At 47.7% G+C, this 233,612-nt stretch overlaps 1 protein-coding gene and 1 non-coding gene across 6 annotated transcripts; both read left to right on the forward strand.

Moving 5' to 3' along the window:
* The first annotated feature begins 36,242 nt into the window (after positions 1 to 36,242).
* On the forward strand, positions 36,243 to 208,307 carry CHD8 (chromodomain helicase DNA binding protein 8). 5 transcript variants are annotated; one of them, XM_075319601.1, is made up of 38 exons: positions 36,243 to 36,373; positions 48,486 to 49,281; positions 84,272 to 84,631; positions 85,807 to 85,912; positions 96,193 to 96,469; positions 96,597 to 96,711; positions 96,862 to 97,047; positions 97,218 to 97,286; positions 97,375 to 97,430; positions 98,026 to 98,227; positions 124,532 to 124,669; positions 124,747 to 124,868; positions 124,969 to 125,212; positions 125,629 to 125,805; positions 127,145 to 127,288; positions 128,685 to 128,940; positions 129,037 to 129,247; positions 136,141 to 136,336; positions 136,466 to 136,633; positions 136,721 to 136,903; positions 145,950 to 146,060; positions 147,282 to 147,475; positions 147,641 to 147,840; positions 149,522 to 149,678; positions 149,825 to 149,914; positions 152,010 to 152,113; positions 178,663 to 178,789; positions 179,048 to 179,120; positions 179,215 to 179,263; positions 179,733 to 179,934; positions 180,053 to 180,261; positions 180,376 to 180,891; positions 181,059 to 181,189; positions 181,878 to 182,078; positions 194,281 to 194,388; positions 204,441 to 204,587; positions 205,401 to 205,514; positions 207,186 to 208,307. In XM_075319601.1, exons 2-38 carry the CDS (start codon positions 48,610 to 48,612, stop codon positions 207,588 to 207,590), a joined length of 7,020 nt encoding a protein of 2,339 aa, XP_075175716.1. In that variant the 5' UTR covers positions 36,243 to 36,373; positions 48,486 to 48,609; the 3' UTR covers positions 207,591 to 208,307. The 5 variants fall into 5 exon arrangements, with proteins under 5 accessions (XP_075175716.1, XP_075175701.1, XP_075175732.1 ...); XM_075319586.1 differs by having other exon boundaries at positions 36,243 to 36,334; XM_075319617.1 differs by having other exon boundaries at positions 36,243 to 36,334; positions 181,062 to 181,189.
* LOC142258804 (small nucleolar RNA U6-53/MBII-28) lies at positions 178,841 to 178,950 on the forward strand. The gene has a single exon (XR_012727874.1). It is a non-coding gene; the product is annotated as a small nucleolar RNA U6-53/MBII-28 (small nucleolar RNA).
* Positions 208,308 to 233,612: the final 25,305 nt, after the last annotated feature.

Here is a 233,612-nt window from a genome sequence, read left to right on the forward strand (position 1 = left end):
TGGTAGTGCTCACTCATCACTAATTGCTTGAGATAGGGGACCGAATTTAGTTGATTTTTCTAAATTAGTCAATGTTCGCATCCAGGGCTGTGGAGTTGGTAAGCCAAACCTCCGACTCAGATTCCCCGACTCCTCAATTTCCCTGATTCTGTCCACGATTCTGACTCCCTTATACATGACTCATGTTTGTGATAAATTTACTGTAGTAACATGGTAACATCAGGCTTTTGGCTATTAAGATAGAACATAAAATATATTTATTGGAATAAAAGTTTAGAACACAAACTTTAATAAATTGGAAACCTACAATACTCTAAACATACGGAATAACATTTGTGCAGTCTGAATTTGTTCTGAGAAATAGTATCGCCTCCATCAGATCCTTCTCCATAGATGACCTCAAATCTGACATTATTTGAAAGGGAAGGTGTCGTGTTTTTTTTTTTTTTTTTTTTTTGTATTCATAATAGTGATTATGAAATAAAGTATTTTTAATTCAAAATTTAAATTCACGGTTTTAGTTTATTTAATTCTAGTTTTTCTGAAGCACTGGGGGGCTGCCATCTTGGATTTTCTGTGTGTAACGACGGTTGCTCACCTTAAATATGGCAGCTCCCTGTGCATAACAGTTGTCGGGCTGCGACTCTATTCTCTAACTGACATTGCTTCTGCTGCCAGCTGGACATGCCCCCTGGGCTGTCAAGATCAAAGCAGAAGGAGGAGATCACCGCCATCTTTGTGTAGCTCACAGCATATGCTGTGTGCTGCACTTTCCCCCTGTCACCCATTCGGGATGTGGGAGTACCGGTGTGCGGCAGAGAATTGCGGGCAGGTGTGCATGATGCCGAGCATTGCTGGTACAGGGTGTGCAGAGCACGGTGTAGGGAGCACTATGCAGCTGTCCTTGGTGACACTTTAGACCTATTAGGATCACTTTGCGGTCACCAACAATATGGCTCTGCATTGTGATCCTAAACTTCATCTTTCCTTATCCTGTTGGAAACGCCCAGATTGGGAGGGGAGGTGACATCACACACTGGAGCAAATTCCACCCACTTCTACTGCAGTTGTAATGTGAGCTAGGTCTACAGTAGGATTTCTGTAGGATTTCAGCAGCTACTCCCCCTAGTGTTTAAGAGTGGAAAAGATCAAACTTTTTATTTAATTTTTTTTATTTGTTCAATTAAAAACAAAAACATAATATTTAAACAAAACATTAATACTTTTATTTTTTTCAGTTATTGAATTTTTTTTATTTTATAGACGACACCTTCCCTTTTAAGGCTGGAGAACAACCTTTCTACACTAACTTGGGTTGGTGGCAACATGTCTAACAATTTCAGCGTATAAAGGAATTGCCTCATACAGTCAGTTTTGATGAATGGTTGAACTTTTCAACTTCTCTGAGAGCAAGTGAAAAATGTTGCTTCAATCTGTTTGCTATGGGAGTAGAATCTTTTTCCCTACGGAAGGGGTGGGGAACCTCTGGCCCGTGGGCTGCATGCAGCCCGCAATGACCTTTTGTGCAGCCCCCGCAGATTCCTGGGTGGGGGGGGGGTCCGACCGCCACCGCGATCGTACCGGGCCTTTAAATCCCCACATGTGCTGCTTATGGGTACCAATGGCCTCTCTCGCCGGCAGTGTGCTCTGGACTTACTTTGTGGGCAGGTTTAGCGCTCTGCGCTTCCGTCCCACAGCAGCTTCACCATCACAGCTTTCAGCATTGTGTGGCAGGTCTCAGCTGCCGTGTGCTGCCCGCTCTCCGGTGCTGTGTGCCACTCTTTCCACCCCATCTCCAAGCTATGAGCAGCTCTTAGTGCTGTGTGCAGCCTCCCCAGTGTTGTGCATTACCCCTACTGTTATGTTCTCCCCCCCCCCCAATGCTGTGTACCCCCTATTGATGTCTGTGCTCTGCAAGTGTTGTCCCAGTCTCCTCCTAGTGATGTCTGTGCCCCCTAGTGATGCCTGTGGCTGCCCAGTGCTGTCTGTGCACATCCTATGTCTGTGCCCCCCCTAGAGATGTCTTTGTCCACATAGTGATGTCTGTGCCCCCTGTTGCTCTCTGTGACGCCCTAGTGATGTCTGTGCCCCACGGCAATGCTTATGCCTCCCAGTGATCTAGTGATGTATATGCCCCAGCCCCTCATGCGATGTATATGCCCCAACCCCTCCTGTGATCTATACATCACATTGGAGATGCTAGGGGCATATACATCACATTGAAGATGCTGGGCTGTACATATCACAGGAGGGGCTGGGAGCATAAACCTCACAGGGGGAGCTGGGAGTATGTACCTGTCCTCAACCCCTCGTGTGATGTATGTCTCCTATGATTGATTGCTCTCAGTGAGAGAAACAAAATTAAAATTTTGTAGTTGTGATACCTTTTAATGGCTAACTAAAATAAAATATGATGTTATAAAGCAAGCTTTCGAGACATCTCAGGTCTCTTCCTCAGGCATGGTATGACAAAATATCTGAAGAAACACACATATATACACAAAACAGGGCAGAGCGATGCATAGTAAAAGGACATTTAAATAAACAAACACTGAGCTTGGAAAGTGAATCCTTAATTAGCTTTGATTAGTGGTGTGAGTTTTATTGTCCCAATATCCATGTGGGATCAGAGGTCTGGTGAGTCTCGAGCTGACCTCTCAGATTTTATAATGAGTCATAAATCCTTCTGAGAGATTGAGTCCTGTGTCCACAGAGTTAAACATTGTGATACATTTGTATTCCCAGACCCTGCGATGGCTCTGTGATCTGAAGTTGCCTTTTAATATGACAACTTTCATGTGGTTTATGTTGTGTCCTGGAGCACAGAAATGTTTGGCCACAGGTAAATAGATTTTTTTGTCCATAATTGTGTGGCGGTGAGATCTCATCCTTGCTCTTAGTCTCTGTCCTGTTTCTCCAACAACTTATGGATATACAGTACTACACCAGACTGGATGATGACCCAACCCCAAAATATACGAGGGAGTTGAAAAAAGTCATCAGATGTCTGGGTACAGATTTCACAAACCTTCTGGATCTAATACCTGAGAATCCAAGGATGGGAGTTTTCTATATGCTACCCAAGATTCATAAGCCAGGTAACCCAGGGAGGCCGATCATCTCGGGTGGGAACGCTCACTGAAAAAATCTCTGGGTGGGTAGAAAATGTCCTTAAGCCACTGGTAAGGAAGACCACCAGCTATATACAGGACACCACTGACCTTTCAAAAAAGCTATCTACAATAGGTCCTCTACCCGAGAGTACCATCTTAGCCACCATGGTTTCTTGAAGCTAATGGGATCCCTTCTGAGTCTGTATTAAGACTCGTCAGATTTATCCTCACACACAACTTTTTCTCTTTTGGCGAGGAGCTATATCTACAACGCACAGGAACTGCTATGGGAAGCAAAATGGCACCACAGTATGCCAACCTTTTCATGTCTAAACTGGAAAATGACTTTTTAGCATCCTGCAACCTCAAACCATTGGCCTATTTCTGTTTCATCGATGACATCTTAATAATCTGGACCGAATCTGAGCAAGAGCTTCTAAAATTTCATGAAAAATTCAATGCATTTCATCCAACCATAAACTTGACATTGGACCACTCAAAAACAGAAATCAACTTCTTGGATACCACCATCAAAATGGCTCAATCCAGACATCAGTGTATCGGAAGCCTATTGACCGTCCCACATACCTCAGATGGGACAGTTTCCATCCCAAACACATTAAAAAGTCCATAGTCTACAGCCAGGCCCTCAGATATAATCGTATCTGTTCCAGCCCTGCAGACAGGGATGAACACTTAACCCATCTTAAAAAGACATTTCTAAACCAAGGCTACCACCCCACCTCCATTGATGATCAAATCATTAGAGCCACAAGGACCCCTAGAAGTGAACTGCTTCAATACAAACAAAAAGAGGAAAATAGTCGAGTACCTCTGGTGGTGACCTACAACCCACAGCTTGAGGTGCTGAGAAGTACGGCCAAGAAACTTCACCACATTCTACACAAGGATGACCGGTTAAAAACAATATTCAAAGATCCTCCATTGCTGTGCTACAGGCAACCTCCTAATTTAAGGAGCATCATCATCCAAAGTTCTATGCCCTCAGACACACCAAGAGGAACTTATCCTTGCAATGTAAAGAGCTGCAAAACCTGCGCTCACGTAGAGACCAAAGACCGGATACAGATCCCTAAAACACAAAAGGACTATAAGATTCCTGGAACATTCACATGCTCTTCTTCCAATGTGGTGTACTTAATCCTGTGCACTATATGTCCTATTGGGGGCCTCTATGTTGGAGAAACAGGACAGAGACTAAGAGCAAGGATGAGATCTCACTGCCACACAATTATGGACAAAAAAATCCATTTACCTGTGGCCAAACATTTCTGTGCTCCAGGACACAACATAAACCACATGAAAGTTGTCATATTAAAAGGCAACTTCAGATCACAGAGCCATCGCAGGGTCTGGGAATACAAATGTATCACAATGTTTAACTCTGTGGACACAGGACTCAATCTCTCAGAAGGATTTATGACTCATTATAAAATCTGAGAGGTCAGCTCGAGACTCACCAGACCTCTGATCCCACATGGATATTGGGACAATAAAACTCACACCACTAATCAAAGCTAATTAAGGATTCACTTTCCAAGCTCAGTGTTTGTTTATTTAAATGTCCTTTTACTATGCATCGCTCTGCCCTGTTTTGTGTATATATGTGTGTTTCTTCAGATATTTTGTCATACCATGCCTGAGGAAGAGACCTGAGATGTCTCGAAAGCTTGCTTTATAACATCATATTTTATTTTAGTTAGCCATTAAAAGGTATCACAACTACAAAATTTTAATTTTGTTTCTCTCACTGAGAGCAATCAATCATTTTTCAACTGGCTAACACGGTACCAAAACCGTATGTCTCCTATGTGATGTATATACAGCAGTCCCAGCGTCTGTGATGTATGTGTCTCTTGTGATTTATATACAGCAGTCCCTGCATCTTATGTGATGTATATGGTCTACCAATCTTATCAAAAAGAGTTGACTGAGCTCTAGGCAGAGACAAACCTGGAAAAGCAGTTGTGAGAAGCAACAAGCTCAATATCACCTAACATCACAGCCGCACCAAAAGAAGCAGCTCCAGCCACTTCCGTAGGGGTGAGTTAATTAATTGACCAAATATAGCTAGTTCATTTTCACATTGATAATTTGGTGCGGCCCCTGAAGGTTGGCAGAAATTTCCAAATGGCCCCCGGCAGAAAAAAGGTTTCCCACCCCTAGCCTACGGCAACGCTTTGTCTGCTCCATGTTGTCCAAATACTTTTCAAAATTAAACTCTTCATCTGATGAGGCTGAAGATATGGCAGCAGTAGCACTGGATGACTCGAGTCCTCTTGGCCTTCCTGTAGCTGCTCCTTCTAACCGCAACCTGTGAGAGCTTCTTTTCCTTTAGTAAGCTGGTGATTATCCAGTAATATACGATGACTTGGGTCCACATACACAGCTGCCAGAAGAATTTTATTTTCTAATAGCAGTGTCTCTCACTGTTTCATTGAAGCAGCAATGGCATCTGCGATTAAACTTCCTCTTTTGGGACAGGCAAAACAGCAAGTTATTCCACTCTTATGAAAATGCTGGAAGTTAAATCCTCAGCTTGTAATTATTTTAGTCACTGTAAAAGGGTGATGAAGCAATTCCTTCAATTCAGCCACCTGTGTCCATTGACCATTTAGTGTTACCTGAGGGTTGGCCATATCTACAAGAAAGGGTTTCAGCTCAAGCTCATCTACTTTGATCAGGAAAAGAGCAGATAATTTATAGGACATTTAATAACTTTCCCAGATTTTTATGAAAAACTATTCACATACAGCATTGAACTACTGTACCCAATTTATTCTATGAAGTTGAAACCAGAAGTTTACATACACTATCTAAAAGTGAGAAAAACATGCATATGTGTTCTATCTGACATGAAATCAGAATAAACCTGTACCGTTTTAGGTCAATTAGGATCACCAAAATTATTTATTTTTGCAAAATGCCACAATATTGAGAGAGATGTTTTGCAGGATAGATATTGATATTATCTTGGGATATCTATACCTTATATGCCTCCTGATGAACCTGGATAGCAGGGGAAACACGTTGAGGCTGCCATGGGACCTTAACCAGTTCAGGGAAGTACTCATATATGCAGTCTTGTGGGATTTTTGCTTTATATAATTATCTACAATATATGAACAACATTGTGGCCAGGATTTGTGGACCAGACATTATAGCTGCAACGTACACATGGTCCCTTTTGAATATTGGTTATTAGTTGCCCCCTTTCTTCTTTTAGGTGACATACTTCAGGAAGCCAATTGTAATCGTTTATGGTCCACAAGTATGACCTCCCTATTCTGTGGTTTCCATTGTGGAGATGGTTATTAAATGCACATGCATATTATTGCAAGGATACACTAGGGAACATTACGGAGAGCAAATGGCGAGTTGGGGTGCCACTTGCATCATTTTAAAATGCCAACCTCCACGACCAAGCAGGGCTATTTTCTGTAGGGTTAATATCATAGGTGCTTTTGTTATAGCCTGTCTGTTTTATCTTCTTGTTTCAATTTTCCCTGCATTTGAGTTTTCTTTAAAGAAAGTTTATATGAAGATTCCTTGATAATTTTAAGGTATATCCAATAAATATTGAGTTTTAATAGGAATTTGTTTGCTTTATTAACACTATTCTTTAGGGATTACTTTTACTTATTTGCAATGGTTAATTATTTACAAGTTAAAAGGGTTCAAACTTCATCAGCAATTTTATTTTTTCATCAACAAAATTTACAAAACTATTTTTTATAGGGACCACATCACATTTGCAATTTCTCCTGAGTATGTCGATACATCTATTGTAGTGGAAATCTAATGTTTGGATGCATGGCAGGGCTCGGAAGGGAAGGAGCGGCATTTGAATTTTAGAGAGCAAAATTGTCTGGAATAGATAGCGGACGCCATGTTGCGTTTAGAGAGCCCCTGATGTGCTTAAGTAGTGGAGCTCCTCCACAAGTAACCCCATTTTAGAAACTCGACCCCCTCAAAGAATTTATCTACCGTATTTTTTCAAAAATAAGACTGTCTTACTTTTTTTTTGTCCCCAAAAAAGCAGTAGGGCTTATTTTTGGAGTAGATCTTCTTGGAGAAACTGAGTTGGGGGTAAGTTTACCCCCCCAAAAAAGCAGACCGCCCTTCCAAGGAGACTCACACTTATCAGACCCCTGGACGTCTGCGTGTCTCCCAGGTCCTCCCTGTGATCTCCGGCGGGCCCTCTCAGCAGGTATGCTGCACGCCGACAAACTCACATACATCAGATCGTGCACATACATTCATATATATGTCTATGTTCTTTGTGTTTCCCTTAAGAGATGGATGGGAAATCTGAAGGATTGGGAGTGTGCCATATGTAAGATCTTACTCCTTCCCGGAGTACACAAAGACTTATGTAGGTCCTGTATTCAAGAGATCATCAGTAAAGAAGCCCCAGATTTCACTTCAAGATTAAGATCAATGATAAGAGCAGCAGAAATGCAGGAGTCCATTGGACACTTGGGCAAAAATAAAAAAGGGTAAAAGAAGCCGTAGATCCCAAAGTCTGGAAGATAGCTGTAGTTCAAGATCTAGCGCCTCCTTCCCCTCTTCTTCCTCCTACTCCTCATGTTCAGATGAAGGGGTAAGCCATGCTTCCCAGTTACCCAGACCAGCCGCCTGGTCAAAGCAGTTAGATCCACCATGGGGCTGGTGGAGACAACAGTACCTGAATCAGTGGAGGACGCAATGTTTGGAGGTCTGGAGCAAAAAAAAAAGGCATTCATTCCCGGTGAATGACAAGATTAAAAAACTTCATTAAGGAGCTGTGGAAATGACCGGACAAAAAGATGAGGCAGACTTCTCTGAAGAGGAAATATCCCTTTGAAGAAGAGAACTCTAGATTCTTGGCCCATAAAAGCCCCAAGATATATGTGGCCATATCTAAATCAGCTAAGAAGTTAACCCTTCCCTTTAAGGATCTAGGGAGCCTGAAGGACTCATTGAATAGGAAGGCGGATAATTACAGTCATATGAAAAAGTTTGGGCACCCCTTTTAATGTTAACCTTTTTTCTTTATAACAATTTGGGTTTTTGCAACAGCTATTTCTGTTCCATATAACTAATAACTAATGGACTGAGTAATATTTCTGGATTGAAATGAGGTTTATTGTACTAACAGAAAAAGTGCAATCCGCATTTAAACAAAATTTGACCGGTGCAAAAGCATGGACACCCTTATCAATTTCTTGATTTGAACACTCCTAACTACTTTTTACTGACTTGCTAAAGCACGAAATTGGTTTTGTAACCTCATTGAGCTTTGAACTTCATAGGCAGGTGTATCCAATCATGAGAAAAGGTATTTAAGGTGGCCACTTACAAGTTGTTCTCCTATTTGAATCTCCTATGAAGTGTGGCATCATGGGCTCCTCAAAACAACTCTCAAATGATCTAAAAACAAAGATTATTCAACATAGTTGTTCAGGGGAAGGATACAAAAAGTTGTCTCAGAGATTTAAACTGTCAGTTTCAACTTTGAGGAACATAGTAAGGAAATGGAAGAACACAGGTACAGTTCTTGTTAAGCCCAGAAGTGGCAGGCCAAGAAAAATATCAGAAAGGCAGAGCAGAAGAATGGTGGAGAACAGTCAAGGACAACCCACAGACCACCTCCAAAGACCTGCAGCATCATCTTGCTGCAGATGGTGTCAATGTGCATCTGTCAACAATACAGCGCACGTTGCACAAAGAGAAGCTGTATAGGAGAGTGTTGCAAAAGAAGCCATTTCTGCAAGCACGCCACAAACAGTCGCCTGAGGTATGCAAAAGCACATTTGGACAAGCCAGTTACATTTTGGAAGAGGTCCTGTGGACTGATGAAACAAAGATTGAGTTGTTTGGTCATACAAAAAGGCGTTATGCATGGAGGCAAAAAAAACACGGCATTCCAAGAAAAGCACTTGCTATCCACAGTAAAATTTGGTGGAGGTTCCATTATGCTTTGGGGCTGTGTGGCCAATGCCGGCACCGGGAATCTTGTTAAACTTGAGGGTGGCATGGATTCAACTCAGTATCAGCAGATTCTTGACAATAATGTGCAAGAATCAGTGACGAAGTTGAAGTTACGCAGGGGATGGATATTTCAGCAAGACAATGATCCAAAACACCACTCCAAATCTACTCTGGCATTCATGCAGAGGAACAATTACAATGTTTTGGAATGGCCATCCCAGTCCCCAGACCTGAATATCATTAAAAATCTGTGGGATGATTTGAAGCGTGCTGTCCATGCTCGGCGATCATCAAACTTAACTGAACTGGAATTGTTTTGTAAACAGGAATGGTCAGATATACCTTCATCTAGGATCCATGAACTCATTAAAAGCTACAGGAAGCGACTAGAGGCTGTTATTTTTGCAAAAGGAGGATCTACAAAATATTAAAGAAGTTGTCCAGTTACCAAAACTGATTTTTTTTTTTCTAATAAATCTTGCTAATATGTGCCTCTCCACACATCTATCATGTTTTTTCAGCAATATTACCTTTTATTGTGCACTAGCAGCACATCGTCATTGCTGGCTCCAGCTCTGACGGGGTTAATCTCTCTTCTGACTTCCTGGGTTCAGTTCCTACAACTCCCATAATTCTTTGTGGCTCTAGGAATGTGCCTAAATTAACACACCCACTGTGTCTAATCTCCACCCAAAGTCTCCTCCCTGCCTCTTCCCCGTGGATGCACTGAGAGCAATCACACAGAGACAGCAGCAGCTCTGCACAGCCAGGGGAAGAAAGCGGCTATCTTCTGATTGTTCTCATATAGTTCATAGTCTGTGTGTGTGTGTGTGGTGTGTTGTGTGTATATACAGTGTGTGTGTGTGTCTGTCTGTGTACAGAAATTATGATTATTAGCCGGCGCAACATGTGAAAAAATAATTGGGGAAAAAAAAATGAAGAGGTCATGAGATTGCTTTTTCCCTCTTGCCTAGTCAGTGTGTCATCCGTATCATCCGTGTGGCATGCATTTTGCAGGCTATTTTCACATCAGCGTTTTTTTGCTTGTAGGCAAACAACCGCAAACCGCATCTGACTGGATCCTTTGGATTAAATGTGCAGCGCATGGAACCGTTATTTTACCGGATATTTCTGCAGCGGGACACAGAATTTATCGGCCGGCACTGGAGTCAGCTGACTCCTGATCTCACAGCCCGTACACGCTGCAATAGCTGCAGGTGGGCTAATTCACATGACCGTTCCGTTTGTCCTGGTCAGTTCCTGGGTTTTTTTGCGGGCCCACGGACAGGACCATCTTTTCAATGTCTTTTGTGTAGGATCGGATGGCACACGGTAGCACTTCCATGTGCATCCGATCCTACAAAAAAAAAACACATCGGATGCCGTATGTCCGCTCCGTTATTATGGAACATGTCCTATTCTGTTCCGTAATAACGAACCGTGACTCAATACAAGTCAATGGGTCCGCAAAATTCCCGGAAGCAACACGGAAGCACTAACGTGTGACTTCCGTTGGGTGCCCATGCAGTCTGTGTCCCGCTCCAGCCCCAGCCCCGTGGCTGCCCGCACTGCAGTGTCAGCAGCCGCGGGGATGACAAGCGCTACCGTCAGGAGGTTAGTAAGTTCATTACCTGCGGTGATGAAGTCCTGCACTCCTGACGTCAGCGGTCGTCACTGCCTTCTATGCCCGCCGCTTGTTACATCACCTCTCGCTGTCGACCCGAGACTGTGACTAGTGGTGACGTCATGGGCCACTCGCGATACTTGGTTTGTGAAGGCAGCTGTCATTGAACTCAGTGACAGCGCTGCTGTCAGGAGTTCAGCGATCATCGCAGGTAATGTACCTCGCTAACCCCCTGACAGCAGCACTCGTCGTGACCTGGGCTGACCTATTGATGTTAGCTCAGGTCACTGCACGGCTCTCCCAGCCAATAGGGAACATTCTGTTCTTCATTGACTGGGACATTGACTATGGTATGGATCGTCGTGAGACCCCCTTGGATTACACCAGACCTGGATTTGTTTTTCTTTTTAATAAATTGGTGAAAGAGGGAATGTGTTGGGAAGTGTTTTTTTAAATAAAAATGTGTTTGTTGTCTATTTTTTTTTATTACTGACTGGGTTGGTGATGTCGGGTATCTGATACACGCCTGACATCACTAACCCCAGGGCTTGATGCCAGGTGACATTACACATCTGGTATCAACCCCATATATTACCCCGTTTGCCACCGCACCAGGGCAACGGGATGAGCTGGGGCGAAGCACCAGGATTGGCGCATCCATTTCTGGGGCGGCTGCAGCCTGCTATTTTTAAACTGGGGAGTGTCCAATAACGGTGGACCTCCCTAGTCTGAGAATTCCAGACCATAGCTGTCCACTTTACCTTGGCTGGTGATCCAATTTGGGGGGGGGGTGTTTTTTGTTTTAAATTATTTATTTAATTTAAAATAATAGCGTGGGGTGCCCTCTGTTTTGGATTACCAGCCAAGGTGAAGTTGCCATCTGTGGTTTGCAGTCTGCAGCCGTATGCTTTACCCTAGCTGGCTACAATATACAATACAATACAATATACAAGATAGGGGGACCGCATGCCATTTTTTTTTTATTTATTTTTTGGCTAAATACAAGGCTAAGCACCTTAGTGCCACATGAAAGTCACAAAAGTGTGCCAGCTTAGAATATGCAGGGAGGTGGGACATTATATATGTCTTTCTCATCTATCTATCCCTCTATTCATTCATTCATCCCTCTATCTCTCTCTATATCTATCCATCTCTATATCTACTCATCTATTTATCTTTCTTGCTGCTTCCGTTTTTTGCTGTACGGAAAAAAAATGGAAGGCACATGGATGTCACACGGATGCAACACGGATGCATCTGTGAAAAAAAAAGACCGTTTTTTGCAGCCCGTAAAAACGGAACAATCATGTGAATGTAGCCTTAACAGCAGTCACTGCCTGCTGCCGATCACATGTGACCGTGTGCGGGCTGTGTGTACAGGAGTTCAGCTGAGTTCAGATCAGCTGACTCAAGTGTCGGCCGATTAGGTTGGGGCCACACGGGGATTACTGCGATCCCCTCGCATTACACTCGGCTCACACTCAGTACAGCAGAGCTGAGTGTCATGCGTGTGTCCCTGCTACTGAGGTCCGACTGTGCGAGCAGACCTCAGCTGCGGGGGGCGGTCCGGCACTCAGGAGGGGCGGGCCAGCACTGAGGAGGGGTGGGAGGGATTTCTCTCCCTCTCTCGTCCGTAGTCGGCTATTGCGATTCTCGCTCTGCACTTGCGGTACACCGGTGTACCGCAAGTGCAGTGCGATTTTTCTCTCACCCCATACACTTCAATAGGTAAAAGAGAAAGAGTCTTGCATTACAATTGCAGCATGCTGCGATTGTTTTCTCGGTCCAATTAGGGCTGAGAAAATAATTGCTCATGTGTGCTGACACACAGGCTAATATTGGTCCGAATGGAATGCAATGTTTTATCGCACTCCACTCGCACTTTTTTTCTCGCCGTGTGGCTTAGACCTTACTTGTTCTGTGTCCCCCTGCATTCATCGCAGCGTGTGCGGGCTGGAGTTCAACTAAGTTCAGATCAGCTGACTCCAGTGCTGGACTGAACTCAGGTGACCTCACAGCCCGTACACGCTGCGATGGATGCAGGGGGACACAGAACAAGTAATCGGCCGACACTGGAGTCATCTGATTACTTGTTCTGCTGGCGCTGTGGTCAGGAGTAGGCATGAGTGAGCAGTAAAATGCTCTGGTGCTCGATGGGCGAAGCCCATGCCGATTTTTTTTTTTTTTTAAAAATTCATTACAAATAAAAAAATAAAAACCAATCACATAACCCTAACCCTAGGGTTAGGGGTAAAAAAAAGAAAAGTGTGGGCTCCCGCTGCATTTTCTATTGCTGAGGGTAACCCAAGCAGCTACCCCCCCACTGCTTGCTGTTACCTTCACTGGCAATGGAAAATCCAGGGAAGCCTTTTTTTTATATATATATATATATATATATATATATATATATATATATATATATATATATATATATATATTTATATATATATAATATATAGATTTTTGCCTAAAAACTGTTTTAAAAAAATTGCGTGGGCTTCGCCATATTTTTTGTACGCTAGCCAGGTACAGCAGGCAGGTACGGGCTGCCCCCAACCCCCAGCTGCCTATATGTACCTGACTGGGAAACAAAAATATAGGCAAGCCCGTATTTTTTAATTATTTCACTTATTTTATGAAATAATTAAAAAAAAAATGACGTGGCCTTCGCCTTATTTTTGTGTCCAGCCAGGTACAACTAGGCAGCTGGGGATTGGAATCCGTAGCACAGGTTAGCTCGAGGTTTCTGGGCGCCTCTGCTGCGAATTGCAATCCACAGCCGCCCCAGAAAATGGCGCTCTCATAGAAGCGCCATCTTCTGGTGCTGTATCCAACTCTTCCAGTGGCCCTGGTGGTAGGTGGCACGCTGGGTAATAAGGGTTTAATACCAGGCATGTTTTACCAGCTGGTATAAAGCCCGAGATTCTTAATGTTAGGCCAAGTTTGACCCGGCCATTAAGAATCTCCAATAAAGGGTTAAAAAAAAAAAAGACATCACACAGAGAAAAATACTTTATTAGAAATAAATACACAGACACAGTAGGGACTCCATGTTTATTACTCCCTCTCACCCCTCCATGATCGAGAGATTTCTGTACTGACCATGCCAGGAGAGAGCGAGGGAAAAGAGAGAGAGTGAGGGAAATGAGAGAGAGAAAAGAGAGAGAGCGAGGGAAAAGAGGGGGGAGGGGGGAACAGGGGAGGGGGAGAAGAGAGAGAGTGAGCGGGAAAGGAGAGCGAGCGGGAAAAGAGCGAGAGGGAAAAGAGAGAGAGCGTGAGGGAAAAGAGAGAGCGAGAGGGAAAAGAGAGTGAGAGGGAAAAGAGAGCGAGAGGGAAAAGAGAGCGAGAGGAAAAAGAGCGAGAGGGAAAAGAGAGAGCAAGAGGGAAAAGAGAGAGCAAGAGGGAAAAGAGGGAGCGAGAGGGAGGGAAAAGAGAGAGCAAGAAGGAGGGAAAAGAGAGAGAGAGGGAGGGAAAAGAGAGAGCGACAGGGAGGGAAAAGAGCGAGAGGGAGAGAAAAGAGAGAGCGAGAGGGAGGGAAAAGAGAGAGGGAGGGAAAAAAGAGAGAGGGATAAGAGGGGGCGAGGAGAGAGAGGGATAAGAGGGGGTGAGGAGAGAGGGATAAGAGGGGGGCAAGGAGAGAGGGATAAGAGGGGGGCGAGGAGAGAGGGAGAAAAGAGTGGGGGGGAGAGAAGAGAGTGGGGGGGGAGAGGTGCTCTGTCGCCAACTTGCTCCACTCTGTGACTTGTGGTGCAGGTGACAGAGTGGAGACAGTTGGTTCCATGTAGCAGGACAGGTGACAGAGCAGAACGGTGACATACTCTGCTCTGACACATGTGGTGCTGCATGGGACCACCTTGTCAGTGTCTTGCTGCGTCCTGTAGTGCTGGTGGGAGGAGCGCACATGATCACGCTGCCCGACACCGCCTGCTCTCCTGACATCGCAGCAGAGCGGGCGGGTGGTGAGTGTGATCAGATACTTACGTGACAGGGGGGATTTCAGCTGAAGAACCCCCCCCTGTACTCCACTGGGGCCCCGTGCCTCACCATCTGCCGGACGCCACCGCTCCACACTGTGCCGTCCTCCGGATCCTCCCCTCGATGCTGGGCTGTGACGTGCAGCAGTCACCGCCCACAGCCCAGTCAATCAGTGTGAGTGGCGCCAGCATCCTCTGACGTACCCGTCTAGTTTGAGAGCCCGGAATTGACGGGACGTAAGAGGATACTAGCGGCCGCAGCACCAGGGGGTCATGTGACAGGCACTGAGCGTGCAGGATAGCACCGCTCAGTGACAGAACTGGAAAAAGAAGCCAATGGAGAAAAGACCTATAATAGTAAGTAGAACTCATAGAGAAAATAAAAAAAATGGGTGAACCACCCCTTTAATGTCACTTTTATGTTGAGGTGCCCATACTTTTGCACCGGTCAGATTTTGTTTAAATGCGGATTGCACAATTTCTGTTAGTACAATAAACCTCATTTCAATCCAGAAATATTACTCAGTCCATCAGTTATTAGATATATGAAACTGAAATAGCTGTTGCAAAAACCCAAATTGTTATAAAGAAAAAAGGTTAACATTAATAGGGGTGCCCAAACTTTTTAATATGACTGTAAATGTTCATATTTATTGGAATTTTTTTTGTTCTTTATTTTCCGATTTTTTTTTAGATCCTTACCCTTTTTTTATACTTTTTTTTCTCATTTGCTTACTTAGCCGTTTTATGGGACATTACTTTTTGTCAGTTTGATCACTGATATAATCGACTGCAGTAGATTATACGTTAGTGCAGCACTCACAGCACTGACAGTTCACCTCTTACACCATGTTTCGGTGTACCGGGTACGTCCTTGGTTGGGAATACACTAACTATCAGGACGTACCCAGTACGCCATATGTCAAAAAGAAGTTAATGAAGAAATCAGATTCTGAAAAAAAGTACATGCATACTTGGTATTGTTGTATATATAACAAAGCCAAAATGTTATTTATAACTCATGGTGAGTCATAAAAATAAGAACTGTGGTGCAATTGATATTAGCCTTCATAAAAAGAAGTAATAAAAGCTAAGCAATGACTTGGTGTAATCAAAAAATGTAATGCTGCCTAGAAAGAAGTCATCATGAAGCTACATTGAAGAAAAAATAACACAAAGACAGGGCTCTCAAAATGTAACTACAAAACAATGTTTTGTTTTCATGTTAAAAAATTGATGAAAAAAATGAGAAGACAATGGGCCCAGGAGGCTGCTATGATGCCTATAGCAACATTAAAGGAGCTGCAGAAATTTCTCCTGTATTTTTAATATGTCTGGTCTGTGGGGTAGGATAGTAAGCCTTTTCTTACAAAGAAAAACTCCCATGACCGGTTATTTTTTTTTGTCAAGACCTACATCAAGTCTGCCAAAAGCATGTGGGGAAACGTGTTATGGTCTGCTAAGATTGGATTGAACTTTATGGCCATTATTCCAAACGCTTTGTTTGGTGCTAAGCCAAAACTGTGTGTCACCAAATGAACACCAGGAGATCCCTATTAATAGGACAGATTGGAGAGTTGCTGCAAGAAAAAGTGGGCAAAGATTACAAATTCTAGATGTGCCATTCTGATAGACTCCTACCTAAAAAGACTGAAAGTGAACCTGTCAGGTCCAATATGCAGCAGTTCGGGGTCCATATTCCTAATCCCTGCCTAACCGTCCCTGTATACACTAGCATAAGTAAAGAGATCTTTAGAAAAAGTATTTCTAAAGATCTTATATCGTATGCTAATGAGCTCAGGGACTAGTCGCAAGGGCGTTTTTTCCCCCAACTAGTCCTAGGGGTGTGCTAACATGCTATTCAATGCCCATTGCCCAGCATCATCAGTGGTGATGCGTGTACCTGTCTAAGCTGTCACCGTCGCAGATGCAGGGCTTAGGGTCAGTGCGCATGATCAGACGTTCCTGCACTTCTGGTCATGTGCACTCTGAAGCTGTGTGTACACGTCCCCGCTTCAGAGGTCTAGTGTGCATGACTGGAAATGCCGGGACTTTTGATCATGTGCACTCACCCTAAACTCGGAGACTGAAGCTGTGACAGCGGAAACAGGTATGCGTGTCACTGCTGAAGACGCAAGCAAATGGGCATTGAAGAGCATTTTAGCACGTCCCTGTGGGTGTGCTAACAGCGCGGACTAGTCAGGGAAGTAACGGCACTGCGACTTATCCCTGCGCTCATTAGCATATCATACAGGATCTTTAGAAATACTTTTTCTAAAGCTTTCCTTGCGCATGCTACTAGATAAAGGGACGGTTAGGCAGGGATTAAAAATATGCACCCAGAACTGCTCGTGATTTTGGGTGTATGAGGGACCTAACAGGTTCACATGAATGCCGTCATAAATGCAAAACATACTTAAACAAGGTGTTAGTTTAAGGCTCTGTGCACACTAGAAAAAGGATTTTTCTTAAGAAATTTCTTAAGAGATTTCTTGAGAGTGAAGGATTAGTGCACCTGCGTTAAAAAAACGCACCACTAACGCACTGAAAAACACATGCGTTTTTACCGCGTTTTGGTGCATTTTTGGTGCGTTTTTTGCAGGTTGGTCCCTGCGTTTTTTAATGCTTTAACAACAATAAATAATATAGATAATAGATAGATAATTGATAGATAGATAGATAGATAGATAGATAATGAATATAGACAGATGGATAGATGAATTAAAAAAGAAAAAAAAAAAATCACGTGGGGTGTCCCATATCTTTTGTAGCCAGCTAGGGTAAAGCAGACGGCTGCAGCCTTCAGACCACAGCTTGCAGCTTTACCTTGTCTGGTAATCCAAAACAGAGGGCAACCCACGCTGTTATTTTACATTAAATAATTTAAAACAAAAAACGTGGGGTCCCTCCCAAATTGGATCACCAGCCAAGGTAAAGCGGACAGCTGTGATCTGGTATTCTCAGACTAGGGAGGTTCACCGTTATTGGACACTCCCCAGCCTAAAAATAGGCCACAGCCGCCCCAGAAGTGGCACATCCATTAGATGTGCCAATCATGGCGCTTTGCCGCAACTCATCCCGTTGCCCTGGTGCGGTGGCAAACGGGGTAATAAATAGGGTTGATACTAGATGTGTAATGTCACCTGGCATCAAGCCCTGGGGTTAGTGATGTCACGCGTCTATCAGATATCTGACATCACCAACCCAGTCAGTAAGAAATAAAAAATAGACAACAAAAAAGTTTTATTTGAAAAAACACTCCCCCAAAACATTCCCTCTTTCACCATTTTATTGAAAAGAACAATCAAATCCGGGTTCGGCGTAATCCAATAAGGGGGTCCAACGACGATCCATACCATAGTCACTGTCTTAGTCAATGAAAAACAGAATGTTCCCCATTAGCTGGGAGCAGGGCTGTATTTGGCCTTCGTGCTACCCTAGGCACTTTAAGTGGCTGCGCCCCTTACTGACAACGTAAAACTATGATTTTGTGCACACGACATCTGTGTAAGGCCGATCTACTCTTTAACACACTTGAAAAACTGCTAAACCCTGTAAGAATGAAGATCAGCACTTGCTGCGCATACCTTCAGTTTTATTTAGCTTCTTTTAACAGCTTCAGGTTTTCAAAGACACTAAGTGGTTAAAACAGGTAACAACCATTTTTCGGGCTGCTGCCACCAAGAGGTTTCTGACTAGCACTTAATACAATTTCAATTTAATAAAGATGTCAATGTTTCCTAACCAGTCCTCCGCCTGAAAAACTCAAAAGATTCAAAGATGTGTAAAAGCCATGGTGTGCACATACCCTAACCATTCACATGCCCAGTGCTTGTACACAGATTACAGAACCCGGAGATAGACAGGCTCGACCGATAGTCTGATTGTCAGAGAAATGATGACCCAGCAGGTCTAATTTTGGATTGTGGATCCTTTTTTTTCCTCTAACAGACGAGCCACTGCCAGAGATGTGTAGTAGCGTCTGTCTCATAGAGAACACGAGCACTCAACAAAGTAAGCGCTGAGGGATACTGCTGCCAGTTGAGTGATGGGACACCTGTTTATAGTGTATGGGAGAGTCAGGGAGATAGATGCCAGCTGAGTGATGGGACACCTGTTTATAGTGTATGGGGGAGTCAGGAAAGATAACTACCAGCCGAATGATGGGACAGCTGTCTATAGCGTATGGGGGCTTTAGTCAAATACTTGTTTGGCAGACGTATGGCCTCATTAAGACAGATATTTATTTAGCCTGGCACAATGACCCTAAAATGATCTACTATCAAATCTATTAAATTAAATATTGCTACATCTACACGAATACATCACTGGAACCAACCTCAAATCACGATAACATTACTAGAACCACCAGCTGTACATGACAACATCTCCAGAACCAAACCTCAAATCACTACTACATCACCAGAACCACCATCTGCACACTGCTACATCACCAAAACCATCATCTGCACACTGCTACAGCACCAGAACCTCCATTGGTACAAGAATGAATCACCAGAACCAAGCTTAAATTACTACTACATCACCAGAACCATCATTGGCACATGCTTGCATCACCAGAACCAAGCTCAAATCACTACTACATCACCAGAACTAAAGCCAGCCCAACATAAAATCGTCTGGCATGAAACTGCAGCACCTAGTATGTCTGTAACAATGGCAAGGAGATACCAGGAGTTGTTACCAGCCATCATCAGACTGCAGACCATACAGGAACCACAGTACTTATGGTGCAGGCAGTAGAACTATTAAACATTTAAAAAAATACCTTAATTTTTGGGAGATATCTTATATGTTTCAGGTCCATTAATTCTGAGCACATTGGTGTGGGTCTGGAGACCCCCGTAAATTGCTCAAAAGACCCCTTAGAAGGGCACAGCTCAGGAGACGGGACTATAACTTTCTACAGCATCCGCACTGTGCTGTGTGCCCTCTTCTAAAAGAGCTTTCCAGGTGTGGTTGGAGGTCTCCGGACCAGATTCCCCACCAACCTACTCAGAATTATTGGGCATAAAACAAACCACACTAATGGTGCACCAAAGCTCAGACCACACCAACCGTGCACTGACACAAAGACGACATCAATGGTGCATTGAAGCAAAGACCACACCAACAGTGCACCAAAGCAAAGACATCCCCAATGAAGCACCGACACAAAGACCACACCAATGGTGCACTGACACAAAGACCACACCAATGGTGCATTGAAGCAAAGACCACACCAACGGTGCACCTAAGCAAACACCACACCAACTGTGCACTGAAGCAAAGACCACACCAACTGTGCACTGAAGCAAAGACCACACCAACTGTGCACCGAAGCAAAGACCACACTAATGGTGCACCAAAGCAAAGACCACACCAACCGTGCACCAAAGCAAACACCACACTGTGCACTGAAGCAAAGACCACACCAACTGTACACCGAAGCAAAGACCACACTAATGGTGCACCAAAGCAAAGACCACACCAACCGTGCACCAAAGCAAACACCACACTGTGCACTGAAGCAAAGACCACACCAACTGTGCACCGAAGCAAAGACCACATTAATGGTGCACCAAAGCAAAGACCACACCAATAGTGCACCAAAGTGCCCTCATTTGCATATTAAATAAATGTAGATTTTTCTGCTAATATTAAAGGGAACCTGTCAGCTGGCATTGTGGTCCTGAGTAGGCCAGATCAAAGTATTGTACTGCGCAGGACCTCAATGCCGGCTAGTGTGGATGACGTAGGACGCGTCACGCACCCAGGCTTCAGAAGAAGGAGGACAAAGATGGCCGAAAGAGGAGACACCGCACCCGGAGAACGGAGACACCCATCCGACCAGTCTGCACAGCACCACCCTTTAGGTGAATATTATAAAGTGATTTTTACGTTCTACACAGCAGCCTGGGCTCTTTTATACAGCATATTAGAATGCTGTATATAAGAGCCCACTGGTGGTGGCTGCAGCTTATAGGCCCCAAATCTGCTGAGAGGTTCCCTTTAAAGAAGCACTCCGGACATTTTTTTTCCCTAAACCTGTGTAAATGTTAGTGTAGTGTAGGGTCTCTGATAATTCACTCACCGATCGCTGTTCTCATGTCCCCGACTCCATGATGACTTCACATCCACAGCTCGTCTGTGCAGACTTCTCTCTTCTCCAGTCTTTTGCAGCACATCTCACCATGGTGCCCTGAAAAATAACAGTGTCAGTATAATGTTCCTGAATAACAATAACCACAAACGCTGTGCCATAAATAAGCCCTATGCTATGAAAAAAATAACTGCTCCTCACTGCGCTCCCCGCAAAAGAATATTACTCCACACAATCCCTCTTAACGTACATGGCCTCCACACTATCCTCTCCTATAAAATATACCCACCACACCGTCCCCACTTATATACTAAGACCGCCACACTGCCCCCTAATAAACTAAAACGCCACACTGCCCTCCCTTATAAACTATACACCCCACACCTTCCTCAATTATGAAATATGATCTGCACACTGTCCTCACATCATGCTGCCCCCTCCTCACAATGACCCTCTCCATATGGAGCTCACACTGCCCCTCTCCATACTGAGCCTCCCATGCTGCCCCTTCTTAATGGGCTCCAAATGCTGCCTGCCCCTTTTCCATAATGAGACCACCATGCTACCTCACTCATCATACAGAGACCATCATGCTGCCCCCACTCATCATACAGAGACCACCATGCTGCCCCCACTCATCATACAGAGACCACCATGCTGCCCCACTCATCATACAGAGACCACCATGCTGCCCCACTCATCATACAGAGACCACCATGCTGCCCCACTCATCATACAGAGACCACCATGCTGCCCCACTCATCATACAGAGACCACCATGCTACCTCACTGATACAGAGACCACCAAGCTGCCTCATGCCTAAAGCTGAGCCCCCCCCACACACATTGACGTTTCACACCGAGTCCCCTACATTGCTTCACTCCATACTGAGCCCACCCATGCTGCCCCTGTTCATACTGAACCCCCTTGCTACCCCTTTTCATAATGAGCTCCCAATGCTTCCCCTCTCCATACTTAGTGAGTTGATACACGGCACTTCGGGGGGGGGGGGGGCACAAGAAGGGTCCAAAAGCATCTCAAGTAGATGTAGAAACTTGTAGGACCAGCACAAGCACAGCATTGCCACATAGACAGTGGAGGACACAACGTCATACCCAGCCACGCCGCTCGCCACGCTACTATACTGTCTGAGGACCCTCTGCACACACTGATGAAGGTCTTTTGAACAAAACATCTGTGGTTGTGATGGTCCTACAAGTTCTTCACAATAAAAAACACTATTCACATTGATCTTGAGTGCCAAGTTTACCCCTCTCCATACTGAGCCCCCCAACATACTGAGTCCTTACACTTTTCTCGATCGATTTTGTCCCTTGCACTATCTTTCACTCTGTAATCCCCCTCTACAGCAATAAGCTCCCTAAACCCCCCATCTACAGCAATAGGCCTCCTAATCCCCAGACTAAAGCCTCTGCCTGCCCCTCCCCCACAAACATTACGTTATGGCCTCTGCCTGCCCCTCCCCCACATACAGCACATTATAGCTTCTGCCTGCCCCTCCCCCACACACATCACTATAGCTTCTGCCTGCCCGTCCCCCACACACAGCACATTATAACCTCTGCCTGCCCCTCCCCCACACACAGCACATTATAGTCTCTGCCTGCTCCTCCCCCACACACATCACTATAGCCTATGCCTGCCCCTCCCCCACACACATCACTATAGCTTCTGCCTGCCCCTCCCCCACACACAGCACATTATAGTCTCTGCCTGCCCCTCCCCCCACACACAGCACATTATAGCCTCTGCCTGCCCCTACCCCCCACACACCACTATAGCTTCTACCTGCCCCTCCCCCACACACATCACTACAGCCTCTGCCTGCCCCTCCCCCACACACATCATGTTATGGCTTCTGCCTGCCCCTCCCACACACACAGCACATTATAGCCTCTGCCTGCCCCTTCCCCACACACATCACTAAAGCTTCTGCCTGCCCCTCCCCCACATACACCACTTTAGCCTCTGCCTGCCCCTCCCCCACACACATCACTATAGCCTCTGCCTGTCCCTCCCCCACAATCCTCATTAGGAAGACCCGCACCTTCCCTATGAATCTTCAGCTCTGTGAGCGATTACCTCCTTCTGCGCCTGCTGCCCTCCTCCTCTTCCTCCGGTGTCTTTCTTCTCTCCGGTGAGTGATCTCTCCTCCTCCGCGGCATCTGAAAATGCTTCAGATGCGGACGCCACAGCACGGAGCTGTTTGGCGTGTGCCTCTGACTCCGGAAGTGCAGGCACCAGCACTTCTGGGGTCAATCAGCTCCCTGTACCCAGAGTTTATCTGTATTGTGTCTTAAAGGCGCAGATACAGATAAATGAAGGTACGCCTCTCCCGCCCACTCCCCCCCTCCGAAAACACAGCGGATTTAATCGAATGTCTAATGGAGGGGGAAAGGATGTATAAAAAAAAAATATTTTTTTTTTTTTGCTGCCAGAAGGTGCCGCCCCAGGCACCGGACCACGGGTGCCTAGTGGTAAATACAGCCCTGGCTGGGAGAGTAGTGCAGTGACCTGCGCTAACATCAATAGATCAGCCCAGGTCACTGCAGGGGATGACGAGCGCTGCTGTCAAGAGGTTAGATGAGATCATTACCTGCTGTGACGATCTCCTGCACTCCTGACATCAGAGCTGTCACTGACTTCCATTGCCCGCCGCGTTCTCAGCGATACGCGGGAGCCCGTGACGTCACCGCTAGTGACAGTCTCGGGCCGCCCACGAGACGTGACGTAAGAACGCGGCGGGCAATGGAAGGCAGTGACAACGCTGACGTCAGGAGAGCAGGAGATCGTCACAGCAGGTAATGATCTCATCTAACCTCCTGACAGTAGCGCTTGTCATCCCGGTGGCTGCCCGCACTGCAGTGTGAGAAGCTGCTGATACTGCAATGCGAGCAGCCGCGGGGCTGGCAGAGAGTGGGATACAGACTGCACGGGCACCCGACGGAGGTCACACGGAAGTGCTTCCGTGTGGCTTCCAGGGATTGAGTGTGATCTGTGTGTGTTTACTCTCTGCTCGGCTTCCTTTTCCCGTCATAATGACATCACTTCCCTGCAAAACGCAGGGCAGTGATGAATATTATGTCCCGAAAAACGTGAAATAACGCGGGAATAACGCAGGAAAACGCAATGAAACGCACAGAATTTGCTGCCTGCGTTATTCCCTGCATGATTTCATGATTACATTACAGTCAATGGAGTGAATAACGCAGGTAGCTGCAGAAAAGAAGTGACATGCTCATTCTTTTTCTCAAGAAAATCTACTGAAAGAATTTTCTTAAAAAAAAACCGCAGTGTGCGCACAGCTATTTTTTTTGCCATAGGTTTTGCTGGGAAATGTCTGCAGAAAGGTTTCAAGAATTTCTCAAGAAATTTCTGCAGCAAAACGCACCAAAAACGCGGGTAAAAAACGCAGTGTGTGAACATAGCCTAAAGGTGTGCAGATTTATTCAACTTCGTTAGTTTAGTTACTTTTATTTCTTTCATCCCAAAATATTTGTGCTATGTGAAAATCATAGAACACAAATTCTCTATGCATGTCTGAAGGCCTTACATGAGGTCAATGCGCGATCAGGGAGAACAATACTCATGTAGAGTGAGAGTACAATATCCCATCTGTTATACTCATTAGCTCTAAGGAATAAAGACAGAGTTTGAACCCTACGAACAATGAAATTAGTATAGTATGCATATGTAGTACATACTATAGTATAGTACATACTAGTATACATATATAGTACCAGTATGTGCCAAATGATGTTTCTGCTTTCCTGCTGTGGGCATAACAGTTGCTTGTTTCACTGTGCATTGAAAAAAAACCTTTTTATTTCTCACTGGTCACCTGTAAGAAGTGAATCACTGTTTACCATAAACTTATGCAACTTTCTAAAATACTTCAGTTGCTTCCATTGTCAATAATTCTGCATTGCATAGCTAAAGTTTAGACTACAACATTCTAATTAACAAGAATTCAACCACAGGTAAGGGTACCGACTCACTAAACGACGTACCAGCGATTCCAACCACGATATGACCTGGTCAGGATCGCTGGTGCTGCGCTACATGGTCGCTGGTGAGCTGTCAATCAGGCAGATCTCACCAGTGACCAGCAGCGACTCGTGGAAACAATGCTGCGCTTGGTAACCAAGGTAAATATCGGGTAACTAAGCAAAATGCTTTGCTTGGTCACCCGATATTTACCCTGGTTACCAGCGCACACCGCTTAGCGCTGGTTCCCTGCACTCGTAGCCAGGGTACACATCGGGTTACTAAGCAAAGCGCTTCGCTTAGTTACCCAATGTGTACTCTGGCTACGTGTGCAGGGAGCGAGCACTGGCAGCCTGAGAGCGACGTACGCTAGTAACCAAGGTAAATATCGGGTAACCAAGCAAAATATCGGGTTACCAGCGTCCGCAGCTTCCAGACACCGGCTCCCTGCTCCCTGCACATTCAGATCGTTGCTCTCTCGCTGTCAAACAAAGCGATGTATGCTTCACAGCGGGAGAGCAACGAGCAAAAAATGAACCAGCACTGTGTGTAACAATCAGCGATTTCATAGGAGGGGCCAGGTCGCTGCTTACTGTCACACACAGCGAGATCGCGAGATCACTGGTACGTCACAAAACCTGTGACTCAGCAGCGATCTCGCTCTTGTTATGTGAGAAGTACCCCTTAGTCTATTCCTTACACTGGTGTCCACAAGACAATTGATAATAAAAAGGTGTAACTGAACAAAAGAATTCCCATCCCATTTCATGCTATTAGCAATGGCTCTGTAATGCTAGTCACTAACTTACTGAGTCGCATGGGTGGAAAGGTAGTCAGGAAAGCCAGGGACAGGAAACAGGAGGCCACGTATAATCAAAAGGGGTAATCAGGGGCGTAGTCAGGTCACAATTCGAGGGTCAAAATACCAGGAGAGCACGTAGCAGATAAAGGGAGCAAGCAGAGACGTGGTTAAATAATGGTTCGGGTCACAGGCAGGAAAACACGACAGGAATAGGGACCGGGCAGAGAGAAATCCAATAAGAGTCTGGGGTCAGAATACCAAAATCAGAATACAGCGGACGCACAAACTACAGCAACACAGCAGAGCAAGACAATACAACTGGGGGAACCGTTTCAGTAAAGAACCCTGAGCAATTACATGGACGGTGGAACAGCTGAGTAACCAGCACCTCTCAGAACCAACCTGGACTCCTGTGTAGTAACCAAGCTGCCAGTTCAGTATACTCCGCAGAGCATCTCCAAGTCTGTGAGATGCTCTGCACAGAGAATCGTGACAGTACCCCCTCTTCAAGGGGGGCCACTGGACCCCCAGGTTTCTCAGGAAACCTCCGATGGAAGGCCCTGACCAGACGACTGGCTCTAGCCGAGTGGACTGGAACCCAAGATCTCTCTTTGTGTCCGTATCCCATCCAATTAATCAAGTATTGAAGTGAATTACGGACCCTACAAGAGTCAATGATCGTCTGCACTTCATACTCCAACTCGCTGTCAATAGGAAGAGGAGAAGGTGAGGAGAGGGAGACAGGGCCAGGGGAACAAATCTATTTCAATAGGGACTTATGAAACACATTTGGGATTTGCCAAGACTGAGGCAGTTTTAGTCTAAAGACAACAGGATTGATCATCTCCAAGATCTCATGTGGTCCAATAAACTTAGGACCCAACTTATCGGAGGGTACCTTTTGAGTTTGATATTTTTAGAAGACAACCAAACCTTATATCCCGCCTTAAAGATGGGACCCGAAGAACGTCTCCTATCAGCCTTAAGTTTCTGGCAACCTTGGGCCACCTCAATATTCTTTTGCACCTCCCTCCAGAGATCTCCAATTTTTTTTGTATGGCTACATCATCTCCAGGGCATCCAGAGCCCATTTTGGAAAATTCACCAAAATGGGGATGAAAACCATAATTGCAAAAGACAGGTGAGGTTTCAGTAGAATGATTGACCTGACCGTTGAAGGCAAATTCTGCAAGTGGTAAGAACGAGCACCAGTCCTCCTGCCAGGCTGCCACAAAACACTTCAAAGTTTGTTCTAAAGACTGATTTGTCCTCTCTGTCTGCCTCTTGGTTTCATGGTGATAAGCAGTAAAAAAAGACAAAATCAATGCCCAACCTTTCGCAGAATGCCCTTCAAAATTAAGAAACGAATTGTAGCCACCTATTGGACACGATATTCAGGGGGATACCATGTAATCTCACAATGTGACTGATGAATAACCTGGAAAGTGTTTTGGCATTGGGTAACCCTGATAAAAGAGCAAAGTGCGCTTGTTTGCTAAACAGGTCAACTACCACACCAACCACTGTTTTTCACCAGACATAGGTAAGTCGGTAATGAATTCCATGGACACGTGAGTCCATGGTCTTTCAGGAACTGTTAAAGGAGACGATTCCCCAGCCTGTTACGACTAACTGTAGTGCGCACGCAAATTTCACAAGCAGATACAAAGTCTTTAATATCATTGTACATAGATGACCACCAGAAGAGTCTGGAAATAGCCCTCTGAGTGGCTTGGACCCCAGAGTGACCATTTAGTATAGAATCATGAAATTCCTGCAACAAGTGCAATTGTGGGTATACAGGAACAAATAACCTGGTATCACGGATTTTTGCTTCCAACTCAGAGGACACCATGGCCACCACAACACCCTGAGGAAGAATGGAGGATGGAGGATCTGGAGGGGATACAGAATCCAGGCTGTGTGGTAGAGCGTCAGCCTTCACGTTCTTAGACCCTGGCCTGAACATGATGGAAAATTTGAATTTGGAGAAAAATTAATGACCACCTGGCCGGCCCGTCTAGGGAGGGGTCAACCGTTTGGCAGATTCAATATAAGCTAAGTTATTATGGTCAGTGATAACTGTGATTTGATGAACAGCACCTTCATAAAAATGTCTCCATTCTTCAAAAGCAAGTTTAACAGCAAGTAACTCACGATTACCAACATCATAATTTTTCTCTGCATGCAAGAATTTAAAAAAAACAAAAAACAAAAAAAAAACCCACATGATTGCAAGTTGGTTACTGTTTTAGGGCCTTGAGACAACACAGCCCCTACTCCAACATCAGACGCATCTATCTCCACAATGAACGGTCGCAAGAGATCTGGCTAAATAAGGACCGGCGCTGATGTAAAACATTTTTTCAACTTATGAAAGGCCCCAACTGCTTCAGACGACCAAACCCTTAGATCCGCCCCCTTATGTGTGAGATCAGTCAGAGGTTTAACAATCTGGGAAAATCCCTTAATAAATTTTCTATAGTAATTGGAGAACCCCAAAATACGTTGTAGAGCCTTGAGGTCGCTACGTTGAACCCAATCAATAATAGCTTGCACCTTCCCAGGGTCCATTTGAAGCCAACAGCTGACACAATGAACCATAGAAACAACATTTCCCGCATGGCAAATATACATTTTTCGATCTTGGCAAACAAGGAATTTTCTCTAAGCTTTTGTAACACAGATCGGATATGTCCATAATGAGAATCTAAATCAGGTGAGAAAATCAGAATCATTCAAAAACACCTCAAGAAATCTTCCAATGTAATCCGAAAAAATATTGTTCATGAAATTTTGAAAAGCAGCAGGCGCATTAGTTAATTCAAAAGGCATAACACGATTTTAAAAATACTGTCTTCCACTCATCACCCTCCCGGATGCATATTAAATTATAAACCCCTCTAAGATTGAGCTTGGAAACCCATTTGGCCCCAGTTAGCTGATTAGATAGGTCGGGAATAAGTGGAAGCAGATAGCTATTTTTACCCAAAATTTTATTTAATTCACGGAAATCGAGGCAGGGATGGGAGTCCACCATTTTTCGTTTTGAGAAAGAAAAAACGAGCCGCAACAGGAGAGGAGGAAGGACGAATATACCCTTTCCATAAACTCTCACTAATGTACTGTACGTCTTCATGGCAGTCCATTCAAGACCAGACAAATTATTATATATATTAGGCAATTTGGCATTAGGGACACGATTGATGATACAATCATAAGGGCGATGAGGTGGTAAAATCTCTGCCTCTTTTTTTGAAAAAACAACTCTGAAATCCTTCAGGTACTCCAGCAGACTCTCCAGACTAAAGCGGGCTTTACACGCTGCGACATCGCTAATGCGGAGTCGTTGGGGTCACGGAATTCGTGACGCACATCCGGCCGCATTAGCGATGCCGTTGCGTGTGACACCGATAAGCGATTTTGCATCGTTGCAAAAACGTGCAAAATCGCTAATCGGCGACATGGGGGTCCATTCTCAAATCTCGTTACTGCAGCAGTAACGAGGTTGTTCCTCGTTCCTGCGGCAGCACACATCGCTGCGTGTGACGCCGCAGGAACGAGGAAGCTCCCCTTACCTGCCTCCCGGCCGCTATGAGGAAGGAAGGAGGTGGGCGGGATGTTACGTCCCGTTCAGCTCCGCCCCTCCGCTGCTATTGGGCGGCGGTTCAGTGACGTCGCTGTGACGCCGCACGGACCGCCCCCTTAGAAAGGAGGCGGTTCGCCCGTCACAGCGACATCGCCGGACAGGTATGTATGTGTGACGGCTGTTGTGCGACACGGGCAGCGATTTGCCCGTGTCGCGCAACAGATGGGGGCGGGTACCCACACTAGCGATATCGGGACCGATATCGCAGTGTGTAAAGTAGCCTTAACTGAGAAAACTTGCACAGAATTGAGACATTTTTTATGACAAAAAGAACCCCATTTGATAATATCCCTTTGGCACCAGTCAATGACAGGATTACGTAAATGTAACCAAGGGATTCCCAGCTCCAACCCTGCCGATAAATTATCCATAACATAACAGGAGATGGACTCAGTATGAAGAGATCTCACCTTGAGCTTGAATTCCACCGTTACATACTGGACCAAGTTCTGGAGTAGCGGCGTTTTGTCAAGAGCAACAATCTGAATGGGTCCCTGCAAACTATCTGCCCCTAAACCTAACTTCATCACCAGTCCAGAATGAATAAAGTTCATAAAAGACCCACAGTCAATGAAAGTGGATGCCGATAAGAATCGATTTTCAAAGAACAGTTCCACATTCACAAATACTTGAGGAGTTAAGCGGTACCTGGAAGTCTGGGTGACCTCCTCGATAATCACCCAGACTTAAAGGGAACCTGTCAAGTCCCTTATGCGTTCTAACTAGAGTTGAGCGGGAAGGCAATAATCCGGGGCCAGCGGGTCGTTAACAGACTTAAAAATAAGTCCGATCCGCTCCGGAATCCGGTGCCCATATAAGTCAATGGGGACCGGAATCCGGAGGGTTAAAACGTTTGTGGAGGGGCTAGGGGGCTGGGAACGAGCGCGGCATACTCACCGAGGCGCTGTCATGGCGACACACTCCTTCCGGGGCACGCTGTTTCCTTCCGGAGCCGACAATTCAATATTCATGGTTTTCCCCGCCCACCAGCGTGTGTTGGTTGCAGATAGACACATCCCCATCCTGAGTGGCAGCGTGTCGGCTAACTACAACCAATCACAGGCGCCAGGACGGCCGGTGGGCGGGGAAAGCAGTGCACTGTCGGTCACGGTAGTAAACACACTCGGCAGCACAGTTATAGCGCTCGGCTGCAGCCCCAGCCATCGCGCAGTATCTGTGCTGTTTATCCAGTGCCCGGAGTCACACGTGCGAGGCTGCCGGGTGCTGCCAGAGCCCCTCGCACCTGTGATTCCGGTGAAAGTAACAAAAAAAAAAACGACATGCGGTCCCCCTAATCTTCACATCCAGCCAAGATAACGCCGGCCGGGGGCTGGTATATCCTCAGCCCGCAGCCGTCCGGTATGTCGCATCTGTTAGATGCGACATACCGGTGCGATACCGGCTCTTCCCGCTGGCGTGATGCGGTGCCAGTCGGGGTAATAGCAGGGGTTAGCAGGGGCACATAGCTGCTGCTAAACCCTAGGTTTGTGTGATGGCACAGGCGTCTATCAGATACCTGCATCACACAAACCTGTAAGTGACAGTAAACACAGACACACAGAAAAATCCTTTATTTGAAATAAAATACAAAACACTCCTCCTTCACCACTTTATTAACCCCCAAACACCCTGCAGTTCCGACGTAATCCACAGGAGAAGTCCCACGCCGCTTCAGCTCTGCTACATGTAAGAGCGAGCAGCCATAGAGCACGACCGCCCGCTCTGAGTGCAGCGTAGTACTGACCGCGATAAGCGATGACTGCACGGCAGACACTGTCACAGGCTGGGGCGGGTCAGCCAGGAACCAATCACAGCTGAGAGGACGGCCGGTGGGCGGGGAAAACACGGAAAGCTGTGTGACAGCACAGGAAGTGAAAGCGCGACCCGAAAGGAAGTGTGCAGCCATGACAGAGTCTGGTAAGTATGAAACGCTATTTATTTATTGTTTTTTTTTTTCATTTTTTATTAAATGCCGGTTCCGGATCGTGCAGCCGGAATCCCGGGCCCGGATCGGGCCTGGGAATAGTGCTGAAACCGCGCGGATCCAGACATTTACAGCCCGGGCCCGCTCAGCCCTAGTTCTAACCTACAAGCAGGGTGATGTGTGGCCTAGAAACCCCTTCCTACCCATCCCTATGTTGTAATATTGTGTAATATGAATGTATAAAAAAAACGATTTATTACTTACATCATCCCTATATAAATGATCAGAGGGTCTAGTCCCCTGGGCATCGCATCGCCCCGTGGGCATTTGCATGCTTTCGCTGTGGGCGTGAGACCATGGATTTACATGAGCGACGTCACCGTCAGCTCCTTGAGATCCTGCGCATGCGCGCTTGCCATTCCCGCTGCCTTGTTATCCGGGTGCCTGCTTGTCGGCTTCAGACGCGCACTGCACATGCTCAGAAGACTCCTGCGGTTCCGACCATGCAGAGTACTTAAGGGCTGCATTGTTTCACAGGACTTCAGATGACCACTGTCTGAACTTCGAACTATACAGCTCTGCAGTGCGACCTCCCTGTGTCAGCTTCATGATCTTAGCCTCTGCCACCTGGACTCTGTCAGGTTCGTCATATGTCAGTCCCAGAGCGTCAAAAAATTCGTCAACGTAAGACCATTCTGGGGCTAACGGGGATAGAGAAAATGCCCACGTCTGAGGACACCCCTTAAAAGGGACATAACAACTCCCATCCACTGGGACTCATTCCCTGACGATCAGGGTCATAATGCTAAAAATAATTTGCAGCTCTCCCTTAAGACTCTGAAATGGTCTTTCTCCCCTGAAAACTTATCAAGGAGAGTAACCACGGGTTCAGGGAAGCTCAATTGCATGTCAGTCGGTAGTGAGGCATTCTGGAAAGTATCCACCATAGTAGGAAATTGCCCCTACAACTGAGTCTGAGAAGACGCTAGTCTCTGGTGCCCCCTGCCTAAATCCTGGGTTAACTGAGTCAGGTTCGCCACTAGCTCACAGATAGTACGCACAAGATCCATGGGAGGAGAAAAAAAGTCTGGCCAGTTGTAATATAACACTAGTCACTACCTTACGGGGTTGCATGGGTGGAATGGTAGTCAGGAAAGCCAGGGACAGGTAACAGGAGGTCACGTATAATCAAAAAGTGGGTAAACAGGGGCGTAGTCAGGTCACAATTCGAGGGTCAAAATACCAGGAGAGCACGTAGTAGATAAAGGGAGCAAGCAGAGATCTGGTCAAGCAACGGTCCAGTTTCAAAAGCAGGAAAACTTGACTGGAATAGGGACTGGGCAGAAAAAAGTCCAATAAGGGAGTTTTCACACATCCGTTTTTTGCTGTCAGGCACAATCCGGTGTAAAAACTGATCCAACGGATCAGGCAAAAAAACGGAACAATTGCATCAGTTTTTTCCATCAGTTCCTTCAGTTTTTGGACGGATCCGTTGCGCTATTGAGCATGCTTAGTAGCAAAAAAACGGAATCTGTCGCTATAATGCCTTGTATGCCGCATTATGACGGATCTGGCGCCCATAGGCTTTTATTGTACATGACGCCGGACGGTGCCGTCCGTTTTTGCCGCTGCCAAAAAACATTCCATGCTGTGTCCTTTCCGGCAGCTGGACACTTCGGATCCGTCGCACGACGGATGCAACGCAAGGGCATCAGGCACAATCTGGCGCTAATACAATTCAATGAGGAAAAACACAACCGGCGCCGGATCCGTTTTATCTGGTATTTGCCAGATTGTGCCTGACGGCAAAAACCGGATGTGTGACAGCACCCTAACAGTCCGGAGTCAGACTACCAAGATCAAAACACAAGCATGACACACTTGCATTCACTGAGCATAGGTAGCTGTATGAGAGGTCCAATTCCTGCTGCAGAAATCATTCCCCAAACCATGAGGCTATGTGCGCACGTTGCGTAAAAACATGCAGTTACGCTGCGCTTTGTAGCGCAGCGTAACTGCATGCGTCCTGCGGCCCCTGCACAGTCTATGGAGATTGTGCAGGGGCCGTGCGCACGTGGCGTCTAAGAGCGCAGCGCTTCAGCTACTGCCGAAGCGCTGCGCAAAAAGAAGTGACATGTCACTTCTTTCCTGCGCTTTGCCGGCAGCTCCTGCTCTGTCTATGGCAGGAGCTGCAGGCAGGGCGCATGGAATCGGCGCTCACTACGGACATTTCTGCAGCGATCTAAAGCGCACATGTGCTCTTCAGATCGCTGCAGAAATTTCTGCATGGCTTGTACGCAACGTGCGCACATAGCCTGACACTTCCTCCACCACCTTTCATTGACTTCAACACACTTTGGGTTCCGTCTTCCCCAGTTTGTCGACGAACATAATGTTTACTATTAGACCCAAATAAATTAAGCTTGCTTTCATTGCTAAAATGAACTGTGGACCACGTCTCCTCTGTCCACACAACATGCTCCTCACCAAAGGTGAGTCTAGCGTTTTGATTCTATGTGCTGAGAGGTTTGGTCACTGCAGAGTGGGCTTTCAGTCCAAATGCTCTTAAACATCGTGACACTGTATGATGAGACTGATCCTTACAGTTCAGTGCTGAACTGGCGAGCAAGTCCAGCTGCAGGGTTGAAACTATTACCCATGGAGATTCTCCACAGTATCCTGTCCTCTCTTGCGAGGGCGACCAGCCTTCTGGAACACTTGAAAGAGTTTGTGATTTTGTAAAGATACAATATTCCCGAAATCACAGACTTGAATAACCAACTTCTCTTGCTATGGCTGATAGGGTCACCCATTTGGCCTTCATCTGGACAATCTGCTGCCAGAGGTTTTCAGTCACTTTGGAACGACTCACCATTTTTGCAAAGTCAGTGCAAACTGGAAAGTTAAGGTCCAGTCACACTAAGCAACTTACCAGCGATCCCAACAACGATAGGGATCGCTGGTAAGTTGCTAGGAGGTTGCTGGTGAGATGTCACACTGCGACGCTCCAGCGATCCCACCAGCAACCTGACCTGGCAGGGATCGCTGGAGCGTCGCTACACGAGTTGCTGGTGAGCTCACCAGCAACCAGTGACCAGCCCCCAGCGCCGCGTGGAAGATGCTGCGCTTGGTAACTAAGGTAAATATCGGGTAACCAACCCGATATTTACCTTGGTTACCAGCGCACGGAGCTACACGTGCAGAGAACAGGGAGCAGCGCACAATTCTTAGCGCTGGCTCCCTGCTCTCCTAGCTACAGCACACATCGGGTTAATTAACCCGATGTGTCCTGCAGCTACATGTGCACAGAGCAGGAGCCGGCACTGACAGTGAGAGCGGCGGAGGCTGGTAACAAAGGTAAATATCGGGTAACCAAGGACAGGGCTTCTTGGTTACCCGATGTTTACATTGGTTACCAGCGTCCGCAGAAGCCGGCTCCTGCTGCCTGCACATTTAGTTGTTGCTGTCTCGCTGTCACACACAGCGATCTGTGCTTCACAGCGGGAGAGCAACAACTAAAAAATGGCCCAGGACATTCAGCAACAACCAACGACCTCACAGCAGGGGCCAGGTTGTTGCTGGATGTCACACACAGCGACATCACTAGCAACATCGCTGCTACGTCACAAAAGTTGTTAGTTAGCAGCGATGTTGCTAGCGATGTTGCTTAGTGTGACGGGGCCTTTAGGCTGTCAGATAATTATGGAAATTAGCAGCAGATGTCAGATTAACTTGCAGGTATCTGAATGTGTTCTCTAATTTTGATCAGTGTTCTTTGTCATGTATCTCAATTTATATTTTTATGTACTTTACAATAAATTCATTTTATGAAAAAAGCTTAAAATACCATTAGTTTACTTGTGCTAGGATATAATCACATAGGACTACACAATGACCTTAACATTTAGGAAATTGTGTGTTCTCTAATTTTGATCTCCAGTGTATATTAATAGAGATTCTACCGTCACTCTGTGCCCTTGGTAGATGTGCACTTTCCCACCAAAATAATTAACTAAAACACACATCTAAGGGCACAGTTGTATTTCTGAAGAACAGGATGAAAGTGATTCAGTGACCGAGTGTCTCCTGATCTGGACTCAACCGAAAACCTTTGGGGAATTCTAAAGAGACAAGTTGTCATCACTCTCCATCCAGAATCCAGACTCTATATTGATATAATATTAATATTAATAGAGGTCGTTCTGGAGGAATGGAAAAAGACAGATGTCCAGGCCTAGACTTGGTGCGGTCCTTAAGAATCAGAGGTCACACAACATACTAGATGTAGTAGTCATAGATGTGGGGTGTTCTCATGTTTGCATCAACTAATTTGAGTAAAAATTGAGATTTTATGAGTCATAGTATGGGTTAAAAATTGTTCTATGAAACTCAGTCTTGTGTTCTATAAGATTATGATTAAAATCGAACTTTTCAAAGGGGGTGTACTCATTTACGCTGAGCCCTGCAGATCTGTGTGTAATATGTGAATACATGTGTATGTATACAATACATAGTGTATGTGCATATATATATATATATATATATATGTGTGTGTGTACATATTAAGAGTGTATACACAATACACTGTGTGTGCACATTTTATGTGTATATATATATATATATATATATATATATATGTATGTTTGTGTGGCGTGTATATATTACACTGTGTACATATTTTATGTACATATATATATATATATACTTTTTTTTTTATAAATACGAGTAACACAATTGAGCATTTGCATTTCTTTTCCCTGACTGATGGTGCAGAGCTGTTTGCGCCCCTCAGATTCATTCATCCCGTCTTGGCGCTCCGCATTTTCTCGGACAGGCATTCCCGGGGCAGCCCAGTGAAGGACCCTTTGCCCTCTTCCGTAGGTACTTCCTGATCAGCGCAACCTACACCCATAGCATGACGTCAGCACTCTCGCCTGATTGCTATGTTTTTGGACCAATAGCTAAAGATATAAGGCGGGATTTATGGCTTAGAGCCTTCTACCATTGTTCTAACATACGGTGACGTAACGCGTAGCTGTACGAGGCTGAGTTGCATCGCACGGCGCGTCCATGCTCGGCGCAGCCGGGACCAGCTCATAAAGGGTCAACAGCGGCCGAGACCCGGACAGCGTGACGTCACAGGTGAGACGGGGGAGTTGACGTCACAAAGTGGGGTCACAGGTGAGACGTGGGGGAGGGGTATATCCCGAGTACGTCTCATATACAGATACAGCCCACTCCGTGCTGGTAGTGTTAGCGCACAGCTGAATGGAGGCCGGCTGCGCTCCGCACCTCACGTGTATGTACGGCTGGGCCGGAGGCAGATAGAACGGCTGGCAGCAAGCACCGCTGGTGCCATGGGAACACCGTGTTTGTTTACTGCTCGTGTTCTATTGTGTTATAGAGTAGCAAACACCAGTGCGGCAAGGTGGAGCCCCCACATCTCCTCTGTCCTCCTGTAGATTGGAGCAGTGTGGAGCCCCCACGTCTCCTCTGTCCTCCTGTATATTGGAGAATGTGGAGCCCCCGTGTCTCCGCTGTCCTCCTGTATATTGGAGCAGTGTGGAGCCCCCACATCTCCTCTGTCCTCCTGTATATTGGAGCAGTGTGGAGACCCCGCGTCTCCTCTGTCCTCCTGTATATTGGAGCAGTGTGGAGACCCCGCGTCTCCTCTGTCCTCCTGTATATTGGAGCAGTGTGGAGCCCCCGCGTCTCCGCTGTCCTCCTGTATATTGGAGCAGTGTGGAGCCCCCGCGTCTCCTCTGTCCTCCTGTATATTGGAGCAGTGTGGAGCCCCCGCGTCTCCTCTGTCCTCCTGTATATTGGAGCAGTGTGGAGACCCCGCGTCTCCTCTGTCCTCCTGTATATTGGAGCAGTGTGGAGACCCCGCGTCTCCTCTGTCCTCCTGTATATTGGAGCAGTGTGGAGCCCCCGCGTCTCCTCTGTCCTCCTGTATATTGGAGCAGTGTGGAGACCCCGCGTCTCCTCTGTCCTCCTGTATATTGGAGCAGTGTGGAGCCCCCGCGTCTCCTCTGTCCTCCTGTATATTGGAGCAGTGTGGAGACCCCGCGTCTCCTCTGTCCTCCTGTATATTGGAGCAGTGTGGAGACCCCGCGTCTCCTCTGTCCTCCTGTATATTGGAGCAGTGTGGAGACCCCGCGTCTCCTCTGTCCTCCTGTAGATTGGAGCAGTGTGGAGCCCCCACGTCTCCTCTGTCCTCCTGTAGATTGGAGCAGTGTGGAGCCCCCACGTCTCCTCTGTCCTCCTGTAGATTGGAGCAGTGTGGAGCCCCCACGTCTCCTCTGTCCTCCTGTAGATTGGAGCAGTGTGGAGCCCCCACGTCTCCTCTGTCCTCCTGTAGATTGGAGCAGTGTGGAGTCTCCGCTGTCCTCCTGTAGATTGGAGCAGTGTGGAGCCCCCGCGTCTCCGCTGTCCTCCTGTAGATTGGAGCAGTGTGGAGCCCCCGCGTCTCCGCTGTCCTCCTGTAGATTGGAGCAGTGTGGAGACCCCGCGTCTCCGCTGTCCTCCTGTAGATTGGAGCAGTGTGGAGACCCCGCGTCTCCGCTGTCCTCCTGTAGATTGGAGCAGTGTGGAGACCCCGCGTCTCCGCTGTCCTCCTGTAGATTGGAGCAGTGTGGAGACCCCGCGTCTCCGCTGTCCTCCTGTAGATTGGAGCAGTGTGGAGACCCCGCGTCTCCGCTGTCCTCCTGTAGATTGGAGCAGTGTGGAGACCCCGCGTCTCCGCTGTCCTCCTGTAGATTGGAGCAGTGTGGAGACCCCGCGTCTCCGCTGTCCTCCTGTAGATTGGAGCAGTGTGGAGACCCCGCGTCTCCGCTGTCCTCCTGTAGATTGGAGCAGTGTGGAGACCCCGCGTCTCCGCTGTCCTCCTGTAGATTGGAGCAGTGTGGAGACCCCGCGTCTCCGCTGTCCTCCTGTAGATTGGAGCAGTGTGGAGACCCCGCGTCTCCGCTGTCCTCCTGTAGATTGGAGCAGTGTGGAGACCCCGCGTCTCCGCTGTCCTCCTGTAGATTGGAGCAGTGTGGAGACCCCGTGTCTCCGCTGTCCTCCTGTAGATTGGAGCAGTGCGGAGACCCCGTGTCTCCGCTGTCCTCCTGTAGATTGGAGCAGTGCGGAGACCCCGTGTCTCCGCTGTCCTCCTGTAGATTGGAGCAGTGTGGAGCCCCCGTGTCTCCGCTGTCCTCCTGTAGATTGGAGCAGTGTGGAGACCCCACGTCTCCTCTGTCCTCCTGTATATTGGAGCAGTGTGGAGACCCCACGTCTCCTCTGTCCTCCTGTATATTAGAGCAGTGTGGAGACCCCGTGTCTCCGCTGTCCTCCTGTAGATTGGAGCAGTGTGGAGCCCCCGTGTCTCCGCTGTCTTCCTGTACAATGGGCCATTGGTGCAGCAACCCAATAAATACAAAACATGGACTTGATGCAAGTACGAGCACCAACACCAAGTGCTTCATTGTGTTCGCCTATGGAAACCTATTGAAGTGGATAATGGATAGAAATGCGTGCTGCACAAGACCCCACTGCTGCAGCTGCAGTAGTATGTCATGGCCTCCAGACAGGAGCGCTGGAATCCGCTTCCTACCTGATTTGTACATTCTGTGTGATGTTTGACCATGACCTACCTATGAGATCCTGCTGCTAGCATTGTCTTGATCGGCCGCTCTAGTTGGCAAACCCAAAGACTATAGCTTGGCCTCTAGTTGCCATAGCAACCATCGTCACCCTGTGATCAGCTGCATGGGTTCCAGTGGAGTGAAGGAGGGAGCCCCCTTCCCCCTCCTCAATCATTTGGAAGCTATTGATACTATCGACTACTCAAATCTATGGGTTGTGCTGGCACCGACCCTGGCTGTTACTGCAGAAGCGTGGCTGCCAGTGAAGCCGAGCTCCTGGTGATGAACACGCCGGGCACAGCGTAGGGTATTTTGTGGGAACTCCTTCCTGATGATTATATAGATCATATTTTCTGGTTTAGAGCATATGAATTTCTACATTTCTCCTTAAAGGGTATTCCCATCTCCAAGATCCTATCCCAATATGTAGATTTTGTAGTAGTAATATATTAGCAAATGCCTCCAAGTAGAAATGTAGTATAGTTCTCCTGATCTAGCCATGCCTCTTACCTGAGTTGCAGGGCATTGCAGCTTGGGTGTTCATGGTTATGACCTCCCATATAGTGACAGTTGCTTGTGGTTGTAACCATGGATACCTAAGCTGCAATGTTCTGCACATGAGATAAGAGACATGGCTATATCACTAGAACTATACTACACGTCTAATTGGAGGTGTTTGCTAATATTTCTACTACATAATAATTTCTGAATATGTACTTTCACTTTTTGAAAGGGGGGAGGGATTAAGAAAATTAAAAAAAACGTTACTCAAATACTGGACTGGCACTGTTCCTCTGTAGTCCTCAGTGTCTGTGGCCGGTCACCTGGTTTCTTCCTATAGAGGGAAGGGGAGGTAAAGTGACTGCTGCAGTTCTCATACTCAATCCAGGCAAATGGAATGTGAAGGCTGCAACTGATGAGTGGAGTCCTATTGGCTGTAGCGGTCACTTGATCCCTCCCGCTAGAAGAAGTCAGGAGTAGAGATGAGCAGACCATGGAAATTCGAGTCTCGCAGGCTTAAGGCCGCTTTACATGCTGCGATATCGTTACCGATATCGCTAGCGTGCGCACCCGCCCCCATCAGTTGTGTGACACGGGGATATCGCTGCCTGTGGCGCACAACATCGCTCAGACCCGTCACACTACTTACCTGCCTAGCGACCTCGCTGTGACCGGCGAACCGCCTCCTTTCTAAGGGGGCGGTGCGTTCGGCGTCACAGCGACGTCACTAAGCGGCCGCCCAATAGAAGCGGAAGGGTGGAGATGAGCGGGACGTAACATGCTGCCCACCTTCTTCCTTCCGCATTGCGGGCAGCCGCAGGTAAGGTGAGGTTCCTCGTTCCTGCAGTGTTACACACAGCGATGTGTGCTGCCGCAAGAACAACGAACATCGTACACGCAGCAGCAACGATAATTGAGATTAGGGGGGGCATGTCACCGATTAGCGATTGTGAACGTTTTTGTGATGATTCAAAATCGCTCATAGGTGTCACACACGACATCGCTAAAGCGGCCGGATGTGCGTCACAAATTCCGTGACCCCAACGAGATCGCTTGAGCGATGTCGCAGCGTGTAAAGCGGCCTTTAGATGAACTTTAGATAAAGTTCTGGACCCGGACATGACCTGAACCCCAATGGAAATCACTGATTGGGCAGCTTGGCTCTCCGCCCACATGGAGCCAGCCATCAAAAGAGCAGATCTGGGGGAGGAAGTGGGAGATGATTTATATATATATCTATCTCTATATCTCATACAGCTCTGGCAAAAATTAAGAGAACGCTGCAAAATTGTCGATTTTTCTCTTTATAGGTATATTTTTGAGTAAAATGAAAATTGTTCTTTTATTCTATAAACTACTGACAATATGCCTCTGAATTTCCAAGCAATACATTTTGTATTTATTTTCTGAAAATGGTCAAATTAACAAAACAATGCATTGCTTTCAGACCTCAAATAATGCAAAGAAAACAAGTTCATAATCCTTTAGAAACAACAATACTAATGTTTTACCTCAGGAAGAGTTCAGAAATCAATATTTTGTGGAATAACCATGATTGTTAATCACAGCTTTCATGCGTCTTGGCATGCTTTCCACCAGTCGTTCACACTGCTTTTGGGTGACCCTTGCCACTCCTGGTGCAAAAATTCTTCTTTGTATTTTGGCTTATGACTATCCATCTTGCTCTTGATTACATTCCAGAGGTTATCAATGGGGTTCAGGTCTGGAGATTGGGCAGGCCATGACAGGGTTTTGATGTGGTGGTCTTTCATCCACACATTGATTGACCCAGCTGTGTGGCATGGCGCATTGTCCTGCTGGAAAACAGTCCTCAGAGTTGGGGAACATTGCCTGAGCAGAAAAGGAAGCAACTGTTTTTCCAGGATAACCTTGTATGCGGCTTGATTCATACGTCCTTCTCAAAGTTTAATCTGCCCAATTCCTGCCCAATTTCTAGAGTAAGGTAATCTTCTCTGGTGAGTCTAATTATCAGCTTTGCCCAACACCGGGTCGTCTAATAATTAGACGGAGACCTGGAGAGGCGTACAAGCCACAGTGTCTTGCACCCACTGTGAAATTTGGTGGAGGTTCAGTGATGATCTGGGGATGCTTTAGCAAGGCTGGAATTTGGCAGATTAAACTTTGCGAAGGACGTATGACTCTAACTGCATACAAGCTTATCCTGGAAAAACATTTACTTCCTTCTGCTCAGGCAATGTTCCACAACTCCGAGGACTGTTTTTTTCCAGCTGGACAATGCACCATGCCACACAGCTAGGTCAATCAATGTGTGGATGAAGGACCACCACATCAAAACCCTGTCATGGCCAGCCCACTCTCCAGACCTGAACCCCATTGAAAACCTCTGTAATGTAATCAAGATGAAGATGGATAGTCACAAGCCATGGAACAATGAAGAACTGCTTACATTTTTGCACCAGAAGTGGCATAAGGTCACCCAAAAGCAGTGTGAAAGACTGGTGGAAAGCATGCCAAGACACATGGAAGTGGTGATTAAAAATCATGGTTTTTTCCACAAAATATTGATTTCTGAACTGTTCCTGAGGGAAAACATAAGTATTGTTGTTTCTAAATGATTCTGAACTTATTTTATTTGCATTATTTGAGGTGTGAAAGCAATGCATTTTGTTATATTGACCATTTCTCATTTTCAGAAAAGAAATACAAAATGTATTGCTTGGAAATTCAGAGACTTTGTCAGTTCAGTAGATTATAGAATAAAAGAACAATTTACAGTTTTCGGCAAAATATACCTATAAAGAGAAAAATCTGAAAAACTGACAATTTTGCAGTGGTCTCTTAACTTTTGCCAGAGCTATATAAATATAAATAATGCATATGTAAAGCACACAGAAACCAGTTTTTGTCTTTTTTTTTCTTTTTTCCCTCTTCTGTAAAATTTGCATTAATTCCAAAAACTGAACTTTAATTTTTGGGTTCGCTCATCTGTTGTCACAAGACCAATGGTGTAAAACATATAGAGGAGTAGAGGAGCCTTGCTGGTTAGGTAGCTTAGGTTTTTTTTTTTTTGTTTTTTTTTTCCTCCTCCCCGGGTCCATTTTAAATTTGTTTTTTTTTTTTATTTATTTATTTATTTTTTTCTTACGGTGGTGACCAGAAAAAGTGGGCGCAGCGTGCCAAATTTATCCCACCTGCGATAGGCCAAGGGCTGCACAGGGTTTTTTTTGTTTTTTTTTGTCACTGTCTGACCATATACTTCGGTCACGTTCACACATCGTGCATTTATATTGCGGACTCCATCACAAATCCACTGTCGTATACACTTGAATGCAAATACTTGGCATTATGAAAACCTCATTCATGTTACGGACCTGTTTTGTGGTGGATTTAGTCCGGTTATACAGACCTTCAATCTGCAGCATGTGCATTATCTTGTGGTCAAATTGCGGCATAATCTGTGACGTGTGACCTTGGCCTTAGAGTGGGGACAGATGCTTTCATCTGATATTGGAGTATATGAGCGGGGACCCTTAGTGCTTGTTGGCCCACTTATCAGAATGCAGGCTGCTGGACTCTATATAGGGAATGACATTGTAAGGCTAGTTTCACACTTGCGTTGAACGGCATCCGTTGCATTGCGTTGTGTGACGGATGCGACAGATGCATATAATGGCACAACGGATCGCACAAAACGGAAAGCTTTTTTTTTTTTTTTTCTTTACAGTTTTATCGCCAGCAGACTATTGTGAATGATCAGCTGATCACCCGGTGGCCGGGCGCTCAGCTGAGCGCTCTCTCATGCCGGGCGCTCAGCTGAGCGCTGTCTCATGCCGGGCGCTCAGCTGAGCGCTCTCTCATGCCGGGCGCTCAGCTGAGCGCTCTCTCATGCCGGGCGCTCAGCTGAGCGCTCTCTCATGCCGGGCGCTCAGCTGAGCGCTCTCTCATGCCGGGCGCTCAGCTGAGCGCTCTCTCATGCCGGGCGCTCAGCTGAGCGCTCTCTCATGCCGGGCGCTCAGCTGAGCGCTCTCTCATGCCGGGCGCTCAGCTGAGCGCTCTCTCATGCCGGGCGCTCAGCTGAACGTTCGGCCACCGAGAGACAAAACAAAGTTTGTGATTATTTTTTTTTTTTTTTTTTAAAATCACTAACTTTATTTTGTCTTGCGGTCGCCGGCAAGTGACAGCGCTCAGCTGATCACCCGGCGGCCGGCTGCAGGGAGCGCTCAGCTGATCACCCGGCGGCCGGCTGCAGGGAGCGCTCAGCTGATCACCCGGCGGCCGGCTGCAGGGAGCGCTCAGCTGATCGGTCGGCTGCAGGGAGCGCTCAGCTGATCGTTCACAATAGTCTGCTGCCGGTAAAACTGTAAAAAATAAAAACGGATTCCGTTTTTTTGCAGCATCCGTTGCATTCGTTGTGCCACTATATGCCACACATCCGTTGCATCCGTCACACAACGCAATGCTACGGATGCCGTTCAACGCAAGTGTGAAAGTAGCCTAAGCAGAAGATAACGGTATTCATCATGCTGATTATGGCATCGTACATGGCCCATGCAGTGTGCTGTTGGCAGGCTCCATCACATGAGTAGCCCTGGTACACTGAGATGTACAGTGTGTTGAAAAGTATTCATACCCCCATGAACTTTTCCATGTTACACACAAACTTAAATGTAATTTATTGGGAATGTATGTGATACACCAATACAAAGTAATGAGTATTTGTGAAGTGTAAAGGAAATGATACAAGGTTGTCTAAATACTATAAAAATACACTTAATCGCTTTCAGATTTGTATTTGTATTCACCCCTCATTCAATACTTTGTGGGACCACTTTTTGCTGCAATTAGCACTGCATGCCAATTTGCATGTCCTGCTACCGATTCTCAGTGGGATTTAAAGGTACTTTACACGCTGCGATATCGATATCGCAAGCGAGCGTACCCGCCCCCGTCGGTTATGCGACACGGGCAAATCACTGCCCATGGTGCACAACATGGCTTACACCATCACACGCACTTACCTTCCCTGCGATGTCGCCCTGGACGGTGATCCGCCTCCTTTCTAAGGGGGGGGCGGTTTGTGCGGCGTCACAGCGACGTCACACGGCAGCCGTCCAATAGCAGAGGAGGGGCGGAGATGAGCATGACGTAACATGCCGCCCACCTCCTTCCTTCCGCATTGCCGGAGGACGCAGGTAAGGAGATGTTCGTCGCTCCCGCGGTGTCACACATAGCGATGTGTGCTGCCGCAGGAACGACGAACAACATCGTACCTACAGCAGCAACGATATTCAGGAAATGAACAACGTGTCAACAAACAACGATTTTCATGTTTTTGTGATCATTGATCGTTGCTCCTTGGTGTCACACGCTGCGATGTCACTACCGGAGCCGGATGTATGTCACTAACGACGTGACCCGACGAAATATCGTTAGCGATGTCACAGCGTGTAAAGCACCCTTTAGGCTGGCCGTTCACACCCATGAATATACTGTGGTGTAAACCATCACAGCTCTGCGGGTGAACCTACACCCCAGTCTTCCGCAGCCTCATGGTCTGTGCCCACTATCGGGAGACTCTGCGATCCGGGCTCAGTGTGTTTTTTTTCTTGCGGAGTGGACCTAGTGTCCTGTGCGGGAGAACGCGCTGTATGTGCCCACTATCAGGATGGACAGCGGCTTTTCACCGTTCTTCTGCTCAGAGCACTCACATACTGCCGCTCCATAACCAGCACCACAGGTCCACTTGTGCAGCACTAACAAGCGCAGTGGGCAGGAGCTTGCTATAAATCCCATCCACCATGCCTCTACTGTACAACGCAGCGTCCTAGTAATGCTGATCATTGGGCCCTATCAGGGCTCCTGCAGGACTGTCCTGTATTTACCTCCATCTTCCCAGCAGCTCTGAGCAGCTCCCCTGCTGAGGTGTGTATATGTGCTATATGTAAGCATGTCGGGCTATGTGCTGTGGCCAGCGGGCAGAGATCACCACTGTGCCAGGCTGCCCACTCCGTCACTGGCCATCGATATTGCTCAGGGTCCCCGGTCCCTCGGGCAGAGCCGGCGGTGCTGTTTACATCCGGTGCTCACTGTCCCTATGCCCCAGTGTGCACGGACGGCACTTGTGCCTCGCACGGGCCCGGCTCCCCGGTGCAGGCCGGTAGCCGCACTGTACGGGCCGCCAGGGCGCCGCTCTCATTCATCCTCTGGCGCTCAGCTCAATGAAATCGAGCCTGGATGCGCTTTTTCCTTGGATACGGCTAGGCCTGAATGTGATGGGAGGAGCGTACGCCTCAACCTAACGAACACATTGCTGTTGATTTTGAATGACTGGGCACTCGACCAATGGCAGCGCCCTGCTGCTGTGCGGGGCGGAGCCTGGCGCTGGTTAGGTTGCGCTGTGTGTATCTGTATGGGGAGGAGAGAGCTGTGTGTGCAGCAGTAGCATGTGTAACCGGGAGGCTACATGTGCAGGACTGTGCGGAGTGACCACGGGGCAAGTAAGTGCGGGCAGACCGGGGCAGGTGGAGGGACGTGCTGTGCCAGGCTGTCATGTTTTGGGCACCAGTGCTCCATGGTACACAGCCCTCCTGGGGTACTGCTCGTGGGCAGTGTGGGGTGCCAGGCTGTCAGTGTGCCCTCCTGTGCGGGGCACCAGTGCTCCATGGTACACAGCCCTCCTGGGGTACTGCTCGTGGGCAGTGTGGGGTGCCAGGCTGTCAGTGTGCCCTCCTGTGCGGGGCACCAGTGCTCCATGGTACACAGCCCTCCTGGGGTACTGCTCGTGGGCAGTGTGGGCTGTCAGTGTGCCCTCCTATGCGGGGCACCAGTGCTCCATGGTACACAGCCCTCCTGGGGTACTGCTCGTGGGCAGTGTGGGGTGCCAGGCTGTCAGTGTGCCCTCCTGTGTGGGGCACCAGTGCTCCATGGTACACAGCCCTCCTGGGGTACTGCTCGTGGGCAGTGTGGGCTGCCAGGCTGTCAGTGTGCCCTCCTGTGCGGGGCACCAGTGCTCCATGGTACACAGCCCTCCTGGGGTACTGCTCGTGGGCAGTGTGGGGTGCCAGGCTGTCAGTGTGCCCTCCTGTGTGGGGCACCAGTGCTCCATGGTACACAGCCCTCCTGGGGTACTGCTCGTGGGCAGTGTGGGCTGCCAGGCTGTCAGTGTGCCCTCCTGTGCGGGGCACCAGTGCTCCATGGTACACAGCCCTCCTGGGGTACTGCTCGTGGGCAGTGTGGGGTGCCAGGCTGTCAGTGTGCCCTCCTGTGTGGGGCACCAGTGCTCCATGGTACACAGCCCTCCTGGGGTACTGCTCGTGGGCAGTGTGGGCTGCCAGGCTGTCAGTGTGCCCTCCTGTGCGGGGCACCAGTGCTCCATGGTACACAGCCCTCCTGGGGTACTGCTCGTGGGCAGTGTGGGGTGCCAGGCTGTCAGTGTGCCCTCCTGTGCGGGGCACCAGTGCTCCATGGTACACAGCCCTCCTGGGGTACTGCTCGTGGGCAGTGTGGGGTGCCAGGCTGTCAGTGTGCCCTCCTGTGTGGGGCACCAGTGCTCCATGGTACACAGCCCTCCTGGGGTACTGCTCGTGGGCAGTGTGGGGTGCCAGGCTGTCAGTGTGCCCCTTGGTGTCCTGATATGCGGGGTCTGACTGGTGCTTTGGTCCTCCATCACTGATGTCTGCCCATTTCATGATTCCAACTTCATTCACTTTCTGATCTACATCGGCTTTCCATCTCTGTTTTCAGTCGTTGGAGCCTTTCTGTTTGCATTCAGGCTGGTCAGCAACCAGTTGTTGTGGAACTACAAATCTCAGCTTGTCCTGTCAGCGAGGCGGCAGGTGTGGCATGGTGGGAGTTGTAGTTCCACAAGTGCTGCCGATCGAAAGGTTGCTAGATACTTTTTAGTGCTGACAGTTAAGACTTTGGTATAATGAGACGTGCACAGAAGGTTTTCATGCAGATATGGAGCAAATAGTAGTTTCTATGTAGAGTGTGTGTGTGTGTGTGTGTGTGTGTGTTTCCAAACACACCAAGTGGTTATAAGAGGTGACCCGGCTGTTCTTCAGGCGTTTTTTGCTTCTAAGATGCGCCATAACTACAATACAAGTCAATTAGAAGGGCTAGAAAGAATCCTCAGCCCGTGTCCGAAAAGGTGTCGGCATGGGTTGTCAGGCCGTGTCCGTAAAAGCCGCAGCATAGGCCGTCGGGCCCTGTTATAATGGCTTGCCATCACATTTATGCTGGTAGTGCGCACAAGGTGCTTTCCAAATGCATCCGCCTCTGTGCAGCTGGAGAAATCCCTGGCTGTGGGAATGGAGTCCGGACCGCTGGCAGAGATCCTGAGAGGCAGAAGCCTCATCTGTGTGATGATCTTCACTTTGCCGGTAGCACTGGCTGAGGTCGGCCATCTCTACCCATCAGGCGCTGCCATACAGCAGTTCAGGGAAATATCTGCTGTACAATCGCAGCCGCTGACAATGTTGCAGAATATAATCGCACGGAGCTACAAAAGCAGAAAGTTGCTGTTGGCCCCTTCATCAGTCTTGTGCTTTGTGTACGGTTAGTGAATGCCAGTGATAGATGCCATACAATGGCTTCCTCACACATAGGACTCCAGCATAAGAAACCAGACTGTGCAATATATTTAATTTTTACACCATTTGCAGTTGTTTGTGCTGCCTGTTGTCCTATTTCATGTAGAAAACCCCCACAAAATGCCCAATTTGTCCCCTAACTGGTGAGTTGGGGATCTTCCCATCCCTTGTGGTATACCATCACGACCCACACACTGATTAGAGCCTAAGACTGGAAGTGAATTGTAGTACGCGTTCCCTGTCGGGGTTTGTTCACATGACATTTGGATACTACGGTACTGTTAGTGTGTTAAGTAATGCTCCATATAGTGAGCCTATGGCCTTATATATCTTTGTACTATACTGGAAACAGGTGTTCCTGTTGTTGGCCATCAGTATAAACTAGTATTAATTTTTACCCTGCAGATAAGTGCCGCTTAGAGGTGGTCTTTTTTTTTTTTTTTTTTTTTTTTTTAAATCATACAGAGGATAAGGGTAAACCTGGCTTATCTATATTGGGGAACATGATTTAGTTGGGATTCTGTTGAAGCAGAAGACAATTAGTGGGAAAATGACATGATGCTAATTTGTTTTCTTCTATTCTCTCCATAGACTACCATCCTGGCTTCTTTCACTTAACATGGTCCTGTGACTGAAGTGCATTTTTGCCTGCTCTGAATTCCTGGGGAAGGCTCCTTGCCTTCCCCACAAAACTTGCCTTGAGAAGAAGTCCAAGATGGCAGACCCTATTATGGACCTTTTTGATGACCCAAATCTATTTGGTCTGGATTCTTTAACCAGTGATTCGTTTAGCCGTGATGGACCTGACACCATGGATGAAGCCCTTGGCTTGGGCAATGTTCTCGAGCCTCTAGAACAGCTCACTACTGTCAGAGTAGGAGAGCAAGCAATTCCAGATGGAGGAGAGCAGCGGCTGGAGCCACAGATCCTGCAGGATGTTCCTGTCTCTATTGCCCCAGTAGAGTCCATGCTTCCATCCCAGCCACTTACTATAACACAAACTATAAACCAAGGCAATCCCTTCATGGGCACCACCAGTGGACCAGCAGCTCCTAAAATCATGATTCTGAAAGCCCCACCAGGAATGACCATGAGCGGTTCTCCCGTGACTCAGATCCAGGCACTGGCTCCTGGCCAGGCAGCTAATGGAGGCAAGGTGACATTTGCTAAAGTGCTTACAGGGACCCCTCTGAGACCCGGAGTGTCCATTGTATCTGGGAATACCGTGTTGGCCAAAGTTCCAAATTCAGCTGTCGGAGGACAAACTGGCGTGAGACCTGTACGACAGTTATTACTTCAACCATTGCGGACGTCAGCATCCACAGCTGGTACGGACACGAACACAGGCATGAAACCTCCTGTCACATTGACTACTGTGCCTCAGCAGGTAAAATAAATCAGATTGTCGCCCAATATTGTACACATTTTGTATATGTGAAGCCTCCACTGTATGGCCGAACATGGTGTGAGCCTTCGCTTGCTTTACATAAGTAATACTCCAGGTAATGCAGGCCTACGTGCCATGAAATCTCTTCCCATGTCACAGCAGTAACAGATGAATGGCGTGAAAAGTGCGATCAGTCATGTATTACTGCTGGGGAAATGAGTATCGGTACCCCTGCAATCTTGCCTTCTGACCGGTAGAGGCATATTGTCCGGGTCTAGCTTCGGCTTCATTGCTGTCTTTAAATTGTCCACTCTCTTCAAGAGCTCTGCTTGCTGTTATTGAACGGGAACGTTGTTGTTTACTTCCATGGGCTGAAAGCCAGTACATATATAGAGCGAGGTTGACATTCACATTCTCATGTCTGTTATTCTTTATTAGGGTGTAAAATATAGCTCCTCTGTTGCTCATGAAGTGTCTGGGAGTGAGATCCGAGTGTCAATCCATATGACATGCGAGTGCGTTTTTTCCCCCTCGCCTAGTATCCATGTGTCGTCCATGTGACATATGTTTTTAACATGGAGTTTTACATACTGTCAAAAGATATAGATATATGAATGGATGGGTAGATATGCAACACATATATAATGCCCCCCCTCCGCATATTGTAAGCTTGCACCCTTTAATGCCTTTCATGTGGCACTGAAGGGTGTTTTAGCCTTGGATTTAGCCACAAATTCAATAATAAAAAAAGTGTGGTCCCCCTTATTTTTGATAGCCAGCTAAGGTGAAGCAGACAGCTGCCGACTGTAGCTGGCAGCTTCACCTTTGCTAGTAATCCAAAACAGAGGTCACCCTACGCTGTTGCTTTAAATTAGTTATTTTAAATTGAATAAATGAAAACAAAATTCATGGGGTCCCCCGTGAAATTGGAAATCCAGCCAAGGTAAAGCATACAGCTGTGGTCTGGTATTCTCAGGCTGGGGAGGCCCATGGTTATTGGACCCACAGTTATTGGACTAAAAATGGTAGGCCGTAGCTACCCTAGAAGGGGCACCAATCCTAACTCCTTCACCTCGGCTTATCCCGTTGGCCTGGTTTGTTGGAAAACCGGATAATATATGGGGTTGATGCCAGCTGGCATCAAGCCCTGGTATTATGGTTGGGCATATAGCAGACGCCTCCATTACTAATATTATCCAAAATAAGAGTTGCACTAAAAGTGAGGGGAGAAAACTGAAGGCTGTAAATGATGAACATTGAAATGTGAATATGCATTACAGTCCAGAAAAAAAAATAAAAATAAATATATATATATATATATATTTATTTATTTATTTATTTATTTATTTATTTATTTTAATGAGTTACTTTGCAAAAAAAAAAATGGTTAAATTTACTTGTGCCCAGTTAGCACACCAAGGTGTAACCCTCCACTGGGTCCTAATCTAAATTTTTGCCTCTCCTCATGTCAAAACCGACCTCTTATATATGGGCTAGAATAGAACCTGTAGAGGAAAAAATTAAGACACCTGAAATAACTGGAAGCAGTGCGCACACTAAGGACATGACTCCATAACACAAAAGCAGAAGAATTGCCGTCACTTCCTAAACTTAAGGTTGCTTTACACGCTGCGACATTGCTAGCAATGTGACACGCCAGATCACAGATGAGATTTGCCGAGATCGCACATAGGTCATGTTTGAGGCGCCGGTCACGCGTGACCTTAAGTTTAGGAAGTCCTGGCAGTTCTTCTATTTTTACCCCCATCACTAATCCAATAGTTGAAAAAATAAATTTTATTTGGACAAACACCCCCTGACTACACCCCTCGTTCACCAATTTATTACAAATTTTACCAATAAATGTCCTACGTAATCCATAGCAACCCCCCCCCCAAAAAAAACAAACCTGAAAGACATAAAGAGAAAATGATTAAGGAGATAAAGACAAAAGACTCATTCATTCATTCATTCATTCATTCATTCATTCATTCATTCATTCATTCATTCACCAATTTATCCCTAATTCACTTTCGGTAATCTAACTGCTTTACGTTCACACAAGGTGTAAAATAGAATATACCGTACTGTATTTTTCGGAAAATGAGGATTGCGTCTTAAAATCAGAATGTAGCTTACCGGGAGGTTGTGCAGAGGGGTCAAAGGAGGCAGGGAGATGCTCCGAGCAGTGCACTCTGCTGCCGGTGCTGCTGGTCTGTGCGACGCTGTTCTGTGCATTGGGCAGCGCCACTCTGTTCTGTCTGGAGCCGCTCCGTTCTGCTCTGTGCACGACTGCTTCGTTCTGCTCGGCTGCTCTGTTCTGCTCGGCACTCGACTGCTCCATCACCAGCCCCGCACACGGAGCAGAGCGGCGTCGCCGGCCCCGCACAGAGCAGCACCCGCAGTGAGTATCTGGACCCCCCCTCTATACTACTTGCAGTACTCCAGTACCGCCCCTGCCTCCTGTGCCCCCTCTCCCTGGTAAGACACCACCAGATTATAAAACGGACCCCATATTTTTTTTTTTTTTTTTTTTCCCCTCCAAATTTGGGGTGTGTCTTATAAAACGAAAAATACGGTAGTTAGTTTTCCATTCAGGGAAAAGTGGTCACATTTACAAGGCAAAATTCAGTCTCCAAAGCAATGTATCCGGAAAAATAGGATGCTGTTCAAAGACTGTATGGGAGCTGTTTTTTTTTTTTTTTTTCTTGTTGCTTTAAGGCCCCTTTACACACTGCAACATCGCTGTAATGTCACAGGTTTTGTGACGTTATAGCGACCTCCCCAGCGACATTGCAGTGTGTGAAACACATCAGCGACCTGGCCCCTGCTGTGAAGTCGCTGATCACTACAAGTCGTTCAGGATCATTCTTTGGTCCTTTTGTTTCCCGCTGCGCAGCATGTATTGGTGTGTTTGACACCGATACAACGACATCGATAGCGACCCAGCCCATAGGCGTGCTAGCGTTCCCTTTCCAGCGAGGTCGTTCTGCAGGTCCATATCGCTGCTGCGTCGGCCAGATCTGCCTGTTTGGCAGCTCACCAGCGACTCACCAGAGACTCTCCAGCGATCCCGGCCAGGTCGGGTGGGATTGCTAGAAAGTCTGTGTGTAAAGGGGCCTTTAGATTTGGTCTGGGGGGGAAGAAAAGCTCATCAGAACAGCTTAGGCCAGTTTCACACATCCTTCTTTTTGCCGGTTTCGCGGATCCGGCACGCTCCCGTACAGTGAATACAGTACAATGACAGCGCAACAAGCGCCGGTCACGTGCTGTCATGTGACCGGCGCATGTGACCCGGAAGTTACAGCGCTGTCATTGTACTGTATTCACTGTACGGGAGCGCGCCGGATCCGCGAAACCGGCAAAAAGAAGGATGTGTGAAACTGGCCTTAATTGAATAACATTGGTCCAAGTGCTGTCAGTGGGATGTCAGTTTTTTTCACAGACAACACTGACCCAAAATACGCTCATGTGAACTTTGCCTAAGACAAACACCTTTTCGCTGGTTTTGGTGAAAAATAAAGTCCATCAACATATGGGAAAAGTATGAAAAAAAAATAACAGAAAAATGTTTTGAAACTAAAAATGCATTTGTCTTTCAAGACAAAAGTTAACAAAAAAAAAATTACACATTGCTATCTCTGCATCCGGAAAGACCCAATGTGTGGAATTGTCCCATTATTTAAACTACTAGAAGGTGGCCCGATTCTACGCATCGGGTATTCTAGAATTTACGTATTGTGTAGTTCATGTATGATTTTTGTTTATATATATATATATATATATATATTATTATGTTATGTATATGTTGTTGTGTGTAGTTACCAAGTGTTTGTGTAGGGCGCTGTACATGTTCTGGGTGTGGCGGGGGGTGAGAGCGGTGTTGTATGTGTGTTGCGTTGTTTGTGGAGCGCTGTGTGTCTGTCGCGTTGTGTGTGTGTGTGTGGTGTGTTTTGAGGGGGGGGTATGTTTTGTGCAATGTGTGTGTTGAAGAAAAAACAAAAAGCCAGCACTAAATGTGCACTTCAGCACTAAACATTCCAAACTGTACTTATTATAAAAAATTTTGAGATTTTTGGCAAAAAATTGCAATTTCTTTTTCGCTCCTAATTGGGAGACCCAGACAGTGGGTGTATAGCTACTGCCTCTGGAGGCCGCACAAAGAACTACACTTAAAAGTGTAAGGCCCCTCCCCTTCTGGCTATACACCCTCCCGTAGGAGTACGGATTCCTCAGTTTTAGCTTTGTGCGCAGGAGGTCAGACACGCACGCATAGCTCCATTGTTTTTAGTCAGCAGCAGCTGCTGACTATGTCGGATGGAAGAAAAGAGGGCCCATACAGGGCTCCCAGCATGCTCCCTTCTCACCCCACTGTATGTCGGAGGTGTTTGTAAGGTTGAGGTACCCATTGCGGGTACGGCGGCAGGAGCCCACATGCTGATTCCTTCCCCATCCCTTTTTACAGGGCTCTGGGTGAAGTGGGATTTACTGGTCTCCAGGCACTGAGACCGTGCTCCATCTACAGCCCCTGGAGAAGATGCTGGATGGAGCGGAGTACATCAGGGACATGGCCCTGCTTCCTCAAGGTACTCTGTGTCCCCGTGCATTTGGCGCTCACACCGCAGCATGCTGGGTGTTGTAGTGCGCCGGGGACATCAGCGCTGCGGCGCTTGTGCCATGGCCTCATTCAGCTTCGCTGAAGCAGGCACACTTCTGGGAATCGGTCGCGCCGGCCGCTGGGACTGCGGCGCGGCTGGCACTTGTGGTGCGCCGGGGACTTCAGCGCGGGCCGCGCTTTTACGGCGGCCGCGCTGATAACTCGAGTCCCCGGCTTTTGCGGCCTGCTTCCGTTCGTTCCCGCCCCCAGACCTGCCAGTCAGGAGAGGGGCGGGACGCTGGTCAGTGCATCAGCGCCGAGGGCTGGAGTCGTTTTTACATACTCCAGCCCTCACAATCGGCACAGAGGGGACACTGTTTCCCGCACTTTTGTTTAGGAACTCCCACGGACCGCCCCTCTCCACAGACGCCGGCAGCCATTCCTGCTGACACGCTGAGCTGCAGAGGGGAGCCGGGGAGACCCAGACAAGGAATTCTGGCACAGTCGGGACCTCTGCTGGACGTGACCCAGGGTGTACCACCTGTGAATGCTGTCCAGGTGACAGGAACTGAGTTTGCAGCTTTTGCTGACAGAATGTCTCTCACTATGTCACAAATTCTTGACACATTGCGAGCTAGGCCTGTACTTCAGGCCACGGACACTGTGCAATCATTGCCCCCTGGTCCACCTCAGCTGAATTACCTCCAAGCTCCGGGACGGGCACATACACCTCAGGGTGAAGACTCTGACTCGGACGATGGCCCCGGGCAGCCTAAGCGGGCTCGCTATGACGGGCCTTCACATTCATCTCAATGGTCAGGATCCCAGCGAGATGAATCTATGGGTGATGAGGCGGACGTAACTGATCAGGATTCTGATCCTGGGACCGCTCTCAATCTAGATACACCAGATGGTGACGCCATAGTTAATGATCTTATATTTAACATCAATAAGATGTTAAATATTTCCCCACCAGCTCCTCTTGTAGAGGAGTCAGCTTCGCAGCACGAGAGAATCCATTTCAGATACCCTAAGCGTACATTAAGCACTTTTCTGGACCACGCTGACTTTAGAGACGCAATCCAGAAACCCCACGCTTATCCTGAAAGGCGTTTTTCTAAACGGCTTAAAGATACACGCTATCCTTTTCCCCCTGAGGTGGTCAAGGGTTGGACCCAGTGTCCAAAAGTGGATCCTCCAATTTCCAGGCTTGCAGCTAGATCCTTGGTTGCAGTTGAAGATGGAGCGGCACTTAAAGATGCCACTGACAGGCAGATGGAGCTCTGGCTGAAATCCATCTATGAAGCGATTGGAGCGTCGTTGGCGCCATCTTTTGCGGCCGTATGGGCACTCCAAGCTATCTCAGCCGGGCTTGCGCAAGTCGACTCAGTCACACGTGCATTTGCCCCGCAGGTAGCACCATTGACCTCGCAAATGGCGGCATTCGCGTCGTACGCGATTAATGCTGTTCTTGACGCTACAAGCCGCACGGCAGTGGCGTCAGCCAACTCCGTTGTTTTGCGTAGGGCCCTGTGGTTAAGACATTGGAAAGCAGATTCTCATTCCAAGAAGTGCTTAACCAATTTGCCTTTTTCTCGTGACCGATTGTTTGGAGAGCGTTTGGATGAAATCATCAAACACTCCAAGGGTAAGGACTCATCCTTACCGCAACACAGACAAAACAAACCCCAACAGAGGAAGGGTCAGTCTGGTTATCGGTCCTTTCGAGGACCGGGCAGGTCCCAATTCGCCTCGTCAAAAAAGACTCAAAAAGACCAGAGACGCTCAGATTCTTGGAGGTCTCAGTCACGCCCAAAAAGGACAGCCGGAGGAACCGTTGCCAAGACGGCGTCCTCCTGACTTGCAGTCTCCGATTCCCACACCCGCGGTCGGTGGGAGGCTTTCCCACTTTGGCGACATTTGGCTGTCACGCGTCAAAGACCGTTGGGTGAGGGATATTCTGTCTCACGGGTACAGGATAGAGTTCAGTTCTCGTCCGCCAACTCGTTTCTTCAGAACTTCTCCACCACCAGACCGAGCCGATGCTCTGTTGCAGGCGGTGGCCGCTCTAAAGGCGGAAGGAGTGGTGACCTCCGTCCCTCTTCAGGAACAAGGTCACGGTTTTTACTCCAATCTGTTTGTGGTCCCAAAAAAGGACGGATCGTATCGACCCGTCCTGGATCTAAAGTTGCTCAACAGACACGTAAAAGTCAGGAGGTTCCGGATGGAATCCCTACGCTCCGTCATAGCCTCAATGTCTCAAGGAGATTTTCTAGCATCAATAGATATCAAAGATGCGTATCTCCACGTGCCGATTGCACCAGAGCATCAGCGTTTCCTACGCTTCGTCATACACGACGAACACCTGCAGTTCGTAGCGTTACCTTTCGGTCTGGCAACAGCCCCCCGGGTCTTCACCAAAGTCATGGCAGCAGTAGTAGCTGTTCTGCACTCGCAGGGTCACTCGGTCATCCCGTATCTAGACGACCTGCTTATAAAGGCACCCTCTCAAGAGGCATGCCAGCACAGTCTGAAGGTGGCACTAGACACTCTCCAGAGTTTCGGGTGGATTATCAACTTTCCAAAGTCTCATCTAACCCCGACCCAATCTCTGACTTATCTTGGCATGGAGTTTCATACTCTCTCAGCGATAGTGAAGCTTCCACTGGACAAGCAGTGCTCGCTACGGACTGGAGTGCAATCTCTCCTTCAGAGCCAGTCGCACTCACTGAGGCGCCTCATGCATTTCCTAGGAAAGATGGTAGCAGCAATGGAGGCAGTCCCGTTCGCGCAGTTTCATCTGCGCCCTCTACAATGGGACATTCTACGCCAATGGGATGGGAAATCGACGTCCCTCGACAGGACTGTCTCCCTCTCTCAGACTGCCAAGGACTCTCTGCGTTGGTGGCTTCTCCCCACCTCATTGTCACAGGGAAAGTCGTTCCTTCCCCCGTCCTGGGCAGTGGTCACGACGGATGCGAGCCTATCAGGGTGGGGAGCGGTGTTTCTCCACCACAGGGCTCAGGGGACGTGGACTCAGGAAGAGTCCACCCTGCAGATCAATGTTCTGGAAATCAGAGCAATCTATCTTGCCCTGCGAGCCTTCCAACAATGGCTGGAAGGCAAGCAGATTCGGATCCAGTCGGACAATTCCACGGCGGTGGCGTACATCAACCACCAAGGGGGAACACGCAGTCGCCAAGCTTTTCAAGAAGTCCAGCGGATTTTGACGTGGGTGGAAAGCAGAGCGTCCACCATATCCGCAGTTCACATCCCAGGCGTGGAAAACTGGGAAGCAGACTTTCTCAGTCGCCAGGGCATGGACGCAGGAGAATGGTCCCTTCACCCGGACGTGTTTCAGCAGATCTGTTGCCGCTGGGGGACGCCGGACGTCGATCTGATGGCGTCACGGCACAACAACAAGGTCCCAGTTTTCATGGCACGGTCTCACGATCACCGAGCACTGGCGGCAGACGCCTTGGTTCAGGATTGGTCGCAATTCCAACTCCCCTATGTGTTCCCACCTCTAGCATTGTTACCCAGAGTTCTCCGGAAAATCAGGTCCGACTGCCATCGAGCCATACTCGTCGCTCCAGATTGGCCAAGAAGGTCGTGGTACCCGGATCTGTGGCATCTCACGGTAGGCCAACCGTGGACACTACCAGACCGTCCAGATTTGCTGTCTCAAGGGCCGTTTTTCCATCTGAATTCTGCGGCCCTGAACCTGACTGTGTGGCCATTGAGTCCTGGATCCTAGCGGCCTCAGGTTTATCTCATGAAGTTGTTGCCACAATGAGACAGGCTAGAAAACCATCCTCAGCTAAGATCTATCACAGGACGTGGAAGATATTCTTAGCGTGGTGCTTGGCTCAAGGGTTTTCTCCCTGGCCATTTGCATTGCCAATTTTTCTTTCCTTCCTGCAGTCTGGGTTGGAAAAAGGTTTGTCGCTTAGCTCTCTTAAGGGTCAAGTCTCCGCGCTATCCGTATTCTTTCAGAAGCGCTTGGCACGGCTTTCTAAAGTACGCACGTTTCTCCAAGGAGTTTCTCATATCGTTCCTCCTTACAGACGGCCATTGGAACCCTGGGATCTGAACAAGGTTCTCATTGCTCTCCAGAAGCCGCCTTTCGAGCCTTTGAAAGAGGTTTCCCTTTCTCGGCTTTCACAAAAGGTAGTTTTTCTTGTGGCGGTCACGTCTCTTCGAAGAGTGTCCGAGCTAGCGGCGTTATCTTGCAAATCTCCCTTCCTGGTGTTTCACCAAGACAAGGTAGTACTGCGTCCAATTCCAGAGTTTTCTCCCAAGGTGGTTTCTTCCTTTCATCTCAATCAGGATATCACTTTGCCATCTTTGTGTCCGCATCCAGTTCACCAATTTGAAAAGGGTTTACATCTGTTGGACCTGGTGAGAGCACTCAGGATTTACATTTCTCGCACGGCGTCTCTACGCCGTTCTGATGCGCTCTTTGTCCTAGTCGCTGGTCAGCATAAGGGATCGCAAGCTTCCAAATCCACCCTGGCGCGGTGGATCAAGGAACCAATTCTTCACACATACCGTTCTGCTGGGCTTCCGATTCCTTCTGGACTGAAGGCCCATTCTACCAGAGCCGTGGGTGCGTCCTGGGCATTGCGGCATCAGGCTACGGCTCAGCAAGTGTGCCAGGCGGCTACCTGGTCGAGTCTGCACACGTTTACCAAACACTATCAAGTGCATACCTACGCTTCGGCAGATGCCAGCCTAGGTAGACAGGTCCTTCAGGCGGCGGTGGCCCACCTGTAGGAAGAGGCTGTCTGACAGCCCGTTCATGTGGTATCTTTTTACCCACCCAGGGACTGCTTTTGGACGTCCCACTGTCTGGGTCTCCCAATTAGGAGCGAAAAAGAAGAAGGGAATTTTGTTTACTTACCGTAAATTCCTTTTCTTCTAGCTCCAATTGGGAGACCCAGCACCCGCCCTATTTGTTCTTAGGGTTTCGTTTTTCGGGTGCACATGTTGTTCATGTTGTTTCTTAAGTTCTCCGATCTTGTTATCGGATTGAATTTGTTTTTGAAACTGTTATTGGCTTTCCTCCTTCTTGCTTTGGTACTAAAACTGAGGAATCCGTACTCCTACGGGAGGGTGTATAGCCAGAAGGGGAGGGGCCTTACACTTTTAAGTGTAGTTCTTTGTGCGGCCTCCAGAGGCAGTAGCTATACACCCGCTGTCTGGGTCTCCCAATTGGAGCTAGAAGAAAAGGAATTTACGGTAAGTAAACAAAATTCCCTTCTTCTTGAGCTGCCTCGCCACGTCACGGCAAATCTCATTTGAGGCAGTCCTACACTAAAATATTTTTATAAAATGTGCCATACGGCCTCACATATGAATAGTAGAACTGCTCTTAGCAGCACTCACCTGGTCTATTTCAATCCCGTACCCATGACTGAGTCATGGCTGTGGGCGGGACAGGTGTGTGTGTGTTGTGCGGTATGTGCGTATATTTATGTATGCCGCGGTGTTTGTGTGTTGGGTGTTGTGTGTGTGTGTGTGTGTGTGCAGCGTTGTGTGTGTGTGGGTGTCTGTGTATGGCGGTGTTTGTGGTTCTGTGTGTGTGTGTGTGTGTGTGTGTGTGTGTGTGTGTGTGTGTGTGTGTGTGTGTGTGTGTTGGGGGGAGGTGTGCACCTCCCATCGTGCTCCATCCCCCTATGCTGCGCACTCCCCATCGTGCTCCATCCCCCTATGCTGCGCACTCCCCATCGTGCTACATCCCCCATGCTGCGCACTCCCCATCGTGCTCCATCCCCCATGCTGCGCACTCCCCATCGTGCTACATCCCCCATGCTGCGCACTCCCCATCGTGCTACATCCCCCATGCTATAATAGTTCTCCTATTATACTCAGAGAGGAGTATAATAGGAGGACTGTAATAGGAGGAGTAGTCCTGGGGGGAGAGGAGTATAATGCCGGCTCCCTGCACATGTGTACCGGGAGCCGGTGTACACTGGTAACTATGATACACATCGGGTAACTAAGGGACCTTAGTTACCCGATGTGTATAATGGTTACCAGCGTTCACGGGCTCCGTCAAGATCCCAGCATCGCAAGGTTATGTCTGGCGCTGCTGGGATCGTGACGGAGTCGGTGTAGAAGCAAGCGATATCCCAGGATGTTGTGTGTGTGTGATCTGATGTGTGATCTGATGTGTGATCTGATGTGTGTGTGTGTGTGTGTACTCACCTGGGAGTCGGAGCTCCGTGTCAGTTGGGCCAGAGCGAGCGTGCATTGCGTGAGGGGGGCGGGGCCTGCAGAGAGCCGGGGCGAGAGGCCAATCCGTGTGGGGGGCCGGGGCCATGGCGAGCCCAGCGGCCAATCATCTTTGTGTCACCGTAAGGACACAATTTTGGAGCATGACAGACAGAATAAGGCAATTATATATATAGATATAGCTTTTTTTTTTTATAAATGATCAAAGGTCGAACTTTACGATGCACCGGACTATAGACATGACAAGGATTGACAACAGATGTACACTTGCGTCATGGTCAGGAAGGGGTTCATGCAAAATAACTTAAATGTATGTCCTTCATGGTGAACATGCGGGTGCAATAGCTGGGAGTTTGGCGTAACTTACAGCTGACCTCCAGCTGTCATGACCTGCAGGGCAGCCATCTATGGCAAGCCTATTAGACCATGCCAAGTGTATGGTCTGAGAGGCTTGTCAGAGCAACACCGACAGCTATAATGTATTACAATGGTTATACATTGCAATATTATACCAGCGATCAGAGTAATAAAAATTTAATGTCTCTCATTCATATAGGGACTAGGTAAAGAAAAAAAAAACTATAAAAAAAATATTTACAAAATAAAGAAAAAAAAAATACCAATAAAAATGTACGCTACCGTAATACCTTGATTTACGAGATAGATATATTATATAATATTTTTTTTTTTTTCTGTGATTGAGCTCTTAATTAATTATACCCTCCCTCCGATTCACTCCGTCATCTGCTTGCTGCGGGGACCGGAGTGAGGTTGATGCAGACAGCTGATCAGCGTGTGAGTGCCGCACTCCCACACACTTTCCGCTGCCGGGATAATGTACTTGCTGCGTTACATGTCCAGTATGCTGGGTGTGGGGGGAATCAGCGAGTATTCAGTTTCTTAATGAGTGAGCACGAGAGATCATACAGCAGCTATTTGAGGCACCCGTCAGTCAAGGCATTGCTGTACATTTTTGTAAAAATAAAAAAAAGTACACATCTGGTATTGCTACTTCTGGAACAACCCAATGTAAAAAAATATAAATTAAATAAAAAATGGAAAAACTGTCTTTTCATCATACAACTAACAAAGTGGAATAAAATGCGATCAAAAAGTTAAGTAAATAAAAATAGTACTGCTGGAAACATCAACTTGTCCCAAAAAAAAACAAAACAAACAAGCCAGCCCACCATAAAGCTCCAGGTCTGTCAGTGAAACTCTGCAATGCAAAAAATATTTTCCTTTTTTTTTTTTTTTTTCTCCCTAAAATTGTTTCTATATTGCAAAAGCAGCAACACATTAAAATATATATATATATATATATATATATATATATATATATATATATATATATATATATATATATATATATATATATATAATATATATATAATATATATATATCTCAAGCCTTCACATGACAAGGTAAAAAATTTGGTGATGCAAAACACCGTTTTATTCTTTAAGAAAAAAACAAAAAAAGCATTTTTGTTTTTAGTAGCCAGATGTAAAGAAATTAAATAAAGCTGGTATTGTTGAAATCATTGACCTATCACGTATAATAGGTAAACAGCATTTAAAATAGTAATAAAGCCAATTCCTGACTTGCTGATTTTGTTTATTCTGCCTCCCAAATATTGGGTGAGGCGTCGCTCACCTTTGACCTGTGCTCTGTTCTGAGAGCGAACACCTGGGACTATGTGTAAATCTCTGAAAAACGTGATTCGGAGAAAACCAACATAAAATTTACCGTAATGAGGCAAATGGAATCGCTTTGAACTCCCGTCAAGCCTGTGGTCCGGGGGGCTTTTTAGGCATTCACAATAGTGCGGTCAACAGTTTTGTGCACATTTTGAAAAGATGGACACCGCTGAGCACAGGCCAAAGTGAGTCAAGAGTAACTCTGCGTCCTCATTATAGTGAATGGATCTTTTGGGGTTTTCGTTTGAATCGCGTATTTCGGAGATGCATATGTCAATAATAATGTAAGTGCTCAGCATAGAGCACAAGATAAATGTGAACTGAGCCAATATTTTCTGTACCCCAAAATGCCACCAAATAGCCTTCAACTCAACCCACAAAAATACAAGTTCCCACTTAGGTCTGTCATCTGTTCATGGAAATACAGGGACCTCCTCGTTACTGGTAGCAAAAAACGCTATGTCTCCACCCCCGCTTCTTCTGAGCACATCAGTGTGCCTAAACCATTGTTAGTGTCCACATGTTTGGCAGTATTGTAATGAGCCGAGCCTGCCTAATTTACGGGGTACAGGATTCTAAAATCACAAGCTTGAACACAATGCAGGGCTGTGGAGTCAGTAACCTCCGACTCCTCAATTTCCCTGATTCCGACTCCATGACTTCGACTCCCTTATACATGACTCATGTTTGATATATTTACTGTCTTAAAATGGTAACATCAGGCTTTTTATCATTATTATGATGCAATATTCAAGCTGTTTAGATGGAACATATATTTATTGGAATACAAGTTTAGAGCACAAAAAACTGTAATAAATTGTAAATATGTAATACACTATGCAGTAAGTGGGGGGGGGGTCAACAAAAATGTACAGAATAACATTTGTGCAGTCTATGAATTTGTTGTAAGAAATAGAATTGCTTCCATCAGATCCTCCTTCATAGATGACCTCAAATCTGACCTAATAATGTTAAGGCTAGAGAACAACCTCTCTACACTAAGGTTGGAGGCAAAGCCGTAACCACATGGGCAACATCTCTAACAACTTCCGGGTATAAAGGAATGACCTCATGCACAGTCAGTTTTGAATGGTTGCATTTTTCTACTTCTTTTAGAGCAAGTGAAAAATGTTGCTGAAATCTGGTCAATCTGTTTGCTATAGGAGTGGGATCTTTTTCTCTGCGGCAACAGTTTGCCTGCTCCATGTCCAAATATTTATAAAAAATTAAATGGAACGAATCACCAGGATTTTTGTATATAACCTACAGCCAGTGCTATCCAGGCTGATTCTCTACATAACATTAGTGGTCACATCGGATGTTTAGGTTTTGAAATTCAAGAAAGTAAAGTTTTATAAAATCAGCAGCTTCTTGAGTGACAGCAGATAATAGCTGGGGGGGTATTCATAGTTAACCTCTCCCCCTGTTAGAATTAGCATAACTATGAATACCCCCCCAGCTACTATCAGATCGTCAGCTGCTGTCACTCAAGAAGCTGCTGATTGTATAAAACTTTAGGTTTTGAAATCCAAGAAAGTAAACATCCGATGTGACCACTAATATGTAGAGAATTAGCTTGATAGTGTCCCCCCCCCCCCCCCCCCCCATCTATTATCTGATCCTTAGCTGCTGTCACTCAAGCAGCTGCCTTTTTTTTTGGATAGTGGCAGCACTGGCTTTAGGTTATATACGAAAATCCTGGTGTTTGGTTTCCTTTAAACTCCTCATCTGATGAGGCTCAAGATATGGCAGCAGTAGCACTGGCAGGATCCAAATCCTCTTGCTCTTGGCAGTCCTGTGGTCCACTCATCCTAACTGCTAACGCTGTCAGAGCTCTTTTTCCTTTTAGTAAACTGTTGCTCATCCAGCGATATACGATGACTTGAGTCCACATACACAGCTGCCACAAGAATTTTATTTTCTAATAGCAGTGCCTTTCTGTTTCATTGAAGCAGCAATGTCATCTGCGCTTAAACCTCTTTGAGACAGGCAAAACAGGAAGTTATTCTGCTCCTTTATGACAATGCCGGGAGTTAAATCCCCAGCTTGTAATTTTTTTTAGTCACTGTAAATGGGTTATGAAGCAATTCCTTCACTTCAGCCACTTGTGTCCATTGACCTTCACGTAGTGTTACCTGAGGGTTAGCAGCTCAAGCAATCGCTCAATCATTAAATAAGTGCTGTCCCACCGAGTGACTTGACTGACAAATTCCCCTTTTCCAGCACATCTCTTCAAGATGGAATCAATTTTAGGGGTTTTGGCAGCAATAACCAATTTCCTCACTTTGCCAATCAGAGTTCCAGCATATCCCGCTCTCTGGCTCCATCTCACACATACTGAATCTGATGTTCTTTGCTAGCTGCTGTTCACCTTCATTATTCCCATTCATCGTTGTACTTATGTTTTAAACATTGCCAGTTACAATGGAAAGAATCTGTTCTTTTTTGAGTTCACAATCTTGCAGAACTTTTTCCACTAAGGCCTGGAGAAAGTGGCCGGTGTGATGAGCTTTAGACCGAGGCCACACGAGGATTTGTGCGACTCCTCGCATGACCCTCGGCACACGCTCGCAGCACAGCGGGAGCAAAGTGTCATACGACTGTGGTCCGATTGTGTGATCAGACCACAGTTGCGGAGGGGAGGGATTTATCTCCCTATCTCCTCCGTTGTTGGCTGATGTGAGCTCTGAGTCTATAGACTTGCATGGGTGCGAGTGGAACTGGATCGCATTCCACTCGCATAGTTTTTCTCGCCGTGTGTGCTAAGCCTTAGTATCGTTGAGGCTATGTGCGCACTAGAAAGTGCCTTTTTCTTTAGGAAAATTCGGACCCTCTTAAAGAATCCCGCACCGGTGGTAAAAAAAAAACCACACCAAAACTGTAGCGAAATCCGCATGCATATGGTATCTTGTGCTGCTGTGATCTCTCCTGGAGGGAAGTGCTGGGCACCGGTATCTTGTGCTGCTGTGATCTCACCTGGAGGGAAGTGATGGGCACCGGTATCTTGTGCTGCTGTGATCTCACCTGGAGGGAAGTGCTGGGCACTGGTATCTTGGTGCTGCTGTGATCTCTCCTGGAGGGAAGTGCTAGGCACTGGTATCTTGGTGCTGCTGTGATCTCACCTGGAGGGAAGTGCTGGGCACCGGTATCTTGTGCTGCTGTGATCTCTCCTGGAGGGAAGTGCTGGGCACTGGTATCTTGGTGCTGCTGTGATCTCACCTGGAGGGAAGTGCTGGGCACTGGTATCTTGGTGCTGCTGTGATCTCTCCTGGAGGGAAGTGCTGGGCACTGGTATCTTGGTGCTGCTGTGATCTCTCCTGGAGGGAAGTGCTGGGCACTGGTATCTGTGCTGCTGTGATCTCTCCTGGAGGGAAGTGCTGGGCACCGGTATCTTGGTGCTGCTGTGATCTCTCCTGGAGGGAAGTGCTGGGCACCGGTATCTTGTGCTGCTGTGATCTCTCCTGGAGGGAAGTGCTGGGCACTGGTATCTTGTGCTGCTGTGATCTCTCCTGGAGGGAAGTGCTGGGCACTGGTATCTTGGTGCTGCTGTGATCTCTCCTGGAGGGAAGTGCTGGGCACCGGTATCTTGTGCTGCTGTGATCTCTCCTGGAGGGAAGTGCTGGGCACCGGTATCTTGTGCTGCTGTGATCTCTCCTGGAGGGAAGTGCTGGGCACCGGTATCTTGGTGCTGCTGTGATCTCTCCTGGAGGGAAGTGCTGGGCACCGGTATCTTGTGCTGCTGTGATCTCTCCTGGAGGGAAGTGCTGGGCACTGGTATCTTGGTGCTGCTGTGATCTCTCCTGGAGGGAAGTGCTGGGCACTGGTATCTTGTGCTGCTGTGATCTCTCCTGGAGGGAAGTGCTGGGCACTGGTATCTTGTGCTGCTGTGATCTCTCCTGGAGGGAAGTGCTGGGCACTGGTATCTGTGCTGCTGTGATCTCTCCTGGAGGGAAGTGCTGGGCACTGGTATCTGTGCTGCTGTGATCTCTCCTGGAGGGAAGTGCTGGGCACTGGTATCTGTGCTGCTGTGATCTCTCCTGGAGGGAAGTGCTGGGCACTGGTATCTTGTGCTGCTGTTCTTTTTTTTTTTTTTTCATTCACAGCTTTGAAAACTTCTGGGTGGAAGCGTTGTATATTATAATTCCTGCAAAAATAGAAAATCATGTAAGTATATAAAGTTGTATAGAATTAAAACAAACTTGCATAAATCAGTAGTACAGATGATGACCAAAGGTTTGGAAAATGTTATTAGATCGCTGTGAACTTTCAGGCTTCTCTCGGGGTACAGCTCACTAAATGCTAGACATTTATGATGCTTCAGCCTATGAAGAGGAGGGAGGGAGCATTGAAAACAAACTGCGGGACTGATACAGCTAAGGCTACTTTCACACATCCGGATTTTTGCTCTGCGGCACAATACGGCGTTCTGCAGAAAAACCGCAAACGGCTTTTGTAACGCCGGTTGCGTTTTTTTTTTTTTTGCATAGACTTGCATTAGTGCCGTATTGTGCCGCAGGGGCTTGCGTTCGGTCCGGTTTTTGCCGCATGCGGCAGATTTAGCCGATGCCGCGGCCGGATAGAACGTTCCCTGCAACGTTTTTTGCTCCGGCAAAAAAAACCGCATCGCGCCGCATCCGGCCGCTGCGGCGCATTTTCAATGCAGGCCTATCGATGCGGCGCGATGCGGAAAAAAACGCATCCGGCCGCCGCATGCGGTTTTTTTTCCACTGCGCATGCTCAGTAGCGTGCCGCAACCGGAAAAAAATGGACCGGCCGCATGTAAAAACTTATGCAAAGGATGCGGTGTTTTCGCCGCATCCGTTACATAGGTTTCACAGTCGGATTGAGCCACACGGCTCAAACCGGATGTGTGAAAGTAGCCGAAGAGCAAGAAGTTTTAGCTTCTATAACTAGTACTTTTTCGTGTGTGTGTGTGTGTGTGTGTGTGTGTGTGTGTGTGTGTGTGTGTGTGTGTGTGTGTGTGTGTGGTCCTCATCAATCTTGTTGTAGTATTTCTGAATTTGTGATGTTCGAGAACAGTTTTTCCCCTTATATTATACTGGACTATTGATTTATGCACAGTTCATTGAAAGTTTAGACTTGCTTTGAGAAGTACTTACCTTTTAAAGGGAACCTGTCACCAGATTTGGGGCCTATAAGCTGCGGCCACCAGCAGTGGGCTCTTGTATACAATATTCTAACATGCTATATATAAGAGCGCAGGCCACTGTGTAGAACATAAAAAAACACGTTATAATACTCCCCACCTATAGGGTCGCTTCGGTACAGACCAGTCAGATGGGTAGCGCTGTTCTCCAGGACCGGCGCTTCCTCTTACGGCCATCTTGATCCTCCTTCTGAAGCCGGTGTGTATGACACGTCCTATGTGATGCACACATGCAGGCATTGAAGTCCCGCGCAGGCGCACTTTGATCTGCCCTGCTCAGGGAAGATCATAGTATTGTAGTGCTCCTGCTCAGGACCTCAATACCGGCCTGTGTGCATGACGTAGGACGTGTCATGCACATCGACTTCAGAAGGAGGACCAAGATGGCCGAAAGAGGAGGCGTCGGTCCTGGAGAATGGCAGCGGAGCGACCTCCTAGGTGAGCATTATAAAGTGTTTATGTTGTCACAGCGGCCTGGGCTCTTATATAGAGCGTTCTAACCTGCTGTATATAAGAGCCCACTGCTGGTGGCCGCAGCTTATAGGCCCCAAATCTGGTGACCGTTTCCCTTTTAAGCCTACTTTCCTGCTCACTCTAGACTAGTCTCCAGCAGTTCTGAGCCTTTTCTTTGTTTTTCTCTTCTCTGATGAGGAGCTTCACTACATATATCATCCAGCTGAAGTACAGCACAGATTCATGACAACAAACAGCCCAGATTCTTTGATCAGGAACTGAACCGATATTTATAAGACATTTCATAACTTTCCCAAATCCTTATGAAAAAATATTCCTCACATGCTGCATTGAACCACTGTACCCAATATATATAGTTAAGGAGTGTCAGTCTGTCCATTTTATACAGACTCCACAGCCTTGGCACAATGTATGGGCACTGTAATGTACTGGTCACAAAAAGGACTTATTTGCAATTTTTAATTCTGCAACGTTCACTGCATTTGACTCCATGGGGCCCTACACCCTTAGATGAATTCCCAGAGGGGTGTAATTTTCAGAATGTGATCACTTGAGGGGATTTCTTCTGTTCTGCCACTTGAGGGCTTTGCAAATGGAGTCTACAAACTATTCTACGAAAATCTGTGCTTCAAAAATTAAATGGCGCTCCTTCCCTCCCAAGCCCTGTGGTGTGGCCAAACAATACTGTACAGTCACCTGTCGGGGGTATTGCCATGTGCAGAAGAAATTGAGTAACACATAGGGCCTTCTTCACCTATTCCCCTTGCGAAAATTGGGGGTTAATCAAATTAACGAACTACATCTGAAAACGTTATTTTAACCGGCACCCATCCAGAGAAGTGAGCCTGTGCTTTCTGTTCAGTGTTTCATGAACGACACATCCGAACACCTCAATGGTCATCTATCATTACTTTTACCCGTTCTAATTTCCTAATTAAAATAAAAAAATTGTATATAAAATGTGTTGATGTAAAGTAGACGTGGTAAATGTTATATATGAACTATTTTGTGTCCCGTAACTTTCATTAAAAAGCATCTGGATTACAAGTTTGAAAATTGCCAAATTTTTTTATATTTTCACAAACGCAAAATGCGTCGGGTTTGAGTATGAAACGCATTTTTAAGGTCATGCCACAGCATCGCAATCTGATTAAGGTCAGGACTTTGTATAGGCCACTTCAATGTCTTCATTTTGTTTTCCTTAAGCCGTTCAGAGGTGGTGTGTTTTGGATCATTGTCCTGCTGCATAACCCAAGTGCGCTTCAGCTTGATGTAACAAACAAATGGCCTGAGTAGACAGCAGAATTCATGGTTCTATTTACTACAGAAAGTATTTCAGGTCCTGAAGCAGCAAAACAGCCTTAGAACATCTCACAAAGACCACCATATTTTACTGTTGGTATGATGATGCTTTTCTAAAATGCTGTGTTTGGCTATGTGCCCACGGGAGCTGTCATCTGCGGATTTTGCCGCGGAAAACCTGCGGATTTTTCGGGATTTTCCAGATAAATCCGCAGGTTTTAGCATGTACAGTCACTCCCCATGTTATCCTATGGGATATGGGGAGTGCTGTGTCCACGCTGCAGAAAGTGCGGCTGCCGAACATGCTGTGGATGTAGGCATCCGCATGTATAATTGCATGTCAATCATTCATGCGGAATTACCTGCGGATGTCCCGGCCCTCCGCTATTGAGATAAGAGGCCGGGACGTCCGCAGGTAAGCCGCTTTGAATGTCCGCATGTTTCTTGCAGCTATTCCGCTGTAATCTAACTGCTAAAAATAACTGCGGGAAACAAGCGCTCGTACCTGCGGATACATCCGCAGGTACGAGCGCCCGTGGGCACACAGCCTTACTTCTACGCTAGATTTAATGGGACATACAACTTCCAAAAAGTTCAACTTGTATCTCTTCAGTTCACAGATTATTCTCCCAAAAGTTTTTGGGATAATCAAGATGTTTTCTGCTAAAACTGAGATGAGCACTCTTGGGGTAATTTTGGTCGGCCGGCCGCTCCTGGGAAGGTTCACCACTGTTCCATGTTTTTGTAATTTGTGGAAAATGGCTCACTGTGGTTTGCCGGAGTCCCAGAGTTCTAGAAATGGCTTTGTAACCTTTTCCAGACTAATAGATCTCAATTACTTTTGTTTTTTCATTTGTTCCTGAATTTCTTTGGATCGCGGCATGATGTCTAGCTTCTGAAAATGTTTTGGTCTACTTCACTTTGTCAGGCAGGTCCTATTGAAGTCATTTCTTTATTGAGAACAAGGTGTGGCAGTAATCATGCCTAGATGTGGCAAGGTAAATTGAACTCCGCTTCCGAAAGATGTGATCAACCACAAGTAATTCATGGTTTAAGAGGTGGTTGGGGGCTGTCACCGGTGACAGTCCTCTGTTGTCTGGCTATAGAAGGTCTCATTGGTTTCTTGGTCAAACTGCTCCCTGACCAATTATTCTTGCTTGGTGTATTTGGTATCCTGTAGATCTCCCTTTCCCTATAGGACCCTACAGATTTCCTCCAACTTTTTCAGCTGTTTTTCATCAGCATTCCCTTCTTGTCTTTATATACCCTCATTTCCCCTTACTCTGTGCTGGTGATTGGTCTAATACCCTTAAGGCCCCGTCACACTAAGCAACATCGCTAGCAACATCGCTGGTAACGAACAACTTTTGTGACGTTGCTAGCGATGTTGCTGTGTGTGACATCCAGCAACAACCTGGCCCCTGCTGTGAGGTCGTTGGTTGTTGCTGAATGTCCTGGGCCATTTTTTAGTTGTTGCTGTCCTGCTGTGAAGCACAGATCGCTGTGTGTGACAGCGAGACAGCAACAACTAATGTGCAGTGAGCAGGGAGCCAGCTTCTGCTGAGGCTGGTAACCAATGTAAACATCGGGTAACCAAGAAGCCCTGTCCTTGGTTACCCGATATTTACCTTTGATACCAGCCTCCTCCGCTCTCACTGTCAGTGCCGGCTCCTGCTCTGTGCACATGTAGCTGCAGCACACATCGGGTTAATTAACCCGATGTGTGCTGTAACTAGGAGAGCAAGGAGCCAGCACTAAGCAGTGTGCGCTGCTCCCTGCTCTGTGCACATTTAGCTGCAGCACACATCGGGTTAATTAACCTGATGTGTGCTGTAACTAGGAGACTGGGGGCTGGTCACTGGTTGCTGGTGAGCTCACCAGCAACTCGTGTAGCCACGCTCCAGCGATCCCTGCCAGGTCAGGTTGCTGGTGGGATCGCTGGAGCGTCGCAGTGTGACAGCTCACCAGCAACCTCCTAGCAACTTACCAGCGATCCCTATCGTTGTTGGGATCGCTGGTAAGTTGCTTAGTGTGACTGGACCTTTAAAGTCTTCAGTGTAAGCAGTCTGTTTGTATTCTTCTGGAGAAACCTTGTTGTTTGCTGTTTCTCTTCATGAGTCATCTGGAGATAAGATACTCGTTTACTTTTCCCATTTGTTATCCCTGTGTCTTCTTTAGGGTACCGTCACACTTTAGCGACGCAGCAGCGATCCGACCAGCGATCTGACCTGGTCAGGATCGCTGCTGCGTCGCTACATGGTCGCTGGTGAGCTGTCAAACAGGCAGATCTCACCAGCGACCAGTGACTAGCCCTCAACCAGCAGCGACGTGCAAGCGACGCTGCGCTTGCACGGAGCCGGCGTCTGGAAGCTGCGGACACTGGTAACTAAGGTAAACATCAGGTATGGTTACCCGATGTTTACCTTAGTTACCAGCGCACACCGCTTAGCGTGTGCAGGGAGCAGGAGGCGGCACTGGCAGCGTGAGAGCTGCGGAGGCTGGTAACAAAGGTAAATATCGGGTAACCACCTTGGTTACCCGATGTTTACCTTGGTTACAGCTTACCGCAGGCTGTCAGACGCCGGCTCCTGCTCCCTGCACATTCAGGATTGTTGCTCTCCCGCTGTCACACACAGCGATGTGTGCTTATCAGCGGGAGAGCAACAATAAAAAAACGAACCAGGGCTGTGTGTAACGAGCAGCGATCTCACAGCAGGGGCCAGATCGCTGCTCAGTGTCACACACAGCGAGATCGCTAATGAGGTCACAAAAACTGTGACTCAGCAGCGATCTCGCTGTGTGTGAAGTACCCCTTAGAGCTTAGTGGGATTGACTAGAAGCGCTCATTCCAGGTATCTGAGGGGCATTTTAAAAGTCTGGTCATGCCATTTGGTCTCACTAATACCCCTGTTTTCCAGCATTTTGTAAATATTTTTCAACATTTGTGGGAAGGTTTGTGGTGGTTTATTTGGACTATATCTTGATTTACTCACCTGATATGGAGACTCATCAGATACATGTAAAACGGGTACTACAGATTTTAAGAGATAACAAACTATGCCAAACTGGAGAAGTGTGTTTTTGCTGTCCAAGAGGTACACTTTTTAGGGTACCTAGCGTAGTCTTTGGGGTTTTGGATGGATCCCGAGAGGGTCCATGTGGTACTTGACTGGGATCATCCACAAATCCTGAAAGCATTGCAGCGCTTTATAGGGTTTACCAACTTTTCCCAGAAAATTGTTCAGAATTAGTCGGTAATTTGTGAAACCGCTCACGGACCGGATTACAAAAAAGCTTCGTATTTCTCTAAACGGTCGGACAACGCGCAGCAGGCTTTTTTTCTTTTTTTTTTTTCTTTTTCTTTTAGAGGTTTTGGTCCTCCCCCTTTCCACAGCACCTATACTCATCCAGCCTGATTTTTCACATCCTTTTTATCGTAGAGGTTGATTCATCGCAGGTGGAGGTTGGGGCTGTGTTGTGACAGGGTCCGTCTCCTGGTAAATTTCGTCCATGTGTTTTCTTTACCAAGAAATTTTGTATTTGGCCAAGAGAAACTATGATGTTGGCTTTCAAGGAATGGCGTCATTGGTTGGAGGGGGTTTTTACCATAAAAAAAACAGTCATACTTAGGCCTAAGCCACACGGCGAGAAAAACAGTGCGAGTGGAGTGCGATAAAACATCGCATTCCCCTCGGACCAATTCTAGCCTGTGTGTCAGCGCACATGAGCGATTATTTTCTCAGCCCTAATCGGACCGAGAAAACAATCGCAGCATGCTGCGATTGTAAGCTGAGACTTTCTCTCGCACCCATTCAAGTGAATGGGGCGAGAGAAAAATCGCACTGCACTCGCGGTACACCGGTGTACCGCTAGTGCAGTGCGAGAATGGCAATAGCTGACTACGCAGGAGAGGGAGAGAAATCCCTCCCTCCCCTCCTGAGTGCCGGCACGCCCCCCCCCCGCAGCTGAGGTCTGCTCGCACGAACGGACCTCAGTTGCAAGGACACACGCATTACACTCGGCTCTGCTGTACTGCCAGCATGAGCCGAGTGTCATGCAAGTGGATCGCAGTAGTCCCCGTGTGGCCCCAGCCTTAGAGTCCGACTTAGAGCCCACAAACATCTCGGAACCTCGGCAGGCTAGATGGTGTTTGTGTTTTACTAGGTATTTTTGTCACTTACCAACCAGAGGTTAAAAATGTCAAGGCAGATGCTTTATTCTGGAGCTTCCCTGGTAGTAGTGATAATGTGAACTCTGTTCCGATTTTGCAGCAGTGGGTGCTCGTCTCAGTCTTGTGCCCAGACCTGGAGGGAGAGACGTTGGAGGCTTAGGGGAATGCCCCGGCCTCTTGCCCTCCAGAGAGGTTGTTTGTACCACCTACTTTGCACAGTAAATTTAATTGGAGAACATCAGAATACTGTACTTGTGAGTCATCCGGGTAGTAAAGCAACCTTGAACCTCTTTTCTTGTCGCCTTTTGGTGGCCGAGGTTGCATCAGGATGTGGTTGACTGTGCCTGCTTGCAGGATCTGTACATATTCCAAGGTTACGCATACTCTATCTGGTTCTCTCCTGCCTTTGGCTATTCCTAGTAGACCTTGGACGCATTTATCCATGGATTTCATTACTGACCTACCTTTTTGTCTGCAAGCAAAACTGTGGTCTTCGTGGTTGTGGATAGGTTCGGTAAGATGGTACATTTCATTGCATTACCGGCACTTCAGAATGCCAAGATAGAGCTCAACTGTTCATCAATGAGATTGTGAAGCTTCACGGGGTTCCTTCCAATATGGTCTCAGATCAGGGAGCACAGTTTGTTTTCAAGTTTTGGAAAACGTTTAGTGCTCGACTGGGGGATGCAGTTGTCTTTTTCTTCTGCCTTCCACCCTCAGTCGAATGGTCAGACCTAGCGCACAAATCAAAATTTGGAAACTTACCCTCAGGTGCTTTTGTCTCTGAGAACCAGGAGGATTGGGCTTCTTTACCATTAGCCGAATTTGCTATCAACAATCGTCAGGAGTCTACTGGCAAGTCACCTTTCTTTGGTGCATATGGTTTTCATCTGCAATTTGGTATCTTTTAGTGGTAGAGGGGCTTCAAGGGTTCTTGAGGAGGAAAATTTTGCCTCATCGCGCTCTTCTGTATAGCAAGAGTTTCCGAGTAATTTGAAGCTAAGGAGACAGGTCCTGACCTGGCAAGCAGTTTTTGTCAGCAATACGTTTGTATCTAAGTTTGAATGTCTGTGTAGTTATCTACCAGGAATATCAACTTGAAGGTTCCTTCCTGGAAGTTGGGACCTTGGTTTATTGGTTCCTGTGAGGTAATCCCCATCATTAACCCAGTTGAATTTCGTCTGGATTTATCTCAGGCTCTTGGGATCCACAGTGTGGTCCACGCGTCTCTGCTCAAGAATTATGTGGTACCTTGGAGCCTCTCCCTTGCAGCTGGCCCCAATCATAGTTGATGGCAATTTTGAGTTTCAAATAGATTGTTGATTCTTGGTTTTCTACGTCTTTCCCTTTAATACTTTGTGCACTGGACGGGTTACGGACCAGAGGAGAGGATTTAGGGCCCAGCATCGGCTGTGAACACCACGAGGTTGTTTTTTTTTTTCATTTCATGCTGTGCATCTGGATCAGTCTAGTGCTCAGTGAACGGAGACTACTCTGTCACGGGTGACAGTCATGTGGTATCCGGCTATAGAAGGTCACAGCGTTTGGCTGCACAAACGGCTCCCTGACCTATTATTCCTTCTTGCTGTATTTTGGTATCCTATGTATCTCATCTGCTTGGTTTTATCCCTTTCCCTTTGAGCCTGCAGAGTTCCTCAACTTTTCAGCTGTTTTTCATCAGAATTTAGGTGTTTTTTGGTGTATTTATATACTCTTATTTCACTTTACTCTGTGCTGGCGATAGGACTTAATACCCATAACAAATCTTCAGTGCAAGCTGTCTGCTTGTATCCTTCTGGAGAAATGTTTGTTGTTCAGTTCCTCTCCCTGAGTCATCTGGAGATAAGTTACTTGTATACTTTCCACCAGGGCTGTGGAGTGGGTAAGCTAAACCTGCGACTCAGACTCCTCAATTTCCCTTGCACCGACTCCGACTCCCACATATATTGCTTATATTTAACTGAAAAATGTATTTAAGTATAGTGTGAACATCAGACATTTTAATCATTTTTATGATACAATAATATATTTAGATCATAAAATACATTTATTGGAATACAACTTTAGAACACAAACTAATAAATTGTAAATATGTAATATACTATGTAATATAGATTACATATATATAATACTATATAATAAACTATGTAAGTGGCAAAAACACGTTTTCAACCAAAACATAGTAAATAACATTTGTGCAGTCTATGAATTTGTTCTAAGAAATAGAATTGCTTCCATCAGATCCTCCTTCGCAGATGACCTAAAATCTGACCTAATAATTTTAAGGCTAGAGAACAACCTCTCTACACTAACTTGGGTTGGAGGCAAAGCCGTAACCACATGGGAAACATCTCTAACAATTTCCGGGTATAAAGGAATTTCCTCATGCACAGTCCGTTTTGATGAACGGTTGAATTTTTCTATTTCTTTGAAAGCAAGTGAAACATTTTGCTGAAATCTGGTCAGTCTGCTTGCTATAGGAGACGGAGTGAAATCTTTTTTCCTTGCGGCAACACTTTGCCTGCTCCATGTCATCCAAATACTTGTCAAAGTTAAACTCCTCATCTGATGAGGATGAAGATATGGCAGCAGTATCACTTTCAGGCCCCAAGTCATCTTGCACCTGGCAGTCCTGTAGCCTCACATCCTAACTGCTACCTCAGTCAGAACTTCTTTTCCTTTAGTAAGCTGTTGATCATCAAGCAGTATTTGATGACTTGGGTCCACATAAACAGCTGCCAGAAGAATTATATTTTCCAATAGCTGTGTCTCTCAATTTCATTGAAGCAGAAATGCCATCTGGGTTTAAACCTCCTCTTTGGGACAGGCAAAATAGCAAGTTCTTCCACCTCCCTTATGAAAATGCCCAGAGTTAAACCCCCAGGTTGTAATTTTTTTTTTTTTTTTTTTTTTGTCACGGTAAATGGGTGATTAAGCAATTCCTTCAATTCAACCACTTGTGTCCATTGATCTTCATTTAGGGTTACCTGAGGGTTTGCCATATCTATAAGAAACTGTTTTAGTTTAAGCAATCGCTCAATAATTAAATAAGTGCTGCCGCACCGAGTGGCTTGATCGACAGTTGCCCCTTTCCCAGCACGTCTCTTCAAGATGGAATCAATTTTAGGGGTTCTGGCGCAATAACCAATTTCCTCACTTTTCCAATCAGATTTCCAGCATGTCCCTCTTGCAGACTATCTCTTATTGCCAGCTGCAGCTTGTGCACAACACAGCGCATGTGATGAATATGAAAGTGTTTTGAAGCTGCTTCAACAAGATCATCTAATCCAGGGGCCTCAAACTCGGCTGGGTGTATGGGCTGCACAGAGGAAAAAAAAATAATTTGGGGTGCCGCATTCTTTGCAGGACAAAGTGACATTTTTATTGGTACCATATATAATAATATATATATATATATATATATATATATATATATATATATATATATATATATATATATATATATATATATATATATATATATATATATATATATATATATATATATATATATAATTTTATTTTTTATATTTTTTTTTTTACACACCTTGGGATCATTGATTTTCAACATTTTCACTTGTTCATTATAGCAAACGTGCACATTCCTTGTTTAAATATAAACTTTTTTTTTTTTTACATTTTATCCCTTTCTTGTAACTAATAGTCTTACAATTAGCACTATATAGAAATTTTGACCAACATCTTTTAGTAATGTTCCCCATATTGTTGTAACGTGCCCATCCTTGTCCCCTTGTAGTATTGTGCCCCATCCTAGTCCCCATCCCACAGTAAAGTGCTCATCCTTGTCCCTATGTTATAGTAATGTGTTCATCCTTGTCCCCATCCTATAGTAATGTCCCCCATCTTATAGTAATGTTCCCCATCCTTGTCCCCTTGTAGCAATGTCCCATTTCTATAGTAATGTGCCCATCCTTTAGTAATGTGCCAACCTTGTCCCCACCCTATAGTAATGTCCCCAGCATTATCCCTATTCTATAGTAATGTTTCCCATCCTTGTCCCCTTGTGGTAATGTCCCTATCCTACAGTAATGTGCGCACCTTGTCCCCATCCTATAGTACTGTGCCCAGCCTTGTCCCCATCCTATAGTACTGTGCCCATCCTAGTCCCTATCCTATAGTACTGTTCCCAGCCTTGTCCCCATCCTATAGTCATGTGCCCATCCTAGTCCCTATCCTATAGTAATGTGCCCATACTATAGTAATAATGTCCCCATCCATTAGTATTGTGCCCATCCTTGTAATGTCCCAATCCTATAGTAATGTCCCCAGCCTTATCCCCATCTCATAGTAATGTGCGCACTTTGTCCCCATCCTGTAGTAACGGGTCAGCAGCTCCACTCACCTTCCACAGATGCCGGAGTGAAGCTGAGGGGAGTAGTCTGCGGCCCCAGATCCACAGTGATTGGAGAGACTGGCCTTGTGACCGATCTCTCCAATCAGAGCTGGGGGCGGGTGAAACACAGGTCACCCAGCTCCAGTCAATGATCAGGGCTACAGCTGCACTGATCTTGGCTGGATTTCAATGTGTCAGCGATTTTTTTTTTTTTTTTTTTTTTTTTTTTTTTTTTTTTTTTTTTTTTTTTTCCCCCCCCCCCCCCTCTCAATGGCTGAAACATTAGTTGCTGTGATTGGCTGACGAACGCTGCTCAGCCAATCACAGCCTCCGTAGGTCCCGGGAGGAGACACACTCCCTCCCCCTTTCCCCCCTCCTGAGGTCCCCTCCTCTCCGAATCTAAGGTATTTGCAGCCATCGCAGCCACCGGGGCTGCGATTTCACCATGACGTACTGGGTATGTCATGGGTCCTTAAGTACCAGGGAGCCATAACGTACCCAGTACGTCATAGGTCGCTAAGGGGTTAACGTCCAACACACGCGCACACACACACACCATTCTTCTCACCTGTCCCGCGCTCCCTCCGCTGCCTCCTCTCTGCTTCGTGCGGCCCCCAGGCCCGTGCCCCTGGTCACTATCGCGGCAGGTGCAGTGTCACTGTCAGTGATTTATGTGAGATGATTGTATTGCCGGCGCGAGAGCGCAGCCCCAGCAACACAGTCATCTGACATAAAGTGCAGACAGTGGCTGCGGCCCCTGCACCTGCCACGATAGTGACCAGGGGCACGGGCCTGGGGGCCGCACGAACTACCCTGAGGGGCCGCATGCGGCCCACGGGCCGCGTGTTTGAGACCCCTGATCTAATCCTAAAGTATCATTTTGCTGTTCTTCTGTTGTAATATCTGTTTGTTGCTCAGTTACATGAACAGCACTGTGGCTCCATCTCACACATACTGAATCCTACATTTTCTTCTAGCTGTTGTCCGTTACTCTCATTCATCAGTTTAATTGTACTTATCATGTTTGAAGCATTGTCCGTTACAATGGCAAGAACCTGTTATTTTTTGAGTTCGTAATCTTGCAGAACTTTTTCCACCGGAGAAACTGGAGGCCTCAAACGGATCCTCACAAAGAATGAGCATGTCATTTTCTTTGGCGTTTTTCTTGCCTGCTTTTGCTACTGAAAACCTTATCTATGAGCTTTAAAAACCTTTCAGGTGATGCGGTTTTTTAAAAGCTGAAAAACTTATCCTCAAACGCAGCAAAAAGTGTGTGAATGTAGCCTTAAATCAGGAATAGAACAGACATTTATAGGACATTTCATAACTTTCCCAAATTCATATGAAATAATATTCAGCACATTCTGCATTGAACTACTGTACCCAATTTATTATATATTTTAGGAGTGTGAGTCTGTCCATTTAATACCGACTCCTTCTCAGACCAGGGCTGTGGAGTCTGAGTCGAAGTCGTGGAGTCTGAGTCGGAGCTCATTTTGGTGGAGTCGGAGTCTGTAGAAAATGCTCCGACTCCTAAAATATATCATAAATTGGGAACAGTAGTGCAATGCAGAATGTGCTGACTATTTTACTAAATAATATTTAGTATAATGCTTATATTTAAGTGAAAAAATGTATTTTAGTACAATGTGAACATTAGACATTTAATTATTATTATGATACAATAAAGATATTTGGATAGAACATAAAATATATTTATTGGAATAAAACTCTAGAACACAAACTAATAAATTGTAAATGTGTAATATACAGTAGATTACATATATATGTTGTGTGTATAATATATATATCTACTGTATATTACATAGTGTATTACATATTTACAATTTATTACAGTTTTTTGTGTTCTAAAGTTGTATTCCAATAAATATATTTTATGTTCTATCCAAATATCTTGATTATTGTATCATAAAAATTATTAAATGTCTGATGTTCACATACACATGTTCATGTATTACAATAAATTTTTCACCTAACTATAAGCAATATATGTAGGAGTCTGAGTCGGTGCAAGAGAAATTGAGGAGTCGGAGTCGAAGGTTTGGTTTACCGACTCCACATCCCTGTCTCAGACTCCCACCAAAATGAGCTTCGACTCCACAGCCCTGCTTTCCACCCTCTTTGTTATCCCTGTGTCTTTTTTACAGCTTAGTGGGCTTGACTAAGCGCTCATCTCATTTAGGGCCTTTTTGAGGGTTTGGTATCTAGCTCTGTAGATAGGTGTGAAACCTATCTGGGTGGTGAGGGAAGCCAGGGCTCAGCAGCAGACTTAGTCAGGGGTCACAATCTTCCACCTTCCCCAGACACAGGGTTTCCTTCCCTTTTCCCGTTTTGCGTGGTACTTCCGTACCTATTGTGAAGGGGGGGGACACACCACTTGTTCACAAGCGGCCCTGTAGGTTTGTATTTCGCTTTCCCTTGTTAATAAAGACCTTCATTTATAAACAGAATGTTGTGTTTTACTTGTGGTTTTTATCTTTTGGAGATACCTGTGACTGCAAATAGCGAGAGTGACATCACCCCTGAACGCGCGGCTCATTCATTCTCTCCCTGGAACTCACAGTGGGCAGTCCTGTTCTATGGCCACTCGCTGTGAGATTCTGATTTAGCAGAGCGAATCGTCGTTGGACCTCGTGTGGATTACATTAGACCTGCATGGGTGTTTATGGGGTTAATAAAGTGGTGAAAGGGGATTTTATTTTGTTTTTTTTCGGTATTTGTGTATTTCTTTTCACTTATTACAGATTAGTAAAAGGGGTGTCTCGTAGACGCCTGCCATTACCAATCTAGGGCTTAGTTGCAGCTGTGAGTTGCGATTAACCCCTGGTATTTTGCCGATTTACCACCGCACCAGGGCAATCAGGAAGAGGCAGGTAAAGTGCTGGGATTGTTGTTTTGTTTTTTATTTTTCTTAATTATTTACTTCAATAATAATAAAAAAAAAACAGCATGGGATCCCTCTTATTTTGATACACAGAAAAGATAAGCACATGGCTGCAGCCTGTAGTTGTAGGCTTTCTGTGCTGGGTAATATTAGGCAACTCTACATCAATTTTTATTTTTTTTACTGTAGGATAGACCTGCAGACTGGGTCTGTGATTGGATGCAGTCAGACGCGGTCACAGGCTTTGGGCTTGTCTGCCTACAACTAATCACAGACGCTGGTGGACGGAGATAGCATTGAATATGCAGTGAAGTTAATGAGCGGCCCAGGAAGTGAAGGAGGGGCCGTGGGTGCGTACAGCCGCGCCGGTCATTCGGTAAGTATAGCGCACCTGCTCCAATCCCCCTATCCTTTCCACCGCCATTTTTCAGTGTCTGCTTCTAGTCACCATAGACCAACGTCCGGCCAGATACAATGGATCAATTCCGGGCTGGAATCGGGTGTTTTTTTTTTTTTCTTTTTTTTATATTATTATTACCCTGGATCAGCGGGTCTAACCGGATTATCTGTGAGTCCACCCGTTACTAGAGTGAAAAACCAAGGCCGAACCGCTGAAAATAATGGACCTGTTCATTCTTTTAATAAAGCAGCAAAAACCAGGGTGGTTCACAATAACCGTTAGGGAAAACGCTGCAGGTGTGTTGTATGTTTGCACGAAATTTCTGTAATCTCATATGCTTTTGAGACATTGAAGGCAGCGTTGGACTTGCATAAAACAAGAAGCCCCTTGCCCCTCCAGAAGCCCAAAGGTGGTGATGACCTAGACTGGAGATAAAAATTAGAGATCAATGTATAATCACTTGCTTTTTTCAGAAATAATGTAATCTGCAGTAATCAACATATGAAGGGTTTTTTGTAAGGGGTTACACCATGCCGCTGGAACAGTGTTTTACAAAAGATCCAAAGTATATCGCCATAAACACTTTTTATTTTGCCCAAAACTTAAGGTACCTTCACACTAAGCGACACTCCAGCGATCCCACCAGCGACCTGGCAGGGATCGCTGGAGCGTCGCTACATGGGTTGCTGGTGAGCTGTCAAACAGGCAGATCTCACCAGTGACCAGCCTCCAGCCAGCAGCGACGCGTGGAAGCGATGCTGCGCTTGGTAACTAAGGTAAATATCGGGTAACCAAGCGCTTGGTTACCCGATATTTACCTTGGTTACCAGCGCACACCGCTTAGTGCTGGCTCCCTGCACTCCTAGTCAGAGTACACATCGGGTTAATAAGCAAACCGCTTTGCTTATTTACCCGATGTGTACTCTGGCTACGTGTGCAGGGAGCAGGGAGCCGGCGCTGGCAGCCTGAGAGCGGCGGACGCTAGTAACTAAGGTAAATATCGGGTAACCAAGCAAAGGGCTTCTTGGTTACCCGATATTTACCTTGGTTACCACCGTCCGAAGAAGCCGGCTCCCGGCTTCCTGCACATTGTTGCTCTCTCGCTGTCACACACAGCGATGTGTGCTTCACAGCGGGAGAGCAACAACTAAAAAATGGTCCAGGACATTCATCAACAACTAGCGACCTCACAGCAGGGGCCAGGTTGTTGCTGGATGTCACACACAGCAACATCGCTAGCAAGATCGCTGCTATGTCACAAAAGTCGTGCCTCAGCAGCGATGTTGCTTAGTGAGACGTGGCCTTTTAATGATCATAATTAGAGAACAGCAATGATTGTAGCACAGAGAGTAGAAGTAAATTTTCTTAAGGTAACTACAGTCACCAATCAGTAGGAAGTGTATAGGCCTTTGCTTTGAATGACTTCAGCATATCGTGAGGCCACAGGACATCACTAGTCTCTCGCACTGCTCTGGTGTGATTTTTGGTCCACCCTTCTTCCAGGCTCTTACAGTTTTTGTTTTTTTGGGGTTTTATTTGACTGTTGTGGGTTTCTTGGACATAACTTTGCACCAAGGATTTTCAAGAGGTTTTCTATTGGGTTTAGATCAGGACTCTAGGTTGAAACCATGAAATGGCCAATGTTTTTTTTTTTTTTTTTTTCTTTCTGTTTCAAGGAACTGCTTTACCTGTTTTGTTGTGTGACAGGGGACATTGACCTGCATCAAAATTGCTGGCTGATTGAGTGATGAATGCAAGTAAGGAACCACATGTTGGTGAAAGGTTCTGATACACACTTGCAGTCACTCTGCCATGTAGCTGTATAAAAGGTCCAACTCCTGCTGCAGAAAACATTCCACAAACATGACAGTTCCTCCACCACCTTTCATTGACTTCAACACACTTTGTTCAGTCTTTCCCCAGTTTGTCGATGAATATAATGTATCCCATCAGACCCAAATAAACTTTCTTTCATCACTAAAATTAATTTAACTGTGGACGAGTCTAGCCTTTTGTTTCTTACTGCGAATGAGAGGTTTGGTCACTGCAGAGTGGGCTTTCAGTCCAAATGCTCTTAAAGGGAACCAATCACCATGGTTTTTTCGAATAACCTAAAGTCAGTGCTATACTGGCACTGTCAGGCTGAGTCTATACATACCATTAGTGGTCATCTCTGATATTTCAGGTTTTGAAATCCAGAAAGTAAAGTTTATAAAAACAGCAGCTTCTTGAGTGACAGAGGCTGAGGAGCAGATAATATATTCATAGTCATCCCCTCCCCCTGTTTGAATCGATGGTAGAATACCTATACTAATTCTCTTTCACTTGCAGGAACTGTGTTAGGTCATACCCATGTGACCAAAAGGGGTGGGGCCTCCGCCACCAAAGCTGGATACCAGGAAGCAAGATTTATCTGTTGGATGAGGCCCTGCTGTTCTGGTCACATGGGTATGACCTCACACAGGTGAAAAAGTGAATCGATGGTATAACACTTATCCCCTCCTGCAGTTAGAATTCGCATAACTGAATATATTATCTCTCAGCTGCTGTCACTCAAGAAGCGGCTGATTTTATAAACTTTACTTTTCTTGGATTTCAAAACCTAAACATCCAAGCTGACCACTACAGGTCTGTATAGATTCAGCCTGACAATGCCAGCATAGCACTGGCTTTAGGTTTTATATATGAAAATCCTGGTGATTGGTTCCCTTTTAAACGGTGTGACACTGTATGACGAAACAAATCCTTATCCTCTTCAGTGCTGAACTGGCCAGCAATTCCAGCTGCAGTGTTGAAACGATTAGCCATGGAAAGTCTCCGCATTATCCTGTCCTCTCTTGCATTTGTCGTTTGAGGGCGACCAGCCTTCTTTTGGGACTTGAACGAGTTTGATGTTGTAAAAATGCAATATTCTCAAAAGCAGAGTTGGAACGACCAACTTCTCTTGCTATGGCTGTTAGGGTCACCCCTTTGGCGCTCATCTGGACAACCTGCTGCCGGAGGATTTCAGTCACTTTGGAGTGACACACCATTTTTGCAAAGTCAGTGCAAACTGGAAAGTTAGGCTGCCAGTTAAATAGGGTTTATCAGATAATTAAGGAAATTGGCACCAGGTGTCAGGTTAACACCAATAACTTGCAGGTATCTGAAAGTGTTCTCTAATTTTGATCCATTTTCTTTTTCATTTATCTCATTTACATTTTTATTATGTGCTTTAGAATAAATTCAATTTATGAAATAAGCTTAAAATACTGCTAGTTTACTCATGTTAGGATATAATCACATAGGACTACACAATGACCTTAACATTTAGGAGGTTGTGTGTCGACCTCTTATTTTGATCTCCAGTGTATGTGCACAAATGACTGGCTGACAGTTGTGACCCGCTTTCTAGTTTCAGCAAAGCTAGCTGCATACATAGGATGGCTGACTACATGAGATTGGCCATCGACTGACAGCAATGTCACCCCAAACACTCCTGAAAGTATGGAAAGCCTATGTATCTGATCTTCCTTGTTTAGTCACACCATTTCACTGCGTATGTGATTCCTTAAGTTGGCCTGACCATGAAGGGATGGAGACCTTGGTATAAGCGTACTGGGTGCTTCCTGTGTGCCATGTTAAAAGTAAATCTTCTTTTTTTCCTTTCCAATTGACCTTTTCTACTTTTCTGTACACGCAGGGGGATTCTAAACGCATCACACTTGTGCTTCAACAACCCACTCAGGCCGCGTCAGGAACACCGCAAGGCCAACGTCACGTGGTACTCGGTGGTCTTCCGGGAAAGCTTGTTCTTCAAGGAAATCAGTTGGCTGCTCTGACCCAGGCCAAGACTACTCAAGGTCAACCAGCCAAAGTGGTCACTATTCAGCTGCAGATGCAGCAGCCTGGGGCAGCCGGACAAACGCCTCAGAAGTTTCAGATTGTACAGCAGGGCCCGGGTGGTCTGACTCTTGCACCCGGAGGACAGCAGACACATGTTATAAGTGCCCAAGGAACTCAGAGGCTTTCAGTACCTCTCAAGGTTCTCTTACAGCCACAGGTGAGTAAAAAGCTGAAGGATTTCTATGTTTGATGGGCGGCATTGTATAAATTGTTATTGAAGACCACAGTAGTTTATCCTGGAAAGGTCAGTTCCTATTGGCTGAATGCCAAGAAATTGAGTCTAAGGCACTGTGCGCACTAGTGCGTTTTACCCGCGGATTTGCCGCGGAAATTTCTTGAGAAATGTCTGCAATCTTTGTGCAGACATTTCCCAGCAAATTCTATGAGAAAAAAAAATAGCTGTGCGCACTGTGCGGATTTTTCTCAAGAGATTTCCTTGAAGAATTTCTCTAGAAAATTTCTTGAGAAAATGAGCATGTCAATTCTTTTGTGCAGGTACCCTGCGAATTTCGGCAGTACAGCCTGCAAAATCCGCAGGGAACCACCCGCGGGAAAATCGCGGCAAATCCGCATGCGGATTTGGTGCGGATTTTTTCCGGAGGTCCGGAAATCTTTCACTCCCAGAAGTTTCTCAAGAAATTTTCTTGAGAAACTTCACATTTCTAGTGCGCACATAGCCTTAGGCTGCTTTCCTTTCACGCATCAGTTTTTTTCCATCAGGCACAATCCAGCAAATACATGAAAAAACAGATCCGGCGTCTGTTGCCGCCAGATCCGTTTTTCCCCCATAGACTTTCATTAGCGCCGGATGGCCTTGCGTTTCATCCGTTGTTTGCCGGCAAAATATACTTGTCCAGCAGCCGGATGAAACGTTGAAGTGAACATTTTTGTTTTCGGAAAAAAAAAAACTGATTGTGCCGGATCCGGCGCCGTACGGCTGTTTTAATGGAAGCCTATGGACGCCGGATCTGGCAAACAACAGATCCAGCTGCCGGATATGTTTTTCTGAACTGAGCATGCTCAGTATCACACCGGATCTGGCAAAAAACTGAAGGAACTGATGGATAAAACTGATGCAACTGATCCGTTTTTTCGCCGGATCCATCGCATCAGTTTTTTCGCCGGATCGTGCCTGATGCCAAAAACCTGATGTGTGAAAGCAGCCTAATTTTGTGGGTTTCCTTCTATCAAGGTCTTCAGATGTTCATTTTAGGCACTGAGAAGGTGTGTGTGTGTGTGTGTGTGTGTGTGTGTGTGTGTGTGTGTGTGTGTGTGTGTGTGTGTGTGTGTGTGTTTTAAATAAATTGAGCCTTCACTAATGTTTCCTTCCAGGCTGGGTCCTCCCAAGGTGCTCCACAAAGTCTATCCGTTGTAAAGGTTTTGAACGCAAGTGAAGTGGCAAATCTCACTGCTGGCTCATCAGTCATGAAGGTTGGAGGTAAGCTGTACAAAGCGAATATTGCATTTATCCCTCTGTTACAAATTTGAGCAGGCATTTTTGAGGTCCTTTGCCTCGTCTGTAATTTCTATATATGCTCAGATGTGCTGTGCTTTTGTGTGTGGTATTTACATATGGGGGGGTTATTGAATCTGCAGTTTTTCTGCCCGGTACTCCAGAGATATTTCAGATTGATAGCTGATCACATGGGCTCTCCTGATCCATTGAGTAACTGTAAGTTGTGATCTGTGATTGACCAGTGCGGTAACAGGGAATGGTGGTGACACATATAACTTTATAGACTTCTCTCCTATCTGCTACTGTTGAGTTTATTTTTCTTAATAATGCATCTGGTACAAGTGTGCTTGTCTATGGGCTCAAGAATATCCAACAGTGCCTGCCTTTGCACCATTTGTGGTTAGCTTTAAAGAAGTTGACCTCAAATTGAAACTGCTCTCCAATTCACAGCATAAGGTATATAGATAGAGATGTTTACCTATCTTAAAGGGAGGCCTGTGGATAAAGATTGGTGTTTTAGCTCATATGTGCCACGATACAGCTATAATCTTATAGGAATGAGTAAAGTGCTTGGTAAGCATAACAAGCAATTTGCATTCTGGGGTGCTCAGTACTTGTTTACTGAGTATAATTGAAGTCAATGGGGAACTTGAGGATTTTTCCAGAAAATCTTCCTGAAAAATGCTTAAAGGGAAGGTGTCGTTAAAAAAAAAAAAAAAAAAAAAAAATTCAATAACTGTAAAAATGTAAAGTATTAATGTTTTGTTTTAAATATTACAATTTTGTTTTTAATTGAGCAAAATATAAAAACAATCTTTAAAAAGTTTGATATTTTCTACTCTTAAATACTAGGGGGAGCAGCTGCTGAAATCCTACTGTAGAACTAGCTCACATTACAATTGCAGTAAAAGTGGGTGGGATCTGCTCTCCTGTGTGTGATGTCACGCCTCCCCCTCCCAATCTGGGCGTTTCCAAAACGATAAGTGAAGATAAAGTTTTAGGATCACAGTTACCACAAAGTGATCCTAATATGGCTAAAGTGTCACCAAGGACAGCTGGCATAGTGCCCTTCTGTATAACGCACCCCACTGTATACTATGTCCCACTGTATACCATGCCCCTATATACTGTGCTGCTGGCCGGGATTGGAGGTCCGAGGTGACGTGGCAAGGAGGGGTGATCTGCAGCCTGAGCGGCACTGCACTACATATGTCACACCGCGATCACCACTCCCAGCTGCATGCACTCACCTCAGACCTCCGTCCCCGATAGCCTGTCCTGTCAGGCTGGTGTCTGTCTCTCCTGTCAGCGATCACAGCACAGAGCAGCTGGGAGCGGAGGCCTGGGGTGAGCAGATGCGGGGGAGGTGGGGGGTGGGGGGGGGCTTTAGCACGCCAGGATTAGTTACAGTGCAATCACCGCCGGCATCGGTACTCACCCCAGCCAGAGCGGGTGACATGGGGAAAGTGTAGCTCACAGCATACACTGTGAGCTCCATAAACATGGTGGCGATCTCCTCCTTCTGCTGTGATCTGGACAGCCCAGGGGAGCAAAAGCAGTGTCAGTGTTAAGCAGGGCTGTGGAGTCGGAGTCGGAGTCGTGGAGTCGGAGTCGGAGCTCATTTTGGTGGAGTCGGAGTCGGTATAAAATGCACCGACTCCGACTCCTAAAATATATAATAAATTGGGGACAGGAGTGCAATGCAGAATGTGCTGAATATTTTACTAAATAACAACATTTAGTATAATGCTTATATTTAAGTGAAAAATTTATTGTAGTACAATGTGAACATCAGACATTTAATTGTTTTTATGATACAATAATCAAGATATTTGGATAGAACATAAAATATTTATTGGAATACAACTTTAGAACACAAAAAAACTAATAAATTGTAAATATGTAATATATATAATATATATATATATATACAGTGTATATACACACACACAAGATATATATGTAATCTACTGTATATTACATAGTGTATTACATATTTACAATTTATTACAGTTTTTTGTGTTCTAAAGTTGTATTCCAATAAATATATTTTATGTTCTATCCAAATATCTTGATTATTGTATCATAAAAATTATTAAATGTCTGATGTTCACATACACATGTACTACAATAAATTTTTCACCTAACTATAAGCAATATATGTAGGAGCCGGAGTCGGAGCCGGAGTCGGTGCAAGAGAATTTGAGGAGTCGGAGTCGGAGTCGAAGGTTTGGCTTACAGACTCCACAGCCCTGGTGTTAAGTGTAGGGTTGGTGCCCGTCTATCAGATCCATTGCACAGAGAGCTGCCGTATTTGAGGGGAGTAACTGTCGTTCCTCCAAGATGGCAGCCCCCAGTGTTTCAGTAAAAGTAGAATTAAATATTAAATAAACAGTTAATTAAATTTTGTATTAACCCCTTAACGACCCATGACGTACTAGATACGTCATGGATCGTTTTCCGGTAAGCCCCGCCCCCTGCCGCCGGCGGGCGGCGGCGATCGGCGCACATATCAGCTGTTATCAACAGCTGATATGTGTGCCTGCTAGCCGCGGGTGGAATCGCTTCCACCCGCGGCCATTAACCCCTTACATTTCGCTGCCAAAGTCTTGGCAGCGATATGTATATGGGCGCCGCCATTACAGTGACTTACCCCGCCCCCGCCGGAAGTCACGTGACATGATCACGTGACTTTCGGCGGTTGCCATGGTAGCACAGGGTCATGTGATGACGCCTGTGGCTAACATGAGTCACTTCCTCTCAATGCCGGAATACAGCCGGCATTGAAAGTGAAGCAGCAAATCTGCAGTTCTCAGCTCTGTAGCTGAGATCTGCAGATTGTGCAAAGCAATCAGATTGCTGATCGCAATAGCCCCCTAGGGGGACTAGTAAAATAAAAAAAAAAAGTAAAAAAATAAGTTTTAAAAAATTAAAAAAAAATAAAAAAACCTAAAAGTTCAAATCACCCCCCTTTCACCCCATTGAAAATTAAAGGGTTAAAAAAATAAAAAATACACACATATTTGGTATCGCCGCGTTCAGAAATGCCCGATCTATCAAAATATAAAATCAATGAATCTGATCAGTAAACGGCGTAGCGGCAAAAAAATTCCAAACGCCAAAATTACGTTTTTTGGTCGCCGCAAATTTTGCGCAAAATGCAATAACAGGCGATCAAAACATAGCATCTGCGCAAAAATGGTACCGTTAAGAACGTCAGGTCAAGACGCAAAAAATAAGCCATCACTGAGCCTCAGATCCTGAAAAATGAGAACGCTACGGGTTTTGGAAAATGGCGCAAAACGTGCGCCACGTTTTTCGGACAAGCTTGTGAATTTTTTTTAACCCCTTAGATACAAGTAAACCTATACATGTTTGGTGTCTACAAACTCGCACCGACCTGAGGCATCATACCCACACATCAGTTTTACCATATAGTGAACACGGTGAATAAAATATCCCAAAAACTATTGTACAATACCAGTTTTTTTGCAATTTTTCCACACTTGGAATTTTTTTGCCATTTTCCAGTACACTATATGGTAAAACTTATGGTTTCATTTAAAAGTACAACTCGTCCCGCAAAAAACAAGCCCTCATATGGCAAGATTGATGGAAAAATAAAAAAGTTACGCCTCTCGGAAGAAGGGGAGCAAAAACGGAAAGTGCCCGGGGGCTGAAGGGGTTAAAAATAGATTCCATAATCACTATTAATAGAGAAATAAAAAAAGTAACACCTTACCAAGTTCCCCATTGACTTCCATTTTACTCCATAAATGTGTGCTGCGCCATAAGATGCTCGTTACAATTACCGAACACTGAGCAGTTCGCTCATCCCTATTAATTAATTATACTGGCGATGGCTTGGATTACGTTGCACTTCTGACCCTACACCTGAAACTACGCAGCATTTCTTCATCGTTCCTTATGGGAGACCCAGACCATGGGTGTATAGCTTCTGCCTCCGGAGGACACACAAAGTACTACACTCAAATGTGTAGCTCCTCCCTCCTAGCATATACACCCCCTGGTAGCCAGTCCTAGCCAGTTTCAATGCTTTGTGTTCAGGAGGTCACACACACACACATGCATTCTCTGATTTTTTTTTTGATTTTTGATTTTTTTGGATTTCAAAGATTTGGAAGAAAAGCGGGTCCAGTCTGGACTCCCGGCATGTCCCTTCTCACCCCACTGTGTCGGCGGTGCTGTTAAGGTTGATTTTACAAGGCTGGAGCCTTCACATGCCGCGCTCCTTCACCATCCCCTGGGGCTCTGGCTTGAAGTGGGAGCCATCATGGTTCTCACTGCTTTGCAGGAGACCGGTCTCCATCCGCAGCCCTTTCAGGATCCTGCCGGACGGAGCGCTCACCTCCCAGGGACCTGGCACCTGCGTCTCACAAGCAAAGTACTGAGACTTTTTTACCACAGAAAGTGGTCTTTCCAGGGGTCCCGTGCACTTTATTTATTGGGGAGAGTGTGTTATATGACTGTGTTAACATTTCCGGCCGGTTCTCCAGTTTTCACTGGAGAACCGCGCCGATGGTGCCTGCACGCTGGCCGCATGTTTAAATCTAGGCCCTGGCTTCGCCTGAGGCCTAGTTTCGGTTTCACTGCCCCTGCATGTCAGTCATGCAGAGGGACAGTGCGGCTCCGCCCAGCGGCTGTTCAGCACAGGGAACGGACACTCCTCACTGAGGAAAGATTCCCTCCCCTGTATACCTCATTTGCCCGCTCTCAGAGTAGGCCCCGCCCCCTCTCCTCGCTCCGGTCGCCATTTTCTCAGCGTTCTCAATGTCTGCATAGGCACAGAGATACCACATTGTGACAAATGGGGGCCTGGGCTGGGGGACTGGAGGGCACAGAAATGTATGTTAAACGGTCTGGCAAGCCACAACCTCCGGTTGTGCAGCTGCTTATATTCTCTGTTTATATACTCTGCTGGGGGTCATTCTGGACAGAGCCCCCACTTCTGCAGCATGTCTCACATCAGAGCAAGGCTGCAAGGCTGTTCTTAATATGCACTGCATGTAGACTCGTACTACCTGTACCGAGCACATAAACACACTGGTCCCTCAGCCTGGAGGCTCATCAGTGGTCCCTCCAGCTGCTCCGGTGGTGCTGAGCATGCATTAGCCCCCTTCTCAGGGCGCTTCTGCTGCTACGGCTCGCTCAGCAAAGCTCACAGAGGACTCTTCATCTGGTCTCAGACCCCGTCCTCCTAAAATGGAGACGCAGGGTCCCCTGTCCTTCCCCGTCCCGCAGCTCTGATTCAAGAGCTGACTCACTGGACGAGGAGGATGTCTTTACTAGGGGCTCGGACGCTACTTCATGTACCATTGATCTGTCCGAAGGTGATGCAGATGCTAATGATTTGATTGCGTCCATTATATTTGTACTGGACCTCAATCCGCCTGTATCAGGGGAGCATCCCCCTCTGGCAGAAAAGCATCAGTATACCTTAAGAGAACAAGGAGTGTGTTCCTTAACCACTCCAGTTTTCAGCCCACTGTGACCAAGCCCAGGGTCTGCTCTGTCAAACGCTTCCCAAAGCGTGGTTCTGATGACAGTTTTCCCTTTCCACCAGAGGTGGTCAAGGAGTGGGCTCATTCACCAAAGGTGGTCCCTCCGGTGTTTAGACTCTCAGCCCGGACCGTTGTATCAGTGGCTGATGGCTCCTCACTTAAGGTTTTGCTGTCCGCCAGGTTGTCCTTCTGGCCAAATCTGTATGGAGGCGGCAGGGGCCTCGTTCTCCCCAGCTTTTGCAGCAGTGCGGGCTTTCAAAGCCATCTCTGCTTCTCTAGAGGAGATGCATTCCCTCACAGGGACTCTATGCCCGAAATGGTTGCCTTAACTTCCAGACTTCAGTCTTTTCATCCTATGCCATGTCTGCCCTGCTGGAGACTCTCACCGCACTGCGGTGGCCTCGGCTAATTTCCTCGCTATCCGCAGGCTCCTGTGGCTTCGGAAGTGGAAGGCAGATGCTTCTAGAGAAGTTCCTTGCTGGGCTCCCTTTTGCTGGGACCAGACTATTCGGGAACAACTGGATGAAATTATTACGGAAGCTCTTGGCGGGAAGAGTTCTTCCATGCCACAAACCTAAACCAGGAAACCTGTCCAGGACAGGAATCAGTCGAGGTTTCGTTCTTTTCGTTCCTCCATCTGATCGTTCTCTAAGCCCTCGGCCTCGTCCACTAGCTCAGCCAAGGATCGTAAACCCAAATGGCGCACGAAGCCGCGTCCTCAGAAGACCGCAGAAGATGCTGCCACTAAGTCAGCCTCCTCCTGGCTATCTGGCCACGCCAGCAACGTCCTTGGTCGGTGGCAGGCTCTCCCACTTTGGCGACGTATGGTTTTAACACGTCTCCGATCAGTGGGTGCGGGATACCATCTCCCACGGCTACAGGATAGAATTCTATCCAGCCCGCCAAACAGATTTTTTCTGTCAACTCCCCCCTGCTCCAAGGCCGCCGCCTTCTCACAGGCTGTGGCATTCTTGCAGGCCAATGGAGTAATTGTACCGGTTCCCGACTGGGAACGGTTCTGAGATTTCTGCTTAAATCTATTCCTAGTCCCCGAAGAGGGCAGTGCCTTCCGACCTGGATCTCAAGCTTCTCAAGCATGTTCAGGTGCGGCATTTTCGCATGGAGTCTCTGCGATCAGTCAATGACCCAAGGAGATTCCCTAGCGTCCATCGACATCAGAGATGCCTACCTGCATGTGCCAATCGCAGTTTCACACCAGCATTGGCTACGTTTTGCAATCGAAGTGGTCCAATTCGTGGCTCTTCCCTTGGGGTTAGCCACGGCCCCTCGAGTATTCTCAAGGTCGGGGCAGCTGTGATTGCGGTCCTGCACCTCTAGGGGTTGGCAGTGATCCTTTTGTCCTGGACGGCCTTCTAGTCTGGGCTTCATCCAGTGCAGACTGTTAGCGGAGTGCCTCGCTCACTCTCGCCACTCTAACCAATTCGGGTGGCTTGTCATTCTGTCCAAGTCCACTCTGACTTCGACCCAGAAGTTCACGTACCCAGGGACGCAATTCGAGACTCTGTCGGCACTTGTGAAGCTGCCCTTAGTCAAACAGCAGTCCCTCCGCTGGCGGTCGACGTCGTTCCATCAGGCACCTAATACAGGTGCTGGATCAGATGGTGGCGTCAATGGAAGCGATTCCCTTGCCCAGTTCCATCTGCGTCCTCTGCGGCTGGATATTTTCCGCTGTTGGAACAAGCGGACTTCCTCCTTCCACGGGGTGGTGGCTTCGCCACAGACCAGGGGCTCGTTTCAGTGGTGGCTTCGGCCCCTCTGTCTCAGGGACGCTCCTTCCTGGCCCGTCCCGGGTGATCCTCACCAGGATGCTAGTCTATCCGGCTGGGGAGCAGTACATCTCCACCATGGAGCGCAGGGCACTTGGACTCTGTCCGAATCAGCCCTCTGGATCAATGTGCTGGAAATCAGAGCTGTGTTTCTAGCTCTCTAAGCCTTTCACCATCTGTTGGCGGCCAGGCACATTCGAGTCCAGTCAGACAACGCTACAGCGTTTGCCTATATCAACCTCCAGGGCGGGACACTCAGCCGCCTGGCAATGTTGGAGGTTCAACGCATTCTTCAGTGGACGGAGGACTCCTAGTCCACCATATCCGCAGCCCACATCCCAGACGTGGAAAAATGGGAGGCAGATTATCTCAGCCGTCAAACCGTGGCTCCACGATCCTCAGGTTTTTGCGGCAGACGCACTGGTTCAAGTTTGGTCCCAGCTCCGTCTGTCTTACGTGTTTCACCCTCTAGCTCTTGCCCAGAGTCCTGCGCAAGATCAGAAAGGAGGGCCGTCGGGTCATTCTCATTACTCCAGACTGACCCAGGCAAGCTTGGTACCCTGACCTGCTCAATCTGTCCGTAGAGGTGCCATGGCATCTCCCGGACTGTCCAGACCTTCTCTCACGAGATCCGTCTTTCCGCCAGAATCCTGCGGCTCTCAGATTGATGGCGTGGCTTTTGAGTCCTGGATCTTGACGACTTCTGGTATCCCTCCTGAAGTCATCTCCACTATGACTCGAGCTCTGAAGTATCCTTTGGCCTTTTGGCCTTGCCGACCCTCCTGTCTCTTCTACAGTCCGGTCTGCAGCTAGGACTATCCCTCAATTCCCTTAAGGGACAGGTCTCTGCTCTGTCAGTGTTGTGTCAGCGGCGTATCGCCCGGCTGGCTCAGGTGCGCTCCTTCATGCAGGGCGCATCTCACATCATTCCGCCTTACTGGCGGCCTTTGGAGCCCTGGGACCTTAATCCGGTCCTCACGGCTTCCGGAAACCCCCCTTTGAGCCTCTTAGGGAGGTTTCTTTGTTTCGTCTTTCACAGAAAGTGGTCTTTCTAGTGGCCATAACTTCCCTTAAGAGAGTCTCTGTTTTGGCTGCACTCTCTTCGGAGTCACCCCTTTTTTTTGGTTTTTCATCAAGACAAGGTGGTTCTCCGTCTGACTCCGGACTTTCTCCCTAAGGTGGTTGCTGCTTCCACCTTAACCGGGGCATTTTCCCTGCCTTCCTTTTGTCCGGCTCCTGTTCATCGCTTTGAAAAGGCGTTGCATACTCTGGATCTGGTGCGGGCGCTCCGGATCTATGTGTCTCGCACTGCTATTCTTAGGCGGTGCACCTCTCTTTTGTGCTGACCACTGGTCAGCGTTAGGACCTCTCGGCATCTAAGCCGACCCTGGCTCGTTGGATTAGGTCTGCCATTTCCGATACCTACCAGTGTACTCAAGTGCCTCTCCCGCCGGGGATCAAGGCACACTTGACCAGAGCTGTCGGTGCCTCTTAGGCTTTCAGGCCCAGGCTACGGCTCAGCAGGTCTGTCAGACTGCCACTTGGATTAGTCTGCATACCTTTTCGAAGCACTACCATGTGCATGCTCATGCTTCGGCAGATGCAAGCTTGGGCAGACGCATCCTTCAGGCGGCTGTCGCCCATTTGTGAAGTTAGGTTTCGCCTACTTCTCAGTTTTTCTGTTTATTCCCACCCATGGACTGCTTTGGAACGTCCCATGGTCTGGGTCTCCCATAAGGAACGATGAAGAAAAAGAGAATTTTACTTACCGTAAATTCTTTTTCTTATAGTTCCGACATGGGAGACCCAGCACCCTCCCTGTTGCCTGTTGGCAGGTTTCTTGTTCCGTGTGTTTTCACCGGCTGTTGTTGTTGTAGACAGAGGTTCCGGTTGTTCCGGGTTTTGCTCTGTCTCTACTTGTGGTGGATGTCCTCCTTCAGCTTTTGCACTAAACTGGCTAGGACTGTCTACCAGGGGGTGTATATGCTAGGAGGGAGGAGCTACACGTTTGAGTGTAGTACTTTGTGTGTCCTCCGGAGGCAGAAGCTATACACCCATGGTCTGGGTCTCCCATGTCGGAACTATAAGAAAAAAAATTTACGGTAAGTAACACAATTCTCTCTTTTTGGACCTGATGCACACAACACCCCCTACACTATTTCTACCAACAGAACTCTATATTTTGCTTAGTCCAATCAGGATGTAACAACTGTCCACAGGAAGGGTGATGGCGGTCTATTACTTGAGGGTCTCTCCGCTTGTCTATGACAGGATCCCAAGTTTCTCATTAGAATTGTACAGCGGTTGATCATGCACACGGCCTCCATTCAAACTCTCGAGGACTGTGAGATATAGCCAGCCATAGAGCAAAGACCAATGTCCCATAGCATTTGAATGTTGCAGCAGTTATAGTCACTGCAACGGGCAACTTTGGGCCTCCATTCTCATGAATGGTGGGTGTCCCAGTAGTCAGTCTTCCAGTTGTCATTCAATTGTCTGGTGGATAGGTGATGAATATCGTTCTTGTCCCAGCCCTTTTAAGAAATTAAGGCACCATCTTTATCATTTCAGTGGATTTGGGATTGAAATTTAACAAACCTGAAATGTTCAACTATAGGTAATGGATTGGTTGAAGTCCTACTCCTCTCCTCCTTTTTCTTCTTTTCTTTTACTCCTTCTTATTCTAGAACATAACACAGATTACATAGCAGCACATTGTGATATAAATACCTTTTAATATTTTGTTGGCTACATTAATTTCCTCCATTATTGAAGATGGACCCACTATAAAATGATAAAAACAGACTCTTAACTGATGCTGTACGTGTGTGTATAATTAACATATATTATTTTGTAGTCTTGTGCTAATGGCCTGCTCTAAAGAGATCTATAAGGACTATAGTGGTGTGATGTAATTTTATGATTGAATCTGAATACATTTTGCATTCCATAGTTGGTGAATCACGTAAACTGGATAATCAGAAGAAGCAGGAAAAGGCCAACCGCATCGTGGCTGAGGCCATAGCCAGGGCTCGTGCACGAGGAGAGCAAAATATTCCTCGAGTCTTAAATGAGGATGAACTTCCCAGTGTCAATGCTGATGATGATGATGGAAGTCGGAAAAAGAGGAAGAAAAAGAGGGGTGAGCCTGGAGATGGCTCTATTCATGACAAGTCCAAGAAATCTAAATCGTGTAGCAGCTCACGGTCTAAGAGCAAGTCAAAGCCTAGGTGTGTACCATCGCACTGCCAGCCTACACGTGGTGCTTAGAACATGGCATCTGGTCTAAGAAGCCGATATCACGGGTGAGGAGTTGTAGCAAATCTTTGACGTGTGATGCCTTTATTTTGTTTGCAGTACTATCACTCCCATTGTGAGTAAGAAAAGGAAACGGAACCCATCATCTGATAATTCTGATGCTGAAGTGGTCCCATCTCAAGCTTCTCCAGCCGAGGATGAAGATAGTGTTCAGGTACTGTACTAGGCATAACATAGTACATGGCGTTTCTTCTGACTGATAATGTATTTGTTGTAAATCCCTCTTTAGGTCAAAGTCTTCAACTGTTAAAAAAATCCCATCACTAGGTCATTTATTTTATAATTTTATTTCCTTTGCTCTTAGAAGAGACGATCAAACCGGCAGGTGAAACGTAAGAAGTACACTGAAGATTTAGACATTAAAATAACTGATGATGAAGATGATGAGGAAGTTGACGTGACCGGTCCGGTCAAGAGTGAGCCAGTTTTCCTGCCTGAACCTATCCCATTGCCTGACCATGAGGCAGTCCCTTCCATGCAGTTCTTTGTTGTGAGTAGATTATTTATTCAGATTTTTTTTTTTCTTTTTTTTTTTTTTTTTTTCCATTTTGTGCTATAAAACTTTTTTAAGCTAGACATTTAGGATCTAACCAGAGTGACCAGGAAAAATGATTTGCACGTATTTCCTTTTTTAAATCCATATGTATTTTTTTGTTTAAGGAAAACCCAAGTGAGGAAGATGCTGCAATTGTAGACAAAATCCTGTCTATGAGGGTGGTGAAAAAAGAGGTACGGAAGCGTTGTCCGTAATCACTGGCTTCAGTTAGTACTTTTTATTGTCATCTGATTTACTTTGGATATGTTTCTCCCTTCCCAGCTCTCTACTGGAGGCTACATTGATGCAGAAGAGTTTTTTGTCAAGTATAAGAATTAGTGAGTATACCTGTTTGTAGGTTTATATAGCAAGATACCAACTCACACTACCAAAAGACAAATTTAAATGGCAAGATGTGTGGACATTGTGCAACCGCACACTAAACATAAAATTTTTTAATAGTGCTCATTTAAAACAAATAAACCTCATAAAAACGTGAGTATAAAATGAGAATACCCAAAGCAGTGGTCACCAAGCTCAAATGGACCCTGGTGTGGGTACAGCGCACAAAACACTATCTAGACTGGGTCACTGTTATGTCACCTCAGTACTATATTAGAGGTCACATGTACAGGGAACCACCCTCCACTCTGTACCTCCAATATTATCTAATGTGTAGATAACTGGTGTAAACGACCGCCATTAAACATATACCATTTCTTTAGATAATACTGTTATGATAGTTGGAACGGTCTCACTTCTGACTTGCGGGCTTCAAAATTCTTATGGACAGGATATTCACTGATAAACCTCCATGTTTATCTCAAAAAATGTTATCCACACATGTCCACACATCTTGCTATTTAAATCTGTTTGTAGGTTTGCTTGCATATGACTTTGTACTGGAGTAATACATCTATCCCTCCCTTCCAGTTCTTATCTGCACTGTGAATGGGCAACAATTGAACAGCTGGAGAGAGACAAACGCATCCACCAGAAGCTCAAGCGATTTAAAACAAAGATGGCGCAGATGCGTCATTTCATGCCTGAGGATGAAGAGCCCTTTAATCCGGACTATGTGGAGGTTGATCGAATTCTAGATGAATCACATAGTATTGATAAAGACAATGGGGAGGTATGTTACATCTTTCACTTGCTGTATCCAGGGCCATATTTGCTGCTAAACACAAGAGGGCAGGTGCCTGGGGTGACACACAAAAGTTAGCTTTTATTGTTAGATTTGGCAGTTTCTGAGATATTAGTGCTTCTTTGGCTATGTACAAAGTTGAGAATCTTGTAAACTGCACAGATTATCTATCCTATCCTATCTATCTTTATCTATCTATCTATCTATCTATCTATCTATCTATCTAACATTAAACAATTATATCACAAAAGTGAGTACACCCCTCACATTTTTGTAAATATTTTATGATCTCTTTTCATGGGACAACACTGAAGATATGACACTTTAATACAATGTAAAGTAGTCAGTGTGAAGTGTAAATTTGTTGTGTCCTCTAAATAACTCAACACACAGCCAATTATGTCTAAACTGCTGGCAATAAAGGTGAGTACAACCCTATTTGAAAGTAGCCAAATTCTACCCAATCAGCCGTTTTCCTTGCCTGGTGTCATATGACTCATTAGAGTGACATCACTGAAAATTCAACATAACACCGCATGGCAAAGAATTCTGAGGATCTGAAAAAAAGAATTGTTGCTCTACATAAAGATTGCCAACACAATGAACCTGAGCTGTAGTACGGTGGCCAAGACTATATACAGTGTGTACACTCATATCCTGTCCATCGCCATTAACTTGAGAACGGCGGCAGCTATAGGCATAGATGTTGTGTCTAGGTATAGTAAAGTAGCCAGGCACTACGCAATGAAACCACCTATAGCGCCACCTGGTGGAAAACAACGGAGTTAGCATTTTTATCTCAAAAAACGGAACGAGATAGAAAAAATTGAATTACAAAGTTGTAGGGCATCATCAATTCAATACGAATCGACACCTTGCATACAGAAATGCTATGATTAGAACGTGTAAAACTCACAAGACAGCGGACGTGAAGCGATACCTCATGGAGACCTTCCTACAAGTCATTGGGTATGATGACTGCGTGGAGTGGCCTCCACGCTCACCTGACCTGACCCCATTGGACTTCTTTCTGTGAGGTCACATCAAACAGCAGGTGTATGCGACCCCTCCACCAACATTGCAGGACCTACGATGACGTATCACAGATGCTTGTGCAAACGTGTCACCTACCATATTTCACAACGTGCAGCAAGATACAGTATGCTGTGCAGAGTCCAGATGTGCATTGAAGCTGACGGTGGCCACTTTGAGCATCAAAGTTAAATGAGCGCCATATGCGTGACCAGCATTAAATGTTTTGGGGGGGGGGCTCATGGGTTTCATATCATAGCATTTGTGTATGCAAGGTGTCGATTCATATTGAATTGATGATGCCCTACAACTTTGTAATTCACTTTTTTTTCTCTTATCTCGTTCCGTTTTCGAGATAAAAATGCTAACTCCGTTGTTTTCCACCAGGTGGCGCTATAGGTGGTTTCATTGCGTAGCGCATGGCTACTTTACTATACCTAGATTCCACTTCTATTCCTATAGCTGCCGCCGTTCTCAAGTTAATGGCAGTGGACACACTGTATAGCGGTTTAACAGGACAGGGAGTTGGAAGTTTCGCCTTCAGCATTTTGCCCCCAGCAGTTCGGCCCGAGGTACACTACGCCCCCGGATGTTTCGGCCCCAGCTTTTTGCCCCCAGATGTTTCGGCCCCAAATTAGGCAGGGAATTTTGGCCTGGTGTTTTAGCCTGAAGACCTCTTTCACAGTAGGCACTTACCCAATTGCTAAGCACTGGAAAATCGCTAAGAAGATGTTTTGCCCCCAGCAGTTCGCCCCCGGATGTTTCGCCCCCAGCAGTTCGCCCCCAGGATGTTTCGCCCATTTTGCCCCCGCACATTTCGCCAACAGCAGGTCGCCCACGGATATTTCGCCCCCAGCTTTTTGCCCCCAGATGTTTCAGCCCCAAATTAGGCAGGGAATTTTGGCCTTGTGTTTTAGCCCTAAGGCTGCGACTGCACTTTGCGTTCTCCTACTTGCAGTTCAGAACGCACATTTTGGGCTTAATTGATTTGATCAAAGTTGCCTTTTTCTGAATTTTAGCGCTGAAAATGCATGTGTATTTACCGCGTTTTAGATGCGTTTTCAGCGCTTTTTACCTGATTTTTCACATGTGTTTTGAACATCAAGACACTGCTAAATAAAGATTAAACAGTCAAAACCAATGAAAAAAGGGAAAAAAAAGGAACAGATATAGAATTTTAGAAATAATTTAAGAAATAGAAATATTTAATGAAATTATAGCGGTACTATACTATTTATTAGAAAAATAGCTAAAAATTAGTAATTTTCATAAATTTAGTTGTCGGACTATGTGTGTGTGTGTGTAAAGGGACATATGAAATCATTATTATAATGTTCAAAAAGTATGCGTTTTGGTAGTTCAATACGCTTGTTTTCTGCACATGAAAAGCAGGCAATTTGAAGTTTCTTGGTTTTTGCCATTTCTCATTGACTTCAATGTTAGCAAAACGCACCTAAAATGGCAAAAACAATTGACATGCTGCTTCTTTGAACGAATGGTTTTTGCCACAAACTATGCAAATTAAACGCAGCGTTTAGAAACGCAAAGTGCGGTCTAGAAATCCCCAATTTCCATAGACTTTGCTGTAAAATCAAAACGCATGACTTTTTTGGCATGAAAAAGGTGCTTCTCAAACTGGACCTAAAAAGCCGCTGAAACGCAGGTGGAAACGCAAAGTGTTGTCGCACTCTAAGACCTCTTTCACAGTAGGCACTTACCCAAGTGCTAAGCACTGGAAAATCGCAAAGAAGATTGCCAATTTTGAATATATAATGCCTGCTTTACACGGTGCAATTTCGCATACGATATGGTATGCGATTTGCAACGCCCCCATCGTATGTGCAGCACGTTCAATTTATTGAACGTGCCGCACAAACGATTAACCCCCGTCACACATACTTGCCTTCCATACGACCTCGATGTGGGCGGCGAACGTCCACTTCCTGGAGTGGGAGGGACGTTTGGCGTCACATCGACGTCACGCGGCAGCCGGCCAATAGAAGCGGAGGGGCGGAGCTGAGCGGGACGTAAACATCCCGCCCACCTCCTTCCTTCCGCATTGTGGGCCGGGAGCCGCAGAAGGCAGGTGAGATCTGTTCATTGTTCCCGGGGTGTCACACACTGCGATGTGCGCTACCCCGGGTACGATTAACAATCTGACGTTCAATTCGTCAGGAATGAACGACGTGCATGCGATGAATGGTTTTTCGTTCAATTGCACGTAGCTGTCACACGGTACAACATACCTTACGATGCCGGATGTGCGTCACTTACGACGTGACCCCGCCGACACATCGTAAGATATCTTGTAGCGTGTAAAGCAGGCTTAAGTCAATGGCTGGAAAAGCGAGGTGTTTCGGCCAGCTCTTTTTATTTTATTACAGGAGCTATTTTTGAGCACTTAGCATTCATCAATAGCCTGTATCTTATGGGTCATTACCGAGAGCGCTCACAAAAGCGTTCTCAAAAATGCTAGTAAAGCACGTGCTTTGGAGTTCTAAAACAGTGGCAGCATAAGGGTGCTTTCACACTTCCGCTACATATGCACTACAGGCCGCCCATTCGCTTCTGTAATGCTGCCGTTCCGCTAACCTGCAGCGGAACGAAAAGAAGAAAATGCTCTTCCTTTTTGTTCTGACACTGATAGCGGATTGCGGCATTAAGAAAGCGAACGGGCGGATGCAGATCACGGAACCCAGCCGTTCACTTCTATGGGCAATGCAAGCGGAATGCCAGCATTGCCCCGGGGTCAGCTGGATGTCAGATCCAGAGCGGATTGACCTGTGGCGGCCCCAAACACAAGTGTGAAACCACTCTAAAATTACAGTGTGCAAGAGGTCTAAAATCAAAACAATTTTGAACTTTTAGGGTACTTTCACACTTGCGTTGTTTTCCTTCCGTCACAATCCGCCCTTTTGGAAAACAGCGGAATCCGTTAACGGATTCCGCTGTTTCCTATAGACTTGTATGGATGACGGATTGTGCCAAAAGTACCTGCGTTGCTTCCGCTGGCCGACACTGCGTTGCTTCCGCCGAGTGGCGATGCTTAACATTACTTGCTTGTGTTAAAATGACGCCGAGTGGCGGATTCTATTACATTCCGTTAGACGGACGCCTAATGGACGCCAAACGGATGCAATGGGTCCGTTATTTCACAGGAATCAGCTAACGGATTCCTGTGAAATAACGGACCTGTTGCATCCGTTGACAACACAAAGATAACGGATGCGTCGGCAACGGACCCAGCGGATTCAAGCCAACGCAAGTGTGAAACTAGCCTTACCTGACTCAGCACTGACTTGCTTTGTTGCAAGTTTTGTTGCAGATGTAACAAGTAGCAGGTCAGATGTCCTGCAAGTTACATTAGACTAGTTTTAATTCTATCTGTATATAGAATCTCTGAAATCTCCACAAAGAGAGAGGTGTACTGCCACAAAAAATCAGTCAGCTTCCACAGCAATTCACTTTCTACAACTATGAATTCAGTTCTGTCCAAACGTGGAAGGAGGACGTTGGTCCATGAGAATCACATTTACATATTTTCCAAAAGAACCACTGATGATGTCCATTCCATCTGGGTATGTGAAAAACGGTGGGTACCAGGACAGGAAAGGAACACTAACTTAGTATTCCAGACACTTTTAGGATGGAAGAAAAAGTGTCAGCTCTTTGTGCAAATAAAATAGCGTGGCAAAAAATGTCCAGGTGGGTAGAGTGCCTGGGTTCTGTGGTTACCAGGACAGGAAAGGAAGCCTCACTTTCTATCCCTCCTAATGAAAAAATGCAGCAAGGAATTCCCTGAGCTGAGGTACACAGACGGTTATCTAAAGCTGTACACAGCGTTTGCACGGACCTGCCTAGCAGCTATGGCTATGTACGGCTGGAAATTAGTCCTGAAAAGGGCTGAAATAGTCTGCAGTCCCTCCCTAATCCCTACAGTGCTGTGTGCTTGTGCACACAACAGGATCAGCGGCGGCAGCAGCAGCGTGAGCGGTGACTTTCACCCACACGCAGAAGGCAGATAATGGCGGCGTGAGGGAAAATGGCCATATTTATAAGGCAAGGACATGTGACATTCACAGCCTATGACACATGCCCTTGCTTGTCTGGCAAAAATCCACTTAGCTGTGTGTGTGTGTGTCTGGGATTGGCTGACATGCTGGCCCGCCCCACTGCACACGCGCTTAGGAAAAAGAAAAAAAAAAATTGGCATTCTCTCAGCAGCACAGATCTAAACTGCGCCCCCCCCCCCCCCCCCGCACACTATACGCTGAAATTTGATAATAGTGTGAATCACAGTGACTCACACTATTACAGTGAAAAGCCAGCTAGTAACTAGATGGGCTTTTTGCTGATAGAACCGTTCTCGAACGTAACTCGAGCTGTCGAGCTTTTAGCAAAAAGCTTGCGTTCGAGTTCGATCTCGAGAACCCCCAAAATCACTCGAACATGAAATTGGCGAACCTCGAACATCGCTCAACTCTACTGAGGACTCAGTGTGCTGCTAGAGCAGGATTTGGCTTCCGCCCGTACTTAACATGCATCCATGAAGAAAGAGCTCCACGTTGCTGAAGTCCTATACAAATCCTTTATTGGATTACAAAGTTCCAAAAGTGCCAGACCACCATCACCCACCCACATATATACATATATATATACACACACACTGTTCAGGCGTACAGTGTGCATATATATATCTAGCTCTGGAGATTGGATCGGAATTAATTCCAATCTTTGTATGATGATATGGTATGATCGGCCCGATCTGATCCTATCTTTCCAGTGATCGGCCAACACTAGTTGGAATCAGTAGGCCTCACTACACTATATTACCCTCAAAGTTTCCCTTGAAGGCAAAAATCATAGTATTTTATATCAGCACCTTTATAGTGTAGCATTTTTCACATTTGTGCAAAAGAAACTTTGCAATAATTATGCATAATGGAATTGTTTTAATACAATGTTAAATGGTTAAGTAGCTTACCAGAGTCATGCAGAAGGAACTGCTGCTGGACACCATCAACACTGATCTCCTGCAACTCCAGGGGGATAACAAGTTGATCAAGGGTTTGAGGTAACCTTGGGATATTGCCAAGTTCCCTTGCTAATCGTATTGTTCTCTTCAGTGATGCTTTCCTTGGGAGAAGTGCTACTATATTAGAATGGGCTCCTGAAATGACGTCTGTGAGAATCTATTGTGGTGTCTCCTGTGTTTGTCCTTGCCCTGGTGACTGCCTCATTACCAAGTCGGATTGCTTAAGGTCTTGCAGCTTGTGCTGCGTGACTGTGAAGATTGACTACTTTCACAACTTCGCCAGATTCTTCATTGGTCCAAACACGTCCCTTGCAAGTCGACCGTTTTTCACATACCCAGATGGAATGGACATCATCAGCGGTTCTTTTGGAAAAGAAGTAAATGTGATTCTCATGGACCAACGTCCTCCTTCCACGAGTGGACAGAACTGAATTCATAGTTGTAGAAAGTGAATTGCTGTGGAAGCTGACTGATTTTTTTTGTGGCAGTACACCTCTCTTTGTGGAGATTCAGACACTGCTATATTCTGATGTACAGATGGAATAAAAGCTAGTCTAATGTAACTTGCAGGACATCTGACCTGCTAAGTGTTACATCTGCAACAAAACTTGCAACAAAGCAGGTCAGTGCTGAGTCAGGTAAAAGGTCAAAATTGTTTTGATTTTAGGCCTCTTGCACACTGTAATTTTAGAGTGGTTTCACACGTGTTTGGGGCCACCAGAGGTCAATCCGCTCTGGATCTGACATCCAGCTGACCCCGGGGCAATGCTGGCGGAATGCTGGCATTCCGCTTGCATTGCCTATAGAAGTGAATGGCTGGGTTCCGCGATCTGCATCCGCCCGTTCGCTTTCTTAATGCCGCAATCCGCTATCAGTGTCAGAACAAAAAGAAGAGCATTTTCTTCTTTTCGTTCCGCTACACGTTAGCGGAACGGTGGCATTACAGAAGCGAATGGGCAGCCTGTAGTGCATATGTAGCGGAAGTGTGAAAGCACCCTTATGCTGCCACTGTTTTAGAACTCCAAAGCACGTGCTTTACTGGCATTTTTGAGAGCGCTTTTGTGAGCGCTCTCTGTAATGACCCATAAGATACAGGCTATTGATGAATGCTAAGTGCTCAAAAATAGCTCCTGTAATAAAATAAAAAGAGCTGGCCGAAACACCTCGCTTTCTTTATCGTTCCTTTGGGAGACCCAGACCATGGGTGTTTAGCTTCTGCCTCCGGAGGACACACAAAGTACTACACTTAAAAGTGTAGCTCCTCCCTCTGAGCTTATACACCCCCTGGTAGCCAGTCCTAGCCAGTTTATTGCTTTGTGTTCAGGAGGCATACATCCACACATGCATTCTCATCTGATTTGTTTGACTTTTGGAAAGAGTTTGAAGAAAAGCGGGTCCATGTCTGGACTCCCGGGATGTCCCTTCTCACCCCACAGTGTCGGCGGTGTTGTTAAGGTTGATTTACAAGGCTGAAGCCTTACATGCCGCGCTCCTTCACCATCCCTTCTGGGCTCTGCCTTGAGGTGGGAGCCAGCACGGTCTCCATGCCTGGCAGGAGTCCGGTCTCCATCCACAGCCCCTTGAGGATTCTGTGGGACTGGAGCACTCATCCCCAGGGACATGGCCCTGCGTCTCAGCAGCTAAGTACCTGAGACGTTTATGTTGGGGGTCCCGTTTCTTTATTGTATGGGGAGAGTATGCTGTATGTGATTGTTTTTAACTTTTCCGGCGGGTTCTCCAGCTTTTGCCCGAGAACCGCGCCGATGGTGCCTGCTTGTCGGCCTCGCCGCATAAATTTAGGCCCTGGCTTCGCCGGAGGCCTAGTTTCGTTTTCCTGCCCTCGCATGTCACTCATGCAGAGGGACAGGTTCGGCTCCTCCCGGCGGCCGTTCTACACAGGGGAGGGACACTCCCCACTGCTGGGGCGTCCCTCCTTCCATGCAGGTCTCTATAGCCCTCCAGTTCCCGCTCTTTTATAGGAACCTAGTCCCGCCCCCTCTCTTCGCTCCGGCGGCCATTTCTCAGGCAGAGTTCACTCTGCTCTGGGACATCCTGCATTCTGCATCTCTGCTGAGGTGCTGCGCACTGGGGGACCGGGCTTCGGGATCTGGAGGGCACACAACACTGCGCTCAGCGGTCTGGTAAGCCACAGCCGGTCTCCGGTTGTGGACCTCTGTATATTCTCCCTGGGGTTCATTCTCTGCAAAGCCCCCACTCCAGCAGCATGTCTCAAACAAGGAGCAAGGCTCCAAAGCTTTATTCTGCATGCACTGCATGTAAGCTCCTGCTGCCTGAGCCGAGCATTTATCCACACTGTGATGGTTGCTCTAACTTGGCGGTGCCACAGCCTGGAGTCTCACCCCCAGTGGTCTCTCAGGCTCCTGCTGCACCTGTGATTGAACCCCCGGCCTGGGTAGAGTCCTTTTCTAGGTCCATATCCCAGTCATTTGCTGAGTTCATGGGACTTTTGTCCAGGACTTTGATGAATATGCATCAGCCCCCCTCACAGGGTGCCTCTAATACTCTTGACAGAGGACTCCTATCCTCTGACCTCCGTCCATCAGAGCTCACGGAGGATTCATCATCTGATCCCAGACCCCATCCTTCTAAGAGAAGGCGCAGGGTTTCTGTCTCAAGAGCTGACTCATAAGATGAGGAGGATGCCCTCACTGGGGGCTCGGAGGCTATGTATCCCATCGATTTCTATGAGGGTGACTCAGATCTTAGTGATTTGATTGCTTCTATTAATTCTGTGCTGGATCTCAATCCGTCAGTGTCAGAGGAGCAACTCTCTTTGGCAGATGCTTCTTCCAAGAAGTTTCTTGCTGGGCTCCCTTTTGCTGGTTCACGGCTGTTTGGTGAACAGCTGCATGAAATCATTAAAGAAGCTACTGGTGGGAAGAGTACTTCCATGCCACAAACTAAGACCAGGAAACCCGCCCAGGGTAGGAATCAATCGAGGTTTCGTTCCTTTCGTTCCTCCAACTGGTCATCCTCTAAGCCTTCCGCCTCGTCCGCTAACTCAGCCAAGGATCAGAAATCCAACTGGCGCCCAAGAGCGCGTCCGCAGAACACCGCAGGAGGTTCTGCCACTAAGGCAGCTTCCTCATGACTCTCAGCCCGCTCCAGCCACGTCCTTAGTCGGTGGCAGGCTCTCCCACTTTGGCGACGCTTGGTTAAAGCAAGTCTCCGATCAGTGGGTGAGAGACATCATATCTCACGGCTACAGGATAGAATTCTCTTCCAGCCCTCCAAACAGATTTTTTTCTCTCAACTCCCCCCTGCTCCAAGGCCGCCGCCTTCTCGCAGACCGTGGCGTCCTTGCAGGCAAACGGAGTGATTGTCCCAGTTCCCGCTCAGGAACGGTTCACAGGTTTTTACTCAAATCTCTTCCTAGTTCCAAAAAAGGACGGTACCTTCCGGCCCATCCTGGATCTCAAGCTTCTCAACAAGCATGTCCGGGTGCGGCATTTTCGCATGGAGTCTCTGAGATCAGTCATTGCCTCTATGACCCAAGGGGAGTTCCTGGCGTCCATCGACATCAGAGATGTCTATCTACATGTGCCAATCGCAGTGTCTCATCAGCGATTCGGGTGGCTTGTCAATCTTCCCAAATCCACTCTGACTCTGACCCAGAGTCTCACGTATTTAGGGATGCAGTTCAAGACTTTGCCGGCACTTGTGAAGTTGCCCTTAATCAAACAGCAGTCTCTCCGGCTAGCGGTGCGCTCTCTCCTGAGGCCCCGCCGTTATTCCCTCAGGCGCCTGATGCAGGTGCTGGGTCAAATGGTGGCTTCCATGGAGGCGGTTCCCTTTGCCCAGTTCCATCTGCGTCCTCTGCAGCTGGACATCCTCCGCTGTTGGGACAAGCGGCCTTCCTCCTTACAGAGGTTAGTGGCTCTGTCGCCATGGACCAGGAGCTCTCTTCAGTGGTGGCTTCGACCCCTCTCCCTGTCCCAAGGGCGCTCCTTCCTGGCTCAGTCCTGGAAGATTCTCACCACAGATGCCAGCCTATCCGGCTGGGGAGCGGTACATCTCCACCACAGAGCTCAGGGCACTTGGACTCCGTCCGAGTCAGCCCTTTCAATCAATGTGCTGGAAACCAGAGCTGTGCTTCTAGCTCTCCTAGCCTTTCACCACCTGTTGGCGGGCAGGCACATTCGAGTCCAGTCAGACAACGCGACAGCGGTTGCCTACATCAATCACCAAGGCGGGACACGCAGCCGCCTGGCAATGTTGGAGGTCCAACGCATTCTTCAATGGGCGGAGGACTCCTATCCGCAGTCCACATCCCTGGTGTAGAAAACTGGGAGGCAGATTATCTCAGCCGTCAATCCGTGGACGGTGGCGAGTGGTCCCTGCACCCGGCAGTGTTTCAGTCAATCTGCCGCAAGTGGGGCACTCCGGACGTGGACCTAATGGCATCCCGTCACAACAACAAGGTTCCGGTTTACGTGGCTCGCTCCCACGATCCTCAGGCCTTCGCCGCGGACGCTCTGGTTCAAGACTGGTCCCAGTTTCGTCTGTCCTACGTGTTTCCCCCTCTAGCTCTCTTGCCCAGAGTCCTGCGCAAGATCAGAATGGAGGGCCGTCGAGTCATCCTCATTGCACCGGGCTGGCCCAGGCGAGCTTTGTATCCGGACCTATTCCAACTGTCCGTGGAGATGCCGTGGCATCTTCCGGACCGTCCAGACCTGCTCTCGCAAGGTCCGTTTTTCCGCCCGAATTCTGCGGCACTCAAATTGACGGCGTGGCTCTTGAGTCCTGGATTTTGAGGGCTTCTGGTATTCCTCCTGAAGTCACCTCCACTATGACTCGGGCCCGTAAGTCTTCCTCCGTCAAGATCTATCACAGGACTTGGAAAATTTTTCCTGTCCTGGTGTCGCTCTTCCGGCCATTCTCCTTGGCCATTCTCGTTGCCGACCCTTCTGTCTTTTTTACAGTCCGGTCTGCAGCTAGGACTGTCCCTCAACTCTCTCAAGGGACAAGTCTCAGCTCTATCAGTGCTGTTCCAGTGGTGTCTCGCCCGGCTGGCTCAGATCCGCACCTTCATGCAAGGTGCGTCTCACATCATTCCGCCTTATCGGCGGCCCTTGGATCCCTGGGACCTTAACTTGGTCCTCACGGTATTGCAGAAACCCCCCTTTGAGCCTCTTAGGGAGGTTTCTTTGTATCGTCTTTCTCAAAAGGTGGCCTTTTCTAGTTGCCATAACTTCTCTCAGGAGAGTCTCTGATTTGGCTGCGCTCTCCTCGGAGTCACCTTTTTTGGTTTTTCACCAAGACAAGGTAGTTCTCCGTCCGACCCCGGACTTTCTTCCTAAGGTGGTCTCTCCCCTCCACCTTAACCAGGACATTACCTTGCCTTCCTTCTGTCCGGCCCCTGTTCATCGCTTTGAGAAAGCGCTGCTGTCACAAACCACCGGGGGGGTCACTCAGAAGTCCCCCGCGCTGGCTACCAGTACGTCACAATCGGGGGGTAACAAGTGGGGTCACCCCTCCTTTATACCTCCCGACCGACAGACAGAGCACGTGACGCGCTCTCTAGCGCCCCTCTTATAGTCAGGCCAATTATGGAATTGCCCGACAATAAGCAAGGAGGCCGCTATACTACTTATGCCGATTATTGAAGGGTCCCCGGTGAGAGTAAGGTATATATTCCCCCGACCTCCGCGGGCGGAATATATAATATCTTCCCGAGTCTCACTGGCCTCCCCACAATAATCCTTGGCACAACTCGCTGCCACCAACCGCTTCACGGTAACTATTAGCCGAACACACAGACGTGGGATTCAAGATCGAGATAACAGAACAGCCCAAGATTAATTATATAATTTAATCAGCCTAAAGCACACTAGAACTACAATATATACAATAGGGAATCTACAGAATATACATATGTCAGAGTACAGTTACAGATAAAGCATGGGTTACAAACAGGTATACAATTACATCAGTTACCTTGTGTGTCTGGCCACAGGGGGGCGCTGTAGACCAGGTTTCTAGGATTCTTCCCACAGATGTTTCCCAACCAGGCCCCCGAGCAGAAGAACACTGGAAAATGGCCGAAGTAGGGTTATCAACCTGGGCAGATCCAGGTCCCCTCCTACCTTAGTGACCTCACAGGGAAGCACTGCCACTCCCCCTGCATGGATCAGAATTATCCAGCAAAGGGGATATTGGCCATAACTTTGCCTGGGAGCGTCGTAGGCAGACGCCAATGCTCTCATTGTGACAGTTATGAATTTAGCTACAGAACGAGGGGACTCATGACCTGTCTACGAGTTCCCATATGGCTGATATCACGCCTGGGGTATTTCCCAAGCTCCCCCTTCCATAAAAAAGGTGTGCCAGCATCGTCCGCCTGCGCAAACACCATTTTTATGGTTGCCATATTTATCGGAGATATGGCTTGCGAGATATGAACCATTTTTTACTGGAGTCGTTCTGTCTGGCTACTTCCAAGCCTTGCTAATGAGATACAACTCTTGTTACAGGGTGACGGCAGGGAGCCATCCTGTGTCCATTGTCCGCACAACATCTCATCTCCATATCAGAGGAGATGGCTGTTGGAGGTGTAAGTGGGATGTGACACCTTCACAGATGCTGGACATTTGAGCACAAGAAGGGAGGGGGGAACTGCCAGGGAGTGATGAGAGCAATTATGACTTCTAGTCATAATTCCTCTTCATATCCCAGGATTTACCTCACACCTCCCCCCTTTTGAGGGCGCTAGGGGGCAGCACACTCCGGTGTTCCCCCGTGCGCCCGTCCGCGACCTCTCCTTGTCGGGACAGCCCGTCTGCGTTACCGTGGTCACGGCCCCTTTTGTGGCGAATGGTGAAGTCGTATTGCTGGAGCGCAAGGCTCCATCGCAACAATCGCCCATTCGTCCCAGAGACGGTGTGCAACCAGCTGAGGGGATTGTGGTCCGTCTCCACGATGAAGTGGCGCCCGTATAGATAGGGTTGCAGACGCTGCAGGGCCCACACTATGGCCAGGCACTCCTTCTCCATTGTAGAATAGGCCACTTCCCTTGGTAACAGCTTCCTGCTCAGGTACAAGACTGGGTGCTCTTGGCTCGCAGAGTCCACCTGGCTGAGCACCGCACCGAGGCCGAAGTCACTGGCGTCGGTCTGTACTACAAACGGCCGCGTGAAGTCGGCTGCCTGTAGCACGGGCGGGCTGGACAGGGCGTCCTTTAGGGCCCGGAAGGCTGTCTCGCAGTCCATTGTCCAATCGACTGCAGAGGGCAGCTTCTTCTTGGTGAGGTCCGTCAAGGGCTTTGCCAGGCTACTATAGCATGGAACAAACCTCCTATAGTACCCAGCGGTCCCCAAGAAGGACATCACCTGCTTCTTGGTCCTGGGGGTGGGCCAGGATGCGATGGCCTCCACTTTCTCAGGCTCGGGCTTCAGCGTTCCCCCACCTACCCGGTGACCGAGGTACTGGACCTCGCTCATGGCCAGCTGACACTTTCCCGGCTTGATGGTCAAACCTGCCCGGTGGATCCGCCTGAGCACCTGTGCTAGATGCTCTAGGTGGTCCTCCCAGGTGGGACTGAAGACGGCAATGTCATCCAGGTACGCGGCCGCGTACCCTTCAAGTCCCTTGAGCAGGGTGTTGACCATCCGCTGGAAAGTGGCAGGGGCATTCCTCATCCCGAATGGCATCACCGTGGACTCGTACAGTCCAAATGGGGTAATAAAGGCAGAGCGTTCCCTGGCCTTGCGAGTCAGGGGGATCTGCCAATATCCCCGGCTCAGGTCCATGATGGTCAGGTACTGAGCCCCGGCCAACTGATCGAGCAGGTCATCGATGCGTGGCATTGGGTACGCATCGGCGACCGTGACAGCATTGAGCCCCCTGTAGTCCACGCAGAACCGAGTGGTTCGGTCCTTCTTAGGGACGAGGACTACGGGCGAGGCCCAAGCGCTGTTGGATGCCTGGATCACCCCCAGCTCCAGCATCTCGTCAATCTCCTGGCGCATGTGTTGCTGCACCTCCAGGGAGACCCGATATGCTGAACGCCGGATCGGGGGATGATCCCCAGTGTCCACGTGATGGACAGCCAAGTCAGTCCTTCCGGGCTGGTTGGTAAACAACCCCCGGAAGGGGTGTAGGGTGGCCCACAGCTGGGACCGTTGGTCCTCCAAGAGCTGGTGGCCAACCTCCACATCCTCAATGGATCCGCCTGCCCTAACCTGGGCTAGCATATCCAAGAGGGTTTCCGCTTCTCCCTCCTTGGGCAGGTTGCACACGGGGAGCGCACATGCCTCCCGCTCATGATGTGCCTTCATCATGTTCACATGGAAGGGCTTCCGCCTTCCACGGGCAGGGTCCAGGGTGACCAGGTACGTCACAGGGTTGAGCTGCTGGTACACGAGGTATGGGCCTTCCCAGGCTGCCTGAAGCTTGTCCTGTGGTACGGGGACCAGTACCCACACCTTTTGACCCACTTGGTAGGTCCTCTCACAAGCGTTCTGGTCGTACCAACGCTTCTGATCGGCCTGGGCTTGAGCCATATTGTCGTGTACCAGTTGCGTCAAGGCCTGCATTTTGTCCCGGAAGCGCATGACCTACTCGATGACCGACACTCCAGGGGTGGCCAAATCCCCTTCCCAAGCCTCTTTCACCAGAGCCAGGGGGCCCCGCACACGTCGCCCGTACAGGAGCTCAAACGGTGAGAATCCTGTTGAGGCCTGTGGAACCTCCCGGTAAGCAAATAACAGGTGTGGGAGATACCGCTCCCAGTCACGCCCATGGGAGTCGACCAACATCTTAAGCATCTGCTTTAAGGTGCCATTGAACCGCTCGCACAGGCCATTAGTCTGTGGATGGTACGGGCTGGCCACCAGATGTCGCACCTGGACTTGCTTACAGAGGGCCTCCATCAGCTGGGACATGAATTGGGTCCCCCGGTCAGTGAGCATTTCCTGGGGAAAACCCACTCGGGAGAAAATCTCCAGCAATGCGGTGGCCACCTTGTCAGCCCGAATGGACGACAAGGCCACTGCTTCTGGGTACCGGGTGGCATAGTCCACTACCGTCAGTATGAAGCGTTTCCCGGAGCTGCTGGGGATGGCCAGCGGGCCGACTAGATCCACAGCCACCCTCCTGAAAGGCTCATCGATGATTGGCAGAGATACTAGTGGGGCTTTGGGGTGTGGCCCCGCCTTCCCCACTCTCTGACAGGTTTCACACGAACGGCAGTAGGCAGCCACATCGGCCCCCATTTTTGGCCAGTAGAAATGCTGGTTTAACCTGGCCTTGGTCTTAGCGATCCCTAGGTGTCCGGCCATCGGAATCTCATGTGCGATCCGCAACAACTCCGTCCGGAACGGATAGGGTACCACCAACTGTCGGTCCCTGGGCCACGCCTCCGGTGAACCCTGCTGGACCGTGGCCCGGTACAGCCGTCCTTGGTCCCAGACCACTCGCTCCGGGTCCGAGTCCGAGGGAGGCTGTGCCGCCTGCTCCTTTAGAGCTTTCAGGCTGTCGTCAGCTTCTAACGCTGCCTGAAACCCCTGACCAGATGTGGCCAGAATCGACGAGACTGTCACATCTTCGGTCAGTACCCCGGGACCTGTGTCCTGGCCTCCACCTGACTCGGCTGCCACTTGGTCAGAAGGGGAAGAGCTATCGGACCTCCGGGAGGCCCCTTGGCTTCCAGCACTCCCACTGCGGGTGACAGCGGCCACAGCCGCTGCGACCGTGGGTCATGCCTGCTCCTCCTCCGTTCCTGACCAAGTCGCCGGTTCAGGCAGACCTACCTGGCTTCCTGACACCCCGGTTGTGGGGGAACCCTGCACCGAGATCTTACCTGGGAGCACTTCCGCTCCTGGACCGGCCCCAATCTCACCTGCCTGTTCCCCCCCCCTGCAGCAACAGAACCCCGCTGTGAAATCTCTGGGGACCCCACATTTGCTGTGGTAGCCCCCACCCCACACACTGGTCCTCCCCCTGCAGCACCCTGCTCTCTGCTTATCCCTGCAGAGGGCAACAGATCCCAGCTCACAGGCTGGTTACTTGTAGAGGCATTGTCACACCTTTCTCTGACCCCCTCCCCTGTCACAGCTGCAGCTGTGTGTGTGTCTATGGTGTCTGTGCAAGCAGAAATATCAGAGTTCACTCCCTCCTCCCTTACATCATTCATAGATAACACATTAACATTGTCCGGAGGCACGTCAGCACTGGCTGAAGGTTCAGCCTTTGGGGCGGGGCCAAACTGGGAGGTTATTTGCCCCAAATCTGTCCCAAGTAGCACGTTTGCAGGGATCCGATCAGTTACCCCCACCTCCCTCACCCCTCGCCCTGCGCCCCAGTCCACATAAATGTCAGCAACAGGCAGCGCCGGGTCAATGCCTCCAATCCCGGAGACAGCGAGGGTTTTTCCAGGGATCAAGTCTTGGGGGGACACCATCTCAGGCCGCACCAGAGTCACCTCCGAGGCGCTGTCTCGCAGTCCTATGGTCACAGACTGGCCGACGGTGACAGGTTGGAAGCTGTCCAGGGACCTACCACCACCCCCACCCACACAATACACCTTGGGCGGCCCTTGGGACGGGGACGGAGCCGGGGCCTTGGGACGCTGAGGGCACATGGCCTTGAAGTGTCCAGGTAGGTTGCACTGGTGGCACCGTCTTGGTTCTGCCACGGGCCTGGAGAGGGGAGTTGAGGGGGACACCCCCTGCAGTCTAGGGGCAGGTGGGGCAGTCGCAGAGTTCATCTTACCCCCTCTCCAGGTGCTGCTGGTGGCTGCTCTCCTGGCTTCAGGAGCCCGATTGTTGGTGTAGTCATCTGCCAGGGCAGCTGTAGCCGTGGATCCCTTTGGCTTCTGGTCTCGGATGAACTGGCGGAGATCCTCAGGGCAGTTCCACAAGAGTTGCTCCGTGATGAACAAGTCCAGGATCTCCGGTCCGGTGGAAAGCTGCAGGCCTTGGGTCCAGTGGTCGGCAGCTCGGGCAAGTGCCCGCCGGTGGTCAGCCCAGGAGTCCTTTGGTCCCTTCTGCAGCGTCCGGAACTTCTTGCGGTAGGACTCCGGGGTGAGGTTGTACTGTTGGATCAGGGCCCGCTTGATGGTGTCGTAGCCCTGATCCGCCTCAGCAGGCAAGTCCCCAAGGATATCCAGGGCCTTACCCCTTAAACGGGGGGTCAGGTATTTGGCCCACTGGTCCTTGTTCAGATGATGCTGCAAGCAAGTCCGTTCAAAAGCAGTCAAGAAAGAGTCCAAGTCTCCATCCTTCTCCAGCACTGGGAAGTCCTCAACACGGACCTTTGGAAGTTTGGTGTCTGGAAGGTCACGGGTGGCTGATGAGGGCCGGAGCTGAGCTAGCTGCAGCTGGTAGTTACGCTCTGCCTGGCGCTCTTCACGCGCTGCTTGCCGCTCACGCTCGGCCATGAGTTCCTTGTAGCCCTCCCGGTCTCCAGCCTGGCGTAGGGCCATAGCCATTTGAAGAAGGCTATCCGAGCCTCCCAGGCTCGGTGGAATGGCACGTGGTGATCTGCGGCCCGCTGCGGAGCCTGGTGATTCACTGTCCATTGCAGAGCGGAGGGCTGGCATCTGGCTCGTTGAGGACCCTTGGGCGAGCTGCTCCTCATCTTGTCCAGCAGTGCCCGGTTGTGCAATGTCCTCTGCAGAGCTGTTTTCTGGCGTCGAGCTCCTGGAGGACTCGTGGGCAACCTCCTCATTGCTGTCCACAGCACCGTCCTCCCTCTCTTCGGCTCCTGCCTTAGCATTGGCCAGTTGCATAGCTCTGCTCCTGGTGCCATCAGCCATTCTTGCAGACTTTTGGTCACTGACACAGAACTGACACCTGATGCCTCCACACACCTTACAGTATCTGCACTCTGACACTCTAGTGTTGAGCTAGTCTGAAGACCCCAGCAGCCACAGCTGCTGCAGGCAGTCTTTAGTGTCTGGGAGTATGGGTCTCACACTCACACACACTATTATCTCGATCCCACCGCTATGCCACCAATATGTCACAAACCACCGGGGGGGTCACTCAGAAGTCCCCCGCGCTGGCTACCAGTACGTCACAATCGGGGGGTAACAAGTGGGGTCACCCCTCCTTTATACCTCCCGACCGACAGACAGAGCACGTGACGCGCTCTCTAGCGCCCCTCTTATAGTCAGGCCAATTATGGAATTGCCCGACAATAAGCAAGGAGGCCGCTATACTACTTATGCCGATTATTGAAGGGTCCCCGGTGAGAGTAAGGTATATATTCCCCCGACCTCCGCGGGCGGAATATATAATATCTTCCCGAGTCTCACTGGCCTCCCCACAATAATCCTTGGCACAACTCGCTGCCACCAACCGCTTCACGGTAACTATTAGCCGAACACACAGACGTGGGATTCAAGATCGAGATAACAGAACAGCCCAAGATTAATTATATAATTTAATCAGCCTAAAGCACACTAGAACTACAATATATACAATAGGGAATCTACAGAATATACATATGTCAGAGTACAGTTACAGATAAAGCATGGGTTACAAACAGGTATACAATTACATCAGTTACCTTGTGTGTCTGGCCACAGGGGGGCGCTGTAGACCAGGTTTCTAGGATTCTTCCCACAGATGTTTCCCAACCAGGCCCCCGAGCAGAAGAACACTGGAAAATGGCCGAAGTAGGGTTATCAACCTGGGCAGATCCAGGTCCCCTCCTACCTTAGTGACCTCACAGGGAAGCACTGCCACTCCCCCTGCATGGATCAGAATTATCCAGCAAAGGGGATATTGGCCATAACTTTGCCTGGGAGCGTCGTAGGCAGACGCCAATGCTCTCATTGTGACAGTTATGAATTTAGCTACAGAACGAGGGGACTCATGACCTGTCTACGAGTTCCCATATGGCTGATATCACGCCTGGGGTATTTCCCAAGCTCCCCCTTCCATAAAAAAGGTGTGCCAGCATCGTCCGCCTGCGCAAACACCATTTTTATGGTTGCCATATTTATCGGAGATATGGCTTGCGAGATATGAACCATTTTTTACTGGAGTCGTTCTGTCTGGCTACTTCCAAGCCTTGCTAATGAGATACAACTCTTGTTACAGGGTGACGGCAGGGAGCCATCCTGTGTCCATTGTCCGCACAACATCTCATCTCCATATCAGAGGAGATGGCTGTTGGAGGTGTAAGTGGGATGTGACACCTTCACAGATGCTGGACATTTGAGCACAAGAAGGGAGGGGGGCACTGCCAGGGAGTGATGAGAGCAATTATGACTTCTAGTCATAATTCCTCTTCATATCCCAGGATTTACCTCACAGCTGCATTCTCTAGATCTGGTGCGTGCTCTCCGGATTTATGTGGCTCGCACCGCTGCGCTTAGGCGGTGCACCTCTCTTTTTGTGCTAACCACAGGGCGGCGCAAGGGTCTCTCTGCTTCTAAGCCGACCTTGGCCCGTTGGATTAGATCGACCATTTCGGACGCCTACCAGAGTTCTCAGGTGCCTCCCCCGCCGGGGATCAAGGCACACTCGACCAGAGCTGTCGGTGCCTCTTGGGCTTTTAGGCACCAGGCTACGGCTCAACAAGTCTGTTAGGCTGCCACTTGGACTAGCCTGCATACTTTTTCGAAGCACTACCAAGTGCATGCTCATGCTTCGGCAGATGCGAGCTTTTGAGAATTTTGTTACTTACCGTAAATTCTTTTTCTTATAGTTCCGTATTGGGAGACCCAGCTCCCTCCCTGTTGCCTGTTGGCAATTTTCTTGTTCCGTGTGTTTTCACCGGCTGTTGTCGGGGACAGAGTCTCCGGTTGTTCCGGTTCTTACTCGGTTCTACTTGTGGGTGGCTATTCTCCTTCAGCTTTTGCACTAAACTGGCTAGGACTGGCTACCAGGGGGTGTATAAGCTCAGAGGGAGGAGCTACACTTTTAAGTGTAGTACTTTGTGTGTCCTCCGGAGGCAGAAGCTAAACACCCATGGTCTGGGTCTCCCAATACGGAACTATAAGAAAAAGAATTTACGGTAAGTAACAAAATTCTTTTTTCCAGCCATTGACTTATATATTCAAAATTGGCAATCTTCTTAGCGATTTTCCAGTGCTTAGCACTTGGGTAAGTGCCTACTGTGAAAGAGGTCTGAGGGCTAAAATACAAGGTTAAAATTCCCTGCCTAATTTGGGGCCGAAATATCCGTGGGCGAACTGCTGTTGGCGAAATGTGCGGGGGCGAAATGGGCAAAATGTCCGGGGGGCAAAATGTCCGGGGGTCGAAACTTCCTAGAACCAACAGGGCACGTTCCACTTAGAACAGGCCTCGCCATGGTCAATCAATTTACTTAAGTGCACGTGCTCAGCGTCATATCAAAACACTGTCTTTTCAAAATAGACATATGAGTGCTGCCAGCATTACTGAAGAGGTTAATGTGGAGGGTCAGCCTGTCCGTGCTCAGACCATATGCTGCACACTGCATCAAATAGGACTGCATGGCAGTTGTATCAAACGGAAGCCTCTTCTAAAGGTGATACACAAGAAAGCCCATAAACAGTTTGCTGAACACAAGTAGACTAAGGATTGAATTACTGGAACCATGTGCTATGGTTTTATGAAACCTAGATTAACTTATTTATTTGTGTGTGTACGCAGATGAGGAGTATAAAGACAAATTATTTTTTTTTTTCCTGCTTCCAGTCAAGCATAGTGGTGGGAGTGTCATGGTTTAGGGATGCATTAGTGCTGCCAACTATGGGGACTACAGTTTATTGAGGGAACTATGAATGCTTACATGTGCTGTGGCACATTGAAGGAGAGCATTATCCATCATATTGGCCCCAAACACACCTCCAAGATTACCATTGACTTGATAAAGATACGAAGGGTAAACTAGCTAGAGCTAAACCCTATTTAACATATGTGGGGCATCCTCAAACTGAAGGTGGGGGAGCGCAAGGTCTCACACATACACCAGATCCGCGATGTCATCATGAAGGAGTGGAAGAAGATTCCAGCGGCTCCTGTGACGCTCTAGTGAACTACATTCCCAAGACTGTTAAGGCAGTGTTTGAAAATAATAGTGGCCACACAAAATATTCACACTTTTGTGCACAAGTTGGCCATTTTCAATTAAGGATTTACTTACTTTTGTTGCCCAATGAAAAGAGGGGTGTATTCACTTTTGTGATATACTGTAAATATTATTTATTTATTTATTTTTTTGTTCTTTTTTGGGGTTCCTTGTTGGTGATGTTTCTAAACAGGATTATGTATTTATATATCTGGTGTCAACAAATTACCACGTGCCTATCAATGAGAAGGTCCAACTACAGTACCAGATATCGAGAGTGAGACATAGGATTCGCTAATCATAGCTTCTCATTAATGCTCATAGCGCTGATTTGCTGAGCACAAACTAATAGAAATGTAGTGGACCTTTTACCTGGGTTTATATAGTCCCAATATGAAAGGCCTGATTGCCAGTCCTTTATAGGTTTGTGGCTCTCATTCCACAAGTCAACTGCACCTCCAGCACTGACCACAAGAGGGAGCCCCAAACTGGAAAATGTATTCACAACAGGTTATACTGTAAACATGTTGTGGATGTTCAACGGACTCTTGACATTTTCGTAAAATGGTGCATGTAGTGGTAGATCTTTTATGCTCTTTAGAAAGCATATTGTACATATGGTATGCTGTTTACTGGTGAGAAATATCACCTAATGAACACAGAAAAGACAGGACAGAGGTGGAGCTCTTCAAATTTACATTTATGGGGCCTATAAATCTTTATTAGCTGCACTGAAGGTTAGATTATTAAGCCCCTTACTTGATGATTTAATAGCATGGTGCTTGGCCTGAACAGTACGACACAGCTGAGATGACCGCATACAGGGCAGCCGGCAACAGCTAGGGCAGAACAAGCTGGAAATATGGCTCTGGTCGTAACAATTGTGGTTTTTTGTTTTTGTTTTTTTTTTTATTTACCCAGTCCACTTTGCGTGTGCGTATATATAATATATGCATGAGTGTGTGTGTGTGTGTGTGTGTGTGTGTGTGTGTGTGTGTTTTACATATGTGATATAATATAAATCTGATTTATAGCAAGTTGTCTATGGAGATTAAGTGGAGTGGCATCATGTCTTAATGCAAAACTTTAAAAAGTTTACCTATAAGCATGAACTGTATGTGTATATAACAAAAAAAAGAGGTAACCATCGTTTTTTTTTTTTAATTTTTTATTTGACAAATCAATAGTACACATGAAAATAAATAACTGTTATATATCGGATCAATCACATCTGCTTCTTTCTCTGCCAGAATTGGTCAGTCATTATTCTGAGGTACAATCTGTATTCAGTGAAGACTTTCCCATTACTGAGAGGAGATAGCGGTTGTTACAAATGAAATTCTAGGAGGAGGGAGGAGTTAGAGAATGAGGGAGGGGCTAGAGGGAGGGGCTAATGACTGATACTGGCACACTGATAGTGGTGCCAAAGATGTCTGAATAGATGTATCAGTTTATGGTGCTGATTTAAAATCTGGTGTTGCCAGTTTGGTTTTAGTTTCTGAGCTATTAAATAACATACACAAGATTGAAAAGTATTTAGAATTGCAAGATTATTAATTTTTGTTACAACTAGTAAGTAAAAATCATACAAAAAATATCGAACAGTGACAGGAATAAATTATGTATGACTTGATTCATTACAATATTAATTGATTATTGTTATTAATGTCAATGTTTCAAAAAAGCGCTGTGTGTGTCATCAGGACCAGCACATTGGTTTCTCCAGCAGTATCTGCCATCATGTGTAGGTCACATCTGCCTTGATATCTCTCCATCACCTTCATAAGCTGGTGGAATCTCTCGCCTTGTTCCTTGCCGAAGTCTCCAAGGTTATCTGGAAATCTGTTTACATGGCTATGGAGATGTGTGTCTTTTTATGCTTATATTAACAACATTTCTGAAGTTAGCGAGCATACCTTGCACCAATTCTTCATAATTATGTGCTCTGTGTTTACCCAAGTAGTTCCTCACAACAGAGACAAAACTATTCAAGGCCGAAGCCTCATTTTCATTCATTCATTCATTCATTCATTCATTCATTCAAGTGGTGAAATTTGAATCGTTCAAGAGTTTACAAGGACAATCAAAGATTTCAGCTTTCAGTTTTTCCGTGCTCCGTCTAGAGAATGATCTACAAATGGTACTCTAAGCAATTACCCAGTGTGTCCAAAGCTCTAACAAATTACTTCATTAAAGAGAACCAAACATCAGCATTTTCCTATATAAGGTGCAGCCAGGGCAGCACTGGCACTATCAGGCACATTGTGTACATACCATTAGTGTGCAGCTCTGATGTTTAGGCTGTGAAATCAAAGTTTATAAAATTTGAAAATTCATCATCTTTTTGATTGACGTGCGCACCTCTGCTGCTAATGTCCGGGCGGGTTATGCACGTGTATCCGCGATTTCCCCCCCGCCTGTTCCTCCCTCTGGCTGTATGTAAATTTCTAATCTTCAGCCAGAGGGAGGGAGGAACAGGCGGCGGGGGGTGGGGATAAACGTGCATAACCCGCCCGGACATTAGCAGCAGAGGTGCGCACGTCAATCAAAAAGATGATGAATTTTCAAACTTTATAAAGTTGGATTTCACAGCCTAAACACCCGAGCTGCCCACTAATGGTATGTACACACTGTGCCCGATAGTGCCAGTGCTGCCCTGGCTGCACCTTATATAGGAAAATGCTGATGTTTGGTTCTCTTTAAACCTAGCTTAATATGAAGCGGTGGCAAAATGATTGATTGGTTCTTCCTCTTGGTTGAAATATGGGAGAAGCCTCTCTTCTCTTGTCCGATTAGGCTGTAATTTTAGCTTCTGTTTTTTTATAAGATTTTGTTCATTAAGTCTGGCCATAGTTTAGATGCTTGCTTGAACAGCTTTAAGTCTTGAATCATCAGTTCATTGAGTTCTTTTTGGCTTAATTGTTGAGGCCTCGAAGAGCTTCTCTAAAGTTCCCTTCCACTGCTACCTGCCATACCCTCCAATCCTTGCCTCTCTTCAGTCTGTGGATGGTTTGGCCATAAACACTGGTATGGGAACGTCCTTGCCATGTGGAATAGGTCATCTTGCTGATTCCAAATCAGGGTAATCCCACCATGCTTTCCTGTAACCATTACAGCCTTTAATCTTTACAATAAAAAAAATATAACAATAGTCATGGTTGTTGTTCGGTTTTCTCCATTCTAAAGTTTTTTAAAGTTTTTCTTTCACCATTTGTCCACTGTCATAAATGCTCCGCACATGTTTTGCAAACCATATGTGGAGCCTAAGGGTACTTTCACACCTCCGGTTTTTCTTCTGCGGCACAATCCGGCACTTTGCAGGAAAATCGCAACCGGTTTTTTTTGCTGCCGGTTGCGATTTTCCTGCATAGACTTTAATTAGTGCCGCATTGTGCCGCATGGCCTTGCGTTCCATCCGGTTTTTGCCGCATGCGGCAGATTTAGCCGATGCGGCGGCCGGATGGAACGTTGCCTGGCACGTTTTTTCGAGCGGCAAAAAAAACCGCATCGCGCCGCATTCGGCCGATGCGGCGCATCTCTCAATGCATGCCTATGGCGGCCGGATGCGGCGCGATGCGGCAAATACCGCATCCGGCCGCCGCATGCGGTTTTTGCCACTGCGCATGCTCAGTAGCATGCCGCAAGCGGCAAAAACCGGGCGGGCCGCATGGGAAAAACTTATGCAAAGGATGCGGTGTTTTCACCGCATCCGTTGCATAGCTTGCACAGCCGGATTGAGCCGCAGGGCTCAAGCCGGATGTGTGAAAGTAGCCTAAGACTTATCCTGGTCTTCAAGCTGTACCATAAAATAAGCCAGGTTTACTCAATGCACAAAGTCTGTGATAATTCTACTTTGTTTTTCAACCATGTATACTGCACAGATATAGCAGAATACATCAGGATTGTTGATGCTCTTGATGGTCATACTTTTTACATGTGCTTTTATACTTAAGACACTGTTAGGCTATGTGCGCACAGTGCGTTTTTCGGGTGCGTTTTTGTTCAGAAAACTGCATGACTTTGCTTCACCAGCAAAGTCTGAGTTTTTTCATTTTTGCTGTCTACACACAGCGTTTTTTTTTTTTTTGTAAAGCTGTGTTCTTGTGCTGCCCACAAGAACACAGCATGTGAAGTATCTTTGCATTTTTTTCACTGCGTTTTCAACCCATTGAGTTCAATGAGATGTTCAAAAACGCAATGAAAAACGCAAATTGCAAATATAGCTGCGTTTTAGTGCGTTTTTATAACAAAAAAACGCAGCTATAAACCCAAGGGGTGGGTAGTACAGTGATGTGTACAGGAAGAGGATTCCTTCTGTTGGTAAACACAGAAGCGCGAATCCTCCCGGTACCGCCACCGCTGCTTCCACCTCCCGTCCGGCGCCATGTCCGGACGGGAGGTGGAAGCAGCTGCGAAATCAAGTGAACAGTAGAAAAAAAAAAAAAAAAAAGAAAATCTCATACCTGTCTGCAGACTCCCGGTACATGTCCGCTCCCAGCTCCTCTTCCCGGTACCGCCACCCCTGCTCCGGCTGTGTGCAGACTCCTGGGACACGTCCGATAGCTGCAGGACCTGCCGATGATCAGCTGATGCGGTCACCGGACGCATTGTAGTTCTGCAGCTGTCTGCTCTCCTGCATACACTAGTGGAGAATGAAGAACCTATTGAAGGAAATTACATCAGACTTTTTTTTTTCTCAAGAATCTTTAATGGCCTTGTTCACTGATTAAAAAAAAAAAGCGCATAGAAACGCAGCAAAAAAACGCACCAAAACGCACGCGGTTTTTGCCGCGGGTGCGTTTTTGCCGCAAAACACAAACGCAGCGTCAAAAAATGCAGCGTGTGAACTTACCCTAAAAGAGTCAAAAGACAGACCAAATGGTAATGCATTTATCACACACAAGTCGCACGCAATGCATTATATTCATGGATTTCTATTATCTCATAAACTAGAACCAATTCAGCAAAAGATATATGGGATTGTTTTTTAATTCAGCACCCTCAAAATGCCCTAAATCCATTAAAAAAATACTTTGGCACCTTTTTAGATTTTTTTTTTTTTTGTAGACCTGTGTAATGACTAATCATTTGTGGCAGAGAAGATATCTGACAAAGTTGTCTACCTTCAAGTGTGCTGTTGACTTATGAAATAAAAATTTTAATAACTCTAATGCTTTAAAGGTGTTGATTCCCTTTTTCAGCCTGTTGTGTATTATCTGGTCAAGTGGTGTTCCTTGTCTTACGAAGACAGTACTTGGGAACTTAAGGAAGATGTAGACGATGGGAAGGTTGAGGAGTATAAGATCATAGAATCTCGTCAGCCCACTCTGAAGCGCGTGGTGAGTAGCTGCTCCTTTATTAAGGTACATGTCTTAAAGTCCATACTTTTATAGTTGACCTAATTGGTTCTCATTAGGCAAGGCCACTCGCTACATCTTGGAATAAATTGGATCTCACCCGGGAATACAGGAATGGAAACCAGTTGAGGGAATACCAGTTAGAGGGGGTGAATTGGCTGCTATTCAATTGGTACAACAGGTGAGTGAGCCTCACGGCTTTCAGCGTTTCTTCAGTCTTTTATGTGTTTGCCTCATATTACTTTTATACTATGTAACTTTCGCATTGTCACTCATTGCAGGCAAAACTGTATTCTGGCTGATGAAATGGGCCTGGGAAAGACAATCCAGTCCATTACATTTTTGCAAGAAGTGTACAATGTTGGAGTCCGGGGGCCATTTCTCGTTATTGCTCCACTTTCTACTATTACGAACTGGGAGAGGGAGTTTGCAAGTTGGACGCAAATGAACACCATTGTATACCATGGTAGCCTGGCTAGTCGACAAATGATTCAGCAGTATGAAATGTACTGCAAAGACTCAAAGGTCAGTGCCTTACTTCAATAATTGGTATACTGATTAGGTGGGGGTCTAGCTGTGAATACCTCACCAATGTATGTATTCTAAATCTCAACACGACTGCTGAACTCCCTTCCAGCAACTGGTGTATCAGGAATAACCTGCACAGGCTACATTCTTAGGAACATTTCTGGCTTTTTTTATCACCGTTATTCTGCACGTAAAATTTTCCATCCCAGGTGCATGAATGGACTGCTTAACTCCGGGATCTGACATGATAGAATATGTAATATATTATCACAGTAACTTTTACGATTTAGTGTGTGGAGGCCTTTCGTGGCTACATAACATTTCTATGCTGCTTACATTTTAGATTTATCCGTCCCTGTCCGCTTGGAAACCTTCATTACTTTGACCATGTTCTCATTGCTTGCGATCTACAGGGTCGGCTGATCCCCGGAGCTTATAAGTTTGATGCCTTGATCACCACATTTGAAATGGTGCTGTCTGACTGCCCTGAACTGCGTGAAATAGAATGGCGCTGTGTTATTATTGATGAAGCTCATCGTCTAAAGAACAGAAACTGCAAACTGTTGGATAGCTTGAAGCACATGGACCTGGTAAGCTTAAAAATATATGATTATATATACTGTATTTTTCAGATTATAAGACTCCCTTTTCCTCCCACAAAATTGGGAGGATAATGAGGGGTGCGTCTTATAATTCGAATGCACCTTACCGGGAGGTGGTGGAGAGGGGTCGCAGGAGCCAGGCGCTGTACTGGAGCCTGAGGGGTGGGCTGTGCAGTGGGCACATCCTGAAAATGTCGGCGGTACAGGGTTCAAATTATGGTGTGAGGAGCCAACAGTTTTCGTAAGTTGCCTACCTCTCAGCATCTGGGACGCCCACACTGCCCGCAGCATCGACCTGCTCCACCAGCGTCCCTGCCTCCTGTGACCTTGCTCCACGACAACAGCCATTTCCCCCCCTCCCCCCACCCCCCCTCCTGGGGTGCATCTTAAACTGAAAAATATGGTTGTGTGTGTGTGTGTGTGTGTGTGTGTGTGTGTGTGTGTGTGTGTGTGTGTGTGTGTGTGTGTGTGTGTGTATGTACAGTGGCACATTGGATTACGAACATAATTGGTTCCGGGACTGTGCTCTTAAACCAAGTTACTCTTTTATCAAAGCGAATTTTCCCATAGGAAATAATTGAAACTCAGACAATTCGTTCCACAACCCAAGAATATTTAAAGAATATTTACTGTATTTATACAAACTTATTGCAGTAATACAAAATAATGTACTGTATTCTTATAAAATTACTACAGTACACTAAAAAAATACTGTACAGTACAGTAAAAAGTCATATAAAACAAATTAAACTGCATGTTAGCTTATAATAGAATTGTTGGTGTGCGGGAGGTGCACTATAGAGAGAAAAAATGATGTATAAATATGACAACCTTTATTTTACTACAGTACACAACCCCCCCCCCCCCACCCTCCCCAAAAATAAGGGCAGGACTAAACCAAATGTGGGGTAGGAATACTACACAGGCAAGTAGACAAATACTACACAGGCAAGTAGTACAAGCAATATACTGTACTAATTAGCAGAAAGAAAGTACAGTACTGTATCCACCAATGCAAATTGATAGACATGCTATATAGTATATACTGTACAGTACAATGGTATACAGTAGATAAGTATAGAAAGTTACCTCCAGTACGTTTGCACAGAGCGCGCCAGAGCGGCTCCGAGTGCGATGAAAGGACGGAACCGGAAGTGTGCACAGTGAGTCTTTGCTCTTATTGCATCTTATTGCAAAGCATTGCTCTTAAACAAAGTTACAAATTTTTAAAAAGCTTTGCTTGTCTTGCAAAACGCTCTCAAACCAAGTTACTCTTAAACCAAGGTTCCACGAATGTTTGTTTGTTTCTTTTCCTGCCGCCCCTCAGGAGCACAAGGTACTATTGACTGGGACACCATTACAGAACACTGTGGAGGAGCTTTTCAGTCTGTTACATTTCTTGGAGCCAACTCAGTTTGCTTCAGAGGCAGAGTTTCTGAAGGATTTTGGAGATCTGAAAACAGAGGAGCAGGTAATAAGAAGCATGGCAATAATGACAAGTCATTCAGAAATAATGTACATATATTTAAAACCATAGATCCAATGGGCTTTAATCCTCCTCTATTTAATTTATTCTGAAAGTAAAATGCTGCATCCTCATCCCGATTCACACACCTATTTTACACATCTACCTGCTGTCACACTGGTCATAGACCCTCACTTTACAGGGACTTTCCCAGTGTTTTTTCTTTTAATATTTATCCACTGCATAGTTGATTGTTTGTTTGTGTTCTGGGGACCTCCATGGTTGTAACGCCTACCTATCATCTTTCCAAACTGCAGTGGAGATTGTATGAAGCAGCATGGTCACACTTGATGGTCATGATGGAGACTGCTAAGGGCAATATTCAAATATCTCATTCAGTCCTGTAGACGCTGAATGTTGTGTCTGTGAATGTGTGCATGTATCACTCTTCCTTTTAGTCCCGATCACAATGATAAGGAATAGGGACCCTCTATTGTCATGATTGTAGGGTGGATTCAGAAAATCCTTGTGATTTCCTTAGTACATGGCAGTCAGTCGGCAGCCACTGGTTGGCTGGCTGCTGCCTTCAAATTCCATCTGAACAGGAACAAACGTATTTTCCAGCTGTACTACTACTGTGTTTCCCCAAAAATAAGCCCTAACAGGAATTTTCAGCCTTTCTGGAGTAAGACTTCAATATAAACCCTACCGCCAAAAATAAGCCCTACTTGCGGTTCAATAATGAAGTGTCCATGCAGCTAAAAAAGTTTAAAGGATACTGCAGAACACTACATTAAAGAAAGCCGCTAGCCCCAAAACAGAGAAGACAGACCCTGCAATCATACTGAACCAGACCCTGAAGGGACCTGCAGTGAAATGAATCAAGGACCTGCAGTGGAATACATCGATATGTTCCACCGCAGTTCCTCGTGTTTCACGCATTCCAGATCCCCCGTGTTGGCTGTCCGCAGTACGGTATCCCCGACGGTCTGTGTGAGTGTTGTCCTGAAGCATAGGAGGACAGCTGTGGCTCACACAAGGATCTCCTGGGAGCATGCGCTGTGGATCGCAGGAGGGCCTGGGAGCAGCATAGATGTCCAGGGTCTGGTACCGTATGATTTTACTTGTGGGTGTCTGCCTTTTTTGGGGGGGCAAACTTACCCCTAAACCATATTTCCCCAAAAATAAGCCCTAGCGCATTTCTCAAGGCAAAAAGTAATATAAGTGACTTATTTTCAATGAAACACAATACACGGAAACGTCTTATATTGTTTGCCCAAGTTTTCTCTCCACAATTTTCTGCTGTATTTTATTAACTGGCAGTAATAGAGGCTTACAAGATGAAGGAATGACTGTATCCCATTATGCCTAGCACATCCTAACCTATAGCTATCTTTTCTAGGTACAAAAGCTACAAGCTATTTTGAAGCCAATGATGCTCAGAAGGTTAAAAGAAGACGTTGAAAAGAATCTTGCTCCTAAACAGGAAACGATCATTGAAGTTGAATTAACCAATATTCAGAAGAAATATTACAGGGCCATTCTGGAAAAGAACTTTTCATTCTTGACTAAAGGTGCCAGTCAGTCCAATACACCTAATTTACTTAACACCATGATGGAACTGCGGAAATGCTGCAACCACCCCTACCTCATTACTGGTACGTGTCTACCACTACACATATGAGCTATGTTTTTTCATGAGTTCCATTCCTTATTTTCTTTTTTACTGTATCATTTTATTTTTTTTTGTCAAGGTGCGGAAGAGAAGATACTGTTCGATTTCAGGGAAGCTACCCCAATAATCCCGCTAGACTTCCACCTAAAAGCAATGGTGCGCTCCTCTGGCAAACTAGTGTTAATAGACAAGCTTCTGCCCAAGCTTAGAGCTGGAGGCCACAAGGTCCTGATCTTTTCCCAAATGGTTCGGTGTTTGGATATATTGGAGGATTATCTCATCCAGCGTAGGTAAGCAACGTTCAGCTCATCGGTTGATCAAATCTATTCACATTGAAAGGATAGTCATTTATTTTTGGGTGGGGAGGGGCAGTTATGGTTCAAGGAAACCAATCGCCTGGATTTTCATATATAACCTAAAGCCAGTGCTATACTGGTAGTATCAGGCTGATTCTCCACATACCTTTAGTGTGCAGCTCGGAACTATATGTTTTGAAATCCAAGAAAGTAAAGTTTAAAAAATCTTCAGCTTCTTGAGTGACAGCAGCGGAGGATCAGATAATTGCAGGGGTGTATTCATAGTTATCTCCTCCCCCCTGTTAAAATTGGCATAAATATTATATAATCGATTTTACTTTTTCACTTGCAGGATCTGTGTGAAGGTCCTACCTATGTGAGACCAGAAGGGACGGGGCCTCAACTAACAAAGCTGATACCAGGAAGCAACTTTGTTCCGTTGGCTGAGGCTCCACCCCTTCTGGTCACATGGGTATGACCTCACACAGGTCCTGCAAGTGAAAAAGTAAATTCATTGTATAATGCTTATGCTAATTCTAACAGTGGGAGGGGATAACTATGAATACCCCTCCCCCCAGATATTATCTGAGCCTCAGCTGCTGTTTTAATAAACTTTACTTTCTTTGTCGCTCCATTGGGAGACCCAGACAATTGGGTGTATAGCTTCTGCCTCCGGAGGCCACACAAAGTATTACACTTTAAAAAGTGTAACCCCTCCCCTCTGCCTATACACCCTCCCGTGCATCACAGGCTTCTCAGTTTTATGCTTTGTGTGGAAGGAGGCACACATCCACTCATGCATTCTCATATTAGTTATATCGGTTGGAAGAAAAGAGGGCCCTCACGGGGCCCCCGGCATGTTCCCTTCTCACCCCACTACGTCGGCGGTGCTGTTAAGGTTGAGGTACCCATTGCGGGTACAAAGGCCGGAGCCTCATGACGTCTCCTTCACCATCCCTTAGCGGCTCTGGGAGAAGTGGGATCCTGACCGGTCATCCATTTACTGGGACCGTGCTCCCTCCGCAGCCCCTGTGGGAATCTGCCGGACAGGAGTCTATTCATCCTCAGGGACCGGGCCCTGCATCTCTAAGGTACTCTGTGTCCCCATGGGGACTGTGCAGGGAGCGCCTTCTTCCCGGACGCTGCAGCAGCTGCTGATTTGAGAAGACCGGCGGACTTCCGCGCCGACCGCGCCTGCTTGTCGGCCGCGGTCTTAAATTTAGTCCCCGGCTTCATCGCGGCCTAGTAGCAAAAATCCCGCCCCTGGGCCTGCCTGTCAGGGGTAAGGGCGGGACTGCCGACCTGACGTCGGATGTGAGGGCCGGAGCATCCTGTATGTTTCCTCCCCCCTCACTGATCACTGTGGGGACCCCAGATTCCCGCACTTTTCTAGCGCCGCCCACGGCTCCACTCCTCCCCTGAGAGCTCCGGCAGCCATTTTTTTGGCATTCTGCCGGTGGAGGATTATCAGGAAAGAGCTCTGCAGCTCTGGGAGACCTAAGGCAGGGAATCTGGAGGGGACACACTCCGCTTTTTAGCGGTCGGTAAGCCACACCGGTCACCCGGTGCTGGTCCCCCTAGGGTGCCGGAATAGATACGTATTTATATATATATATTTCTGTTCGGTCGGGCTGTATACCCTTTCCCATATACCCTCAGTGATCACTCTCCTAGGAGACAATAGCATGTCGTCCACAAGGAGCAAAGGTGCTAAGGCACAGGGTTTTTTGCGGCCTGTACCTCTTGTGGGGCTATGTTACCTGCGGGTTCCACCTACCCTCACTGTGAGCAATGCTCGACCCCTGTTTCGCTTGCTCAGCCGGAGCCTCGGTCACTAGTGGGCCCCTCGGCTCATGTAGACCTCCCTGCTCCCCCTGTCCAGGCGGCAGGGACAGAGTTCGCCTCTTTTGCTGAGAAACTCTGAGTCACTTTCACAATCCATGGCTCAGTCTATGGACAAATGGTCTGCCAAGCTGCTAGAAGCTTTGCAGTCCAGACCGGTCCTTACACAGGCCCCGGCCCCTGTTGGGTCGTCGCCTCCAGGCCCCTCTCGGTCCGCGCCGCAGCGCGCTCCCAGGTTGGGCCCTAGGTCTCACGTAGAGGACTCTGCCCGGACCACAGTCCTAGACAGGCTAAGCGGGCTCGCTGGGAATCTTCCCCGACTTCTTCACGCTGCTCGGGTTCCCAGCTTGAGGACTCTCTGGAGGACGAGGCGGACGTCGCAGCTCAGGGCTCTGACCCTGACGTCGCCCTTAACCTTGATACACCTGAAGGGGACGCCTTAGTGAATGATCTTATCTCGTCCATCAACCAGGTGTTAGATCTCTCTCCCCCACCTCCTACTGTAGAGGAGTCGGCGTCTCAGCAGGAGAAACACCAGTTTAGGTTCCCCAAACGTACATGTAGTGCGTTTTTCGATCACTCTAACTTCAGAGATGCTGTCCAGAAGCCCAGAGTGGTTCCGGACAAGCGCTTTACGAAGCGCCTTACTGACACACGTTACCCCTTCCCCTCTGACGTAGTTAAGGGTTGGGCTCAATGTCCCAAGGTGGATCCTCCAGTCTCTAGACTGGCGGCTAGATCTGTGGTATCGGTTGCAGATGGCTCATCACTAAAAGATGCCACTGACAGGCAGATAGAGCTCCTGGTGAAATCCATCTATGAAGCCACAGGTGCGTCTTTTGCCCCGGCCTTTGCAGCCGTGTGGGCACTCCAAGCTATCTCAGCTTGTCTGGCTGAGATTAATGCGGTCACACGTAATTCTGCTCCGCAGGTTGCGTCTTTGACTTCTCAAGCGTCAGCTTTTTCTTCCTACGCCATGAACGCAGTCCTAGACTCTGCTAGCCGTACAGCGGTGGCATCCGCTAATTCGGTGGCAGTCCGCAGGGCCATGTGGCTGCGTGAATGGAAGGCAGACTCTGCCTCCAAGAGGTTCTTAACCGGTTTGCCGTTTTCTGGCGACCGCTTGTTTGGCGAACGATTGGATGAGATTATTAAGGAATCCAAGGGAAAGGACTCCTCCTTACCCCAGTCCAAACCTAAGAGACCTCAGCAACGAAAAATACAATCAAGGTTTCGGTCCTTTCGGCCCTCCGCCAAGCCCCAATCCTCTTCGTCCAGCAGGCCTGAGAGAGGCTAGAGGAACTCCTATGCGTGGCGGTCCAAGTCACGCCCCCAAAAGGCCGCAGGAGCCACTGCCTCCAAGGCGGCCTCCTCATGACTCTCGGCATCCCCGAGCCGCATCCTCGGTCGGTGGCAGGCTCTCCCGCTTTTGCGACACCTGGTGGCCACATGTTCAAGACAGATGGGTGAGAGACATTCTGTCTCACGGTTACAGGATAGAGTTCAGCTCTCGTCCTCCGACTCGTTTCTTCAGAACCTCTCCGCCCCCCGCTCGGGCCGACGCACTTTTTCAGGCAGTGGACGCTCTGAAGACAGAAGGAGTTGTGATCCCCGTTCCCCCTCAGGAACGTGGTCGCGGCTTTTACTCCAACTTGTTCGTGGTGCCAAAGAAGGACGGATCATTCCGTCCCGTTCTGGACCTCAAACTACTCAACAGACATGTGAGCACCAGAAGGTTTCGGATGGAATCTCTCCGCTCGGTCATCGCCTCAATGTCACAAGGAGACTTCCTAGCATCGATCGACATCAGGGATGCTTATCTCCACGTGCCGATCGCACCCGAACATCAACGCTTCTTGCGTTTCGCCATCGGGGACGAACAACTTCAGTTCGTGGCATTGCCTTTCGGCCTGGCGACAGCTCCACGGGTGTTCACCAAAGTCATGGCATCCGTCGTGGCGGTCCTACACTCTCAGGGCCACTCGGTGATTCCCTACATAGACGATCTCCTAGTCAGGGCACCTTCTCGGGTGGCGTGTCAACACAGCCTTACCGTCGCTCTGGCGACTCTCCAGCAGTTCGGGTGGATCATCAACTTCCCAAAATCCAAGTTGACACCGACCCAATCACTGACTTACCTCGGGATGGAGTTTCATACACAGTCAGCGGTAGTCAAGCTACCGCTGGACAAACAGCTTTCTCTGCAGGCAGGGGTGCAATCTCTTCTTCGGGGTCAGTCACACCCCTTGAGGCGCCTCATGCACTTCCTGGGGAAGATGGTGGCAGCGATGGAGGCAGTGCCGTTCGCGCAATTCCATCTGCGGCCACTCCAATGGGACATTCTCCGCAAATGGGACAGGAGGTCGACTTCCCTCGACAGGAACGTTTCTCTTTCCCTTGCAACCAAGACGTCTCTTCAGTGGTGGCTCCTTCCCAATTCTCTATCGCAAGGAAAATCCTTCCTACCCCCAACCTGGGCTGTGGTCACCACGGACGCGAGCCTGTCAGGGTGGGGAGCGGTTTTTCTCCACCACAGGGCTCAGGGAACCTGGGCTCCGGTAGAGTCTTCCCTTCAGATCAATGTTCTGGCGATAAGGGCAGTGTATCTAGCCCTATTGGCTTTCCATCGGTGGCTGGAGGGCAGACAGATCCGTATCCAGTCGGACAACGCCACTGCCGTCGCATACATCAACCACCAGGGCGGCACGCGCAGTCGTCATGCCTTCCAGGAAGTCAGGCGGATTCTGCAGTGGGTGGAAGCCACAGCCTCCACCATCTCCGCAGTTCACATCCCAGGCGTAGAAAACTGGGAATCAGATTTTCTCAGTCGTCAGGGCATGGACGCGGGGGAATGGTCTCTTCACCCAGACGTGTTTCGAGAGATCTGGCGCCGCTGGGGAACGCCGGACGTCGATCTCATGGCGTCACGGCACAACAACAAAGTCCCGGCATTCATGGCTCAGTCTCAAGATCACAGAGCTCTGGCGGCGGACGCATTAGTTCAGGATTGGGCGCAGTTTCGACTGCCTTATGTGTTTCCTCCTCTGGCGATGCTGCCCAGAGTGTTACGCAAGATCAGGTCCGACTGCCGTCGCGCCATTCTCGTCGCTCCAGATTGGCCGAGGCGGTCGTGGTACCCGGATCTGTGGCATCTCACGGTGGGTCAACCGTGGGCGCTTCCAGACCGCCCAGACTTGCTGTCACAAAGGCCGTTTTTCCATCTGAATTCTGTGGCCCTCAACCTGACTGTGTGGCCATTGAGTCCTGGCTCCTAGCGTCTTCAGGGTTATCTCAGGATGTCATTGCCACCATGAGACAGGCCAGGAAACCAACGTCCGCCAAGATCTATTACAGGTCTTGGCAAATCTTCTTATCCTGGTGCTCTGATAATGGTTTTACTCCATGGCCGTTTGCCTTACCCACTTTTCTTTCATTCCTTCAATCTGGAATGGACAAGGGTTTGTCACTCGGCTCTCTCAAGGGACAAGTATCGGCGCTCTCCGTATTTTTTCAAAAGCGCCTAGCCAGGCTTCCGCAGGTCCGCACGTTCCTGCAGGGAGTTTGCCACATAGTCCCACCTTACAAGCGTCCGCTGGAACCCTGGGACCTTAACAGGGTGCTAACTGCTCTTCAGAAACCACCTTTCGAGCCACTGCGGGATGTCTCTTTATCACGTCTTTCGCAGAAGGTGGCATTTCTAGTGGCAGTTACATCACTCCGAAGAGTGTCGGAGCTTGCAGCGCTGTCATGCAAAGCCCCCTTCCTGGTCTTTCACCAGGATAAGGTGGTTCTGCGTCCTGTCCCGGAATTTCTCCCTAAGGTGGTATCTCCTTTTCATCTCAATCAGGATATCTCCTTACCTTCATTTTGCCCTAATCCAATTCACCAATGTGAAAAGGATTTGCACTCCTTAGATCTAGTGAGAGCACTCCGACACTACGTGTCTCGCACGGCGCCCCTGCGTCGTTCAGATGCGGTCTTTGTCCTTTTCGCTGGTCAGCGTAAGGGTTCGCAGGCTTCCAAGTCAACCTTGGGTCGGTGGATCAAGGAACCGATTCTTGAAGCCTACCGTTCGTCTGGGCTTCCGCTTCCTTCAGGGCTGAAAGCCCATTCTACCAGAGCCGTGGGTGCATCCTGGGCATTGCGGCACCGGGCTACGGCTCAGCAGGTGTGTCAGGCAGCTACCTGGTCTAGTCTGCACACTTTCACGAAACACTATCGGGTGCATACCTATGTGTCGGCAGACGCCAGTCTAGGTAGGCGAGTCCTTCAGGTGGCGGTTGCCCACCTGTAAGAGGGGGCCTTTTCGGCTCTTTTTTTTTTTATCGAGGTATTCTTTTACCCACCCAGGGACTGCTTTTGGACGTCCCAATTGTCTGGGTCTCCCAATGGAGCGACAAAGAAGGGAATTTTGTTTACTTACCGTAAATTCCTTTTCTTCTAGCTCCTATTGGGAGACCCAGCACTCGCCCCTGTGCCCTTCGGGCTGGTTGTTTTTTTGTGTACACATGTTGTTCATGTTGAATTGTTCTTTTGGTTCATGGTTTTCAGTTCTCCGAACATCCTTCGGACTGCATTTACCTTAGACCAATTTATAAGTTTTCCTCCTTCCTGCTTTTGCACCAAAACTGAGGAGCCTGTGATGCACGGGAGGGTGTATAGGCAGAGGGGAGGGGTTACACTTTTTAAAGTGTAATACTTTGTGTGGCCTCCGGAGGCAGAAGCTGTACACCCAATTGTCTGGGTCTCCCAATAGGAGCTAGAAGAAAAGGAATTTACGGTAAGTAAACAAAATTCCCTTCTTCTTGGATTTCAAAACCTTTAACATCTGAGCTGACCATTACAGGTATGTATAGAATCAGCCTGATAATTCCAGTATAGCACTGGCTTTAGGTTCTATACGAGAATCCTGGTGATTGGTTCCTTTTAAAGTTATACCCATATTTTTTGTTTAGTGTTGTGTTTTTTTTGTTTTGTTTTTTTTTCTCCAATAGTTTTATAGTTTTTCTAGATTAAACAAGCAGCTTATATTTCCATAAATCTAGGTATCTTTATGAAAGAATTGATGGTAGAGTTCGTGGGAACATGCGGCAAGCTGCAATTGATCGCTTCAGCCGGCCAGATTCTGATCGCTTCGTATTCTTGCTGTGCACACGTGCTGGTGGACTTGGGATCAACCTGACAGCTGCTGATACATGCATCATCTTTGACTCCGACTGGAATCCTCAAAATGACCTACAGGTACTAATGAAATAAAATAAATGCCTGGCGTTTCCTGTGATCTTTGCTCTATGGTACAGATTTATTTATTTTGCTTTGCACAAAATTAGGAATGAAAAATGTAAATTTATTTTTTTAATGTTCTCTAAGGCACAAGCTCGTTGTCACCGAATCGGACAAAGCAAGGCTGTTAAAATATACCGGCTAATAACCCGAAATTCCTACGAGAGAGAGATGTTTGACAAGGCTAGCCTAAAGTTAGGGCTTGACAAAGCTGTACTCCAGTCAATGAGTGGTCGGGATAACCACCTTAGTGGGGTGAGTACATTTTAGAAGACATGACATGATGGATCTTCTATTGATGATTTGATAATATCTAACCTTTTTAATCTGTGATGCTATCAGCCAATTCAACAGTTTACAAAGAAAGAAATTGAAGACCTTCTTAGAAAAGGAGCATATGCTGCCATCATGGATGAAGATGATGAAGGTTCTAAGTTTTGTGAGGAAGACATTGACCAGATTCTCTTGAGGAGAACCACCACAATTACCATAGAGTCAGAGGGCAAAGGATCAACCTTTTCCAAGGTTTGCTTCTTCTCAGTTCTTCACTTTTTGTACTCGCTATGTGGTTTCATTTTTATTGTATATAAATGAGGGTAAAATGGTACATCTTCAAAGTCCCATGAAATGTTATACACTAACTAAAGATTGGTAATAATGGCAGTAGGCCCAGAGTGTTCACCTATACATTCACTGCATTGCTTGTATAGCATTTAGAGGGCATTGTGAGCTGCTTTTTTTTTGATTGTCTGAATATATGGATCAGGGTAATTGCTTCAGCACTTAGCTTACATAGGATAAGCAGTTTAGCACCTCTTCAAATAATGTACAACTAATATGTTAAACAATTGATAACTCTGCAGGGCTTGACATGTCACTCTCCCCAGAGAAGCATTACCCCTTAGATGCCAGGTCAAAAATGTAAAATCTTGGCTCTGCCGAGCTGTTTTAGGCACTGAATGCAATAAGGCTTACTAGCCATTATTCAAATGTTCTATTTTGGTGTAGAAGGTACTTAAAAGGTTATTCTCAAGGTGTCTCCTGAGCAGCTCACAACTCCTGCAGTCTCCTCACTTCCTGGTTTCTGGCGGGCTCTCCTTATTTATTTAACATTCTGGTGAATAGCAAAGCTCTAGTATTTGTTGAACTACAAAGCACAAGTTCTGCTGTAAAAAATGTAAAGGTATTTTTCAAGAACAAAAAGTTAATTTTAATCAACAGATCTTGGATTAATAATTTCCACAATTGGATGTGTTTAAAAAAAAAAAAAAAAATTCCTGTGTTGAGATCTTATGTGCCCCTGCTCTGTAATGACTGTGTTTCTGACCGTATAGGGACTTGGTCTGATCATACCACTTCACCTGGGCAGAGGAGGAAGTTAAAAAGTATACCGACATTACAGCACAGGATTACATAGTTGTTTGAGGCAAAACATATTTTTTTTTTTTTTTTTTTTAAAGATGGGGAAATGTTTTACCTCATAAAAAGAATCATTTATGATGCCATGCTGTAATGTCTATATTTACTTTTTTTTTTTTTTTTTTTGCCATCCTCACCAGCCCAGTAGTTGTCATATGATCATGCTGTATTCCTGTACGGTCAGACATGGCAATTACACAGGACGTAGCAGGGTCACATACAAGTGGGTTCGGAAAGTATTCAGACCCCTTTTAAATTTTTCACTCTGTTTCATTGTAGCCATTTGGTAAATTCAAAGGTTGTTTTTTTTTTTTCTTCTTCTCATTAAGGTACACTTTGCACCCCATCATGACCGAAAAAAAAAACGTAGAAATTTTTGCAAATTTTATTAAACAAGAAAAACTGAAATATCAAATGGTCATAAGTATTCAGACTCTTTGCTCAGTATTGAGTAGAAGCACCCTCTTGAGCTAGTACAGCCATGAGGATGGTGACCATTGCTGGACAGACATTTTCAGGTCTCTTCAGAGATGCTCAATTGGGTTTAGGTCAGGGCTCTAGCTGGGTCGGTCAATGGTCAGAGTTGTTCTGAAGCCACTCCTTTCTTATTTTAGCTGTGTGCTTAGGGTCATTGTCTTGTTGGAAGGTGACCCTTCGGCCAAGTCTGAGGTCCGAGCACTCTGGAAAAGGTTTTCTTCAGGATATCTCTGTTCTTGGCCGCATTCATCTTTCCTTCAATTGCAAACAGTCATCCTGTCCTGTTCTATCTTCGTCTCATCAGATTAGAGAATCTTATTTCTTATAGTCTGGGAATCCTGCATGTGTTTTATTTGCAAACTCTATGTGGGCTTTCATATGTCTTGCACTGAGGAGAGGCTTCTGTAGGGCCACTCAGCCATAAAGGCCCGTCTGGTGGAGGGCTGCAGTGATAGTTGACGTTGTGGAACTTTCTCCCACCACCCTACTGCATCTCTGGAGCTCAGCCACAGTGATCTTGGGGTTCTTCTTTACCTCTCTCACAAAGGTTCTTGTCCCACAATTGCTCAGTTTGGCTTGACGGCCAGGTCTAGGAAGAGTTCTGGTAGTCCCAAACTTCTTCCATTTAAAGATTATGCTGGCCACTGTGCTCTTAGGAATTTTGAGTACTGCAGAATTCTTTTATAACCTTGGCCAGATCTGTGCCTTGCCACAATTCTGTCTGGGCTCCTTTTGACCTCATGATTTCTTTGTCGCTCCATTGGGAGACCCAGACAATTGGGTGTATAGCTTCTGCCTCCGGAGGCCACACAAAGTATTACACTGAAAAGTGTAACCCCTCCCCTCAGCCTATACACCCACCCGTGCATCACGGGCTCCTCAGTTTTATGCTTTGTGTGGAAGGAGGCACACATCCACTCATGCATTCCCATTTTAGTCAGCAGCAGCTGCTGATTTTATCGGTTGGAAGAAAAGAGGGCCCCCACAGGGCCCCCGGCATGCTCCCTTCTCACCCCACTACGTCGGCGGTGCTGTTAAGGTTGAGGTACCCATTGCGGGTACAGAGGCTGGAGCCACATGCCGTTTTCCTTCACCATCCCTTAGAGGCTCTGGGAGAAGTGGGATCCTGACCGGTCATCCATTTACTGGGACCGGGCTCCCTCCGCAGCCCCTGTGGGAATCTGCCGGACAGGAGTCTATGTATCCTCAGGGACAGGGCCCTGCATCTAAAGGTACTCTGTGTCCCCATGGGGACTGTGCATGGAGCGCTTGTTTCACAGACGCTGCAGCAGCTGCTGGTTTGTGAAGACCGGGACTTCCGCGCCGACCGAGCCTGTTTGTCGGCCGCGGTATTAAATTTAGTCCCCGGCTTCATTGCGGCCTAGTACCATAACTCCCGCCCCCGGGCCTGCCAGTCAGGGGTAAGGGCGGGACGGTCGACCTGACGTCGGCAGTGAGGGCTGGAGCATACTTTAGGTGTCCTCCCCCCCCCCCCCCCCTCACTGATCACTGTGGGGCCCCAGATTCCCGCACTTTACTAGTCGCCGCCCACGGCTCCCTCCTCCCCTGAGAGCTCCGGCAGCCATTTTTACACACATTCTGCCGGTGGAGGATTTCAGGAACGAGCTCTGCAGCTCTGGGAGACCTAAGGCAGGGAATCTGGTGGACACACTCTGCTTTGGGCGGTCGGTAAGCCACACCGGTCACCCGGTGCTGGTCCCCCTAGGGTGCCGGAGTATGTATATATGTATGTATGTATATATATATATGTATTATATATATATATATATATATATATTCTCTGTTCGGCCGGGTTGTTTACTTTTGGCTATATACCCTCAGTGATCACTCTCCTAGGAGACAACAGCATGTCGTCCACAAGGAGCAAGGGCGCTAAGGCAAAGTGTTTTTTTGCAACCTGTACCTCTTGTGGGGCTATGTTACCTGCGGGTTCCACCTACCCTCACTGTGAGCAATGCTCGACCCCTGTTGCACTTGCTCAGCCGGAGCCTCGGTCACTAGTGGGCCCCTCGGATCAGGCAGACCCTCCTGCTTCCACTGTCCAGGCGGCAGGGACAGAGTTTGCAGTTTTTGCTGAGAAACTCTGAGTTGCTTTCACAATCCATGGCTCAGTCTATGGACAAATGGTCTGCCAAGCTACTAGAAGCCTTGCAGTCCAGACCGGTCCTTACACAGGCCCCGGGCACTGTTGGATCATCGCCTCCAGGCCCCTCTCGGTCTGCGCCGCAGCGTGCTCCTGGGGTGGCCCCTAGGTCTCACGTGGAGGACTCCTGCACGGACCACAGTCCCAGACCGGCTAAGCGGGCTCGCTGGGAATCTTCCCCGACTTCCTCACGCTGCTCGGGGTCTCAGCTTGAGGACTCTCTGGAGGACGAGGCGGACGTCGCAGCTCAGGGCTCTGACCCTGACGTTGCCCTCAATCTTGATACACCTGAGGGGGACGCCTTAGTAAATGATCTTATATCGTCCATCAACCAGGTGCTAGATCTTTCTCCCCCACCTCCACCTATAGAGGAGTCGGCTTCGCAGCAGGAGAAACACCAGTTTAGGTTTCCCAAACGTACACGGAGTGCGTTTTTCGATCACTCTAACTTCAGAGATGCTGTCCAGAAGCATAGAGCATTTCCGGACAAGCGCTTTACTAAGCGCCTTAATGACACACGTTACCCCTTCCCCTCTGACGTAGATAAGGGTTGGGCTCAATGTCCCAAGGTGGATCCTCCAGTCTCTAGACTGGCGGCTAGATCTGTAGTATCAGTTGCAGATGGCTCATCGCTCAAGGATGCCACTGACAGGCAGATAGAGCTCCTGGTGAAATCCATCTATGAAGCCACAGGCGCGTCTTTTGCCCCGGCCTTTGCAGCCGTGTGGGCACTCCAAGCTATCTCAGCTTGTCTGTCTGAGATTAATGCGGTCACACGTACCTCTGCTCCGCAAGTTGCGTCTTTGACTTCTCAGGCGTCGGCTTTTTCGTCCTACACCATGAACGCCGTCCTGGACTCTGCTAGCCGTACAGCGGTAGCATCCGCTAATTCGGTGGCAGTCCGCAGGGCCATGTGGCTACGCGAATGGAAGGCAGACTCTGCTTCCAAGAAGTTCTTAACCGGTTTGCCGTTTTCTGGCGACCGATTGTTTGGCGAACGATTGGATGACATTATTAAGGAATCCAAGGGAAAGGACTCGTCCTTACCCCAGTCCAAACCGAAGAGACCTCCGCAACGGAAAATACAACCGAGGTTTCGGTCCTTTTGGCCCTCAGCCAAGTCCCAATCCTCCTCGTCCAACAGGCCAGAGAAAGGCCAGAGGAACTCCTATGCTTGGCGGTCTAAGTCACGCCCCCAAAAAACCGCCGGAGGCACTGCCTCCAAGGCGGCCTCCTCATGACTTTCGGCCTCCCCGAACCGCATCCTCGGTCGGTGGCAGGCTCTCCCGCTTTTGCGACGCCTGGTGGCCACATGTCAAAGACCGATGGGTGAGAGACATTCTGTCTCACGGTTACAGGATAGAGTTCAGCTCTCGTCCTCCGACTCGTTTCTTCAGAACATCTCCGCCCCCATCTCGGGCCAGCGCACTTTTTCAGGCTGTGGGCGTTCTGAAGACAGGAGTGGTGATTCCCGTTCCCCCTCAGGAACATGGTCACGGCTTCTACTCCAACTTGTTCGTGGTGCCAAAGAAGGACGGATCATTCCGTCCCGTTCTGGACCTCAAACTGCTCAACAGACATGTGAGCACCAGAAGGTTTCGGATGGAATCTCTCCGCTCGGTCATCGCTTCAATGTCACAAGGAGACTTCCTAGCATCAATCGACATCAAGGATGCTTATCTCCATGTGCCGATCGCACCCGAACATCAACGCTTCCTGCGTTTCGCCATCGGGGACGAACACCTTCAGTTCGTGGCACTGCCTTCCGGCCTGGCGACAGCCCCACGGGTCTTCACCAAGGTCATGGCATCCGTTGTGGCGGTCCTACACTCTCGGGGACACTCGGTGATCCCTTACTTAGACGATCTCCTAGTCAGGGCACCCTCCCGGGAGGCGTGTCAACACAGCCTGACCGTCGCTCTGGCGACTCTCCAGCAGTTCGGGTGGCTCATCAACTTCCCAAAGTCCAAGTTGACACCGACCCAATCACTGACTTACCTCGGGATGGAGTTTCATACTCACTCAGCGGTAGTCAAGCTACCGCTGGACAAACAGCTTTTGCTGCAGACAGGGGTGCAATCTCTTCTTCGGGGTCAGTCACACCCCTTGAGGCGCCTCATGCACTTCCTGGGGAAGATGGTGGCAGCAATGGAGGCAGTGCCCTTCGCGCAGTTCCATCTGCGCCCACTCCAATGGGACATTCTCCGCAAATGGGACAGGAGGTCGACGTCCCTCGACAGGAACGTCTCTTTCCCTTGCAGCCAAAACTTCTCTTCAGTGGTGGCTTCTTCCCACTTCTCTATCGCCGGGAAAATTCTTCCTGCCCCCATCCTGGGCTGTGGTCACGACGGACGCGAGCCTGTCAGGGTGGGGAGCGGTTTTTCTCCACCACAGGGCTCAGGGAACCTGGACTCCGATAGTCTTCCCTTCAGATCAATGTTCTGGAGATAAGGGCAGTGTATCTAGCCCTAAAGGCGTTCCATCGGTGGCTGGAGGGCAGGCAGATCCGCATACAGTCGGACAACGCCACGGCGGTCGCGTACATCAACCACCAGGGCGGCACGTGCAGCCGTCAAGCCTTCCAGGAAGTCCGGCGGATTCTGCTGTGGGCGGAAGCCACAGCCTCCACCATCTCCGCAGTTCACATCCCGGGCGTAGAAAACTGGGAAGCAGATTTTCTCAGTCGTCAGGGCATGGATGCGGGGGAATGGTCTCTTCACCCAGACGTGTTTCGAGAGATCTGGCGCCGCTGGGGAACGCCGGACGTCGATCTCATGGCGTCACGGCACAACAACAAGGTTCCGGCCTTCATGGCACGGTCTCAAGATCACAGAGCTCTGGCGGCGGACGCGTTAGTTCAGAGTTGGTCGCAGTTTCGACTCCCTTATGTGTTTCCTCCTCTGGCGATGTTGCCCAGAGTGTTACGCAAGATCAGATCCGACTGTCGTCGCGCCATTCTCGTCGCTCCAGATTGCCGAGGCGGTCGTGGTACCCGGATCTGTGGCATCTCACGGTGGGTCAGCCGTGGGCGCTTCCAGACCGCACAGACCTGCTGTCACAAGGGCCGTTTTTCCATCTGAATTCTGCGGCCCTCAACCTGACTGTGTGGCCATTGAGTCCTGGCTCCTAGCGTCGTCGGGTTTATCTCATTTCTTGTGGCAATTACCTCACTCCGAAGAGTGTCGGAGCTGGCAGCGCTGTCATGCAAAGCCCCCTTCCTGTTTTTTTCACCAGGATAAGGTGGTTCTGCGTCCTGTCCCGGAGTTTCTCCCTAAGGTGGTATCTCCTTTTAATCTCAATCAGGATATCTCCTTACCGTCATTTTGCCCTCATCCAATTCACCAATGTGAAAAGGATTTGCACTCTTTGGATCTGGTGAGAGCACTCCGGCTCTACGTGTCTCGCACGGCGCCCCTGCGCCGTTCAGATGCGCTCTTTGTCCTGATCGCTGGCCAGCGTAAGGGTTTGCAGGCTTCCAAGTCAACTTTGGCTCGATGGATCAAGGAACCGATTCTTGAAGCCTACCGTTCTTCGGGGCTTCCTCTTCCTTCGGGCCTGAAAGCCCATTCTACCAGAGCCGTGGGTGCATCCTGGGCATTGCGACACCGGGCTACGGCTCAGCAGGTGTGTCAGGCAGCTACCTGGTCTAGTCTGCACACCTTCACAAAACACTATTAAGTGCATACCTATGCTTCGGCAGATGCCAGTCTAGGTAGGCGAGTCCTTCAGGCGGCGGTTGCCCTCCTGTAGGAAGGGGTCGTTTTCGGCTCTCTTTTATTGAGGTATTCTTTTACCCACCCAGGGACTGCTTTTGGACGTCCCAATTGTCTGGGTCTCCCAATGGAGCGACAAAGAAGAAGGGAATTTTGTTTACTTACCGTAAATTCCTTTTCTTCTAGCTCCTATTGGGAGACCCAGCACCCGCCCCTGTGCCCTTTGGGCTGGTTGTTCTTTTGTGTACACATGTTGTTCATGTTGAATTGTTCTTTTGGTTATGGTTTCAGTTCTCCGAACATCCTTCGGATTGAATTTACCCCAGACCAATTTATAAGTTTCCTCCTTCCTGCTTTTGCACCAAAACTGAGGAGCCCGTGATGCACGGGAGGGTGTATAGGCAGAGGGGAGGGGTTACACTTTTGAGTGTAATACTTTGTGTGGCCTCCGGAGGCAGAAGCTATACACCCAATTGTCTGGGTCTCCCAATAGGAGCTAGAAGAAAAGGAATTTACGGTAAGTAAACAAAATTCAGTTCTTTCATATGGTATGACATGCACTGTGGGCTGTGAGGTCTTATATAGACAGGTTTGTGCCTTTCCAAATCAAGTCCTACCAGTTTAATTAAACACAGCTGGACTCCAATGAAGGAGTAGAACCATCTCAAGGAGGATCACAAGGAAATGGACACCATGTGACTTAAATATGAGTGTCTGAGAAAAGGTTCTGAATACTTATGACCATGTGATATTTCAGTTTTTCTTGTTTAATAAATTTGCAAAAATGTTTACATTTCTGGGGGGGGGGTTTCTGACAAGATAGGGTGCAGAGTGTACATTAAGGAGAAAAAAAATGAACTCTTTTTAATTTACCAAATGGCTGCAATGAAACAAAGAGTGAAAAATGTAAAGGGGTCTGAATACTTTCCGTACCCACTGTATATCAGCTTATCTCAGCAAAGCACAACATTTTTTTTCTTTTTTTAAACTCTACCAATTGGGGAACTTTATTATTATTACTCCACGATCTTTTCATTAAGATTACCTTTTGTTTGTGGGAAAACCCATTTAGTGGTGAATGATTTGTTCGGTCTGTACTGTTATCCTTGCATTTAGGCTATGTGCACACGCTGTGGTTTTTTTTTTTTTTGACGCTGTGTTTTTGGCCGCTAAAAACGCACAAAAAACGCACCCGCGGCAAAAAACGCATGCGTTTTTGCTGTGATTTGGTGCGGTTTTGATCTCTGCGTTTTTTTGCGTTTTTTCAATGCATTGCGTGGGGGGATACGCAATAAAAAAGCAGGAAAGAATTGACTTGTCCATTTTTTTTTTTTTTTTTTTTTTTTTTTTAGCTCAAAAACGCAGCTTAAAAAAAAAATTGTGTGCGGACAGCAAAAATGAAAACTCATAGACTTTGCTGGGGAAGCAAAGTCATGCAGTTTTGAGGGCAAAAACGCACCCGAAAAACACGCAAATACGCCACGAACAACGCACTGTGTGAACTTACCCTTACGGCATTTGAAGAAGCAGATAGCTGTGGACTGTGAGATCTGCTCAGTGTAGAGCAGTGATGCTGGGGGATTGAGATTACACAGGACTGATAAGAGCACTGTCTGGGTAGGCCCTAGGGGCTGAGCTCCATGGAAATGAGTTGTACGCTATGATTTATAAAGACTCTCATTACAGGAAAATCACAACAGAAAAAGCAAGTCAATTGCAAACTTGCTCATTTTCATGCTAACTGAAGCAATGTAATAACTTGACAACACCCCTTTAACGGATTCAATTTCCCTTTCAGGCGAGCTTTGTTGCTTCCGAAAATAGGACTGATATTTCACTGGATGATCCTAATTTCTGGCAGAAATGGGCTAAGAAAGCTGATCTAGACCTAGATCTTCTCAGTAGTAAGGTAAGATCACATTTTCTTGTTGGCCCTCATGTTTCAGTATAATTTGTTCCTTACTAGTTTATAGTGCTGTACCGCTGCTCAATCTGTCATGCCCTGAACGATTAAAAGCCATACATGAAGAGTGGACTGTCAGAGAAACTGCAGATAAAAGCCTTCTCCCACCATAGATGTACACCTCATATGAACTAGAGAAGTGACTGCATTTATAGCCCCTCTCCACTAAAGTGAGGAGGAGATGTAGAAGCAACTGTGATTTTCCTCTTCTTTTTTTTTATCTCAGACTGCAATGACCCATGTAAATTCATTGATGCATACAAAAATCCGTTTTTAAAACTGTTCTGTGCTTTTGGTCCGGAACACATAGAGCCTGTCTTGTTATGATCCATCTTGCAGGCCAGACTTCTATCTGGAGCCAAGTAAAACAGATGAAACCTAGAATTTTACATTTTGTTCCTCTGATTGAACACTGAGTTTTATCCATTTCTAACAGATTTATTGCGAACAATGGACAATAAATGTTCTGACAGTCTACCTGTTTGGTTGGGTTCAGATGGGCACATGTTATGGTCCCATGTATGGACTGCAATGCTCGACCTGATTGCGTGTCTCCCAACCCAAACTTATAGCCCCATAGGCACATGTTATGGTTAATCCAGGCATTTGGGTCCTGTCTTAAGGCTGGGGCTACACTTGGATTATTGAAATCCCCTCGCATGACACTCGGCTCACACTAGCAGCACAGCAGAGCCGAGTGTCATGCGAGTGTCCCTGCGACTGAGGTCCAATCATGAGAGCGGACCTCAGCTGCGGGGGGCGGGCTGGCTCTGAGGAGGGGCGGGCCGGCACGGAGGAGGGGAGGGAGGGATTTATCTCCCCATGTCCTCTATTGTCGGCTGATGCGATTATCGCACTGCACTCTGGTGTCATCCGAGTGCAGTGCGAGGTTTCATTCGCACCCATAGACTTGTATGGGTGCGAGTGAATATGGATTGGATTTCACCTGCAGCATGCTGCGACTGTTTTCTCAGTCCAATTATGGCTGAGAAGAAAATCGCACATGGGAATGGCCCCATAGAGTAACTTGGCTCCGAGTGGAATGCGTTTTTTCTTTTTTTTTGTTTACTGGCATTCCACTTCGGCTGTCTTACTCGCCTTGTGTCCTAGCCCTAACATACGAAAACCAACAAGATTTTTTTTTTTCCCTCCCCCTTTTGCCTACAGAACACTCTGGTAATTGATACACCTCGTATTCGGAAACAGACCAGGCACTTCAGTAACAAGGATGACGATATGGTCGAGTTCTCAGAATTAGAAAGTGATGATGAGGACCGTCCAAGAGCTCGGCGTCAGGACCGTAAAAACACTTACGGTCGTACAGACTGTTTTCGAGTGGAGAAGCATCTGCTTGTATATGGGTGAGGCACAAGATGACTTCCAAGTTTTAGTACCTGAGTATATTATGCCTTAGATGTTTTCTCCTGCTGACTACTATGGCTACATGAAAATGTTCTTCACATAACAATGTTTACTGGAGCTTGTCCTTTTCTTGTTTTCCTTAAATTGTCCCTTGTCTGTATCAGGTGGGGCCGCTGGCGGGACATTTTGGTACATGGTCGGTTCAAGCGTGGAATGACTGAGCGGGACGTAGAAAGAATCTGCAGAGCCATCTTGGTGTATTGTCTGTTACATTACCGCGGAGATGAGAACATAAAAAGTTTTATCTGGGACCTCATCACGCCTGGAGAAAATGGGAAGACAAAGCAGCTGCAAAATCACTCTGGTAATCCTCCTGGCCTTCAGCTGACTGTCCACCGTCTCTTGTGGACAATTTGCTATTTAACACCATGGATATTTATTGGATAATCTGTGTGAAATAGTAGAAAAAATGGCGAAGAGCACTCACCGGTAGTTGCTGTGCAAATAGGTGCAAGTTTATTCACAAGTGCGGTATTACATGTGAAGGCAGGCTGGGAGGGAGCAGGACGGGACGGCACGTCCGTCATTATTGGATAATGACTTGTTGTTGAGCATTAAGGCCCTGTGCGCACTTACCGGATTTTGCCGCGGATTTTCCGCGGATTTGCTGCATGTTTCGCTGCAGAAAATGTTCATAACATCTCTGCAGTGAATCACCAGCAAATCCTATAGAGAAAAAAAATCCTGTGCGCACTGGGCGGAATTTGACAGCTGCATGTTTTGCTGCGGGATTCCCGCAGCAAAAACAAGTGCATGTCACTTCTTTTCCGCACATCGCTGCGGGATTTCACTCCATTGACTCCAATGTTAATCGTGAAATCCCGCAGGGAATAACGCAGGAAGCAAATTCTGTGCGGTTCACTGCGTTTTCCTGCGTTATTCCCTGCGGTATTTCGCGGTTTACCTCCGGTAATGTACATCGCCTGTCTGCGGTGTTGCAGGGAAGTGATGTCATTACAGGAAGAGGAAGCAAAGCAGAGAGTAAACACACACAGATCACAGATACACACAGACATAGAACACACATAGACACAGACACATAGAACACACATAGAAAGAAAACGGAAATATAGAAAACAAAGAACGTGGGCTCCGCTGCATATTTACCTTCCAGCCGAGGTAAGCACACAGCGGCGGCCCGGTATTCTCAGGCTGGGGAGGGAGAGGGGCAGGGGTAATGTCCCCCGCCTCACTCCCCCTCCGGCAGCCGAGAATATCAGCCGCAGCTGCCCCGGGAATGTCGCATGCATTATGCGGCACTACTGGAGTGTCCCCGGCTCTTCTTGCCGCCGTTTAGCAGTGGCAGCAAGGTAATACAAGGGGTTAATGATGGTGGGGGACCACCGCCATTAACTCCAGGCTTGATCATGGCAGCGTCTATGTGACAGCTGACATGATCAACCCGTAAGTAAAGTGGAAAAAACACACACACCGAAAAATCCTTTATTTTAAATAAAACAAACAAGCCTCGTTCACCATTTTATTAACCCCTCCCGCACCAAAGCTCCGGCGTAATCCACCGCTCCGGCGTAATCCACAGGTCCTGCGCTGCTTCCATCCAGCCGCGACTGTCACAGACACAGCGCTGAATGAAAGCAGCAGACAGCAGAGGTAATTACCGGTCATTTCCCACGGCCGGTAATGTGAACTCACTGCCAACCGTGGGAAATGTAGCGATCTGTCATCTATCTATCTATCCCTCTATCTATTCTTCTGTCTATTTACTATCTCAGAATTAAATGACTTTTTTTTTTTTTTTTTTTTTCAATGTGCTTTATTGCATTGAATGCAATAAAGCACATCCCAACCCGCACGCGGCAATACTGCGAATAATACCGCGGCAAACCGCATGCGGTTTTCGGGTGCGGTTTCCCGCGGTTTTTTACTGCGGGTGCGGTAATCTTTGAGAGCATGCGGAATTTTCTCAAGAAAATTCCATTTCCCAGTGCGCACATAGCCTAATAATTAACTTATTGTTTCCCCAGGTCTTTCCATTCCTGTTCCTCGGGGACGCAAGGGGAAAAAAATAAAGTCTCAGAGCAGCTTTGACATCCAGAAAGCGGACTGGATACGGAAGTACAACCCTGACACGCTGTTTCAAGATGAAGGTTATAAGAAGCATCTGAAGCATCAGTGCAACAAGTGAGTGTACAGAGGAGGAGTGAGGTTTCGTGGCCCTAGTAATTCTTGAGTATCTTTTTACATTGAAAACCACTTGATAAAATTCCTATTGGTTACCGATATTGACAATTTCTGCAATACAGCTTACCTTTTATTTTCCTCCATAGGGTTCTGTTGCGGGTGAGAATGTTGTATTACCTCCGACAGGAAGTGATTGGGAATCAGGCCGCAAAGGTGCTGGGAGGGGCGGATGCCAGGTAAGGGTTCATCTGGTTGTATTGAGGTATCTTTCTAACTCTGTTGTAGCCTTGTAATATTGCACTTGTTAGTAATAACATATATATATATATATATATATATATATATATATATATATATATATATATATATATATATATATATATATATATATATATATATATATATATATATAATTATTAATTATTTTTTTTAACTGTTCTGTTGGGCAAACATCGTATCTTCCGGTGTATAAGACGACCCCCAACTTTTTCAGTTAATTATAGAGTCTGGGATGAATCGTAATGTGTCCATTGATTAGTAATGTCCCCTGCAATAATGTCCCTATTGTTTAGTAATGTCCCCTGCAGTAATAAACCCATTGTTTAGTAATGTCCTCCTACTGGTTCCCTTCTGTCCCTTATTATGCTGTTTACACACAATAAAAGATATTCTCACCTGTCATCCGTTCCCACGGTGCCTCCAGCTGTTTTTTGCAGATCGCAGGCACACGTCTGGTGCATGGGGCGGCTGCTGATGGATGTCGTCATGGCTTTAAGGCGCCCAAAGCATTCAACTGCTGTAAAGCGCTGACAGCAGCGGCGGCCCTGTGTATTGGAAGAAATCATGGAGGAGTGCTTCGTGTGGACCGCAGGCACATAGACCCCTCCATGATTGTGTACGGGGCTGCCGCTGTTGTCAGCGCTTTACTGCAGTTGAATACTTTGTGGCGCCGTAAAGGATTCAACTGCAGTAAAGCCATGACTACATCCTGCAGCGGCAGCTCCGTGCACCAGACACTATCACGGAGGGGTCTGTGTGCCTGCGGACTGCAAGAAGCAGCTGGAGGCACCGTGGGAAATGGAGGACAGGCGAGTATCTTTTATTGTGTTTAAAGAACGGCAGTAAAGCTATGACTGCACCGTGCACTGCCGTATAAGAAGACACCCGGCGTACAAGATGACCCCCAAGTTTTGAGAAGATTTTCAGGGGTTAAAAATTCGGCTTATACGCCGGAAAATACGGTAAGTATTCTAGAAAAGGCCGATGATTAAGTTTCTCATTCTATGAAATTAGATGTAATTGTGCATTAATTGAGTGTATTTTGGCTGGACCCATGTAATTATGGTTATGCATATAATAAATATATATACAGTACAGACCAAAAGTTTGGACACACCTTCTCATTCAAAGAGTTTTCTTTATTTTCAGGACTCTGAAAATTGTAGATTCACATTGAAGGCATCAAAACTATGAATTAAAACATGTGGAATGAAATACTTAGTGTGAAACAACTGAAAATGTCTTATATTCTAGGTTCTTCAAAATAGCCACCTTTTGCTTTCATTACTACTTTGCACACTCTTGGCATTCTCTTGATGAGCTTCAAGAGGTAGTCACCGGAAATGGTCTTCCAACAGTCTTGAAGGAGTTCCCTGAGATGCTTAGCACTTGTTGGCCCTTTTGCCTTCACTCTGCGGTCCAGCTCACCCCAAACCATCTCTATTGGGTTCAGGTCTGGTGACTGTGGAGGCCAGGTCATCTGGTGTAGCACCCCATCACTCTCCTTAGTCAAATAGCCCTTACACAGCCTGGCGGTGTGTTTGGGGTCATTGTCCTGTTGAAAAATAAATGATGGTCCACCTAAACACAAACCGGATGGAATAGCATGCCGGTGCAAGATGCTGTGGTAGGCATTCTGGCTCAGTATGCCTTCAATTTTGAATAAATCCCCAACAGTGTCACCAGCAAAGCACCCCCACACCATCACACCTCTTCCTCCATGCTTCACGGTGGGAACCAGCCATGTAGAGTCCATCTGTTCACCTTTTGTACAAAGACACGGTGGTTGGATCCAAAGATCTCAAATTTGGACTCATCAGACCAAAGCACAGATTTCCACTGGTCTAATGTCCATTCCTTGTGTTCTTTAGCCCAAACAAGTCTCTTCTGCTTGTTGCCTGTCCTTAGCAGTGGTTTCCTAGCAGCTATTTTACCATGAAGGCCTGCTGCACAAAGTCTCCTCTTTACACTTGTTCTAGAGATGAGAAGGTGTGTCCAAACGTTTGGTCTGTACTGTATATTATAATAACTTTATTTATTTTTTTTCTACAGAGAAACCGATATATGGGTTCCTCAGGTTGATCAAGCAGATGTTCCCTCACTCTGGTGGGACAGAGAGGCGGACAAGGCTCTTCTCATTGGAGTTTTCAAACATGGTGAGTTGGGTGGGAATCACAGCTGATGGTATATTAAGGCTACATGCGCACGCTGCGTTATTTGCTGCGTCTTTGGCTGCAGTTTTGTTGTCAGAACTTTCTGACATTTGACTTCCCAGCAAAGTCTATGAGAAGTCAGATTTGCTATGCGCACATTGCAGTTTCTGTCAGCGTTTTATTTGTCAAAAGTTTGTGACAAAAAAATGCAGCATGTTCATTCTTCCTGCGTTTTTGTCAACATTTGTCACAAAAACGCAGCAAAAATGCACCTACTATTACAAGCGTTTTTTGTGACCTTTCCAGGCTCTCTGACAAGGCGCAGTTTTGGCTGCAGTTTGTGAGCACAAAAAGATGCAGCATGCGCGTGTAGCCTTACATTCTCAGAAATGTACGAAGCGTGTCTTGCAAAAAATATATTCAGTAAAGTACAATTTAATAAACCGACTTGCAGAGAATTATATCCTTTATGAAGCAAATATCCTCTTCTAGATGCTGTCTAAATGGAAATGTGAATATCCTAGAGTGCAATAACAATATAATGCAAATTGTCTCTTCAGGGAGGAAGTAGACTAAAGGTCCAGTCACACTAAGCAACTTACCAGCGATCCCAACAACGATAGGGATCGCTGGTAAGTTGCTAGGAGGTTGCTGTTGAGATGTCACACTGCGACGCTCCAGCGATCCCACCAGCAACCTGACCTGGCAGGGATCGCTGGAGCGTCGCTACACAAGTTGCTGGTGAGCTCAACAGCAACCAGTGACAAGCCCCCAGCGCCGTGTGGAAGATGCTGCGCTTGGTAACTAAGGTAAATATCGGGTAACCAACCCGATATTTACCTTGGTTACCACCGCACGCAGCTACACGTGCAGAGAGCAGGGAGCAGCGCACACTGAGCGCTGGCTCCCTGCTCTCCTAGTTACAGCACACATCGGGTTAATTACCTGATGTGTGCTGCAGCTCCATGTGCACAGAGCAGGGAGCAGCGCACAATGCTTAGCGCTGGCTCCTTGCTCTCCTAGTTACAGCACACATCGGGTTAATTAACCCGATGTGTGCTGCAGCTACATGTGCACAGAGCAGGAGCCGGCGCTGACAGTGAGAGCGGCTGAGGCTGGTATCAAAGGTAAATATCGGGTAACCAAGGACAGGGCTTCTTGGTTACCCGATGTTTACATTGGTTACCAGCCTCTGCAGAAGCCGGCTCCTGCTGCCTGCACATTTAGTTGTTGCTGTCTCGCTGTCACACACAGCGATCTGTGCTTCACAGCGGGACAGCAACAACTAAATAATGGCCCAGGACATTCAGCAACAACCAACGACCTCACAGCAGGGGCCAGGTTGTTGCTGGATGTCACACACAGCAACATCGCTAGCAACGTCACAAAAGTTGTTCGTTAGCAGCGACGTTGCTAGCGATGTTGCTTAGTGTGACGGGGCCTTAACTCTAGTGCCACCTATTGGAGGTAGCAATCATAAAAGTCAAAAGTGGCCCTTTAACAATAAAATGAAACCTTAACCAGTGAATCATAAAAAGAACATCTGGCTGCCAAAAATATGCAAGTAATAGGCATGTCATCGAATGTACCATATAATATGGGAAAACCAAATCAGACCCAAAGATCTATTGTGTGTGTTTTCCTACCCAACATCTTTAAGATGGCTATTTGAGGTGATCATCAGGGGTGAGGAGTTCCAAAAAAACCCTTTGTTTGGGTGCTGACGCACCCAGTCCATTGTCTTGCTAAAAACAGGAATGTTACAAGTGATTTATGGTTCCATCGTTTAGTTTTGTTTTTTTTTTTTGTTTTTTTTTTTTTTTTTTTTTAGCCCATTTACAGCTTTGTATGTCTCCGTCTTAACCACAATCAAACCTTGCACAGCCTGATCCTGCAGTTCTCCTGATCTATTCCTCGTTTCTTGTGCTTCTGCCAAACAAAGGTTGTCCAGATTAGGGGACCAGTCCCTGGTGGACACAGGCAGAATAGGGCCCTGTGCATGAACAATATGAGGGCCCATTGGAGTCCAATAGCTCATCATAATGTACAATTCCACCTGGTTTGGAGGTAGAAATGGGCCCCTCACCTATGGCATGGTAGCAATTATCTGTCCTCCCCGGGACAAGTGGTAGGAAAAGGGAGTGTGGAGTTGGCCTGTACAGCACTTGTTTCTGTTACTATGGCCATACATTGCTTGCCTGGGAGCCTTCGACACAGACAATGCAAATTATTAAGACCTATTGCAAAATTGCTTTATTTTTCCATTTAGAAGCATAAAGACCATTTAAAAAGGTACAGAATGTGGATATAGCCTTTTCTTAATCGTTCCTTTGGGAGACCGAGACCATGGGTGTTTAGCTTCTGCCTCCGGAGGACACACAAAGTACTACACTTAAAAGTGTAGCTCCTCCCTCTGAGCTTATACACCCCCTGATAGCCAGTCCTAGCCAGTTTATCGCTTTGTGTTCAGGAGGTCATACATCCACACATGCATTCTCATATGATTTGTGTGACTTTTGGAAAAAGTTTGAAGAAAAGCGGGTCCATGTCTGGACTCCCGGCATGTCCCTTCTCACCCCACTGTGTCGGCGGTGTTGTTAAGGTTGATTTACAAGGCTGAAGCCTTACATGCCGCGCTCCTTCACCATCCCTTCTGGGCTCTGGCTTGAAGTGGGAGCCAGCACGGTCTCCATGCCTGGCAGAAGTCCGGTCTCCATCCACAGCCCCTTGAGGATTCTGTTGGACCGGAGCACTCATCCCCAGGGACATGGCCCTGCGTCTCAGCAGCTAAGTACCTGAGACGTTTATGTTGGGGGTCCCGGTTCTTTATTGTATGGGGAGAGTATGCTGTATGTGATTGTTTTTAACTTTTCCGGCGGGTTCTCCAGCTTTTGCCCGAGAACCGCGCCGATGGTGCCTGCTTGTCGGCCTCGCCGCTTAAATTTAGGCCCCGGCTTCGCCGGAGGCCTAGTTTCGTTTTCCTGCCCTCGCATGTCACTCATGCAGAGGGACAGGTTCGGCTCCTCCCGGCGGCCGTTCTACACAGGGGAGGGACACTCCCCACTGCTGGGGCGTCCCTCCTCCCCGGCAGGTCTCTATAGCCCTCCAGTTCCCGCTCTTTTATAGGAACGCCCCCTCTCTTCGCTCCGGCGGGCTTTGGGATCTGGAGGGCACACAATACCACGCTCCGCGGTCTGGTAAGCCACAGCCGGTCTCCGGTTGTGGACCTCTGTATATTCTCCCTGGGGTTCATTCTCTGCAAAGCCCCCACTCCAGCAGCATGTCTCACACAAGGAGCAAGGCTCCAAAGCTTTATTCTGCATGCACTGCATGTAAGCTCCTGCTGCCTGAGCCGAGCATTTATCCACACTGTGATGGTTGCTCTAACTTGGCAGTGCCACAGCCTGGAGTCTCACCCCCAGTGGTCTCTCAGGCTGCTGCTGCACCTGTGATTGAACCCCCGGCCTGGGTAGAGTCCTTTTCTAGGTCCATATCCCAGTCATTTGCTGAGTCCATGGGACTTTTGTCCAGGACTTTGATGAACATGCATCAGCCCCCCTCACAGGGTGCCTCTAATACTCTTGACAGAGGACTCCTATCCTCTGACCTCCGTCCATCAGAGCTCACGGAGGATTCATCATCTGATCCCAGACCCCGTCCTTCTAAGAGAAGGCGCAGGGTTTCCTCCCCCTCCCCATTCCACGGCTCTGTCTCAAGAGCTGACTCTCAAGATGAGGAGGATGCCCTCATTGGGGGCTCGGAGGCTATGTATCCCTTCGATTTCTCTGAGGGTGACTCAGATCTTAGTGATTTGATTGCTTCTATTAATTCTGTGCTGGATCTCAATCCGCCAGTGTCAGAGGAGCAACTCTCTTGGCAGAAAAACATCAGTTTACCTCGCCTAAGAGAGTGAAGAGTGTGTTCTTTAACCACTCCAGTTTTCAGACCGCTGTGACCAAACCCAGGGCCTGCCCTGACAAACGCTTTCCAAAGCGTGGTTCTGATGACCGGTTTCCATTTCCACCTGAGGTGGTCAAGGAGTGGTCTCACTCCCCAAAGGTAGACCCCCCCGGTGTCTAGGCTCTCAGCCCGGACCGTTGTGTCGGTGGCTGACTGCACCTCACTTAAGGATTCCACTGACCGTCAGATTGACCTTCTGGCCAAATCTGTGTATGAAGCTGCGGGGGCCGCGGTTTCCCCGACTTTTGCAGCAGTGTGGGCTCTCAAAGCCATCTCTGCTTCTCTAGAGGAGATGCATTCCCTCACCAAGGAATCTATGCCTGAGATGGTTACCTTAACTGCTCAGGCTTCAGCCTTTTCATCTTCTCCCATGTCTGCCATGCTGGAGGCTGCTCACCGCACTGCGGTGGCTTCAGCTAATTCTCTTGTTATCCGCAGGATTTTGTGGCTTCGAGAGTGGAAGGCAGATGCTTCTTCCAAGAAGTTTCTTGCTGGGCTCCCTTTTGCTGGTTCACGGCTGTTTGGTGAACAGCTGGATGAAATCCTTAAAGAAGCTACTGGCGGGAAGAGTACTTCCATGCCACAAACCAAGACCAGGAAACCCGCCCAGGGTAGGAATCAGTCGAGGTTTCGTTCCTCCAACTGGTCATCCTCTAAGCCTTCCGCCTCGTCCGCTAACTCAGCCAACGATCAGAAATCCAACTGGCACCCAAAAGCGCGTTCGCAGAAGACCGCAGGAGGTTCTGCCACTAAGGCAGCTTCCTCATGACTCTCGGCCCACTCCAGCCACGTCCTTAGTCGGTGGCAGGCTCTCCCACTTTGGCGACGCTTGGTTAAAGCAAGTCTCCGATCAGTGGGTGCGAGACATCATATCTCACGGCTACAGGATAGAATTCTCTTCCAGCCCTCCAAACAGATTTTTTCTCTCAACTCCCCCCTGCTCCAAGGCCGCCGCCTTCTCGCAGGCCGTGGCGTCCTTGCAGGCAAACGGAGTGATTGTCCCAGTTCCCGCTCAGGAACGGTTCAGAGGTTTTTACTCAAATCTCTTCCTAGTTCCAAAAAAGGACGGTACCTTCCGGCCCATCCTGGATCTCAAGCGTCTGAACAAGCATGTCCGGGTGCGGCATTTTCTTTATCGTTCCTTATGGGAGACCCAAACCATGGGTGTATAGCTTCTGCCTCCGGAGGACACACAAAGTACTACACTAAAAGTGTAGCTCCTCCCTCCGAGCATATACACTCCCCGGATGACAAATCCAACCAGTTCAATGCTTTGTGTTCAGGAGGTCACACACACACATGCATCCTCTGATTTTTGATTTCAAAGATTTGGAAGAAAAGCGGGTCCAATCCGGACTCCCGGCATGTCCCTTCTCACCCCACTGTGTCGGCGGTGCTGTTAAGGTTGATTTCAGGGCTGGAGCCTTCACATGCCGCGCTCCTTCGCCATCCCTTGGGGCTCTGGCTTGAAGTGGGAGCCATCACGGTTCTCACTGCTTTGCAGGAGACCGGTCTCCATCCGCAGCCCTGTTCAGGATCCTGCCGGACGGAGCGATGACCCCCCCCAGGGACCTGGCACCTGCGTCTCAAGCTAAGTACTGAGACGTTATTACCACAGAAAGTGGTCTTTCTAGGGGTCCCTTGTACTTTATTTGTGGGGGAGAATGTGTTATATGTATGTTTTAACATTTCCGGCCGGTTCTCCAGTTTTCACTGGAGAACCGTGCCAATGGTGCCTGCACGCTGGCCGCATGTTTAAATCTAGGCCCCGGCTTCGCCTGAGGCCTAGTTTCGATTCTATGTCAGTCAGTGCAGTGAGACAGGGTGGCTCCGCCCACCGGCTGCTCAGCACAGGGAAGGGACACTCCTCACTGAGGAAAGATTCCCTCCCCTGTATGCCTCATTTGCCCTCCGTCCTGCTCTCAGAGTAGGCCCCGCCCCCTCTCCTCGCTGCGGACGCCATTTTCTCAGCGTTTTAGGGCACAGAGATCAATGTCTGCAAACACATTGTGACAAATTGGGGCCTGGGACAGAGCCCCCAGTTCTGGGGGATCTGGAGGGCACAGGGATGCCCCTATGTTAAACAGTCTGGCAAGCCACAACCTCCGGTTGTGCAGCTGCTTATACACTCTGTTTATATACTCTGCTGGGGGTTTTTTTTCCGAAAAGCCCCCACTTCTGGGGAATCTGGAGCAGAGATGTTATGTTAAACGGTCTGGCAAGCCACAACCTCTGGTTGTGCTGCTGCTTATATACTCTGTTTATATACTCTGCTGGGGGTCTTTCTGGACAGAGCCCCCACTTCTGCAGCATGTCTCATATCAGTGCAGGGCTGCAAGGCTGTTTTTTATTATGCACCGCATGTTGACTCGTACTGTCTGTACCGAGCACATAACCACATTGTGATGCCTGCTCTGACATAGTGGTGCCTCAGCCTGGAGGCTTATCACCAGTGGTCCCTCCGGCTGCTCCGGCTCCGGGGTAGAATCCCTCTCTCCAGGGGACAGCTGTCCCGGACACTGCTGAGCATGCATCAGCCCCCTTCTCAGGGCGCTTCTGCTGCTACGGCTCGCTCAGCAAAGCTCACAGAGGATTCTTCATCTGGGAGCCCGTCCTCCTAAAATGGAGACGCAGGGCCCCCTTTCCCTCCTCGCCCCGCGGCTCTGGTTCACGAGCTGACTCGCAGGACAAGGAGGATGCCTTACTGGGGGCTCGGACGCTCTCCATGTACCCCATTGATCTGTCCGAAAGTGACGCAGATGCTAATGATTTGATTGCGTCCATTATATTTGTACTGGACCTCAATCCGCCTGTATCAGGGGAGCACCCCTCTTTGGCAGAAAAGCATCAGTATACCTTGCCTAAGAGAACAAGGAGTGTGTTCCTTATCCACTCCAGCATTCAGGTCACTGTGACCAAGCCCAGAGCCTGTCCTGACAGACGCTTCCCAGAGCGTGGTTCTGATGACTGTTTCCCCCTTCCACCAGTGGTGGTCAAGGAGTGGGCTCATTCACCAAGGGTGGACCCTCCGGTGTCTAGACTTTCAGCCCGGACAGTTGTATCAGTGGCTGACGGCACCTCTCTGAGGATCCCACTGTCCGCCAGGTTGTCCTTCTGGCGAAATCTATATATGAGGCGGCAGGGGCCTCGTTCTCCCCATCTTTTGCAGCAGTGCGGGCTCTCAAAGCCATCTCTGCTTCTCGGGAGGAGATGCATTCCCTCACCAGGGCCTTTATGCCCGAATTGGTTGCCTTAACTTCCAGGCTTCAGTCTTTTCATCCTATAGCTGGAGACTGTCACCGCACTGCGGTGGCCTCGGCTACTTCCCTCGCTATCCGCAGGTTCCTGTGGCTTCGAGAGTGGAAGGCAGATGCTTCTTAAGAAGTTCCTTGCTGGACTCCCTTTTGCTGGGACCAGTCTATTCGGTGAACAACTGGATGAAATTATTAAGGAAGCTTTTGGCAGGAAGAGTACTTCCATGCCACAACCCAGGAAACCTTCCAGGGCAGGAACCAGTCGAGGTTTCGTTCCTTTCGTTTCCTCTAACTGGTCGTCCTCTGAGCCCTCGGCCTCGTCCACTAACTCAGCCAAGGTCCGTAAACCAACTGGCGCATGAAGCCGCGTCCTAAGTCGGCAGGAGCTGCTGCCACCAAGGCAGCCTCCTCTTGATTATCTGGCCGCGCCAGTAACGTCCTTGGTCGGTGGCAGGCTCTCCCTCTTGGGCGACGTGTGGTTTCAACACGTCTTCGATCAGTGGGTGTGGGTTACCATCTCCCACGGCTACAGAATAGAATTCTATTCAGCCGCCAAACAGATTTTTTCTGACAACTCCCCCCTGCTCCAAGGCCGCCGCCTTCTCACAGGCCGTGGCATTCTTGCAGGCCAATGGAGTAATTGTACCAGTTCCCGACTGGGAACGGTTCTGAGATTTCTACTCAAATCTCTTCCTAGTCCCCGAAAAGGACGGTGCCTTCCGACCTGGATCTCAAGCTTCTCAACAAGCATGTTCAGGTGCGGCATTTTTGCATGGAGTCTCTGCGATCAGTCAATGACCCAAGGAGATTTCTTAGCATCCATCGACATCAGAGATGTCTCTCTGCATGTGCCATTCGCAGTTTCACACCAGCGTTGGCTACGTTTTGTAATCGGAGAGGAACATTTCCAATTCGTGGCTCTCCCCTTTGGGTTAGCCACGGCCCCTCGTGTATTCACCAGTTGCGGTTCTGCTCCTCCAGGGGTTGGTAGTGATTCCTTACCTGGACGCCCTTCTAGTCAGGGCTTCATCCAGTGCAGACTGTCAGCGGAGTGTCTCGCTCACTCTCGCCACGCTTGCAAGTCCACTCTGACCCCGACCCAGGAACTTACGTACCTAGGGATGCAATTCGAGACTCTGCTGGCACTTGTGAAGCTGCCCTTAGTCAAACAGCAGTCTCTTCATCTGGCGGTTCGCTCTCTGCTGAGGCTCCGCCGTCATTCCATCAGGCACCTCATGCAGGTGCTGGGTCAGATGGTGGCGTCAATAGAAGCGGTTCCCCTTGCCAGTTCCATCTGCGTCCCCTGCAGCTGGACATTTTCCGCTGTTGGGACAAGGGACTTCTTCCTTGCACAGGCTGGTGGCTCTGTCGCCACAGACCAGGAGCTCTCTTTAAGTGGTGGCTTCGGCCCCTCTCTCTGTACCAGGGACGCTCCTTTCTGGCCCCGTCATAGGTGATTCTCACCACGGATGCCAGTCTATCCGGCTGGGGAGCAGTGTTTCTCCACCACCGAGCACAGGGCACTTGGACTCCGTCCGAATCAGCCCTCTCGATCAATGTGCTGGAAATCAGGGCTGTAGTCCTAGGACTCGCAGCCGCCTAGCAATGTTGGAAGTTCAACATATCCTTCAGTGGACGGAGGACTCTAAGTCCACCATATCCGCAGTCCACATCCCAGGCGCAGAGAACTGGGAGGCAGATTATCTCAGCCGTCAAACCGTGGACAGCGGCGAGTGAGCCCTGCATCCGGCAGTGTTCCGGTCAATTTAGCAGGCAGGGCACTCCGGAAGTGGATCTAATGGCATCCCGGCACAACAACAAGGTCCCGGTTTACGTGGCTCGCTCCCACGATCCTCAGGCCTTGGCAGCGGACGCGCTGGTTCCAGATTGGTCCCAGTTCCGTCTGGCCTACGTGTTTCCCCCTCTAGCTCTCTTGCCCAGAGTCCTGCGCAAGATCAAAATGGAGGGCCGTCGGGTCGTACTCATCGCCCCAGGCCCAGTCGAGCTTGGTTCCCAGACCTGCTCCGTCTGTTCGTAGAGGTGCTGTGGCATCTCCCGGACCGGCCAGACGTTCTCTCAGAGGGTCCGTTTTCCACAACAATTCTGCGGCTCTTAGATTGACGGCGTGGCTCTTGAGCCCTGAATCCTTACAGCTTCAGGCATTCCTTCCGAGGTCATCTTCACTATGACTCAGGCTCGGAAGTCTTCCTCGGCCAGGTTTTACCTCAGGACTTGGAGAATTTTCCTGTCCTGGTGTCGTTCTTCCGGCCATGCTCCTTGGCCGTTTTTTCCTTGCCGACCATCCTGTCCTTTCTACAGTCCGGCCTGCAGCTAGGTCTGTCCCTCATTCCCTCAAGGGACAGGTCTCGGCTCTGTCAGTGTTGTTCCAGCGGCGTATCGCCCGACTGGCCCAGGTGCGCACCTTCATGCAGGGCGCATCTCACATCATTCCGCCTTACCGGCGGTCTCTGGATCCCTGAGACCTTTCTTTGGTCCTCATGGCCTTACAGAAACCCCCCTTTGAGCCTCTTAGGGAGGTTTCGTTGTTTAGTCTTTCACAGAAAGTGGTTTTTCTGGTGGCCATAATTTCTCTCAGGAGAGTCTCTTATTTGACTCTGCTCTCTTCGGAGTCACCCTTTTTGGTTTTTTTCACCAAGACAAGGTGGTTCTCCATCCAACTCCGGGCCTTCTCCCTAAGGTGGTGTCTCCGTTCCACCTTAACCAGGACATTTCATTGTCTTCCCTTTGTTCGGCCCCTGTGCATCGCTTTGAGAAAGCGTTGCATGCTTTAGATTTGGTGCGGACGCTCCGGATCTATGTGTCACGCACCGCCGTTCTTAGGCGGTGCACCTCTCTTTTTGTGCTGACCACAGGTCAGCGCAAGGGTCTCTCGGCTTCTAAACCGACCCTAGCTCATTGGATTAGGTCGGCCATATCCGATGCCTACCTATGTTCTCAGATGCCTCCCCCGCCAGGGATTAAGGCGCACTCGACCAGAGCTGTCGGTGCCTCTTGGGCTACGGCTCAGCAGGTCTGTCAGGCTGCCACTTTGTCTAGTCTGCACACCCTTTCGAAGCACTACCAAGTGCATGCTCATGCTTCGGCAGATGCGAGCTTGGGCAGACGCATCCTTCGGACGGCTGTCGCCCATTTGTGAAGTTAGGTTTCGCCTACTTCTCAGTTTCTGTTTATTTCCCACCCATGGACTGCTTTGAGACATCCCATGGTTTGGGTCTCCCATAAGGAACGATAAAGAAAAAGAGAATTTTGTTTACTTACCGTAAATTCTTTTTCTTATAGTTCCGACATGGGTGACCCAGCACCCTCCCTGTTGCCTGTTGGCAGCTTTCTTGTTCCGTGTGTTTTCACCGGCTGTTGTTGTAGACAGAAGTTCCGGTTATTCCGGGTTTTACTCTATCTCTACTTATGGGTGGATGTCCTCCTTCAGCTTTGGCACTAAACTGGTTGGATTTGTCATCCGGGGAGTGTATATGCTCGGAGGGAGGAGCTACACTTTTAGTGTAGTACTTTGTGTGTCCTCCGGAGGCAGAAGCTATACACCCATGGTTTGGGTCTTCCATGTCGGAACTATAAGAAAAAGAATTTACGGTAAGTAAACAAAATTTCTCTTTTTCGCATGGAGTCTCTGCGATCAGTCATTGCCTCTGACCCAAGGGGAGTTCCTGGCGTCCATCGACATCAGAGATGCCTATCTACATGTGCCAATCGCAGTGTCTCATCAGCGTTGGTTACGTTTTGCGATAGGAGAGGATCATTTCCAATTCGTGGCTCTCCCCTTCGGGTTAGCCACGGCCCCTCGGGTATTCACCAAGGTCATGGCAGCAGTGATTGCGGTCCTGCACCTCCAGGGGTTAGCAGTGCTTCCTTATCTGGACGACCTTCTGGTCAAGGGTCCATCCAGCGCAGACTGTCAGCGGAGTGTCTCGCTCACTCTCGCCACCCTAGCCCAATTCTGGTGGCTTGTCAATCTTCCCAAATCCACTCTGACTCCGACCCAGAGTCTCACGTACCTAGGGATGCAGTTCGAGACTTTGCCGGCACTTGTGAAGTTGCCCTTAATCAAACAGCAGTCTCTCCGGCTAGCGGTGCGCTCTCTCCTGAGGCCCCGCCGTTATTCCCTCAGGCGCCTCATGCAGGTGCTGGGTCAAATGGTGGCTTCCATGGAGGCGGTTCCCTTTGCCCAGTTCCATCTGCGTCCTCTGCAGCTGGACATTCTCCGCTGTTGGGACAAGCGGCCTTCCTCCTTACAGAGGTTAGTGGCTTTGTCGCCACGGACCAGGAGCTCTCTTCAGTGGTGGCTTCGACCCCTCTCCCTGTCCCAAGGGCGCTCCTTCCTGACTCCGTCCTGGGTGATTCTCACCACGGATGCCAGCCTATCCGGCTGGGGAGCGGTACATCTCCACCACAGACCTCAGGGCACTTGGACTCCGTCCGAGTCAGCCCTTTAAGTCAATGTGCTGGAAACCAGAGCTGTGCTTTTAGCTCTCCTAGCCTTTCACCACCTGTTGGCGGGCAGGCACATTCGAGTCCAGTCAGACAACGCGACAGCGGTTGCCTACATCAATCACCAAGGCGGGACACGCAGCCGCCTGGCAATGTTGGAGGTCCAACGCATTCTTCAATGGGTGGAGGACTCCAAGTCCACCATATCCGCAGTCCACATCCCTGGCGTAGAAAACTGGGAGGCAGATTATCTCAGCCGTCAAACCGTGGACGGTGGCGAGTGGTCCCTGCACCCGGCAGTGTTTCAGTCAATCTGCCGCAAGTGGGGCACTCCGGACGTGGACCTAATGGCATCCCGTCACAACAACAAGGTTCCGGTTTACGTGGCTCGCTCCCACGATCCTCAGGCCTTCGCCACAGACGCTCTGGTTCAAGACTGGTCCCAGTTTCGTCTGTCCTACGTGTTTCCGCCTCTAGCTCTCTTGCCCAGAGTCCTGCGCAAGATCAGAATGTTGGGCCGTCGAGTCATCCTCATTGCACCGGACTGGCCCAGGCGAGCTTGGTATCCGGACCTGCTCCAACTGTCCGTGGAGATGCCGTGGCATCTTCCGGACCGTCCAGACCTGCTCTCGCAAGGTCCGTTTTTCCGCCCGAATTCTGCGGCACTCAAATTGACGGCGTGGCTCTTGAGTCCTGGATTTTGACGGCTTCTGGTATTCCTCCTGAAGTCATCTCCACTATGACTCGGGCCCGTAACTCTTCCTCCATCAAGATCTATCACAGGACTTGGAAATTTTTCCTGTCCTGGTGTTGCTCTTCCGGCCATTCTCCTTGGCCATTCTCGTTGCCGACCCTTCTGTCTTTTTTACAGTCCGGTCTGCAGCTAGGATTGTCCCTCAACTCTATCAAGGGACAAGTCTCAGCTCTATCAGTGCTGTTCCTGCGGCGTCTCGCCCGGCTGGCTCAGATCCGCACCTTCATGCAAGGTGCGTCTCACATCATTCCGCCTTATCGGCGGCCCTTGGATCCCTGGGACCTTAACTTGGTCCTCACGGTTTTGCAGAAACCCCCCTTTGAGCCTCTTGGGGAGGTTTCTTTGTATCGTCTTTCTCAAAAGGTGGCCTTTCTAGTTGCCATAACTTCTCTCAGGAGAGTCTCTGATTTGGCTGCGCTCTCCTCGGAGTCACCTTTTTTGGTTTTTCACCAAGACAAGGTAGTTCTCTGTCCGACCCCGGACTTTCTTCCTAAGGTGGTCTCTCCCTTCCACCTTAACCAGGATATTTCCTTGCCTTCCTTCTGTCCGGCCCCTGTTCATCGCTTTGAGAAAGCGCTGCATACTCTAGATCTGGTGCGTGCTCTCCGGATTTATGTGGCTCGCACCGCTGCGCTTAGGCGGTGCACCTCTCTTTTTGTGCTAACCACAGGGCAGCGCAAGGGTCTCTCTGCTTCTAAGCCGACCTTGGCCCGTTGGATTAGATCGACCATTTCGGACGCCTACCAGAGTACTCAGGTGCCTCCCCCGCCGGGGATCAAAGCACACTCGACCAGAGCTGTCTGTGCCTCTTGGGCTTTTAGGCACCAGGCTACGGCTCAACAAGTCTGTCAGGCTGCCACTTGGACTAGCCTGCATACCTTTTCTTCATCGTTCCTTATGGGAGACCCAGACCATGGGTGTATAGCTTCTGCCTCCGGAGGACACACAAAGTACTACACTAAAAGTGTAGCTCCTCCCTCCGAGCATATACACCCCCTGGATGACAAATCTAACCAGTTCAATGCTTTGTGTTCAGGAGGTCACACACACACATGCATTCTCTGATTTTTGATTTTTAAGATTTTGATTTCAAAGATTTGGAAGAAAAGCGGGTCCAATCTGGATTCCCGGCATGTCCCTTCTCACCCCACTGTGTCGGCGGTGCTGTTAAGGTTGACTTTATAAGGCTGGAGCCTTCACATGCCGCGCTCCTTCACCATCCCCTGAGGCTCTGGCTTGAAGTGGGAGCCATTACGGTCCTCACTGCTTTGCAGGAGACCGGCCTCCATCCGCAGCCCTGTCAGGATCCTGCTGGACGGAGCGTTTACCCCCCCCCCCCCAGGGACCTGGCCCTGCGTCTCAAAAGCTAAGTATTGAGACGTTATTCAGGGGTCCCGGGTACATTTATTGTGGGGAGAGTGTGTTTTGCCACTTTGCTGTAATTTCCGGCCGGTTCTCTGGTTTTTTCCTGAGAACCGCGCCGACGGTGCCTGCTCGTCGGCCGCATGGAAAAAATCTAGGCCCCGGCTTCAGATGCGGCCTAGTTTCGTTTTCAGTTCCCCTGCATGTCAGTCATGCAGGGGAACAGTGCGGCGCCGTTCAGCAGAGGGGAGGACACTCCTCTCTGAGGAGATGGTTCCCTCCCCTGTATCTCTCCTTGGCCCTCCGGTTCCCGCTCTTGGGCTAAACAACGCCCCCCCCTCCTCACTCCAGCGCCATTTTATCAGCGTTCACTCACTGATCGGCGCTGGCTGCTGCAACTTCTGCATCCACTGGGGGTCCGAGCTGGGAATCCGGAGGGCACACAAAAACCGGTCTGGTAAGCCACAACCTCTGGTTGTGGGCTTTATTATACACTCTCAGGGAGTCATTCTAAAGGAGTGTGTTCTTTGCTGCAGAGCCTCCACCTCAGCAGCATGTCTGTCACTAGGAGCAAGGCTGCAAAGCTGTACTCTATTAGCACTGCATGTCAGCTCATCCTGCCTGAACCGAGCACATATCCACATTGTGATGCCTGCTCTAACATGGTGGTGCCTCAGCCTGGAGCCTCCTCAGGGGTCCCTCCGGCTGCTCCGGCCCCGGTGGCTGAACCCCCGGCTTGGGTAGCATCGTTTTCTAAAGCTATCTCCCAGTCCTTTGCCGACTCCATGGGACAGCTGTCCCGGACTCTGCTGACCATGCATCAGCCCCCTTCTCAGGGTGTCTCTGCTGCTCCGTCTCGCTCTGCAGAGCTAACAGAGCATGTTTTAGGACCCCGTCCTCCTAAACGGAGACGCAGGGATTCTTCTCCTTCCTCGTCCCACGGCTCTGATTCACAGGCTAAATTGCAGGGCGAGGAGGATACTTTTACTGTGGGCTCAGACGCTACCTCTATGTACCCCATTGATCTATCCGAGGGTGATGCGGATGTTAGTGACTTGATTGCATCCATTAACTCCGTACTGAACCTCAATCCACCAGTGTCTGAGGAACAAGCCTCTCTGGTAGAAAAACATCAGTTTACCTCACCTAAGAGAGCAAGGAGTATGTTTTTTAACCACTCCAGTTTTCAGACCACTGTGACCAAGCCCAGGGCCTGTCCTGACAAACGCTTTCCAAAGCGTAGTTCTGATGACCGTTTTCCTTTTCCTCCAGAGGTGGGCAAGGAGTGGGCTCAGTCACCAAAGGTAGATCCTCCGGTGTCTAGAATCTCAGCCCGGACAGTCATATCTGTGGCCGATGGCACCTCTCTTAAGGATCCCACTGACCGCCAGGTTGACCTTCTGGCCAAATCTGTATATGAGGCGGCAGGAGCCTCGTTCTCCCCGTCCTTTGCAGCAGTGTGGGCTCTTAAGGCAGTCTCTGCTTCTCTGGCGGAGATACATTCCCTCGCCAGGGACTCTATACCCGAGATGGTTGCCTTAACTTCCCAGGCTTCGGCTTTTTCATCCTATGCCATGTCTGCCATTCTGGAGGCTTCTCACCGCACGGCGGTGGCTTCGGCTAATTCCCTCGCGATCCGCAGGATCCTGTGGCTGCGAGAGTGGAAAGCAGACGCTTCTTCCAAGAAGTATCTTGCTGGGCTCACCTTTGCTGGGTCCCGGCTGTTCGGTGAACAACTGGATGAAATTATTAAGGAAGCTACTGGCGGGAAGAGTACTTCCTTGCCACAAACTAAAACCAGGAAACCTGTCCAGGGCAGGAACCAGTCGAGGTTTCGTTCCTTTCGTTCCTCTAACTGGTCATCCTCTAAGCCCTCAGCTTCGTCCTCCAACTCAGCCAAGGATCGAAAACCCAGCTGGCGCACGAAGCCGCGTTCTCAGAAGAACGGAGGAGCCGCTGCCACTAAGGCAGCCTCCTCTTGACTATCTGGCTGCGCCAGCAACGTCCTTGGTCGGTGGCAGGCTCTCCCACTTTGGCGACGTGTGGTTTCAACACGTCTCCGATCAGTGGGTGCGGGATATCATCTCCCACGGCTACAGGATAGAATTTTCTTCCAGCCCGCCAAACAGATTTTCTTTGTCGCTCCATTGGGAGACCCAGACAATTGGGTGTATAGCTTCTGCCTCCGGAGGCCACACAAAGTATTACACTCAAAAGTGTAACCCCTTCCCTCTGCCTATACACCCTCCCGTGCATCACGGGCTCCTCAGTTTTATGCTTTGTGTGGAAGGAGGCACACATCCACTCACACATCTCCATTTTAGTCAGCAGCAGCTGCTGATTGTATCGGTTGGAAGAAAAGAGGGCCCCCACGGGGCCCCCGGCATGCTCCCTTCTCACCCCACTAAGTCGGCGGTGCTGTTAAGGTTGAGGTACCCATTGCGGGTACGACGGCCGGAGCCTCATGCCGTGTTTCCTTCTCCATCCCTGAGGGCTCTGGTAGAAGTGGGATCCGAAGCGGTCATCCAGGTTCTGGGACCGTGCTCCCTCCGCAGCCCCTGAGGGAATCTGCTGGACAGGAGCTTATCTATCCTCAGGGACAGGGCCCTGCATCCACGAGGTACTCTGTGTCCCCATGGGGACTGTGTATGGAGCGCCTGGTTTCCGGACGCCGCAACTGACTGCTGAATTGTGAAGACCGGGGACTACCGCGCCGACCGCGCCTGCTTGTCGGCCGCGGTATTAAATTTAGTCCCCGGCTTCATCGCGGCCTAGTGGCAAAACGTCCGCCCCCGGGCCTGTCTATCAGAGATAGGGGCGGGACAGCCGACCTGACGTCGGATGTGAGGGCCGGGGCATCCTGTATGCTCCCTCCCCCCTCACTGATCACTGTGGGGACCCCAGATTCCCGCACTTTTCCTAACGCCGCCCCTGGCTTCACTCCTCCCCTGAGAGCTCCGGCAGCCATTTTTAGGACATTCTGCCGGTGGAGAATCACAGAGAACAGCTCTGCAGCTCTGGGAGACCAAGGCAGGGAATCTGGAGCACACACACCCCGCTTTTTAGCGGTCGGTAAGCTGCACCGGTCACTCGGTGTTGGTCCCCTTGGGTGCCGGTATAGATACGTATATATATACTTATTTCTTTTCGGCCGGGCTGTATACCCTTTTTTCTATATACCCTCAGTGATCACGCTCCTAGGACATAACAGCATGTCGGCCACAAGGAGCAAGGGCACTAAAGCACAAGGTTTTTTTGCGACATGTACCTCTTGTAGGGCCATGTTACCTGCGGGTTCCACCTACCCTCACTGTGAGCAATGCTCGACCCCTGTTACGCTTGCTCAGCCGGAGCCTCGGTCACTAGTGGGCCCCTCGGCTCAGGCAGACCCCCCTGCTTCCACTGTCCAGGTGGCAGCGACAGAGTTTGCAGTTTTTGCTGAAAAGCTCTCAGAGTCAGTCTCACAATCCATGGCTCAGTCTATGGACAAATGGTCTGCCAAGTTGCTGGAAGCCTTGCAGTCCAGACCGGTCCTTACACAGGCCCCGGACCCTGTTAGATCGGCGCCTTCAGGTACCTCTCGGGCCGGGGTGGGCCCTAGGTCTCACGTGGAGGACTCCTCCACGGACCACAGTCCCAGACCAGCTAAGCGGGCTCGCTTGGAATCTTCCCCGACTTCCTCACGCTGCTCGGGTTCCCAGCTTGAGGACTCTCTGGAGGACGAGGCGGAGGTTGCAGCTCAGGGCTCGGACCCTGATGTTGCTCTCAATCTTGATACACCTGAAGGGGACGCCTTAGTAAATGATCTTATCTCGTCCATCAATCAGGTGTTGGATCTATCTCCCCCGCCTCCACCTATAGAGGAGTCGGCCTCTCAGCAGGAGAAACACCAGTTTCGTTTTCCCAAACGTACACGGAGTGCATTTTTTGATCACTCTAACTTCAGAGATGCTGTCCAGAAGCCCAGAGCGGTTCCGGACAAGCGCTTTACTAAGCGCCTTACTGACACACGTTACCCCTTCCCCGCTGACGTAGTTAAGGGTTGGGCTCAATGTCCTAAGGTGGATCCCCCAGTCTCCAGATTGGCGGCTAGATCTGTGGTTTCGGTTGCAGATGGCTCATCACTAAAAGATGCCACTGACAGGCAGATAGAACTCCTGGTGAAATCCATCTATGAGGCCACGGGAGCGTCTTTTGCCCCGGCTTTTGCAGCCGTGTGGGCACTCCAAGCTATCTCAGCTTGTCTGGCTGAGATTAATGCGGTCACACGTACGTCTGCCCCGCAGGTTGCATCTTTAACCTCTCAGGCGTCGGCGTTTTCTTCCTACGCCATGAACGCAGTCCTAGACTCTGCTAGCCGTACAGCGGTGGCATCCGCTAATTCTGTTGCAGTCCGCAGGGCCATGTGGCTGCGCGAATGGAAGGCAGACTCGGCTTCCAAGAGGTTCTTAACCGGTTTGCTGGCGAGAGATTGTTTGGCGAACGATTGGACGAGATTATTAAGGAATCCAAGGGAAAGGACTCCTCCTTACCCCAGTCCAAACCTAAGAGACCTCAGCAACGAAAAATACAATCGAGGTTTCGGTCCTTTCGTCCCTCCGCCAAGCCACAGTCCTCTTCGTCCAATAGACAGGACAAAGGCCAGAGGAACTCCTATGCGTGGCGGTCTAAGTCACGCCCCCAAAAGACCGCCGGAGGCACTGCTTCCAAGGCTGCCTCCTCATGACTCACGGCATCCCCGAACCGCATCCTCGGTCGGTGTCAGGCTCTCCCGCTTTCGCGACGCCTGGTGGCCACATGTTCAAGACCGATGGGTGAGAGACATCCTGTCTCATGGTTACAGGATAGAGTTCAGCTCTCGTCCCCCGACTCGTTTCTTCAGAACCTCCCCGCCCCCCGCGCGAGCAGACGCACTTTTTCAAGCAGTGGACGCTCTGAAAAAAGAAGGAGTCGTGACCCCCGTTCCCACTCAGGAACAGGGTCGCGGTTTTTACTCCAACTTATTCGTGGTGCCAAAGAAAGACTGATCATTCCGTCCCGTTCTGGACCTCAAATTGCTCAACAAACACGTGAGCACCAGACGATTCCGGATGGAATCTCTCCGCTCGGTCATCGCCTCGATGTCACAAGGAGACTTCCTCGCATCGATCGACATAAAGGATGCCTATCTCCATGTGCCGATCGCACCAGAACATCAACGCTTTTTGCGTTTCGCCATCGGGGACGAACACCTTCAGTTCGTGGCATTGCCCTTCGGCCTGGCGACAGCCCCACGGGTTTTCACCAAAGTCATGGCATCCGTTGTGGCGGTCCTGCATTCTCAGGGGCACTCGGTGATTCCCTACTTAGACGATCTCCTAGTCAGGGCACCTTCTCGGGCGGCGTGTCAACACAGCCTTACCGTCGCTCTGGAGACCCTCCAGCAGTTCGGGTGGCTCATCAACTTCCCAAAATTTAAGTTGACACCGACCCAATCTCTGACCTATCTAGGGATGGAGTTTCATACACAGTCAGCGGTAGTCAAGCTACCACTAGACAGGGGTGCAATCTCTGATTCAGACTCAGTCACACCCCTTGAGACGCCTCATGCACTTCCTGGGGAAGATGGTGGCAGCGATGGAAGCAGTGCCCTTCGCGCAATTCCATCTGCGTCCGCTCCAGTGGGAGATTCTCCACAAATGGGACAGGAGGTCGAACTCTCTCGACAGGAACGTCTCTCTTTCCCTTGCAACAAAGACGTCTCTTCAGTGGTGGCTGCTTCCCACTTCTCTATCACAGGGAAAATCCTTCCTGCCCCCAACCTGGGCTGTGGTCACCACGGACGCGAGCCTGTCAGGGTGGGGAGCGGTGTTCCTCCATCACAGGGCTCAGGGAACCTGGACTCCGAGAGAGTCTTCCCTTCAGATCAATGTCCTGGAGATAAGGGCAGTGTATCTGGCCCTATTGGCTTTCCAGCAGTTGCTGGAGGGCAGGCAGATCCGTATCCAGTCGGACAACGCCACTGCCGTCGCATACATCAACCACCAAGGCGGCACGCGGAGTCGTCAAGCCTTCCAAGAAGTCCGGCGGATTCTGCAGTGGGTGGAAGCCACAGCATCCACCATCTCCGCAGTTCACATACCGGGCGTAGAAAACTGGGAAGCAGATTTTCTCAGTCGTCAGGGCATGGATGCGGGGGAATGGTCCCTGCACCCAGAAGTGTTTCGAGAGATCTGTCGCCGCTGGGGAACGCCGGACGTCGATCTCATGGCGTCACGGCACAACAACAAGGTCTCGGCCTTCATGGCACGATCTCAAGATCACAGAGCTCTGGCGGCGGACGCATTAGTTCAGGATTGGTCGCAGTTTCGACTGCCTTTATGTATTTCCTCCTCTGGCAATGCTGCCCAGAGTACTACGCAAAATCAGGTCCGACTGTCGTCGCGCCATTCTCGTCGCTCCAGACTGGCCGAGGCGGTCATGGTACCCGGATCTGTGGCATCTCACGGTGGGTCAGCCGTGGGCGCTGCCAGACCGCCCAGACTTGCTGTCGCAAGGGCCGTTTTTCCATCTGAATTCTGCGGCCCTCAACCTGACTGTGTGGCCATTGAGTCCTGGCTCCTAGCGTCTTCAGGGTTGTCTCAGGATGTCATTGCCACTATGAGACAGGCCAGGAAACCGACGTCCGCCAAGATCTATCACAGGACTTGGCGGATTTTCTTGTCCTGGTGTTCTGATAAAGGTTTTACTCCCTGGCCTTTTGCCTTACCCACTTTTCTTTCCTTCCTTCAATCCGGAATGGATAAGGGGTTGTCACTTAGTTCTCTCAAAGGGCAAGTATCGGCACTCTCAATATTCTTTCAAAAGCGCCTGGCCAAGCTTCCGCAGGTCCGCACGTTCCTGCAGGGAGTTTGCCACATAGTCCCACCTTACAAGTGCCCGCTTGAACCCTGGGACCTTAACAGGGTGCTAACGGCTCTTCAGAAACCGCCTTTTGAGCCGCTGCGGGATGTCTCCTTATCACGTCTTTCGCAGAAAGTGGCATTTCTAGTAGCAGTTACTTCACTCCGTAGAGTGTCGGAGCTTGCAGCACTGTCATGCAAAGCCCCCTTCCTGGTTTTTCACCAGGATAAGGTGGTTCTTCGTCCTGTTCCGGAATTTCTCCCTAAGGTGGTATCGCCTTTTCATCTAAATCAGGATATCACCTTACCTTCATTTTGCCCTAATCCAATTCACCGCTTTGAAAAGGATTTGCAATCATTAGATCTAGTGAGAGCACTCCGTTTCTACGTGTCTCGCACAGCGCCCCTGCGTCGTTCAGATGCGCTTTTTGTACTTGTGGCTGGTCAGCGTAAGGGTTCGCAAGCTTCCAGGTCAACCTTGGCTCGGTGGATCAAGGAACCGATTCTTGAAGCTTACCGTTCTTCGGGGCTTCCGATTCCTTCGGGGCTGAAAGCCCATTCTACCAGAGCCGTGGGGGCGTCCTGGGCATTGCGGCACCAGGCAACGGCTCTACAAGTGTGTCAGGCAGCTACGTGGTCTAGTATGCACACTTTCACAAAGCACTATCAAGTGCATGCCTATGCTTCGGCAGATGCCAGTCTAGGTAGGCAAGTCCTTCAGGCGGCGGTGGCCCACCTGTAAGAGGGAGTCGTGTCGGCTCTTGTTATCGAGGTATTCTTTTACCCACCCAGGGACTGCTTTTGGACGTCCCAATTGTCTGGGTCTCCCAATGGAGCGACAAAGAAGAAGGGAATTTTGTTTACTTACCGTAAATTCCTTTTCTTCTAGCTCCAATTGGGAGACCCAGCACCCGCCCCTGTTCCCTTCGGGCTAGTTGTTCTTTTGTGTACACATGTTGTTCATGTTCAATTGTTTCATGGTTTTCAGTTCTCCGAACATCCTTCGGATTGAATTTACCTTAAACCAATTTATAAGTTTCCTCCTTCCTGCTTTTGCACCAAAACTGAGGAGCCCGTGATGCACGGGAGGGTGTATAGGCAGAGGGGAGGGGTTACACTTTTGAGTGTAATACTTTGTGTGGCCTCCGGAGGCAGAAGCTATACACCCAATTGTCTGGGTCTCCCAATAGGAGCTAGAAGAAAAGGAATTTACGGTAAGTAAACAAAATTCCCTTCTTTTATGTCCACTCCCCCCTGCTCCAAAGCCGCCGCCTTCTCACAGGCCGTGGCATCCTTGCAGGCCAACGGAGTAATTGTTCCGGTTCCCGCCCGGGAACGGTTCAGAGGTTTCTACTCAAACCTCTTCCTGGTCCCCAAGAAGGACGGTTCCTTCCGGCCCATCCTGGATCTCAAGCTTCTCAACAAGCATGTTCAGGTGCGGCACTTCCGCATGGAATCTCTGCGATCGGTCATTGCCTCAATGACCCAAGGAGATTTTCTAGCATCCATCGACATCAGAGATGCCTATCTGCATGTGCCAATTGCAGTTTCACACCAGCGTTGGCTACGTTTTGCAATCGGAGAGGAACATTTCCAATTCGTGGCTCTCCCCTTCGGGTTAGCCACGGCCCCTCGTGTTTTCACCAAGGTCATGGCAGCAGTGGTTGCGGTTCTGCATCTCCAGGGGTTGGCAGTAATCCCTTACCTGGACGACCTTCTAGTCAAGGCCTCATCCAGTGCAGACTGTCAGCGGAGTGTCTCGCTCACTCTCGCCACGCTTGTTCATTTCGGGTGGCTTGTCAATCTGCCCAAGTCCACTCTGACCCCGACCCAGAAACTTACGTACCTAGGGATGCAATTCGAGACTCTGCCGACACTTGTGAAGCTGCCCTTAGTCAAACAGCAGTCCCTTCATCTGGCGGTGCGTTCTCTGTTGAAGCCCCGCCGTCATTCCATCAGGCACCTCATGCAGGTGCTGGGTCAGATGGTGGCGTCAATGGAAGCGGCTCCCTTTGCCCAGTTCCATCTGCGTCCTCTGCAGCTGGACATTCTCCGCTTTTGGGACAAGCGGACCTCTTCCTTGCACAGGCTAGTGGCTCTGTCGCCACAGGCCAGGAGCTCTCTCCAGTGGTGGCTTCGGCCCCTCTCTCTGTCTCAGGGACGCTCCTTCCTGACTCCGTCCTGGGTGATCCTCACCACGGACGCCAGTCTCTCCGGCTGGGGAGCAGTATTTCTCCACCACCAAGCACAGGGCACTTGAACTCCGTCCGAATCAGCCCTCTCGATCAATGTGCTGGAAATCAGGGCTGTACTTCTAGCTCTCGTAGCCTTTCACCATCTGTTTGCGGGCAAGCACATTCGAGTCCAGTCGGACAACGCGACAGCAGTTGCCTACATCAATCACCAGGGCGGGACTCGCAGCCGCCTGGCGATGTTGGAAGTTCAACGCATCCTTCAGTGGACGGAGCACTCCAAGTCCACCATATCCGCAGTCCACATCCCAGGCGTAGAAAACTGGGAGGCAGATTATCTCAGCCGTCAAACCGTGGACAGCGGCGAGTGGGCCCTGCATCCGGCAGTGTTCCGGTCAATCTGCCGCAAGTGGGGCACTCCGGAAGTGGATCTAATGGCATCCCGGCACAACAACAAGGTCCCGGTTTACGTGGCTCGCTCCCACGATCCTCAGGCCTTGGCAGCGGACGCGCTGGTTCAAGATTGGTCCCAGTTCCGTCTGGCCTACGTGTTTCCCCCTCTAGCTCTATTGCCCAGAGTCCTGCGCAAGATCAGAATGGAGGGCCGTCGGGTTATAATCATTGCTCCAGACTGGCCCAGGCGAGCTTGGTACCCAGACCTGCTCCGTCTGTCCGTAGAAATGCCGTGGCATCTCCCGGACCGCCCAGACCTTCTCTCACAAGGTCCGTTTTTCCGCCAGAATTCTGCGGCTCTCAGATTGACAGCGTGGCTCTTGAGTCCTGGATCCTGACGGCTTCAGGCATTCCTTCCGAGGTCATCTCCACTATGACTCAGGCTCGGAAGTCTTCCTCGGCCAGGATTTACCACAGGACTTGGAGGATTTTCCTGTCCTGGTGTCGCTCTTCCGGCCATGCTCCTTGGCCGTTTTCTTTGCCGACCATCCTGTCCTTTCTACAGTCCGGCCAGCAGCTAGGACTATCCCTCAATTCCCTGAAGGGACAGGTCTCGGCTCTGTCAGTGTTGTTCCAGCGGCGTATCGCCCGACTGGCCCAGGTGCGCACCTTCATGCAGGGCGCATCTCACATCATTCCTCCTTACCGGCGGCCTTTGGATCCCTGGGACCTTAATCTGGTCCTCACGGCCTTACAGAAACCCCCCGGAGGTTCCTTTGTTCCGACTTTCACAGAAAGTGGTCTTTCTGGTGGCCATAACTGCTCTCAGGAGAGTCTCTGATTTGGCTGCGCTCTCTTCGGAGTCACCCTTTTTGGTTTTTCACCAAGACAAGGTGGTTCTCCGTCCGACTCCGGACTTTCTCCCTAAGGTGGTGTCTCCTTTCCACCTTAACCAGGACATTTCATTGCCTTCCCTTTCTCCGGCCCCTGTGCATCGCTTTGAGAAAGCGTTGCATACTTTGGATTTGGTGCGAGCTCTCCGGATCTATGTGTCACGCACCGCCGCTCTTAGGCGGTGCACCTCTCTTTTTGTACTAACCACGGGTCAGCGCAAGGGTCTCTCGGCTTCTAAACCGACCCTAGCTCGTTGGATTAGGTCGGCCATATCCGATGCCTACCAATGTTCTCAGGTGCCCCCACCGCCAGGGATTAAGGCCCACTCGACCAGAGCTGTCGGTGCCTCCTGGGCTTTCAGGCACCAGGCTACGGCTCAGCAGGTTTGTCAGGCTGCCACTTGGTCTAGTCTGCACACCTTTTCGAAGCACTACCAAGTGCATGCTCATGCTTCGGCAGATGCGAGCTTGGGCAGACGCATCCTTCAGGCGGCTGTCGCCAATTTGTGAAGTTAGGTTTTTACCTACTTCTCAGTTCTGTTTATTTCCCACCCATGGACTGCTGTGAGACGTCCCATGGTCTGGGTCTCCCATAAGGAACGATGAAGAAAAAGAGAATTTTGTTACTTACCGTAAATTCTTTTTCTTATAGTTCCGACATGGGAGACCCAGCACCCTCCCTGTTGCCTGTTGGCAGTTCTTGTTCCGTGTGTTTTCACCGGCTGTTGTTGTAGACAGAGGTTCCGGTTATTCCGGGTTTTACTCTATCTCTACTTATGGGTGGATGTCCTCCTTCAGCTTTTGCACTAAACTGGTTAGATTTGTCATCCAGGGGGTGTATATGCTCGGACGGAGGAGCTACACTTTTAGTGTAGTACTTTGTGTGTCCTCCGGAGCCAGAAGCTATACACCCATGGTCTGGGTCTCCCATGTCGGAACTATAAGAAAAAGAATTTACGGTAAGTAACAAAATTCTCTTTTTCGAAGCACTACCAAGTGCATGCTCATGCTTCGGCAGATGCGAGCTTGGGCAGACGCATCCTTCAGGCGGCTGTCGCCCACTTGTTAAGTTAGGCTCCGCTCATCATAAAAACCTCTTCTATAAACAAAACTACTCTTAATTGCCAGAAACATATCAACAGGTTGAAGAATTCCTAATTAGTGTCCTAAGAATTATTTTTTATTTCCTTATGTCCCTCCCTCTCCCTTCCCATATCTGCACTCGTTTTCCACCCTCTTTCCCCCTTATTCCACCACTTTTTTTGTAATATTCCTATGTTTGTTTTTCTTTTTCATAAAAAGTTAATAAAAAATATTTTAACACCACCTTATCGACCCATGACGTACTGGGTACGTCATGGATAATGTGCGGTTAATCCCCGCCCCCTGCCGTGGGCATGCGGCGGAGATCTGCGCACATAGCTGTTTTCAACAGCTGACGTGTGCCTGCTAGTCGCAGGTGGAATATCTTCCACCCGCGACTATTAACCCCTTACATCTCGCTGCCAAAATCTGGCAGCGAGATGTATATGCGCGCTGCCATTATGCTGACTCTTCCCGCTCCCATCGGAAGTCACGTGACATGATAACGTGACGTCCGGTAGTTGCCATGGTAGCAGAGGGTCATGTGATGATGCCTGTAGGTAACATGAGTCATTTACGCTCAATGCCGGAATACAGCCAGCATTGAAAGTAAAGTAGCATATCTGCAGATCTTAGCTCTGTAGCTGTGATCTGGAGATATGGCAGAGCGATCAGATTGCTGCTCGCTATAGCCCCCTAGTGGGACTAGTAAAATAAAAAAAAGTGTAAAAAAAAAAAAAAAACCTTTTAAAAAATAAAAAAAACTAAAAGTTCAAATCACCCCATTTCACCCCATTGAAAGTTTTTTTTTTTTGTTTTTTTTTGTTTTTTTTACCCCTTAGATAAAAGTAAACCTATTCATGTCTGGTGTCTAGAAACTCGCACCGACCTCAGGCATCACAACGACGCATCAGTTTTACCATATAGTGAACACGAATAAAATATCCCAAAAACTATTGATCACACTTTTTTTGCAATTTTTCCGCACTTGGAATTTTTTTGCCGTTTTCCAGTACACTATATGGTAAAACGTATGGTTCCATTTAAAACTACAACTCGTCCCGCAAAAAACAAGCCCTCAGATGGCAAGATTGACGGAAAATAAAAAAGTTACGGCTCTCTGAAGAAATAGAGGGGAAAAACCCCTCCCTGAAAAAAACGCAAAATGCCTGGGGGCTGAAGGGGTTAAAAAAAAATGTATGTAATGTTGCCATAATAAAATGGACTTTGCTACATTTGTACTTTTCATTTTAAGCTGGACCACCTATTACTTTGCAGGCAAAAGATACAATGACTTCTTCTTTCCTTTCCTGCAGGTTATGAAAAGTACAACACCATGCGTGCTGATCCTCTGCTTTGTTTCTTGGAAAAGGTGGGGGGCCCGGATGAGCAGGCAATTGCAGCTGAGCACCATGCACAAGACTTTGCTGAGTTGCCTGAGGGGTGAGTCTGGGTTGCAGGAAACCTTGTGTAAGGTAGATCTGCCTTTGGTGCTGTCCATGATGAATTTCCATGCTAATACTGATGCAACAGTCAGGGCCGTGTAGGACCTGTACTGGTTGCAAATGCGTTAAATCCACTTCTCAACCTGTGATCTCTGATGGCAGTTACTAATGGGGTGATGCTATTTGCACACTGTTACTGATTAAGCGCCTGTTTTTGTTTTATAACCTATTGCAACATTTCTAAACTCTTCTTCAGTGGAGACTTTGATAGAGATATTGAAGATCCAGAATACAAGCCACTACATGGCCCCAAAGATCCTGAGGATGAGGTAGGCTAGGTCATCATGCAGTCATTGCCTTTTATATTACTAAAACATTCCACCCCTTCCTCCCTTACAAGCTCATGTTACATTGATTCTGTAGATGGACCCCTTAATGATGGATGAGGAAATATCTGTAGTCGATGGTGAAGGTGAGTATATTCTAAATCATTTTATAGATTGTGATGACTGTAGATAACTGGAATCTGTAATATGGCCATTACCAACAGCTCATAGTTTCTTGGAGAGCAGTGGCCGTATTTACGTCTAGTCTTGTCATCATGCAGCGCTCTGCCTTAGTTTTACTACCTTGTGTGAATGTACCCTGTCACTGTGCCAGCGTCATTTAGGAGGCTGGCTGACAGGACCTATCCTGATTCACCATTGCTGTCTGTCAAACTACAGGAGCGATAAAATTCTCTACTGTGCTTGCCATTGTTGCGTTGCTTGACTTTCCAGGTTACGTAGAGGTCTAGGTCCGTCGGAGGGGTTCATGGGTAACGAGCTGTACAAATAACAATGACTCTTGAGAGTAATTTATTGTATCTGCTACGTAGCAAAGAAATGTATGATCAGTGCCAGTTCCTTTTTATTTAATTCACATATTCCTTTTCTTTTCAGCAACACCGATGCCAAGTGGGATGTTATGGCCACCAGGGTCTGCACTCACAGCTCGTCTTCGTCGCCTCATTACTGCCTACCAGCGTAGCTACAAACGGGAACAGCTGAAAATGGAGGCTGCAGAAAGAGGAGACAAACGGAGGAAACGTTGTGAAGCGGCTTTCAAACTTAAAGAAATCGCGCGACGGGAAAAGCAACAAAGGTATTGCATCATATGTAGTAAGGGCTTGTTGTATAGCTGTTGTGTATGGGGGCAGATAGAAACTGTGTTTGTCTTTCCTTCTCCTGGTTTTGTATCATTTTATACTGTTTCCTGGCAGGTGGACACGTCGTGAGGCCTGTGACTTTTTCCGCGTGCTTTCCAGCTTTGGGGTTGAATATGACCCTGACACCCAACTTTATGACTGGCAGAGATTTCGTAGCTTGGCAAGGTTGGACAAGAAAACAGATGAGTCTCTACTGAAGTATTTTCATGGTTTTGTGGCAATGTGTCGACAAGTATGTCGTTTGCCACCAGCTGCAGGAGATGGTAAGTAAAATTGGTGCCTGTTTACAAAATAAATGGTGTAAAAGCATGTATAATTCTGCTTATGCAGAATACATGGATATCCTGCTATCATCGTGTATTAAATCTTCTCTTTAGAGCCACCAGACCCATCTCTCTTCATTGAGCCTATATCAGAAGAACGTGCTTCGCGAGCTTTGTTCCGTTTAGACCTCCTGCGTAGGGTGCGAGAACAGGTCCTGTGCCATCCTTTGCTTCCTGCACGTTTATCCCTTTGTCGGCCAGATGCTGAACTGCCAGAGTGGTGGGAGAGTGGCCGTCATGATAAGGAACTACTTGAAGGAGCAGCTCGCTATGGTCTGAGCCGCACTGACCTTACACTAATGCCAGACCCTTCATTTTCGTTTTTAAGCTGCCGCCTCAGCTACCTCCAATCTCGGGGTGTGGCTAATCACTCCCGACCATCCACTCCCACTTCTGTTGTTCCTTCGCTGGCTCCCCCAGAACTTCAGCAACCTCATTTGCTTTCGCTATCCTCATCTGTCAGCTCTTCTCCAGCTCCACGCAGATCATCTTGTTCCTCCTCATCTTCATCATCCAGTTCAGAAGATTCCTCAGATGAGAACAATGAAAATAGATTGGCCAAATTAAATGGTAAGTATTTGCAAGCAGAGGTGCCCATAGTGATCCATTTAAAGGGTTTAATATTAAAATATACTTACTAATGTAAAATAACATCCCATTGCTCCATGTTTTATTTCAAGCGTAATAGTGGTCAATGGTTTATGCATTCTTTAAGCTCTTGTACTTCTTTTCTTTAGCAGGTATACCACATTCTCGATTATTTGATGAAGAAAGTCGCTTGTCCCTTACTGCCTCCCCTGCTGACCTTAACACAGAGGACAGTGCGCAGACGGTTCTTGAGAATCCACATAGTGCCGAATGGCCAAAGGTAATCCACACATAGGTGCTTCTTTTGACTAATGCGGGTGTCACACGAGATGATCTATCGTGCGATATGTCGTCGGGGGTTACTGTTTTCGTGACGCAAATCCGGCATCGTTTGCGACGTCATTTCGTGTGACACCTCCGAGCGACTCTGAACGTTCTCAAATCGGTAATAAATCGTGTATCGTTGACACGTCGCTCATTTTTAAAAAGTCGTTTATTTTTCTTTGCGCCGGTTGTTCATCGTACCCGTGGCAGCACACATCGCTGCGTGTGACAGCCCGGGAACTATGAACACAGCTTACCTGCGTCCCGCCGGCTATGCGGAAGGAAGGAGGTGGGCGGGATGTTTAAGTCTTGCTCATCTCTGCCCCTCCGCTTCTATTGGCCGGCATCTGTGTGACGTCGCTGTGACGCCGAACGTCCCAACTCCTTCAGTAAGTGGATGTTCGCCGCCCACAGCGACGTCGCTCAGCAGGTAAGTGCGTGTGATGGCGGTTTAACGACTTTGTGCTCCACGGGCAACTAATTGCCCGTGACGCACAAACGACGGGGGCGGATACGATCGCACGATAGATCGTATCGTGTGACGCCCGCATAACTCATTGTAAGCACCAAAAGACTATTAGATCTGATGGAAATGTATAGTGATGAAGAGTAACCAATATTTTTTTTTTTTTTTAATCATATAGGACAGAGTTTTAATTTGTCGAATTGAACAAGTTTGTAATGCAGTGTTGACTGGAAAATGGGCAGCACCTAGGAGAATAACAGACCCACCAAGTGACAGTCCTGACAGCCTTTCTCCAACACCAGAGGAACGAAGTCCGGCCTCCTTTACACAGATACGCCCTGTACCAGACCCAAAGGAATTCACAGTACAAATCAAAAGTGTAAGCCAATGAATCCCTGCATTAGTAACCTTCTTTAAGGGGCTATCCTATAAATAAAAGGTACCCCTGCTCATAGCATAGAGAACTTGACAGCTGATGCATACTGTCCTAAGGGCAGCATGTGTCAGGTACAGACTGTATATCAGACAGGTATGTTTGACTCTGAAACACTGCAGCGTTTTCAGGCAAAAACATAATTTTTAAAAACCATCCAGGACCGATCCACTCTGTAGACTAGTTGGACAAGCAGGTCCCCAGCAGCTATTCTCCGCCCGTTGCCTTGGACTGACAAGTCTCTCCATATAAGAGCTGTAGTTTTTGCTGTCTAGTCCAGGGGTCTCAAACTCAGCTTGGGTATACAGGCTGCACAGAGAAAAAAAAATTGAGGCCGCATTCTTTGCAGAAGAAATGATTAATTGCGCTCAGTGAGAGAAACAAAATTATAATTGTGTAGTTGTGATACCTTTTAATGGCTAACTAAAATAAAATGGTGTCACAAAGCAAGCTTTCAAGACATTTCAGGTCTCATCAGGCATGGTATGGCAAACTATCTAAAAGAATTTTGTTTCTCTCACTGAGAACAATCAATCATTTTTCCACTGGCTAACACAGTACCAAAACTTTTTCTCTTGCAGGACAAAGTGACATTTTAGTAATACCCTATCATTTTTTCTATCTTTAGATCACTTTTTTTTTTTTTTTTTTAAATTGGCATTAATTGTATGGGTTATGGTTTTATAGCTTGAATTGTTACAGAGGTGACTATGACATGGACTTTTTTGATTTTCTTTATCGTTCCTATGGGAGACCCAGACATTGGGTGTATAGCTTCTGCCTCCGGAGGACACACAAAGTACTACACTAAAAAGTGTAGCTCCTCCCTCTGAGCATATACACCCCCTGGTTAACCAGATCTAGCCAGTTCATTGCTTTGTGTTCAGGAGGCACACATCCACACATGCATTCTCATCTGATTTTTCATTTTTGGAAAGAGTTTGAAGAAAAGCGGGTCCAAGTCTGGACTCCCGGCATGTCCCTTCTCACCCCACTGTGTCGGCGGTGCTGTTAAGGTTGATTTACAAGGCTGGAGCCTTACATGCCGCGCTCCTTCACCATCCCTCGGGCTCTGGCTTGAAGTGGGAGCCAGCACGGTTCTCCATGCTTTGCAGGAGACCGGTCTCCACCCGCAGCCCTTCAGGATCCTGCTGGACGGAGCACTCACACACCAGGGACATGGCCCTGCGTCTCAGCAAGCTAAGTACCTGAGACGTTTATATTGTGGGGGTCCCGGTACTTTATTATGGTGGGAGAGTGTGTTGTGTAACTTTTGTGACATTTCCGGCCGGTTCTCTGGCTGTCACCTGAGAACCGCGCCGATGGTGCCTGCGCGCCGGCCGCATCGCTTAAATTTAGGCCCCGGCTTCGCCGGAGGCCTACTTTCGATTTCACTGCCCTTGCATGTCAATCATGCAGAGGGACAGTGCGGCTCCGCCCAGCGGCCGTTCGGCACAGGGGAGGGACACTCCTCTCTGAGTACATGTCCCCTCCCCTGTAAATCTCCTTGCCCCTCCAGATCCCGCTCTCAGAGCAGGCCACGCCCCCTCTCCTCGCTCCGGCGCCATTTTCTCAGCGTTTTTCTCTGGATCAGCGCTGGCTGCAGCATCCCTGCTAAGCTGCTTAGGGGTCCGGGCTGTGGATCTGGAGGGCACACAAACGGTCTGGTAAGCCACAACCTCCGGTTGTGGACCTTCATATATACTCTCTGGGGGTTATTCTGGCTCAGAACCCCCACTTCAGCAGCATGTCCCACACAAGGAGCAAGGCTGCAAGGCTGTACTCAATATGCACTGCGTGTAAGCTCGTACTGCCTGAACCGAGCACCTATCCACATTGTGATGCCTGCTCTAACATGGTGGTGCCTCAGCCTGGAGTCTCACCCCCAGTGGTCCCTCCGGCTGCTCCGGCTCCGGTGGCTGAACCCCCGGCTTGGGTAGATTCCTTCTCTAAGTCAATCTCCCAGTCTTTTTTGCCGACTCCATGGGACAGCTGTCCCGGACTCTGCTGAGCATGCATCAGCCCCCTTCACAGGGTGCCCCTGCTGCTAGGACTCGCTCGGCAGAGCTCACAGAGGATTCCTCATCTGGTCCCAGACCCCGTCCTCCTAAAAGGAGACGCAGGGTCCCCTCTCCTTCCTCGTCCCACGGCTCTGATTCACAAGCTGACTCGCAGGACGAGGAGGATGCCTTTACTGGGGGCTCGGACGCTACCTCCATGTGTCCCATTGATCTGTCCGAATGTGACGCAGATGTTGGTGATTTGATTGCGTCCATTAATTCTGTACTGCACCTCAATCCGCCAGTATCAGAGGAGCAACCCTCTCTGGCAGAAAAGCACCAGTTTACCTTGCCTAAGAGAACAAAGAGTGTGTTCTTTAACCACTCCAGTTTTCAGGCTGCTGTGACCAAGCCCAGGGCCTGCCCTGACAAACGCTTCCCTAAGCGTGGTTCTGATGACCGTTTTCCCTTTCCACCTGAGGTGGTCAAGGAGTGGGCTCATTCACCAAAGGTAGACCCTCCGGTGTCTAGACTCTCAGCCCGGACGGTTGTATCAGTGGCTGATGGCACCTCTCTTAAGGATTCCACTGACCGCCAGGTTGACCTTCTGGCCAAATCTGTATATGAGGCGGCTGGGGCCTCGTTCTCCCCATCTTTTGCAGCAGTGTGGGCTCTCAAGGCCATCTCTGCTTCTCTAGAGGAGATGCATTCCCTCACCAGGGAATCTTTGCCCGAAATGGTTGCCTTAACTTCCCAAGCTTCAGCTTTTTCATCCTATGCCATGTCTGCCATGCTGGAGGCTTCTCACCGCACTGCGGTGGCTTCGGCTAATTCCCTCGCTATCCGCAGGATCTTGTGGCTTCGAGAGTGGAAGGCAGATGCTTCTTCAAAGAAGTACCTTGCTGGACTCCCTTTTGCTGGATCCAGGCTATTCGGTGAACAACTGGATGAAATTATTAAGGAAGCTACTGGCGGGAAGAGTACTTCCATGCCACAAACTAAAACCAGGAAACCTGCCCAGGGTAGGAACCAGTCGAGGTTTCGTTCCTTTCGTTCCTCCAACTGGTCTTCCTCTAAACCCTCGGCCTCGTCCACTAACTCAGCCAAGGACCAAAAACCCAACTGGCGCACAAAGCCACGTCCACAAAAGTCCGCAGGAGCTGCTGCCACTAAGGCAGCCTCCTCTTGACTACCTGGCCGCGCCAGCAACGTCCTTAGTCGGTGGCAGGCTCTCCCACTTTGGCGACGTGTGGTTTCAACACGTCTCCGATCAGTGGGTGCGGGATATCATCTCCCACGGCTACAGGATAGACTTCTCTTCCAGGCCGCCAAACAGATTTTTTCTGTCAACTCCCCCCTGCTCCAAGGCCGACGCCTTCTCTCAGGCCGTGGCATCCTTGCAGGCCAACGGAGTAATTGTACCGGTTCCCGCCCGGGAACGGTTCAGAGGTTTCTACTCAAATCTCTTCCTAGTCCCCAAAAAGGACGGTTCCTTCCGGCCCATCCTGGATCTCAAGCTTCTCAACAAGCATGTTCAGGTGCGGCATTTTCGCATGGAGTCTCTGCGGTCAGTCATTGCCTCAATGACCCAAGGAGATTTCCTGGCATCCATCGACATCAGAGATGCCTATCTGCATGTGCCAATTGCAGTTTCACACCAGCGTTGGCTACGTTTTGCAATCGGAGAGGAACATTTCCAATTCGTGGCTCTCCCCTTCGGGTTAGCCACGGCCCCTCGAGTATTCACCAAGGTCATGGCAGCAGTGGTTGCGGTTCTGCACCTCCAGGGGGTGGCAGTGATTCCTTACCTGGACGACCTTCTAGTCAAGGCTTCATCCAGCGCAGACTGTCAGCGGAGTGTCTCGCTCACTCTCGCCACTCTAACCTAATTCGGGTGGCTTGTCAATCTGCCCAAATCCACTCTGACTCCGACCCAGAGTCTCACGTACCTAGGGATGCAGTTCGAGACTCTGCCGGCACTTGTGAAGCTGCCCTTAGTCAAACAGCAGTCCCTCCATCTGGCGGTGCGCTCTCTGCTGAGACCCCGCCGTCATTCCATCATGCACCTGATGCAGGTGCTGGGTCTGATGGTGGCGTCAATGGAGGCGGTTCCCTTTGCTCAGTTCCATCTGCGTCCTCTACAGCTGGACATTCTCCGCTGTTGGGACAAGCGGACTTCCTCCTTGCACAGGCTGGTGGCTCTGTCGCCACAGACTAGGGGCTCCCTTCAGTGGTGGCTTCGGCCCCTCTCTCTATCTCAGGGACGCTCCTTCCTGGCTCCGTCCTGGGTGATCCTCACCACGGATGCCAGTCTATCCGGCTGGGGAGCGGTATGTCTCCACCACCGAGCACAGGGCACTTGGACTCCGTCCGAGTCAGCCCTCTCGATCAATGTGCTGGAAACCAGAGCTGTGCTTCTGGCTCTCCTAGCCTTTCACCACCTTTTGGCGGGCAAGCACATCCGAGTCCAGTCAGACAACGCGACAGCGGTTGCCTACATCAATCACCAAGGCGGGACACGCAGCCGCCTGGCAATGTTGGAGGTCCAACGCATCCTTCAATGGACGGAGGACTCCAAGTCCACCATATCCGCAGTCCACATCCCAGGCGTGGAAAACTGGGAAGCAGATTATCTCAGCCGTCAAACCGTGGACAGTGGCGAGTGGTCCCTGCATCCGGCAGTGTTTCAATCAATCTGCCGCAAGTGAGGCACTCCGGAAGTGGATCTGATGGCATCCCGGCACAACAACAAGGTTCTGGTTTACTTGGCTCGCTCCCACGATCCCCATGCCCTTGCAGCGGACGCTCTGGTTCAAGATTGGTCCCAGTTTCGTCTGTCCTACGTGTTTCCCCCTCTAGCTCTCTTGCCCAGAGTTCTGCGCAAGATCAGAATGGAGGGCCGTCGGGTCATCCTCATTGCACCGGACTGGCCCAGGCGAGCTTGGCACCCAGACCTGCTCCATCTGTCCGTAGAGGTGCCGTGGCATCTGCCGGACCGTCCAGACCTTCTCTCACAAGGTCCGTTTTTCCGCCAGAATTCTGCGGCTCTCAGATTGACGGCGTGGCTCTTGAGTCCTGGATCTTGACGGCTTCTGGTATTCCTCCTGAAGTCATCTCCACTATGACTCTGGCTCGGAAGTCTTCCTCGGCAAAAATCTATCACAGGACTTGGAGAATTTTCCTGTCCTGGTGTCGCTCTTCCGGCCATGCTCCTTGGCCTTTTTCCTTGCCGACCCTTCTGTCCTTTCTACAGTCCGGTCTGCAGCTAGGACTATCCCTCAACTCTCTCAAGGGACAAGTCTCGGCTCGGTCAGTGCTGTTCCAGCGGCGTATCGCCCGGCTGGCTCAGGTGCGCACCTTCATGCAAGGTGCGTCTCACATCTTTCCGCCTTACCGGCGGCCCTTGGATCCCTGGGACCTCAATCTGGTCCTCACGGCCTTGCAGAAACCCCCCTTTGAGCCTCTTAGGGAGGTTTCTTTGTCTCGTCTTTCACAGAAAGTGGTCTTTCTAGTGGCCATAACTTCCCTCAGGAGAGTCTCTGATTTGGCTGCGCTCTCTTCGGAGTCACCTTTTTTGGTGTTTCATCAAGACAAGGTGGTTCTCCGTCCGACTCCGGATTTTCTCCCTAAGGTGGTTTCTCCTTTCCACCTTAACCAGGACATTTCCCTGCCTTCCTTTTGTCCGGCTCCTGTTCATCGCTTTGATAAAGCGTTGCATACTCTGGATCTGGTGCGGGCGCTCCGGATCTATGTGTCTCGCACCACTGTTCTTAAGCGGTGCACTTCTCTTTTTGTGCTAACCACAGGTCGGCGTAAGGGCCTCTCGGCTTCTAAGCCGACCTTAGCTCGCTGGATTAGGTCGGCCATTTCCGATGCCTACCAGTGCACTCAGGTGCCTCCCCCGCCGGGGATCAAGGCACACTCGACCAGAGCTGTCGGTGCCTCTTGGGCTTTCAGGCACCAGGCTACGGCTCAAGTCTGTCAGGCTGCCACTTGGACTAGCCTGCATACCTTTTCAAAGCACTACCAAGTGCATGCTCATGCTTCGGCAGATGCGAGCTTGGGCAGACGCATCCTTCAGGCGGCTGTCGCCCATTTGTGAAGTTAGGCTCCACCTACTTCTCAGTTTCTGTTTATTCCCACCCATGGACTGCTTTGAGACGTCCCAATGTTTGGTCTCCCATAAGAACGATAAAGAAAAAGAGAATTTTGTTTACTTACCGTAAATTCTTTTTCTTATAGTTCCGTATTGGGAGACCCAGCACCCTCCCTGTTGCCTGTTGGCAGTTCTCGTTCCGCGTGTTATCACCGGCTGTTGTAGACAGAGGCTCCGGTTGTTCCGGTTCTTGCTCTGTCTTTACTTGTGGGTGGCTATCCTCCTTCAGCTTTTGCACTAAACTGGCTAGATCTGGTTAATCAGGGGGTGTATATGCTCAGAGGGAGGAGCTACACTTTTTGGTGTAGTACTTTTGTGTGTCCTCCGGAGGCAGAAGCTATACACCCAATGTCTGGGTCTCCCAATACGGAACTATAAGAAAAAGAATTTACGGTAAGTAAACAAAATTCTCTTTATTTTAGTTAATTTTAATGGTAAAAAAAATTTCCATGTTTTATTTAGAATTTTTTTTTTTTTTTATTTATATTTACTGTCCTTGTAAGTAATATTGTTTTACACTTATCATATAGTAATTTTGGCAAACATCTTGTGGTATTATTCCCATAGGGTCCTTATCTTGTAGTAATGTCCGCATCTTGGTCCTCAACCTGTAGTAATGTCACTATCCTGTAGTAATGTGTCCATTCTGGTCCCCTTCATGTAATAATGTTCCCCACCCCGATCATAAGGCATCACTCTACGTGGACTATCTGTTGCTGTATCTTCGAGAGGTGGGGACGTCACTGGGTCCGGCTGTTAATATTATTAAGGAATTTGGGGAACAATCTGCTTTACGCCCTATAGACCCGCTCCCACGTAATCTCACTACTCTAGAGTTGCCAATCCCGACAGTAGATAAATTTAAATATCTTGGGATAATAGTAGTTAGTGCCCCACCATGGGAATATTATAATATGAATTTAGAACCTATTTTGCTTCAGCTAAGAAAAAAGATGGATTCCTGGTGCAGACTCACGTTGTCCCGCTGTCCCTTACAACCTAGAATTCATCTTGAGACTTTGCAGAAAGGGAAGAGGGGGTGGTCTGGCAGTCCCTAACCCATGGATATATTATATAGCGGCGCAGCTACAGTGTTTAAAGGGGTGGGGGAAGGACGACTTATGACAGTGGGGGCCAACTGGTAAAGAACCTTACAAGATAGACACCCGGTGGCCTTTTGGAGACTGGATATACCCCCCAAAAATAGACCATTACACCCGACGTTAGCTTTGCTATACAAGGTGTGGGAGAGAGGGAAGACATTGCTGAGAATATTGGAACAACAGAATACTGGCCCCTATGGCATAATCATGGACTGTTAGAGCTGCAGAAGCTTTCGGGCTGGAGGATGTGGGTGGATAGGGTTGTCTACTTGCTGTCCCAGATACTGCAGAACAATGAACTTAAGAGTTCATCAGCTTCAGGCTGAATTTAGGATACCGCACAGTTCTTTCTATCAGAACCTACAACTTCATCATGCCTATGAGACACACACCATGCGGGGATTAGTATAGAGCGGAATCGCATTCTTTCGGACCTGCTGACATCTGAGCGATCATATGGTGTTATCTCTAGGTTATATATAGTAATGTTACCTAGATACCTTGACAAGTTCCCTATGCAGACATCTCTAGGACCCGTCACACGTATTTACCTGCCTAGCGACGTCGCTGTGGCCGGCGAACTGCCTCCTTTCTAAGGGGGCTGTTCGTGTGGCGTCACAGCGACATCACACGGCAGCCGTCCAATAGCAGTGGAGGGGCGGAGAGCAGCCGAAAGAAAGTGACGCCTACCTCGTTGCCGGAGGACCCAGGTAAGGTGTTGTTCCTCGTTCCTGGGGTGTCATACGTAGCTTTGTGTGCTGCCTCAGGAACGACTAACAACCTGCGTCCTGCAACAGCAACGATATTTGGGATTAGAACGGCGTGTCAACGATTAGGTGTGTAATTTTGATCGTTAGCGGTCGTTCGTACGTTTCACATGCAACGACGTCGCTAACGAGGCTGGATGTGCGGCATGAATTCCGTGACCCCCAACGACCTCTCGTTAGCGATGTCGTTGCGTGTAAAACCCCCTTAAGATGGGGATCCAGACAGATGATCTTTGTCCTAGATGCAGACAGGAGAATGCTAAACTGCTGCATATGATGTGGTCCTGTGGGAATATCGAGGAATACTGGAGGGCAGTTTTAGCACTGATTGCACAAGTTTTCAGAATACGATTGCAACCAAGGCCTGTCGCGTATTCTTGGATATCTGGAGGGCGGGTTGGGCTGAGCTCACCAGTGACAATCAACATCACATGACTTCTATAGCAGGCTAGGAAATTGTTGGCCTTACCACTTGGTGGACCCGGCTGCTCAGGCCATAGGGGACCTTAGGGTGAGAGCAAACACTATACGTCGATTTGAAGAAGGGGTATACCTTAAAAGAAACACTCTGAAAAAATTCTATAAGATTTGGGGGCCGTGGTTGGATATGCCGGGTCTTCCCTCCCCAGCACTGTTTCAAGATAGTATGGAAGACCAGGTCCTTCTTATTATTAGTTAACTAATTACTGGACTAGGGTGTTATATATTGTTGGGGAAGACGTGGCGTATTTTAGGTTATGGGGAGTACACCAAATAAATAATCTACCTCGTGACATTTATGGATGGTGGGTGTGAGCTGCAGGTGCACGGTTTTATTTTATTGTATAATTTCAATGTTGTTTGGATGACCGAAGACTGTCTACTCCCTTTTCCCGACTTATTCTTGCAGGGGAAGGGACTGTTATATATGCCATATAGCAATATGCCCATCTTTGTCCCCATTCTGTAGTAATGTGCCCATCCTGGTCCCCATTCTGTGGTACTATGCCCATCCTGGAGTAATAATGTGCCCCATCCTTGTCCCTATCGTAGAGTAATAATGTGCCCCTTCTTGTAGTAATCTGCCCATCCTAGTCCCCTTCTTGTAGTAATGTGCCTATCCTGGAGTTATATGCCCATGCTGCTCCCCATCCCGGACCGGAGTAATGTGCCCATCCTTGTCCCCATCCTGGAGTAAAGGTGTGCCCCATTCTTGTCCCCATCCTGGAGTAATAGTGGGCCCCATCCTTGTCCCCATCCTGGAGGAATAGTGGCCCCCATCCTTGTCCCCATCCTGGAGGAATAGTGGGCCCCATCCTTGAGGAATAGTGGGCCCCATCCTTGTCCCCATCCTGGAGGAATAGTGGGCCCCATCCTTGTCCCCATCCTGGAGGAATAGTGGGCCCCATCCTTGTCCCCATCCTGGAGGAATAGTGGGCCCCATCCTTGTCCCCATAATGGAGGAATAGTGGGCCCCATCCTTGTCCCCATCCTGGAGGAATAGTGGGCCCCATCCTTGTCCCCATCCTGGAGGAATAGTGGGCCCCATCCTTGTCCCCATCCTGGAGGAATAGTGGGCCCCATCCTTGTCCCCATCCTGGAGGAATAGTGGGCCCATCCTTGTCCCCATCCTGGAGGAATAGTGGGCCCCATCCTTGTCCCCATCCTGGAGGAATAGTGGGCCCCATCCTTGTCCCCATAATGGAGGAATAGTGGGCCCCATCCTTGTCCCCATAATGGAGGAATAGTGGGCCCCATCCTTGTCCCCATCCTGGAGGAATAGTGGGCCCCATCCTTGTCCCCATCCTGGAGGAATAGTGGGCCCCATCCTTGTCCCCATCCTGGAGGAATAGTGGGCCCCATCCTTGTCCCCATCCTGGAGGAATAGTGGGCCCCATCCTTGTCCCCATCCTGGAGGAATAGTGGGCCCCATCCTTGTCCCCATCCTGGAGGAATAGTGGGCCCCATCCTTGTCCCTATCCTGGAGGAATAGTGGGCCCCATCCTTGTCCCCATCCTGGAGGAATAGTGGGCCCCATCCTTGTCCCCATAATGGAGGAAAAGTGGGCCCCATCCTTGTCCCCATCCTGGAGGAATAGTGGGCCCCATCCTTGTCCCCATCCTGGAGGAATAGTGGGCCCCATCCTTGTCCCCATCCTGGAGGAATAGTGGGCCCCATCCTTGTCCCCATCCTGGAGGAATAGTGGGCCCCATCCTTGTCCCCATCCTGGAGGAATAGTGGGCCCCATCCTTGTCCCCATCCTGGAGGAATAGTGGGCCCCATCCTTGTCCCCATCCTGGAGGAATAGTGGGCCCCATCCTTGTCCCCATCTTGGAGGAATAGTGGGCCCCATCCTTGTCCCCATCTTGGAGGAATAGTGGGCCCCATCCTTATCCCCATCCTGGTCCCCTTCTTTTACTAATGTGACCATTTTGGTCACCATCTTATAGTAATGTGCCCATCCGGTAGTAATTTCCCCTTATATGCCATTCTTCATATACACAAAAAAAAAAGTATAGTTCTGTACAGAGCTCTGCACCAGCAGTTCATTCGAGTGAAATTAAAGCGCTGACTACAGGCCCTGCCACCGGCCACGATCATAGCGGGCTGCAAGAAGCCTGAGGTGCTGCATGTTTGAGACCCCTGGTCTAGTCTATCCTTAGTCTGTTTAGGGATTAATGTTATATAGGAGTATAACATAGATTCAGGGATTAGAGAATCCTTTAGAAAGTAATTAAAAAGTGAAGTTAGAGTAGGAACAAGTTCATCTTGAAAGGTTTTATAATAGAAATGGGACAAGTCATATTCTGTAGATGAGGTATTATATGTTTAATTTCCTTGTCTGTGATCGGAGTAGGCCGTGCTGGGTGATGCGACTGGATTTTCACACGGAACAGCGGGGGAGCCTCCGGTGATCTGCGTGATGTCACCTGCTCACAGCCGGGTCCCCCGTTGGCTGGTGATGTCACTCAGTTCAGCGGAGGTCACACCCAGGCTGCTGTCAATGTTTTCAGGAGCCTGCAGACAGCAGACTTGTTTCCCTTCTGTCCATGCTTCGGATGTAGCCGAGCTGAGGATCATTTTGGGACTTCATGTGGATTATGTCAGATCTTTAAGGGTGTTTTGGTGCTGTTAAAGGAGTGAAAGAGGGTGTGTGTATCTTAATTCAAATACTTTTTATTTTTTTAAAAGGTTTGTGTTTTATCTCTTTTTACTTACAAGATTAGTAATGGTAGGCGTCTATGAGGACCCCCCCAATTACTAATCTAGGGCATAGCGGCAGCTGTGAGCTGTCATTAACCCCTTATATTACCCCAATTTGCCATCGCACCAGGGCAATCGGGATGAGGGGATGAGCCATGTAAATCCCGGAATTGTCACATCTAATGAATGTGACCATTCTGGGCAGCTGCGGGCTGGTACTTTTCAGCTGGGGGGCCAATTTCCATGGCGCATCCAATTTTGATAATACCAACCCCCACCTTTTTTGCTTTTCTGTGGCTGGATATCAAAAATAAGACAGACTTGGAATGACCAACTTCTCTTGCTATGGCTGATAGGGTCACCCCTTTTGTCAGATAATTATGGAAATTAGTACCAGGTGCCAGTTTAACACCAATAACTTGCAGGTATCTGGAAGTGTTCTCTAATTTTGATCAGTGTCTTTTCATTTATCTCATTTACAATTTTATGGGCTTTTTTTTTTGAAGAAAAATGTATGAAATAAGCCTAAAAAACGGCTAGTTTACTCATGTTAGGATACAATCACATAGGACCACACAATGACCTTAACATTTAGGAAATTGTGTGGTGGTCTCGAATTTTGATGACCGATATTATTCCTGGGGCCCTGGCAACTGAGAACCCTTCAATGTCAAGAAAAGGGGTCCCAAAGCCTTCTATGTGAATGAAGTGGTATAAGCATGTGCAACCACCACTTGTTTAAATAGTGAATGCACATGCTCTATATTGTTCCACAGGCACTCCCCTTATGACTGGTACGAGTCCCAGCAGTTTGACTTAGAGTGATTTTTACAGTTATAGCCTACCTGTAGACAGGTGATGTATGTTTGAGACTACCCTTTAAACTGTTGTGAAAGTATGGCTTCTCATCCTGTTCCTTTTCTTTCTTTCCTTACATAGGAAGAAGGGTTAAAAATAAAATTTCAGAAGCACAAGCTTCTAGGTAATGGAGCAGTAGAATCTGTGCAGCATGTCCATAAGAAGAAAAGCAAAAAGAAACTGTCCCAGGTAAGCGGTTTTCAATCCAGTAGCTTGTCACATAATATTTTCAATGGTACAAAATAGAGCATTGGAATGTAAACTGTGTGCTCGTATTTCTACAGGGGTGTGTTTAATACCTCCCAGTTAAGCAGATCATGATGTAGAGTACATTCAGTACTTGCCCTACTATGGAAAATCATCTTAAAATGTACCAACCCCAAGTAATTTAGCAAAAATCCCTTTCATTTTTGAAAAATTAGGAAATGTAGCAAATATTACTGCTGTGAAGATTTTAGACAACTCTGCTCACTCCGCACGTACCTCCCCACATACCTATCATCTGACTCCATCCACTATGATGTAGGCAGCAGAAATAGTTACCGTATTTTCCAGCGTATAACACTACTTTTTAACCCCTGAAAATCTTCTCCGAAGTCGGAGGCCGTCTTATACGGCAGTGCACGGTGCCGTCATGGCTTTACTTCCGTTGTTTACACACAATAAAAGATATTCTCACTTGTCCTCCGTTCCCAAGGTGCCTCCAGCTGTTTCTTGCAGGCACACAGACCCCTCCGTGATAGCGTCCGCTGCACAGAGCGGCTGCTGCAGGATGTCGTCATGGCTTTACAGTAGTTGAATGCTTTACGGCGCCATGAAGCATTTAACTGCAGTAAAGCGCTGACAGCAGCAGCGTTGGCGGCCCCATATATTGGATGCGTTCATGGAGGAGTGCTTCTTGTGGACTGCAGGCACATAGACCCCTCCATGATCGCGTCCAATACACAGGGCCGCCGCAGCTGCTGCTGTCAGAGCTTTACTGCAGTTGAGTGCTTTGTGGCGCTGTAAAGCATTCAACTGCAGTAAAGCCATGACAACATCCTGCAGCGGCCGCTCAAAACACCGGATGCTATCACGTAGGGGTCTGTGTGCCTGTGGACTGCAAGAAGCTGGAGGCACCACGGGCACGGAGGCAAGGTGAGAATATTTTTATTGTGTGTAAACAACGGCATAATAAGGGACAAGGAGGGAACTAGCAGGAGGACATTACTATACTATACAATGGGGACAATACTGCAGGGGACATTAGTAATGTCCTCCTGCAGTATTGTCTCCATTGTTTAGTAATGTCCTCCTGCAGTATTGTCTCCATTGTTTACTAAACAATGGGGACAATACTGTAGGAGGACATTACTAAACAATGGGGACAATACTGCAGGAGGACATTACTAAACAATGGGGACAATACTGCAAGGGACATTACTAAACAATGGAGAAATTTAACTGAAAACGTTGGGGGTGTTCTTATATGTCCAGTCTTATACGCCGGAAAATATATGTATTTGGTCCATAAAGAGGATCTCCTGAGAATCATTGTGAAGTAAAGTGTGTGTGTGTGTGTGTGTGTTTATAATTTAGATATTTGTATATTTCTTTGTCGCTCCATTGGGAGACCCAGACAATTGGGTGTATAGCTTCTGCCTCCGGAGGCCACACAAAGTATTACACTTAAAAGTGTAAACCCCTCCCCTCTGCCTATACACCCCCCCGTGCATCACGGGCTCCTCAGTTTTTATGCTTTGTGTTGAAGGAGGCACACATGCACGCAAGCTCCACAATTTGGTCAGCAGCAGCTGCTGACTATATCGGATGGAAGAAAAGAGGGCCCATAACAGGGCCCCCGGCATGCTCCCTTCTCACCCCACTCTGGTCGGCGGTGTTGTTAAGGTTGAGGTACCCATTGCGGGTACAAAGGCTGGAGCCACATGCTGTTTTCCTTCCCCATCCCTTAGGGGCTCTGGGTGAAGTGGGATCCTAATCGGTCACCAGGCACTGGGACCGTGCTCCCTCCGTAGCCCCTGAGGGAATCTGCTGGACAGGAGACCGGGTATCGTCAGGGACAGGCCCTGCTCCTCTGAGGTACTCTGTGTCCCCTTGGGGACGGCGCATAGAGCGCCTGTCTAATGGACGCTGCAGCAGCTGCTGGTTGTGTTTGTGCGCCAGGACTACCGCGCTGACCGCGCTTGTTTGCCGGCCGCGCTTATAACTTTAGTCCCCGGCTTTTGCGGCCTAGTACCGCATATTCCCGCCCCCGGGCCTGCCAGTCAGGGGTAAGGTTGGGACGCTGCACTGGACGTCAGCGCTGAGGGCTGGAGCATACTTAGTATCCTCCTCCCCCCTCACTGAGCACCGTGGGGCACCAGATTCCCGCACTTTCTAAGGCACGCCCACGACTCCCTCCTCCTCTCAGAACGCTGGCAGCCATTCCTATCAGCACTTCTGACGCTGGAGAACTTCAGAGACGAGCTCCACAGCTCTGGGAGGCACAGGCAGGGAATCTGGTGGTCACACAAACGCTGAGGGCGGTCGGTAAGCAGCACCGGTTACTAGGTGCTTGCCCCACTGGGTGCCGAAGTGTATATTTATATGCTTATATTGTATACATTTACTCTGTACGGCCGCACTAGTGCTTTGGCTATATACCCTCTCTGATTGCTCTAAGAGGAGACAACAGCATGTCGTCCGCAAAAAGCAAGGGTGCCAAGGCACAGGCTTACTTTGCAACCTGTACCTCATGTGCGGCTATGCTACCTGCAGGTTCCACCTACCCTCATTGTGTGCAATGCTCGGCCCCTGTGACACTCACTCAGCCGGAGCCTGTGCCACTGGTGGGAGCCTCGGCCCAGGTGGAACCACCTGCTGCCACTGTCCAGGTGACAGGGACAGAGTTTGCAGTATTCGCTGACAAACTTTGAGTCTATGGATAGATGGTCTGCTAAGATACTAGAAGCTTTGCAGTCCAGACCTGTAACACAGGCCCCGGGCACTGTTGAATCATTGCCCTCAGTCCCCCCTCGGTCGGCGCAGCAAAGTGCTCCTGGGGCGACTCATAGGTCCCACGGTGAGGACTCTGACACAGACCGCAGTCCCAGACCGGCTAAGCGGGCTCGCCGGGAGCTTCCCTCGACTTCATCACAGTGTTCAGGGTCTCAGCATGAGGACTCTCTGGAGGATGAAGCGGAGGTGGCAGATCAGGGCTCTGATTCTGACGCCGCTCTCAACCTTGATACACCTGAAGGGGACGCCATAGTAAACGACCTTATAGCGTCCATCAATCAGGTGTTGGATCTTTCTCCCCCAACTCCTCAGATTGAGGAGTCAGCTTCTCAGCAGGAGAAATTCCATTTTAGGTTTCCCAAACGTACACGGAGTGCGTTTCTTGATCACTCCGACTTCAGAGATACAGTCCAGAAACACCGAGTTTTTCCAGATAAGCGCTTTACTAAGCGCCTTAATGACACACGTTATCCCTTCCCCCCTGACGTTGTCAAGGGTTGGGCTCAGTGTCCCAAGGTGGATCCTCCAGTCTCTAGACTGGCGGCTAGATCCATAGTTGCAGTGGCAGACGGTGCATCACTCAAGGATGCCACTGACAGGCAGATAGAGCTCCTGATGAAATCCATCTATGAAGCTATCGGCGCGTCCTTTGCTCCGGCATTCGCAGCCGTATGGGCACTCCAAGCTATCTCAGCTTGTCAGTCTGAGATTAATGCAGTCACACATGCCTCTACTCCGCAGGTTGTGTCCTTAACCTCTCAGGCGTCGGCGTTTGCGTCCTACGCCATGAATGCTGTCCTGGACTCTGCGAGCCGTACGGCGGTAGCATACGCCAATTCGGTGGCAGTCCGCAGGGCCATGTGGCTACGTGAATGGAAGGCAGACTCTGCTTCCAAAAAGTTCTTAACCGGTTTGCCATTTTCTGGCGAACGCCTGTTTGGCGAGCAATTGGATGAAATCATTAAACAATCCAAGGGAAAGGACTCGTCCTTACCCCAGTCCAAACCAAACAGACCTCAACAACGGAAGGTACAATCGAGATTTCGGTCCTTTCGGCCCTCCGCCAGGTCTCAATTCTCCTCGTCCAACAGGCCACAGAAGGGTCAGAGGAACTCTGATTCATGGCGGTCTAAGTCACGTCCTAAAAAGACCGCCGGAGGAACCGCTCCCAAAGCGGCCTCCTCATGACTTTCGGCCTCCCCAAACCGCATCCTCGGTCGGTGGCAGGCTCTCCCGCTTTTGCGACGCCTGGTTGCCACATGTCCAAGACCCGATGGGTGAGAGACATTCTGTCTCACGGTTACAGGATAGAGTTCCGCTCTCGTCCTCCGACTCGTTTCTTCAGAACATCTCCGCCCCCCGAGCGAGCCGATGCTCTTCTTCAGGCGGTGAGCACTCTGAAGGCAGAAGGAGTGGTGATCCCTGTTCCCCTTCAGCAATTGGGTCACGGTTTTTACTCCAACTTGTTTGTGGTGCCAAAAAAGGACGGATCTTTCCGTCCCGTTCTCGACCTCAAACTGCTCAACAAACACGTGAAAACCAGGCGGTTCCGGATGGAATCTCTCCGCTCCGTCATCGCCTCGATGTCCCAAGGAGACTTCCTAGCATCAATCGACATCAGGGATGCTTATCTCCACGTACCGATTGCACCAGAGCATCAGCGCTTCCTGCGTTTCGCCATCGGGGACGAACACCTTCAGTTCGTGGCGCTGCCTTTCGGCCTGGCGACAGCCCCACGGGTCTTCACCAAGGTCATGGCAACAGTGGTAGCAGTCCTACACTCTCAGGGACACTCGGTGATACCTTACTTAGACGATCTCCTTGTCAAGGCCCCCTCTCGGGTGGCATGCCAACACAGCCTGAACATTGCTCTGGAGACTCTCCAGAGATTCGGGTGGATCATCAATTTCCCAAAGTCAAAATTGAAACCGACCCAATCGCTGACATATCTCGGGATGCAGTTTCATACTCTCTCAGCGATAGTGAAACTTCCGCTGGACAAACAGCGTTCACTACGGACAGGGGTGCAATCTCTCCTTCGAGCCCAGTCGCACCCCTTGAGGCGCCTCATGCACTTCCTAGGGAAGATGGTGGCAGCAATGGAGGCAGTTCCATTTGCGCAGTTTCATCTGCGTCCACTTCAATGGGACATTCTCCGCAAATGGGACAGGAAGTCGACGTCCCTCGACAGGAACGTCTCCCTTTCTCGGGCAGCCAAGGCCTCCCTTCAGTGGTGGCTTCTTCCCACTTCTTTGTCGAAGGGGAAATCATTCCTACCCCCATCCTGGGCTGTGGTCACGACGGACGCGAGTCTGTCAGGGTGGGGAGCGGTCTTCCTCCACCAAAGGGCTCAGGGTACCTGGACTCAGCCAGAGTCCTCCCTTCAGATCAATGTTCTGGAGATAAGGGCAGTGTATCTAGCCCTAAAGGCGTTCCAGCCGTGGCTGGAAGGCAGGCAGATCCGAATTCAGTCGGACAACGCCACGGCGGTGGCATACATCAACCACCAAGGCGGCACACGCAGTCGGCAAGCCTTCCAGGAAGTTCGGCGGATTCTGCTGTGGGTGGAAGCCACAGCCTCCACCATCTCCGCAGTTCACATCCCGGGCGTAGAAAACTGGGAAGCAGACTCTCAGTCGCCAGGGCATGGACGCAGGGGAATGGTCTCTTCACCCGGACGTGTTTCAAGAGATCTGTTGCCGCTGGGGAAAGCCGGACGTCGACCTAATGGCGTCCCGGCACAACAACAAGGTCCCGGCATTCATGGCACGGTCTCAAGATCACAGAGCGCTGGCGGCAGACGCATTAGTTCAGGATTGGTCGCAGTTTCGGCTGCCGTATGTATTCCCTCCTCTGGCACTACTGCCCAGAGTATTACGCAAGATCAGGTCCGACTGCCGCCGGGCCATCCTCATCGCCCCAGACTGGCCAAGGAGGTCGTGGTATCCGGATCTGTGGCATCTCACGGTGGGTCAACCGTGGGCACTACCAGACCGTCCAGACTTACTGTCTCAAGGGCCATTTTTCCATCTGAATTCTGCGGCCCTCAACCTGACTGTGTGGCCATTGAGTCCTGGATCCTAGCGTCTTCAGGGTTGTCTCAAGAGGTCATTGCCACTATGAGACAGGCCAGGAAACCAACGTCCGCCAAGATCTACGACAGGACGTGGAGGATCTTCTTATCCTGGTGCTCTGATCAGGGTTTTACTCCCTGGCCATTTGCCTTGCCCACTTTTCTGTCCTTCCTTCAATCCGGAATGGAAAAGGGTTTGTCTCTCGGCTCTATTAAGGGACAAGTCTCGGCGCTCTCTGTGTTTTTTCAAAAGCGTCTAGCCAGGCTTCCGCAGGTCCGCACGTTCCTGCAGGGAGTTTGCCACATAGTCCCTCCTTACAAGCGTCCGCTAGAACCCTGGGATCTGAACAGGGTGCTAACGGCTCTTCAGAAACCACCTTTCGAGCCAATGAGAGATATTTCTCTTTCACGCCTTTCGCAGAAGGTGGTCTTCCTAGTGGCAGTCACATCACTTCGGAGAGTGTCTGAGCTAGCTGCATTGTCATGCAAAGCCCCCTTCCTGGTGTTTCACCAGGACAAGGTGGTTCTGCGTCCGGTTCCGGAATTTCTCCCTAAGGTGGTATCCCCTTTTCATCTCAATCAGGATATCTCCTTACCTTCTTTTTGCCCTCATCCAGTTCACCAATGTGAAAAGGATTTGCACTTGTTAGATCTTGTGAGAGCACTTAGACTCTAAATTTCTCGTACGGCGCCCCTGCGCCGCTCGGATGCGCTCTTTGTCCTTGTCGCTGGCCAGCATAAAGGGTCGCAGGCTTCCAAGTCAACCTTGGCTCGGTGGATCAAGGAACCAATTCTTGAAGCCTACCGTTCTTCTGGGCTTCAGGTTCCTTCAGGGCTGAAAGCCCATTCTACCAGAGCCGTGGGTGCGTCCTGGGCATTGCGGCACCAGGCTACGGCTCAGCAGGTGTGTCAAGCGGCTACCTGGTCGAGTCTGCACACTTTCACGAAACACTATCAGGTGCATACCTACGCTTCGGCAGATGCCAGCCTAGGTAGGCGAGTCCTTCAGGCGGCGGTTGCCCACCTGTAGGAAGGGGCCGTTTTACGGCTCTATTACCGAGGTATTCTTTTACCCACCCAGGGACTGCTTTTGGACGTCCCAATTGTCTGGGTCTCCCAATGGAGCGACAAAGAAGGGAATTTTGTTTACTTACCGTAAATTCCTTTTCTTCTAGCTCCTATTGGGAGACCCAGCACCCGCCCCTGTTCCCTTCGGGCTGTTGTTCTTTTGTGTACACATGTTGTTCATGTTAAATTGTTCTGGGTTCATGGTTTCAGTTCTCCGAACATCCTTCGGATTGAATTTACCTTAGACCAATTTATAAGTTTCCTCCTTCCTGCTTTTGCACCAAAACTGAGGAGCCCGTGATGCACGGGGGGGTGTATAGGCAGAGGGGAGGGGTTTACACTTTTAAGTGTAATACTTTGTGTGGCCTCCGGAGGCAGAAGCTATACACCCAATTGTCTGGGTCTCCCAATAGGAGCTAGAAGAAAAGGAATTTACGGTAAGTAAACAAAATTCCCTTCATTTACAATTTCTAAAATTTTGACCCGAGTCTCATAGAACATTTTTTAACCCATAGTATGAAAGCTGAGATTAATAAAACTTTCGGTACAAAATTTATTGCTTTTACTTCAAATTATTTGATGCAAAAATTAATACACGGCACATCAAAAACTATTACATCTAGTATTGTCCTCCATGATTTTTAAGGGCAGCACCAGTCTTCTAGGCATGGAATTACCAATTTGGTTACATATTACAGAAAGTATTTTTTTCCATTCTTCAAGAATGACTTTTTAGAGCCTGGATGCTTGAAGGACAGTGAAGCAAAATAGAAAAGATACATCTTGCATTTTTGCCATGTGTTATTCATCTTACATGTGGCGATATTGCTCTTTCCTTGCAGCTGTTTCTAGCCTTGTATCATTATTATTTTCCATGTGGTGGGGTGAGGTTTATATGTGGGCATTGCCCTCAACATGTTTATAATATGGTTATAATATGGTTTTGTTAGTGTTACTAATGAAAATTGGATTTTTTTTTTTTAACACACTTATGTGGTGTGCTTTGGTTCTTGCTGATCTTTCCTCTTTTTGCTTCATTCACCCTTCACCAGCAGTGAAGAACCCTGTGTTTATATGATTTATATATTTTTTTCTGTGCATCTCCTCCACACATATTGAGCTGGATGGAAAGTGATGACAACTTGTCTCTTCAGAGCACCCCATAGGTGTTAGGCTGGGCTCAGATCAGGAAACATACTGGGCCACTGAATCACTTTGAGTGTGTGTCTTTGAGACAAATCCACTTTCTTCTATGCCTTTTTGAATTTCAAATTAAAAAGTTTTTTGTTTTTAGAAGCGCTCGGGAGATCTTACATCAGTCTTGTATTGTGTACTCAGGACGACTTCTTTATTAATGGACATGCAGGCCGTTAAATTAAAGAAGTGGTTCACCCATTTTTATTATTGACCACAACGATATGTTGAGAAACAAGGTTTCTCTCAAATACCTTGTGTTGCCAATAGCGCTTGTGAGCGGCGCTATTGCAGACCACGCCTCCCTATCGCGGGACCTCGGGGATTCAGTGCCGTCACGTCGGCGTCCTACTCATCTGACATCACCGTGGCCGGCCCCAGTCTCCGTGAGTCATTAGTCTGTGGGCAGAGTGTCCCCGCCCATCACAGCCCAGGATCGCTCTTGCTTGGAGGAGTGATCAGGGAGGTGCTGGGCTATGACGTCAGGTGAGCAGGAAGTTGTCATGGAGCCAGGGGGTCAGGCGATGGGAAAGAGCTGTCCGCAATAATGCTACTCACAGGCACGATTGGCAACACAAGGTATTTGAGAGAAACCTTGTTTCTTAACTTAATATCGTTGTGGCCAATAATGAATATGGGTGAACCACCCCTTTAAATCACAGCACAGACAAAGAAAGTTCCCTGGAACTATGAACTGATTGGAACATTAAGAGTGTAAATCGAACTATGAAGCTTCCCCTGCCAATCGGTGTACTTGATTACCATGACATCAGAAGATGTAAGGCCAGATAGATACCACAGACAAAATGGATTCAGTTCACTGTCTTATAGTCCAGATGTAGCTTTCTGTGATAAAGACTGTTGGCACAGCGTCCTTCGTGATCACAGAACACTTTCTCTCTTCCTTTGATATGTGTTCTGTGCAGAGTAGGAGAGGAAGCTTCTCTTCCACCTGATTAATTCAAGGACCCTTCTGGTCATGTGGCTGATTGAGACATGAAGGGTCCCGAGTTAATTGTGTGGAAGGTCCTTCAGCTGCTCAGCTCTTGCAGCCTTTTTCAGATCCCAATCAAGGCAAGATGTACATGCGTGCTTCTATTTGTGCATATGTAGCAGAGCTCTGTGTGTATGTGCATGTAGCTGTGGGTGTGTGTGATGTGTAGGATACACACTAATAGATTTTTTTACCTCCCTATTCAACCCTAGTACATTAAAATTAATGATCATGACTCCTCCAATATACAACGCCAATGACGTTTTAATAATAAAAAAAGAAACCTGTTTTTCTAGTTTTCTGCGGTCTAAACCTGTGGTGCATCTGGTGGGAAGTTTCATTTTGTAGTCCAAAAATGATGGTGTCTCCAATTGGTAGCACTTGTAACAATATTTCTTTCTGCAGGAGTGACTTCACTCACGTACAATTGAATGCAACAAGTATTTTCTCTTAATTTAAATTATAACAACCCATCAGATTTGTTGCTTTCATGTACAAAGAAAAAAAGAGCTGGAATTTGATTTGTTACTCCAATTGTTGTGAGGAAATCCCTATAAAACCATAAAATGACCGCTTTGCTATTACACAGACGGAAACCTGTCCTAGAGCTTTATTGGGTCAGGAATCTGAGCATGTGCAGTATTCACTGCTGTGATCTTTAGAATTTGTATCTCCAGTGCACAGAATGGAGCGTCCTACTGCACATGATCAGATTACTGTCCTCATAACGCTCTGACAGTCTTCTTTCGGAGTAATAAGAATGTACCTGAAGTATGTAACTCCCTGGACAAAACAAATGTAATTAAAGGTATTTAGACATTTATTCACATTGACATGTTGGCTGTTTCTCCCTCCCCCTCCCTCCTTCCCTACTGTCAGAGAACCCCCTCATTGAAATGTTAATTGTCTGAACAGATGGACCTTGATGTGGATGCTCGAATACCAGTTGTGAATCAGAGGGATGGTACTGTACTCCTTGGAGAAGAAGCCCCTAAGCGCTGTCAGTTACATGAGTGGCTGCATAGACATCCTGACTACATTGTGGATCCTCGCTTTTTAGCAGTAAGGGCTTTTTAGGTTTTATATTTATTTGCATTAAATGTAACTATTCAGGGAAGGGAGCCATTTGGATATGGCTGCAAGAAGTTCCAAATTGTACTGTATGTTAGTCAGCTTTTCCTGCTCTCTCAGGAGCAAAAGCAGGCATGGGTTTTCATCCAACTGGTAAACTGCATTTGTGCAATGTGCCTAATTCGTTAAGTGTCTCTTAATGAATTGGGTCCATCTTTTTCTTCTACATCCATTCATTTAGAAGGGTGCATACAACGGTCTTAATGAATCCAACTTAGTTTGTACAAATTTTGAGATCTGACATGCAATAATATACAATGGAGTTTCCCTACTGTCCGAATCATTATTATGGTTCTTCGCCACTCTTAAATTTATCAGGAAAGACAAAATCACCTTTCTATTCCAATAGAGGGGAGCGGGTCTCCATTGTGATTAGTGTGACCCGGCGCAGCAGATGGGCTGTAGTAATCACGCTTCCTGTGCCGAGCCTCGGACTTTACATGCTGATGCTGTCTGTTTCACCATTATGTGCAACTGCATCCTGTGTTCTAAATACCAAAGAGTTTATAAAACTGCACTTCGTTTGACAGTCTCGATTTAAGTTCTGTGCATTACTTTTCATGGGACAACCTCAAGTGAAAGCGGAGCTCTGACTGGTTGCTAAGTGCAATAAAGACCGAGCAGCTAAATAAAACCCACCATGTTCAAAATGAATAATGCTGATGATAAAGTAATACTGATTTTCTGCTGAATTTCTGACTTGTCATAAAGATCCATGATTTCTTAACTCTTTTTGACACACAGTATATGGAAGACAGAAGGAAACGCAAAAAAAAGAGTAAGAAATCAAAATCTTCCTCATCAGCACTTGGATCTATGGGCACTTTGCAACAATCCCACCATCACAATGGCAAAAAGGTAAGGAAGCTAGCCCATGGGTGTTTAAGAACTTGAACAATGTAAATGCTTGCATGTTGGTGTATTGCCTTTAAATAATTTTTTTTTTTTTTAATATGATACAAATGGTCTCCGTCACCTATTTCAAGCTGCAACCCATCCTAATCACGTGCCAGGATAACTTCTAGCCTGAAGAAACACTGCTCGAGACATATCTTGACTTTTAAAGGCTATGCATAGTGAACAAACATATCTGATCTGCTCAGTCAATCACAAAGCATGGCTGGAACAGGAAAAAAAAGAAACTTCCCCTGGACTAACTGAGTACAGGATTTTTTCTTTTTACTTTTGTTTTGTTTGTTTGTTTGTTTTTTTTGTTTTTTATTTTAACCTATCTCCTCCATGACTTAGGGTACCGTCACACTAAACGACTTACCAGCGATTCCAACCACGATACGACCTGGTCAGGATCACTGGTACGTCGCTACATGGTCGCTGGTGAGCTGTCAAACAGGCAGATCTCACCAGCAACCAGCGACTAGCGACTCGTGTAACGATTCTGCGCTTGGTAACCAGGATAAATATCGGGTAACTAAGCAAAGCGCTTTGCTTGGGTACCCGATATTTACCCTGGTTACCAGCGTACACCGCTTACAGGCTGCCCGCACTGGCTCCCTGTATACGTCGCTAGGGTACACATCGGGTTACTAAGCAAAGCGCTTTGCTTAGTAACCCGATGTGTACCCTGGCTACATGTGCAGGGAGCCAGCACTGGCAACCTGTAAGCAGCGTACGCTGATAACCAGGGTAAATATCGGGTAACCAAGCAAAGCGCTTTGCTTAGTTACCCGATATTTACCCTGGTTACCAGCATACGCTGCTTACACAGAGTCGGTGCTCGTTGGTCTCCCGCAGTCAAACATGCCAATGCGTGCTGCATAGTGGGAGACCAACGAGCAAAAAGGGAACCAGAACAGTCTGTAACGATCAGCGATTTCACAGCAGGGGCCAGGTCGCTGCTTAGTGTCACACACAGCGAGATCGCTGATGAGGTCACTGGTACGGCAAAAACCTGTGACTCAGCAGCAATCTCGCTATGTGAGAAGTACCCCTTAGTGAGGACATCAGTTATATTTGTTCCCAGTAGTTCTCCTTTTACAGTCGAGATCTGTCTTGAGCAGTGTTTTTTTTTTTTTTGTTTTTTTTTTTTTTTGTTTGGCTGCAACCTATCCTTACACATAACTAGGATGGGTTGCAGCTTGAAAAATGTAACGGCTGCCATTTTTGTTCTCTCTCAGAACTACTTTTAAATACAAAACTAAACATACAAATTAATGATGAAAGTAAATGGGGGTAATCTTGCAATTTACCAGCCCACAAAATTTTCTGCCTACTCCTGAACTGAAACGATGGTGTAGAAATCCTGTGGAGAACTCTGGAGGGCGGGGGGGTTCATTTTTGGCTGATCTCTTCCATGTTTTAGCTGTTAAATGGCTGAGCTGTAGGGTTTGACTTGAGCGAAGCTTTACCTTGTGCCATTTAAAGTTCTATCATTTGCTGCTTTGCAATAGACTAGAAACAGCCCTCACTGCTAAAAACTGCTGAGGAGCAACGGAGCGTACTAGATGGCAGATCTTAGTGAACTTGAATCTTTATAACATGCCATTTCTGATTATTTCTATGTCTCTTCAGTCTTCTCTTCCAGAAACTACATTTGATACTCAACACCTTCCCACATCTGCTAAAAAGAGGAAGAAACGTCCTCCTTCCAAGATAATCATGCCACCCGTGATACACACAGCTGGGGACTCTTCTCATTCCTTTTCCCGGGACCCTCGACCAGAGCCCACTGCTAATCCACTGCGGGCTATGTATGGAGCAGCAGGGGGAGGAATGATGCACCAATCTGGACTTGGAGGAATGGGATTACCTCGCTTCCATCCTCTACATGCAGCTTCTGCAAGCAGAATTCAAGGACCTACATTTGGTGATGAGTTAGCTGGCTATGAACCCCCACAGCAACATCTGTCTTTGTTTGATGACCCTATGATGCCAGCCAACTCTTCTTCTAGTGACGATGATTTGGACCGACCCTGATAAGACACTTCCCGCTGTGGGAACAATGAACAACCCAGAGATGCAGGGCCAAAACCCATCTTTAGAGACTTCACCATTTTCTCATCAGTAGCCTGTTTGTTTTTTTTTTTTTTTTGTTTTTTTTCTTTTCCCCCCTTTTCCCTCCTCCCTCGTTTTCAGGACGCAATCTATTTCCAGCTTCTAGTCCGTATCCTCCGCGGCAGGATTCACGCTGGATCACAAAGGACAAAATATTATATATATATTTTTTTTTAATTTAATATTATTAACTCTCTTGCTGGAATGGGCTTTGTATCACACTAGCACAGAACAGGTTCTGAAACATAATGAACAGTCTTAAAGTGCAATAACGCACTTGGGATTTGGGTGACAAGGTCTCTGTCCCATTCAGGGGTTCTCCACTATTCACCCAACCCCGATGTGCATCACTCCCATAGGTCACTGTTATGGGGAGAAGATTTAATTGGATGCATTCTGGTAACATAATTGCAGCCTATTGCACATGACGCAAGAAAACCTTTGCAAAGCAGACGCTAGATCTGTGCAAAATCTGTATGAGGGAGGGAATGGGCACTTTCTGTTTGTGTGGACATGCGGGACCTGACACTGAGGAGCAGAAAATGAATTTTGTAGGGTGCCGGAGATGTGAGGAGCCAGCCCTCACTTTGCCTCCTCAGACATCCTTAAGGAATCAATAAATTACTTGATTTAATAGAATATTTGCTTTTTTTCCCCCTCATGAAATATGTATGATGTAATAATGACTTCTGACATCACTGAGAAAATTACAGTATTTTTAGTGAATATAATTATTATTATTATTACAGTACAGTGGCATGCAAAAGATTTTCCACCCCTGGTCAAAATTACTGTTACTGTGAACAATTAAGCAATTTGAAGATGAAATGATCTCTAAAAGGCATAAACATAAAGATGACACATCTCCTTTTTATTTTAGGCAAAAAAAATAATGTATTTTTATCTTTTACATATTTAGATTAACAAAAAAGGAAAATGGTCATATGAGAGTTTTTAGGCACTTTACATGGTTCGTACCTAGTAGCTCCCCTTTGGCAAGTATCACAGCTTTTGCAGCCAGACAAGAGTCTTTCAATTCTTGTTTTGAGGGATTTTCATCCATTCTTCCTTGGAAAAGTCTTCCAGTTCTATGAGATTCCTGGGTCATCTTGCATATACTGCTCTTTTGAGGTCTAGCCGCAGATTTTCAATGATGATCAGATCAAAGGGACTGTGAGGGCCATTGTAAAATCTTCAGCTTGTGTCTTTTGAGATAGTCTATTTTGGATTGTGACGTGTGTAGGATTATTATCCATTTGTAGAAGCCATCCTATTTTCAACTTTTTTTTTACAACTAATGTTCTGTGAGAGCTACTCATAGGATTGCTGGAGAGGCAAATCAGGACTCCTGCTTGACTGTACAAGACCTACAGGAAGATTTAGCAGACTCTGAACAGTAGATCAAATCTACCACTACTACAGAGACAACTGTACAAATATGATCTTCATGGAAGAGTTATCAGAAAAATCCTCTCCTGTGTCCTCACCATAAAGTTCAGCTTCAGAAATATGCAAAAGAACATCTAAACAAGCCTGATGCATCTAATAAACCAGTTCTTTTAGACCGATGAGGTTAAAATAGAACTCTTTTGGCCACAATGATCAAAGGTATAATTATTGTTTTTGCTTAAAATACAAAAGGAAATGTGTCATCTCTAACTTCACTGCTTAGCTGTTCGTAATAGCACAAAAGTGAATACACCCCTCACATTTTTGTAACTATTTTATCTTTGTATGGGACAATACTGACGATATGACACTTTTTAATACAATTGTAAAGAATTCAATGTCCAGCTTGTATAATGGGGTAAATTTGATGTGCTCTCTGACTCACACAGCCATTATTGTCTAAACCGCTGGCAACATAAGTGCCCAATTAGCCTTTTCCCCTCCCTGGTGTCATGTGACTCAGTCTTACAAGGTCACAGGTGTGTTACATTTGGTGTTATCGATCACACTCTTTCTTACTAGTTCAACATGGCACCTCACGGCAAAGAATTCTGAGGATCTGAAAAAAAAAGAATTGTTGATCTTCATAAACATGACCTAGGCTATAAGAAGATTGCCAACACCCTGAACCTGAGCCTCAGCATGGTGGCCAAGAACATACAGCGATTTAACGAGAGGTTTTATTCAGAACAAACCTCACAATGTTCGACCCAAGTAAGTTGAGTGCACCTGCTCAGAATCATATCTAGAGATTATTTTTTCAAAATAGACATGAGTACTGCCAGCATTGCTGCAGAGGTAAAACGCGTGGTGGGGGATCACTGCTCAGACCATACTCCACACACTGCATAAAATTGGTCTGCATGGCTGTCATTCCAGAAGGAGGCCTCTTCTAAAGACAATGCACAAGAAAGCCTACAGACAGTTTGCTGAAGATAAGAAGACTAAGAACATGGATTACTTGAACCTTGCTATTGCCCTGTGGTCAGATGAGACCAAGTTAAACTTCTTTTTCCAGATGGTGTCAAGCATGTGTGGTGGCAACCAGGTGAGGAGTACAAAGATCAGTGTGTCTTCCCTACAGTCAAGCATGGTGGTGGGAGTGTCATGGTTTGTGTCTGTGAGGAGCTACAGTTCATTGAGGGAACCATGAATGCCAACCTCTACTGCGACATACTGAAGAAAAGCATGATCTCCAAAGTTAGGAAACTGGGTCCCAGGACAGTATTCCAACATAACGACCCCAAACACACCTCCAAGACTACCATTACTTTGATAAAGAAACTGTGAGTAAAGGTGCACAAGAACTAACAATACCTAAAAGGAAGAAAAATGGGAAAGACCTAAAGAACATTTGGTGATAAAAAATAAATGACGACATCACCTGCTTAAAAAGAAAATGGAAACATACAAGTGGAAGATGGGGATTATACTTGGGGAAGAATACATGGCAGTTTGCAAACTCTGGAAGACAAGCGTCAAAGGAGCTAAGGCCAAACATGAATTGAAGCTTGCAAAAGAGGCCAAGAGTAAGATAAAAGGATTTTGGTGGTATGTTAAAAGCAAAAGAAAAGTGAAGGAGACCATAAGAGTCCTGCAGAATAAAAAAAAAATGAAACTGTCAACAAGGTGGAACAGCAGGTTGAAATACTAAATTCGTATTTTTTTCTCTTCTCCCAAAAAACTAATGCAAGCATCAACAATAATCATGATAGAAATGGTCAGGAGGAGTCCAAACGGACAAGAAGCAATGGATTGATATTGGGACATTTAGTCAAGTTAAAGGAAACAAAGTCCCTAGGTCCAGATGATTTACCCTAGAGTCTTGAAAGAGCTAGCTGAGAAAATAATAGTACCACTTGCCATAATCTTCAATAAGTCAAGGGAAACAGGAGTGGTCCCTCTAGATTGGAAAAGGGCATCTACAAAAAGGGGGAAAGGAATTACAGACCAGTAAGCCTGACCTCCATAGTAGGAAAAACGTTCAAGCAAATTGCCAAAGAACATTTATTTAGTTATCTGGATGGGAAGGCATTAATTAACCAAAAACAGCACGGCTTTATGACTAATAAATCTTGACAGACCAACCTGATTTCCTTCTATAACAAAGTCACTAAATTATTGGACCAGGGGAATGCTGTGGATATAGTATTCCTTGACCAGTAAGGCATTCGATAAAGTATCACTTGACATCCTCATTGAAAAAATGATCAAGTACGGAATTGGACAAAAAAAAAAAAATCAGTTAGATGGATTCACAACTGGTTTAATGATCGTGCACAACGAGTAATACTAAATGGCTACAAATCGAACTGGAGGAAAGTTATCAGCGAGGTGCCGCAAGGCTCTGTCCTGGGCCCATTTCTGTTTAATATCTTTATAAATGATCTGGACAATGGAATTATTGGAACTCCTCAAATTCGTACATATTAGATAGGAGGTGTAGCCAACATTAGAGAGGAAAAAGACCATATTCAAAAGAATCTAGACACACTTGAACAATGGGCTGAGGCGAGCAGAATGATGTTTAACAGGGACAAATGCAAAGTCCTACATCTGGGAAAAAGAAATATATAAAGCAGATATAGTATGAGAGGAATAGAACTAGGTCATTGCACTGGGGAAAAGGACTTGGGCATAATAGTAGATCCCAGATTCAACATGAGCCAACATGTGTGATGCTGCAGCTAAAAATTTCCAAACAAAATTCTGGGATGTATTAAGACAAGCATTGAATCTAGATCAAGAGAGGTCATTATTCCCCTATACTCTGCCCTGGTTAGACTCCAAATGAAATACTGTTTATGGTTCTGGGCGCCCCAATTCAATATCAATATATTGGAGCAAGTCCAGGGAAGAGCAACAAAGATGGTAGATGGTCTGCAAACAATGACCTAGTGAGCTAGGCGTGTTTAGTTTGCGAAAGAGAAGGCTAAGAGGAGACTTAATAGCAGTCTACAAATAACTGAAAGGTAATCACAGTGCAGAGGGAATTACCCTATTCTCATTAGCACAAGGAAGTACAAGAAGCAATGGGATGAAACTAAAAGAAAGGAGATTCAGATTAGACTTTTAGGAAAAACTTTGACAATGAGGGTAGTCAGGGAGTGGCACAGGCTACCAAAGGAGGTGGTGAGCTCTCCATCAATGGAAATATTCAAGTGGAAACTGGGTAAACATATACAGCTGGGATGATTAGAAAAACCTGCACTTGTAGGGGGTTGGACCCGATGACCCTTGAGGTTTCTTCCAACTCTACCATTGTATGACTGGCCAAGCATCTCCAGACCTAAATCTATGGAGCATCTGTAGGGCATCCTCAAACAGAAGGTGGAGGAGCGCAAGCTCTCTTAATATCCAGCAACTCTTTGACGTCGTCATGGAGGAGTGAAAGAGGATTCTAGCAGCTCCTGTGAAGCTCTAGTGAACTCCATGCCTAAGAGAGTTAAGCAGTGTTTGAAAATAATGGTGGCCACACAGAATATTGACACTTTGGGCACAATTTGGACGTTATCACTTTGGGGTGTACTCACTTCTGTTGCCAGTGATTTAGACATTAATAGATGTGTGTTATTTAGAGGACACACCAATACTACACTGTTTTATACAAGATGGTCACAGACTAGTTTACATTGTATCAAAGTGCAATCTACAGAGACCTCAGTCCACCTTTTTTAGTTTTTCATACAAGGTCTATCTGAGATTTAACCTATTTAGAATCTAGGTCTTCACGTAGCCAAATGTGCACCCAATAGAACTTCAACTTTTTGGAATTACTTCTAATGGTGATTTTTGTGGGTTGTGTTTTGGTGTTTGTTTTTTTTTGTTTGCTACACAGGAGTGACTTTTTAATGTAGGACCCAACTCCACTAGTATCTACGTTTTCATAGGGAAAAAGAGCAAAAAAAGGTTTAGAAAAAAATTGTTCTTTTTTGATTTCTTCACTTTTACAAAAAAAACGTAGCCCAGTTTTAATTCTCATTGTCACCTGTAAAAATGATACCAAATATAGACCAACAAAATCGCTAGAATTCCCCACAACTAAGGTCCCAATATTTATTCTAGCTTATGCCCCATAAGCTGGCAAATGGGATATGTAAATGGATGAAAACTGTATACAAAAATGTATTTTAGATATTAACTGACACAGCAGGGCTAGAGAGACATAGTGATAATAAATTGGCCAAAATTAGGGTTACCATTTTGTCATATCGACGTATTGTTACAAGGTGTAAGATAGATCCATGTCATAGGGTCCTGATGATACAGGGGGGGCTAGAAGAATGTTGTGTGTTTTTTGTGGTGTTTTTTTTTTAGATTTAGGGTTGTTAACTTTTTTTTTTCAATGTGTTTTTATATAAAATCTACCTACATATTTTTTTACGATTTCATTCTTCAACCTTTCTCTTACACTTAATGCCCCAGGGTAGAAGACAGCTGCAATGGCATGATGATTCCTCTGAGCATTTCTCTATGCAGATTACCGATAATGGTGATCTCATACATCCACAGGGCATTAGACCACTATATGTACACAGAATTGCTGGGAGGAAATAGATCCTCTACTCGCTACCACAACTGGAAGCCTGTGACGACACAAACTTCAATAACATGGCTCAAAAGCAAGAAAAATGGCTTCCCACAATGGGGTCATAGTGCTAAACATAAAAGCATTTTGTGTGACCAGGAGGTACTCATGTCAGCTCTTTCTGATCGCAGGGACAATAGTCTAACCCATGATCTCTTTTTATTGATAGATTGTGCTCTGCCATTACAGTGAGGACCACTAATATGTAAATCTAGTTTGACAGTGGGAAGTAGTTAAAATGCATTTTGGGATGTCTACTAAAATAATTCACAGCACTTTAAGAGCCACAAGACATGTGACCAATGCGCATGATCTTCATTTTAAAGAGCATTTCATCCATACACTTTGGTCTTCCTATTTTTTCCCTTTCACTGATAGCCACCTTTTCAGAATGGAAAGAGGACTATTTTTTTTGCAAGAGACCAGATGTAAAACATGTGGTTTTCCCTGTTGATGTAACTAAGTGAACATTCTGAATCATTAATATGGACATTCGCAATACTCACTAGTGCAAACACCCTGTGAGAAGAACTCTGTATATTTAAAAGAACACAGGACACTTATCCACATGATACAGGTCTTATCACTGAGACTCACCACTTGACTAGAAGAAGTCGGAACCACATGTGCTCATGTAGTAAGACTGACTGGAGCTGCAGTTGAGCATGCACTTGCAAGGGTGAACTCTTAACCAAGGTTCACGTGTTGCCTACTGCCTGACCTAATTAATGAGGATCAAGTGCATGCTTGAAAAATGACATCAGACACATAGTGGGATGTTAATCTTTCCTCGATCAGAGGTGGCCCAAAACAGACTGATTTATTCCAAGAACATACCCCTTTTCCTAGTTTTTACAAGGGCATGGTTGGCTCTACAGTGGGCATGCCCGGATGTGTTCATTGGTCAGTGGGTTGAACAATGTGTTAGTCCATGAGCTGATTGGTGGGCGTCATCGTAGACGGGTCTGTAACATCAGGGCAGTTCTTTGGTGATGCTGATGGGCAGGTCTATGACGTCATCTGGGCCATCTTGTATATCTCTGAAGACTGGCTTATGTATAGAGAATTGATTTTAATTGAATACACTTCCCACAATCCCATATGTCCAGAGGTTAATTAAGTATTTGATCCAATGGCTCTCCTCAACACACCCTTCTGTTCCATCCAGAGCCTTTGGAGCTGACCAAAACATTTTAAACAGTTTAAATTTCTTGAATAAGGACCCAGAGGTAGGTAGTTGGGTAACAGTTACAAGAAGAGGTAGGGGGAAAAGTGTCAGGGAGCCTAGTCCTGACCTGGCGCAACCTAGTAAATATGCCTGTTTGGCTGATATTAGGAATGAAGGGCCAGGACTAGGGTCACTACAGCAGGACGTTGCTCCTAGCAACCAGGAAAACAATTGCTGTAGGAAGGAGGGAAATAGGAGTGCAGCAAAGCCCAGACAGATGTTGGTGGTAGGGGACTCTATAATTAGGCGGACAGACAGGGTCATCTGTCGCCGAGACCGTGAATGCCGAACAGTGTGTTGTCTGCTGGGTGCTCGGGTTCGGCATATTGCGGATCGGATAGACAGATTGCTGGGTGGGGTTGGGGAAAACCCAGCGGTCATGGTGCACATTGGTACTAATGACAAAGTTAGAGGCAGGGGGAAGGTCCTTAAAAATGATTACAGGGAACTAGGAGAGAAGCTGAAGTCCAGGACCTCCAAGGTGGTTTCAGAAATACTACCAGTGCCACGAGCGTCACTAGAAAGACAGCGGGAGCTTAGGGAGATAAATACGTGGCTTAGAAATTGGTGCAGGAAGGAAGGGTTTGGGTTCATGGAGAACTGGGCTGACTTCTCAGTCTGCTACAGGCTCTACGGTAGAGACGGGCTGCACCTCAATGGGGAAGGTGCAGCTGTGCTGGGGGAGAAAATGGTCAGACGGATGGAGAAGCTTTTAAACTAGGATCTGGGGGGAGGGAGGGTAGTGGAGCAAAAAATGGGATAGAGCAGATAGAGACAGTGCGATGGTAGGGGTCAATGAAGGATTAGGGGGGGATGGGACATGCAAGGAACGTAGGGAGGCTAGGAGTAATAATGGTGTTAATAGGATTAAATGTCTACTGGCAAATGCAAGAAGTCTTGCAAACAAAATGAATGAATTGGAGACTCTTATGTCAACCATGGATTATGATGTGGTGGGCATTACGGAAACCTGGCTGGATGAAAGCCATGACTGGGTGACAAACATACAGGGTTATAGTACATTTAGGAGGGACAGGAAAGACAAAAAAGGTGGTGGGGTGTGTATATTTATCAAATCTAACCTAAAACCTGTGTTGAATGATGACATTGGGGGGAACTGCAACAATGTAAAGTCAGTATGGGTAAATGTACATGGGGAGGGGAATAATGGAAAAATGCTAATTGGAGTTTGCTATAAGCCTCCTAACATACCTGAACAAATAGAGGGTGAAATGCTGAAACAAATTAAAAAGGCAGCTAATAATAACAATCGGGTTCTTATTATGGGGGATTTCAACTATCCAGACATACAGTGGGACATAGAACCTTCTGGTTGTGCTAAAAGCTGTAAATTCTTATCTACCATTCAAGACCATTTCCTCTCTCAGATGGTAGATGAACCGACGAGGGGAGATAATTTGCTAGATTTGGTCCTGTCAAATAGACCGGATACAATTTCAGATCTACATGTCTGGGAGCACTTGGGCACCAGCGATCATAATATGGTAAGCTTCAACGTAATATTCAATAGAACATTTCAAAGGGGAAATTCTAAAACCTGGAATTTTAGGAAAGCTGATTTCAACAAATTAAGGGAAGAGCTTAAATGTGTAGATTGGGACAAAGTCATGGTAACTGGGGATACTGAACATAAATGGGGAAAGTTTAAGGATATACTGCTAGAATCCTGTAATAAACTTATACCCTCTGGTAATAAAACGTCCCGGAATAAAAAGAAACCACTATGGATAAATAAGACTGTACAAAGTATAATAAAACAAAAACAAAGGGCATTTAAAATCTTGAAGGCTGAGAATACAGAAATAGCATTGCAGGAGTATAAAGATATCAATAGGCAATGCAAAAAAGAAATCAAACAAGCAAAACTAGCTACTGAAACAAAAATCGCCAATGACATTAAAATAAATCCCAAAATCTTTTATAAATACATTAATGCCAAAAGGAAAACAAAGGATAGTATTGGCCCCTTAAAATATAATAACAAGTTAGTTATAGAGGACAAACAAAAGACTGAGATATTAAATAGGCATTTCTCATCTGTGTTCACCAAGGAACTGACTACCAGGCATTATTCAACAAGTGAAAAATCAAAGTTCACCACCCGATATAATTAATTTAACACAAGAAGAAGTACGCCTACGTCTGAGAAAATTAAACATTGACAAATCCCCAGGGCCAGATGGCATTCATCCACGAATATTGAGGGAATTGAGCTCCGTAATTGACAGACCGCTGTATCTCATCTTTTTAGACTCGCTTGTAACAGGGTTGGTGCCTCAGGATTGGAGGATTGCTGATGTGGTACCGATATTTAAGAAAGGTAAGAGGGTAGATCCAGGCAACTACCGTCCAGTAAGCCTGACATCAGTAGTATGCAAAGTTTTTGAGGGCATTTTAAGGATGACATGCAAAAATATGTTGCAGAAAATAATATAATAACTGACAGACAGCATGGATTCATGAAAAATAAGTCGTGTCTAACCAACCTGTTGGGGTTCTATGAGGGGGTAAGTGCAAACCTGGATATTGGTAATGCAGCTGATGTGATTTATTTGGACTTTGCAAAGGCATTTGATACTGTACCACATAATAACCTTATACTAAAGCTCCAGAAGCAAGGACTAGGGGAAACTATATGCAACTGGGTAAGGAATTGGCTAAAAGATAGGAAACAAAGAGTAGTCATAAATGGAACATTCTCTAAATGGGCCATAGTCAGCAGTGGGGTGCCGCAGGGATCTGTGCTAGGACCAATTCTTTTTAATCTCTTTATTAATGACCTTGTGGATGGGATTGATAGTAAAGTGTCAGTCTTTGCTGATGACACCAAACTATGTAGGATATTAAAAACTGAACTTGATAGTACCTTATTACAAAAAGATCTGGATAAGATGTCAGAATGGGCAGATACTTGGCAAATGAGATTTAATGTTGATAAATGTAAAGTAATGCACCTAGGACGGAGTAATCCTATAACTGCGTATACATTAAATGGAAGTAAACTCGGGACTACAGAACAGGAGAAGGACTTGGGTATTCTAATTACAAATAAGCTGAGCAGCAGCACTCAATGTCAAGCAGCAGCTGCAAAAGCAAACAAGATTCTAGGGTGTATAAAAAGAGAGATTAGATCCCGTGATCCCAACGTATTGTTACCCCTCTATAAATCATTTGTAAGCCACATCTGGAACATGGGATTCAGTTTTGGGCTCAACATTTTAAAAAGGACATTCAGAAGTTAGAGTCAGTTCAAAGGCAGGTAACTAGACTACTACAAGGAATGGAAGGCCTCCCATATGATGACAGGTTGAAAAGTTAGATATGTTTAGCTTAGAAAAAAGACGTCTCAGAGGAGATCTCATTTATATGTATAAATACATGTGTGGTCAATATAAAGGACTGGCACATGACTTATTTCTTCCGAAGACAATACTAAGGACCAGGGGGCATTCACTGCGAGTGGAAGAAAAGCGATTCCGGCAGCTAAATAGGAAAGTCTTCTCTACAGTTAGAGCAGTCAGACTGTGGAATGCCCCACCACAAGAGGTAGTAATAGCAGATACTATAACAGCTTTTAAAAAAGGGCTGGATGATTTCCTCACTACACAAAACATTGTTGGTTATAAATGACAGTGACCAAATGTAGAACTGGTGGAGGAAGGTTGAACTAGATGGACCTAGGTCTTTTTTCAACCTTAGTAACTATGTAACTATGTAAATACCAAAAAGCATTCTAAAATTACTGCTTTTTTTTTTTTTACTGTTTTATATCATAAAAATCCCAAATTTCCACAATGTCAAAATTTTTCCAAGTTGAAATCATTTTTCAGCCCTTAATACAAGTAGTCTAATGACACAAAAAGGCTAATAGGAAAAAAATGAACCGCTCATTTATGTAATTTCTCCAGGACACAGTGGTACCCCATATTTGGTCAAAAACTAATGATTGGGTGCTCTTCAAAGCTCGGAAAGCAAAGAGTGGCACTTAATTTTGGAACCCAACTTTGGACACTGTGATGCATTTGCAGAATTTCTGACAAAAGCAGAAACCCCCAAGTGTGACCCCATTTAGGAAATTAAACCACACAAGGAATTCATCTAGAGGTTTATTTGGTATTTTTAATCCACTAACCACATCACAAAATCTTATAAGATTGAGCCATGAACAAAAAAAATATTTTTTTTTGCCTCAAGTTTTAATTTATATGGAAGATAATAGGAGAAAATGGATGAGAAATCGTTATGCATTTTTTTTCTGAACGTGGCAATACCCTATAAGGCCATGTGAACACAGTGAGTATTTGGTGAGTCTTTTTACTTGAGCATATGCAAGCCAAAACCAGGAATGGAACAATCAGAGGAAAACATGTCACCACTTCTGTATTTTTAGCCACTACTTGGCTTTTATAATGCAGATTTGTTTTTTATTATTTGCTCCATTAGGCGAGCCCCTGAGGTGCAGAATAGCAGAAACACCAGCGTGAACCTATTTTGGAAACTTCATTGCTCATGTTATTCAGAATTTATTTAGGGGTGCAGTGAGTATTTCAAACCCAGAGGTGCCTCACAGAATTTTATAACATTGGGACATGGAAAAATAACATAACATTTTAGTTTTAAAAATATAATTCTTTATTAGCTGCAATTTTTTCATTTAATAGGTGAAACTGGACCCCACATTTTTTTGTGCACTTTGTCCTGAACATGGTGATACTCCATAAGTCCTTGCAAACTACTGTTTGGATATATCCGGGCTTACAAGCTTGGAGTGCTATTTGGCTTTTGGAGCACAGATTTTTGTAGAATAGGTTGCAAACAATACTTGCAGAGCCCCTGAAGTGCCATAAACACAGAAAATTCCCAATTAACCCCATTTTACAAATTAAGCCCTTCAATTAATTCATCTTCTGCTGCAATGACCATATTGGACCCCCACATGTGTTTTCACTCTTCAATATCTACTCCCTTTTATCTAGAGAATTGAAAATACACCAGTTTACTGCCCCTATATTGGGCCTAGCTTGTGCTTTTGGAGACACGCTCCCCATAAATTAAAAACAATCTGTCACAGTGTTTTTGCTACCTCATCTGACAGCAACATAATGTAGACAAGGAGATTCTGAATCCAACGGTGTATCACAAAGATTACTAGGTGCAGCTGTTCTGAAATAAATAATTTAGATTCCGGAGCGCAGCAGGACTGAGAGCTGTTCTGCCTACACCAGAATCTCAATAGAGGTTGACACCTCACAGTCCATGTACAATTACAGCAGGGGGTGTGTCGGACTGCCCTACACCTGAGTTTCTAGTCCTGCAATGTTAATCATAGTGTAATAAACACTTTAGCTTATGTAAACATTTGCATACACATTAAGAGAAGCATGGTTGCTTTTAGATTTTTAACCCTTACAGCATGCTGTCCTAAGCTTACATAGCAAAAAACCTGCTGACAAATTCCCTTTAAGCGGGTGTGCCCTTCTACAGTAATGCCATACATGTGGTTGAAAACTGTGGTTTAGGCACATTGTGGGGCTCAGAAGGGAGACTGACATCTGGATTTGGGAGTGCAGATTTCATCAGATTTTATATGGGGGAAGAGGACATACTGCTTTTATAGGGTATTAGTCCTATCAGTACCTTGGAAATCCCCTCTATTTCCAATGACAAGACAGACTTGAGTTGGGACTTGTTTTTTGTGGGATATGTTGAGGATTTCATTGATAACATTTTGGGCTACATAACATTTTTTGATCGTTTTCAGTATATGGCCGCGATCATATTCTAGTGCTCTATGCTGAGCACTTATGTCAAGGTTTTCGGCTAAATCCCACAAAAATGTGATTCCGACGCAACCCCTCATAAAACTAATCACTAGAATGATACAGACAGATCACTTTGCACCCCATGTGGCATCTGTTTAGGTGATATCCATCGTTTTCTGTGTGGATAGAGCTGTGGTTAATCATACTTCTGTGTGCTATACCAGAGGTTCCCAACTCCAGTCCTCAAGGCACACCAACAGTGCATGTTTTCAGGATTTCTTTAGCATTGCATGGGTGTTGGATTCAGCACCTTTGCAGGTGATTAAACTATCACCTGTGCAATACTAAGGAAATCCTGAAAACATGCACTGTTGGTGTGCCTTGAGGAGTGGAGTTGGGAACCTCTGTGCTATACAAATGCTTAAACCGCTGGGACACTGCCAGAACAGAGACCATATACAGTCCTAAGTGACTCCATCTGCTCCATTATAGTGAGTAGTTCCATCAGGAACTTTTTCTGAAACATGTTTTTTGGGGATTTACATGGAAATAGTGAGCACTTGGCAAAGATCACAGGAAAATTGTGAACTGAACCTTATTCTGGTGTTTTTGGAGGCAGAATTATTGAAATAAACAGCAATACAAGAATAATTTTTACTTTTACATAATTCAAAGTACAACATAAGTGATTTAACCCACATTAGTATGGGTGACATCTGCCGCAAAAACGCTGAAAGAATTGTCTGTGCATGAGACTTTAAGATATTCATTCACTTTGTGTTTTTTAGTGCTGAAAGGTTTCTTGATGCCAGCAAACACAACAATTCTGTAAGGTCTGCACACAGCCTTAAGGCCCTGTCACACACACAGATAAATCTGCGGCAGATCTGTGGTTGCAGTGAAATTGTGGACAATCAGTGCCAGGTTTGTGGCTGTGTACAAATAGAACAATATGTCCATGATTTCACTGCAACCACAGATCTGCCAAAGGTTTATCTGTGTGTGACGGGTCCTTTAGACCTTAGGTCTGGCATGGTCTAACAGGCCACTATTCCCTGAGGTTAGCAGATAACCTCAGGTTGCGACAGGGATTGTGGCGAGACAATAGGGTTAAAAAGGGTTCCTTCTGCCTCTTAACAACATAAGGCTAGGTTCACACACTGCGTTTTTTTGACGCTGCGTTTTTGTGCGTTTTTTGCGGCAAAAACCGCACAAACGCACCCGCGGCAAAAAAAACGCGGCAAAAACGCACGCGTTTTGCCGCAATTTGGTGCGTTTTTTTGCTGCGTTTTTGCTCACTACGTCTTTATGCGTTTTTTATCAGTGAACAAAAAAAAAAGGTCTGATGTCATTTCCTTCTTCAATGTGTTCTTCATTCTCCACTAGTGTATGCAGAAGAGCAGACAGCTGCAGAACTACAAGGCTCAGCATACTCCATCCAATAGTGTATGCAGGAGAGCAGACAGCAGCTGCAGAACTACAAGGCTCAGCATGCTCCATCCAGGACTGTATGCTTAAGGGAGAGTCAGGGGGAGCAGACCTACAAGGCTCAGCATCCTCCATCCAATAGTGTATGCAGGAGAGCAGACAGCAGCTGTCGAACTACAAGGCTCAGCATCCTCCTTCCAGGACTGTATGCAGGATTTCTTTAGCCCCCCCAAACAAAAAAAATGACGTGGGCTTCGCCATATTTTTGTATGCTAGCCGGGTACAGCAGGCAGGTACGGGTTGCCCCCAACCCCCAGCTGCCTATTTGTACCCGGCTGGGAACCAAAAATATAGGGTAGCCCTTTTTTTTTTAATTATTTCATGAATTTCATGAAATAATCTTAAAAAAAAAATGACGTGAGCTTCGCCCAATTTTTGAGTCCAGCCGGGTACAACTAGGCAGCTGGGGATTGGAATCCACAGTGCAGGGTGCCCATGCTTTCTGGGCACCCCCGCTGTGAATTGCAGTCCCGCAGCCACCCAGAAAATGGCGCTTTCATAGAACCGCCATCTTCTGGCGCTGTATCCAACTCTTCCAGCTGCCCTGATGCCGGGTAGCTCGCTGGGTAATAATGGGGTTAGGGCTAGCTGTATAGCTGGCCCTAAGCCCGAAATTCATGGTGTCACGCCAATATTAGACATGGCCACCATGAATTTCTAGTAAACATAAAAAAAAACCACAACACACAGAAAAATATTTTTATTAGAAATAAAACACAACACAATTAGTGACTCCATCTTTATTGAAATAAAGAACCCCCCCTCCGCAGTAATCCTGGGTCAAGGGTCCCGCGCCGTCCAATCCGGATCCAATATCATCTGATCGGTTTGCTGGAAGGCAAAGCGATCAGATGATGTGTCAGGTTCTATGGGCTGAATCCCATCACACATCAGCTGATTGTATAAAAGCCGATTATACAATCAGCTGATGCATCAGTGCAAAAAAAAAAAAAAAAAAATACTCACTTATGTGCTGATTACCGGCAGCTCCTGGAGCGATTGGAGGAGTCTGATCCCGTCCGATCGCTGCAGCAGCTGCCGGTAATCAGGGATGAAGTCTCCTGACGCATCCGCTGATAACCGGCTGGGCGCCGGCGTCAGCCCGAGACTTACGATCAGCTGATGCGTCAGGTGACTGCATCAGGTGATCCATCGCCAGGTCCTGCATCCTGCAGGCATACGTACCCGGGGAGACTGCACACACCCTGAGCGGCGGTACCGGTAGGAGGATCTGGGAGCGGGCATGGCACCGGGAGTCTGCAGACAGGTGAGTATAACTTTTTTTTTTTTCTACTGCCCACTTTTGTTTTCGCAGCCGCTTCCACCTCTCGCCCAGACATGGCGCCGCACGGCAGCATACATGCCCAGGACGGGAGGTGGAAGCGGCGGTGACGGTACCGGGAGGATTCACGCTTCTGTGTTTACTGACAGAAGGAATCCTCTTCCTGTACATGTCACTTTACTACCCACTTCCTGCGTTTATAGCTGCGTTTTTGGTCTTAGAAACGCACCAAAACGCACCAAAACACAGCTATTTGCGTTTCTCATTGCGTCTTTCAACATCCCATTGCACTCAATGGATGAAAAGCGCAGTGAAAAACGCGGGAATAATTGACATGCTGTGTTTTTGTGGCTTCTTCCGTGCGCTTTGCCGGCAGCTCCTGCTCTGTCTATGGCAGGAGCTGCAGCCAGAGCGCATGGAATCGGCTTCACTACGGACATTTCTGCAGCGATTTAAAGCGCACATGTGCTCTTCAGATCGCTGCAGAAATTTCTGCAGTGACTGTACGCAACGTGCGCACATAGCCTTATCCTGCCAAGAGATCCGTTGGTGCAGACATTTCTGCTGTAAACACTTCATGTGTTCACATACCACGTGTACATAGTAATGGTAAATCTGTCCTAATGAGTGTATGAAGAAAAAGATCACACACTAGGCAAGTAAGTATCGAAAATAAAATAATATTTAATTAATAAGAATAGGACATTGGATGAGGTGCCTGACTAGTAGAAGAATGCCCCCACTGGGCTTCTGCCCGCTGGCAAAATAACCAAAAGAATATGAGTTGTAATGAACAGTGCCACCGCCACCACCGATTTTTCACAAACCCCAGTCGCTCGCAACAGACAAATCCCGGATGAACTCCGCTTCAAACTCACTCCCAGTAATAGGCTAACTGAGTTAGGCACACACCCCATAGTCATTTCGTTCACAACACACTAAGGCTGGGTTCACACTAAGCGACAACGCCGTCGCTGTTACGTCACCATTTTCTGTGATGTAACAGCGACCTTGTAAGTCGCTGTTATGATCGCTGCTTAGCTGTCAAACACAGCAGCCGAAGCAGCGATCATAACGACACGCGTCGCTGTGCTGCAACATGTGCAGAGAGCAGGGAGCCGCGCACACTGAGCGCTGGCTCCCTGCTCTCCTAGCTACAGTACACATCGGGTTAATTACCCGATGTGTACTGCAGCTACATGTGCAGAGAGCTGGGCGCCAGCGCTGGCAGCGTGAGAGCGGCGGAGGCTGGTAACGAAGGTAAATATCGGGTAACCACCTTGGTTACCCGATGTTTACCTTGGTTACAGCTTACCGCAGGCTGTAAGACGCCGGCTCCTGCTCTCTGCACATTCAGGATTGTTGCTCTCTCGCTGTCACACACAGCGATGTATGCTTATCAGCGGGAGAGCAACAATAGAAAAACGAACCAGGGCTGTGTGTAACGAGCAGCGATCTCACAGCAGGGGCCAGATCGCTGCTCAGTGTCACACACAGCGACATTGCTAACGAGGTCACTGCTGAGTCACAAAAACCGTGACTCAGCAGCGATCTCAGCAGCGATCTCGCTGTGTGTGAAGCACCCCTTATTGCTGCCACTACTCAACGATCTGATAGGCCAACAAGATAACTGCAATGGGTCACACACACTAGCAAACACACCACCCAGCGTTCCCGAGCACCTGATGGCTATACTTCTTGCATTTCCACATACACAGGGTAACACAACCAAGCTATTCAGATAAAGAAAAAGAATTCCAGCTTGCAAGGACAGGACCACAATGTAAGGAGGAATGAGAAAACTTCACATTTATTTCATTAACCCCTTCACGACCATGGATGGATCTTTCCGTCATGGATCGTGTGCCGGTAAGCCCCGCCCCCTGCCGCGGGCAGGCGGCGTGGATCGGCACACATATCAGCTGTTTTTAACAGCTGACATGTGTGCCTACATGTTCCGAGTGGAATCTCATTCCACCCGGAACATTAACCCCTTAGATCTCGCTGCCAAAGTCTGGCAGCGAGATCTATATGCGCGCGGCCATGTTTTTTACTTACCGCCGCCCCCTCCGGACGTCACGTGAGTGATCACGTGACGTTCGGTGGTTGCCATCGTAGCACAGGGTCATGTGATGATGCCTGCTGGTACGAAGTTTCACTTTCATTCTTCCTCGGCCGGGAGCAGAGGAAAAAAGAAAGTGACTATTTCTGCTGTTTACAGCGGTATAGCTGTGATCAGCAGATAGCGATCAGCAATCGGATTGCTGATCGCTATAGCCCCCTAGGGGGACTAGTAAAATAAAATAAAAAAAGTAAAAAATAAGTTTTAAAAAATAAAAAAAAAAAACCTAAAAGTTCAAATCACCCCCCTTTCCCCCCATTGAAAATTAAAGGGTTAAAAAATAAATAAATATACACATATTTGGTATCGCCGCGTTCAGAAATCATGCATTGTGGGGTGGTCATGTGTTTGTTTCTATCATGCAATCGCGCCGCAGGGTAGGCGTGCGCTTTCATCCCCTTCGCCGGTGATACTGCAGTGATTAGTGGAAGGCGTGAGCTCCAGCATTGAGTGCACCATGTGATTATCAATGATGCCAAGTATTATGGGATGTTCACTTTCATGTGTTTGGGTCTTGGATAGCGTGTCTGCAATACCCACCTCTGGTGGTACTATCTGGGGTCACTTACCTCAGATGTTGGTGCCGCTCGAGGCCCACTATCAAGGATAGTTTCCACTACCAGACTCTCTGTCCCGCCAGGACTTAAGAAAGTTTATGTGGTAGATTTGTTGGGGTTTTCTCTTGTCTGGTTGGTGTACCTTATAATTCACTTCACCTATTCTTTCCAGCACCTCGTATGGCCCCTGCCATTTTGCAAGAAATTTATTTTCTACAGTAGGTACCAAGACTAACACCCTATCCCCGGGTTGAAAAACTCATGTTTTAGCCGCCTGGTTGTACACCCTGCTTTGGGCGTGTTGTGAACGCTCCAAACATTCTTTGACTATTGGCATAACTGCCTCAATTCTGTCCTGCATGAGTGTTATATGTTCAACTACACTGTGGTAAGGAGTCACCTCTTGCTCCCAAGTCTCCTTGGCAATATCCAACTGGCCTCTGGGACACCGCCCATAGACCAATGCAAAAGGTGAAAAGCCCGTGGAGGATTGAGGTACCTCTCGTATGGCAAACAAGAGATATGGCAGGAGAGCATCCCAATGCCCTCCCGTCCTTATCCACCACCCATTTAAAAATCCCCTTTAGGGTTTTATTAAAGCACTCGACCAGACCGTCAGTCTGAGGGTGATACACTGAGGTACGCAGGTGGGAGATTTTTAGTAATTTACATAGTTCTTTGAGTATATGAGACATAAATAAGGTCCCCTGATTCGTAAGTATCTCTTTCGGAATGCCTGTGCGAGAAAACATGTTAAAAAGCTCCTTTGAAATTGCTTTTGCATTGGCATTCCGTAAGGGTACAGCCTCCGGATAATGGGTGGCGTAATCCAGTACCACCAAAATGTATTGATGAACCCTGGCAGATTTAACTAATGGACCGACTATATCCATTGCTATCCTCTCAAAGGGCACTTTTATTATTGGCAAGGGTACCAGGGGGCTTCTAAAATGTGTCATAGGTGCAGTCAACTGGCATGTAGGACAGGACTGACAGTACTGAGTTACATCTCCCACCAGACCCGGACAAAAGAAATGTTGCAGAATACGGTCTTTTGTCTTTTCTCCAGCCAGGTGGCCCCCTCAAGGGATGTTTATGTGCCAGGTCTAAAACCACCTGACGAAAGGATTTGGGTACCACTAGCTGTTCCACCACCACTCTTCACATCTTGTCAATGTGGTACAGCATGCCTTGTTGCACTGCCACTTGTGGAAACTCATTTTGAGCCCCTGGGTACACTGGGTTTCCCTCAGAGACCTTCACATTTTCCCATGCCTTTGTTAAAGTAGGATCTTGGTGTTGAGCAGTCCCGAAATTATCACAGGCCACCTCAAGACCTGGCATCTCTATAACATCCTCTAGCGTGTCCGCCTCGCCTGCAAACACAGCCAGAGGAGAGTTTACAGATTCTGGAGCTACCCCTGTGGTGGGTCCCCCATCATCTTGCTCCAGTGGCTCAGGGGCTAACCATAGGGTATCGTTCACCAGCTTTTCTTCAACCGGGGTGTTCACGTCATTTTTAACGTTCCACAAGTCCCAGAATAAGGGAAAGTCTCTCCCCAGGATTACACTATGCAACATAGTCTTTATGATCACCGCCTGATGTCTTTTGGCCCCCAAGGGCGTGGCAAGAGTTACCCAAGATGTAGGGTAGTTTTTAGTATCGCCATGTATGCAACTAATGTCCACAGTTGAATCTGTTATTGCTCCAGGGTCCACCATGCTAGCATGTACCAAGGTTACTTGACTGCCAGAGTCTAAGATGGCACTCACACTATAGCCGTTGACCTCAATGCAATACACGTTGTTCATTTCCCGTGAGGATCTCCGCAGCACAGACTGACTGTATATATAATGACAGACGCCTTGTAGTGTTACAGTCCATCGGCTCTGTAGTTAATGGGCAGTTAGCAGCTACGTGACCGAGCCCACGACATCGCCAACACTGTATAGGCCCTTGCCTCACAGTTGGGGACCTCAGTCTGGGCCTGTTGACATGCTAAGAAATCACACCGCTAACATAGTCCTTTGTGGACCTGCTACCCCTAGCTGCAACATTCTCTTCTTTTGGAAAAGGAGTAGTTTTAGCAGGACTTTCAGGCGATTTCCTAGAACCCCAGCAAGACGAAAGCGTCCCCTGGAGTAGGCTTTCAGAAGCGCTGTAACGCTCAACCATATTCACCAACTGGTCAGCGCTAGTTGGGTCACCCTGTCCAACCCACCTCTGGATCTTAGCCGGTAAGGATCGCAGGTACTTGTCTAGGACAACACGTTCCACCATCTGTGCGGGCGTCAAAGTTTCTGGTTGCGGCCATTTTTTCACCAGATGGATGAGGTCATGCATTTGTGAACGAGCTGGCTGATGTGCTACAAAAGTCCATAGATGTACCCTCTGTGCCCGTACATATATGTTTACTCCCAGCCTTGCCAGGATTTCACTTTTTAGTTTAACATAGTCCATAGTATCAGCTCCACTTAGACCATAATATGCCTTTTGCGGATCTCCGATCAGGAATGGAGCGACCACTTCAGCCCATTTGTCCACAGCTAAGCGCTCACGTTCTGTAATACGTTCAAACACTGCCAGATATGCTTCCACATCATCATCAGCAGTCATTTTATGTAAAGTCTTTTGTACGGCTTTCTGCGCACTGGCAGAGCTTTGTGCACGGTCCTCCGCGTCTCGCGGCTGCCGAACCAAGGCCTCCTTTATTGCATTTAACTGCTCTTGTTGCATTTGGTGCTGCTGCTCCAGCACCTTCTGGAGGTAAGTATTGGTCTGTTGTTGCTGGACATTGGCCTGTTGTTGGTTAATGTTGGCCTGCACCAACTGTTTCAGCAGCTCCTCCATATTGCTGGTCTCTTGGCTCTTCAGCAGCACAGGAGCTTTCAGCCAGGACATTAACAAGAGACAATGCCCATAGAACGGTTTATCTGCAGTCACAGTCCAATAGCCACTAATGGCCGCATTTGAGACACCATTTGTGAGACAGGGAATATAGGTCAGCTGGGATCTTTGATTTGGTCCAAGCGAGTGGCTATGGATTCACAGATGACAGCGGCAGACTGGCAGGTTCCACACAGATATGGCCACTGCCGTGTTTATTGTGAACGCTTATCTCTCAGTGTTACCCATTCAAAATCATGAAAATAAACGTCTAAGGGTAAGTTCACACAGTGCGTTTTTCGCGGCATTTTTGCGCAATTTTCGGGTGCGTTTTTGTTCAGAAAACTGCATGACTTTGCTTCCCCAGCAAAGTCTATGAGTTTTCATTTTTGCTGTTTGCACACAGCGTTTTTTTCAGCTGCGTTTTTGTGGTGCCACAAAAACGCAGCATGTCAATTATTCCCGCGTTTTTCACTGCGCTTTTCATCCATTGAGTTCAATGGGATGTTGAAAGACGCAATGAGAAACGCAAATAGCTGCGTTTTGGTGCGTTTCTAAGACCAAAAACGCAGCTATAAACGCAAGAGGTGGGTAGTAAAGTGACGTGTACAGGAAGAGGATTCCTTCTGTCAGTATATACAGAAGCGTGAATCCTACCGGTACCGTCACCGCCGCTTCCACCTCCCGTCCTGGGCATGTATGCTGCTGTGCGGCGCCATGTACAGGCAGGAGGAGGAAGCAGCTGCGAAAACAAAAGTTAACAGTAGAAAAAAAAAAAAAAAGTTATACTCACCTGTCTGCAGACTCCCGGTGCCATGCCCGCTCCCATCTCCTCTCACGGTATCGCCGCTCCGGCTGTGTGCAGACGGCCGGGAAACCTCCGATGGATGCAGGACCTGGCGATGGATCACCTGATGCAGTCACCTGACGCATCAGGTGATCGTAAGTATCGCGGTGACGTGGGCGCCCGGCCTGTATCAGCGGATGCGTCGGGAGACTTCATCCCTGATTACCGGCAGCTGCTGCAGCGATCGGACGGGATCAGACTCCCGCCCCATCGCTCCAGGAGCTGCCGGTAATCAGCACATAAGTGAGTATTATTTATTTATTTATTTTTTGCACCGATGCATCTGCTGATTGTATAAACGGCTTTTATACAATCAGCTGATGTGTGATGGGATTCAGGCACTTGATCCTGACACATCATCTGATCGCTTTGCCTTCCAGCAAACCGATCAGATGATATTGGATCCGGATTGGACGGCGCGGGACCCTGACCCAGGATTACTTCGGAGGGGGTGTTCTTTATTTCAATAAAGATGGAGTCACTAATTGTGTTGTGTTTTATTTCTAATAAAAATATTTTTCTGTGTGTTGTGTTTTTTTTTTATGTTTACTAGAAATTCATGGTGGCCATGTCTAATATTGGCGTGACACCATGAATTTCGGGCTTAGGGCCAGCTATACAGCTAGCCCTAACCCCATTATTACCCAGCGAGCCACCCGGCATCAGGGCAGCTGAAGAGTTGGATACAGCGCCAGAAGATGGCGCTTCTATGAAAGCGCCATTTTCTGGGGTGGCTGCGGGACTGCAATTCACAGCGGGGGTGCCCAGAAAGCATGGGCACCCTGCACTGTGGATTCCAATGCCCAGCTGCCTAGTTGTACCCGGCTGGACTCAAAAATTGGGCGAAGCTCACGTCATTTTTTTTTTAAATTATTTCATGAAATTCATGAAATAATTTAAAAAAAAAGGGATTCCCTATATTTTTGGTTCCCAGCCAGGTACAAATAGGCAGCTGGGGGTTGGGGGCAGCCCGTACCTGCCTGCTGTACGCGGCTAGAATACAAAAATATGGCGAAGCCCACTTCATTTTTTTTGTTTGGGGGGGCAAAGAAATCCTGCATACAGTCCTGGAAGGAGGATGCTGAGCCTTGTAGTTCGACAGCTGCTGTCTGCTCTCCTGCATACACTATTGGATGGAGGATGCTGAGCCTTGTAGGTCTGCTCCCCCTGACTCTCCCTCAAGCATACAGTCCTGGATGGAGCATGCTGAGCCTTGTAGTTCTGCAGCTGCTGTCTGCTCTCCTGCATACACTATTGGATGGAGTATGCTGAGCCTTGTAGTTCTGCAGCTGTCTGCTCTTCTGCATACACTAGTGGAGAATGAAGAACACATTGAAGAAGGAAATGACATCAGACCTTTTTTTTTTGTTCACTGATAAAAAACGCATAAAGACGCAGTGAGCAAAAACGCAGCAAAACGCAGCAAAAAAACGCACCAAATCGCGGCAAAACGCGTGCGTTTTTTGCCACGTTTTTTTGCCGCGGGTGCGTTTTTGTGCAGTTTTTGCCGCAAAAAAAACGCACAAAAACGCAGCGTCAAAAAAACGCAGTGTGTGAACCTAGCCTAAGGCCGTCTGGCCACTAACTAACAACAGAATGCTAACTACAAAATAAACCTATGTAACAAACAAAACAGTATTCTCTTATTGTTTCGGTTCCTCAGCACAGGAAGCGGAGGTATGGAGTCTCAGCACCAGCAGCCATGAGCCTGTACCTCTCCTCAGCAGTCTCTCTGTTCTGAATGCCTCCTGATTATTTCAGCTGATCCAGTGAGGAATCAAAACCTGGATTGAATGTGGAGAAGGGAGCAACCAGTCCCACTGCCATTCCTACTAATTACTCCAGGAAAAAACGAGCCTAAAATTACACTGAAATAAACAGGCTTCAGTGACTAACTTATTGCTGAGCCAGATATAACTTTCCCAGCCCATTTGCATGGGCCGACCGCTCCACAATCAGTACATGGAGGCATATGAAATGAATCGAGGGGAACCATACCTGTTCTCTAGTACTTTTCCCCTCAGCATCTCACAATATATATATACACATATATATATATATATATATATATATATATATATATATATATATATATATATATATATATATATATATATATATTACACTCCATTGTCATTGTCCATAGTGGACGGGATGTGAATGAAGCTGTTTATTGATTTTACTATATGGATTCACGAGCACTTTACATTACTAACGCACTTTAGGTGTGTAATTTTTTAATGAGACAGAGCATGGAGTCATAGTGATAATGTTATCATAATCATTGTCCCTTTCTGGAGGAAAATTTACAAATCTCCTTGTCCTTTGTTCAAGGAGCAAGTGGAACTGTCTGCATGCTTTTTTAAACCCATGCAGAAAATTATCCAGATCTCCATCTTTTTCAAGGACTTAGACATTTTCCGGATGAAGTTTTGGGGACATACATCTCTGGGTTCGCTGTGGAGCAGGGCACCTGTGTAGATCTGGATCTGATAAATTTCTTGTCAATTGGATGCCACCCTTTCGGCCCATCATGCCTCTTTCATCATGCTGATACTGCAGGATGAGCTGCAAGCGCAGGCTATCATCAAAAGTGCCCAACTGTTGTAAAGCCTGTTACAGGACTGAATCTAGGCCACCTTGAGAACTGTGACTGCTGGTGTCTTCAGGGCTATGTACTTCTGGACCAAGGTTTATCTCAGGACTGTCCTCAGTAACACTGGCTCCCTGCTGAGATGCCATAGTACGCTGCTCCAAGTCTTGCTCTACCAAAGCTTGGATAAGCATATCTCTTGGTATATCCACCGAGTCAATCTCTCTCTCCTCACAAAGGTGGACCCAACCATCCTTGCTAAGCTTCCAATATGCAGAGGACAGCTCTGAGCAGGTTACCAAATAAGGGCTGCGTTTGCGTTGTAAAACTGGTACCTGTCCTGCAAGGATGCTACCAGTCCTTTAGTGCAGGGGTTAATGCCCTAATCAACGTAAAAACAATGACTCCCACTGCTATCACTAGTTTGTCATGGCCATACCCTCATTTAAGCTGGGTTTACACACTGCAACATCGCAAACGACATCGCTGTAACGTCACCGGTTTTGTGACGCAATAGCAATGTCGTTTGCGATGTTGCAGTGTGTGAAACACATCAGCGACCTGGCCCCTGCTGTGAAGTTGCTGATCACTACAAATCGTTCAGGACCATTCTTTGGTCCTTTGTTTCCCGCTGTGCAGCATGATCGCTAAAAGGTTTGTGTGTAAAGCGGGCTTTACAGCGACTTTGTTAGCGACTTCCCTTTCAAAAAGCTGCTTTTCAACGTCCCCAATGACTAGCTAGGTCGTTCTGCAGGTCCGGATCGCTGTTGCGTCGTTGGCCAGGTTTGCCTGTTTGACAGCTCACCAGCGACTCAACAGAGACTTTGGGAGGTCGCTATTGCGTCACAAAACCGGTGACGTTACAGCGATATCACTAGCGATGTTGCAGTGTGTAAACCCAGCTTTAAGGCCACGTCACACTAAGCAACATCGCTAACAACATCGCTGCTAACGAACAACTTTTGTGACGTAACAGCGATGTTGCTAGCGATGTTGCTGTGTGTGACATCCAGCAACAACCCAGCCCCTGCTGTGAGGTCGCTGGTTGTTGCTGAATGTCCTGGGCCATTTTTTAGTTGTTGCTCTCCCACTGTGAAGCACACATCGCTGTGTGTGACAG

Source organism: Anomaloglossus baeobatrachus, chromosome 1, assembly GCF_048569485.1.
Source record: "Anomaloglossus baeobatrachus isolate aAnoBae1 chromosome 1, aAnoBae1.hap1, whole genome shotgun sequence".
In the NCBI taxonomy this organism is placed as follows: Eukaryota; Metazoa; Chordata; class Amphibia; order Anura; family Aromobatidae; genus Anomaloglossus; species Anomaloglossus baeobatrachus.

Coding starts and splice junctions, on each gene's coding strand:
- CHD8 (XM_075319601.1), top strand. CDS start 48,610: ATGGCAGACCCTATTATGGACCTTTTTGATGACCCAAATCTATTTGGT. Junction 97,048..97,217: donor CTTCCATGCAGTTCTTTGTT/GTGAGTAGATTA, acceptor TTTTTGTTTAAG/GAAAACCCAAGTGAGGAAGA. Junction 136,337..136,465: donor ATCCTCAAAATGACCTACAG/GTACTAATGAAA, acceptor ATGTTCTCTAAG/GCACAAGCTCGTTGTCACCG.